Genomic DNA, 288,358 nt, shown 5'->3' with positions numbered 1-288,358 from the left:
TATTATTTTGTTCGTGATCATTTACATGATAAATATCATAAATGAAGTCCTTCGTGTGAAAATGGGGAATATGTGCAACTGTCAAAAACTAATAAAACAGTGATAATGCTTCCATTTACAAATTTCCATCACGTTGGTCACGAAAGACTGTGTTTATTGTCAAACGTTATCATATATTACATTTTTACAACTTCGCTATAAAGCTGTAAAAGACTGTTTCGTTATAAAAGAACAAAAGCAAATGCAACTACAGTTTAGTAATAAAAACGCACGAAATTCTGCTGTTATTAGTTTCTCTCATTTTAATGTGAGCGAATTTTATGAAATCTAAGGTAAAAACGTAGAGTTCCTTTAATTTATGCATTTCATCGTATCCAACGGAACTGGTCTGGTACTGTGATAATTATTTTCTCCTATGAATCAATGATTACGTTTCGTAATCAAATAACGTTTCCAATATAATGAGTTTCACGATTCTGAACATAATAAGCACCGCTGAAAATGTAATTGGACTTCCAGACCACGAAGACAGCATTAAACAAACGTTTTATAAACCCATAAGTGAATCTACTACTGTAATATAAGTTAATATAAGTTTTAATTAATTAATCGACCTAAGTATGTAAATACAAATCAACACAAGGAATCAAAACGAATCCTTCAAGTCCTTCAAGTGGAAAATCTAACGATTACTCCGCACGTAAATGCAAAAAATCAGCGCCACTCTTCAGTCTGCCATATTCCAAAAAATTGTTAACAATTACCGAAATTGATCGCGTTGTTCAGCGAACGGTTCAATTTTACCCGCGAAATTGTGATTCGATGATCTACGAAATTGAACCCTCGCGATCAATGGTCTCAACGGCCCATCTAAGTACTCGCTTAATTCCGCATTTAACCCTTCTCCGGCTCCTCCTCGACCCGCGAACGTATCAGTATTTCATTTCACTTCCCATCGACCCGGTTACCGCCGCTTTTCGGTAGTTGCTCCCGAGTTCGGCGTCGCGAGGACCGAGTTTCCGCGGGTGCACGCTATGAGGCGAATCGCGAGCTCGGAATAAGGAAGATTACAAGTCGCATCGGCGCCCGGCTACCATCTGGCCTCAGTTTCTCCGGGCGTATTACTTTCTGTTTTCTTGAAAACGCCGCCGCGTCGTCGGATGCGCGCGGTACGCGATACGACAGCCGCACGCGCGGCCCGCACTCTGTAACCGGCAAGATTTTCATGAATATTCTTTAGGTTACATTAGTCCGCTTTATAAATATTTATTAAGCCGACGGATTTTACTATCTCCGACAAATTAAGCTTTCCAGCTGCCTTAACCCTTTCCGGTTTCGCGTAGCCGGGGCGGTGCCCGCTGGAAAGATGCAATTGGAATAGTAATTTCATACCGCGATCTGCATCGCGCCGGTATCTCGACTCGACTCTCGGGGTATTTAATATTCTGCACAATGAATTTATATTTTCTATTACGGCCTTGGGTGGACTGTGACGCGGACATAGCTACGGTCTGATCTAGAGCCCTCTCCTCCGAGGGAACAGTCTTTTACGTTTAACCAACATCGGAATGTAAGACTCGCAATGATTACTTTCTCTTTTGTGGTGTTAGGGAAATAATAGGTACCATTTTTTGTCGTCTATAAGTGGTCTGAGATGAGGAATAAGTTAGAAACGGTCCTTCTAGTGATGAATATTGATAAACGATTGAGAGTTTCGATATTTTGTGAAAGAAGAATCGTTGAGAGTATTGACACATTGAAGTGATTGACGCCTTTGCCGATATTACCTTAGATCTGGTGATCGATAAATTGAAACGGAACAAGCGGACTGTATTCGACAATTAGGCAAATTCAGCTCCAGTTTTGTAAGATAAGTTTCGAAGTCGATTAGGGTAATTGTGAACTACACAAGTAATCCATAATTAACATTAGAATTGTTAAATTGCTTAACGTTTATTGGCAACGTGTTATTTAATTTGCCCTGACGTTCATTTCTGTTACAATGGAAAATGTCTCTTATATTTTAAAACTGTCCTCAGCCAAGGCGCATCCACCCTGTTGAATGCCGTTCAGAGTCTGGAGCCTAATAAATAAATACCAAAGTAATTATTATTTCATTGGTTGATAGTTGTGGGTTAAAATCTACTGCGAAGAATGTACTCTATCTCTCAGAAATATTCGACTCCTAAGAATATTCGCAATTTATCAAGAAAAAAAATAAACACACAATCCAAAAGTGTACATTGCAATTTTTATGTTATAGTTTTATTTACAACAGAGAACATAATTCATTTTTTGAAACTGAGCTCAGCCAAAGCGTGGTTGTGGTATTAAATCTGCCTCTCTACGGTCTCGAGTCTAATAAATAAATAATACTAAAATAATTATTATTTCGTCAGTGGTCATTGATAGTTGTGGATTAAAATCTACTGCGAAGATTGTACTCGATCTCTCGGAAATGTTCGACTCATAACAATATTCGCAATTTATCAAGAGAGGAAATAAACATACAATGTAAAAGTATACATTGCATTTTTTATGTTACAGTTTCATTTACAATAGGAAACATAATTAATTTTCTGAGACTGTGCTCAACCATAACGTGTTTGTGGTATAAAATGTGCCTTCCTACGGACTCCAGACTAATAAATAAATAATACTAAAATAATTACTATTCATTAGAGGTAGTCGATAATTATGGATTAAAATCTACTGTCAAAACATACTCTACCGCTTAGAAGTATATAGTCTCAATAATATTCGCAATGTACAAAAAAAACAGAGTCGAAATACAATGCAGAAATATGTATTCCATTTTTCACAATATTAATTTTTATTTATAGGAGAAAACATTCTATTTTCTGTCGCTGTGATCAGCCTAAACGAGGTATATATCTTCTCTCGTGATCTGGAATCTATAAACGTATGGATAGCAAAATGATTATCAGATATTTCTAAACGATAGCATATATAGTGTACAGTTTTCAGACGGAGAAATATTGTCAAATGGATTAGTTACCGCTTCGGAAGGCGCGACATAGAAAGCAGACATGAAAAGCACTGAAAGTGCTAGAACAGCGAGCTTCATTTTCTGAAACATGATTTTCTTCCTGCGGAATTCTCTACTTCGTTGATGTGTATACACGTTTTCGAGTCTTATATATGCGACAGCAACGCGGACACTTAAACATTCAAATGCATTCTTCGTGACTGAGTTTCCAAGCTAAAACATAATAAAATTCGCTTAAGATAATGGTCTGATTCTGTTCAAGTTTCTGTCTTTTGTTTAAACCACTGAATCCTAAATTGGATTAATATCAATCTGTACATTGGTTTAATTTGAATATTGCAATTTAATATGTTAGGTTTGTTTCTAAAATCCTAAAATGTTGTGAATTACAAAGGATGTTCCTTCGGCACATTTCAAGCAGATTAGTTTTAGAATGTTAGTTCTAAAATTAGTTTTCGGTTTGTTTTCTCGTCACATTTTCTCATGAAGTTTGTCTGAAAATATCCAATTTATCCATGCAAAGCGTTGTAATTTATGTCACTGGACGTAGATCACGTATTTCTGCAACATACAGGTTCCTGTCGAAACGGTTAGAAAAGAGTGACAACAATAATGTATTTCATGTAAATTCACGATGTCACGAATTTCAATGATAAAACATCATAAACTTTCACTGGTAATCTTTATTGCCCACGATGGATTTCTGCTGACAGAGCCTCCCGTCAGTGGCAGAGATAAAATCATGGCCGTAACAATAGCAAACTGCCTCAATCGTGAAGTATTGCTTATTACTTTTGTATTTCGATGTGGCGGAATGTACAAAGACGATCAATGGAAGATGCAAAAGGATTATAATATACATATGTAGCTTATGGTCGCGATGTTAATATGATATGAAATGAAAATGGTAACAATAAAAATAGTAAATCGGTACATTGATACTAAATTGATAACATAATCATGAAAATTTAATCTTAATGGCAAAAGTTAGGCAATAATATACAAAAATATTCATTGTCATTAACAGATCTACAATATCTCAGTCACGAAAAATAAGTTGCAATGATAAGTTAGTGTTTAACTTGGATATATAAAAAGCCAACATGACCGTTGCCCTCAACAAATTTAAAAAGTGTAAGTACAATAACATGTACACGACAATGAAAGTCGCTCTGTTCGTTTTGTCCATGACGTTCCTGTCATCGTTCTTTATTGCGGCGGCTGAAGCGGCTAAAAATGTAATTCATAACATTTTTGTGATAAAAAATACACCACGTGCATTTATATAGAATTTCTGGCAATCTTGTCCAATCCCTTCTGCGTTTTGCAGAAGGAGATAATGACAAAAAGGATAATTTGTTCTTATGATAGAATTTAATTCATGAATCAATTTTAATCATTGAAAGTACGGTAATCATGTATAAATTAATTGTTTTCTAGGATACTGGTAATGAGCAAATAGGATTTGTGGGAACAAAAGGTTGATGATGGTACCATGGTGACACATAACGTTACTTATCACGGTGATTCTTAATAATAATCACTATTTAATCATACGGAAGCTGAAATACATATAACGCATACAGCATATAAATCGTACTGTGTTATTATTTCTGTTGTAGTAAATAAAGTAACAATGTTATTTTCAAATGAATTTTAGCACCAAATAGCTATAATAGAAATTGATAATTTTGCAATATCTTAGTCACGATCAATTTATCTTCAAAGTCACACTCGTCGCGTAAAATATATTTTTTGGGCATTAAAAAATACAGATTTGAATGTACTATAAACTAGATTAGAAGGAATATATAAAAATCGATAGTACAAGCATTTTCTCAAGCATTTGTGAATATTGAACAATAACTAGAACCTCAGGAGAAGAAACACGTTGAAAGGAATCCGTTCCCCTCTCTTGTTCATTTCCTTTGTTTTAATATCGTAATTTTTTCTAACGGCAGATGCAGTAATCCACAGTTAAATATTATAGTAGCTAAAGAATATTACTATATTAAAACGTGTATTCTCTTTCAGCTCATATGTGACAGTAATGATCCAAGGGGATTTGTGTGATAAAGTCAAATTTAATTGATTAACATTATAGTACATGCTGTATATTAACAATACTTTTATACGTGATCCCATTTTTTTTTTCAGCTGCTATGCACAAACTCTGGAATTTGTTCGTGATGACTTCAGCTGATGAAAAGCATATAGGGTTACTATCTACACTGTATGTAATTACGATTTCATATGAAAATAACTGATCTAAGAGAATGTAAAATCGAAATATAAAAATCATCGACAGCGGCTAAAATCATTTTCTTAACATTTTTAAACAATTTCTCCCTCCTTCTTTGAAGACAACCAGAATGTAAATGAAGTCGCGTTAGATATCCATATGAAGCGTATTAAATTATGATCAATAAAACTTAAAAATAGGGTAAATTATAAACGTTTACAAACAGGTGCATATTCGCGATACGAAGGCATCAATCAAAATTTTTATTCGCCGCGAGAAAAAAAGTAGATCGCTTCGTATTATTTAACATTTTATACATTGACGCGCACACGATTCGGACAAATAAATTTCTAAATTTTACTATTCATTAGGGGTAGTCGATAATTGTGGACTAATATCTATAGTCAAAATATACTCTACCGCTTAGAGATATATAGTCCCAATAATATTTGGAATGTACAGAAAATCAGAGTCGAAACAGAATGCGGAAATATGTATTCCATTTTTTACAATATTAATTTTTATTTATAGCTGAAAACATTCCATTTTCTGTCGCTGTGATCAGCCTATTCGGGGTATCAACCTTGTCGTCGAAGGTCGTGGAATCTATAAACATATCGATAGCAAAATGATTATCATATATTTCTAAACGATAGCATATATAGTGTACAGTTTTCAGGAGGAGAAATATTATCAAATCAATTAGTTACCGCTTCGGAAGGCGCGATATAGAAAGCTGACACGAGAAGCACGGAAAGTGCTAGAATAGCGAGCTTCATTTTCTGAAACATGATTTTCTTCCTGCAGAATTCTCTACTTCGTTGATGTATATACACATTTTCGAGTCTTATATATGCGGCAGCAACGCGGACACTTAAACATTCAAATGCATTCTTCGTGACTGAGTTTCCAAGCTGAAACATAATAAAATTCGCTTAAGATAATGGGAGTAATAAATTCTTAATCAGAGAAATATGTAATACACTGTATGGGCTCGTCTAATTCTGTTCAAGTTTCTATCTTTTGTTTAAACCATTGAATCCTAAGTTGGATTAATATCAATCTGTACATTGGTTTAATTTGAATATTGCAATTTAATATGCTAGGTTTGTTTGTAAAATCCTGAAATGTTGTGAATTATAAAGGATATTCCTTCGGAACATTTCAAGCGGATTAGTTTTAAAGTTAGTTTTTAGTTTGTTTTCTCGTCACATTTTCTCATGAAGTTTGAAAAAAAAGTAGGTCGTTTCGTAATATTTAACATTTCATAAATTGACGCGCACGCGATTCGGACGAATAAATTTCTAGATTTTCTTTTTTACACGCGCCGCGAAATATGTCGTTCGGGCCAATTGCGCGTGCATCGTTGAATGATAAAAAACTTCGATAAATAATATCGCCCCGTAAAAAGTCTAACGCGGCGAATTTTGATTTTCAGATGGGAAACAAAACCCGAAGCTGATGCTGTGGAAATCGTATTCAATAAATTTATTTCGGCACTCCATTCTGATTTTGTTCGTCATCTGCGTGTAAATAAATTGCATACTACTCATTCAGTACTTTTAGTTTAATAATACGAAACGTATAAAACTTGAAAGACTCCATTCTCGCGGTTCATCGCGTATAATATTCAAAGCGGCGGGGGACACCGCCCGTGCTGTTATAATAAACTCATGCTCCGAATTCGATTTATGGAATTAATGAAGCAAACACACAAAGTACGTTTTATTAGATCGTCGCATAATTTCCGTTCGCCATTTCGTTCGGATAAACAACCATTCACTTGTTTCGTGTATGACTACAAATACGGTATACCGATAAACATTCTCAACAATTTGAAAAATTCAAGCAAAAATTGCTAATTAAACGACCCTGGCTGCGAATGGATTGAGCGTCCTTCATATACTTAATAAAGCACCACGCGTTGTAGCCGCGCAATAAAAATATCGTAATATTCCTCGACTCCGAACCAACAGATTCCATGGACAACATGGTTTTTTAATCGCAATACATTTGTGATTGAAACGTATTTTGACGATTACGAAAACCTTTGGCCTCAAATGGCAAATAGTACATAATATAACATTAAAAAAAATATATATATATAAATAGAAAACATGTAATGATATTGCCTTTAGCGCAAACTCGATGTGAGTAGCAACGGGCGGTCCGACTATGAGCACTCTCGTGGCATTTACAGCATTTATCGGTTTATTTTGTACACAACGTGAATACGTATATATGGATCTAGGATCTAATACGCTCAGTAAATATGTACAAACCAATACGCAATACTGTTTGGTAAATATACCGATTTCACTTTGATTAACGGACTATCATGATCATTCGAATTTTACGAAACGATTAAATACGAGTTTCAAGACACGAAACCAACTGATTAATGAATAATTGACATATGAATTAGAACAAAAAATTTGTTCCAGTTATTACAAGAAAGTTTCAAGAAGTATGTTCTATAATAACCTCTAATAAATGCGATTGATAATGTTAAAATTAATCATCCTAAAGATTTCGTTGTCAGAAACGTATTCGTCTTAAATGTGAAAGTTGAATTTCTTATTCGAGTAAATCGTTGTTGTTCGATATAGGTGGTCTGCGACCGGAATCGAACGGGTGACACGGGCAACGGGACTTTCGCGTGAAAAAGCGAGATCGAAGTTTCGCCTTTAAAACCAATTAAGCTAATACAAAGTTTAAAGCTATGCGCTGGAAGATCGAAGTCGGCGCGATGGTTTGAGGCAGCTCGTGAGGATAAAGGGGTGCAGGGGCTCGATGTTGCAGGGACAACTTCATAGAAGCGCGAGCTGCATAATCGAGTGAAATAACAGGCGCCGGAGCAAATTAACAAGTTTTTATGCGTTTACTTTCCCCGTTATCCGGTCGTTGCCGTTCGACAACGTTAAGCGGCGGGAACTTAATCGTGGCACATTGTACTAATCCGACGATGCCGGCTTGCAACACCCAACACTGATCACGCGACTGTCTATAACGACTCAAAATGGATACTCTTTAACCATTCTCTTCTCGCCACGACGTGACGGAGAATAATGAACTCGATTAAAAATTAATTGCTTCAGCGGTGTACAATTGAAGACGCCTCCAATTATTTTCATAACCTTTCGAGCGTTGTAATGGTATAATTATCGTGTTCGCGGGGATACTTTCTTTTTTTTTAATAAAATTTAAGTGCTGCGGGGTTTGAGACAGGCGTATCAGTGCTCCTCTAAATTGTTATAAATCTTCGTTATAAACTTTTAGTTGACTTCAGCTCGCTAATGAAGGGCCATTATCCAGTGGATTCACCCGGTGAAATTAAATTTTCATAATTAAAGGTACATTAACGGCGGAAAAACGTATAAAAGTCGGACCTGAAAAATCCAGCTCCGGGTAAACAAATAAAATAATTAAAATGAAAGAGAGAGAAGAGTGGAGTGAGGAGGAATAAAAAGTTGATGGTACCGTCGCTCGCACTTTCGCAGGCTGTACCGATGAGATAGACGAGGATAACGCTCGGAAAATATTTCATATAATCTCTTAATAAGTCAGATAAGCTTCCGAACTTCCGCTGAAACCCGAAGAATTTCCTCATTTATTTCAAACTATGATAATGCAGATTGAATTATAAATATTGTCACGGATAACACGGAATGAAACTTTATATAATTTAACACTAAACGTGCCGCGACCGGTCAAAGGAGCTATTTCAAAACATGATCTACAGTTCTGTGTTTTCTTTCGTTCATTTAACTTTATATTAATTCCCATATTATAGGATTAACTAATTTTTCAATTTTCGTCTTTTCCTTTGTTGCTGTTTCCACTAAGATAAATTGACTCTCTAACTTGTACACTTTTATTTTCTAAGCAATTAGGTGACTGGTTGTGGTATAAATTGGTACATACAAATTATAGGTTCGCTTAGTGTTAACTGTCAACTTGAAACAAATTCGTGTTTATTCACAATAAGGATTCGTGACTTAGATCTCACCGATCTCTCGCAACAAGTCGGTCGGAAATGGTAACTCGATCAGCAAACTGTTTATCGTCGCGACGATCTTTTGGCATGTACAGGAGAAATTTTCATTCATTGTTAATGACGTGGATCTACCTATTCCGCCGTTACGACGTTCATTAATATTCCGGGTAGACAAGTCGAAGATTATGTCTACGTGCCGATCAGGCTTCGTAGACGGTTCCATTTATCCCTCCATCCGAGAGTCAGGTATCGATCGTTAATTTCATTAATGGGCACGTAATGCGAAACGGAAATACAATAATACAAAACGTAACGTCGTTAAATATTCTGCAATGGTATTAGCCCGGGCATTCAATGAATTTCCTACAGATATTTACTTACGCGCCGCTATTGAAATCCGTTTGCTCTTTCTCGGTTTGGTGGAGATATTTCGTTGCCAAAACTGAACGCGAAATGTGTTGTTCGATGAATAATTTATACTTTTCAAAGCTGATGTAAACGCCGCCGGGACATTTCAGTAATGAGAGCTTAAATTAAACCGCGTAAGTTACAAATGATTACGTTCGACCGACGGTTACATATTATTTCCGAAATATTTGGGAAGTATTCTGGGAAGACGTTCAAATCGAGACCTTAATAGCGTAATGTAATCATATTCCGAGCGAACCTTTCAGTCACTTTGCACGCCTCGCGAAAATTGGAGGCGAGATCGATTTTTCGAGAGGTTCACAGCATCGAAAATGAAATTATTCCGTTAGAGAGTAAAAAGATTGCTCCTTCAAAACCAACTTCCTTCCTTCACGGCAGCTTAATAATCGTGCCAAATTTAATATCGCGTTCCCTACTCTCCGTCTGATAAAGATCAAAAGCATGACAAGTTCCAGGCGGCTCGGGATTTTCATTACACTAAAGCGGTGCTCTTTGTTATTAACACATTATCGCTCGAGCACTTGCCCGAGAGAGAGAAAGAGAGACAGAGAGAGAGAGAGAGAGAGAGAGGGAGAGGGAGAGAGAGAGAGAGAGGATTATCTTGATAATGCGTTTGCTCTATGGCTCCCACCTGAGTAACATAACACGTTCTACGCCGAACTTGAACATTCTCGCGCGGTTCCGCCGTCGTTAATTATTACCGAGCAATAATATTCCCCCTGAATCGTATATTTCTTGGCCAAGGAAGTTTCGATGAAAATGAGATGCGCTTCGCTCGATCGTAAACGCGGATCCTGTGTATCAGCGTTACCTAGGACTGAAATTCAGGCGATTCCTTCATACGTTCCTCGCTAAAATTTCTAAAATTTTATTGTGCACACATATGATATTGTTTTATCTTGAAACATCTGTGCCGGGCGTCTTTTTCGTTGGATACTTTTTTCCGAGAGGCAATAAAGATTTCTTTGGTTTCTCGAGTGGTACAGAAAAGGATTGAAGATTCCCATGGGCATTGACGTGTAGTGTGCGACCCTTTTCTACTGCGAGATTGTAGTAAGATGGCCGCCGGCCCGGTGGCAGCTCATTTTTGTCTTGCCGAGGGTCCTGCGAAATCGTAAACGGGGGGGAATAAATAAGATAGGATAAAACTGTGCTTGGAACAGTAGACAACATAAACTATTATTCTTTCCTTCGACTATTCCTTTTATTCGAAATATTTCAAGACTATCAAAATACCTTATACGTAATCCTACCTCAAATTAAAAATAAAAGTTCAAGTTACATCCACAACGTGCGGTTGTAACACTTACAAACGAGACGTTAACGAATAAATAAGTCCAAAATGACTTTTTCTTATAACAATATCTATTCATTCAGAAATAAAGAAATACATTTTCCCTTGATAAAGTTGTCCACTCCTTAAAAGCGACGTAGCCAGTTCACTCGTAGATTTTTATCTTAGGTGACCGACCCTGAACGAACTCCCGCGAACAAAAGGACGTTCGCGAGAGCGGTAAGATTCGTTCACCTGAGTATCAATTACCAAAGGGACACTGGCTGGTGCCGGCGTACCAGGGGGCAGGTGGAATTGGCGGCGGGCCTTGGCAAGGGACGCGACCAAATCTAATTTATACAAGGCTGTGTTGGACCCGTCGGAGGCTCTCTCAATCTTTGGGCACGGTTTGCTGGATTACAAATCGTTTCGGTCGGCGACGCAGACAGCCGGTGGCCCCCGTCAGACACGGGCAGCGTAAAGGTTTACGCTTGGCCCAGAAACGCAGCAAGCAGCCGGAAGGAAGACGGCCGGTGAGTAGCAAAATGGCGTCAGATGGATGCGCCCATTAATTAGCCCGAGTACCTTAGAGTTCCTCCTCGCAGCTCTATCATTCATTCGAGTCACTCTTGTTTCCTGCGACTTATCTTTCCTCCGGGCGTCAAATCGTGTCTCGTTTCAGCTGAATTTATACCGGCGCGTCGGAGGAAGAAGCTGTAAAACACCGCCACGTCCCGGGGAAATGGGAACACGGACGTACAGTTTGTCACGGCCTGGGGTATCATTGCGCCGTGAGATTTCGAGTGTCGTTATCATTATCATTAATAGACGTCGCTACGGAGACGGCTAATCGTCGTTTCATTGGTCACGGGGAAACATTGAGGGTGTTTGGACCGCACGCCGAAAGAAATATGAAATCGCAACGATTCGTGGGATCGTGAAATCTTGAATTTTATCGTTAATTACCGGGAGTCTAACGAACCATGGATTGTAATCCGCGATTACACGTTTCCGGTAGTATCCGACAAATAGGATGATTTCAACGGCAAGTCTGAAGTGGACGATTCAATGTCCCGTGAAAGCTAGGCGCGCACACGGTTGACTGAAAGTAACGCGTCATCGAGCAAATGGGAGATTCTTGCAGACGTTCATGTTTACACGAGGACATTTGTATAATGTTACGAACGCCCGCGTCTAGAATGCTCCAGCTTCTTTGTCCCCCGTAGAATATTCCATTGAACGGCTCGTGCGCATCAGGATACCCGAGGTTTCTGGCTGTTTCCATTGCGTGTCAATTCCGTCTGCCAATCTCGGCCACGATTCATACATAATGAATATTAAATCCCACCGAGTCAGTTCATTTTTATTTTGCCTGGAACGGCCTGTGAATGTTTCATTAACGGCGTCTATCGTGTCTAGAAAATGACACGAGTCAGAATATTCGAGGGACCTAGAGAAATGGAAGAGACGCGTGCTACAGGACAGTGCCATTTCACTCGGATCAATATTTGATCTTAATAGTGATGCAGTCGTGGCTGGATTCGTTTTATTATTGATTCGGGACGGCAGAGAATTGGGAGACACAAGACTAATCGGTTTCGATCCCAGAGTATAATTTGGGACGGAAACGATTAAATTGAATAAGTATCTTAATCAATTTGAAGCACATCTGAATGATGTGTAGGTATAATCCATAATGTGGAGTGTAGGTCAATCCACATTTATACGCACACCAATATTAAGGGAGTGGTCCCTTTCCGAGCAAAATAGTTTGAATTAGGGCAACTGAGGATCAAGTGCTTGAAATTGAATCAATCCAGTACCGAAAAAATCGAATTGGATTAACATAGAACCAAGAAAAACTAATGAAGCTTAATTAGAATTCAGAGATTGAAGCGTTTCAACTTTAGGAATTCGAGTTAAGAGATTTACAGATCTAGATAGACCTTGAATTTTAGGGACATCCGAAATTAGAGATCTAATCTATCTATGTAACAACTCTGCCTTATCTAATTAACTTAAATACAGAAACATGTAGCACAGATCAACTTTTAACATTACTTTATTTGAGAACGTTCGCGAGAAACATCACTCCATCTTGTCGACTTGTCATTTCATGTAGATTCACCTATTTTTTAGATTCTAGCATCATTTCAAAGACAACGGGGCCCTTTCTCCTTTCCGTCGCAGATATTTAATAGTGTATAATAATAATACAGTTATGGCGTGACAACAAAATGTTTCTTAGAATAAACAGCAGGTCATATCGCAAGGGACGCGTGTGCATCTGTGTCTTTGATCACTAGCGGATCGCTTTGTAACCCCCGGAGCCATACGAAATTGCTCGCAGGTTTAATGAGATTATTTTATAATAAATTTCCATAACACTCGCTCGCAACGGCCCGTTAGCCACATGTTAGACGGCATTATTACGTAAAGCTTCGGGCAGTTTCGTAACTACCCTATGTTTATTTAATAAGCCATTGTGTCTCTCGTTAAGAATCAAATATCGTTACCCTTTGTATCAAAGGGCATTAATGCGATGACTCCGCGCGGACGTATCTTCTTGTCGAACTTTTGCATAACCGACTTCCCGGCGAGTTCATCGAGTAAATTGGAAAATTTAATGAGACCGAACCCGCGCGGTCCCCCTAATAAGCCCCGCGAACGGTCCCAACGTTCGCCCCGTCTACGACTGTCTCTTTGAAATTAATTGTACGTAATTTGATCCCTTACGTTACCCAAGCGCCGGATCCGTCTAAATTCGCCGTGAAATCTAATTACCCGCGGCACGTCAATACCGACCGACTACGTTCGCTGTACGATTTTCGGCGTCCCGGCGCAGGACACACGGGTCGGAGCCCAGGCAGAGACACAATTGGCAATGATAAACGGCACGCGGCGAGAGTCACGAACCGACCAGCCGAACGATAATTCTCGGTCGTCAGCGTATCGGTAATTAAAAGCAAATCACGCCGCGCAGGATCGACCATTTACGTAGAATGAATATTTCATTCCGTTCCTAATTCCGATTTCGAAGCGGGTTTTGTTCGCGGGGGCATTTTAAGCCGGCAAGCGGAGCCGAGCCGGGCCGAGCCGAGCCACACTGCCGCGAAATGTCCGCCACGCGAGTGTTTAATTACTACTCCCGGCTCGTGACGATGAAATTTAATACCGCTGAACGTTTCCGTGCACGTAACGCCTTTCTCTGTGTACGCCCACCGGCGCCTCTCTTTTTTTTTTTCATGCCCGGTCACCTATCGAATTATATTTTTATTCTTCCCGGCTCACTGTGTCGTGACGCGTCACGTTCGATAATCTCTTGTCCACGTGTGCGTGGTAGAATCCCGATAATTGCATGAAAACGAAGCGGAATGCGCGCGATCATTGAAGTCCACGTTGCTCCATGAAAATGAGAATTTATAGTGAAATTTCATAGTTACGTACGATAGTTACGATGTCTTTCTCTGTACACCGTATGACGGATGAACACCTGTTCTTCAACACGTTCGTTGAATTACAACAAAGTAGGTCCGCTAATAATCGAGATCGGAATTATGGAAGATTTTGCTGTATGGGAATCGTTCTTCGTCGGATTATCCCCGGTGAGCTATTAATTCGTACCCGATTCACTTTGATCTATTACGGAGCACCATTACAGAAGCATCTGCGCGTGCTGGACCCGGCCACGATCGACCGGCAACCCACGCCGAAGATATCGGAATTCCTGTGGTCGGTCGCTCCGATAAAATTAATACCGCCATCAAACGTAACGTAATTAAAATGTAAATTCAAGCGTGAATCATGATCCCACCGGCCCAGGATCGGATCCTCTCGAGCGTCGTTCGACCCGGTCAGGTTATTGTTACGCGTTAACCGTCGCCGGACGTCGTATTTGAATTGGATCGCGGCGGCGATACCCCGTTCACCATCGGAAAAGTATCGTGAAGGGGTTGGAAAGTTTAACGAGTCGTGAATTAATGGACGTATCAAAGTTACGACTACTCGAGGCCAGCCTCGTCTCGGACGCTGGAAGCAAAGGGTACTATCGGCCGATCCCGGAGCCGGATCTTTCGTTTTGCCAGATCGCTGACCCCGACAATCGAACCGTCCGTGCCTTTGTCAAATTTCTCTTTCCGTAGGTTGCCTGTTGGGGGAACGGCCGCCGTTTATAGCCGCCGGATAATCGTAAGTTTGTATTACGTGAAACCGTGCGTTGTTGGAAACACACCAACGCGATTTCTGGAATGTTCGGCACTCGCGTTCCCTGCTTGTCGAGGGAACGGTGGAGTCCGTGCGCGTGGACCCCGGTTCTGTAACGGAATACAATTGCGATTTGGGACGAACGGAGAGCTGTGTGCGCGATTGCAAAAGTTGAAAGATACAGTTACTGTAATGGACGACGCGTTTATTTGTATCCGTAAGAATATAGGTTTGTTGTTATTAAGCAAGACAATTATTTGCATAAATGACAAGTACAATATATTTATGTACAATTGATTGCTCTTTTTTTTTATTCTTCTGTTAGAGAATGCACGTGCTTAAAGTGAATTACGCCCGATGAATTACTAAAGAGAAGAATATTTTAATAATATGGGATTTGCTACTATAATGAAAGCAGAAGTAACCACGTCACGATTCCACGTCTCCATGAGTTGTTTGCATTTGAAACGAACGATCCGGTAACAATTCGCATTGTCGTACATGTCGCAGCATATGGCGGTCGGTGAACACGCGCATCATATCGTCATTTTGGTTTCACGTTATTTTAATTTTGCCCCGTTCACCAGCCACTCTATTTATTTCGGCCCGGATAAAAATGCAGCGCGCGATGGTCTGCGTGATTTAATGTTCTATTTCGCACGGAATTTACAAAGGGAAACAGCATTACCGTTCATTTCGCGATGCGTCGTCGTTGCAGTTGCTTTATTTCGTCAGCACGCGGATGAATTTAAATCTGCTGATTTTATTCCATAAAACCTGTTTATGTGCATTAAACATCACCTATACCACGGCGAATCCTGATTCATTCATCTATCAAAACGTTTATTATTTCATGAATTAGCATATTGTTCCGCACCAATACATTTTTTCCATGCTATCGCATTCGATTAGCATGTCCTACCAAGTTTTACATAGTCTGTATTACATAAATTTCACCTATCAAACTCGATATCGAAGTTGTCGGGAACTAATTAATACTTTACCAACCAATTTAATACATTGACCTAATTAAACAGTAATACCGTATTATACACGAAATCGTGTGGAATTATTAATAATGTATTTCCATCTACGTTAATTACTATAATTATTATAACCGAACAATAAATCGCGAATAAAAAGTTTCAGATACTTACATATTACAGTTCATGTGTATCGGTAATCTCGTTGAACTGAACTGGTTTCTTTGAGCCCGGGAGGTCCGCGTACTTGACAAGTGAGTGACGGTCGGTCCATTTTATCGCGAATCATCACCCACCGACCTTTTCCTCGGACCTTCGCGTGCAACGATAATTAAAGGGGCCGTCGGACGCGGAATCCTGAAATCGTGAGCGGCCACGTGGCCGCCGGAAATACATGCTTAACAGGCGTGTATAATGGATGCGCCGCGGCAGTCGAGTGATTCTCGCGTTTCGGAGATTGATTGCTTTGAAAAGAGTCGTTAATAATTATTCTTTCCGCCGCAATTAGCGCGCAGTTTCGATACAGTGATACGCGAATCTTGTTTATTGCTCTTTACCGCCGATGCTAGTTATAAATCTACCGTACACTGGATGCACGTAACATGAAACATCTTGTATATAACTTATGGCTATGTATCCAATAAAATGCTAGACAAATATTTTATGAACTAAATTGATTTTCCTTTATACATTTCGATCAATTTTTCCCTGAAATTATTATAGAGTTATACACGACTGATTATGTATTAAAGAATGCATTTATAAAGGAGTTTCTGCACGAACTATTTTCCCTGGTTTTCACGCTGGGTCTATTATTTAAATTGAACCACGATATTATAAGTTAATCGATCTGGATGGATATTTCAGTGAAATAAGGAATGGTAGCATTTCAGTAATAACATTAACGGAGTATATTCCCTTATTCTCTTGAATATTTCATACTTTCCATTAGAATAAATTATAAACGTGACACGAAAGTACGTACATTCCGCGAACCTTTTACGAAGAATGTTCCTCGTTGATCCGAATTTATCCCTTCATCCGTCTTCGTTTCGCTAGGCACCATCGTGCAGCGTTTCCAGCTTTCTGAGCTTGATCCGTTTCCAAACAGAATCGCTGATGGTTGACGAACCGAGGAGTTATGAGCAGCCCGACAATGAAGTAATTATAGTTAAGCGGCTATCCGCATTGTTAAGTATCAGGAAACACTCTGAATGACTCTGTTGTTGCAACGAGATAATGCCTGGTCCACATGCAGGGTAACTGGCAACTTTGCTCATTGTTCGTGTCATCGATCGGTCTCGTATTGGTCGTTTAACGAATACATATGTATTCAGGCTACCGGTGTTTCCATTACAGCCTGCGATGGGGATTATCGTGGCTTCAATGAATCCTACCCGTTACACACGAGTTAGCGCAAGCTTTAGCAGAACCGAATTTCCGCTAAACGGTGTTTGTGGATTACTTTTTCCTCGTGGATAACTGTTTACCGATTCGGGCAGCCGTGACAACGCGATCGGTGACGTCTTTTAAACCATCCCCATTGTACGTTGTCAAATTAACGCCAGACAAGTGTTTTTAATAATTTCTACTTCTCAGAATTGTGTTTAAACCTGACTGACACAATTAATGCTAATCCTTACTTCAGTAGCTTCACGTCTGGAAATCTAATAGCTCCTATAATTACGGTTTCTTTATTTATAACGACGCGAATTAATATCAAACTACCGAACAACGTAATTACCGTTAGTTCCACTATTATTTTCACAATAATTACGAATTATTATCATTTTCTTATCCTTTCCGAATATAGGACACTTCCATGATTACTTCCGTATTCACCTAATTGCCTATTCGGATGCTCGAGCGTATTCATTCCACGGAAACTCGAAAAGCATTTTATTAAGGGGTAGCTGAATTGCTCGAGGCCGTAGCCGGGTTTATTAATTAACAGGAACGACAATACCGATACAAGGTAGGTACCGTGTTCCCTAATTCTGACGATGGTTGACGCACAGCGTACCATGCGAACTGTGTTACAATACTAGGCAACGACTTGCGCAAACACTTAGGGTGATCCCGGGGTGTACGTTTGTTTAGTTACATTCCCGTGCACATTGCCGGGCGAGAGAATAGTTGCTTATGCCCGCATGTACCCTGCCTGAAAATACACATGCTCGATTATACCGAGCGTTAAACGTGACAAGGTACGGGCGCGCAGTAATTGCGTCACGCTATTACATTTAATTAAAAGTTCGCCCCGGTAATGCTCCGAAGAAATCCGATTGTTCGAAGCTTGCTTAATATAACGAGGAAACGGGAGGCGAAGTTGCGCCCGTGTTGCGCGGCAAGTTACAATTAAGCTCGCGTAAGCGTCCCGCAACAAGGGAATCGTGTCGAATGGAAAAATCGTTCCAAGGAATCGTTCCCCCCTTTTCACGGCAAAGGCCGGCTTAATATCGACTCCGTTGCCGCGTAATTTTCCGCTACAGTTCCGTACTTACTTGTCAATCGCGTATTGCAAACTGTGTTCAATAATTAATAATACATATCTGAAAATTATTATGATAATGCAACTGCAATCGATTGGACTTGATTCAGAGAGGGAAACAATTCATTTGCAATTACCAGAGAGAGCTTGTGAAGGTAATATATTTCAGTTATTTCAGGAAATTCATTAATAAACAATATTTCATACTGTCCGTGTTTTAGTGATGAACGTAATTTTCATTAATTCAATCTAACTTGAAGTCAACTCAAACCTGATATATATTATTACTTAACGAATCGATGAAATTAATTAGACAGAAATCATGATATGTTACAGAAGCAATTATAATAGTAAATTTGGTCCCATTTGGCATGAAACAATCTATAATTTAACGTGACTTGTAACTCATTGTCCTTCAATTATGCAAGCGACCGTATAAAACTTACGTGCGCTCTAAATACGATCCGCCATTGCCAACCGCCAGCCGCCATTTTGCCGGAACGACAGATGGAAGCGTTTCGTCAAATAGTACTTACGCAAATCTTACTGTGGAGCCTTTTAATATCCCTGGTTGCTATCAGTCAGATGTCTTTACAGACAGCGGGATTTAATCCTTAAGATAACCGTGGCCCGTGAATTTTAATTAGACTCTGAAAACAAATGTCCCAGGGAACGAGCCTTGTAGCACATCCGCGTCATCGTTTTACATTTCGATGTCGCAGACGTTCTTAATCCCTGAGACCGATGTTGTGGCAGGTTGAAGGATTTGCGCATTCGCGACCGACATCCCGGCCGGCTCAGCTATTGCTGATTCGACGACAGATAAGTACCGCCGATGGATTCGGATAATCCATTTCAGCTAAGAAATACCTAAGAGAAAAATTGCTTTTTAATTGTCAGAAGAATCAGAACATCGACCTTTATAACCCTGATTTTATGAGTGCTAATGGTTCTCCGAGTACAGCAGCAGTCGTTTAATTGACGCATGCTCGGATCGACGTCACGACTGTTGAGATAGGTTTGCTGAATAAAATGGAGGAAGGAGTTCGACAAGCTTCAAGAATCTGTGACAATAACTCTTCGTTAATTAAATAGGGAAAAACGTCTAACAAAAGAGCTCTTATGATGAGAACTTACATCCAGTATAGAGGATACCATACAGAAAATCTGTACAACTATTAATTTTTGCTTCGAAGGCTATTGAAGATCACGTTTTAGTAAATGAATATATACTGACTCATAAAAATGGCAATGTGTTTCAAATCTTGAAAATAGTAATAAAATTGTGAAAAGAGATAGTGATTCGCGAATTGCAAAGCGGATATACGTTTTATAATATGCAGAGAAATTAGAAGTGAAATTAGAGTTGAGTGGATTTTAAAGGTCTTTACATTTCCCGAGGAACGCGGCACTGAGTGACGTCTTTGACCGTTCCGTGTTTTTTAATTACCGTGATAACCATTGAAAAGTAACAAAATCTCATTTTTTCCGCGGCGCGCTCCCTTCGGGCGTTTAATAAAGAACGCAAGCGTTTGTTCACTTTGTGTGATGCTGTAATTCAATCTTAATAACTGCAACGTCCCAGTAACTCTTTCCACTTTTCTGATAAATGTGTTATACATTTAGGAATATAGGATGGTAATATTATTATGTGCTTCCACAAGTGACGTGGCGCTTTGTTGGCAAATAATTGCGATTACAGTAATCGAATTCGAGTGTCGCAACAAGTCGGGGCACATTTTCGGTCTATATGATTAATTCAGCATATTTATAAATTGAGTGGTGAGTGGCTGCAAATAAATTAAATTCTGTTGATAATTTTCCACGCAACAGAATCAACTATTTACTCGTATAAGATGGTTTATTACGACATATTTGTCAGATATAGAGATCGTAAATAAATAATAAGCTCATCGAGCTTCACTGAACTCTGTTCGACATTTCTACAAAACTTTGTGTTACAGATTCAGGAAAAAGAAATATTTATCACTTACGAATGCATCTGCTGTCAAAAACAATCCTGACCTAATGACGAGGGAAAACATGCGAAAATAATTTAGTCCGTTTTGTACGTATTATTTATTTAATTCATTCTACAAGTGCCTTGGACGGACAGAACAGAACTATTGTTATAGCAGGGTCTTAAAATATTTAACTACATACGTAAATAAAAAGAAACTTACGTTTACTGTATTTATTGTAAAGAAAATCACGGAAGAAATAATCTTAACAATTATGAATAATAGGGCGATACGATTTGTATGCTTCATCTATTATATTTCATGTCTCGTAAGGTTACATATTATTCTTATTATGATAAATACAATCTGCAAGCCTTTCTTGATACCAACTCCAACATTTTGGTTTTACGAAGTGGACCCTGGTAATTAATTAAACAAGAAATAATTACTTTATCTTTAGTGGTTATTAATAATTATTTGATGAAATATTATGTAATGACATTTTCGAATTATAGTCGTAGGAATTAATGATTATAATCACCTTTCGGAAGTATTGACTTACATTATCCGTTCTGAGGCCGTGGGGGTCTATTTGGAGGTACCCAAATTATGTACTACAAAGAAAATATGCGTAATGAACTTCTCAGTGTAAAAACTAATATCAAATGCGTTTCTTACCGCTTCAGATGATGCAATAAAGAATGTTGTGAGGTAAATCATGGACAGTAAGAGAAAAGTCGCTTTCATTGTCTCTTGCATACTGCTATGTTTAGGTTTTTTGAAACTATTAACACCCACGAACATTTTCACCATTTATATACTCAATTTAGTCACAAACATTTTATCGTTAAGTCGGGTTTTTCGTGACAATGTTATTAATTTAGTATTATCGTCAGAATTTACTCCTTTTTATGGAATATTTTACAAAATTTATGAAAAGAAGTAAGATATGCAATACTTTACCACTATAATTTGCAACTGTTACAACCGTACTTTTATCTCTGCTATAGACGGAAAGTTTCATGAGTAGAAAACCTGATATTGTGGAAAATAAAGCTTATCATAGGATGCTTCTAACTTTTTATTACTGTAATCTATGACAACGGCATTTTGTATGATGTAAAAATCCTGTTCTAAGATACCTGATAGTGATATCAATTAAAACACTTTATTTAAAGAAACTTTCTTTCTACTTTCAAAAAAAAATTCATGAAAATAGAATTTGTCCAGTTTATTGATTCTCTAATTGCGTTTTTATCACTTCTGTTATTTTTAATAGGTACACTTCAATACATATGATTTTAACAACTAAGTCACGAAGTATAAATTTAAATGTTTCACTGTCCGCGCTGCTGCTTTATATATGAAGCAATATCACATAGATTCATATTAACGAAGTTCAGAATTCCGCAAGAAGTAAATCATGTTTCGCAGAATGAAGTTCGCTGTCCTCGTTCTTTCTATACTTTTTATATCAACTTTATGCCTCACACGCTCTGAAGCAGTAAGCAATTCAGTTGATCCTATTTCTCTGTTTAAAATATTTTCTTTATTAACATTAACGTTTTAAACTATTTTATCACTTGTTCGATTAACTTTTCTTAGCTATAATTAGCCTATATCTTTTCAAAAATTTCTGAATTATAGAATATACTTCTCGCAACTGTTGCGTTATTGAAAACGTAGTCTATAATCATTTCGTTTTTAATTGATCGTTAGAAAGCTGATTTTGGAAAGGGGAAAGATGTTGACTTCACACCTCGTATGGGCTGATTGTATTGTATATCTTTCATCGTATTTAAAATTGGCGTCACAAGAAATAATATTGAATGTATATAAAAAAACGTGTTTCCATGTTATGTTAAACGATTGATCAGTAATTACAGTGAAGAAATTAGAATACCTTCTAAATCGTTTATGTGATTTTCTGTGCACACACTGTACGGTACTCGCTGTGATTACGAAATATGACATTTTCATAAGAGAAGAATACGAATATAATATTTTTTAAAAAAGAATTGCTGTAGATGTTAAGACTTACTGAACAGATCCGTAGAAATACTCTTCAAGTTTCGTTGGAGCGTTTGAAAAACCATTTTATACATTTACCTTTGTTCTCATCACACAGTGCCTTTACGATTGAGCGAGCAGATTAATGTGACGAAAGCGGTTCATTGACAAAACGTAAGCCTTTAATTTGTCGCTACTTGAAAATACTTTTAACCAACACGTCCCCAACTTTTAAAATCAGTACTACAGCTAATTTTTATCAAAGCTTTTTGTAAAAGACCCTTTCCTTTTCCACCGTAAGCCGAGTATGAAAACACGTTTTCCACTTTTGGGGAAAGATGAAAATTACAGGGTATCAAATCTGGCGAATACGCTTTTACCATAAACGTAAAACGCATTTTTATTCCCGGCGCAAAATGAAAGAAAAAGTTAAGCTTGTAAACACTTTGATAAAAGAAAACCTCCAAAGCTACTTTGAAGAATGCAAAGCTCGTATGTATGTACATCGCTACGTGCAGGTTGGATTGAGTAATATTTTAAAAAAGTGTACAAACATTTAATTATTTAATCTTTCTTATGCTAACCATCTAATCGTGGATAAATTATCCGTTTGGCAAACGAACCTTTGTGGTCGAAGCTTTCTACTCTATTTCACTTGAAGAGATCTTAGAAAAACCGAATTTCACATTCTGTAAAATTTCTTCAAACTACCAAGAAAGGTCATTAACATACGTAATTCGGCTTAGTTTGTACGTTAATCCAGGATATGGTACATTTAATAGTCCTATAAATTTCTTGCCAATTTAATTGGCATCATACGATCAACGAGCAAATGAAATGCTAATGCGTTAGTTTTAACATTTTTTTAAAAATTCTCTTTTCCTTCGCACAATGTTTATTTACTTTAATTCCATATATGTTTCTACATATGTAAGTATCAATTAAGTATTTTAACGTCTATTATAAAAACACTCGTATAACGGTTGTCTCAGGCGGAACTCAGTCCTTTCACATTACTCAAATAGCTAAAACAGGAGGCACGAGATATTTCGCTTATCTGCATACACTCCTCACCATAAAAAATGAAAGAACGTTCAGAATGTTATTCTACATTCTTTCATTTACTCGTATTCTCAGAAGTACTGTTCCTCCGGCAGTTCTGCATTCTACGGGACACCCAGTATATCATAAATTAGTAAATACCTATGTCATTTAATTCTCCCGAGTTAAAGATAGTATCGCCGATCGAATGGTACACCTGTTTAAGCGTTAATAGAAGATTGCGGTTTATGATTAACAAAGGGGATGGGAGATAGCTGTCGGTGGCGTTTTCTAATTAAGGTTCCCGGCGAATCACGTGGAAAGAGCCGAGCGAATGGTTTGCGCATTTGAATCGCCGGACGAAGCGAACGCCGGGGAAGTTCATGATGATGAAGGCCGCGGTTAAAGAAATGAAAACTCATCGGGTAAAGACGTGCCGCGTGAAGATCGAAAAAGGATGAGTCACCACGGTGCCGAAGCTAAGACACGAGCGAGGCACCGAGTAGGGAAGGTCGCGGTACCGCTGATGCCGCTGACCTTTTTCCCTACCCTTAACGTTACCCGACCCAAGGAATCGCCTATTCCTTGCTCTTCCGCGTTGCACGGACACCGTGTCTTCTTATAAAATATCCACGACGACAGCTGCATACCTACGCGATAGATCGCATAACGTAAAAGCTGGCCACGACAGCTTATTGAGCTTGTCGACGACAACATTACGTTGTCGTTGCGGTCATCCCATCGGTACCTTTTGTTTCACCAATTTCTAGAACAACCGTCAGTACAAACACGGGTTATCGGTTGAATACAGATTGTATGTGGATTTCACGTGATGTTATTTCATGCTTTGAACTCTTATTGAAATACTTATTCTCTGGATGAATATGATGATCAAGGCACGATTGATTTTTTATTATTTCAAGTTACTATAGAGTAGAGACAAGTTACTGTAGGTTAACGATTTGCTTACTTTTTAATATCAAAGGAATAGGGGAGACGTGTGCGTAGTATTTATTGTAGAGACTTCCGAGGAACCTGATCTTCAATGAGATGTTCGGCAAAGAAATAATGAAAAACCTGCTAAAACGCACGGAACTGGAGTCAACGTTTCACAAGAGTCTCAGTTTCCAACTAGAACAAGCACATTCTATCGCTACAAAGTTTCATGATCCATTAAATCTCAAATAATCAGGTAACAGTAACACCTTTGGGAAAACAGCGTTGAAATCCTCATTCGTTACTTTGTATTTGGTCCGAATTTCTCGCGATTTTCAAACAACACTTTAATTGCATATTATTTTATACATCGTATTTACTATGCTTGCTCAACAGGTATTCTACCATGGTATAAAGTAAGTGAACGACTGTAAGTAAATAGAGTTTCTGGTTAACAGAGAATTTAAATGGCTTTAGTTAAGGCGAAAGTTCCAATAATCAATCGAATCAGAATAGTCTACACTTTCTACATTTATTAATGGCAAATAATTACAATGATCTCTCCATTACATCACTTTCCAATGAAAATTATTCAATCGTTAGAAATTTTCGTGTCTACTTGCTCTCGTTACACAGAGTAATTAAGTACAATCATAATTAAACGAATAACTCTCCCAACGGAGACTTGTACAATTTCCAAAGAAATATTTCACGATCATGTCTGATACATGAAAGGTTGTCTGTCATACGACGAAACGACATGGGAACTTTTTTGTTTTAACGCGATGGCAAAACGTACCTTGGGGAAGCGAGCGTCGCTCGTAAATCGATACGACAAGAAAAATAAGGAGCTCAGACAAAAGAAAACTCGCATAAACTCGCAAACCTTCGTATTGTCTTCGTCGTGTCGCCATTCACCGGGCGTTCGTAATATATTCATCACGGTGTGTATAGTACCGCGCGTATGATCGCGTGCGACCATCGTTTAACGAGGTTTATAATTTACAAAGAAACTTTTGTCTCGCTCAGAACGATACTCCTGGAACGATACCACCGCCACCGAAATGCAAGTCGCTGCGCGTAACGAGCAACTTCATACTTACAAAATTTCATACATTTTCTTTGCTCTTTTTTCTTTGTAACTGGTTTCGTCGTTACTAATGATGCGAGTGTTTACGCCAACGAAAAGGGAAAGAAAGGAAGATAATGAGACAAACGAAAAAAGACAGAAAAGGAGATGAAAACTTATCTGGCGCGGCAGAAAGCACATGAGAGGTTTTCCAGGGACGGCGGTTGTTACTTATTCTCATAATATGCAGTTACCGCGGCGCGCTTCTAAAGCCGAGTGAAACTTTGATGCCATTCTCCTCGAAAGAAGTTGCGTACATTTTCCCGCACAAATTTCTCGACATTCGCGCGCCTCCGGGGAACGAGCTGGGAACGTCGAGTACGTTTCTGAACGTGGAAATAAAATTTTATACAATTATGTAATAACGCGCGAACAGGCTTCGCCGAAGTCACGATTCATTCGAAGCCTCCACCTGACACTTTGCGTCGGATAGTCATTGGTATTTATAATGCAATAAATCGTACGTTGGTCTATGACTCTCATCTGTTTTCCAACGCACTCAATTAGAAGATATATGTGTGCAGTTAAAAAGTCATTATTTTGTTAGACGAGGTACACGCTTCATTGCATACGGGAAACGAGTTATATTCTCTCGAGTCCGGGACGCAAAGTGCGCACCGATATTGTTACACGTTATAATTGTTACGTTCTCGCGTAGTTGTGGTCAAAGCGAGAGTTAATGTTATTATGAAACACAATTACATTATGAATTATTGTATAATTATTGTAATGTGCGAGTCCTATGGCAAATTATTAATTGCGGGTGGTCGATTGTTGACTCCCGACCGAGCGGTTGTAAATACGGAAATTGAATTATCAAGTGCCTACTGTAAAAGCAGAACAAATGTCACGTCCATTGCAATTTGTACACGCTGGCCGCGCACTGCAATCTACGAATTTTCGCTCGGTACGCAGTTCGATAAAAAACGAGTGACATTTTTTTTCAACTGGATCTAAAAATTAGATCGAAGGATGGTCTCGTCGCAGTACATTCAAATGACTTTTATTTTCACCGCGTTTCTGACCACAGAATCACGAAAAACACTAATAGAAAACGTAAATAGAATCTCAAGGAACAACTTTTAATTCACTAAAAGCATTCACAAACGAAATTCAGTTTTATCTACCGCCAGTTCCTTGAAACTTCCCAGCAAAAATGTGTATTTGCATGAATTTCTGCATTCCACTTATCATATAATAATAGCAAACGCGCACACGAACTTTGACTTGCATTACAGCTGAAAAGTATAATGCGTACGCATAGTGAGATGCAAATTAGTCCGTCTAAAAGTATACGACTACGTACGAGCTTATAAACCACAGTCCCTTGATGACGTTTCTCTGGCCTCGACCGTGAACGATGGAATATTGGAACAATGGATGTTGTAAGATCGCTGAAAAGGTTACGCCGAGGAGTCCAGAGAAGGTTAAGCATCCGAGAAGAAATTCTGCTAAAAACGATATAAAGACGATAACATTTCCGCGCGGCACAGCTGGGACGCCCGACGAAATGTCAGTGCGCTCGTTTCTTCGCGGATAAAACGGGGTTGGCCGGGCGTTCTCCCAGTGGACATCATTCCCGTCGCAGCGATGTCGTAAGATCAAGCGTTCGGACAACGGCGACGTCTGAAAACAACATTCAATCCGAGCGATTACATCCAAGTCCGACGTCTCGAAGGCGTCTTAACCGTCTTGTAGATATAGACCGAACGGGGGTCCTCGGCGTGCTTGGGTTCCATTTGGTAGGCAAATGCACGGAAACTCTGCCGTCAAATATTGAGACACGTACAAGCTCACGGTACCTGCGTGCACGGACCGGTGAACGGTACACGTGAAATCCGGCCTTTCTAGCTATTTATGTAAACGACAGTTCCCGGGAGAGTGTAGAAGGTGCGCGGCGTTTGCTTATATTTCCGGCATTTTGTGAACATTACGGTGGCATTCAGGTGACGTATTCGCGGCTCTTCCTCCATCGCTATATCTTCTTTTCTTGTGCGCCAGCCCGAGCACCGTCTGCGAGGCTTCACGCTCGTGGCGTCTTGCTTTATTTTCCCTTTTCGAGCGCTCTTCCTGTTCAGACTCCTACCCCGCTCAGAAACCCCGCCGCCCCTACCCCATGCATCCTTGTTTCTTTCACAGAACCTTCCTGCGGGATACCCTGCGTTCTGGAGCGCAGCCCGCCATCGCAATAACTCACCGTTCCCCGTTTTCTGGCCAAGTAATTCCTGCGAAGATTGTCGCGTCTGTTAACTATTATCGTCCTCGCCGCACCTCGCGCTGAATTTCCATTGTTCTTCCGGAACGTTCATATTGTCGCGAAGAATTCTGGCTAAATGAGCTCGGAAGAAATTACTGTCTAACGATAGCCATGATTGATTAACGCTCAGGAAAATCTGGTCCGTAAAAGATTGTGGTTGTAATGACTGTAGATGTAGAAGGTATCTGAGATACCGGCGGCAAAATTGCCACGCCGATCCTAGTATCTGACTGCTTTTGGTATCCGACATCTTAACTGTATAGCTCGGACTAACTTAAAACCTACTAACTTCTTGAAGACTTATTCTGGTGTCTGGTTAGAGGTTTTGTGCGAATGGGTTGTTTATAAGATCCCCTGAGTGCTAGGTTGATAGAATCAACATTTATATTGAATTTCAGTTCTTCTACTTTTCGCGCTTGAATTGAATATCTGAAAAACCTGGCGAGAAGCTTATTTTCTTTTTGATCATTGTAGTATCATTCGTAGTTACATGGTGCAAGAGATTCTAAAGTATAGTATAAAGCTGTACCGTTCACGAGTCCCCTTTGTGTAAGACGTTCTCACATAATGCCGTGTCTATGGAAGAGTACCGGAAGGGGTAACGTAGGCAGAGTGGTGAAACAAATGGGGCAGGGTGGGGAAAGTTCCTTAAGCTCTGAGCTTACGTGGGACAAAACGGGCGCGGAGGATATATCGAATTTGTACCAAGAAAGTGCTGTATTACCGCGCACCGTATTGTCGGCGATATTAATTGCCGGCGTTAACAGATGAAAAGATACAGAATTCACGGTGAATTTCGTCAGTGAGCGGAATTAATATTGAATCAATGGGTCCGCGCGGTCATTACGCGAAACATTTTATTCATACGTGGCCCCCGTTGGCGAGCAAATGTATTCAACCAGTCATTTGAAAGCACATCCGGACATCGATTAAAAAATAAGGGGCTTGAAACTTCTTGGTAGCTGAGCAAATGGATTTCCCTGACTCGTATAAGTGATTTAAAAAGCGGACATCTGCGAGTGGGGGAGGAAAAGTGGGAATGCACGAAAAACTTGACTGAGAACAATTTGAATAATTTAAAATCGTAGGAGGATTGAAGTGTGCCATCCAAATGGGCTTGCCTCTGTCGCGTCTTCCCGGGGGACGTGTGTCATCGATCGATCCCTACGTCACGCGTTCATAAAGCGTCGCATTAATAAATACGCCCTAAGTTCCATATCCTCCGGGATAAAACCTGTATCCACTGGTAACACGCGTTAATACCGACGTAATAATCCGTAATTATTTGAATAATGCGATTAAAACGCGTCGTTACTCTCGCGTGAATAAATAACGGCGTCCTGAAATTCAACTCGTTTCGATCTCATTGAAATTACAAGGCAAATTCATTACACAGAAATTATTAAACGTGATGTAATTAACCGCAAACGCTAGATTTTTCCATATTCATCGAACTCCGGTTCGCAGTCGAAATATTTCATTATGAAAATTGTTGGAGGCTAGTACCAGTTTCACAGGTTTCTTAAATATTCCAAAACTACTGAAAATATTTTTTACAGCCATTGTGATGCTTAAGCGGATTCATTTATAGTTCACTATTAAATACGCATAGAACTCTCCGCTGCTTATTTCTTTTTATACCAGTACATCACTGAACAACAATCCTCGTCGAACTCGCGAAACACGCGTTCAATGAACCCAACAAAAAAGGGTACGAAACAAAATATACTTCTGAAATAATGGGTCCCCGATGGCGTCCGCGCGGGCATCAGTTTAAATTACACGCAGGCGAGTCGACGTTCGTGACAACTGGTTCGCCCGGTCGCGGAACGCAAAAACGTTGTTTCGCCCCCGCAAGAATGACCAATCAATTCCGCGACGTAGCACCAGCCGCCGAACGCATCGATGACAACCGTCATTCGCAATGCCGCCGATTCAATCTTACCAAGAACAATGGTTAATTTCGACGTATTAATTCGACGTTGATACCGTAACGCTCACTGCTTGGTTTAGAGAGCGGGTAAAGACCGTAGGGGTCGTTTGTGGATGCGGTCCAAGTGACAACGGGACGCGCGTTAACAAGAAAGGGACGATGTCCGCGATAAACAGAGAAAGTGAGCTTAAAGGGTTGGGGTGATGTGGGGATGGACGGGAGGAGGATAGTCGTGCAAATGCATGTATATTGCTTCATGAATGCGCGCGTGATGAGCTTGTAGTTAGTCGTCGTAGTGTCATTATTAGCGTAGACAGGCTTATACGTCGGCTGGGCAGAATCCGTGGTGACAAATGGGCTCCTGGCAGACGAAACAGGTCCGAAAGCAATTTGCACCCCGCGCCCACGGCGAATTTCCGCGCTCGTCGCACCGAAAAATGTTACACACGACCTTCCGCTCTCGTCACTTGGATCGTCATCGTTTATTAATGGGCCCGGCGCGACGTAGGAACCCGACCGCGTAGATGTCTCGTCTAATTCATCGGTGTAATTGTATCCGGGTGCGCGTCACTTGGTTCAACGGGGACTGGTCGGGTAATAAGTGCAGCAATTGAGGAGTCGCGCGTTTATTGGACTGCGAGAGCTCTATTATTAATAGCGAGGCGAAACTGTTTGGATAATGGAATATTTATCTTCCAAGTGGAGTTCATTCCACGCTGGTGGTTAAACGAATCTAGTAACACCGGCGATAGTGATGAAATTGTTTAAAAGATTATCTTCTTCGATGTAGATAGTATTTTGTATATTACGCATGCCTTGAAAACTGATAACCGCGTATTGAATTAAAAAATTAGCGACTGGAACGATCCTGTTCCAACGCCGAATCAGGAACAGACAGCTGAAATTCTCTTAAAAGCGTAAGAGAGCTAGATGAGCGGAAGAAATACGAACGGCTGGATATTCTTAGTACGCAACAAGTTTGAACAAGAGCCAATCGACTATTGATAACAGCTTCGGGTAATTCGCGTTCTATAGACGCGGCCAGGGAATGGTAATGTCGTACGATGAATGATATTAATCCGGCTAAAAGGTTGAAATTATGATTGGACTATTCGTTGAATGATGACTCGATAGAAAAGTTGGAGGAAGTTCGGAGTTAAAGGCGACCGTTGTTACGAAGGTCATTGTCTTCGACTGGACGGAGGGGCGCGACGGGGGTGGCGGGTTAGAAAGGAAAGTTTTCTTGGCCGGGAAATATTACATTTTATCACATCGTGGTACGATCATTGCTGGACAATACATGGAAAGAGCTTTATTCTCGATCCCCTTTCAATCTCCTGATGGGACAATTTCCTTCGAAACGGCGAATGATCAACCCAATATCTATTTCTATACCTTCCTCCGAGACCGAACTTGTTCCCTCTTTTTCTACCCGCGACCTATTTCTATTAGCCATTTATGGCCGACGAGTTACTTTATGTAGCTCCATTGATCCTGCCGACCATTCGATTCTCCCGTATCAGGCGACAGACGAGACTCGCCGTTCGACCGTCGGTTATCTTCGCGGCCCCGCGTTAGGGCCACACCGACCGACGCATCGGACGTAACCGAATCTAATCCACGAAAAGGAGAAATCAGTTTCGCCGGCTGTCTGGTGCGTGGAGGACATCCAGCTCGAAATTGTTTTCGAATCTGCGGCAAACTCGATTTCTCAGGATTTCTCCGCGATCCCGTGAAATTGATTTCGTTGCGAGACGAGAGGAACACGGGAATTCGATATGAATTCGAACGGTTATATTCCGCAACTCTCTCGCCAGCAATGCTCTCGAGTTCGATCTTGCTGAAAACGTAATGCTGCGGCAATGAATGTCATTTCGAATTTTCTATTTCGTTCCGGTACACTGTTTTCATCGCGTCTTAACATCTTTATTGCCGTGGCAGCTGTCGATGGACAACTGTATCGTCTAATAGGCGGCGATCTGGGAAACGCTATCGAATGAAGATTCTAATAATATCTATCACTATCAATCTGTAATCATCCTAAAGTATATATCACTATGAATCTACAATCATTCTATACTATCTGTCATTATGAATCTATAATTATTCTTAAATTTTTCCAACTTACTTGCTGAGATACAATAGATATTGACATTGCAAGACTTATCAAAGAATTGTTGGTCATTAATTGTTATAGAATATGGAAACATTCCTACGAATTTCGTAGATCGTTTACATTATCACATTGATTTGGGCTTTCATACGAATGACATCTTGTTTGAAATGGGTTCGGTATTATCTGGAATCCGACGGATAAATAGTCATGGCCCAATGGGGCACTAAATTCTCCACCAGTTCGCATGTCCGTGGAATCAGAGATTAGGTGTACGATAATCTTCGACGCGCAAGATATCGTGTGGCTGTACACGCGAATTTGATTCAGCAGTCACGAGCTGACAACGATATTATTCCGTAGCAATTTGCAGTGACGACGACGACGACGACGACGACGACGACGGCGTCGGTGACGACCTACACGCATTATGATGCTCTATACGATGTCGCCGGCACGGCCATCTTCGCAAAGTAACGCTCGGCATGCTCGTTATTTTTACACTGGAATTCGCAGGAGCCCTTGTATTCACGACAAAGCTGCGTACGACGTGGGAAACGAGCCGAAGATAATTCGCCCTGTGTTTGCCTGCGTACCGGTTGAAGGAGCAGCCCGCGTTTACGTCCTACACCAATGCTCCTGAGGATTGTTGTTTAACAGAACTCGCGCGGGGACCTCAACCCTTGATCCGAAACTTGTGGCCACCATTGATATTTTCGGTTTCTGAAAAAGATTCTTTTGGTAAATGCATAGTTTGATTTTATTATGTTGCAGCGTGTTCCTTGAAATTACGAAATTATATTTCAAGTGACTGTAACCCTGTATATTTCCTGGTTGAGACTCGTCGAGTACGTAATACCCTAAATACAATTCTTCTTTATAATTTTTGTTTTTCCGTTATTAGTACAATAAATTTGGATGGAAGCTTTAATTGTGTGGCTGGGGTTTCTTTTAAATATTAATTGGAATGATAGAAAATTTATGATGATATTACATACATCAGTTGCAAACAATTTTAGAGTTAATAGACTAATGTCTTCTAACGAAGATGTAAATTGGAGTTGTATGTATATAAAGTAAAGGTACAAATTGGATTAGTTTAAATCCAGAACATCGAAGTTTACATGTTGTCAAACAACGTGAATCGAAGCAATCAAGAATTGAGAAACTATTAATGAGTAACATCCCGGTTTGGGAAACTCGAATTTAATCCGTGGCAGAAACCTTGAATTGAATCAATTCTCAACCAAATATGCACTTCTATTCTGATATTCGAGATCCGTATTGATTCAATTTAATTTTGTGGTCTTAGAAAATGACTCGATGTTAAGTGATTAAATCGGATACTGGCAGTATACTGTTTAATGATTCTTCAATCGGCTGTAGCTAAACGGCCATTAACAAGGCGCACACTCAATGGATATTGAAAATTTCATCGAAGCTTAACAACGCGCTACTGTGCAATGGCGACAACAATTACAGCGCGTTACTGTGTTGGACCTGAATTATAAAGAAGGTGGAGATGACAATGGTCGGTTACTTGTTTGGATTAAACTAATTAAATATCCAGGTTATCTGACTAATTGGTGCACAGTTAAGAGACTAACGCAATTACGACAAAATGATTGTATTTATTCGGGTAATTACTGAACTCGAGAGCTGGGGAAAAAGAATTATACGAGGCTTCGTACAGGGTGTGCTAATTGCACAATTTTAACTCATTAGATCCCATAACTAGAAGAGGAAATTAAATGAACAGTGTGGCTCGGTTTTAGTAAGTAACTTAACAGGATTAATACGTTGATATACAGAGATATGTGTATTTTTCTATTATCCCAAAGCCGTCAATGATTACACTTATACTATGAAATAAATAAACAAGCTTCTATTTAGTTATTTCAGATAAGGGTAATCGAAATTCAAACTAAAATAAATAAACGCATTTGTTTATTCAGTTTCAATCTTTGTACTGTCCATTCACTTATCTAGAGATTGGAGAAGTTCCATTTAATGAATTGAAACTGTAATGAAGTTTTGTCACTCGTGAAATATCCAACTTTAGTGTTTCGACAGAGAATTCCTTTCAATTTGCAAGTTGAATGTGTAAAATAAGTACACCCGCCTGTTTCCTGTTTGAAACCACTTACTCGCGCAAACAAGATGGCCGCCGCTTCATCGGATGAGCGTTCAGTGTTATCGAAAACAAATTTATTTCAACGGTGGCTGATTACTGACCTCTACCCGCTGGATTTTTGCGTTAAAGCGTATCGACGGTTTTCCCAGGTTTCTTTTTTCTGCCCCCCTTGTTATAGTAAACCGCGTTTCGCTGTGCAAATGTAGCGTGCGCCTTATACGGTACATGATAAATGGACGCGGTTAGTCAAATCAAACGGTAGTATTCAGCTGTTGCACGTGCATGGTACGCACTGCAAACAGTGATTTATAATATTTAATGAAACGAGATGATCGTGTGCGGATCTGTTTGCGCAACGTACTGCGTTAAAATTCGTCGGTTCTAGATGAAAAATTGATAATTCATCCGACGCCGAGTCGGTTACGTAATAAGAAAACGGCAGCGAGAAGATTTCGCTTCACTGAAGACTGATCGGTGTATATTCCGAAGGAAGTTAAGCCCCAGAAATTTGCAATCGCAGAAAATCAAACTTCTAATACGTCTTAAAAAGAAACATCCAAAAGGAAATAGTAATTTGATTCCACCTTTACCAAACTCAAACGATTCCTGGATCTGGAATCGATAAGATTGGCAAAAATTGAATGCAAGATTGAAGAAATAAAATCTTCGAAGAGGCAGTTATTAGCTCATGGACGTAATCTCCACCGGCAGCATAAAATTCAATCCTCAAACGCTCCGTGACTACAATTTCCTCGCACAACGATCATAACTCTTGGCACAGTGGCAATCACATTAATTCTGTGCATGCTTCAGCGACCCTTTGACCGGCAGCAATCAAATCCAATAACGATTAACGCACAGAGAGTAGCGCGAAACAGTCGCGAATAGAACGGAACGGTTCCGATGAAAGGAAATAACTTTCATGACAGAGTTTAAGGGTTCCGCTTCGAAGTTCCGAAACGAGCGACGTCGGTTTTCCGGTCAGAGTTTACTCGGTCAGCCGGCGTCCCCGCTTTCGGCATCATTTTTAATTCAGGTTACCGCGTTCAAGTCGCGAACGAATGTACCGAGGAACCTGTCCGTGCTTCCGTGTGTCAACCCCATTAACGACGCTACGATGCAGGCGCAAAAGCCGGGGAATATTTTTAATTGGACCGCAAACTTTGCCCGCGCCGGACGCTTGTTGCCAGTTTTACGCGGTCGTGGCGGCGCACGGGAAAACCGCTGGCCAGGAAGATGACGTCAGCCGTGTCTACGCCGTCGTCGATGCCAACGTCCGTCAACCTTTTACCTTTGCTCGTCCAGCCAGAGACGAAAACAAAAGGAGCAAAGGACTAGGGGGGAACGATCAGCTTGGAATCTTGTCAAGAGCTACCGTCAGTGAACATAGAACGCGCGCGAGACGCGGACTCGCGTGACAAGGTACGAACGCGCGGGAAACTGAACCTCGGAAGAATGAGGGATCGGCGTTCGACGTTCGGACGTGCTCGTGAATTTTACAGCGCAGCCCTGTAACCGTGATGAAACGTGAAACGAAGCGACGCCCCATCGATCGCGACTGCTTCGGACTCGGGGGAACTTTCGAATCGACCGACTCGAAGATTTTCCAGCTTCCGATATAGGAATTTGAAGCTCGAAATCTGCACTGTAACATGCAAGTCCTGCGGATCAAAGGGATTCACGGGGATCCGTTTGAAATAGCATCTGCGTGTCATAAATTACCGAGGTCAAAATCTGTAATTGTCAGTAGTCCATACGCACTGATGAACTTGCGATGAATTTATTTATTTACAATAGTGGAACAACGGAGTTTTCAATTTTGTTTGAAGGTATGCGTTACATTTATTGACGGTTGGTTGAATAATTGTATATCCCTTCATTGCGGAAACTTTTTCGCTCGCTGGTTTTCCAATATACGAGAAAATCGGTACGATCTCCATGCTATCGCTCTTATAAAAATTGTGAATACGGAACTTGAGAATGTAAGCGCAGCGATTGCTAACTTGAAACTTGAATATCACTTCAGAGAGGGTGCTCCAGGTTTTTAAGGGTTTCCAGAATAAGTGTCTGCGTGATATCTCGGGGCAAGGTACGGAGAATGGTTGTTCAGCGCGTGATTCATGCTTGAAAGGCTAGGGTGACGCAGGATTCACGGAGAAAGTTTTATGGAATGTTTGCCTGAAGAGAGAATACAGGATATTTCGTAAAATGTGGATATAACTTGGCGAGAACATTTGCCAGTGTGGAGGTAATTTAAAAAGTTCATATAAACAGTTGTTCCATCTACTCTCATCTTTGAGCTATTACCTTCTTTGCATGTATTTACATTATACGGCTCGAAGGAAATGGAATAAATATTTAAACGAGTCCCTCTCTTATTTCTGTGCATTGAATTTAGTCATACAATTATATTTACGTATCACGAAACATTTTAGTTCGAGCATACGATATATCAAATTTAATCGAGCTGTACATCCACTAATATCGTAACTTTCAAACTGTAAAACGCAATAAAATGAATAATTTTACAGAAATTTAAGAAAACCTTTACAACACCTTCACAACAATAACGCTCGGAAGTAACATATTGAATTTGTATTTGCTAAAAAATACACAGTATAAACGCGCACACAACCGTAGCGTTATCGCGAGAGTTCATTCACGGAATCGGAATAATTACAGTGGACCCATTCACGTACCGCCGACTCCGTCTCCCACGACCAATAGAATACAGGCTTCCGTGTTCCTTGCAACAAACGTCGTCAACCTTTCAGAACCTCCGGTCGCGGAACATTCAATACTTGAAACGCTTTATAATACGAGACCACCGAAACATTAAGTATTCATGCAAAATCGCGAAAGAAGTGGTTCACCGCGACACACTGGCTTCTGCAAAGTCTGCGAGTCGCAGAATTAAATCGTTCGTCGCGGACGCCGAGGAAAGAAAATATTTTTCGTCTGCGTGCGTGCGTGCAGTTTCCTTCCGACAGGCTTTCGCGGTCGGCTTTAAATGCACGCGGTCGCCTCGAGAAATCTACGCGGCCCGACACGTAGGGAACGCAAATTAAATTAAGACGTACGATTAAGAGGTGAAAAAAGTTCCTTGCCCCAATGGCGGACGGCGGTCGTAAATTTCCCGCGTATTGCAACGGTACGGTGGATCGCGTCGCGAAATTATGCGACCTCCACGGACGGCTCGCTTCTAAAAAGGCGAGACAAAAATCAGCCGGCCGCGTTGAAGCTTGCACGCTACGCGTTTAAGCTAAACACGTACCTGCGCTAGGAGGACGTCCCTTTGAGAGGATCCTCGTCCCTGGCTGATATTAAAATAAACCCCGTGACGCGTCGCGGCCCGTTGTCGTTGACGCGACAAGCTGGGTCTGCGCTCGATGACGGCGCACGGTTTCTGACCTACGCAAAACTAAGGACGGGTATTTAACTCGATTGCCTTCGCGCTGAATGTTGCAATTAGACGCGCGTTGCAACGACCGTCGCGGCAATCCGTGGGCGTTTGTGTTCTCGTCGTGGATGATCGCGCAGCAACGTAATAAATGTTACGAGCCGGGACCATGAGATCGCGTCAGTATATAGGATATACAAGGTGTTCACAAGGAGTTGCAACTATTTTAACGGATGGCTTTTTGTTGGACGACGTTAGAAGAAAGTGAAGATTGATGTAATTGCGGTTTGGACTTTGTTTCCGTGTTACTGAAGTCTCTTTGAACTCCGGTATTGGTTGATAGTTGAACCTTTATAGAGAAAAAAACGCAAAAGGGTTATATACTTGAAGTTGGCAAATAGAAATTAATAAATATACACGTACTTTCATCTTTGACAAGTTAAGAGCGAAGGAGAAATTGCAACTTCGTCGCTTTCGGTGTTCGTGATATTTTTCCTTGTACAATCAACCCTTAAAACAGACGTACTACGCGACGTCGGACACCCAGTATTACTCGCGTTGGACCGTCCGCGACCACGTTCCTTTGTTCTGACGCTTGGCTGAGGTTTCACGCAGCAATTGAATAAATATTCATTTGCGTAATTAGTATATACACTCACGGCACGTTATACAGCGAGCCAGCGACGTGCCTTTCGCTCCTACGTCGCGGCAAACATTCAATTTTATTCTAATTGCAACGTGTTTTACCGGTTCGCGTCGTATTTAATTATAGTGGCACAATCAGATCGTGCGTCAGTGCAGCATTAGAATTTCTATATAAGGATAAGGATCTATAATTCATGAATAGGATCAGTTTAGATTACGAAGATGTAATTGTAAGTTATTTATATTCTTCTTAATTTCTGGAATTAGCATGGAATTGCTGCCCGTATAATGGATACGCCCCACAAGAGTCACCGCTGTGAATAATTTTCCAAAAACGAATTTCTGTTTCGCAAGAATTAGGTTGTTGAACGGTTGCCGGCGAAATACGCCGATCGATGCATCCGAGTGTACAGATCGGCGAACGTGGCGTCGAAAATCATTTCGTATAATTAACTTAAAACGTGCCACTCTATTTTTTGCTTCGATGATTCACATTTGCTGTTCACATTGCGCACTTTCGAAATTACAATTAACCCTTGAAAAACAGACTCGTCGCAATTACGTTCGGATTGATCAGATTAAAATCTCGCGCGGAAGAATTTCAAAATTGATTTTAGGATCCATTTACTTTTACTTGTAAAAGTCCTAATCATTATAGATTTGTTGAAACATTTAACTTGTGGGTCAATAGTGTCCACCAACAGCTAGAAACTGGTGCAACGTTGGAACAAAGCCCCGAAATTTTCAAGCTTCTCCTGTATCTTCTAAAAAGACGTCGCAACGAGACAATAAATATTTCCAGCTATTGGCTTGGCCAAACGGTCCAGCCGTTTCTCTTGTGGTGTTTGTATTACAATGCTCGAACAAATATCTAAAGTAACTACTCTTGAATAATGGTAAAATCCTGTGAAATAAAGTGAGCAACGCGTAGTCCAATAAACCTCCATGTAATGATGAGAACTTTTCCATTAGACTCCCTTAAATAACTAGAATTTCTGACCAATCAATTAAAACCACCGAAATTATTATACACTTATCCTCTACTCGCATTAACCGACAGTGACGCGCACGGACAAATATACATAAATATCGATTTCATACTCATTCGCACTTAAGCCGCTACAGCCAGACAAGCCGAAAATGAAATTGGCCCGAGGTACATAGCCAGCAACTCGCCTTGACGCAAACTGATGATGCCGGTATTACATGATCCGGGCGGCCTGGGCCGAATATCGGAATTTGTGGCATCTAATACTCCGTTACATGTGCGCCCTTTGAATGATTCCGGGTATACGGTGGCCGAGCTAAGATTGATCGTCTTGTGTATCGGTTTCCGTGCTGTGTAAACGATACCGTTGTAACCGATAATATATCTCGCGGCGTATCGGCTCAAAGGGTGTCGCCGCGTTAATTAATCTGTTCTGGTTTCGCGACTCGCCAGCGAGATACGTTCGAAATTTTCGTATCGCGCCGAACCGATCCATTACATTAGCGGGTCGCGGACGTAAAAGGGTCACCGGTCACGAGCCTCGAGTCGAGCCGCTACCCGCGCATCCGGGAAAAAACATCGATAAAACGAACATGGCGGAAATCACGAGTCCGACAAGCGAACAGCAGTCGTCGACCTACAAACCGAACAAAAACCGAAAAACAAAAAATATGAACAATGATACTTTCAGCTGCGTCCACCTGCGCACCATCGTCGCGGAGTCATGGTCCCGCGGAAACATGGATAGACAGGCCATTTGCCGAAATTGGCACGGTCGAATTTAAACCGCAGCGACGGGCGTCCTCTATGCGCGGCCGCGCCGCAAAACCCGGAATAAAGCAGGTTTTATTTCGATTATTGACCCGGCCCGAAAATCCTCGTTCCGAGGGCCGACGCACGGCCAGCTCGACGAACCGATCGGGTAATCTCGTCGCGCGTTACGCCGCGCGACCTCATAAATCATGGAACGGGATACGTTTGCTTTCCGCAAGAAAGCCGGCTCCCAGAGAGAAGACAGAGAGAAATACGGGCAAGGCTGACGGAAAGAGACGCGCGGGGCGAAAGAAGGATGTTCCGACAGGGAAGAATTTCATAACCTCTTAATTGCACATACCACGATAGCGCCACTCATTTACATTTATATATCGCATTCCAATAACTCGACGCTCCGCATAGTTCAGCTATATTTTTCTGTCCGCGTATACGACAGAGAATTTTCACGGTCCTGTGAGCTGGTGTTTTTTCTTGTTCAAGTGAAATATTGTTACATTCTTTCGTGTTTCATATGTTTGTTTGATTTTTGTGTACGATTCGGTGCAATATTTTCGAACGAGATATAAGAATGTATCGCGGCGAATAGTTTCGACGTTGTTTGGACATGAAGCTACTTCAATTAGTTGGGTAATTAGATGGTGTACTTGTTAATCGTTGCGCAAGATATAAATAATTTCCTTGGTATTAAAGATTCTTTTTGCTGTGACGAAGTAAAATTTTCGTGCTTTTTCGCTTTTTCTTACGGTATAACATCTCGGAAATAGAATCTTAAAGGAATTCCAATGAATTCGATAAACCGGCAAAGGTACAGGCTTTTAAGCAGAACGGCGCGCAGGTATAAATCGAAGCGCTCGACAGTCAAAGAAGAGGGATCAATTATTCGACTGTTTTTAAATCACTTACCGAGTTCGCTGCAAACGAAGGAAAAGAAAAATCCGTTGGAGAAGCAAGATCAAAGACGAATAACGGACGCCGTTAACGAGGTTTCTTGCGCACACCTTTTTCGAACGCTCATTTCCAAGATATTTCTAAATTACTCGCAACTGATTCCTCGTTACCTGAAGTTGAACTCCAGGGACACCAGAAATTTTAATGCTACCTTCCGATTATTAACTAATTACAATTTAAAATCATCCACTGAAAGCATCATATCCAGCTCACCGCGAAACCGCACGGTGCTTAAACTCGGTATTTAAAAAGTTTCAGATACTTTCTAACAATATGGTCCTACGGGGAATCCGATAAAAGGGAATCCCATTTTCGTGGATACTGCGAAAAGCACAGTTTGCAAATTTTCAGAATCCGCGAGCAAGTGAAAACACAGTTCTATCAGCGATCATTAGGAGACATTCACGAAAGGACGTGAATTGATCGCGTGAAGATGAATAACGCGATGGGGCAACAATGTGGCCGCAAATCTCCGGGCTCCAATTCCTCGACATTCATCAGCGGATCAGTAGCCCGTAACGAGGAAGGAGATCGGCCAATAATGGCTCATAAAACGGTCGTCAAGCCGGTGTGCGTGTTCGAAAGCGCGCGGGTAAGAATGTGGCTGTGGCTGCAGCCGCCGAGCGCGGAGGCGGAGGAGGGAGGCGCCGAGAAAAACGGCTTTCATTAAGAACGTAGCAACGAGTGGTAATGAGAAAAACGGGTTCCACGTGAAATAGCGGCCAAGAGGAAGCCGGTTTTTGCGCGGCGGAATGCGACCATCGAGGAAACAGAGCTTTTCTCCCTCGGTATCCGAGCCGATTGGTTCTCCCATTGCACGCGCTGCGAACATACATAGAAACCGTGTCCTCGCGAGGGACTGTTCCCTGGAATATGCTGGACCTGGCGCAGGGCTTGAAATTTTCGCTCCGGTCAGTTTTTCCAGTCCCGCCGCTGCTGTTTTGACTTATTCATTTCGCGTAAAGTGGACTAGCATGCTATAACGAGAGGAAAAATTGATGGCAGTCGTTGCGTAATTACGTAAGATGCGCCGGGAGATATAAATTGAAAAGCTGGGTTACGGGACTCCTGTGGAATTCGAATGACCCGTTGCGCACGTTCACACACACGCGCGAGAAAGCGATATCCCTGGGCAAAAATGATCTCCGAGTAGCGCATTGTTGCGCCCCGGGGCGGGCGAGGAATAAATCTGCGCGATGGCCGACGGAACGGACTGAAAAGGTAATGCGTGGTGGACAGGACAGACAATCCTGAAACGTTTTATCGGATAATAAATAACTTAGGGTGTTGGAATGGTAATTGGGTTTTGCATTTGGCGTTGAACGGTTCTATTTTGAACGGCATCGGAGTTGTGATGGGTCACATTGGAGCCAGCGACTCGGGTTTCGCTGGCAGTGTTTCGCCGGATGGGGGATTCATTGAAATTTGACTTGACCTACATCGGTTTTAATTGATGAAAACACGAATTGACGATAACTCTCTGCAGCTTCGTTTTTTCCATCGAAATGTTAGGTCATCGTTGTCCTAAATGATTTTTCAGTGGACTAGTGGACTAGTTATATTATTTCGGAATTTAGAAAGTTAGTAGCAGAAGGATAGTTAGATTTTTCACTTATTCTGAATCGCATTGTTTATATATATAGAGATTTCATAAAAATTACAAGGTCTAAAGATTTGTGCGGCGTTATTCGAACAACTCGCAGACGAAGTTCTTAAGTGCTTGCATCTAGAAGAATATTCCATTACTTCGCAAAATATTTCAAAGAAATATCAGTCCCTCATAATTTCCGGATATAAATTTCTCGTGGAAGTGCTGTGTACACGGCCCGCTTTAAACGGAATGCTCGCCGACGTAAAATGGTAACCTAAATTCGATCGTTTCCACGGGTTTCCGTGACGCCGGATGCGGAGGGCCGTATCGCGAGCAGTCCTTTAAACTCGGTTAACTATTAACAGGTTGTTAGCCGGCCATTAAAGCGCAAACAAACTGAAAGTACAACAAGAACCGTAGCTGTGGAACACCTGCGAGCACGGGCTCGGGCGCGATGGTAATGTAACTGTTCCGGAAAAACCGTTTCCCCGAACGGTCTTATTATTCCGGAAAATTGGCGCCCTCGACGTGGCGAGTTGCGCCGCCGTTAATCCGGCCCGGTGTGAAAACGACGTCGTTTCTCATCCGGTCGTGATGCGCGCGGCCTTTCGCCCCGGCCAGCCTCGTTCCCAACGATCCACCAATCAGGGGAATATTCCGACGTCGATGCGGTGTGTACATCATCTTATAACTTTGCGCCTTGAAATTTACTCGCGGCCGCGCCGGCTGTGCGCACGTTCCCTCGTGGACCTTGTCTTGTTACATCGAGCCGCATACACGGTGTTCGCCTATGCGAGCTGCTGAAAACCAGGAAGTATCAGACTTACCTTCTTATAATAATATAATTTAATGTTCCATGCGGTTGACTACTTCTTAAGAAAGTTAGAAATGTATTCGCTAATCAGTTTTCGGAAGCGTTTCAGCTTTTCATCCCGATCATTTCAAATACCGCTTTGAATAGTAATAAAACGAAAATCAAAAACGAATAATTACGCTTTCAGTTTCGTTTCCAAGTTACAAATAACTCAAATTTCTCAATAGCCTTATTATTGAACTTTAATCATCAGTGGTTTAAAAACAAAATCGAAACTGCGATTTCGTTTTTCCTGACTTTCGTATTACTTCCGTTTGTATAATCGTATCCTTAACCGTTCGAACGTCAAACGACGCGATCGTTTCTCCGTTACCCTGCCGAAAAGTGTCAGTCTATTGGTTTGCAGAACCGGACGAAGCTTATTTATTTCTTCTCCTCCTAATTATACATTTCCATTTTAAAATAGAAGTGTCATTCAGTTTCTGAATTGGAACGAAAGAAGCGCGATCGCGTCGCTTGGCATTTCTCGACCGGGTTATTAGAAAAACCGGTGAGACTCAAACGATTAACCATTTACGATTGGCACATTTTTCTGGTGACAGTACCAACTAGTCGAAGAATATTTTTGAATATTCTCTATAGGTGACTTATAATAAAGATATGGACATTAAAAATTTGTTGAAGTTAATGTATTCTGTAGAATATACATTCTGTAAAAAATAACAAATACAACACCTCTCGATCGTAAAATAATTCTGTACTCAGAATAAAAGATCATGCCGCCATATTAGCGACACCGATTTCGAAAACAAATGATTATTGTCGCCGCTGTAGCAGCATCAATCGCAAAGGGTAAAGTATCCATCACGCATAATCGAACACCCTGTACACCGTGGGTACGCTTTAATACCTTCAGGATCGAGACCGCGCCGCATATTTGTGTTTCCACGCATACACGACCGCGAGTTTCGTTACGTTCTAGGTTGAATGCAGCGGCGCGCGCACACGCTCCATCTAACTCGAAGCGTTACGACGCGCGTTCCTATCGCAATCTGTAGCGCCTCGTAAAATTAACGACTGCTGTTTCGCGGCCGATTTAAGAAGCGAGCGCACGATTTTTAAGGCCACGTGCTATACTACCCGCCCTTCCACGCATCTGTTTCACGTCCGGATTTTATTTCCCATCGAGTATGCATGCGAATGCCATGGGGGAATGTTGTCGCGGATTGCGGGGAGTACTGGTCCGCCATGTGGACATCTTGTGCGTATCTGCGCTGTCAATCATTTGCACTACCTGCACCGTGTTTGAGCGTGGTAAACACGATGAGCATATAGATCCTGCGAGAAATATGATGTTTGTGGATTTTTTTTTGTTTAGAATATATACACTGACAGCCGGCGATAGTGTTTGATATTGGATACATTTCGAGAACAGAACGTAAAAGCTTTTTTTTTATTGTATATCCTAAAATCGATACATAGTATGGAACTTTTCGTTGACAATTCACTTTTTAGAACTTTGCATCGTGTTCATTGTGTGAACTAAAATGTATCTTCGTTATCTTTAATATTCGTTATACCGTCACTGTGTTTGGTGTATCTCAGTTTCACGATTCCATTTGAAAATTAAATGTCCGATGTTCTGACACTCGGAACAGTGTTACCGCAAAATGATCCGGTTTGAAGAAGTTTCGCGTCAATAGGTGATTGTTAATCCTTTCTCCTTGTAATCGAACCGACCAACTTTCAGTGTCCACTTTTGGGGAAAAGGCATATCCGGCTGGCAGTGAGATCGTCGGTTCGAATCCGAGGCCACTTCTGTCCAATAAACCGCGTCTTAGATAAAACTTATATCATGTTCCGCGCGATTGACTTTATCCGCGAATGAAGAGCACGAAGCGGAGACGATCGTTGACCCGATGACCCGCAAGGGAACCGCGTATGCCCACCCGATTATATCGATTCGACCCGTATTCGCGATACTCTCTACCAATCGCAGTTTTAGCGATTTTAAACAACGGGGCCATGAGACAAACCAATTGACACAGTTCGAAGGTCTGTAACCGTTCCGCTTCCGAGTATGTTCAATTAAGATGAAGATACAAATGTATTGATGCTGTACGATCAACAGAGAAAACTCGACTCAAGAGATCGAAATTCATCAATCGGAAACTGGCATCGAAGAAAACCACGTTAAAATGGAATCAGATTCTCATTCGCACGAGAATATTTTGTTAATTGAAAACTTGAAGTTCTAGGAAAGGCACATAGGAAACATTCCGTTCGGACAGCCACGCGACTAATGAATGAATTAATTCATCTGTCTCGCGTCAAATATTGCGCTTCAGTCGTTAACATTTTTCCTAGTGTGGAATCCATGTATCAGGAAATATTCCATTTAATAAAACGAAAATTGAAAATATTCTACTTCCACATTTTTCTCGCGACGAGTGATACACTCGAACGGTATAAATACGATTTAAATATGAGTGAATTTTTCGGCCGCTGGATGCGACGGTCGCGATTCACCTCGACAAAGGGGGATTCGAATGTGTCTCGTTGTCGATTAAAATCAACAAGACGGGTCCGTCCGGTCAATCGTCGAAACGTGCCGCTGACAAGAGAAAAAGTCCCCGATCGGTCCCGGACAGTAACTGCATACATTGCTTCTGATTAATAACGTCAGCACGAATAGGAGAATACGCGTATCGATTCTGCGCGGTGCGACCGGTTCGCGGTGGAATTATATAACGCAATTGTTCAGCCTGAGATTCAGACGCCGTCCATAAATTCAACTTCGAAACTATCGGTTCGAGTGGCCGCAGAATTGATTAGTCGCGCGACTAGCACGACCGAAGCCGTGACCTTAATAGTAATTTCTGTACCGCAGACTTGCATTGCCTTTATACTCCTCTCGTTCCTCTTCTCTCCTCAAACCGCCACCTACTCGCCTCACGCTCCTCCTTTCGTCGTGCTCCGTGCTTGCAAGCTCGACTGCGCTGCTGCGACCGGAAACGAGATTGAACCCCTGAGAAAAGGTCGAGCCACTCGCCCGAGAGCTCTCGGCTCGTAATAAACCATCGATATATTCGTTTGTGCCGTGTACACATTTGAAAATTGCGGCCCCCGCGAGACACGCCGATCACAACATGTTATTAAACAATTCGCGGGTAAACGATATTATTGGAGAAAGGTGGCCAGCTACGGTTTAATTGCCGCCGCGAATATTCGGTGGATCGAACGGTGACGATAAAATTAAATAATTTTACCAATCGGACGGGAATAATTCGACTGAACGGGCGAAAAAGTAGACGAGATTCATCGATAATTCGGCGATCGCTATAATAATAGGATACAATTCCGTGTTCCTTCGTGGAACAGATGTTTCTTATTCAGTTCTCATTTTATTGTTTAACGATAGTGGGTTAATCCTGAACAATGTTTTGACATATCTCCTATAGAATGTAACAGACATATTAAGCAGTTAACTCTCCAAATAAAAATTATCGTAGGAATGGTACGTAATTAATCACCCATTGAGAATTACTTCAATCAACTCCGTTCAATTCGAGTTATTAATCGAAGTACGAGCGGACGTCACTTTTGAAGAAAGGAAACATGCTCGCGTCGATTCGCATCAAAAGACGGTAACTCTTTGACCCATCTACCTCAGTGTTCGTCACGAGTCGGTGAATGGCGACGCATCGGCGCCGGCGATGTCGCGACTGTCAACACTGACCCGTTTAAATATGACTGGAATTTCTTTCGTAGCGTGTTTCTAAGGTACCGCGGACCTTTCCGCGCGGCGCGGACTCGTGCCAAGCAATTCCGCTAGATAGGCATCTCGGGTATCGCGCGTTTTGTTCCCAGTAATATCCCCCAGAGTATATCTACCATCCTGAGTGATTCCGTGCTGAGAGAAATCAGCCCGATTGGTAGGAGAGGCGCTCGGTATTAAGCGAGTGTCGCTTGTTTACTTTCGTACTGCGTCCCTATTTATCCGCGGCTGAGGAACTATCGGGGGAGAATGTCACGCGGAAGGTGTTCAACATAAATTTACCTTACAAACTCGGCAAATAGAGGCAACGTGCACGCGTCGCCCGACCTTCATGTAGAATTCATGCACGCCCTCGGTTAAGACAACGGCACACCGAAGAAAGTATCCGTCCCCGAAACAATCGCAGGCACGTGACGTGTCAGATAAATCGAAAAATATACGGCTGTTCCAAGAGAAATGAACAATTTCAATATTCCACGAAGGAAAAATTCATGCTACACCGAGAGAAAACTGTACTCTTAAGGTTCGTTAGCTATAATGTAGACGAATTCATTTATTTCGAAAGCAATTATCTATATCTTCCGAAACGATAGATCCATCCTCGTACTACCCTCTCGTTTTCTTTACACCGAATTTCCCATATTATTTACCAATCGTCGTATCGCGCAGCAATATTGTTCCGATGTATACGGCTGAATTGACGATATCGACGTAAAGTGAACGAAGAACCGTTCAGAATTCAAAACCGACCCTGCCTTCTCGACCAAAAAGTGGCGGCGCGGCGGGTCCGGTGCAGAAGCCGGGGCCGCCCCTAGCCGAAAGAAAAAAAGAACGGTGCAACGTACGCAAATTCGTTTTCCACCGACAAAGCGAGCTCCGGCTCGCCTACAATGACGTTTTTCTTTCGCGAAGCCCTCCTCAAAGCGCGTTCCCCGTTAGATCCCTCCCCGGTACGTGCCAATATTCTCTCGCCGGCACGGAATACCAAGGGAAGTATCAATATTTTTCGCGTATTGATAACCGCCTTGTACGACCATCCCGCTATAAAGTGTATCGAGGGTTGCCCGCACTGGGAAAAGCGTTGCGTGGTCTACGTGGAAAGTGTCTAGCAGCCCCGCGCGTTGGATTCTTTACGGATGCATTTTATATGCGGAGCGTCGCGTTTACTCGCGGCTGGGATCGGACCGAAACCAGGTAGCGGGATGCTGGAAATTTTACTGCCGGTTTATTGCGGCCAACTTGTTTAGAAACTCGCCGCGCCGCGAGAAATATTTAACTCCCGCCCGACCACTGAACATCCACCGAAGAAACGCCTCGACGCTCGCCGCCGACACGTGCCGGCCATCAATTATAAATTTCTCAAACACACGCGAACACGCCGCGCCGCGGGTTGCTACACCCCGCGGATAGAAGAGATTCCACAGATTGCACGGTAGTGATTAAAAAATTAGTCTCGTTTGTACTTGCCGTCCGCGCGATTGCGCTCGATTAGTGATTCGCCGAGTTAACGGAAATCTCTCGTATCTGGTACGTTTTAATGTTCTTTTTACTTATTACGGAAATTGAATAATCCGCTTCATGAACGTCTGCATGTTTATTGATGCGAGTTTAAAACAGGTTAAAGCGTTCGCATCGATGTTTCTGGATTATTCTGTTTGACCCTGTCACGGTATTGGATTATAATGCACAGGCGTATTACCGATTGGATTTAAATATTAATCAGACGATACAATATAACGGTTGTCATACAAGTTCCATGTCTCTAAGATTGGTCGCGTGTTGTAGCAAATTGGCTGATGTCTTTTATGTACGAACGGAAAGAATTTATGTAGATTCTAGGTATATATCCGAACTATTTCCATCGATTATTCAAATTTCATAAACAGACACCACGAAGAATAATCATATTCACTTCTGTGTGGAAAGATATAGCCTGAAAATCTTAAATACTAAATCATCGTCTAAGTCTATATACGTGCGCTTTATTCTCAACAGATCATTAGCATCTCACGAAATCTTTCTCTTGTACGACTGTTCCCTATCGCAACACGGAACCAAAATATTCCTTCGCTTTATCGTAGAAGTTTCATTAGAATCCCAGGACACCGAACTATGGAGAGTGCAGGGCGAGTCGGCAGAGAGGGAGACGGAATAATAAGAAGGGGGATGCTGATGTTATTGCTGCTTTATTGCAGGCAGCTTGTTTAAAAACTTGGAACGCAACACGAGAATCGTCTGCAGAGAATAATAGAAAAGTTACGCGGCTGAGGATGACGGTGGCGCATGCCGTGGGGGTGGATGGCGACCGTAGTTGCCCGGGCGCACCTGGTCACGGTGCGTCGAGGGGAAGATTTATTTGTGGATCTTAATTCAATGTGAAAATTTTACAAAGATACCGGTATTGTTCGAGAAAATGCCAGGTCTCAGCTTTATGGCCGGTTGTAAACCAGAAGACGGCCTAATTAGAAAGCTAGCTGTATTTCGACAACCAACCGCAAGAAGCATTTCGTTACGTACTTCCTCTTACGCGCCGTTAAGGGAGTTGCACGGGTAGATTGCGCGGAAACACGTACCCGGATACATCGTCTCTTCGTTAACTCTATCAGTTCCGCGTTGTCGCATCTCATCGTTTTAAACTAACATGTTTAACATGTAAAGTGGACGAGTAAATATTTGACTTGTCAGTTTTCACGCACTGCAAAGGTTTACATTGTCCGAATGTACGACCGACGTGAAGTGTTAATTGGAATTTCATTATGAGCGAAGAAACGATTACATTTTGAACGAATTAACAGCGATAGTGAGGCGATATTAAGTTTATGAACGAAAGGATGCGCAACGATCGGAAACTTTATTCACCTCATACATTTTCGCATTGACATATTTGACAATAATTCCACGGTAGATTCAACAATCGATCGTCCCTGGACCTCCGCGTAGGACTAAAGCATGAATATTGCGTGACTCAATAATTTGCAAGCAAGGCAATCTGAATGTCCCAATTCCCCGCGCATGATTACCCTAACTTGGCGCGTAGGTTTACAAAGTTATCTAGTTTCGTAGGTTACATACTTATCAAAGTTACACGAATAAATACGATTAAAATAATATCGTATCCGGCAATTTAATACCAAATAGTAAGTTGTCAAAGAGAAATTTGTGAACTGTAAATGTAGAGATAAAAATGTTCTCAACAGGTGCGTTATAGCAGGTGGATTGTGTGTCTTGAATCCCTGGCTCCAAAATTACAGAAACTAAGTAGATTACATCAGTTTGTAGTTAAGCAATTAAATGTTTGGATTTAGAAGCGCTGTAACTTCAATCTTCATTTCCCATATTAGTCTAATCGAGTTTATACTTTTGTGTATCATCACATTTCTGTATTATCATTTTATTGTTTCGTCGAATTAACTCTGATTGAATTATTGCATCTAAACCAGTTATACTTTCAGGTTATACTCATAATTTGTGTCTGTTCAGTTTTATCCCAGTTCCTTTTATACACCGACAATCTCGACCTCGTCAAGCAATTTCCCAGCACGGATCTTTTTCTCATTAAACTACAATTTCAATGTTTTATTAAGCGAAACGGTGCCCTATCTCATTTTTCATTTGTGCGCATTCATTCGAATTACCATAGAAATGACGTTAAATCAACATAGGCCTGTCGTGTTAACCGTGCTTGGTATCTTGATGGAAATGCTGCTACTATATTGAGGTAATCGTGCGGAGGAAATTGGGACACTCTGGTTGAACTGCTCGTGAATGATCGAGTTCCATACTAGACACATTAGATCCGATCTGTTGCTCGATACTGGTCAAAAGTGATACGTTATAACCGCACGCGTAATTTTGTATCCCGTTACGTGCGCTTTTCGGTGATGCATCTAAATCGTATCACGGCTAAAATTTCACGGTGCGCGTAATTTAATTGTGTTTACGATTTAATCATTAAAATCTCGTAATTTGAGGCCGCTGCTAGCGTTCCGCCACGCCGGCAACAATTGTAACTTGTTGTAACGGTCGGGATGAATATTCCGTGGCATTTAAATGCCCATTTCGAATGAAGTTGACGATCCCGTTAATAAAAAGTTGCCACGGAAGTCGCATTAGTTTGAAGCATTAATTCGGGAGGTCGTATGCATGGAAATGTTATTTAACCCCAGCCTCGCTTGTTGCGCGGCTACATTTTAAAAGGGTTTTCAATGAAATAAAATAATTACCCGCCGATACCCCGCGAAAGGAGGAGTTTACGGCGCATAAAATTGAATTTATTTTCCTGTTCGCCAGCTCCAGTCGGTTGGCGCGTTAATCTATGTGATACATAAATTATAAAATACATTACAAAGATAAACCCTGTCCCCAACCCCCGCCCCCGCCACACTGCACCGCCGTACCGGCTGTATTCATACGGAAGCATGCACAGCCGCGAAATATGGCACGAATCGATCGGCAAAGAAAGCTTGAAACGTAAACCCTCAATGTAACTATATACCGCATACTTGATTCGCGACATATGAACTCCGACCGTATCAATTTCCAGCTTTTACTCTTTCCTATACATTTATGCATAAGTATTTTACATAACGTTGTACCGAAGCAATACGTCAAACAGTTTACCGTGCTCCAACAGTCAAATGCATCGAAGAACTGTTCGAGTTTATCGGTATTCAATGCAAAAGAAATCTCGAAAGAGAAAACGCAAGGTTCCAGCGATCTACAATAAAAGGAAAGTGACAATTTTATTCTTAATGACGTGTCCTCTAAAATATTTGAGACACAAGATCGAGATTCTTTAATTTCGTCCGATAATTTATGCTTGTTCTAGCTTATTCAAACGTAGCCTCTCTTATTCTGTATAATGAACCCGCCAGAGTTCATTATTTTCTTAATATTCATTTAATTTTACTTCTTCGCCGGTTTTAAACACGTATAAACGTACGTTTTACCGAGAAAACTTCAATGCCTCTTCTTACCTGTGTATCATTGTGCGCGATCGAGAAGTTTGCCAGGGGCGGCAGTATATTAAAACAAGAAACCCTTCAGGGGGTGTGTTTCAGTTTCCAGCGTTGCGCGTATTGTAAAGTATTGCGGTGAATAAAAACCACTTACTACCTGCGGCGCCGGTGGAACAGTCGTCTCGGAGACAGTGTTCCCGCTCGGTCGTTACTTCCGCCTAGGTTGTCCCGATAGTTGGGAAATGGTAAATAAATTTTCGGAAACGCAGGCAAAGCGAGCACGCGTAACGCCGGTCGACGAACAGAGATCTATTAATGTTCTTTAGTCTTGCGTCATATCCTCGAGCTCAAGTCGGATTTATGCCGTCGCTTTAACACGTTCGAATAGTTTAACGGTGCAGCGACGAGCCCTGGAAGGTGTGTCGCGGAACATTGGAACACGTTCGTCGGAAATATAGCGTGTAGAATTTTATTGGGCCCATATATTTACAGGTGTCTAGCGGCAGTCTGAATACACACAAAATTACCTTCGCGTGTGCACATCGCCAGCGGCGAAAAATATTCGGTGAAATAAACCAAGCTTCTGCCATAATACTCATTTAGTTATCGAACATGAAAGGTATTTTCATTAATGGAAAAGATAAATACATTGATAACGGCTGTCGTTCGAAAATGAAACTCAATGTAAAAAGAATGTATTTACTATATTACGAATTACCAGACGTGGAACGTTGAACAGAGATTCGAGGAAGGCACTCTTTAGTTTAATTATGGTATTGAAAATTTTTCGATACTTTATCATGGTATTTTACGAGTATTCATAACTTTATAAATGCAACCTACATTATTTCATATTTCAGAGGGAAATAGGAGCGTTCATTCTTTCGAGAACCCCTTATTTTATGATCCGCCTAGTGGTCGAGCTTGCAAGGATTACTCTGTTATTAATGATATTGGAGCAGGGGAAGAGGATTCTATATTTTGATATTCTTATTTATTAAATTCATATTATGAAGCAGGGTGTTAATACGTGTTTTAAATATCGCCGAGTATATTATCATGCATCTTTAACATAGATTCAATACGATTTTCCGGTCTCTAATACAAGGGTAAATAATTCTATCATCAATCGCGTTCGCGATCCAACACATCCAACGAATGAGCTTAAGAGGGAATTGCGTCAATCTTCGACACTTGAACCGATTAATATTGTACTATATCCGTGGGCACTTAATTAGTATGATTAAACGCGCTTCGCGAACGACGTCCCACGTCTCCATCGACGAAACTTCGTTGCCGTTCGACTTTACTGTACCGGCGGACGGCACAATTACGATACGAACGGTTATCCCGAAGTTGATACTTCGTTTTACGGTTTAAAAAGCCGATTGGAAGTTAATTAAAGAGTTATCGCTGTCGGGACGGCGGCCACAGTTTAAATTGCCCCTGCTGACCGCGAACGGCGAAATTACTTTTCCGAAGTTTCAATACACGTTAGAATACCGCGTAACGGAATTACCGGTGTGCCGGTTAAGCGGTGTCTGCCGGGTTCAATACGCCGCAACGATAACCGGAAAATCGTCGGGTCGCGTGAATCTGACGCGAACGGAAGAGAAACTTTCCCCGGTTCGGGACGGAAGAAGGTGCGACAGGTCGCATCTACGTCATCCATCACGAGGATTCTCACTTGCCGCTATACCTTTCTCGCTGCATTTTATTTTTACTTTTCATTCTTTACGGAGCTCGAAGTTGGATCCTGGTTGGCTATCGAGTTCAGCATGACGTCAACCAAAAATAACAGCGCCTTTATTGCGCACGTTGAGTCTATTAACAACGTACAAACTATGAAGAATATAAAAGAAAGCATATATAGATGTGAATAATACATGAATTCAGGTAAATTAAAAATTAAGGACAGATACTAAAGAGGCCTCTAAAACATGAAATTACTAGAATACTGAAGTTAACTAGAAAGAAGAGGCTAATTGTGTACAACTTAAAATCTTCGTTTCCACTTATGATATTATAATCCAGTCTAAGAGCTTGTCACGTGAGCATTTAAGATTAATCAAATAATTACGACTACTGTATCATGCGCCGTATCACCGACGTTTTTTACAGGAGGCTCACGTGCGATCCACGAAAAGTGCATTGACCAAACGAGCACGGGCGGAAGGGCATCGCGTACATACCCTCCCGTTCGTATCGATTCCGTGCGAAGCACCGATAAGAGCTGTCAGCCGAACAGCACTTTATAACGAGAGAATGAGGCGGAAAGGGGAACGGAGGCAAAGTAGAATGAGCGGGCCGCGCGGGGGTGTCCCCTGAAAATTGTCCCCACGTTCCCGCGTCTTATCGCGGACGGCCGCAAATGGGAGGGAAAAAAATGGCTGCGCGACCGCCGAAATGTCGTCCCCGGTTGCCGACCGATCGACGCGAACAGCGGAAACGCGGGTTCGTTACAAACCTGGCAGGATGATTCATTTCTATCGCGCGTGGGGGGAAAGGTAAATGGCCCAAACTCGATCAGGCCTGAATGTTAAAGATTACGACGGATCATTAAGCTTTCGCTCGATTGAACGCATCGAGTGTTCAAAACTGTTCGCTACAAATTTCGCACACGTGTAACCATTGTAAACGACGATAGGCTTGCATTAACAGGGAATTTATAGTACGGTGATCGATTTTAAAGATGCTATTTTTCTTTGTCCTCGACAAACACGCCTTTCCCGTGTAACCACAATTTCTCTCATAGGGAAATTCATAGTAGATAATTTTAGCGTCAACATTTTCATTTGATATCTTTTATGCGATATTCATCCGGACTGTGTTACTTTCAATAATTCATCGAGAAAGACAGGTTTCTATAAAAGCGTCATATCAATCGGGCCATCTCCCGCCCTTCCCGTATCTAACGCTTCAATTATTCTTCAATATTAATCAATTCCACTGAGGGCGTTCCCGGCGCGGTCACGCGACCCGCCGCAAAAGCGCGTTGCGTCAAATTTATAAACACTTTGCGATAACAGGCAGAAAATCTACGTACACGGGCAACGTCCAGGTACAACGTGCACCGGGAACCCGACGGCGCAACGAAATTCGTTTGAGCTATATGTATACCGGAACGCGTAAAGCGAACAAACGGGCGCGACGAAAATAAAGAGGGGGGGAACAAAAATGATGAAAACCGAAATCGATTAAACCGGTAGTGGGGGGATTAAATGAAACTATGGACCGAGTAGACTCGATCGTGAGAGAATGCAAATGCTCATCGAGGGCGATCTCAAAAACTTTCATCAAGGATAAAACGGGGGTTCGTAGCGCGGGCTTTCCGCGCGCGGTAGCCGGGAATTATTTGCGGCTTCCCGCAGGGGAGATTAAAAAACTGATCCGCCGACGAGTAAATCCAGCGCGACTAATTTGAGCCGAGGATACGGCGGTGTTCGCCAGTTCCCGAGGGGCTTAAGACTTTCCGTTGTCCCTTGGTCACCGGGCTCGGTCCAGCCATCCGTTAGCCCTCGGACCTCGGCGCTCGCCGTTTCCGCTTCATCCTTATTTATGGCGGCTTTCTTCGCCTTCATCCTTCACTCGTCGGCAATCTGTCAAAGTTTGTGCAAGTTCGTTCAACATCGTAAATTAATTGTTGCCCTCAATTAACCCTTCGACCCTCACCGCCGGAATTAGAGGACCCCGGTGCGCGGATGAGGTGCGCCCTCTCGTTTTCTCTCTCCCCCTCTCTCTCTCTATCTGTCTCTAGTCCGAGAGGCCCCAGCCCCGTCGACTCTGCTTCATGAGCAAACACCATAATTATTTAAGGCGCTGTGCCTCCCGAAGTTCGTCCTCCTTTCCCGTTTATGAAATGCATACAGTCCGCGGCGTGTATTGTTCCGTTAATCGGCCCGTCGAAGTTTGCCCAAGTGTTTCCCCGGCAAATTGTCAACGTTTGCCGTCCCGTTATTGGTTAACGAGATTAATTCGCGCCACTGGACGGTTTTAATTATCACCGCGCTCTCTCGCGGACGAGCGTAGCTTCTGTTCGAGGCTGGCCTAGAAGATTAACCCTTTCAGGTGTCTGTCGGCTATATCTCCATCTAATTGGGTTACGGGTCTGTCGAGCGTGATTCAGTGTTACGCGTCCCGAAAGGAAAGTATTCCGATTCGTGTACAGGAACCGGCCTGAAAATTTAATGCCCGACCAGGCGCGAGCTGGGGCCATGTTCTCGCATCGATCAACGCTTCTGCACGAGATCAGATTCAATTGTCGGGGGGATCCCGGCGCGCACCGATTTAATCGTGTTTCTCTGTCGTGACAGCCGGTAATGGCGTTTACCGAACACTCGGCCCGGTCCCGTGATTATCAGCGCGTTCGAGATGTAATGAAGACCTTATAATAATGCACGGGGCTAAAGGGGCTCGTTACAGTGCTCCGACCTTTATGAAAACAGTGCTGGTCCGTGAAAGACGCGGGGCTCGAGAGACATTCCGCGAGGGTGAAGATTCAGCGAAGGGTTGTTTCGTGCGGGGTTGCTCAGCTTGGGGAAAGTTGAGACTCATTGTACAGCAGTTCTTGTGCTGGAATCGGATAATCGTCGGGGGTGTCTGTATTATGAACTTGATACTTACATTCCAGAGTTTCAACTTTTCAAGAGGAACGATACACTTGAAACGATAGAAATCGATTTGAAATGGACTCTTCTACATCGATTTATGACTTGAAAATAAACATTGATGTTCAAGATTTCACGTATTCAAGCCTGAAAGACGATTCTTCGATTCTTCTGTATTCTCTTATTGACCCGACAGCGAAACAAAATAAAATTCCGACATTCCATAGAATAGTTAATACAATCTCGACGCAGTCCGTATATCAAACTCAAACGTCAAACATTAAACGCTGAGCAACTTCACGAAATTAATAGATTCCAGACACCGGAGACTAATGACCCACCGAAATGTCCTCGCAGATAGCAAGTGCGATCCGGTTGCACGCGGAAGAGTCTCCGTAATTAATTGCAATCAATATACTCTAATCTTCGGCTGCCAGGAACACGGGCAACCGGCCCGCGTATCCCGTCGAGCATTTATCATGTTAAAACGGGCCACTTCTGTTACGAAGTTCGGAACGGTTATTACTATACACAGTCGGCCACGCGTCCGAACCACCGAAATGCCGGTATCCTTGCATAGAGGGGCGATAAAACGGTGGTTATCAGACCTACGAGGAAACGTGGCAGAGGATAGAGGGAAAAGGGATGGCAGAGAGAACGAGAGGGCAAATGGAAAGTGTGGAGCTGGTCGAAGAAGTGAGCGAGCTTCGTCTGCTGCCTCAGAACTAAGCAAGTCACGCACGCACAATCTCCATACATCACCGTCGGAGCGTGTAAACTTTTCAACTGCCTCGCATATCCTGGCCTCTGCCGACTACTAGCTACCCCCCGGGCGGAGACTTTCTCCACGTCGATTTTCCTTCCTTCTACTTGTCGTTCCACATACACACCAGCCCCCGCGCACGCTTCCATCCTCCATCCACCCTTGAACCGTCCCACCTTATCGTCCAGCCCACTGGCGCGGGGCCACAAATTATTGAAGCCCAATTGAAGCGGGGAAAGACTTCGACCAGCTAAACACATCCACGTCCTCGATTCTTTCTGTTGGGCCACCGTTTTATATCCTCCGCCGTACGACGTGTACTTCTGTCCTTCGCCGTGCTTGTGTTTCGTATAGGTCCCTCTCCTTTGCTCCGTCTCCTTTTGCTCAATGCTCTTTACCTTTCGTTCCCGCTACCCCGTTCATCGCTAACCTTTCCGGGTTTCAGGATTGTTCCAAATCCCGCGGAAAAGGATAGTAGATGTAGGAGGCGGAAGAAGGAAACGGCGAGGAGCTTAGCGATAGTCCGAAGCTTGGCGACCTCGTCGCCATTGCCATCGACGACCTTTTCGTATCCGGCAATTATTTGAAATTTCCGTTCAATATCTTACTCAGCGGAAACGTGGGAGTATCGGGACGATGCTTTATTCGACTACGATTAGCTCTGTGCCGCGTCTATGTCGCAGACAGATGGAGATATTCCGGTGAATTATGAGTATTGTGTGCATTGAGAATCACTTTCGTCGATTGGATCAATCGGATCAGCTGCTATTAACTTTCTCCACTTTTTCTTCGTATTTTCTCCTTTCTGTAGACAATTCTTCTGTAACTACTACGATGGAAGTTCACGTCGATTAAGTCAACGCGGTATCGTTAACATTTCGCGCGAACGAGACGTTTAAATATGCATTGATTACCTATAACTGGACCCGCGTAGCCGGCAGAGACACGATATTAATGTCGATGCCGGGCGGTACCGGTTGTAATGCGGAATTTATAGCGCGGAAATGAACGACGCAAAAAATCGTAAATGCTGCTGGCAAGATCTTTAATCATAGTCTTGTTCGGGCGTGTCAACCGCAGCGATCTGCGCGCTCCGGTTGCATTAAGGGTACGGCGGAAGGTATACTGGCAACCGGAAATTGTTGTTACAATCACCTTTCATTGGAAGTGACTATTATGGAGGGTGGACTGTTCCGAATGGTCAGGTTATTGTTATTTATTAAGAGACTGCGGTGCTTTCTGTCGTTGCATTGAAATACGAGGAAACGCGTGTATCGATAAAAATCAATAGGCATTTTTATTTGACTTTTGATGCAAGAAAGTTTTCTTCGAATCTGATTTTTCTAGAATCATGAAACTAACTGACGGAACAGCTAACTAGAAGTTCATTATCACGATAAATATGATTTCTAAGAGAAAAAAACATCTATTTCCCTCGTCTAGCTACATAAAAATTTCAGAAGTATCCGCTATAATCGCATAAGAGTCCCGAAAGTCCGCTGATCGTGGTATCCAACCACCGGAAACAACTTATTCGAGGCCATCTCTTTTTCACTCGCGCCGCGCGTACGATCGCACAGATCTAAATAACGAATGCAATAGGTCCTCGCAATACGGAATCTGTTCCGAGCGGTCTTAATTTTACAGCCGGGATCCACTTTCCGGCGGCGCAACACACCCCGGCTCCCGAGGGCAAACAGTCGCTAAAGCGAAAAGAGACGGCAATAATCGTTGGTAGGTTAATAGTGGCTTTAACCGCTCCTGACAAATTGTACGACACGTATATATATATACGGGGAGGGTTAACGAATGACCGGATCAGCGAACGTTTATCGTGTCCACGGTACGGAATCGTACAGACGGGGTCGTTTCCAACTCCATGAACCTTCCAGCTGCCGGAAGCTTAAGAGCTGCCTAGTCCGAGAAACCGCATCGCTGGCCCTGGAGATCCTCAACCCTTGTTGTTATACGTATAGTATATACATGAACACACACACACACACAAATATATGTGTGTACACACTAATACTGTGCACGGATTATGCTGAAATGTGTGAACCAACACCTTGACTGGCGTAGAGCTACTTTAACCCTTTCGTCCGCAGGGAAGCGATCCAACGTGCGCGCACCGTATCCACGGCGAACCGCGGATCTTCTTTGGCGAAACTAACCCCTTCCCGATTCGCGTATCCCCGCAGTACCTCATTTCCTCTTGTTAGCTACGTCGCTTAAGCTTAGTTTCCGCCGGAAAGTGTTATCGATCTACACGGCAGTCGGCCTTCCAACTGGCCGGACCGACCACCCTCGACTACCCTCCTACGCTGACGGTTACGTGTATCCATTGTGAGCGCGGACCGCGTATGCTTCTGGTAATAAGTACGGATGATCGTTTCAAACCGTCCCCGGTTGTTCGCAGATTTGAATCCGCGGACGGATAAAAAGTGGTCGGTATACGCCGCGCTGCCGGTCGGACCCACTGCTCGTTTCAATCTACAGGGTGAGGCAGAAATGTCGACCGCCTGAGATATTTTCATAATCTTCTGGAATGCGATCGATGTTTAGAAAAATTATATAGTATCAAAGAGACTGTAATTTTTGGAAATTTCGAGATTACTTTTGTCATTGATAATTTCACAATGTAATTTTTCATGTCTGGCGGAATAGTAAAGTAGTATATTTTTGGTATAGTGTTTTTTTAATTTTTTATTTAGTATCGAACCGTCTTGTATCGCAGGTTATTAAAATTGTTTAAATATTTACTGTCCTTTTTGGTACAACAAATTGAAGTATGTCATTTTGAAAAGTAAAGAGGATCTTGAAACTTTCCCAAAAACTGTCTACTGTAAAACTATTGTTATTAGAATATCGTACGGTGTCACGGAACTTCGGTAAATAAAGATTTTTCATATCTCCGGAAATGATGATTTCCCGAACGGTTGAAGTTATTGCCCACCCTGTATAGTTGCCTCCGGTGAATTGCGGGACTTGCGGTGTTCCGTGCCTTTTGTGTGACCCCTTCCTTGTTTCCGCGACGTTATGCCCTCGAAATTACCATGCGCCGCTTGTACCTAACGAAACTGCAGATTTTTTCATAGAAACGATTGCTGACGTTTAATGCAGCGCGACGAAGGGGTTCCTGATGAAATGTGCGTCGTATTTTACCTGCCGTTCGAAATCAACGCTTTCGCTGGTCCGCTGTGTCGTTGACCGAAACCTGAACGATTTTTCGCATTTATATTGGAAGTGCACGAGAGAACAAGACTCACAAAATAATTTAAATTGTGTATCCCGGGGCGGAAAACGGGAATTTCATTATACCTTAGCGCACGTTCGCCGGTTTCCAAAAGCAAATGAAGTCAAAATATTAGGACAAGTTCGACAAAGAGCGCTTGGGAACCAGTGTTTAGAGTGTTTCGTTACCGGTCAGGTATCTGGCGCTAGTAAAAGTCTCGCCATTATACTGTGAGCACAAAAGGGTGAGTATCCTTTAATTAGTTCCGAACAATTTCGTTGGAAGCTTCGGTACTTTCAATTCAATTAGCATCTCTCTATGAACTAGAAACTGCTGCAACAGGATCTTTGAATTATTTCATAATTTTCAAGCACCGTTTCGCGCAACATTGCAGCGAAAAGACATTTAAACTATTCAAATGATTGTTCTTCGTGGATTTACAGAGAGATTTAATAACTATAGCTTTGCAGTTTGCTACTCTTCTATCATACTTCATTTCTTGTAATAAAAACGATATAGTAAGTACTATTTGTTACACGAATAAATTCTTGTAACGCCTAACACTGGAAAATATAAAAGGTAGGACAGCGGACAATATAATATTAAAAGAAAACGAGTAGAAAGTAAAGTGGAAGTAAAGACTAGAATTACTTCTTTACAATAATTCTTTACAACTTGAAAGACGATTTTCTTTACGCTCACAATGGCACAGATGACTGGTAATACCATTTTAATAGTTTTTGATTTTGTGAGTACAGTGATCTTGGACACCGGTGTGAATATGCGACAATACCGCAAAAAGTCGGGTCTACTTCCAAGGGCTCTTCTTTCATAAATCGGAGTATAATTTATAAATGAAGTTACGCCACATACTTCTTTGGTGCAATGCAGTGAAACATTTAACAACTTACACCCGTGATTCTCAACTTGTTGAGATGTAATGGTCCGACAATGAAAGTGGAATACAAGGTGAAGAATTTTTTGGACCATCCGCGCGATAGTCGTGCAAGTGGAGGTCGCGCGACCCTCCCCCGTAATAAAGGGTGTATGATTTCAAAAGATGGAACAAAAATAAATGGAGATATGGGACGGTCCTTCATAAAAGGGGTCGCGTGGAAAGCTGTTGTAAGGTGATACTGGCCGGTTGAACCCTCCGACGCTCGATCCCCGTTGAAGTCTTCTCTTTTCTCTCCTTCCCTCTCTTTCTTTCTCTCCTCCTACCTTTACCCCTGCGATATACCCGCAAAGAGGATCGGATTTGTTATGACATGAAACTATTCGAAACTCGATCTTAAAGGGAAGGGTTTAATATTTTGACAAGGGTCTTCCGTCCCGGGGGTACGTGTCATTGCACATATTTCCGGTACAAATCGTTTTAGACGATCGTGCCTCGTATAACCGATCGTGACGCTTCTCGGTTTCGGGTGGAATCTTATAGAAACACACCTGCCTTGGACGCTGTCCTCCTTCCTTCGGGATAAACGGTTCACGTGTTTCTCACGTATTGTCCGCACTGGGGGTGTGAGTGCCATAGAAGTTGATCTCTTATTTTATAATCCTGAAACTGTGTATTTTATACCTTCCTAACAAATTTATTATTTCACAACATTTTCTGCGTTCGAGGAATTAGAGATGCTTTACGAACGTGAAAAGCGAACAAGCAAAATCTAATTAATTGTATGTGCTATAAAGTGCCAGGTATATCATTCAATATAAAAGCTTGATATGACTAAATTAATTTGATTTCAATTTGTTAATACACTAAACTGACGTTTCTTATTATTCGATCAACCAATACTGTTCGAAATAAAACCAGTCCTTCCAACTAACTTCTCTTTGTTCACTGAAAACATTGGTAACGATAACTAACTTTTACTCTTTTTAAGTCGTCAATTAGGATGATAAATATACTGTCACGCCATTAAATTCCTTAAATATTTCGCTTGCTGGTGTTCCTCGTTAAAAGATTTCTAAAAATATTCATCCGTTCGAAAGCGAGGTTATAAAGCAAATGGATACGTATTTTTTCGAAAATAATCCTTGGGCCAGACTCGTTTATCAGTTTACTACGGTGGAGAATGGACGCCGAAATGCTGTTCTTTTTTCACCGCGTGTCACATACTGGCCACGAAAATACGAAAGTAACGGGAGAAGCGGCGGCCAGATAATAAGGGATTTTACGCAAGTAGGCGGCGCACGATGTCTGTCGAGTACTTCAACCATTGCTCCGCGAACAATGAGGATTACACGTGCAGTGGACATTCTCGGCGATTGTCCATCGCGCACTCCATCTCCAGTCAATCTTAACAAACCCACGATAACTGACAGTCATTTAATTAGCTTACCCCGCGGAAATATAATGCCGACCGTACCCGTGTTTTCCTAGAAAAAGAGGGAAAGAATAGGAAAAAAAAGTCAATAGTCGGCTTGGTAAAGGGAAACGCGAGCGTCAAAAGTCGGTGCATAAAATTTCATGCCGTAATTTTATTCGCGGTGTATATTCCGCCAGTAACATTTATTATACCGAAAATGTTTTCTTCTTATTCGGTGGCCGGGAAGCTCCTGCGGGAACTCGAGGAGAATATAATTTCAACTAATTCCATTTCTACGTACGAAATTTTTAATTTGTATCATTATCGCGGTACTTACGCGTCGACTCGGGGAGATGTCTGGCCGTTTCCGCTTTCAACCGGAAAAGATTTTAAATAACGAATGAAATTCGTTATTTAATTCTAATGAGACGCAGCGTGCGGCGCATTGTAAGGGGATATTTAAACGATTGCCTGCTAGCTTCTCTTTCTCGCTGATGTTCGTATTATGTAACCGGCTCGTAACCGAACACTATTACGCCCGAAAAGGGACCGGTAAAATGGCGGCCGTCGCACACTCGCCCCGCAAGACTTCCGGTCAATACGCGCTGCCCGCCATCTTGGCTCCGGCGTGAAGCACGAGTCCGCAGGCTTATTGAAAATTCAACGCGTCCCCGGAAGTTAACGGTTGAAACCGACCAATTTAAATTTCAGTGTAGTTAAATAGGCGCGCGCGCAGTCGACAGTCCCTCGGGAAGCCATCTGGCTTTGATATTTCGAGGTGTTGATTACGTCTTGAGATGGATGACATGCCAGGAGTTCCATGAGTGCCTGACGTACCGTGTCAAAGGCTCCGACGTCGCAGGACTTCCGCCGTTGGGGACGAGTTATTATAATTAGATGTCGAATCAATTTATCCTCGAATTTATCGCGCCCGACACACCTTCCCAGGGTCGAGTGCCAATGAACTTGTACCCGGAGCCGAACCCGGGGATTCAGCGAACGGCGACCTTCGGGGGAACAGGATGAACCGAGTAATACCGATATTAAACTGGATTGGAGTCCGACGTTGTAATTTAATCTCGCTAACGCCTCTTGCAATGTTATTAGTGATATCAGTGCTTAAATTAATGGGGTTTATATTAAACGATTAACTAGCTGTTCACATTAGAGTCACAAATCTAAAAGTTACTATATTTAACCACTCCCGATGTAATTTTTCAAGAGTTGCGTGGAATTTAAATTAATACAAGAGAAACCTCTGAATAATTTCGAATCTGACATTTCATGTTACCCGATAATGGACCTGATTAATTTATATTTTCTGTAAACGAACAGCACAATTTCATTTTACGAGATTAATCAGCAGTCGGATAATTAAGTGAAAAAAGGTTCAAGAAATAAACCGTTCGACGGTAAACGTTTGATCGTCGAGAACCGTGCTCGAATATTCTGTAATATTCCGGCAGGAGCGTCGAAGTTTCACGAACGCGGGCGCCCGAAATGCCGGAAGCCCCGATGTCGTTCTGGAATTGAATGGAACTGCGTGTTATAGCAACCAGGCAATTAACCGTTGCATTCGACTAGTGTGTCCTTGCGCGGACCGAGAGAAAACAAGGTTGGTCCTCCTGCGGATGCTCGTAGATTCGCAGCAGCTCATCCGGACCACACTGTTGTCTACCCGCTACTAGAGTTCGGTTGGCCGGATAGGGCACTCTAATTCGTTGCAATCAGGGGAACCTTCGTTGGTGTTTGCCCACCTTGTTGCGCCTCTATTAGTTCCGCGTCAGAAAGCATGCTCACGTGATTTGTATCCCCAATGCGAGCCGCCTCGTCTGGACCAGACGCGTGCGTAAGTTCCGCATTCAAAGAAGCACCCATACTCCGCTTCCCAACGTGCTTCTAATTCAGAGTAAATATACACTTCAACGAAGTACGTACTCCCGATTGACGACAAATCTACGAGTAAGTTCGCAAGCGAAAAAAACTGCATCGAATTTGGACAGGGCAGCGTTCCGCAGTTCACGTTTTGACTGTTCGACACATTTGCAGTTTTTAATGACTTCATTGGAAAAGAATATACTTTTGTCATTAATTATCGTTGCTATTAATGCGACATGAAATTGTAATTGAAATAAATTGGTTTGTGTAATCGGAAATATTTTGAGTATTGAGTTTCTCGTAAAATCATGACTTTACTTCATGAATTTTTTTCGATGGTGAAGAGTGAAGAGTTGGAAAGTAGTTACTGCTAATTTTATTCTAGAAAATCGATACGGTTTTTTCATTTGTTTTTTAAAGAGAATCGCACAGAATTTATATAAATGTTGAAATGCAAGTTTTCAGCAAGAATATTGAATATAGTCTTGTGGGAATGGTAGACGAACATCGAATCTTTAATAGTAAATGGTGTACCGAATGTGTACTGATGCTACTGAGAAGCGACGGTCGGTTATTGCTCTCAATTAACCGCACTGTACAGTGACACACATTAATAATACATCGTTCGATACTCTTCGCAATGCTATACCAATTCTATGCGGGACGTGAAATCAAAAATTCACGGGAGAATTAGGTTTCCCCCGATTCCCGTAAAATTCAATTGAACGCGACGAAAAGAACAATTTAAAATTAATCGAGTATTAATGACCCTTTCGCTGAAAACAGAAACGTGTCGAGGCTTTAATTGCATTTCGAATCACCTCGCATCTACTTTCATTGACATATATTTTTTAATTGACTCGGAAAAACGTAATTACGCCGGAGAATTGACGGAAGGTGAAGCCGACAGGCTCTTACATAATGCATTTTTAATCTTGCCACTTTTATAGCAGCGTGTCATTGTACCCGCGAGATCAATAACTTACCGATACCCGAGTTCGCAGACTAGCGAACACTCTAGGTACATTCTGATGTTTAACCCTTGCAGACGCGATCGTTAAATTGCGACGACACTTTTCAACCTTTCGTTGCGAACAATAGGAATACGAACGGAACAAATAACAGTCGAACTTGAGACGACAGTATCTCACAAATAAAGATATATAACTTACACTGATTTAATTTACAATAACAGGTTGCGTTCACGCTCGGCTCGCAGATAAAACAAGAATCGACGTGTGATAGTTAAAGCCGAGCCGGCGAACGGAACAGTTCCGAAGACTTCGCTAACAAGCTTTGGTCGGTCGCCCTTTTGCTTGTTTGTCGACGCTTAATGAGTCTTATTACTTCGGATACTTGATAGCGGCTGGGCTGATATCGTCGGAAATCGAATCGCGCCTCTTACGCCGAAAGATCGCGCCGAATAAAACGATCGGAAGAACTTTGGTCGTTACGCAAGCTCGATGAACAAAAGGGGGAACTGCTCACGGAATTGCTCAGTCTAAGCATAGACGAGCTCCGTTCGAAAGTGCAATTGCGCTTGTCAGAACTTATCGAGTGCCTGATCTCGTAACTCATCCCACACCCTTTCTCTCCCTTACGCTCTACTCTTCGTCTCCCCACTCGGTCTCGATTCGCCAAGTTGCTCCTCTCTATTTCTCACTCGTTCCAGTTCTCACTTTCTCTCTCTCTCTCCCTCTCTCTCTCTCTCTCTCTCTCTCTCTCTCTCTCTTTCTTTCTCTCTCTCTTTCTCTATCCTTCTCTGTCTCTTTTTCTCCGTCTGTTCTCGCTGCGCCAACCTTCTTTAAAAGTTGATCTAAAACATCCATTAACGATACCCCGACGGAGCCCCTCCTCCGGCAAAGTTCAGGAATGGCAATTTGTAGCGGTTCAATTAAAAGAGTGAAAAACCAGCGATGGCTTTAGTGAATTCGAAAGTCGCATTTAGTTTCATTCTAGTGCTGCCGGGTTAATACTTCTTGAGTGGCCGTTAGAGTTTATAGTTTCCGATGTACGACAGGAGTTTCACGTTTAATCGATGCTCTAGATTCAAGGAAAATGAATATATTTTGTTAAATGAGTTGGAAGTTAATACAATAGGACTTGGAACGAACGCGAGCTGCATGTTAATTTTATTGAACGACGACGTATAGATTGGTACGCCAAAAATAACGATTGGGAACTTCGTGAATTGCAGTGGGCTTGATTATTTTAATTTGCGCGTTGGTAGTATGGGCGGCTGTTTAAAATTCGATTGAATAAAGCTTTTAATGGAATTCTGAGGAATTGTCGTTTTATGTAGAAATTGCTAGACAGCTCAACGCTTTTGGCTCTTTCCAGAATTGAATTCAGGAATTGTTGTAAATATATGTGAAGTATGGTGGAATTACTTTGCTACGTACCAATATATCGGACCATATTCTCGAAAATCAATAGCCACATGACATTTCCGGTTCTCGTACGATTGATTTCACATTGCAAAACGGAGCAATATGGTTATAAGACTATTTTATAAGTGAATTCGTATCCCGATGCTTTTCGAAAACGAAATTCTGAATTTAAGAAACGACCGGCCAACTGGATGGGAGCTAAGTTACTGCCAGACGGTCCACATCATCTATTGATATATACGCGACCCTCCGTGCATTTTAGTGAAAGAATATCCTGTCTCATTGAGTAATGTTATCAAACTGAAACTTTTATCGCTGATGAAAGTTTCCTCGCGGCGCGACCCTGCCTGGTCAGAATTTAAAATATACTTTCGCGCGAAAAAATTCCCGGGAACTTGTTATTTTTTCAAGATTAATTTTCACGTATTCGCAAAGCACTAATTAGTAGTAACGAAAAACAAAATTATCGCTCATAAATATTTCATTTGCCACCTTTTTCCGGAGCAATCTCTTAAAATTAACCAAACATATTTTTCGTTCGTATTTCTCCCAACTTTGAGGACTGTTTCCACTCTTTCACTATTGAAACGATGCTAAAAAAATATAGGTACCAAATATTTTCGTGAAAATTACTTTTCATCGAAATTCCACCGAGATCGTCGAATGTTACTATTAGGATTGCACACTTGAACGTAATATTACATATTACAAACGACAAAGTCATAGATAGGGGCACATGATTGCTCGAAACCGTGTAGCCTGCCGTTTGAGAGCGCGGTGGTCTCCTTTGTGAGAATGCGTAAGGACGTACGGAAGGACCTGAGGCCTTACTATAGCGCCCGCGCCGGCACGTACCTAGCCCGGCTCGCTAATTAAAGTTTCATTCTTTTGATCCTAAAAGCGCGACCTGACAAATAGAAGAAACGGTCGATTTTCTGGAAGAACGCTCCGGTGCGCAATTTTCCGTGATAGTTCACTTCGCCTTTACTCGAGTCCTTTCTCCTTTCCCTTTGCCGTCGTGACGTCACCATCGGCCACCTTCCAAGAAAAGAGAGGCAAGGAGAGAGAGAAAGAGAGTGATCGCGAGATTGAGAAGCGGGGGGAGAGGGGGAGAGAGAAAAAGAAGGGGTCTATCCCGTCTAAAGGCAAGCTGAGTGTGACGTCAAGTACGCTCAGCTGTGCGCCATGACGCTCGATGACTGGCTAATGCAATTTTATTAGTTTCCGCGACGTCGCCGGACCGCTTCATGAAGGCCGCGCGGGCATTAAAAGCGAATTATGCAGCGGGATGAAATACACGAGTTCCTGGCGATAAATAATTTACAACTTTCACGCGCGAATAACAATATTCCGTCCAGCAAAGTTACGGCAACGTCGGGTCCCTTGGGTTATCTGTTATGTAAGCACAGCAAAATATTTCACATTGCTGGAATATTTATTCAAAAGTATCGGTTATCGAAAGAAATATTGATTGCAAAGTACTATACGCGTTCTTAAACTATGTATCTACGCGTTTCTCCTGTTGTACGAGTCTTTGGTAAGATTATCGTGAATTTTGATGTTACCGGAGTTAATACGTATCACTAGATAGTATCTATACTGGATAACAGAGAACGAGATTGCAATTACCATCGCAAAACCTATAAAGTTCCGCCCTCAATCTAGCGAGCCTTGTCACCGCGAAAAATCAATTTTTCCCGATTTGTAATATCAACCCGGGGCACTGTTTAATCCGGGGGCGCACCGTAGCACAAACAACAATTTATTGTACCATTCACGTCTACTGCTGGACATAGAATCAACATTTATTCAGGCGTATACGCTGGGAGTGTTGGCTCGGCCTGTATACAATTTGATTCATTTACATACGACTGCACAACGCGAGCCGAATTGCGCATTGAATACCATTCGCCTTATATTCCGTATCCATCTTCGTTATCCATCGTCCCGCAGATTCTTTCCGGCCATTGTCAGAGCGACGAGTGTACCGTGCAAACCGACCCCTTCCTCCCCGTTGACATAAGGACGGCTCGCATTTATATGAACCGACCGAATACTGATTCTATTTTTGTATGGACAGACATTATGGTAGGTCAAGACAAGTTGCGCGGATAGGAGATTCCTTCTATTGTGCCGGGGGCGGCGTGGCTAGCGGGAGGCGGGCTAGATGGGGCGGCGCGGGGCAAAGGGGTCGCGAGGCAGAACTCCAATATTCGGAATTTATAACCCCTCGTAACTCAGTCGGTTTCTGCACCTAATACCGGCCGACCTCTAGCGAGCAACCTGCATCCCGTGCATCCGGCTGCAGGACGACCGAAATCATCTTATCGCTATACTTTGGGATCATTATGCGTTCTCATATCCACGGAGGGAAATTGAAGTTCAAACGGGGGAGAGTATGCACGCAGCGAAACCTGTGAGAGTTGTTGCTCGACTTCCTCGACGAGTAGTGAAATACGCGGCGTTTTCGGCTCGAGTGATAGCGAGGCGCAGACTTGGCAGCAGGACGGATGCACACTTTTCGGGGCTAACCAGTTAGGGCGGCCGATAACGCGTGATTTATCCCCGCCCCGGATATGTGAAAATATAGTAGCTGATGCGACTCCGTTCGACGTTTAGGCTGAGTTAATACGGAAGATTCGGGGATTCCGAGTCGATCCGATGATGCTTAATGATTTATTTGCTGGGTGGGGTTCTTAACTTCGGATATTCGCGATGCAGTTTTGTGTCACTTTGTTTTTATAGCGAATCGTGTGTACGTGAAATATGTAATGTGTCTTCTTAGTTTTATATTTGTATTTTGTCGTTGGTTAATGTTTAAAATTATATGCCACTGTTCTAGGTAACCAGTACTAGATAGAATTTCATTGACCATCGCCAAATACCGTGAATGTTACTCGGGGGATTGCTTCGGTAATTAAGCATATTTTATGAATAGTTATGGGTAATTACTGGGGAAATTGATAATGTGTTCGTTCGATTTAGATTAAAATTAGAATGGATATTATAAAAGGAATGACAGTTATAGTAGACATAAGATAAAATAGAAAATTGTCGTTGCCGGAAGAATTAAAAGAAGTGAAATTACTCGAATTTTATAGTTTGATGGCCGTATTTCGAACTTGTTTATCTTAACGAGAATTCAACTATTACGTATAATTACCTGCAAATTTGACGTATTCGCGAAAACGTACAACAAGCCCCATTTACATTGGTAATTCTACATAAATATCGGTAATTTTGCACAATTTCCGACTAATCGCGTTACAGCGCTCCAAACGTAGCACATATACTTTATTTAAAAGATAAGATTCTAAACACGTCACTCCATAAATACAACATTCGACGTCAAGCTTGTTGCACTCTTCCCGCGAACTCCAAGAGAATGTTCATCTTCCACCGACACTTTTTCAACGCGGAAGTGATCCTCGCCAACGTGTCAGCCGCATTTTGAAATACACCGATAAAACCCCATTTCCAAAGGACGATAAAAATCTGGGGAAAAGGACCGCGCAACGGCAGCCAATAAGAACGACCATGAACAAAAAAGCTCGAACACGAGTTGCGTGCACGCGGCGGATACCTAGGTGCACGCAGAAAAATGGCAAATCCGAAAAGCTATCAGCGTTCAGCCAGTCCGGTATCCGAAACAAATAAATTCCCCCGATATCGCGGCGGTACGCGGGACGATCCGTTACGGTGTCTATCCCGTAGGTACGGAACGGGGGCGGCGGTAAAAGGTAGCAGAAGACTCGGGGCCAGGAGATTACGCGTTGCCCGAAGATAAAGCCCGCCCGTATTGATTTCGCATTCGCGCGTAAGTGCGTCCCCGGGCAGCCTGCTAAGGTATTATACACCAATAAATTCGTGGGACCGCATATCTCAGGGCAATCGTACTACATAGTCGGGAGGCGTTTCTACGAGAAAAATATAACCTCCAAAGGAGATTCCCCGGGGCTCTATACATCCACGTTTTTCTACGCTTCCGTCTCGGAGGCCCGCGCGGAGCATTGCTTCGAGCACTTTCTTTTCTCCGGTAGCCACCTTCCCTCTCCCTTCGCTGTCCCCCATGGTTCCTATGAGTCTCTCTCCCTTTCTCGCCTCGTTCTACCCCGTTCCTTTTCGCGTTTTAATGGGCAGTCGTAAAGTACAGGAAAATTAAAAATTCATACCGGCGAAAATTTAAGAGTCCCCGTGTACGTACAAATGACTGCATTTACCTTGGTTGAGCTCCGTCTCGCATGTATTTGCACGCCCTCTTGGCTGCCTTGTCGCTCGAAGCTTCTCTTTCGCACGTCTCTGCCTTTCCAGCTCTCCGTAGCTCTTTCTCGTAATTTCTTTCTCTCTCCCTCTCCTCCTTTCTCTTTCGTTTCTCTCTTTTTTTTCGTTTCCCTCCCTTTTTTCACGGTGCTTGTAGCACCGCCGCGAAGGAGCGGAAACACGGTACCGGAAGCCTTGGCCGCTGGCTGCCGCGAGAAGAAATACGCGCAAGGTCCCGACGTTTCCGGGGAAATCCTTTCCGCGTCCCGTTTCGCGACCCACTTTCACGCTTTTCAGTTTGGCCGCGACTTTCTTGAACCACGCCACTCCACGGTGCCGCGCTTCCGAGTCTTTTCCGGGACCTTAGCTACCTTGGAATGCCTTTGAGACGTTTACGAGCAGCCGTTCCTTTGAATCGATAATAATCCGATGCTCGACTTTGGAAATTTCGCGGGGACGTGTATTGAACCGCCTTCGCCGCGTTGAACAGACGATTTTGATTTTCCCTTCTGATTCGGTATCGTACTACAGTTGTTATTCTGTTGTCCCCAATTTCCCGTTCAGTCGCCGATAGGTTAAAACAGTCGTACAACATTGTCATCAATGAATTATTAGCTTCAAGTCATTTGTACTTTGCGTTATTGTACCATTAGCTGCGAAAATGGAACGTGCATGCTGACAATAAAAAAATATTCTCTTTATTCATTTATATACTTTTAAAGAATCGCAATTTATTCGATAAATAAATCATTTCAAAAATTGCAATATTCTTTCAGGTTGCATTTATATAGGAACTGTGAATTCTGCAGAACTGAACGCGTACCGAATGCCAAGTGTTCATAGGCACTTAGCCTCCCTTGTTTTAAGGGTTTGAAGTTTACATCGGTGATTCGTTATCATTACCGGTGGGTGATTAAGGGAGATTAAAGTAACCGCAGCTCGCCTCGCAACGGTTAGCCCTCCGGCTTTCCGGGTGGACGGCCAGGAAATCCGGGATTCGGGCATCGCGGGCGATACACTAACAATAATATTCCTTGCGCAGTTATGCAGATACCCTTACCACGGGTTTGACATATCTTGGCTGCCGCTCGCCCTGGCTGCTAGTATTGTTGCCACTTAACAGTTATCCTGGGACACGGGATGTCAAGGGATTATCCTTCGTTTTCTGCCGTGTCGGATGGGGTCGATTGGAATAGCCGGGACATTCGGACATGAGATTATATAGATTTGTCTTCAAGAGTGAAATACGTGCGCGATATGAGTAGAAATACCCGCGAGCGGCGAACTGTAATCGGCAGCACCTAATGAATATAAACGCATATGAAATGATATATCTTCATTTATACTTAGAAAACCATGCACATCAATTTCGAGGAGTTCTATCAAAAATATTAAGTTAAAGAATATCAAACTTTCCTGGTCGATTCAGAAAGAAAAAGGAATCTAGGGCTGTATGAAATTTGCTGTAACATTGTGCTTTAAAAATTTCATGTTCCATCTGAATCCTGAAAACATCAATTCAAATGTCTGAAACGTCCTGGAACTCCTGGATAAATGGAGTAAGCAGGATACGCCTAAGCTTCTCGACAGTGTTTCTCGTGATTCCGAGTGCAATTCGAGATAGTCTAAACCGTGTCCCCTGAATCTGATGTTTTTAGCGGAGGATAAAAACTTGATCCCAAGGATAGCGGAATGATTCGGGACAGGTCCCATGTCTCGGATAGTTCTCGGCCGGCAAACCGCTATCCCAGGTGATTCGAAGGTGTTTATAGGATCCCAGGATTCCCGGTGACGTCATTCCACGACCCTCTCCACGTGTCCCTGGAGTATGCTACGAATTTCAGATTACCAATAGTGATACCCTGGAACCTGATTCGAGTACTTATGAACCAGGAGCCCATACACTTCCTTGGGAGTCCAGATTCGCTTATCAGATATTTATAACTCCAGTTCTGATTCCGGTATCTAACACGTGGGTTTATCTTACCCTAGGACCTCAAAGGTTTGCTTATTTGACAATTTCGATTCTTTACAACGAACCACTTCCGATATTATCTTTTAATTTCATATTATTATTATTAGATTTCAGTAGATCAAAAGAACCAATGAAAAATGGAACAATCTAAAAGATCTTATGGCATATGAACGTTTTTTTCTGATTTCTTCTATTGGATTCACTACTGAATTTGATAATATAATTCTATTTTTACTGTCAGCAGTAATTCAGGATTATTTAATTATTATTACTGATATTTGAAAATTATGTAACGAAATTATATATATATATATCTTTCAGCAAAGAAATTCCCTCTCTGACATTACATGCAAAGATATACATGATCGACAGCAGTCGACCCTACGGGTTTCTTCTATTTTTCAACAGCCAGCGCACCATTATTATTATCATGCCTGCACTTGTAGCCTCGTAATGCAATCAGAATATTGGGGCTTGTGGAGGAGTCCGCTTTTAGACCAGTTTTAATTGGCTGCTACGAAGTACGAGATCGTATTCAAGTTTAAATTACGGAGGGGCTAAAATCTGCGCACAGAACGACGTGTAATATTTTCAGACTGCAAAACACGTTGGAAAGTAGACCGTGTTGTTTTGATTGCCGATGACTAACATTACCTCGCTTGTTTCGCGCGTTAACTATGTGTCAGGCCAGTGATAAACCACGAACACCTTTATATCGTTCAATTTTTTTTCTTAATTGACAGTTTATTCCAAAATCGAATTTTTAGCAACAGCGATACAGTGCTGTTTAGTTTCAACAAACTTTTCTCTCAGCGGAGAAATAATGAAACTATACGGATATCGAAATGAAATGTTACGAAATAGATTCTTATTCGTATTTAATTAGATATTATTAAGAACTACCAAGCACTTAAACTTAAATTTCTTTATAAAGCATATATAATTTTATTAAGTTATTAATTAATTATATAAACATATAATTCTCTATCACTAAATCAGCTTCTTTAACGATTTCTCAGAGAAGCATTTGTACCTTTCCAGTAATTATGACAGAAGAAATCAAGAATGGATCATTCTGAGCCATCTGGTAATTTTACTGTTAAATAACTAGGAATCGGTTTACATTTATTGAGAGAGGTCGTCCTCTTTTTCCCTATTTCATCATTGTCTTTGGTTACACCTCTGTCAGAAGCGTGTGCAGCTACCTACCAGAAATACGCAACACGTCAAAGTTTCGAGCATGTCTGCGGGACATTCTTAACTTAGCGTGTACATCAAGGAAACGGGGAAAACTTCTATATCTGAGCTATGACGTATATACCTGTCTCCACCGCTGGGAAAAGCGAACGGTATCTTCGTTTAAAAGAAGCCACGTTTATTTTCAGAAGAATGGGTGACGTGCTTATTTAAGGAGAACTTTAAATTAGAGAGCCATGTAGAGAGGAAACCATCTCTGTGGCTGGTTTTGAAATGATTAACGGAACGCTTTTACAGTTGACAGCGGTGTGGATTAACATCACTCGAACGAGACTCTCGAAGTAACAGTGTAATTGTAATTAGTTAAAAATACGATCGTTCGAATCGCTTTCCGTGTTTATTCACTATTCAAACTGTACCTGGTCCCTGGCTATTAATGTTTGTCTTGAACTTCAATATCAGATATTTTTACCAGCAATTTAATTCATAAAGAACGTTAAATACAGACTGCAGCTACTGATTGAATAATTTAATGAATTCGATTAGCGACGGATACTCTCTACACGTTTCGCATCAATCAATTTTGTCTATCTTGTCCAATCAACAGCAATAATATAATCAATTAATTATACATACATTCATCTAAATCTAATGACAGTAATTACATATAAAAGAGTAGACACTTTATTATAAAACTCATGTAAACAGATTCTAATTAATGCATACTACACATCATTAAACAATTATTTCGAACTGAACATTCGTGGAACTAAGATTATTTCATTTTATTCTACACTGTTTTTCTTACAGTTAGAAAATGCATTTAAACGTGTTCCGATGCAAAAATACGGGACTGTTTAGGTAACACTGTACAGGATCCGAGGCAAATCGTACACCGATCACGTGGATGGTATTCGAAGGATTTCCTTAGGGGATAGAAATTAAATCATACGTGTTTGAGTAACGAAAGGGTGGAGTTTAGACAGCGAGCATTCCTTGTGGACAGATCGTAGCCATCGATAAGGGTGGTTTCTATTTTTCCGTGAGAAAGGAAGCTCACGGTTTCTGACGGTAATCCGAATCCGGGCAAAAGGCCACGCTTCAACGGTTCCCCACGTGAACGATTCGTCGTGACAGCTGAAACGGTTCCCTCCAGGAACGTCGAACCCTGTGGGACATCTATAGCCATTGAAGCGTCCCACAATGGAGAAAGTTGGTTTTCGAAGGGAACGTTCTGCATGTGGAATTATTTCAATTATATCAAAACACGGAAACAGGACTTCCTCTCGTGTTCCTTTCATTAATTTGTCACTTCTGTTATACATTACGAAATAATCAACGCGATAAGTAACGATCCTAATTTCTTCTTGCCGATTCAAGTTTGTGTTGCTCCATATTGCAGTAATTTTCATGTGTCTGTTACTAAATTAATGAATGCACTACTGGAAAGTATAATATATGTCATACTTTTGTCTCTATTCAACTGATCTATAAAGAATGAAAGTTAACTGATTATTATCCCTCAGTTCAATTTCTAAAACTTTCTACATTGCTCGAACGTGAATTCAACATGACGCAAAAGGACATCATTAGCAACGAGAGCGTTAAATTAATTAAACATTTCAGCCGGAAGATTACGAGAGTGTAATCCCGAAGTTACCGATTTCATAATAGAGAGACACAGTTTCCGGTTACAGAAAGAGCACTAACGCTGATGAATTCCGTTTCGATGGCCGGTCCGAACGGGTACGTCGCCGACTTACGAATTTTAAATAACTTCCATGAACTATTCAAACTTCCGTGGAAGGGGGCCCATTTAATTTTACGCGTTATCCCGGGAACTAATTACTACGGCGGAACGGACGTGCTCAAAAAACCGAAGGGAAGAAAAGCCGGATGACGAAAGTCGACAGAAGTTTCAATTGCGTTTTACTGTTCTCGCCGGCGGGGGCTAAGGGGCCGCTATCCGTGTCCCCGCGGGAAAGTTATTCCGCGTTGCAGCTAATTACAGCCGATTCCTGAAAGGCACGCATAATGAAAACTGAGATTGGTATCGCAAGTGACACTGCAATATCGACTCGCATCGTCGCTGTTTTCGATTATCCGGCTCGGCGAACGATATAAGATTCCGCATCGCCGTAATGCCGGCGCGGAGGCCGCGTCGTTTATTAAAACCAACGCACCTGCTCCGATGAGTTTTATAGATTGGAGAATTACAAATCATTTTCAACTTTGCATTTTAATCACGGCCGGGAGAGTGCTCCGGCGGCGTATCCGGCCCGAGGAAATTACCATAAATGGTACCTTAAAGCCGCGTTTCGACGTGGAGTGATGTAACCTCGCTTTACATCGCGACGCACTCGTCCTCGACTCAATTTGAATGCAACCCGCGCGCCGCCACGTTACGTCCCACGGACGGGTAACACGGTCCGCGGCGAGCCGGCTCGATTAAATATGAAATTACGGAAATAAAAGGAGAAGGGCAGGAAAAAAAAGCGCGACGCGCGGCGCTGCCGTGAAAGGAGACGGTCGGCTGACCCGTCACTGTTTCGGTTGGCGATGACGACCGCGATAATGAAGATTGGACACAGTCTCGTCATCATAAAGCCATTTAATGTGTCGGCGGATGAAAGCGACGCCCGTTAAAATGCTCTTCTTTGTATTCATGGCGCGAACAAGCTTTAATACGTCCTTCACACTGTTTGGCGATCTCCATTTAAACGATCTGTATTTAAACGTTCTTGTCGCACGGCTCCGTTGTTGCGCTCGCGTTCCATTGGGCCGGCTCCCTACTTCTTCCCCCCCGCCCCTCCCTGCGCCGACGTTTTTCGCTTATCCTCTTTGATAACTGCCAGTTGTGTACGTTAACGTTCTATGAAACAAACTCTTCCAGCTTGCTTCGACTGCGTATCTTAATTACGCATTCAGGACCAACATCGTTCGCTGTAATTATAAACTTCGACATGAAAGTAACTCAGTGAACAGGCGTTCCTTTACCTCTCCGACTGCCGTTGCCCGCGTAATCGAGAATCGAATCGAACAAAGTGCTTGATTACTTCGCCACGCACTCCCTCTTCCCCCGTGGAATACATTTCCAGCACGGGATCGCAGAAAAATCGGGCGAAACTGGTTTTTCCCGAATGTGGAGCGAAAGAGAGTGGGATCAAATAATTAAACAGTCTTGATTGCGACGTTAGCGGGTTTGTTACAATAATCTAGCCGATCGTTGCGAGTTAATGAAACTGTTGCGACGTTTGAAGTGGAATAGAGAGCAAACAATATTTTCATTCGAATTCTTTCGTAGTCCGACATAATACTTGGCAATAACGATTTGATCGTTGATATTAGATACATCTGGAAACGCGACGTAACGGGAGCTTTATAATTTCGTAACGTAATCTTTGTTTCAATTTCAGTTCGCCAAACATTTAAACCGACGATCGGAAAGGAGAAGAGTTTCCCTCGTTTCCCGATATTAATTTCTGAATGAAATTCAGTGTTAAAACCCGTCGGTGTTGTAACAGCTCTACGTCTTCAGTTTTCTCGGTTTAATTAACCGCTCACGCAGCGGGGTCCGCCGGTCACTTGGCACGGGAACGTGAATTTAAGCCGTTTGACGACAGTGCCACGTGAATTTATCGCTTGATTTGAAATGCACCCGCCGCGCAATGTCCATTCATATCTCATCCGCGGTAACAGTGAATATTGCCCCGGTAGAAGGTTCTGGCGGCGTTGGTTAGGGTCGAATGAATTCCTGACGTTCGCCTGCTTGCCGAGGGGTTGAATTTGTTCGGCGTAGGCCCGTCCGTTTCCATCGTGCGCCTGGACGCATATGGAAATGGTCACTTTGGCCGGGCTAGGTGTATTTACACGTTTCAAGGGATTCGCTGTGCATGCTCAATCTTCGGCCATTCCGTTCGCCGTCTCTCTATCATACGGTCCACAGAAATGGTCCGTTGATTAGTCATGAATGGATCTTGCCTGCGAAAGACTTCCCCGTGTTTCAATTGACTTCGATGCTCGAAGAAACTGTTTAGTAGCTGAATATATGCGATACTTCCTCGACTATAACTTTTCTTTTACAATAATTATTGAATCAATATTCATTCGGTTTTTCGAAGGATTTTTCTCATTTATCGGTTATGAGAGAGTCGCAGGATTGCGTGGACCATCTTTTTAATTTAATACTTAGTTAAGAATCATTTCTGATAAGGCAAATGTTGAATAAATATAATGTCCTAATTTGATAGCGTTTCGATCGCGAACAATATTAAATTTCTTAACAAATCTGTTTATTATTACAGTTACGTTAATGAAATTCCTTCCTGGTGCTCATTGCGCACTGTCAGCTTCGACGTAGCCTTCTTCAGTTTTTCGACCGAATCTAATCATGTTAATCCTTTTGCATTATTTCACTTGGAATCTCTCTCCCGCGTGGAATCCAATCCCGAGTGTTGTTTACGTAATGATTATTTCAGTTGGAGGGTTGGGCTTACTAGAGTCCGGCGCAGAACTTCGTTACATTGAATTAGACAGAAATGTTCAGATTCGCGATTAGTGCAGATGGCAGTGGTAACTGTACAACGAAACTTTCGGAACTCGGAATCTCTGTTCCCCAGTGTTATTCGAAATTCTAGACAGATCCCAGCCACGATGGGAGCAGTTTCCATTCCAGCTGGCTTAGAATAAATTAAGATTTTTCGATGGTCCGTTACGGAACGTCACAAAGTTCCGCGATGAATCGTACGCTTCGGTGGAAACTGTCGAAAGACTTCTGACAATGATTTGTGATCGAGGATGGATTCGTGTGTACGCGTAACTGACTAAATAATTAATGGACTGTGTACTTTGATTCATTGTTCGTTATAACATCTCAATCTCCGAAGATTTTTGTTTACACCAACGGTTATTAATAAATTTATAATATTGCACGTGAATGTTAACGAGGAATTTTAATCTTTCCAAGAAACGGATAAAATACGCACTTTCTTTCTTTTCATATGATACACTTAATAACGCATACGCTGCGCTGACATTAGCATTCACTGATTATTCAATCGTTCGTAGCAAAATAGAATTTATTCAACATGGATATTCAGTACAAATTCCTCATATTACAAATAACTGTAAATTTCCGTTTCCATTAATTACATTCGGCAACAATTGGCATAATAAAAAAATCAATGCACTCATCAACAATATTCATTAACAAAGAAACCGTTGCAACAATGAAACTCACGGAAACACCGAATTTATCGATAAACATTTTCGGTTTGTAGGGTCCATGGGCCCGGGAACGGTAAATGACTGTGCGACACGGTTTTCTATGCGACAGAATTATAAGGTAAATGTTTCCCCTGTTCTCAACAATACGCAACAGTATGAAATTTATTCCATGGAAAAATTCTGTAATATATGCACATTTCAAAAGTTACTTTATATTTTCATTTTTATTAGTTGTTTCATGTAAAAATTTGCATGAGAAAATAACCGGGAGAGGATGTACCAGTATCCACTATAAAAATGTTACTATAACTATTGAACAGTCACAAATAATAGCTTTATCGATAAATGTAGCTTTCGACTCTCTGAATATATCCGTCAGTACCTTTGCGCAGTTTTAGAGAAGCTTGTTTTGACTATTGACTACTTCTTATGAGATTCGGTCATTATTGGTCAAGGGTTAGTAAGTGGAAAAGAGTCATGCATCTACTTCTTTCTTTCCATTTCCAGAAGATAAACAATTCTACCTTAATAGAATAATAATTGTAAAACCACAATTATTATAATATGAGATTTAGAAACACAATATGATACGTATTGTCTATAATAGATTTATGTTGAAATAATAATGAAAAGGTTTAGACATAGTTCCAACAAGTGTCCTGATACTTACGGACAATAATATAAGTATAGTGGAAATAGAAGTGAATGGAGCACTGAGCCCGAATACAGAATGCTCATAATAAAAGCCAGGGCAAACTTTATTAAAACGGGATTACGACGCGAACGAAACAATGGGCTGTGTGAATGGTAGCCAGCCAAATGAATATTTTTTCCCATAAGCACAGGCTATTAATCGTTCTCGAAACGATTATTTGTATCCCGCCGAATCGAGATGAAAGTCGAAGTTCGAATAGCGACGGAACTTTTGTGAAAATTGAGAAAAGCTTTTAACGCAAATACGCAGGAAATGAGAAGGAACGTTTCAAAGGGGAGGCTTTCAGACGCTTACTTAGAATGATAAGTTAAAAACTGAGCTACTGTTCGGACGGAGTTGAATAGAAATCCCGGATTGAATCGGACTCGTGCAAGTAATTAACGTCTGCTGCCGACTTTATATCCGATCTATTGTCCGCGGTCACTCTCATAGAAAAATTGTTCATGATATCGATACGAATCAAATCAATCGCGATCAGCGATAGACATAATGAAAGAGAATACCTTCAATTCGAAACTGATTTCGCGTTTCGTCTTTCGTATTGTATCAATCTGCCTAATCACTCGTAATAAGGATTTTAAACAAAACTTGATAAATTGGAATATTATTCTATTCAAATGAATTAAGATCAAATAACACATAAATATTATAATATAATAAGAAACTGCAAGAAAAGTTTCCAAAGTCATTAAATCATATCAAAACAAAACGAATAGCATTTTAACGAGATCGGTGAAAGATTGATCCACTTTATCGGGTGATAACGAAGTCAACCTATAACATTAATAAAGTTCGCAACCCGGCAAGCGCACGCGGCATTATCTCCGTCCAGTCACGAGCGAGGCTAATCAGCGACGCATCGGCAATTTCGTCGAACGATCATCGAGACCGATCGATCCCGGCGGTTCCGTTGATTAGCCGCGATCTAAACACGCCGCCGCGAGATCGGAAGTTGCCGTTCCGGCGTCTTCAGCCCCTGTAACGCCCGGCAATCGTAGATCCTTAATTGGATCGGAGTTTACACCAGAGAAATGCGTTATTATCGTCACCGGTAGCTGGAAACGTCGGCGTATGCCGCGGCTGTTATCTGGATACAAGCAACAAGCCACACGTTTGAGCCCCCGAGTAATCACACTAACATGAGATGCGGAGTCCGCCCGCTAACTAAACTCTAAAGTCTGCCGCAAGTTGGCCCGATGTGGTGTCAGCCTCGGCACAGAAGGAATTTCCCCGCGTAAGTACGTACCCGAGGTGCCCCCGGTGTACCTGTCAATTGTGAGTGTGTAGGTCGGTCGAAATACCTTTGGATCCCGGGAGGTTAACCGCGACGCTAAGATAGCATTCAGCGCAAACTCAGGAGCTCTTATTTTAATTACCCCGTCCTTCTGTGTTAGACCGGGGCCACGTCACCGAGGAAAACAGGGAGAAACGGGGAGAGACGGAGAATGAGTGAATGAGCGAGTGAGCGAGTGACAGGGAGAGAAAAGCAGGGAGAGAGAGGGAGAGGCAAGAGCCACGTAATATGTTTCCTTCTCAGATTAATGCAGTTACCCGCCTCCGTTCGCGTCGCGACACCGTTTTCCTTGTTACAGGGAATCAAAGTTGCCACCGTGGAGACAATTCTTGTTATCAAGATTCCACGGGGAGGACGTGATTCTTATGCGGATTCAAGCACGTTTGTCCCAAACCGCGTTCTCGGCATCACGTAAACAGCCACCCGGTATAGCGTATACGTTTCGAAAGCGGTTCCGTTTCTTGCGATTCTCTGGCGTTCACTGCGACGCTTCGAATACTTCGGCTGTCCACCATTTTCGTGGTAAATTTCATTTTGGTATTCGTCTCGTAATGAAACGGAAAGATTATGCACGTCGTGGTATGCGTCGCGATAAACTGCGAGATTTTATTGCTACCCCTGTTCTTATCGGTGCGATGTGAACCCCGCGTTACTGAAAATGTATGCGCATGCAGATATTATATTTTGGTAGCAGATTTATAAGTGTCGACTGTATTCTTTATTGCACTGTTTTCGAAAAAACAGTTAAAACCTTGGGACGTTTGAAATTGGAGGATGGAGGTTTATTTTTTCATTTGGAAAAGACTTCGCGTTTAGAATTTTTCGGTATGCATAGCATACAGACATCGGGTATGTGTTTCTAATTATGGACTTTATACTATTACTGCAGATGTTTAAATGTTTATAACGTTTATAAATGTTTAAGACTTTCTATTTTGAATGAAAGCACAAATGAATAATTTTTGTGTAAAATAAAAGATTGTAAACGCTCGGAAGATTCATTACTTATTCGTTAACACTGAATACAGTTTTATTTGGGCAAAATTTTATTCGTTACCACCATTCTATGTTTGCTATAAAATAAGAATTTTCTCTGCACCACGGGAAATATAATGAAATGACCTGCAATACTCCAGAACCCGGATCCAAAATTCTACACGTAATAAAAGTTTCATGTCATCCAGCCTCGACGTTGGTACACGGCAATTCGCAGGTTGCGAAGTTCTTGGCCCAAATTCGCTGGCTGAACTAGGCCAGAAAATTTAAAGATTCCTATTCAACGGAGAACCAAGGAGAAGCGAATTGCCGTATGCCCACCTGCTTACGTGGCACGTAGCCCGCGCGCCATTGACCCCAAGATGACGAGCCTTCGGATATCATCCTTGCGTCCTGTGATCTGAAAGTAATGGAGGAAGGATCGGGAGCTGAGTATCGTTTCAACGACGAAAATGAGATGATAAGCCATATAAAACACTGAAAAGTAGTAACACGGTTAGCAAGTAGTCAATCGAAGGAAAAGATTCGTCATTTGATCTTACAGTGAATACATACATGATTCTTGACTTGCAAATTGAAATGAATTCGAACATAATTTCTATTAAACAGAGATACCTTAGTAGAAAAAATCAAAGAAACATACGTCATCGTTTAAAAGTCAGGTTGCTTTTATACAAAGTACAGCGTTTCTACAAATTCCACGAAGAAATGAAGTCTTTGGCCGACGTCGGTGCAAAAAGTGTCTGCCGGATATGTTGCTATAAACGTATAAAACGGTTACCAGCATATACCACGTCCTGACGGTGTCAATTTCGCTCCACGACCGTCACCAGAGGCCATCCATTAAGTTCGGTCACGGGAACTTTGTCTAAGATTAATTTATCGGATAACAGGCTGAACTAAGGAATCCCTGGTTACCAATGAATCGATAATCACCGGGAGATTTATGGACACCGTCTTTCTATCCTCCTGTGACCCCTCCGCCACCACGCCCCGCTTTTATGCATACATTTCCATTAACGCGTTTAATGACTTGACCAGCGTTAATGTCCTCTCTCGCGTCTATTACGCGGCCGAGACAATGAATACGGAACAAGACGTGACGAGGAGCGGGAAGGAACCTAGCTTGACGACGGAAACCATTTCACAAAGGGAACAATAATTGCGGTCAAGCTTTTTCTAGCGATCGACTTCGCGGGAATTACGTTACGTGTTATTTTCCAAGGTGTGAACGTGAATGATTGAATTAGTGATCGTATCCTCGTTAACGATCAATTGTCCATTTCATTTTATTGAACGTGCCAGATGAAGCAATATTCAACGAAACCACCTTTGTGGCTGGTGTAATTGTAAAGTAAACGATCTCGAATGGTTCATCTCTACTTGTCCGACGGTTTTAGAGTTAACGTAAAAGCGGACAGTTTGTAATGAAGCATAGAATCAATTCCTCGTCTTTAATGCCGTAGGTGATATTATCGTGCGATAATGGGGTTATAAGATGGCCGGTGTAAAGCCCTAACAGGCTATTAAAAGAGTCATAGGACCGTATTCTACACTATAATTTCCCCGTGAACACGTATACCGCTCTTGTTTTCCGACTTAATTAGAGAACCATTGAATTCAAGTAACAAGACATTTATTTAGTACTCAAAATTCATATAATATATCTTATCAAAAATATTCGTCCCTTCTTTACCTTTCGTACGAGAAAAGTTCTTCGGCAGAAAAAGGACGTATTTTTAGAAGCAATCCAATTATTTCAAAACCAATCTATTGTTACACTCTCTTATTATACAGACGTCAACGTCATCGATTTTCAGTCGATCGCGCCCTCGCACGTCGAATAATCGTGTCCGTTACAATTAACGCACCTTTTCTCCGTCTGTCGATCCAATTAGAATGGGGATCGTTATAAAACCTCATCTGCGCGAGGAGACGCGCGAGGACGCGGCTAAATGACTGCAATAATTCTAGGCGAACGTGTCCGTACAATATTCGTGGCGAATATACGACGTGACGCGAGGCTGGTTCATCGTTTATGCATTCCGCAGCGACGCGTAAATTTTTCTGTCTCGCGGGGCGAGGACCGCCCCGCTTTTTTTCGGCGCCGCGCGTCGCCGTTAAAAGCTGCTCAATATTTGACGCCGGCAAAAATGACTTAGCTACGCGTTTGCCCATCTTCCCTCGCGGCAAACGTTCGAGGTATCGCCGGGGGAGCTAGAGTCGCGCGCCGCCGGGGAGCCGAAAAAGAGTTTGCATACAGGATTAATTGTTTTCCGCCTCGTCCCGCCGCCTATGATTTATCCCGTAAATTCATCGGCGAGGCGCGCCGGAACGCGCATGAACGAGAAACTGACCGAGTACATAGTACCGGCGCGTAGCCCTGTAATTACACCTCTCAGAACGTTCTTTCTCATCGTCTATTCCTCCATTCCACCGTTCGATGTTCGGCTCTATCCGAAAGCTAACGCTGCGTGTCGACATGAGGATTTCATCGTCGCGAACCGATCCACGTACGATGTTTCGGTGATCGGTTCATTTTAGAGTAAAATTGGGTAAGATTTCGGTAAGTCGATTGAAATGTTAGAGATGTTTCAGCGAAATAACGTTTCAAACTGGAAATAAAATTTGAAGAAATGATAATTTTGATTTCGCTTGATCCTCAAAAAGGTTTCCTTCGTCGGACTTCTTCGGTTACACGCGTTAGTTTTAAATAAACAATTCCAAAATCTCATTTCCATCTTCTGAGCTCTAAAACTCAAGATCCTCCATCGAAGATAGAGATCAAACATTTTCGAGGGATAGTGTAAGCTACCGTTGAGAGTCACGGGTCCGTGTATATCGGCGAGTTCTATTCTCGAGGGTGAAACTTTAGAGGGGACACGTGACATAACGCTAACTGAGATCAACTGTCAAGTGGACGGGGAAACAAGAGCCAGCCTCGAGGGTCACTTGTCAAGTGGACATGCAGCATAAGCCGCCCCGGACAACACTCGTTCCCTCACTCCTGGCAGATCGACATGACTGCCGTTGGATCTTCTCTGCAATTCGTTCAGGATGTTCGACTCGGTGAATCTCGAGGAAATGAACGGAGCAAAGGAGGCCCGAAAAGGGAAATTTCGATGCCGGAATTCGGTTACCTTTGCCGCCGGATGATCCGGATTGTACGAAACGGATCCTCGTTTCCCTGCAGATCGTCGGCGTTGGTTTTATTGCGTTACTGCGCACGAAATGATCGATTCCATTGATTGCTGCAACTTGCTTTTTTCGGAACTACTGCGAGCCAAATGGCTGTATATTGATTCCGAACGGTGTACGTGTATCGTGATTATTGAGTACAGCAGAGTGAATTTGCATGGAAAAGTTGAAAATGTAGATTCAAATCTTTTCATACAAGACTTTAATTTTAAGATAATAAATTCTGAAAGTTTATACATCAAGGTACTGTATAGTATCGTACGAGAAGTAGGGAATGTGAGTCATGGACAGACACGTCAGAAGATTTTTACTCATAGCGAACGTGCATAGACATAAACCGAAACGAAAAAAAGAATAAAGGAGAAGCTTGATAAATCTCCTACATATTGATTCAGGATTATCGTACAAGATCGTCTACACAATATCAAGTAAAATATTTTATTCACTGAATTATTAAACCTCTGTGTATTGATTACTTCTGCAAATCCGCGCATTGTTTCATGACAAAACGAAATATTCCATATCCGCAATCTTGGTATCCGTAAAATCGGTGTTTCAAACGGGACGGGATTGGGCAACACGTGAACGCGCAGGAAAACGTGTCGCAATTTACACGTAGTTTGTCATTAATTGTGTACACAGGGACAAAGTAGTGGAAATTACGTTCCGATTGGCTGGGATGAAAAGACCGCTGCTGGTATCGCGCGGCGGTACAGTATACACAATAGACAGGGCAATATCTTTGTTGGGCCGTTCTGATTGGACTGTTAGAGTCTCTGCTTATGTTAGTTATGCCGGCGCATTCAACCAGCAGCCAGAACTGCTTTGTTGGCACTGGCATATCAGGTTGTAACGAGCGTCTGTATTGACGTTCTATTCTCCCGCTCTCTCTGACCGTGAATCTCCTGTTTTCAACAACTACTATTACCATGTACCTTTGTGCCCGCGGACCTAGGCTTTATACATCGGGAAAGTTTTCCTGATTCCTGGCGCAAGTTTATGGATAACAGAGTTAACTCCAACATCGCGTCCGGGTTTGGACACGTGAAGCTCAGAAATGTTACCTCCTGGAAACTCGCGAATTTAAGCCTCATTTAGCGGAATCTCGAACACCAGCTTCATTCTGGGCAACTGTATAACGGTAGTTATACGAACTAACTAATAAGTCCTACTTTTCGCGTCCATTTTAATTACGACGGGATTACAACGTGTCGCTGATCAACGTTTCGAAAATATTAAAGAAATGGGAATGATAACGTATTTATCTTCTCCTTTTACCATTACTATCTTTCAATTGCGTCAAATATCATTCGTTAAAAAAAAAGCGGAGAATTATAAATGTCGAGAAAGAAGTGAAATACGGAAATTTCTATTCACAGCGGAAATGGACAGCCGACAATTGTTCCGTTATGGAAGCTCGCGCAGTCCCCTATTCAAAGTAATAAAAATAAACACCTTATAAAAGTTTTTACGCTCGCATATTTTGCACGGTTTAATACTCGAACGCACGAAAAATGAAAACTAAGAAATAACAATAAAAAAATTCATAACCCAACTGAAGTCGGCCAGTAATATTTCTATAATGTTCCGAAATATTCAGCTATCCATGGAGCCAGAATAAATATTTTAACGAAGATCAACCGTATCTTATAATTAATATTCTATTGTAGGACGTTATTCGCTCGAGATCAAAATTGACCAAGAACGTGTATCACGTGAAATCCTTCCAAGTTCAACAATGGTCCGAAGAGGTCTAATGGTCCGTGAGCGATCCATGCGGAACCACGCGTGCTACGTCAGACATCCTGGACAAGGAGTGGCCAAAAATCGCGTGCATGCCGATCGGTTCGACGATTCCGGGATTCCAGACCGTGGGTCCCATCCTCTAGGAATCCGACGAACCGGACCGGTAGCTGCGATACGTCGTCGGTTGCAGTCGAAGGAAGGGCCGAGGCATTATCATGCGACTCTGCGTCTTGGTAGCGGCGACCCGCCGTGCAGGCGCATCCATCTTGCCAGGTCCTCGGCAGCCGACACGGAATCAGTTTTATTGTATCTCTGTACTTGCTCACTCGCGTCGCGTATGGATGCAAATTTGCTTCATTAGGGTATCGAGAATACGACGTGGACCGAATACGCGGGTCCGCGCGGAGATACCCGCGGTACCCGACATCGGATATGGCGAAACGCACCAATTAAGTTGAAGGCTATCGCGTGCCCCAAACGTAAAAGGAGAGCATTCCGGGATACGCTTCTGCCTCCACTCGACTGATCCATATTATTCGTTTCGTCCCCCTTTCTTCGCGGAAAGGTCCCCGCCGTTTTGGAATCGTCGTGCACCTGGCTTAGAACCGGATACATCGTACGCGATTGGGATTTATTTCAATTGTTCCGAATAAATATTTAAGGTATTCGCGACTGATGAGAATATTGCACTCGCAGCCAATGCTTTTCGCATTTTAGATTGTGAAGACGGGAAACGATCATTCTATGTGTCGCTGTCGAGGATATAGAGTACCGATGAAACAACATTTTTTAGCTTCTGTATGTTTCTGCTTTTCCATCTTCGGGAGATTGAATTTGAATATTCATCGGGCGAGCATCTAATTGAATATATTTTCAGTAATGTTCGTGTATTATTAGGTAACGATTCTACCGGCATTCATTAAGCCAGTGTAATTTATCCTACAATGAGTACAATTATAATTTAATTACGTTATCCCGTGAATATTATGTCATAATTAAATGCAAGAGTCCGTGGGTATATAATTAGGAAGCCTGCAACTCAATCAAAGACGAACAAAAAAGAGCATGGCCAGCGCACTCCTCGTTCCCGTATAAAACGTTAACGACAACCGTGTGTCGAAACAACTCTGTAAACCGTTCTTCTCATTATGATTTCCGACGGTTCTAATTGCACGTCATCTGCATCGATTCGATTTGCGTTACGGACCGACATTACTTTGAAACGGATTAAACAAGCGTGTCATTCGCGTATGTAAATACGTATCATGCACCGGTTTCCTTCCAACGCGAATATAATATCATTCGAACATTGCGTCCTTGCCGCTCCGGTTTCTATCGGAGCCAGTAATTAAAATCCTTTATCATCGCGTCGAGTGCGTTCCGTTATCAGAAGAATTTTAATCGTTTCAGATGAAATCCTGAAAGAAATGCATGATCCTCAGAATAGAGCAACGTTGATGATGTGTGCGTCGCATATAATACAAACAAATATACAAACAATTCACTGTCTAAAATGATTAATTCCACAAAATAAGGAACAGAAAAATTTTATACGACTACATACGCTATTATAATGTTTCAACCTTTTGCCGATTGAATAATAATATTTTATTCTAATAATATAAGGAACTAATTAACCGTTCTAGTGCTACAATCTGGGAACTTTTAAATGGTGGAGTTAGTTAAGTTGACCTATGAACGACTCGTATATACTCCGAAATATGATGCGAGTCATTACTCCAGAGCACATACGAGGTGGCTCCATGCTCAAAGGGTGGAGAGTAAACGTGTTAAGAGGTATGTGCGCACATAATGGGCCCTGCTAATGAAGATGAACACCATCGCGTGCTCGGAACGCGAAAGAAGTGCCTTGGACAGATTTCCGCCTCGTTTCTGTTCCTCGTCTTCGATTTATATTTACGTATTCGGCTCACGTATGCCCCGCGCGGAACGAAAGATCGGAACCGGCGCGGTTTTACGAGATCCTCCACTATCGCACGGCCTCTTTCTTCATCGGTAACGGTGGAACCCTGTAATTCCTGCACGCCGGAAAACGCGCCGCCCCCGATTAATTTCCGAGGGTTTCTTCCACGAGACATTCCACGCCGGGAAAGGAAAACTGATTCGCGTTATCGGCTGTTTGCTTTACGGATACGCAGGTGTTTCCATGGAAATCGCTTTCCACCGGATTTCCCCGGAACGTAGCATGGTGGCGGCGGCAGCTCGCGTGCGCTGCATAGTGAAACATTAAACGCGAATCGATTTGGACGCGTCTTAGGCCTGTGAATAAATAAATGCCGATTCTTTCGTAGAATGTAATCGGTTTCTAAATTGAAGTGTAATCGGTTTCTAAATCGAATGATTTTCTGATAGGCCGGAGAAGTTTTTGATAGGACAATTGGATGAGATAATCTGTTGAACCGTTGTTTAGTTTGTTTTTGTGGGGACATTCGATAGTGTAATCATTGGAAATGTTACACTATAGAGAAGATAACAGATATTGAATATTTACTAATGCTTATTGTTTGGGTCTATGGATACTGGATATATGTTACATTTTATTGTTTCTGGGTACATAGGTACGTTATATATAGATAACTGAAATTGGATAGTTAAATGGAGAGGGTAAACGAGAATTTGCGTGTACATATGTTTACATCAATCAAAGTGAACACAAATTGCTAATTAATATTTATGAAATGTCATTTGATACGCCCTGGAAGTGTAATGTTATTTGAGACAATGGTTCGTGTGATTTCAGTATTTTGTAACGTGAAATTTGCCTATTAATGTCAGCTTGATACAGTAATGTTATTATCTCACTTAATAAATAGTGGAATAAACATAACTGACAATAGCGATTTAATTAAAAATCATACGAAGCATTAAAATAGTAATCGGATGGTAGATGACACGAAGGAAATGAGATAATCTTTTAATAACAGGGAACACCGTAAAGTTCAGAGGATAATAATTTTATTCACACTCGGCATTTAAAGGTGAAGATAAAACATACCATAAGGCATGTAACATTTCATTAAGAAGTGTGCAATTTCGGGAAATGATTGATACTTCATGAGAGGTAATGTATGCGTCACGCAGTGCGTGCCTGCCAGCCATTTCATTATCCACAAACGTTCCTTCAAATTGGGGATTGCTTTTTGTTAAGGAAACTGAAACAAATATGTACACAGGCTGATGCTTCTGTAAACTGTTCAGCAAGTAATGTTAATCTCTTCCCCGAAGTAGTTAAGATCGACGACGTAACTTGACTTTAAGTACTCGTTAGCCGAGCGAGGTATAGACCAATGTGCATAATGAATACGCCGTCGTAACTGAGTTTCCGAGATTTGTTATTTTCCTGTTTGTACAAATTACTCGTTAAGTGATAAGGAAATCCACGTTCACTTAACAATTACCTCCTGTAATAAGAATTCGACCGCAACCTCATTACACACGACCACGGTAATATAATTTTATTGCAACTCGTACGAGCAGACGAATAACATTGGGGAATAATATTTAATAAGATAGTAAAAGATATTGGAAACTATTCCAAATGTGCTGACATAACGTCGAATGGCATAATATATTGGCAAAGAATGATCAAAAATTAATGGTCATCGAAACCATCGCGCAAAACGACACTGAACTAATGTTTTTTTATTCTTCAGACTTCAGATATGTTTTTTGTATGATCATTCTTATCATAGACAGGATTTTATATCGCCGCGTATAAAATGAGAGTTTGTTAGGAAACGGTATCTAACGCTGGCGATATTTAAAGAGTGCAGGAATAGTCTGCCAAGAAACTTAGGTATACGAGCAGCATTAACTTCGTTCAAGTGTAACAGGAGCACTATACCATGTCGAACTGGAGCAACTGGCGCACGTACACCTTGCCAAACCTGTACACACAATCTGGATAATCGTACATAATTTAACGCCCGAGGAACACAGCCATCGTGAGGCTTATATTCAATTTTTGATGAACAATCCGACAGCCTGTACAAGGCATGGACTGTTGCATGTGCAATCGTATCATTAATCTACGGACGGATTCGTTTCGCTGAAACAATAAAATATAAACGAAGAAAGCCTCGTACTCGGCTGAAGTTAACTGATCGATCTACATGCGAGCCGCGTTTCCATTGAATACGAATTTTTACGCTATACTAAAAAAAGGGAAAATTATACTTAATTATTCTCTCTATACTACTTCATCGAAACCAAATAAAAAATTTTAATCGGATACACAGAATGCTTCATAACACGTGATTGGAACTTCCCGGAAAATTCCGTCCACAAAAATATAAAATATTCTAATTATTAATCGCAACGACGAAAGTTTCCAGGGTATCAGACTACCATGGTCCAAACTATGCAACAACGGTACTAACCAGAACCAAGCCATGTAACACTGATAATCCATACAGAATTCTCTCGAGGGCCAGAAACCAGCAACCTTCGTCCACATATTTTCCATACGTTGAACAGTTGCGAAACCATAAATGACGTTAGGCGTCAGAACGATTAAGTTTCAGCAAGACGAAAATACCGATTCCGACCGAGTTAGCCAGCATTACCATAGTTAAGGTCAGAGTACTCCCGGGAGCGACCTTAACCGTAGCAGCGTCCGCGGTACCATTACGAATTCAAGAAACTCCGATATTAGAGTTCGGAACGCATACAAATTCCATTAGCCACAATACAGCGGCGCGGAGTGGGAGGCTGTTGGGGCCGTAGAGGAATGTGTCCTTATATCAATAGAACTCGTGACTGGTACTCACTTTGCTGGTCGACGGATGGAAGAGGTCCTGGGTATGTGGTCTGGCTCGGGGTTCCGTGAGATTTGGAAGTCACTGGGTTGGACGGCCGGACCGACGTAAATCTGCAAGTAAATACAAATAAGCTGATTGCCCTCCGAGTCCTTCGACCATCCCTCACCAGTAATTAAACAGGGCAATCTGCACTTCCTATCCGGGGGACGTCGCATGAACGGCGAGAACGAGCCTAGATCCCTAGAACGGACCGACCTGGTCGGAGGTGCCTATAGCCTCCGTGAGAGAACCGTCTGTGTGCGCTAAGATTATATTTGGCTTGGTCCATGCAAATTCATGAGTCCCTGACATTCGGCTAGTTCGGGGCTAGATAGACACGAAGCTATTGTAGCTAACTACTTCAATGGCATCCGGCCTTGTCACGCGAATTATCGAGCCAACCGAAACAAACCCGCGACTTTCGACTGAGCCCGTCTCGACTTCGCGATCCTTTAATTAATTATCTGTTAATCGGGTGTACGCGGATGTTCATTCGCGCGAGAGTGTGTAGAACCCTTGGCGTCTTGAATCATATTTGTGTAAACAGAAGCCGGTTAAATGAATATTAATGTAGGGACTGCCAGTTAATCTGGTATTCCCATGAAACGGTAATTACTCGTAACATGAATATAATGTGGCGTATAACGGGCTACCGGAAGAAACGTGTGTTTGTAGGATAATACGGGCAGTGATTTGTTTAATAATGTTGATGTCTTGATGTTGTGCCCTATGACTGACGCTTTTGAATTAATTTCGGGAATAATCTTGTTCGGTACTGTTGTAACACGGAGGATTACCGGAAGCATCGAAATGCATCTCAAATGTTCTGTTTTATGATTACTTGACTGAAAAGAGTATTTGCGGGTATCTCTGAATTTTTTTTGGAAATTTTGAAAAGCTTTCATTGTTTCGTAGAGTTAAGACAAAGAATCGAGCGGTGGAACAAAATTCTGATAATTAGCAGCGCGGCAGAATATTCGCCATTTCGCTCGCAGCAATCCGCAAGGTTGGGGTTAATGGAGTTCAGCGGTGGGGAAGGGTAGCTATATTAATTCTTCACCAACTTATCTCATCGCGGAAAGTTCGGTTTATCTTGCAGTAACCTGCGGAAAGTAAACGCCCAGACGAGGCAGATCTCGGAGATATCCGTGATATGGAGACATTCTGTCGTATTTTACGCTTATCCTAATCCACCTTTAAAACATGGGTCGAAACTTTCGAACAAAGACGATCTGAATGCGTAGCATGTAAAGATGCAACGGTATTTGGTGAACGAGACAGTTAATTTAAATTATTTAATTCAATAGAAAATATATGCAGTCCTTTTACTTTATAAAGAAACTTCGTTTCACTGTTGAATCGTTGATAGAATCTTCCAGAGAAACCACTTAGCGTTTAAGTCATGATCAAACAAGAACACCAACAGATATCATAAATACTTAAACCTTCCTATTTCATTTCTCTCGAGATTAGGTCAAACTTGAAAGATTACAACTCCAATGATTAATTCACCTAAAGTTAGACATTCGATGTTGGAATCTTCTAGAAGGAAAGAGTTGTTCAATAATATGTAAATCCAGTACTGATAGAATGTCATTGGAAACAAATTTTATTAGATTCGAGCAAATTGAAACTGACAGCGCATGGGTATTTTTAGTCCGCTTGCGATGATCCATCAGGTAGGAGTAGGAGAGGGACAATTATTTTTTTAGTTGAATGGTAATACGACGCCTGCTGGCTCGTATTAAATTCTTCGGCCGAGATATCAGGGTGTCGCTCAGAATGTTAAAAAGAGTATTCTCGCTTAACCAAGATAGCGAAGTGATAGCATCAATCTGCTATATGCACAAGTCCACCGGAGCCATATCGCAGAGGACCACATTTGGAACGCAGCCACTGAAGAATACACGCGTGCTTTTAATTCGAGTGTTCCGCTCTTCGTCCGGTGGCTTTTAACTACTAAATTGTTAGTCAAATTTTTAATGATGAATCGTCGAATATAATAGCTCGCGAGTCGCGGAGTTCGAAAGAGCCCTTCTGCATTTAACAGCGCGTTCGGTATACAGGTCAAAAGGTCGAACGTACGACAAACTGTAATTTTACGTTGTCCAACAGGAACGAGCGGCGCCATTTCACAGATTTACCGGCCGCGGAACGCGTGTGATCGTTCAGCGTTCATTATTTAGGACTCAATTTTAACTCCGTCATTATTTTTGCGCGAGCCAGATCTCGTGGTCGAGTGGACCGCAAGCATGCCGGAGCATTAAGCTTAACGAAAAATTAATTGCGGGATACGTGTCTTCTTTGCCGTTTGCGAAAATTCTATTTGTCGGTGAATCGAAGTATACTCTCGTCGTGATTTTAATTCTGATAAATGACACCCCGGAAGTGTCACGATCTGCTAAGTTTCAAAACCCACGAAAAAGTCAATGATGTCTCAAAAATAATTTGTCGCTCGAATATCTTATCAACGATGAATTATTTAAATTATTCTCATTTTATTATTCACTACCTTTCAAAGAAAATTGACTAAATCTACAGACCAACGTCGGAGCAAGGTAACAAAAACCAAATCACAAAGTCCTAAAGCTGATAGCTCATACCATTCATCTTTTAAACATCTTCTCCAGCCATCCTTATTCAAGCTACCAAATTCGACGTCTCCATCCCGTTGACCCCGAAGAAAAAGAGACGCTTAGAATGACAATTGTTATTTAGCTGGGGAGATGAATGTCCTCCAATCTCATTACCACTGTCCACCGATAAGCGATCGTCGTCGGAATTCGAGAAACTCCCATCCAGATGATGAGAGGGGGTCGGGACGCGCGGCTTTGCAACAGTAGCGACAAAGAGAACGGGCGAAGGGCGTGCACGGCTTAACATTCCGGCGACGTATTCCAAAGATAGCGTTACACCGTCATTAAACAGCACCGAATATTTGCATTATAATGGGATACCGTGGCTGTGATTCATTGAGTTCGTCTCGTTCGTTATTAATGGTCCTCGGGTGCGCGGCTATCACCGCGCTGGCTGCATTGTGTGTCACTCCGTGCCGGTTCCTACTTGGTACACGCTTCCCTCCGCATTAACATAAGCACCGTATCTCGCAGGGTGTCAGTCGGAGCCGCGAGACACCGGGACCACTGCCGTCCGTCGACCTCTCCCGCCTCTTCTCTCTCGAAGACCAACCGAACGCACGGATCCTAGCTACCTGTACGCTCTAATGATGACGTCGCTCTGGCCCGATGCATTCTAAATGCCGACACGCCTCTAAATTAGTGTCTTCGCCTGCGCGGCCCAAGGGGTGCGTCAACTTCCGTGACGCGCAAAAAGGGCCGCTGCAAGACCCGCTCGATTCAACGCTAACTATAAGGTATCGGCGGGGATGTTCGAGCCGCGTTGCCTCGACGTCTTCGCGGGACCCGCGTCACCGAGATCGGAGAGGAAAGGCGACGCGGAATGGGGGAAAAATGTAACAATGTAATTCGCTGCCGGCTACGAGAGGAACCGTCGGATGACACTTGACGTATTTAAGGATTGAAGGATTCTTGGAGGATTTGGCGAAGAAGAGAATTGAAGATTAGTAGGATTTATTCGGTTCTTTGATTTCTTTGGCTGCTAATGGAGAATAAGGGATTCGAAGGAGGTGAAATGGGAATGTTAAGAGGAAGTTAGTGTTTAATATTATATTTATCGATGATATGTTTTAAAATCACTTGTAGTGGCAGTATGTATATATCGAAATACAATAGTGTGAATTTTCTATGTTTATTGTAAAACATATAAGATGCTTTTGACAACGATTCCGAATTTTCTTTGAATACGAAGAGACCTGTAATCAGTTTGTTATTTGTTCGTAGAAATCCACGTCTTAACGAGAATTATTATTGCCACAAGTTTTTCGTGTTGGTGGTATAGAAGTGCAGCTGTTTCCTCAGAAATTATATAGTAACTAATTTTCTTTGCGGTTCGCGTGACATCGGCAATTTCTTGACTCCTCGTTATTTACGAAAAAAGATGACGTGCTCAGCGAAAAGTGTTGAAGTGATTTCAACGGTTGCGGTTCGATACTTTATTATACTGTGGTTCGAACAGATGGCGCAACCGAATCTTCGAAGAATCGAGATATTATTATCCCTAAAGTTATATTTTATTTTTTGCCGCATTAGCATTAAATCATATTCCGCGTATACTGTTTCCTTTCTATATTTATGATTCCAAAATATTTCATGGCTGCGATCCACAGATCGAGTACAACATTTATGCTGCGCAAAAGCATAAATAAATTCTGCGTTGTGCGATCGAGTGTATGCTCTTCTTGACTTTATTTAGTGAACACGGCCCTGCTGTACGTGACACGACCAGATAAGTCGTTAGTATCCGATCTATCGACAAGTTTTCCGCTATGCCGGGAAAATGCATTATTCGAACAGTGGTCGGGCCTGTGCCAGACACGTAACGTCAATGAAGTATTTAGAACTACGTACATATTCAAATCCTGTGTACCGGTGTCGATCAGGAAACGTCGCTTACCCGACCATGTTCAGTTCCTCTTCTCAATCCTTCGGTGAAACATCGACACCGCTTGAAACTGATAGTCATTCAAAAATAATGAACGATCAATTGATTTTATTCAGATCGCCGCCAGGTAATGTTAAATCAGTAAATAAACACAATGTTTATACACCAATCGTTAAATCCGTGACATTTTTACGCGAATCGCCAAAACAATAAGCACTTCATCTTGAAATCGTTGCATTTCAATAATCTGAAATTTAAATTCCGCGCAAATGAAACTGACAGGCAAATCAATTGCAAAAATGATGTACAGTGACAAAATAAACCCGACGTTAATTCAGATTGGTTCTTTTCAAGGATCTCTTCGCATTAAAATATTACCGATTAGTAAAATCATCCTCTCAATTCTTCCCTTCGAATCCGTATAATCACAGGGAAAAGAAAGATATTTTTTCTTTCAAAAACTCTATAAATGTTGCAATCTGCTCGAGGATCCTCAGCCCGGTTATCAATTGCAGACTGGAAAGCGGTTCGAATAAACGTGATGCAATCGCTCGATTCAACGGGACGCGTTGGGAAAGGGTTAACCGAGGCAGTTGCCATCAGAATGGAGGCATTCAATGGATATTTACGGGGCACCGTAAAAACGCCGATGGGAGGGGTCTCGAGTGTCTATGCGAGGATATATCTAAATACCCGTTTAAATTGCGGCGTGTTTCCGCACTGAACACGAATGAATGCAAGAAGATGAATGCGGTCCGTGGAGGACACGGGGAAGAAAAATAAGTAAAAGTGTCCGAGCGTGTCTCGGGGAATAGCGAAAGAAACGTTTCTTTCGGCGTGCATCCGCCGCGCCGCGCTCAGTTGCCATTCGAAGTTGCCGCGGCGCGGTCTCCCTTCTGTCCGCCTTTGTATCCAACTTGCGTGAAGACGTAAATAAAACTGCACACGCAATTTATTCGGCGAACCCAAGGCTCCTATACCTTTCTCCCTCTGTTCCCGTCGGCCGTACCATCCGTTCCTTCCCTTTCTACCGATGCACCCCGTGAGAATATATATCTGTTGGCTGCTTTCCTCCGGAAACACGTGCGGTTTTCTTTCTGCCCGACGCCCTTTACACGGCTGTGAATGCGAATCTCGCGGCGAGTTGACGTTCTTTTGTTAGTTCGATATGGAATTTCAGTTTGTCGAGTGTGCTCGCCGAGTATTGAAACGCTATCCGGCCGCCGCCGCCGTCGTCGTCGCCGGTTTTCTTTCCCCTCGGAAATAGTAAGACAGTTTGCAGCGCACTCTCCATTGTACTTGTAAATTGTGTCGTCCCGTGTTCCTCGTATCTTCCCTTCCCATTCACCCTCTCTTTTCGTCCTCCGCGAAAGTATCGATGTTACGTTCAAATGAAACCGGAGATATGCTCGCACGGATAAACGCGGGGGTGAGGTGCTTTACGACGATTCTGTAAATTTTGAAATACGTTGGAAGTATCGCCACGATGCACGGAAAGAGGCCAATGAAACGCGCCCGTATTAATTTGTTGCAATTAACTGCATGTAATTATTTTCCGATCGTACCGGAATTATCTAGATGTAGCTGATTCGAATAAATTCGGTATTCATCGTTTATATTAGCGTCCAGCGTGCGCGTTGCTAAATTTAATCAAGACTGAAATAATCGTTTATTGTTATAAATGTTATAAATGTTAAATGAGAAATATGTGATTACTGTACGCTCGCAACGGAAAATGATTTGATTCGATCATTATTGTTCCGTTATAAATAGCCAATTAAATAACAGACAAATTCTCGATCTCGTTAGGATTTGAAATAAAAACTTTAATCGTAATGATAAATTCGCATAAAATACTTCATCGGAAAGGCCGAGCGTAAATCCTATAATTAATACCCGCGCTTCGAATAATATTTTATACCAGCCGCCATAATGAAATCCATGCCTACTAGCGTTACAATTGTAGCCAAACTGATTAATCGCAAAAATGTCACGGCTTCAAAGACCGAGCCTCCGTAAACTATACTCGTGGAGCCGACTCTTTGTACGGTCCTCATTAGTAACCACATTTCCAGGTGCTTTGAGTCGTAACTCTGATAACGAAACTCGTTCCGCATTCCGTCCCTCCCGGCCGCATAATTTTCATGATCCGAGGATGGATATTACATTACCGGGTGTCCGGCCTGCTGGCCCGAAAAGCGTCTGCGCGTCCCCGGTTCTTTCCTCGATCCAGCGAGCCAAGAGGAAGATAATCCCGTGACCGCGGTTGTAAAAGGATTTTCGCCGGCCGCGCCGCCCAGAAATGCTTCCAAGCAAATAGTTCAAGGGAGTTGGAGGCGAAGGGTACAAGTTTCCCGCAAGAAACTTCGCAATCACGGCGAGAGGAACGGACGCGTGATGCACGCGTGACTTCTTGTTCGCTCCGCTGCAAGGCGCGAGTCCATTTTCCCTCCTGTTAGCGAGTGCGCGCGGAAAGGGGACTTGTTTCGCGACGGTCCTTTTGTAACCCGGCGGTGGACGGTGCCTTTCAAGGTTTGAGTAGTTTTCGGGCCACTCCGTGGAAAGAATCGTCGCGGAAGTTCGCTTTGACCGGTTAAAGGTATAATTTTCGGATACTTCCGAAGTTCTTTCAGTCCCGAGCACTTATCAACGCGAGCCAATTCCGCGACGGGCGAGCAACTTCGTCGACCGATGGAGAGTTTATTGGTGAAAGCGTTTCCACGGGGTTTCTTAGAAGAGCCCACGATAAAAGCGTGCCGGCGCACCGTCCGAGAATATTAAATCCATGCAAAAATCCGCGCGTCCCTGATACACAACCGAACTATTCATTCAATATTCCAGAATCCCTCTGTTACAAGTGGGTCAGCTATTTCGTCCGCTCCTCGCCCCTTCGAACCCGCCTATTATTAATGTCGAACGAAAGTTAGCATCTGAAATTACGCCGTTCCACGGCTCCGGTGAAAGTAAGCTCCGGAAAACTTCTTCCGGAGCCATCTACTTTCGAAACAAATTTTAATAATGATTCTGCATTAACGTCATAATACCTGCGACCGCTTCGGTACTGGGAAAACAGTTCTGCCGGAAGTCGGTTTTTAAATTCCCGGAGGTCTACGGTCCCGATAGAAATTTTAAATGCTGTTGCAGTATGGTAACGAGACTGGTATCAAAAGGAATTTCAATTCCTTCTTAACAAAAGAAAACCCAATTCCTCGACTGCATCTCGTGCGATTACATCTACATCGACTCAATGAAATCTACAAAAAATACATCGACATTCAAACCGTCGAATACCCACATCGAAATTCCGCAGTTAAAGAGCGAAATTTCTTCTTCGGAAAGTAATCTCCGCTGAAAGTTGATTCTCCGGCCAGAAGCTGACAGAGATACTTAACGACGTTGATGAATTTCTCCGAGGCAGGATTGAATCTTACAGGGCACTTATCTCGTCATTAGCGTTGGTCTGGTCCCCCGGACGTCTCGCGTGTATCCGTCTTTCGCAAGGGTATTCGATTGAAATTCGACGGCGACCGTGTAACGTCATTAGCGTGGCCGTTTAAACTGGCGCGGAGGATAATACGCTGCCGATAATCAGCTCGCGAAATCCGTCGAACGGGACGTCAAGAGTTCCGTGGTTTTCTGGATGCTTGCCGCGCGCGCGCGGGGAATTTGCATTATTATCGTGACACGTACGCGCGGGACGGGGCGGGAGAGTCTTGAGAACGGGCGCAGCCGGCGACGCGTAATCGCCGCTTGGCAGGTGCGCGACGGGCGTTGTTTCGAGGACAGGACACACCGCGGGACCTCCATTAGATGGGGAACCGATCGTGCCAATAAAAACTGGCATCAAGACTCTACGCCCGCCTCCGGCGACGTTTCGGTGCTCGAGACGGGTCGCGTTCGCATTATCATTCCACCGATTCGACGAATAGGAAATCGATTAAGGGTAATAACACGGTTCATCCTGATGACGCGGCGGTTGTCCCGTTCAATGTTTCCATAATTACGGTGACGCCATGGCCGAGGCCACGATCGGGTGCTGATGCAGCAAGAAACTTCCGCGGCCGCGCCGCGAAACTTTCGCGCGATAACTGACCGACGTGCTCGAAAACGCGGGCTCCCGTTTTTTTTTCTCTTTCCTTGGTCAGCTCGGCGGTTAGTTAGCGGCACAGACAGCTCGGCGAACTATCTTCGTGCCGGACGATGTACTCGTTTCGACCAACCGGTAGTTTTATTATAACTGAGACGCGGGACAAGCTCCCTGCTCGAGGGTGATGTTTTTTTTTTTTCAGAAAATGGAGCGCAGTGTTTTGTTTCAGATTCGATTATTTCAAAGTTGCTGTTCTGACTTTGACGTGTTCCAATTCTCCGGCTTATCGAGAAAGTCAATTTTGTGTTATTTTATTTGTAAAAGCACGTTGGATTTCGTTGAATTATAGTTAATGCAGGAAATGTGATTTACGCGTTTGAGTATTTTTGGTGTGCATAAAACTTATCCGTGGAGTGAATCATATAATACGCGTTTCATATTTCAGTCTGTCACGGAAATCAATTGGCACGTCCTATACTTCCGATTTTACAACTCATTTATTTACTTCGAAATTAAACTATTCTGGGCGTTATTCATTAAGAATATCGCGGATGAACATTTCAGGAATGGTAAATGTAAGAGAATATGAATAATAAGAACTTCAAACATTAAATTATTCAATCAACAGAAGTTCATACCAAGTGCACGTTATTCTTGATTCCCGACCCATTTCTCTCCGGAAAGTCATCTTCAATCTTCCAGCGTCGCGTCTCCCGAGACACCAACTCTTTTACCATAGATATAACCTTCCAACTTTAGAATACCTCTTGGTATCATCTATCGCGCGCCGTGTCTTTTCTATATATTCGGTTTTCCTGCTAATCAAACGGAGATTCAAAAGGGTTGCTTTCCCCGCGATGATAATCACTTTCCCTCCCTCGTTGTGGCGGTTCTCATTTGCCATTTCCGAGATCACGCAACGCCCCGTGCAACGTGTGTATACTTTTCTTTCCGTCTCGCCGCCTCCCCCTCCCCCGAAACCGCCGCTCACCCTTTTCTCTGTACTGAACCAGCCGGTAATTCAAACGAATGAAAAGTTTTCAAGCGTTGCGTCCGGCATCTCCTCCTTGTGTTAACGCGGGGCTACATCTTTCAATAATGGCGATGCGTTGGCGATTCCACTCTGCTGGATGAAAAAAACAGCGCAGACGGCGTATCGTCCGCAACTTTTTATCCTCCCCCGTTTTCCCGACCCGGCAACGGCGCGGGTTCATTTCCGCATCAGCGGAGCCACCGTGCCGATGTTTCAATGCTAATGCTTCTTCCCAAAAGGCTGGCGCTCGCTCCGCGTTTGCCCGCTCGCCCCCGCTCTTATCTCAATGGAAGCCCCCGGCGATTATTACCTTTGCAAATTTAAACATCTCATTACACTCGGCCCGACGCCGGGACGGAAGAATTTCCGATCGGGACATTCATAAAAATTCCTGTGATTCTTTAATGGGTCGTAACTACCAGGCAGAAAAGCGTATAATTCCAGGCGCCGCGCCGTTTTAATCACAGATGCGAGGCTAGGTGCTTCAACCTCTGTCTCGCTTTCTGTTCTACGTACCCATTCTTGCTGCCTTCCTTCGCTGCGGAGCAAGATCAGCCGGCCTCTACACTATTTAATTTCGTCGATGTTTGAATATAAAATAGCCCGTTAGTACAGATTGCGTATACTCGAGTGCCACGGAGGAAAACTCTGTTTGATCATTTTCGTCGAATATGAAATTATGTTTTGTCGAGGAATTTCTGTTTCCATTTGAAACGACGTAGTACTTGGAGTAATTGCTGGGTCATTCGACGAAAAATGCTTGGGAACAGAAGAGGTAGTTAAGAATTGTCTCTTTAAAATAGTTGAATATAAAAATGTAGAAGAATAGTGATTCTCAGGAAGATGGAAGTCACTTGAATTATACAGGTATAAATAAATTGCGAGTTAGAACATTCTTCTGCTCAATTCGTAAAAGCTACGTTCTTCCCACGGTCCCAGACCAAAGAAGTTCCATTCGACTACCGATCAAATCCCCCCACGATCACCGTTAATTGAATTTATACAGGCTCTGCGCGATTCAGCCGGCATCGAGCAGACGAGCAAGCGTCACGGGGCAAATCGATTTTTAATGGGCGACGTTACAACAGGAGCCTCCGGGGCGACAATTATTATCCATGAGAATTGGACGATACTGAACATGCCGCCGGTGCGGCAGACAGGCGAAGAGACGAGGTCTGGTATTGTCACAGTTGCATTCATTGCGGGGAAGTTGGTCGCTCCGCTGATACATAATAGTTGAACCATTGTGTCATTTGATTGCATAATTCCAGTTAGACGTCGGCCGACCTGTGTAACGGGCACAGGCAGTCGTGTATACTTCGCTGCCATCAATTCGACATCAATTCATTACGAGTAGATGCTGGCAGGATGGCGCGCGATGTTCCTGATTTTGATCGATACTCCTGTAACTTTCAACGCCCCGCGTTCCTCGCACGAACGGATAACGCCGATCCACCGTTTCGCGCAACGTTTCATCGTCAACGAAAATATTCAGCGAGTTAAAACCGGATATCGGGCCCGCGTAATCGCACCATTCCGCGAAAACGTTTCTCGAAATAATTTCGGCCGGTTATTCGAAAAATTCTTTCCGCCGGTCCGATCGAAGGGATCGGTTGCCCGTTTAATTCCCCGACAGCCGCCAATTCTTGTGTAAACGATTCCCGGCGGAATAATTAAAATCGCTGAAATTCAAATAATCATTTTTTAATAAAGCCCGGCGAAATTTTTCCGGCGGGATCGCAGCTGCGGCATGAATTTCGATGGGCGGTTTATTTCCGCGGGAGAGAAAAACTATGTCCGACTTGGCGAAACCCAGCGGCCGAGCAAGTGAAACCGTTTTATCTTTCCCGTTGCAACGTTACCATCTTCTCCCCCGTGTATTTTCGCATTAAAATGCAGATCGGCGGACAGGCGGGCGGGCGTGCGCTGCGCTGGCTCGCTAGTGTTCCCTTCGCGCGGCGCGGCCACATTTTTCCGTTCGAAATTTCCTCGAAAATGGTTTGGTAATTCGAGGGAGCACCAAAGTACGCGCACTTCCAAATTTTCCCATTACAATGCAGATCAATCGGGTACCGGCTACCGGGCACCTCTCTGGTCATCTCTGCAAAACCGATTTTTACAGGACCACCGGAATTTCAATGCGAGCCCACACCACCGTTTCCTGCGCCCGACCGCCCGGTAATTTTCTTCGATTTATCACGAGAAAAATCGTCGCCATTGGTACAAACAGTCGGTCAATCTAGCGGACCATACAGGTCCCTGTAACGAGAAAATCGTGTTCCTTTGTAACCGTATAATTCTGCCTGGGAATTGGCGGAAAACCCGTTATTCGTTGGCTTCCAAACGAAAAAGTATAAATTCGTTTTTTCTACGCCGCGCGTAGTACTCTCGTCGTCTCCATAGTTTAGAGATTTATTCGAATTTATTAAATTTATGCATAGATGGAGAATGAAAATATCGAATTAGAGGCTAACTTTTTTCCTGGAATATTATGAAAAGTTATAAATCTGAATTAATTTAATTTATTGCCAGTCATCGCAGGATGTTTGGTTGAATTGCGATTATCAGGTAGCATTTGAAAGACGGAATCAAAGGATGATTTATTCCGTTAACAGGAATGTTTGTTGAGATAAAAATATCGCGCGATTTAATTTGCGTCCGATAACTGTTTTTATTTCGATATGGTATGCACCTTGAGGTCTGCTATAAATGCATAAAATCTGCAGTCTAATTATAAGTCTAAAGTTATACGAGACTCATTAGTTGGAAGTCGAGTAACTCTTCTCATAACGAATTGAGGTATAAGCAGCAGCCATCTTAAATATTAATGCCGGTGGAAGCGAACGAGTCGCCGTACATCTGAATAGCTCAATACATCGCTGCAATTAAGATTCAAATTCCCATTAAAGATTTTATTAAGTAGCTCGACAGTGGATACTTTTTAAATGATATTTTGTAGCCCATTAAACTTGTTAGATTTTATGCACCTTTGCTAACGAGATGCAAATAGTTTCATGAAATTGCTGCGCAAACTTGAACTGCTCAGAACAAATTATTCGAAATCTAAATTCTAAAAATATCCGGCGATTCTAATTTAATTTTGTTACCGATTATGAAACAATTAACGTTTCAGCTTAAATGTCGCGGCTCAGAACGCAACGTATATCTATTACCAGTTTCAATTTACGCTTGAACAACCTTCAATCAATTTTATATTCAACTCAATTAAGTCACCGTAAACGATATGCAAATTACATGCACTCATAGTATACGCGCTCCGCGAAATAAAATGAAACGAAAATCTTAATAGAAATTTAACACAATTTTTTACTCGTTTATTAAGTTCCTAATACCTTTCGAAAAACATCAAACTAATATCTGTTCATATTCCGTGTTTATAAAGTCATTTACCAGTATCTTTATTTGCTCATCCGAAGTCCAACCGTATCTAAATATCACTTCGAAAACGTCAATTCTACTATTCAAAAGATTGCATCTACTTTTAATATTCACAGGCCCATGAAAACAAAGATTTCGAAATATATTCCGAAAGAACGTTTTCTTTTCGATCTTTTCAAATTCAAATTTAACATTTCCTCTCAAGTGCTTTCCTCTTCGCTGAGCAATCACTGGTATAAACATAGAAATAATCATTTCACGTTCAATGATATTTCAACGGACAAATCGTTCTACCTCGCAAGAATCGTTGAAATTTACAGTATCGGCGTGCGTCTGCAATTAATCGGGACAGAGACGCATCGTCGGGTTCCCTTAATCGAACCGCCATTCGAATCTCGGCTCACGGAGTTCCGCGAGCAAGAAACATGGCGCCCCGTTCGATTATTCCGATCCCGTGATAAGATTCTTAGGTGTAACAGAGGATTTCGGTGTGCCAAAGATGCATTGTCAGTGGGCGCAATATGAGGACAAGAAGCGAAAGCTGCAAGCACGGCGACGTATTAGAGATGCAGTGGATGTCTCTCGTTTGCGCTGGTGCACACGTACAAACGCACACACGCAGACGCCTCGCGTTTGGTTGCTCTCATTTCCATAACGGGATAGGTACATATTACCTTACGTACCTTCATTTCCGTGCGCTCTCTTCTGCGACCGTCCTCTCTTGGTCTCCGTTTTCCACCTCTCATCTTCGTCCCTCTTTTTCGCGTCTTCATTCACTGGGAAGTTTTGCGTCTCTTCTCCTTTATTCTTCTCGCCCCCCCTCCCCCCTTCCGCCCCTGGCGTTCGCTGTTTCCTGCCAGCCACCCAACCCGTTATCATTACTCTTTGCCATCCTGGAATATCTTATTTCTGCTTCTTCAGCTGCCTCGTTCCTTTCTTGTTTCTTTAACCGGTCGGAAAGCTTGAAGTTAAGAGCTCTAGTTGCTCGGAGTGGACGAACTTCGGCTCCGTTTCAGATTCAACTCAGACATTTTTGAATCGAACGGATTTACTGACAGGAATCGCGCACCTGACCCGTTTGTTCGCGAGTTCCTCGCGAATTAGTATTGGTGTTACGTCGAGCGACGAGCAAAACTGAAGCGTCCGCTAACAACCAGCCATGAAAGTTCCTCGGGATATTCTTGGCTTCTTAATGGAGCAATATTCGTTTTTATCGAAATAATCGATTTGTACTGTTTTACCGTAGCTTACTGCCTACTAATAGTCATTGTTCTTTTAACAAAAGAGAATTGTGGAAATGTCCCGTGAACTGTAAGAAATAATAGATTACGCGAAACCAACGAATCTGATGCAACTCAATGAACAACAATTCAGCATTTATTCCAATTGGTACACGAGATTGTAATTTTAAATAAAAATTACAATAGCTACCGCAGTAGCAGCTAATAGCAGCCACTTTTTATTTCTTATTAAAGCTTAGGCTTTTCCCTTTTCAGTAGTACCAGACAGAACACTGAAGTATACTAAATTTGTTTTTGAAACCGAAGGTGGATATCAAAAATGTTAAACACTGTATAATTAAGTAAATGTTTATGATATCGACACGAAGTTTAATAATATTCAAGTACATACATCAGTACACTCAATCCTACTTGGAATTATTTAAATTGTAAAAGCAGTGAAGTTGCAATCGATCATTTCAGTTTCTAATCTTTTCGAGATTGTCTTTTTTAAAGCTATGTGATTTTGTGAATAATTAACAAATATGAAAAAAAGTACCACATTATTGCCCATATATTTATCATAAATATATACTAACCATGTATATACTGTTTTCGGTTTTCGGGATATTTATGGAAAGGGATTTTTTACCGCATTTGTGATGCAAATAGCTCATAGTGCGACGCGCGGGAAGAGCTAAAAAAAATATTGAACAGAGGAGTCGAAGCTCGAATGGGACGGTGTCCAATCGGCGAAAGGGCGCGTCATGCACGGGGCAAACTGTCGAATTGTCATTTTGCCAAACGGATAAATTGCGAGCCGGATATCTCATCGAATGGACAAATTGCTGAATATGTTGCGTCGGCAATAAGCGACGGACGCATACGGTCCCTCCTATTAAACGCGTTGAATGGATTTATTAAACTTTTGTGTCCTTTCGCAGGGTCGGCGTCAGCGCGTCGCCCGAAATTTGCGACGTGCTCAAAGCGACCCGGGTTGATCACGAGTTCCGCTGGAGCAAAAGAAAAATTCGACATGTGCTCGGAACACGTTCACTAGCGCTCGCACCATAGACATTTGGAAAAACTGCAGAGCCACGATTCATTTCATCAATTTTTTGCCATATGTATATATTGTCACGGTGATATTAAATACGATTATTTGTCTATCGACACAACATTGGCTGGGGATAACAAACGCTGCTAGCTTAGAAACTGTGTTCAACATAACAAAATAATATTATGTTGCCTTTAAAGGAAACATTGTATCGTTCTTGCGTTAAGAAGAATTTTACACGACCGTTCAATATGACTTACCTGTTGCAGGATGTTACAACAATAAAAAGGGAAGTGGTTAATACGAACAAAATTCAAATAATTAAGAGGAATAATATGTTCTCCACATGCGAAACGTTCGATATTCATACTTGCGAGTATTTTCCTTCAAGTAACGTGAATCGTAGGACGTTCATTCATATTCATTAAATTCAATTTAAAATCTTCATCCCGTATGACTCGATGTCATAAAGCAAGTGGTCGAACGCTCAGTCGAATGAGATACAAGCGATTCTTGCGATGAACGAACAGGCCAGATAATTGCCCGGAGGCGGTTTTAATTGACAAACAGATCAGAGCTAACGAGTGGCGGAAACCGTGGCGCGACAGCATTTCAGAATCCGCGTATCATTGAAATTTCATCCAGACTGACTCAAAGGTATCAATGTTTGCCAGCTGAGTCTCGGCGCGGCGCACGCGAATACACGCGCGTAATCCGACAGGAGGAAGCCCCGTAATCTCATATTTATCCATGGAGTGTGCGGAATGCCGGCGGCGGGCGCGAGAACAGGGGAAAGGGAGCGCGAGCAGGTGTTTAACCCTGGACACCTCTTGATTGGCAAACATGCATATTTTAACCAGCCTCGCAATCGGATAACGTGTTGTTCGTATCAATTATTCTCCAAAACTCAGCGGCTCCGCCTAATGGGAACAGAGTTTTAATTGAAACGTAATCCCAATTAAAGTGAGCTCGCGATATTCGCCGCCCTCGGACACTCGCAATCGCGTTAACGAAATGAAATGTCCACTCGGGCACGAGATATCGGCCGCGATCGGGAAAATGGTGGAAGCACGCGTCGCGATACGAGCTCGTAACTCATAAACGCTGATATTTCATTGGTCCAGAGATTCTTCGGGACTCTCTGTGATTTAAAGTTTCAACGTATAAAGAATTAGAAGAAAAGAAATGAAAAGGGAATTAATTCATTCGTTTTTTTATTCATGTAGAGATATGTTTAATTTAAGTTCGATCTCGTAAAGGCTCGAATATCGGATAGAAAATTGCAATTTTAAACTTGAATGGGTCTCAAGGAACTTTTTAAACCGTTGAATCATAGATTGGATTTGAAACGTGTTGAATCCGACAAAAACACTTCGTTTTTGATAAAAGCGAAATTCATTGTTCGATTCGGATACTGTAACGGATTTAATTGGGTCATGAGACGAATAATTCAAAACGAGCCGTCCTTTCTCTCTCAATATATTTATTCAGTTTATTTATTCATAACGACTTATAGCTCTATATTCTTCAAATATACAGTCTTATATCTGGCATGACTCGTACCGACAGGTATTTACAACAACTCTCGCAGAACGCCACGTAACAACTTCATCCACACCCTTTTGTAAATATAACGCTTCTTTATAAACGACTTTTCTTATAGGATTCGCGTGACCACGCAGTTGGCAACGCGAGTTGCCCCTCGCGACCGGCGCACGCTCAACACCCTCGTTTCCCCAGAATTATTCTAACTCTCCTCCCGATTATCTCCGTAGAAAAAGAACGTCGTCCACACGCGTGATTTCTCGATGAACGTGTACAAACAATCGATAACGGAACTAACTACAGAGGAAACGAACGGGGAACAGAAGCGAGCCGAATTTACGGACGTGTAGTTTGAACCTGGGCTCGGAAACGATAATGTCGGTTTCGGTTCTTGAAACGGTTATGAGAATTGAAATGAAGTTTCAGCTGTTACGGATGAAAAATGCTCTGGCTTGTGTCGATTTCAGATACGACTCTACGGAACTGTTATTGCGTCGAATTTACACCGATTATGTATCGCTTGAGCGCTGCTTCTAAAAGTTTATTAAGTTCTCATTTTCTGAATCAGAACTACTGACTCGATAACGCCGGCAGTTGTTCGTAGCAGCTTTCAATTCCGAGATAGAATGTTCGCGCGAAACGTACGAAGTAGTACTTGTAAGAAATAAAAACAGTTGGTCATGAACAGACGTACCAGGATTCACAAAGAATTCGGAACACGTAGTTTTAAAGAAGGAAATCTTATTCTTTCCTGTTTGCTTCTTTGTTTTCTTTAAGTAGAATACTCTTCTATTCGGTTGTGTCGTTTGTATTGAAATATCTTTTATAAAATCGCAACAGATATAAATCAGGATTTCTTTCACCCATTAATGCTGCGTGTTTTTGGTTGCAATTGTTTCAGTCAGAACTTCGAAATAACAGCTATTCACTAAATATTACGCTCAAAACCGCTTAAGCCCCAGGTTTGAACCGAAAGCGGAGAATTTGCCCGGTGGGAAAAGGAAAATGGAATTTCGTTCACAAGATACAACAAAGAACGCTATTATCGATCTCTTATCAGCTACCTACATCTAGATAATTTCACTTTTGCTTAGTTTAACGCACCAATGCCTCGTTAAAGCACCTTTACGAATACTTTCTATTCCTCACAGGCTTCCGAACCTACGATTCGGTTCACTGAATTTGGCCGCACGTCAACGAACGAACGTGACGGTGTTTCTACTCTTGTCCTTCCGTCCAGTTTGCCAGGAAAATATAGTTATTTCTTGTTTGTTTCGCTCGGATAACGCACGATAAGAGGGATGTTCGGACAGCAGCGCGAATAGATTCATCGTTTGATGAAGCAAATTGATTCTAGCCATTTACACTGGGTCGCTGAACATATACACTGTGCTCTATTTACTGTCTTGCTAACTTTAGATCGAACACATAACGAAACATGTAGCATAGAAACAAACTTAGAAATCAAATAAAACACAGATCAATGAATCTTGCACAGGATTGTAATGCAACAAATCAAATTCTAAAAGCTTACTTCTCCAATTATTAAAGAATTGAAATGCTCTTTCGTTCAATGCCTTTTAACTATTTACCGCTTAATACAGAAATATCAACCCACTGCAAGGAACTAGAACGAAGTTGTTTCACCTGTAAACGTTTATAAAAGTGTAACGACGAATACGAACGTGTATTCTTACAACCCTGTTCGAATACGTTCACCCTTAACCACGATTTCTCGCGTGACAGGGAAGATACATCGTTCAGACGAATGCGGAGTTACTGCGAAAGCTTCGTGTGCTGGGATCTACGTGTCTAGCGCGTCCGCGGGAACTGTTCTCTTCATTGTCTCTTTACGGTGAGTATGCGAGTCGGATAGAAGTTGGTGCAGATTACGTAGAAGATTTCTGCCAGAAGCGCAATTCTGAATGTGCTCCCAGGAATAGTGACAAGTCAGCGACAATTACACCAGGAATCGATGTGCAGGTCGTCCCTCTGATATCTCAGAAGTCGAAGAAAATTAATTGGCTGCTCAACTATCGGAAGTGTTTTCATTTCCTCGTTCCATTACCTCCGGCATTGCTCAACTTCTTGTATAAATACGTAAGGACATTCGTTTCGTGATCGACGAATTGAAATATTAATTGGTTCATTAAGTTCTCTAAGTTGTTCTCAGGGGACTCCGAGCAGATAATTAATTTCATCCGATGAACGGAGACTATCTGGTTCGAAATTCGCGATCGTTGTCGTTTTGTTTAGTTAAGGAATCTAGAGGCACATGTACGCAGCTGCTTCTATAATTTTGTCGTCTTGTTTGATCCGCTTTGCGAAACGAATGGACTGCCCCGGGTCTGAACGGTTCGTATAAAAATCTTCACGCGACGAATTTTGAATTGACGAATCTACCTGCCATCGATGGATAAATTGGACGTAATGGTTCATCTACTCGCTATGTAAGCCAATCGAAATAAACCGCTGAATTAAGTATTCTAGAAGAAACATGTGAGAAGATTTAGGTAAAATCAATGTGTTACGCCATCGAACCTCGTTCGACAAAGTTATCTGGATCACAACTCCTGTTTCCGTGTGACGTTCGAGAATTTAAATGTTACAACGACTTGACATAAAAATCGACGAAGCATGCAATTTCCTTTAGCCGTGTACGCACTTGGAATTGTAGAATGCCAAGAAAGATCAGCTACTCCAAACACGGTGTTAAGAAATTTAATAAAATTGAATGTATTTTATAGTAATGATTAATTGACTGCAGATTTCGTGCATTTCTATCGTATATGATTGTTCAGAACTCAGTCTTGTTAGACAATTGAAGAAAGTATACGAAGATCTTGATTTCATTTTAAATCAGACCATTGATCAAGGATTGAAATTCAGTTGAACTTTCAATTCAGCGTAACACTTCCATAAATTCCGAACATTTCCAAGTGCGTACCAGGCTTTAGCTCCTCCGGTACACCGTGCGACACGGCCGACGTAAAGCGGCGTCCGCAATAACAAAATCACGGGCGACAAATAGAATCGAATAGAATCAGCGGAGGCGTCACGTTTAAGCATAGCTCGGCCAAGCTCACACCACGCGCAACGACGGCGACGAATACCGAGGATAATCATCTTATTAGAAACATCTAAAAATACTACGTCTTTTTTTTTGTTTTCATTCAATATAAAAAGATCTCGATCGACTCTTCGAGTTTCTTTTCCCCCTTATCTCTCCTCGGCACGCTTTTTAATATACAACCGACGTCCCCTTATATAGTTATGTACAATTTGTTTGTTTGTCACTCCCCTTTCGTGTCCGGCATCCCGTAATGGTACATCATTCCGCCGCGGAAACGATACGCACACACGCTTACGCACCCTCAAATACACGCACAGACACACAGACACACGCTGGGCCGTGTTGTGCACCAGCCGAGTTCTGCGCAAACGTACCGATGAAATTAAACGCTATCGCGGCGCCCGTCGAATATATAACAACTTCTATAATTTTATACAATCTCTCGCGGCGTAATAATATTGTATCTTTTAGGAGGAAATTTCATGTTACCGCAGTCCCGTGATCGGTGATTTACGATCGCATGCGAGATCACTGTAGCAAAAGCGAACCCGGTTTGGGCGCGGTGAGGGATTCGGGGAGTGGAATGGAAGGCATTTTGTAACGTTCTCTTTCTTTCTCTTTCTCTCCCTCTCTCTCATACGCACATTCTCTCGTTCTCTTCCTTTCTCCATCCATATCTCTCGATCGGAGTCTCTCGTGTGCACTTCGAGGCTACTTATCGCAATAATCGAGATGTGATAACAAGGTTTCTTTGCGAGATTGGAGGGAGATCGAAGGCATCGCATTAGAAATTGCAAGTGTGTTCCGCGTGGATCTTTAGTGCTATTCAGCAAGCATTTGTTTTTCTTTCTCTCTCGATCTCTCTCTTCTTCCTCAAGAGAGAATTGTCAACCATTCCCCCTCTCTTCATTAAGGAAAAGAATAAAAGAGAGACGCCGAGATTTCCGTGAAGCCGTTCAAAGCAGAGCTCGTAAAAAATGTTCGTTAATTAGTCAACGTTCATAGACTATAAACATTCGGAGAAAACGTAGTTAATGATTATCGCTAAAGAGGAGGGGAAGTCATGCGACAGTATACGCGAAAATTCTGTTCAGCGTTCGATCCCTTTTAACATTTCATCTCTTTCGTAACGTTCTGAAGTCGTGCCGCCGACTGAAACAACGAAACGATAGCAACCAGACCAGAGTCCTCCGTATCTTCATCAGACATCAATCTAATAAGGCGGACCTGGACTTCAAAACAATTACGCATTATATCGACGAATGATACATCGACATCAAACACTGTACGGAGCCGCAAAGTTCGCCGTGAGATCGAGCTTCACGATAATCGGGAACGATAACTTAGGCCCACCATCTGACGTAAGTCACCGATGCAAATCTCCAAACAGCTGTCGCACGGAGGAGCTTGTTTAAACACTGATCCACCACAACCATACGTTTACCCCTTCCGCACAGATCAACGAATCGAACCTGAAGTGACACGTCCCAACAGTCTCGCACTATGACCTCTTCAACTGTCCCGCGTCAGGGTTCTTCTGCGAGTAGAGACCCAGCTTCAGCGTTAATTCCTTCGGCTTCCTGGGTGCGTTCCTCACAGGAAACGGGCTGAACTGTGTCTTCGGGCTGGTCACGGTACTAAAATTGTTTTCCACCCCTTTGCTCGAGTGACCGATGTTACCGAGACTCAAAGAAGACTTCTGATAGCTGCTGGCGGCTCCTCTGTCAGGCAGCTCGGTGTACTTCCCTATAGTTATCTTCCCAGGGAATTCGGGATGCGAAACGGGCCGCTTGCTCTCGTCGGCCAGGCCTGGAGACAGCTTCGACGCGTAGTGGTTCGTTGCTGTCGGGAAACATTGATTGCTGTATTGCCGATTAGGCGACAGAGGATGGTAGTCCAGGTTCTTGGTAGGCAGATACGAGCCTAGCTCTGAGGGTGCCTCTATGGAGGGCAGCGTGCTCAAGTGTCTTTCGTAGTCCGTGTTCTTGCCGTGAGCGTACTCTTTAGGGGACAATGGATCGTATTTGCGACGCAGATCAGAGGACTCACCGCTAAACTCCATGAAAGGGGATACACTGGAGTCTAAACACCTGTCCTCCTTGGCCAAGTATTTCGTAGGAGTCAGTGGCTCGGTATTCCCGTTGCTGTAATAAGGGGACTTACTAGAGGTCAACGATCTGTCCGGTTGCAGAGACATGTAATCGCTGCTGATGTCCCTAGAAGGCTCTTCGTCGTACCTTACTCGGAACTCTAACGATTCCTTCGTCAGCAGTGGACTCTTCAAATGCGTTTCGAAGGTGTTCACGGATAATTCGGGCTTGTTATTGATATACTCGAAAGCGGTATCGATGACAGGCTTGTCGTAAGACGCAGCAACGAAAGGATTAGTAGACGCATGCTTTGGAGACAGCTTAGGCTTGAAGTCGAAGCTTTTGTAAGGATCGTAAAGGGTTTTCAGAGGCGACGTGTCGTATTGAACGGGCTTGGTCGTGTATCTGATCGGCGGAACGTCTTTGAACGGCGAAGTATTTGAGACGTACGGAATGGAGGAAAGGTCTTCGGAAGGAAGCTCTAAACTCCTTGGTTCCGGCAGCACCTGGGCTGAAGAGATCTTATCAAGTTTCTCTAGCTCCCTGTAGATGTCTATGTCGCTTTTTGGCGACGAATCATCATCTCTGTACTTCGACACGCTGTAGGGTAACACTTTCTCCGTATACTGAGAGAATTTTTCGACCTGTATCGATGGTTCCTGAGCAGATCCCAACTCGCTTTTAGCGTCAATAGAGTCGTTCGATGATTTGTAAGAGAAAACATTAGTAGAGATGCTGGACAAGTCCAAACCGTCGATTTCACTGACGTTCTGACTCGACGAGCCCTTCTCCAGATTCAAACTCGCTGGAGAACGATCTTCGTAGTTCAACAACAGCTTTGATAATTCTTCATTTATCTTCCGATCTATTAAAGCCTCCCTAGTGTCCGAGTACTGATGAGCGATCACCTCGTCTACATCAAAGTGATCTACCTGCTCGTTGTCGTCAATTAGAGATAACCTGGAAAGTTCTTCGTTTATCTTCGCATCGAACTCGGACACGCTGGTAGCTGTCATGTTGTCGAAGTCTTTGAAATTGATTCGCGCCAGTTCCTCGTTGATCTCGTGCTCGTTCAGGCCCATCTTCTCGAGAATTGGACTGAAGATCTTTGAAATCTCCTCATTTATCGGACTTATGCTGATCTCCTTAGAAATCTCCTCGAGATCCGGCAACCGTTTTTTTGCCTGGCAGGCGAGGATCTTCTGCAGAATCACAGAATTCTCTTGGATGATCTTCAGCGCCCTGTCGCTGTTTCTTCTTCCATTGTCATTCTTCTTTCGAGGCTTCACCTTCGTCCAAACGCCTAATTTCGACTCCCTGCCATCATCCGCGTCGCCATTGTTCTGGCTACGAGCCACAGTGTTCAAGATACTGTCGGTATTCTCATTAATATTAATTCTAGGATGAACGATGTAAGATTTCCTGCCTTCTCCCGTCACGCTTATATCAGGTATCTCCAAGCGACGTTTAGAAAATGAACTCGCCGAATCGCTGAAAGTGTCCTGCCGCCTAGCCTCCAGACTCTTCAAGTCCTCCCAGATATAACTACTTTTCTTGGTCATTATCCCAGGGTCCGAGGTCCCATCATTCGCCTTCGCCTCCAAGTGCTTGATGTCTTCTAAAATGTCACTGGACCTCTTCTTCACCATCGACGTGCTGAACTCGTCCGAGGAGACCGAGGACTTCATGTCGACGAATCGTCTGCTGTCCAGACTACTAGAACTTCTCTCTAACAGCTTCGACCTGTCCCTGTATCGATAATTCAGATAATGTTTATCTAGTTTCTCCCGTGGCAAAGATGGAACCACATCTTTCTCCGATAGAGGATCATCACTTCCATCGTCCAAATCTTTATCTTTCCTGTAGTAGTCGGTGCTACTCGACTGATAGAAGTGAGCATCAGTACCTCCGTTCCTCCTATCGCTTAAACTTGTACTCAATTCATCTTTCTTCGAGCTATAATCTTTTCTTAGAAAGTCTTCGCTTCTGGTAGCTCCAGTGTCCGTATCTTTGACATCGGATTTTAAGGTGGAATCAAACTTCGACTGATAGCCCAAGTACTTATTCGATTCCTTCGAGCTACTAGATTTCTGTTCAGGCGACGTTTCCGTGCTATCCAAGCTAGACCGACGTCTAGACGCGCTGTAAGGCGAGGGAGGAGTCTTTTGATTCGGATTCGAGATCGGATAGAACGGCGACGTGGCCGCACTCAGGTCCATTGGCGAGCTGGACACGTCGTCCTGGCCCCGTCTATTGTAATTCGAGGTATACTTGATCGAGTTGGCACTGATTGGCGATTGGAGGTCTGAACTGAACGACCTCTCGGAAGACTTCAATTTTCCGGGGCTGCACGAGTCACTGGAGCTGCTGATGACTAGCTTCGGGCTGGTGTCCGACTTGATCCTCAGCGAGTCCGTGCTGATAGGCGTCAATGAGTTGGATTTATCATAGTCAGTTCTTGACTTTTTTGTATCAGTTTTGTCACTGTCCCTGGTCACGTCAGAATCTACTGATCGGAACACTAAGGTCTTCGAATCCGAGCTAATCGAAGATGACACCGACTTGTCCATCAGGTAGTCACGCGAGTCAGACCTGACTGGAGTCCTCGGACTGATCGTCATGCTGGAAGGTTTCGAGTCCGGCCCCATCGTCTCTCCAGAACTGAAGGACTTGTTGCTCTCCGGTGTCTGAGGACTCTTCTTCATGTCCGAATACGTTTTTGTCTGAGTAGTTGAGATTCTATCGATGAAGTACGCCTTTCCAGTGACTTGGGAATTAGTGGATTCTGTGGTCAGAATGGGGATGTTGTTCGTGCTGTGTACAGACGTTATTTGATTTAATTTCTGATCGACTGTTACTGGTGAGATCGGAAGATGACCGACATACGTTTTACAGTAAAGGTTTCTGTCTATGCTGATCGTACTTGGTGGCTCGGCTACTGAAGGACTTATTTTTGGTGGGTCATAGGGTTTAGAATCTAGGGATAGTCTGCTAGAAAAGTCGAAAGACAATCTGTACCTGTCGCCGTTTTCCGTTCCCAGGTCGAGGACAGGCTTGCCTGGAATCTTGTCGAACTTCATGTTCAAGGATGACGTCTTCTCTACAATCTGATCATACTTTGAATCTAATGAAGAGACTTTCTCGTACCTCGTGTCGAAGGAAGTTATTCTATCAGAGACTCCATCATATTTTGAATCTAGCGAGCTGGATTTCGCTGTTTTAGTGTATGTTACGTCCGATGGAGTAACTCTGTCTACAATTTCATCGTATTTCGCGTCTAACGACGTAGATTTCCCTGATATTTTGTCGTATTTCGTGTCCGATGTCACGTTTCTGCCTACGATCTCGTCGTTCTTTATACTTAACGACACAGATGACCCTACTATTTTGTCGAATTTCATTTCTAACGGCGAAATCGCGTCTAGTTTTGCGTTTAACGAAATAGGAATCTCGTATTTCGAGTCTAACGAAGTTGCTCGGTTTAAATCGTCGACCCTTGTATCTAACGGCATACTCGTATCTCCAATGTTATCGAACTTTCTTTCTAACGGGGAAATCCTGCCTGCGGTAACATCCACTTTTGCATCTAACGAGGAAGATATCCCTGCCATTTTCTCGTATGTTATATCTAAAGTAGCGGCCCTGTCCGCGAACTGATCGTGCATCGTTTGCAACGAAGTAGTTCCTGCCCTTCTGTTGTACTTTGTGTCTAACGAAGTAGCCTTCTCCGCGATATCATCGTACTTTCTATCTAACAAAATAGATTTCTCTGTCATTTCATCGCATTTTCTGTCTACTAGGGTGGTTTTATCTATGATTTTATCATACCTTGTATCTAACGACGTAGCCGTCTCCGTCAGGGTATCGCATTTTTCGTCCAAGGAAACCGTTCTATCGGAGGCGTCATTGTACACTTTATCTAACGACTCAGTTTTCTCTGCGATTTTACCGTAGCCCGTGTCTGCCGGCGTAGGTTCGTCGGAGACATGATCGTACTTCGTGGCCAACGACATCGAGAATTCCGAAAATGTGTTCGGATCTTGACGTTGAGCGACCGTAGACGTTATGTCCTGCACCGGGTCGTTCAGACTGTCCGCGAAATCGTCGATGTCTCTAGCAGGACCTTTCGGCCTGTGTCTCTCGTGCACCAACACTTCCTCCTCTTTCACACTCACCGTGTTCACGCCGAAACTTAAGTATTCGTATTCGTCCAAAGCCAACGACTTCTCCACGCCGGTATCCAACGAGAACTCCGTCTTAAGATCGGCCGGCGAAAGATCCTTCTCCAGTGACGGTTCTATCGTCGAGTCACCAGGCAAATGTTTGTTTAGTACGCTGAACGATTGAGGAACCATTGAATTATTGTCATCTTCCGCGGACAATCGTCGTATCTGATCTGTTATCTTCGCGATCGACATGTCGCCCAAATTTTCCTCGACTAATCCAGAGTCCTGTTTCACGTCTTCGGAGGCTGGCTCGTTCTTCTCGTCAAGAGCCTTGTCTGGCATCGGCGAGTCTCCGCCACGAAACGTTCTCTCTTCGTCCGTAGCCATGACGTAGGATTCAGACGCTGACGTCAAATCCTCGCTGTCGACGTCGCTGAGACGATCCGGTTCATCGCACAGTTCGGTCGACGTGCTGTCGCTGTCGCTGTCGCCATTGCCGCGCTTTGGAGATGCTAGCTCAGCATCCTGTGGTTGCAACGATGCAGTTTCTGCTACACCTGGGACAAAAAAAAGATGAAGCGATAAATATGATGTTTGAATGATGAATGTGCAACCAGAGCATTATCTTTGCTGCGACATTTTGAAACATTTGTACTTGCTTTCTTTCTTTCATTCATAGACATATCATTTTTGTAAAAAAGGTTAGAGAAGCGATATTTATTATCTTCTTGTGACGGCACAGGGGCAACAAGGTTGGTAGCACCGCCTGTCCCCACTCCTAATCTTAACATCTAATCAACTATAAATTGATTTTAGCAAACTAATGATAATATCTTCTAAGTTTGAATTTAAAAAAATGTAAAGAAAAGAAAAAATAAATAGTGAAATTTTTATTTCGTTGGTAGTCAATGGTGAGAAGAGGAAAGGAGAAAGGAACAGACGAAAGCAGAATAGGACAGAAGAAAAGAGGATAAAGGATATGAGAAGTGTTTGAACGCGGCTCGCGTCAATGCTTGGAAGTCATCACCTCGCTTCATTTTGTTTCACTTGTTCTTACTGCGTTCGTTTGTATCCTTCGCGCGATTAAATATGTAAATGTAACCGTTTCGACCAATAAGTTTGCTTAGTCAACAAATTGTGGACGATCGGTAGATATTCTAAGTTTGTACCTCATCGATCAATAAGATGGTTAAGCTAACTTCTTTATCGATAGACAATAAGACTACCATCGGAACATAAAGCTTACCAATAGTAGTTAAGCTCAGACACAAGATTTCTATGTTACCGGCTTCTGGTAAAATTTCATTGTTTTAAGTTGATAAACAATTTTCTATTGCAATACTCTTAAAAAATAAATAGTTCAAATCTGAATCTACTATTTATGAAATGTGATTGACTCAAGTATAACATTGTCAAACATAAAGAAAAATGATTTCTTCGTAAATAAGTTAATTAACGAAAATGTAATCTCTTTCTTAATTATCTATTGTTCAATTATTCAAATTGCATACAATAAGAGTTGATAAACCGTAGAATAATGATTTTTGACAGTACGAGTGTTATTGATTTGTGACAAATCACGCGGATAAAGTCACGAACCTGATGCGCTCGCAGCTTTCTGCTTCGCTTTCTTCGTGTCCTTCCAATGCAGCGTAACTCCTTGCTGCCTGTCCCTTCGGTTATGACTTAGAGGTGTAGGTCGTGTCTTCGCCTGTGCAGTAGAAGGTAGACTCAGGGGTCGATTCTTCGCGCTCACAAGCGCATTTTTGCCCACTAAAAGATGATTCATGGCCTGAGAAGTAGGAGGTGGTACCATGGTCTGCCTTGCACATGCAGCTGCGTCAAGAAAGAATTTATGCATTTTTGCTCTGATTCTATTTTAAGCGAACATACATTCATAGCACTTGTACAGACATTTCGAATCCACGAAACGAAAATTCAAAGTTCACGCTCACATTATGCTGGCTGTAGCTTAGCTAGCCGAATGTACGCTGCATTCGCTTCTTTTCAAACGCTATTTTGAAGCCACTTCGACATTAACGAAGTAAACAGCAAGTTTTAAGCGACTCCTTGCACATTTAAAAAGCAGCGAAGGTCGAAACGTATGGTTGAAATGAACAATTACCGGATAGAATTATGTGCGCCTGACGTTGACGTTCCCGTAACTTAGCGTACTGCTGCTTCAATGTACTAATGTCCAAAGCGAGGCGTTCTCGATCGCTGCTGGGCGCCATTGCCTGCAGCGCGCCGATTGTTTGAGGTATACGATCTACAAGCATGTCTTCCGTGACACGGGCACAGACACAAATGACACCGTAAGAATACTATTGTTACAACGACAATGTATTTTCAGCTTTTTCTTTCCTCTCACCTTTCTTCAAGCGTTGCGCCATGCTAAACATCGCAGCAGCCACGGCCAATCTTTCATCTTCTTCCGTATCGCTGTCGTCGTCGTCGCTCAGCTTCCTTGCCCACGGTGTGATATTGTATCTGTGCTTCTCCCTCAAACCCGTTACACCTTGTAAAGGTCCCATACTGACAATGTTCTATGCAGAAATAATACAATTCAATGTGCAGCCAACAAAAATTGCATTTAACTCAAATGATGTTCCAAAATGATACTTTTACTGCACATTTTGTAGAAACAACAGCGTGAATTTTTGGAACAGATGATATTTCAAATGATAAATTTTGTCAGTTCGTTCCATACAGTATGCTGCTGAAGTTTAAACTATTCGTTTAAAGGTACAAGTGAACTAACCTTAATAAGACTATTCGTATCTGTGAATTCCAGCATCTCCCTAGTCAGGACGCCCATTATACTGTAAAATTCGTCGGCTGATGTGACGGTCATGATACGACTGGAAGGAAACTTCGAGTTATTATAATATCAACATTACCGAAGACAATACGTGTCTCCTTAATGATAGTCATTGTTGTTCTCCGCCAACTTAAACCGTTTTTATTAACTAAGAAATTATACAATTACTTATCGACGTATTCAATAAAAATCTCAAAGTTAGCACCTACTCTGATAATCCCTCCCAGATGGTCAAAGCAGTTCTAAGTAAAATCTCGTCTCCTTCAAGAAATATCAGATCCCAGACTCGAAGTACCGCTTCTTGAGGTAAACAGTGGCAAAAGAGGGTAAGGAACCATTGCATCGTGAACACATTCGTCAAAGGTGGCTCGTAGCTGCTGCCTGGAAAGGGAACTGCATCAGTAACCCGAATATTTTCGCCGGAAACAAGGGAATGTTTAAGCCGAGAAATAAATACATTCAGATTTTCTTGACGGCACGCCCACTTATATTATGTATTACGTAATAAAACATACTATAAGCTGCATCTACACATTTCTGGCGAGCATGTTTCAGACGTGTCGGAAACGTCAGTCACGCTGCCAGAAATCCCCAAGAAAATCAGCCCGATTCCTCGGCCAAACACGAAACAAACACTGTAGGGACTTGCTCGAAAAGGAATAACCTGTCGCCTTGTCCTTCGCGTCGTTCTGTAATGCCTCGAGGTGTTTCGAAAGCTTGGGCAGCCTGGTCCGCAGGAGATCGCGGAACACCGCCATGTCGACGGAGAGGCCGCGCAGATTGTCCCCGAAATAACCCTCCGGCAGGACACCTTCTATCAAGTAGATCATCACCTTCACCGCGGCGGACTCGGCCCGATCCATAACTTGCAGAACGAGGGCGGCGAGCACGTTCAGGCCTTGGCAATAGCCGACGGACTTGTTCCATCGGGCGAAGCCGAGCAGAACACGACGGAGCACCGCTTGATTGTCTCTGCCAGCTGCCCCGCAAAACAGACTGCAGCCTGTCCTGTGTAAATCCTGCGAAGGACCAACCAATTTTATTATACTGCTTCGGGAAATTTTCTTCGTGACCCTCGCGATAAATGGTTCGCCGTAAACGAGCGTCGATCGTCTATTCTACGTCAAGTTCGTCATAGGTCGTTCCTTCATCGTGCGACCGAGCTAATTGGAAGGCTCATCGGCGACGTTTAATTGCCCGGCGTCGAAGTGATTAATGATCGAAATTTAATTGCGTGTAATTATATACACGGGACGGGGACCGTTCCAGCCGCGTTACAGCCGAGGGCCATCACTCGCGATTGCGTCACGCGGACAATTTTTATCTCTTTTTCTGGACGTGTTATGCAAGAGGAGATATTCGGTTCGGTGGACTTCTCGGCTCGGACGAACATGTTCAGAAATCCCTCTCTAATTAGACATTTTTCGCCGATGGAGGGTAATCGTGATCGGGGAGAGAAAGATTAAACGTTCGCGATCTGTGTTTAATTGGCGAGCCAGACGGGGTTTATCTTTATGATTTTATGAGAAATTAAGGTGGATTTGTCTTTTCTGTGTACAGATCGAACTAATAAAACGACTGTCATTGATTTACGTTTCAGGGATTATATCTTGTAAAGATTTAATACACTCAGATCTTGTTTTATCCGTGTCGATCCGAGAGTTTTTGTTGTTTAAAATATCTGAATTATCTTACACCGTTGAAAAGAAGTTTGCATTTAGATTCGCAATATATGGTTTTCAATCGACCTTGTTCGGATACTCCCGAGAGAAATAAAATTCTATTTTTCTGGCCCAATTAAGATTTGATCGAGGCAATTGACACAGCGATCCGATATACTTCAATTTCTCGTTGCGCCAAGTATTCATCAAGGGACCCTTGAAATGTCGTTAAGAACGGTGCAGGATGAAATGGGGATCGCTAGATGGAAGGAGGAAGTGTTGTAAAAAGGATATACGTTTCCCAGTCTTACTTTAACGATCTGTATACCGAGCTCTTCATCGTCAGGATTGCTCCACTCGTTGAAGCAGACCTTTTCAGCCTGCTTCCAATCTACACCGCGCTGCTCTAGATGACGTTCCGCCAGCGTCAGCCATAACTGCGACAAATATTTTTCAGATGAGGATACGCGTCACTGCTTCAGGAACGAACGAGATCGTTCGACGGTCGGGCGAACTGTTCTCGCCGGTATCTTACCTTCTTCCGAAACTCCGGTGGTATACCTCCTTGCAGTCTGGCGACCATTTTCATCGCGTCCAGCCATTGTATGAAACCACTTTCTCCCGGCTGTGGAGTCAGGCTGAATCTCATCTTCGTGTCCTCGACTGTAAATTGAAGAAATTTGATGGGTCAACGCGACAAGCAGCTTCATTCGAGACTTTAATCAAAGCAGTGGCACACTTGAAGCACTCGAGTGTACTTAGATAAACATTTACCTTCAATTAGTCGATTATTCTAGTAGGAACTGTAAAAATCATTCTTAATCATCAAATTCTAAGTAAGCTTCAAGTATTAAATGAATATTTGACATTTGAAGAAAATAGTTGATGGCAATTGATTAAGTTTACTTCCTCTTGAGAGACAATACCTTCTTCATGGGTATCTATCATAGAATTCAATCAATCGGGATTATTGTAAAAGAGAATTATTACGGGAATTCGATTTTAATCGAAGCACCGGATACGATCGTCAAAAAATTTATTCGAACGATCGTAAGTAAGACCGTGAATAACAGAATCGATCATAAACGACCAGCAGTCGTTCCGCTGGACAAACATAAACGTCAGTTGTGTCTAATCCAATCGAAAGGACGAAGTTATATTGTCAAACCTCCTACACACCGAAACGTCAAGCAAACATGCGAATATACGCGCACTTCTGCCGTATCAAACGACCCGATGTTTACGAAACGTGGAGCTAATTAATGTGTATACGGGAAATAGTTTTATCGTTTTAAACGCGGAAACTTGATTACCCGGCTGGAATTCTGCAAAGCTGGTAACAGATGTTTAACTATTTCTATATTCACATTTCAAGCGTTAAACGCAGTTCCATTTTGAACGACATAGTTCGAACGATAGCCGCGTCCCAATGTAAACGAAGAATTTCCGCATTTCTGTTGAGCGTTATCTTTCGTTTCCGCGGGATGTATTTGTGTATTAACTGCATCACGTTAATTAGTGCGCTAATTAGCTCAACATGCGACAACAGGTGTTAAAGGGAACGAGTTTAGTCGTTTGAAAAATTGTAATGTTAATGATGTTTGAAGTTCTTGGAATACGTATAGAATCCTTAGCATGATCCCCCAACAAATTGTTGAACACGCTGGTTACCATTTTCACGCGGAGACGATTAATGCTAGCTCGTTAAAATGATAATGCTGGTCCGGTGGAAAAACGGATAGTTATATCTGCGCCCGGCGCAATTATCATACAATATCTTTAGAAGCAGTATTCAACAGCAATTTGGCCGTATACTATGAGTTCATTACCCACGTACTATTCCGCATCAGCGGGCTGAAGTGCACACTCGTCCCGCCATAAATTTTACAACTACGCCAGAATAACGTAAACTCGTGACCGGTCTATCCGAGCGCATTTGAAATACAACATTATCCTTTTGTCGTGCGAGTCTTCTCTTTTTCCAGGCGTCCGATTTCATTCCAACCGGGATCGTTTAACGCTTTATGTCCTGAATTATTATACCTACTTCGAGCTACTGTACGAGATATCTTAAATAAACATGATTTTCAATTATTAGGGTACAACGATTGCTGATTTACAACAGCGATTTATGACAGTGCGACGTTATAAAGCAGCTTCGAGGCATGTAAGGTTAATCGTGTGCAGCCGCGCGTGCTGGAAAAACTGTTGAATGTTTATTTAGGTAGAATGTTTATCTGAGAATATTTATTTCTGACATTTGCAGCATCGATTAATTTGTTTTATGTCGTTCGATAATGTCACTGAACAAGGTGCACAGGATCCCGTACATAAAATCGTGATAGATTTTGATCATTTTTCTGCTGGAGGTAGCCAAGTTTCAAAGAAGGCTCGCTGCCAACGCTATCGCAGTTCTTACTCGTTCTAGATTCATGCATATGGATGAGGTCATAGAATATAAACATTTTAGTAATACATTTACTTACAATACTTTACATTAACATGCATTAATTCAAGAACATGCAAAGTTCGGCAAAGTTGATTGGAGATGTTCAAACAGATCTTAATTTATTCCGATTCTTCAGTTGGCCCACGACTTTCGCGAGTTTCTTTTTTTATAACCGTAGGAGACATTCTATTTTCGTTTAAGGATAATGATCTCAAGAGAAGAAAGGAGGAAAAGAAGATTACCTAACAATTTACTTTGTATAATGAACCGGACACTTTAATAAAGCCTCAAGAGACTTTTTATATCGCTGTTAGCGTAATATATTCCTTGCGGAAGAAGCTAAATGTGTGCATAATCTCTCGTCTTATAAAAACCTCCAAGAAATTGATATTACAAATATTTATCATTTCCTGAAATACATTATCATAATTATTAACTTTTAATCTCTAAAAGCCGTCCAATGCTGTTTGAATTAATCAACACAGTTGTATTCAGAACAATTAAAATACACATAGAGTAGTTCTACCAAGCGAACTTGGGGCCTCCAATGCACAGGTGCGAACATAAAATATACACATAACCCCCACCACCGTGAAAGTATTGTACCACGGGTCTCAGACCAAATATCTTTCCAACATCGAGACAAAACATTCGATACAAAATATCGTAAATAACCATCGAACGTAAGATAAATTGTTTTAAACTAACAAAAGGATATTAAGTTTCTGGTAAATTCTCCTAGCATCGGTTTCGGAGCCCAAGTTCTCACGGTAAACCAACACCAACTGAAATTCTACCGAAAACGAATTAAAAGATCGCATCTCGCGACCCATTCTTCACATAAACCGCGAAAGCTTTTTATCGCTGGTACGTGTACAGAGCAAATTGCATCGTGCAGGTGGGCGAAAGAAAATTCAACTGAACCGCGACGGTTTCAAATTGGGAAACGGAGCATGTTTCACGTGCAGCCGACGGCGGTATCTGAGAATAATGTTTTCACCTTCCAGTTCTTCGTACTTCGTGGCAGAGCTGGCAGCGTACGCGGCTCCTGACGCGAAGTTTTTGAGGGAGTTGAAAAATCCGCTCATTCTCCAATTAGGAACGCCACTCTTTCTTCTTCATCGTCACTTTCACCTCTCCCGCCTCTTGTTGCACTGCGTACAGCCGCCTTTCAACCGTTTTCGTGATTCATCATCCGTCGCCGTTGCGCTCAGTTTCTCGAAATCGTGTTCGATCGTGCCGCGGCGTTCCGATGCTTCTTTTGCGCGAAACGCATTTTTATCGCGTGTCTGAAATTTCGATCGTCGTGTTCAGCTTTTCCTTTCCTTTTGTTATTGGACACCGTGCGCTTATCCGGATGAAAGGGGACACCTCGATCGAGAATCTACGACGAGTTTCGTTTTTGGGAATGCACTCGTGATCGATGCGGATGCGTCGATTGTATTCGTAGACTGCGGATTTTATGCGTTTATTGCAGTATAGCGTGCAATTGGAGTAATGAAAGATTCATGTTCGTGGAAATTTTTAAGTTATTTTTAATTCGTTATTGTTTCTGTTGAGTAATCTATAAAAATGTAAACTTGCTTAAGAATCTGCAGTCTAATGATGTGGAATATATAAAAATATTAACGAAACTGTAATAAAAATTTAGTAAATATATACATATTAATGAAATTTAGAACATCTATGTCCCTGCAGAATTTCTAATTTTGCTTCGATTTCAGGATAATAGATAAGAAGAATAAAAACTATAAGGAAATTCGCTTTCTTTTTACACGACAAAGGTCAACACTATCGAACAAGTTTCTGTGAAAATGGATACACTCTCGTTGTTGACAACAAATATCTCCCACCCCTTCACTTTTTCTTAACAGTATCTGTTCCGACGTACCACCTGTTACGAGGCAATGTAATACGGTGCTGGTGTAACGTACGCGATCGATTTTATAAAGAAATCCACGCTGCCGAGAACGTTACAAGTTGATCGCTGTTCGATCGTAACCGTGTGACGTATGAAGTGTTACGTTCGACTTTCGACGCGTAACGAAAGTCTGATACAAACGTCTTTTAAATACAAACAAAGAAATTCGAGAGAAGAACACACAAATATGGACAACACGACGAATTTTCAAACTTTCCAACGAAACTCAGATAATTATTTCTAAATAGTCTAAACATTCTCTCAGCCGCCGTGCATCTTCTCATTAAAAAACGAATGAAACTAAAGGAAGATAACAACAAATGATCGCAGAATTCATGAAACAAATCATATCCACTAGACTCCCAGAAAAAAAGAAGACTGAAAGAGACGGTTGCATATGGTTGCCAGCCGTCCACAGCGTCACGAGTGCACAACACTTCCCCACACACGCACCCGTGTAGATACACACATGCACACACGTATCCACCACAAATCGCGACGTTAACTCGAAAGTAGGGATTAACGCCGACCGACCGCGTTTCGAGCGTTTCGATTTATCTAATCCTATTCAGGCAAGGCATTGATTTCTCAAGTCTTCGGCAAGCATGCCTGCCAGGTCGGAAATGCTACAGAATAGAACGACCCGTGCAGAAAGTGTACTGGCATCCGGATCACCCCTCCCAGAGAATCACCCGACCCCCGTCGAAACATTCCAGCCCTCTCCGCTGTCATCCCCAAATCCAAAAGCAATAGGACTGCGAAACCCAAACCGCAGAATAGAGAAATCAACGTTCGCTCGATCGGTAAGCGAGCTGTCAACGTTATCAATCCACGAGCGTTCCAATGGATCCACCGAAAGCGAAAGAATAAAATCACAACCCCCACGAGCAAACCCACCGCCGGAGGTCTTACCATTTTCGGTGCGTGGCTCGCGACGTCGCGGTTTCGCGTTCGACGCCGTGATCACCGACGAACAAGAACCCGCGGGGCCTCCTTCACCACACGTCCGTCGTCATCTCACCGAGCTAGTACTACGGCGAAGCCTCGTCCGAGCCGCACATCCCCCGTGTGCACCCTCGTTGCGACAGGCGTACTACCTTCGTTTGTTCCCGCACGCTTCCTCCGCATGCAGGGTCGACCGTGTTTCACGGGGAACGAGAGCCGATCGAACGACGGGCACTGGCACAGCAGAGTCACGGAGACAGACACGCGTGGGCGAGATGAAACACCAAGGGAAGCGGGATCGACCGAGACCGCTACCCCCCTGTGATCAACGGTTAGGTCGCCTCGATAGAGTTCGAAGGGAAGCAGGACGGACCTAGGGTTACCGTCACGACGAGGAGCGGATACCGTCGAATCAGCTGAACGCGAACTTCTACGCCGACAGCGACCTAACACGGGGGCGGAAGAGAGAGAGAGAGAGAAAGAGAGAGAGTGAGAGAGTGAGAGAGTGAAAGAGTGAGAGAGGGAAGGTGGAAGGGAGGGAGAGAGATAGAGCGATAGAGGAGACAGACGAAAGAGAGGGAGCGAGTGAAGCCGAGTGCGCGCGTGCGTCTACCGTGACAATAATGGAGGGCAGGTTACACGCGGGAGGGGTGGCTGCCCTGTAGAACCCTGCAATAGGCACTGAAGCCGTTCTCCGCGAACGATACGCTCTTCTCTCTCGGCGGCCTTTAGCGATCAGCCACTCCCGTCAGGCCGCATGCGCCGACACCCACACCGCTCGTCCACCCCACTGCGAGCAAATTTGTATCAGTGGGGTGGACGACGGCGGGGAAAAGGGGGAGGGTGGCTCGACGCGTTCCCGTCGAACACTGTCGACGGGAAACACCGTGGCTGCTAGCTCTAGGGGTGGCTCGGTTCCCTAGGACCTCTTTCTTTTTTTCTTCGTTTCTTCTTCCGACGAGCGTCCACGGTTCTCTCGTCGCTTCCCGGTGTAATTTGTATTGTGGCGGGGACCGTCGGTGTTCTCTCCCGCTTTTCCTCGGTTTTATTTTTCGCCTTCTTTTTGGTCGATGGACGGCCGGAGGGTGAAATTGCGGCTTCCCCTTTCAACGTGCGCGCACCCCTCGGCTTCTTTCGGAGCCACGAATGCTCCGCGCGATTGTTTTCGCCTTTTGTCTTTCGTTTCGGGGATGTTTGAAGGATTTTCGTTCGAGATGGTGGATTTTTTCGGTTCTCCTTTTCGGTTTACTCGTCTATTTGGCGGAAAAGGGGTGTTGCGAGGCAGAGGGAGGCAAATGGAGAGAGGTCGCATCGGATGCGCGGGCGATATAAAAGATTTTATCGCGGCGTCATCGCGGTGCCGGCGTCGATTTTAATCCGCGTGCACAACAAAGCCGCGCACTATGGATCGATGAACTTATCGACTCGGTCCCTTTATGGGTCAGTCGGAAATGTCGTCAGAATCAGCAACAACGGCTGAGACTAAGGCCATCAGATACATTCGCGGATATAACGCGCATCCGCGCGCCCTTCGCGACCGAACGCGGAATGAAATTTCTGAGATGAATGTGAATGCACACCCGTAACAGATGACACGAATACTTCAAATCATGGATAAACGATTTATCGAAAGAAGTGTTATTTGAATTTATTCGATACGAGCAGTTGAATTTATACAATATATTTCAGTCATCGTAACAACCCATATTTTTAATGAATTTCAAATTGAAATTAAACGTTGGATCAAATGTTCAATGATACGTTGTACATTTTCGAAATGTGAAAACGGCAATTGCTTGGGAATCAAATAAGTAGATCACTCGTTGCAAAACATCCTGTAAACAATTGATTATGCAGTATGAACTATACCTGTGAACAAAAATTCATACGCATTTCGTAAATGCTTTCTAACTATCCAATTCTATTTCGAAACACTATACATACTCGGTAGTGCAGCGATCAAGTCCGAAGAGCCTATAATGAAAAATTCGGTATGGTTCAGAATTGATCCGATATTGGGTTAACTGCTTTGTTACTGGATGATTAACCTTTCGAGAGTCAATTCGGTGAAATCGATACCCCTCACAAAACATTCCGCTTTCTGCGATCAAAATTCGCCGACCTTTAATCACTATCAACCCCCTTTTATGTTCAACATTATCATTACGTTTATGATAAAATACATTTCAAAATCTAATCTATTCTATTATAAAATTATCACTGCTGATAGTCTCAATAAATACCTACAAAATTATCATTGCCTGTTTTTAATAACAATTCCAACGAACAATTCCAAAATAATATTAAAAAAATTGCAATAAATTTTCTTTTCGTTTCAATATCAATATAATTTCAACGCAAACTATTCTTTCTGCGAGTATTCTAGTCGCTGAGATAGTCCCAGAAATAATCTTCAAGAATCAAAGAGCTCATTAAGCCCAAGGGACTCAAGGGAAAGTCGATTTACAAGCGCGTAAACGTTCTCATGGAATAAATACATATCCGAAAACACGTCACGGCACCGTCTCATTTTCTACTGATTAGTGTCGGCGATAAGCGTCCCGCTATCGTTCGTCGCAGCGGCGGTTAGGTGCCGGAAATAATTAGGAACACCGCCAGGCAGATCCTGCGATACGTTTCGGCGGTTACGCCGCTACCGTATTCGAGGAACGACGGGAATAAAAATCGTGAATTATCGACATTTTGCATCTCGAATCTGGTTCAATCCACGGGAATGGCGAAGTCGAGTAGCTGAATATTGATTAAAGCCGAGGAAAGGATACCGGTTTCCTAGATAGAATTACCGTTTTCGGTGTCAACGACGCCGGGTCGCGTACACGCGTCCGTCTCTGAGTCGCGCGACCCTTTTCCCTACCCTCCTGCGAATCCGATGCAATTCGAATTAATTTGATCCAGGAGAAACTCCGCACGATCGGTTATTTTCAGATTCCGCGCGCAGCTGGCGATCGCCGCGTTTGAATTTCAATTGTCAGCAATCAGGACGTTCGAGCGATCTTCTCAAATTCTGGACCACAGTTTCACATAATTCGAATTTTTCCGGCGCGAATACTTTAGGTTCATACTTGAAATTGAAGGTAGTATTTTAGCACTAGATTCATGGACAATCCTCGTACAGTTTATTCTAATGTTTCTGGAGAAATTAATGTTCGTTTATTTAAATCTAGGAAATTAGAGGTTCAAAAATCAACGTATCAGATACATATTCGTATAATTGCATCAAAATCAACATTTACCAAATATTATTTATAAAATTCAATATTTGTCAATTCGACCCGCTCTGTGAAGCGAGTGTTATAGATTCAATGGTTAACATAAAAAATCAAATGTTATATTCCGAAGCGTGGAAAACGACGCGAGCAGAATCGTAACTTTTTATTGACCAATGAAAGATAAGAGATAAATAGCTCCCTCCTCCTATTCAACGATAAATAACAAATGGACGGATAAAGTAGGTGAGAGGACAACTTGCATGTTAAACATTTGTATTCATGCGAAACGCCGGAGTGTAAGTTCTGGTATTATGTAAACGGTCGCGTTTCGTGATAAACGATGTAATCATCAACGCATAATCTGGACAGATATTATTCAGTAGATACGCTCATTCCGTGGGATCGTGTTTTTGTCGACGCGGCGTCCGCGTCGGGGGTAATGGCTCAGAAACAGTTACTTAATATTTTGTACGCTTCGCTGAGCTATTGAAGCACCGCGGTCGGAGATGCTGAGTTTAGAGGCGCGTTTGAAAAATTGCGCAGGGTCAATAAGTTTCTGGAGCTAAGGATGAAAAATTGCTCTCCGAGTATCCGAGTCGATTTAAACGGGGCGAACGTTTTCGAAAAGACTGTCTCGGGGACAAATAAAACAGAGAGGAGGTCACGGATAAAGTGGCGAGAGATGCTTCGAAAATTTCTTCACTCGTCTGATTCCGGAATTTATTATTTCTATCTTTGTCGCAATCGAAAATACGACCAGCTTGTAACAAATGAATTTTAATAATGAAATTGATCATTTTTAAAATACAATTTTGTTTTACTCTTATAAAATTTAATTTTTAGTAACAATTCAATTTCTGGGATTTAAGAAATTAATGTAAGAACTCGAGGTTTTCAGAAAGATTCAGTTCTAAACATACGTTGATAGATATAGCAGTTATTTTTAGGTTTCTAACCTAAGTTCCGCAAGATTTGTGTAAATAGTTAGAGAACAAGCCAGACGACCGTTTTTGCATAATAATTTTCTTCGATCTCTAAGGACTTCCTACAGCTCCCGAAGCTTCCGAAGTACTAAACACTTTATTGAGCGATAAAATCGTTTAAGTGAATGACCCCTAATTACACAAGCTAGTAAACCCTCTTTATAGCTCGGCGTACACCAATGGCCGATTATCAACAAAGATAAGGACAATCCCTCCCACCGCCGAATGTCATGGAAACTTTATCGATTCGGTAAATCGTTCATCAAGAGTGACTGAAACTGGAAATAAAGAAAGTAAAAAGGTTCTTGCGTAGGTCTGTGAGTAAACTTTTGACATTAACCGTGTATTCTACGTTACGAACCTCCGTGAAGCAAATCCTTCTTTACAAACATTCTCCATAAAAATGGAAATAGCGAGTGATATCAACTTTCGCGCAGATGCATGTGTTAACATTTAAAGAACAACGTGACATTTTATACAGTGAATTTTATTGACTCCTCGTCGCAAGACGTGATAACGAATTATGAAAATAAATGTATACGTCGATAGATGGTCAAACTTTATGATGTTCATTCAACGTAAAACGTTAGCAGACTCAAAAGAAAAGGAAATTCGATTTCTTGGAGCCCGAAGAGTGGAATATCCTCTGCAAAATCGCGAGAAATTTCTTTTTCCAGCGTAACCCTTTCATTAAACGGTTGAATATCTTCGGGGTCGGAATGCGCGGCGTTCGCGTCACGCGATGTCTCACGATGCGTCGAGTTCATCGCGCTAAATACGAGCCCACACGTCAAGTGAAGGGAAGACCGAGGAAAGTTCCGCATTTCCGTTTCGCAGGCGCAACATCATTAAAACTTTATCAATGACGGGGATACGTCGTCGGTGGTTCGGCCGCGCGTACCGCACGCCGGGCATGCGTGGTCCGGCCGGTACCTCCGCGCGGCAAAGTCTAATTATTGATCAACGCGCGCCGCTGGCACGTGAAAGAGGCCTTTTTGTTTTCCGGAAGTGTCGGTGACGACACACGTTGTGTGTGTATTTGCGATATCGCGGTGAAAGTATAACCGATAACGGGATTCCTGAAGTGTTCGCATACTTTTTTTCGAGTGGTTTCACCGGCGGGGTTGAAAAGTGTTCGCCGATCCTGGCTGGAAATTTTTGCATCGCACGGCGATCGAGATTGTCGATCTAAAACCTAGATTCTAGCTGTACGAGAATCGTTTCGTATAAAAACGAATCATTGTATTTGTCTTTGTGCATCTTAAAAAATTTGTTTATGCAACTGTACATTGGCAATTGTGAATTTAGATTGTTACCTATTCGGTTACAGAGAAATGAAACGTGATTAGTGGTTAAATGTAATTACTATTCGTTCTGTAATAGTGAGCATATTTGTTCATGTTTTGGTATTCTTCGATTGTCAGTTTATTTGAAAAATTCATTTTTCTTTTGTGCATTTATACTTGGTTAAATTGTTCACTTTCTCTCGGATCGGACCAAGCATTTCGATCACTGCACGTCGTCATGTAGGCAAGCAAAAATTTTCGAGTACACCGCTCACGATCCTGCTCGTGAAACTCGGGCAATTGCATACGAGTTACGTAAGAATATTTTGAAGAAACTGGACGGAATATACTCGGCCGGCGACTTTGAACTTCCCGACGCGCGTGGTTTGATGGCAGACGACGTGGTTGTGCTTTGCCCGTGTTTACTTGTAATTCTATTCGTACTGCCGCAAAATTGAGCAAGTAGACCGAATATATTCCACCATATTTCGACTCTTTTAGAGATATGAAATCTTAGAAACTTTATTTCGTAACAACCTTTTTACCAGTTTCTTTTTTTTTTTAATAGAACGATTACACTTTATTGTCCAAGCTTTCATGCAAATTCGCGGAGGTATAATAAACGGAATGCATTAAAAGAAGTTCGCATAAGACTTCCATGCTACCAATTAAGAATGATATCGTCTGTTTATATTCAGGCACTGTGGAGAAATTTACTTCTGAATGGTGACTATAAGATTACATTCGTGTTCACTACATCATGCATACGTGTATCACGACGATTCTCAACGAAGCACGCGGAAATATTCAGAGGAAGCAGCTTTTTTCAAAGTTTCTGAGGAATTACGAAAGTTCTCACGAGTTCTTGCTGAGGTATCCGTAGAAATGGGGTTCTTCTCCGAGAAGATGTTGAAGGATCACTGTGCCCCGCGTGTGGTCCTTTCGAAATGTCCCTAGAGGACAAACGAGATATTCCTAGTCGAGATCCTTTCGAATTTTCCCGAAGAAAATCGATCTCTTCGTCAAGTCTTTCCCAAGGGACTTCGGATATCGTCCGTGATCCCCCCATTGGTTCTCAGAAATATTAAAAGTGTAATTGCCTACGTATAGAAGATACATCTCCCGTCGATATCGTTTTAACGATTTCAGAAAAATTCGTTGAAAAATCGTGATGTTTTCTATAATAATTCTAATTTTCTATAATAGTTATAGTAATTATAACGTTTAACATGCCCACTGTGCATGATACGCTACGTATCGTTTTATGACTCATTCACGTTTCGGCGCTCATGGTTGAATGTCTGTTCCAGTTGTTCCATATTTATAAATGCAAAGCAGAGATAAGATAAATAATAAGGAACCAGCGGCGGCGGAACTGTAAATCGCGTCGCGATTCTTCACGTGAAACAGCAAAAAGATCGTTTCTCGCAGACCGAGGTTTTTATTCTTGTAAATGAAACACAGGATTCCAGCGAAGAAAACAACGCGACGTTTGCGTTCCCGTGTTATAAGAGAGCCTATTGTCTATTCAGAAGTAGCTGGTTATAGTGGAAACGTTGCTGTTTCTTGTACGTTACTTCCTACTCTTCTAATCGCCGCGGTTTGCATAAATGTAACGTGCAAATTGTCAGTGACACTGTGTGGCTTAAAACTAGAAAGAGAATGTTACAATAACGCTTTGAGGGTACGCTAATAATATAAATTCCTCCAACAAACAATATGAAAACATTCTCAAATCTTTTTTCAATGGATGACCACCATGTTGAAATTTATATTGAAATTTAAATTTTGATATAATTTTTGGCGCAATTATGCCCGGTGATGAGCTTCTTCGGTGGATCTAGTGTCATTTTGATAAATTATTAACTTTTCATATCCCTGATAAAGAAGATGAGGCGACTATATTAAAAGTATGTCGAAAACTCACATTTTCCGTTGTTAGCCCGAAGGTATGCTGTAATAATGTCGAATTGTTTTTCTTGTTTGATGGTGAGATAATCCTTCCGGCGCAGCTGACGGATCAGTATGCCGCCGGTATGATTGATATGGTCGCGTAAATTCAATATTAAAATCTGAAGTTCACTTTTACCTGTGAAACAAAAAATACATTGCTGGTTAATAAATCGTGCCTTGGAATATTAATAGTATTCGATTGATCGGATAAGAAAAATACTTATTAATCATTTTATGACTAACGGGGATAACGTTGTAACGCAATTTAGCTTTAAATCGTTCTATCATAATTGTCTGAACAGTGAATAAATTGTGTGTTTATAATACTTTAACTTCAATTCAAAGCCCGCCTTGATTTTACGCTGATAATGACGAGCCATTGTTTCATCGCGCGGCATCGAGATCGTGAAAATAAAGAAATTCTGGGGAACAAAAAGTCAGTCTCAATCTCATTCGAGACTGAGATTTAAAGAGGATGATCGTCAAGTTAATCTCCCGTTGATTTTATATTTGAAACTATATTATATGAGGAGTTTAGTTCTGCAATTGAATTAATTAATTTTTTTTTTATGAGCTTTCCTACTCCAACACATATTTCCTACGTTTCAAACATTATCAATACTATCATATTAAGACACATATTCCTCAATTCCAATTCTTACAAATAAATCCACAGAAACATATACATATACTACAAAGAAATTGCTACAAATTTCTTTTAATTCTCCACAATTGAACTTTTACCCCTGACGATTTATGTGCAAGATATCCTAAAAATTTAATAATATTTTCATCCGCAACAGGGTAGCAATCTTCCCGAGGGCCAGAGGATTTCGAACGCGTCGCGTCGTAAAATAAAGAATATTTTCAGCTGCACTCGGGGTGATTCGAAATCTGACGAGTTCGCAAGGGTGCGCGATATTGTGGGGGATACTTCGAAATTGACGGGGGCGCGTTTACCCGGGGTCAGGTTAGGCGAGACAAGGCGGGACACTGCGCGCAGCTCGTGAATTGAAGCCGCAATCTTGATAACGGCCCGAAAGGGCTCTCCCTGTGTACACACTCGCCGAAGATTGCAGTTTTCCAACTCTTCCCGGTGTTACTTATGCTCCCTAGGTTCCCCGATCCCGCTGGAAGAAATCAGCGCCACGCCGGCACCAGCCCTTTGATCATTCTGAACACGGCGGCCCAGATGTTCTCAATCGAGCGGCCCGCCGGGATCGCCTAAGCACGCCTTAACTAAGTTGAATAACTTCCGCGTTAAAATTTAAATTGGCTAACTCAGCGAAATGGTACATCGCGTCGAATATAAAACGCCGTGAAAGAAATCTTCGACGGGGCTAGGGTTTCTATCGCTCGCGTATCAACTCCACGCACGTTCGACCTCCATTGCGTATTCATATCGGCGCGGATCCGTCAGGGATTAGCGAAACGTTCCATGAGTCTGTCCGTTCAGGTAACGAGGACAGCGTGTGTTTTATTTTAAGATTATTATTATTCTAACGTGACTCTTTATGTAAAACGTATGATTTTTCTATTTTCATAGATGGAAATGAGAATGAGATCGATCGTTGTTTCTTCTGTGGAAAGTATGATTCGACTGATGAGTTTAATTATTTTGTATTTGGTATTTTGTACGAAGGGAGTTGAGGCTGCGAGAATTTTGAAGAATACTATGTCTTGATGCGCTTCAATTCCGCGTCCACTCAATCTAACCCCTGTTTCCACCATGCACGTTCAACGAAGTAGCATCGTCTATAGAAATAAAAGGAGTGGTTCTCCCGTGGAAAAAAGGAGGAAAAAGTAGCACTCCAAGTCAAAGAACCTTCTTCCCTTCAAGTCAACGAGGTCGCTTGTCTGTCTCGGCACTGCGACCTCTTGTCTCGTCAGCTTCTGCCGAAGTGTCTTCGCCTAATTCGAGTAAAATTTCGAATTTCTCGCGCCACGTTGGATCGATGTCTCCAGCGAAATTACGCTACTCGTAGAAACTCGCTTAATTATTGATCCCCGGGAAAGGTAAAGGCGTTTTAAATCATACGAAATTAAAATTTGAGGATTATCTTCCTCTCCATTGACAAAATAATTAAAACAATGGCGACCACTGACGTACTTCTACCTCATTCTACGTTTTATATTTAAATTAATCTACCCACGAGGTATATTCCATCGGACGTCTCTTACCAACCTTGCTCATTACTTCTTAATTTATTAATAAACCACATTTTCCGATAGAATATTAAATATTACGTGAAATTATCATTTCATGCAATTATCTTACCATACTTTCAAAAATGCGTGAATTTCAAACGGTTCTTCAATTTTAATGTTTTCTCGCGATGACGAGCATATAAAGCAAACTTTTCCATTTTCCCTTCCATATTAATTCCTGCGACATGTAGCTACAAATCTTTTTCCCCTGTGACCGCAAGGAAATTAATGTACCGTTCTACAGCGACGTCGAGTTACAATTTTAAACTTTAATTATCAATATTCCCCTCTGCGAACGGGACACCGAAGAAACCGCGATACGTTTCTGTTTCATCGATGCCGGTTACACAATCAACGTATTCAGGTCTACGGCATTATGAAATTCTACGCGCTGTATAATCGGATCCCGTGTCTTCAACAAAGAGATGCGTCCACAATAAATGTCCCCGATGTAAACCCATTTATCAAACGCCTACGTGTCCCTCTCTTTTTCCCCCGCTGTTACGGACGTTTGTGTCTCTTATTGAATTACTCTTACTTTTCCATAGCAGACGCGCCTTTTGCAGATGCTGATGCCGGGGACGCGCCTTCAGGGACGAGGCTGTCGAGTCGCTTTCCGATCGTCCCCTGTCACCGTCTGGCAACCCGTAGATATCCAGCAACAGCTGATCCACCAGCAACGAGACGCTGCGCTGCTTTCTCGATAATACATGAGGCAACGGCGTCGGATACGTCTGTGACACGCAATAATATTCACCCATTATCGGTTGAAACTCTAATGAAATTCGACTGACATCTAATTATGAAAACTCCATTCGATTCAGATCGCGGAACTCTAATTTAATTTCATATTGCACTCGAAAAGCCTTATATTCTCCGAAGACGTATTTACTTAGCCTTCGCCTAATTCTCTTACTACAGTCAATTTTCTCTAATACCCGGCAATCTCCCATCGTCTCGATCGAACTTCCATTTTCTCCAGGTGAACGAGCAAAAATTGTTTATGGAGTTTCATTGAACTGTCAGTTTTCCCATATATAGATGTTTATATGAGTTAACGTACAAATGTGGAAGAAATTGGTAATTAAGAAGAACGACGAGAATGAATAAATAAAGAACATTTAAAAATGTAGTAAAAGTATCTTTTTCATTATAGTTTATATGTTTCCGAATACTATAAATGCATCAATTTATAGTTTATATATTACTTCCAAAATACAATTCTTTACTCTCGAGGAAAGCAGTCTAATAATCGAAAAAGTATAACGTTAAAATTCAATAAGAAAAGAGACGAAAGAGGATTACCTTCAGATTCCTGACTTCAATTTCTTCCTGCCCGTCGCCATTGTTCTTGCAATCGTATTGAACCATGGATCTCGTGTCGCCGGTCGATCTGGACCTCTTCAGGCAATTCTTCGTCGCTTTGACCGGCATCACGCTGGCCCTTCTAATCGGTTTCTTCTTATTCAGCTCCATGAAATCCGGCCCCTCCCACCTCTTCTGTATCAGATTGCATTTTCTCCCGGCGTACAACGAGGGAAACTGATACCCGTCAGCACAATACAGAAGATTCCTAGTCTGCTGAGTGACGTATACGTCACCAAACACCCGCTCGTTCTCCACGGACACGCATTTCACGCGGTAACTAATTTCCGCGTACTTCTTCAGGGGCGTCACGTTGCAGCTCATCTTCCGTCAGCTGTTTCAATGCTCCATTAACGAAATAACCCGCGACTTCCTTAAATCACTTATACACGATCGTCGAACATGGATTCAGTAAAAATTATGTTTGTCGTTCGAAAGTTTCCCGATTGTTTCATCGAAGGCGCCTGTTCGAATGATTTCACTGAGAATTACACGTCCGCGCCTGTTACTCGTACCATTATTTTCGTCTGGATCGCGAAATTGCTCGTCATCGGACAACTTCAACGCGGAAACTCGTTAGGAGGTTACAATGCGGACTCGAAAACGGCGATACACGGAAAATTGCGTTTCTCGCGAGGCCTCGTGTTTCCGTGGAACTGAGAAGTTCGCGGGGTTGGACGGATACAAAGCGGCCGATGAAAATTAACATAATTAAGCGATCCATTCCACCCTCCCCTCCTCTCTTCGCAGCGGGGCTTGTCGTTACGCGAGAACAGATAAATTGCCGGACAATAACTCCCCGACATTTATACGCGGGACAAGAGATAAAGAGCGACCTTCTTCGCCGGTTGCAATTATCTAACATTTATCATTTTTGATACGCGCCGCGCCGTAATTGTTCCTAACGCCGGCGCGGGGAATCAAGGTTCAGGAAGTGTTAACGAAACCATATGTCGCGGGCACTGTTGCGAACCGAAGCGGTCGTTGCGACGAATACGCTCGTAAATTACAGGGAAATGTTTACGAACGATTGGCTTCGGTGCAATTGTCACGGTCGGAAACCGATTAACGTACTGTTCCATCGCGTCCCATAGGAAAAAGGTCTTTGTGCTTTTCGAATAACTGGTGTATTTGAAGTATCGATGAATATTTAATCCTGTTCGTATTTGTTAAATGTCACGCGTCTAGTGTGTAATGTTTGTTTAGGATTTCCGTACAGCTATTTGTTTACCTGACAGAATAACAAATGTTTCCACTGGCGTTTCACTGGTTTAAAAATACACGCACGAGCACTGTTGGTTGTTCGGTGTTGCTTTTTCTAGAATCTACGACCTGTGAGGTTTCCTTATTTTAAATATTTTTTTTATCCTACCCCTGGACGTGTTTTATGTCACTGTTTAAGTGCGACTGAATAGTTTTTTATTGCGCTACACCGGCGTCGCATGCGTTATCAGAAGACCGGCAACACACTTCTGGTGGGCAGACCGCAACTGGAAGTGTCGGCGATGATAATCGTTTCATTAAGTCCGTACCTACGTCCCTGTTGTCGTCGAGCAAGACTGTAGAGGTGGTGCACGACTAATGGAACAGTTGTTAGATATTATAATTACCACGAGTCCGGCAACGGCGCGGCGTGACCTGTTCGATCTGGAAGAATATTAGTAACTACCCTATAAATCTTACACATTCACTTAGATCCACTAGGTTAAAAACTGCAATACAGCAAAATGAAAATACTCGAAAAATCCGTAAGGAAAGAAATAAATATTCCTGCTTAAACTTCTATTCGCCCATTCTCAGAAATAAATTCCTACAATTTTCTTTGAACAGGCTTCCGAGTGACGTTTAATAACGTTTCTTCGTAAAGAAAATTAAACAGCCAAGAAAAGGAAATTCGAAAAGTCAAGCTTGGGAAGTACAGGATCTCAAAGAAAGTTTGAAATTTAACGGAAGAATGTTAATTGTTTTTTGCCTCGGGCATTTGGAGAGGAAACATTCGGCGAGAACCTGAATTCGGTTTTTCTCTAAGTTTAATTTTCTTGGCTCGCAATTCGCGAGTAATTGCCAGCGAAAAATGTGTCTTACCGGTCACGTCGCATTCCCGCACCGTCCCCACGGTCTTCTAGTAGGAAGTTCGTGGGGGAGCGCGATTTTAAGCCGGTCAACGAAACCACTACTGTTATCGACGCCGCTGATAGCGCGACCGATGTAATGTAGTGCACACTCAGCTAGAATTTTAAATGCTCGTCGGGTGTGCTGTAGTCGTTCACCTGGCTGGTTCAATAACCCTCTTCCTGACAAAAAAAGTGCTCCGGAGGGACGGAGCCCCTATCTTCCTGGTGACAAGTGCATACGGAGCACTATTTCAAGCGTCGACCGTCTGTAAATAAATTTCATACGACAGAAGAATGCATGATAAAGCCGCAGATGAAACTTCCATACTCTCACATTTCGGTTTTCATATTTTCCGCAATCACCGTTCATCAATTGAGTTACAATAATGTTTAACAAATGTTTTAATTAATGTTCAATTCATTCAAATGCGTATCTCTTTGCAACGGTATATCTCGTATGAATTTTAACAGAAATGAATGGGACATTCTCTCCGAAGCGCATTATTCATTTACTGCTTCGACCATTTAGTTTTATTTTATTTCCCATCGGCGTGGACCTCTGCTAAAAATAATGAAGAAATAATGAGAATTTCTGCACCATTTCGGAAATGGTCGTTTTATACTTTATCAAGGAAGAAATCATGTTTAAAAGAGTGAAAAAGTTTTATAATAAATTCGATAAGTAATGTAATACAATTTTACTGGTGAAACTCTGTTTTAATGTTTTATTATAAAAAATAGGATTCGAGTGCGCTATGAATTTATCTAAAAGCCTTACCGCATAGTAAGGCTGTATTGTTTGATCGATTCGCGTCACGCTTTCGAGATACTGTCGCTATAGGAACGAAACATTAGCGACTGGTGTCAGGATAAAAATTACGGCGTGATTCCATGGTGGCCGGCGGAGATTATGCTTTGGGAAAGTGGCTTCGCGATACGTTCGTATCTCGATTGATCCGCCGGCGTTCCGAATATGATAGAACCGCGTTGTGTGTGCGCAGAAAAGAAGGCGGAGGAGGAGGACGAAGGGAGAAAGGACGCGTTAGGTCCTCGCACCGATGACATTTACGGAACCTGCAATCTTCCGGCTCGTTTCATGTACCCACGTGAGTCTAAATAATTTATCACTAGCTACGTTTCGTAGCGAACACCGCCGCCCAACAGTTCATGTTGGGGCACCATTCGATCTGCATATAAATGGAGTTTGTCTCTATAGACATATTTTACCTAACCTCGTTAATTCTTTATGACTTTATTTCATAATTCGTCCTGTGAAAGCTATAACATCTTTCTCCTATGTTTATGATGATTTTAAACGTATAAAACACGATCAAATTAATAATTTCATAGGTATTTAAAATATTTGTATTCTATAATATTCGTAATTAATTTTTGTATGAATATTGTGACCATTAATACTTTGATAAACGGATCAGATTTTCATTCGAACTTTAATAATTGAATATTTGTCTGTTTTGAATGCGCAAACTTTTGAGTAAGAATGTACAGCGTATTATATTGCCAATAGCCGGTTATAACGTAACGACTATTTTGTTCGTTACGTGTAACGTGCGTTGTTTCTGGTAGCAACTTAATTAATGAAAATTGGTGTAATGTCGGCATGCAAATGTAAATACGTATGCGATTCGCTTAATTCGTTTCGTTCTTGATTCTGTGTATCGTGGAAGTAACACACTTCGCGGAAGACACCGCTATAAGAAGCTTCTTCGTGCTAAAACGATAACGTCCCGCTATTAATAAGTCAGTGCTCGCGATCGGTACGCCCGGCGAAGCTTATCGGTGTTGCAGACATTTTTGCATATGTCACAGGAACCCTTCACAAGATAGTCATTGTTGGGAGTGTGCACAATTCCCCTCTTTCAACGCATCTTTCGTCAGAAACCATTTTGTCCCATAATAATGAGAAAATAATTTACTCGGTAAACTGTCTGGGTACAACTTATTATGCTCCATAGTATAATTATCTTTCCATACTTACAAAGTATATTCGATGTCTTTCCAGACGGAAAAGAATATAATTATTCTGTATGTACGCATGTGCCCGAGAAGAGAAAGTTGTTCAATAGCCATTGTTCCATGTGTAACAAATATTTCTATATTTCTTCACATTTACGAAAGTAACAAGAAACGTGCGTAATCTCGATTCCCCAGAAAACGTCATGTTCCTTGACTATTGTGCGTCGCACACATAAAAAACAAACATTTTCATCATAAGCAAAGTTTGCATCGCAATCACAATACAATTGGATTACACCCGCCGTTAACAGAGATCGACTGTCATTCGCGAAAAAAAGATCACACAGAACCTCAAATTACAATTGCAAACGACGGTATCTCAAAGCCTCTTTGAACTTCAACAGGCGCGAAGCTTCAAAAGAATAACAAAGACCCCGGTCTCCCTGAAAAATCAAAAGCTGTATGAAAATTCAGAAAAGTAAAGCCCGTGCTTTGTCTCGAGCCCGTTAAATCACGAATATTAATTTCTCTAGAAAGAAGCCAGTCCTCGAAAACGGCATCTCAATGAAATTGAATTCCGAGGATGAAACGCAGCGGTATCCGGGTAATCAGCGAGCCAGATACCGAAGTTTTAATAAAGCCGTCCGGGGATGAATAAAACATCGAATTTCCGCGAAACCGGACTTCATCGTCGCGGATTACAGCGCGGACGGTACAGCCGTGCGTCCAATGGTATCACTTGAAGAGTAACCACCGGTTTATACGGTCCGGCTGCGCTTCGATACGCGGCAATCGCAATCAACCGCGTTCAGTGGTCGTCCAGCATCTGAGCACACCATGCGCTTCCTCTTGCTCGTTTATCTCCTGTTATCGGTCACCGGTCAAGACGTTAGCGCCGAGGAAGCGGACTGCCAAGTTTACAACCATCTCTACGTCTGCCTGGCGAACGGGGTGCTGATTAACGTCGCCTTCGAGGATGTGAACGCGGTGCAGACGATCGAGGACATCGAGCTGCACCTGGAAGCATTGGGGATCGTGGACATAACGAAGGACGCTTTCGTCGAAGTCGCCAATTCCTCGGCGCTCTACATACGCGACAATGACCTGACGGTCATCTCTAAACACTATTTCACCGGCTTGGACCAATTGACATACCTGGACCTAAAAAACAACACTATCGTCGAGATAGAGGACGGCGCCTTCGCCAAACTCCACAACCTGGAAACCTTATTGCTGGACTATAATAATATTTCTACTCTCAAGCCCGGCGCTTGGAAAGGCCTCAACGATCTTCACGAGCTGTATGCCACGAACAATAATATCGTTTTGAGAAGAAACATGTTCAAGGGACTCAGGCACTTGGAGACCCTCGCGCTGGACAATAATGAGATCACTGAAGTGCCGATTGGAACTTTTAATGGTCTGCCGCACATCGATTTGCTTTATTTGTCCAGGAATAATATTTCGTCGCTTCAGCCGGAGGTCTTTAGAGGACTGGCAGAGTTGAACGAGCTCGATTTGGGGAGGAATAGGTTGAAGAATCTTCCTGGTGGCGTATTCCGGCATTTGAAGAACTTGAATTCGTTATGGCTGAATGGGAATTATATAGTTACGCTAAAGGCGGACGCCTTCGAAGGATTGGATAATTTGTTGCTTCTGTTTTTGAGCGGGAAGGAACTCCGATTAATGGACATGTCTATCTTCAGTCGGATGAAGAACGTGACGGTCGAGCCTGGGTTCAAGATACGCGGGTCCTTGGTGCATCGTGTTTCGAACATGCAGGGACGGTTTCGGTGCAGCAGTGTCTCGGAACAGTTGCCTTACGAGTGCATTGAAATTGAACATTAGATTCTGTGGTGCTGTGAATTGATGTCTATAATTCGCTGTTATCATGCCGACGATAGAGAATTTTAAAGCTGTTTCTATCGAAATTTGAAAGTAATTATAGTTTTCGTAATAGTCTATAGACCCAGCTGTTTTCTAATAAAATGTAACTACACGAAGATTGTAATATGTAACAATATCATTTCATTGTAGTTTCACTGGAATCAATAGTGGACAAATAAAACTTTACTCATTTCTTGATTCTTTGAAATCTTTAAAATCTTCTATGTTAGTTCGCAAAAAGTTCCGTGGTTCACTGATTATTATATTTAATTGATAGTTTTCTGTACTGCCATAGAGAATAATTATGTACAATATTCATAGTCGCTAAGCTTTTTGTATGTTAATAAAATGTCGAAAATTTATATGAAATCCGAATGTTCTATAAAATATACTATTCGTAAAAAGTAAACGGAGTTGGATGAGCAAAGAACAGTTTATCCGATGGAAGTTGTTTTTGCAGGAATCTTTAGGGGATACCGGCAGGAAGACAGTCCTCTCCCGCATCCTTGTTACAGGAGCACGTCGATGGATTATGGCTGGTACTCGCCGACGATCCACACGGTGCCAACGAGATATTATCCGCGAAACACTTCTTTCAGCGAGCACCAATCACGCGGAGGAATGTACCGAAACTCCTCCTTGAACACGGAATTGGACAAAAGCATCGTTTAAGTATTTTATCAGCAGTCCCCGAAAATCCATCGCAATTCAGCTAACTTCCAAACTAATACGAAATTCAGACAATACTTTTCAGATTTTGAGAGAAACAAAAATACATTATAAAACTACTGTACGCGGTGTATTGCATATTTTCAATAAATCTGTTGATTACGAGGTCGAGCATGATACGATCTTAATTCTAATTGGCAGGGCAACGAAATTGACAAAACGAGTCGAGTCATAATGATTCATGTTTATATATATATTCTTTATTATTACAGTTTAGCTTACGTATCGCAGTAATCGTATTTTTTCAACAGACCCTACACGGACGACCCAGCGCGACGCGCCGCGTCGCCGACTCTATCGCTGACTAAAATGGTGTCGTTACGATTTCGTCACGATTACTGGGATTATTGTTTTCTTTTACGTTCACTAAGTTTCCATCTTCGTTACAGCGTTCTCGCTAGGGTCTGAAACAGTGGTTTACGCAATGTCCTCGGACTTGAGAGACACCTCTATAACATTTGATAATTCGAGTGCATGCCGTTTTGCTTCGGTTACGCTTGCGTTTAATGTAAATGTCCATCATAATGGTAATGGTAACTTCAACATAGATTTTTCGCATGTGTGTGTGTATATATATAATATATTTTTCATATATTTATATATATATATTTATAAATGTGTATACATAACACAATATGAGACTGTTCAATTCGTCGAAGAGTTCTTAACATTTTCAAAGTTACAACAGTCATAACGACCCGCAGAACGTTCAGCAACGTTTTTCGTTAAGTCCTGTAATATTTACTGGTATGCAAGTGTCTATGTTCGCTTCTACGGCGAGACGCGCCGCCGCGTTCGGTCCAGGGTATCCAATTAACCGGGCCGCGTCGACGATTTCACGGAGAAGCGCTGTCGAAGATCGCCGGCGCTACGGCCAATCGAAATCTAGCGTCCAGAGGCCGTGGGTGTTGCTGGTCTCGGATATCGGAACGAGTTTGCCCAGCGATTTTCCACATCATGTCACGTATCAAAATCTTCTTAATGGCGTCATGTGAAAAACTGAGCGAACCCGCGGTGGATCGCGTCGATCGAGCAGGAAACCGTCCCGGGAGTCGTCGGCGCAACAAACTTATTAAACCGCTCCAGCAACCAGAAGTCGTCCTGCTCGACGCTGCACGCATTCCTCGTCGCTTATCCGCGCGAATCCCATTCTCCGCGTTCGCGTCTCGCGCGAAACACGGAAACACCGAGCTCGAAATTCAATTTTATCTGTTACCGTCTTCACATTCCGTTTGTAGTCTCGCTTCGAGCCTATAAAATCGCTTCGGGGAATGAACGATCGAAGGACGACCGTGAAACATTCTTGGTTCCCATGGAAGATACAGATGAAACGATTAAAAGGCTAGCCGGAGGTGTCGTTGACTCCGTCGCGACGAGGAACACTCGAACGACGCTCCGTGAAACGGTCGTGCTCGCCGATCGTCTCCCAGCGTTTATCTCGCGCTCCCTGGAAACGGACTGCGACTCGATCGCGCGCGCATCAACGACGTCGCGGGAAAAGTTATCCATGATCGAAACGTTTCCGCGATATCTCGGGAGAATTTCCGCTGGGACGCGCGTTATTATCTGGTTTTTCTCGCGACGAAGATCGACGAGGAGCACACGACGCGGCAGCCACATCGGTATCCCTGAACACTGCGCAGCGCTCTCGCACCATTCCTTCGAATCCTTAATGATAGTCCATACCTTTAATATAAATAATTATTACATTATATTCAATAATTCAATGATGATCCTTAACGGCTAAACGATGACAGATAGAACTCGCATTTTACGCAATTACTTTAACATCCCATCCGATTGCTCTTCGTTTTACGTGGCGGTTAGATAAACATGGTTAATGGTCGCACGATCCGGGGAAAAGTTAATAATTAAACCACGGAGATTACGCGGTTCACGAAGCTTGGAATCGAATAGAAACCTTCATTCGGTGTTTCGACTAGTTCCAAGCTCGGTGTTTCATTTTTCCGCGAAACTTTCCGCTACACTAACTCTCGAACAATCAAGCAAGCGTCGGAAGCGCGTAAGATCCACAGTTTAATTACTAACCGGTCGAAACCGAGCGTAGACGCTGGATCGCGATCGCGTCGCGTCGATCTTATTCGTTGTTCGTTTGTGACATAATTGAGGCGCTCGCGGTTACATCTTCGCTTCGAACAACCCCGGCTATCAGCAAGAGGAAGGTATGTATGTAGTTACCACGCGCGATCGTCGAGGCGGCGTCCATTTGCGAGCGACGGAACAATCGGAGTCGATCGTCGTCCGATTCAGTTGATCTTCCTCGATTCGATCGACTCACGATCGTTCGGTCGCTCGGCTCAGTTTCGCTGGAACGTTCCAAGCGGTGTCGCGACGCGTCTGGGATGGTCCGCGCCGCGAGAAGAACATCGATTTAAAGCTAACGCTACTCTCTCACACTTGTCTCGTTTCGAGAGGCGCGATCGCTCTCACGCGACGCTCCGCTCTGTAATACCTTATATTGTCGTACAATTGATATCGAATATCGTTTCGTAACGGAAATTCGTCGCGCGCCGCCACGGCGTCTGCGGCGGAAGCGATTTATCGATGTAAATCACCGATTTATCGACGATCGACCGTGCTCGAAGGGTGAAACATGGCGGCACGCGAGATCCCCCTTCGCTTTCTTCCTCCCTCGCCCCTCCGCGTTACATACATTCTCTAACCAATTTACAATTAATTAGACCTGAAACTTCCCGTTTCCCATTTCACGGATTACCGTTACATCCCTGGAACAATAGGCTACGCGTTCTCCGTTTCACGTTCGTCTCGGTTTTCGGCGACGCGATCTATACGCTCGCCGCGTACAAACCGATATACACCGCTATTTATCGTTACAGTTTACATGTATTCATTAATCCTGTAGAATAATCGTGTTTTTCGTGTGAAGGTGGATACCTGTGAGGGTGTATGTAACTCTGTGTGTATGTGTGTGTGGGTGTGTGTGTGTGTTGTTCTGTGTCGATTATAATACATGTGGGCTAGCACTCGTTTGAAATCAAGGAGGTAACATACGGTTACATAGAGCCTAAACTTACTAGCCTATCGTCGGTAATATCCCTCCTCTTCACCGGTTCTCGTTAAGTATTCTTGTTTTTTTTTCTCTTATTATCCTTAAATCCATTACACAGAGACACCGAATGTAATTCGTATTATATTCAATGATTCAAAGGTGCGAGCGCGCGACGCGATCGGCGCCCGGATCGATTCGAGGATCGGAATCGGCGTGATCTTAGCACTGTATTGGTTGCTTCATATACATTATTACGACCCTTCCGCATTCGTTGTAAATAGATCGTAGTTTGGTGTTATGTATCACAACCGAAGCGTTGCGCGTCCTGCTGATTCGGAACGATTGGTGTTCAGAGATTGTTAGAGACTATAGTTCCTTCAACGAGACGAATCGGTTTGAGTAAACGAGACATTAGCATGCTACGTGTACTAACACTATCCGAAGAACTTGAACTCGACTATGTCCCATCTAGACGATGGTCACGTGTCCTTGCTCATAACTGCCGACTCGACTCGTTGAATGAATTATACGGGTCTAGCTTTGCGCGGACATGACCGCACATTTGTTTTCGCATAGAATATGAAAAGAAAACTTGAGAGATCGTCGGAAGGGAAAGCAACGAGGCACTAAATTTGCGGCGCTAAAGCCGTGAACTAAAATCGCCGGATCGCGACCGTTCGCGTGATCGCGCGGACACCGATTTTTCGGGTCGAACGCTCGCTTTGCTCGGCGAGAATGATTAAAATCCCTCTCTAACGTACCCCAGGTTATGCTCGATTTTAGATGCGTCTCGCAGCTTGTCAAATCGCGCTTCGAGTTGACCGAATGAAGCAACATTCGAGAAGCTGAGGGACAATCGATTTGGTTACACGCGATCGTTTCCCTATCGTGAGCAACGGCGACGCGTCTGAGCCTGGTTCCTTTCCGTTTCTTCCATCTAGAACTTACTTTATACGGTGTCCAAGGCATCTAATTAGTTCCACGGCCTTAATTGTAAACTATTTCACGGTGAAGTCTTAGCCAACAACGGTTGTTACACGACACAGGAGATTCTAGATAAGATTAGATTAGATCTTAGCGCTAATTCACAGTAAGGAGGAAAAAACGGGATGATGTGATTTACGTTCGAATGGATTGGGACTGTGCGGTATAATTTTTTTATTGTTTCTCTCTATTTTCGGTTCGTGGAGCGGGATACCTATCTGACTACTGGTATTGCTGGTACGTTGTTACGACGAAATCAAACGTTATTCGCATACGTAAATACGATTAAAAGGATATATTGAAGAGGTATTAACGGCTGCTCACTACATCACACGGGCACTAGAACAAATCGGTTAAGGTAAATCGTTTTCGCTAAGATTTGCTTTCATATTACTTTTTCTCGCCTTCGTCAAGCGGTCGAGTGCCTGACAGCGTTTTTGTTGCGTTCGATCGATCGTTTAGTTGTGATCGTCTGGGCGATCTCGAAAGCGTATCAACTACCATCAAATTCTATCAACTCTGAAACGTAATAACAAAATCTTTCTTTCCTACTTCAGCGTAGAAAGAAATTTTCTCATATTCTTATCGAAATGGATATTCATTTACGAAGTCGAGATATTGCTCGCAGAGGAAGCTTACAGGTTACACGGATCGTTTCAGATGTTAATATCAGACGATCACGCAGGTTGTCCCGGTCCGATTCCGAATTCGCCCCTAAGTGGATCATCCCTAAGATATCTCCGTGAGAAGCCTGCTAAACTCTAGTCGGTTACATGAATCGAAGTCGATGCCGTTTTATTCGTCTAGACTCCCAACGCTTTGAACCCAGCTGCCTTTTCTAGTTTTCTATCCTACCTAGTGCTTAAACTTGCACCCCTGAGATATTCGGTATCTTTAACCGCATCTACGTATCAGTGCAGATCGAACCCGTCCTAATCAGCGAGTCCGTTCAAGCGCGTTTACACTGTCCAGCTGTTTATCTCGATTTATCATCTCGCAAAAACCATCCACTTCGAATCAACGATTCTCCCGAATTATTCAAACAGTCACCATTGATGTCCCTTACAAGTTCAGTTTTCAACCTTCCCATTCAAAATTCCAGCAATTTCTCGAATCGTTCATACGTCGCCGCAGTGTACACGCGCCCTTAAGCCTTCGTTTCGTTCTGCGTCGTGGCGTCAACTCCGAAAGCGTGTGCACAATTTTCGTTCCCGAGGACTTTGCACTTCGCCAGGCGACTGCAACCCCTTCAAGGGTTGCGGAGATTGTTATTCAAAAGTACAGTCTCAACAGTCGCCGGTTTTTCCTTCGATTTTTGATATTTCGTTCGGTTTCCGCTTTGAGTTTCGGATGACAGCGGGTGTTCGAAAAATTAGGTACCGTTCGAACTAGCACTGGAGACCTCCTATTCTCGTCGCTCTAAAACGCCTACGGCCTATCTCCTGTCTACGTTTCCTTGGAAATGAACAGTCCTTACGAAAGTCCACAGAATCTAAACCTACGAAAAACATTAACGCGAAACGAATCCGTAAATCGAGGTACCGTAATTTCAATCGTTCCCCTCGCCGAGCGGGGAAAAACCCTCTCGAGAAATTGACGTGTTAAATGAACCTAACGCCTTCGTTCGCCAGCTGATGTTTGATGCTTGGACGGTGTACCAGCACTTATCCACGATTTACGCGGTGCACGGGCGCGAAGCGGCCGGCGACCATGCGGATGCAACGGGTGCACGTGTTCTCATATAAAAAGTATAAACAATAGATCTCATGGTTAAGTGCGCAGTAAGTGTGTTACAAAAGAGACGGTCGCGTGCACGCCGTCTCGGAATGAGTGAAATCGGTGACAAGAAGGGCACTTAAGTTGTCAAGGCACATCAATAACCAAACCAGTCGGACGTCTATTACTTCGAAATGAAACTCGTGCGACTCGATTAATTAGCAACGAACCATTCGTAGACGAGATCTGTGCGCGGCGTAACAGTCGAATCAAAAATTGTGCTGTAGAGGATGGATCGATATTTACTTTTGTATCTGCGTGGCGCTTCGTCTATGCCGTTCGCGGAGCAATTCAAACTGGTTACGCGTCACGAAAAACGCCAAAATGGCGGTGTAAAGAGGCGACGCTTGCTGTTTACTGTCCTACTCGTGCTCTATCGCATCTTTGCCTAACCAACGAAACTTCCGATATTAATTGTTCCAAGTAACTCGTAACGGAACAAAGTCCAACATTTAATTGAGAATTGATGAGGGAATAAAACATTAGAAGGAATTCATATTTTGACTTTCGAAGCTGACACCACGAGGTCTGTCTTCGTCATAATACATTGATCAGCCCTTACGCTAATGTAAATTGAGATCATTTGGACAAAGTGAATTTCATTTTTTCTTATTATCTCTCTCTTTCTTTCTCTCTCTCTCTCTCTCTCTCATTTTCTTTATCTTTCTTGTTCTCTATCTCTTTTTGTTTTCTCTCTTATTCGCCGATCGATTTTATCATCGGCCGTATGATTCTGTAACGAGTACTGTTCCAAAGAAGTAAACCGCAACGCATATCATTCCCGCGAAACGGACGCTGTACGTATATATTTGCAGATCATCAAACGTTCTCGGCTTGCATCGAAATTCGCGTGCGTGCGCAAACAGTTCAGAATGCCCATGCTTCATTTTTCTTTCACCTTCGCCGTTCCCGCGACACCTTTAAGTCACCCACTATTCGCGTTTCGTCCTCCCGTGCCTTAGTTCACGAACCCGTTTATTACATTTTGATTTATTTACTTTTTTTTTCTTATTTCACGGTGATCGGTCTTAACACTACGGATGAACGAACGTCTCTCGTCCCCCGTAAATTTTCCGCCGAAGGAGAATCCGGAGAAAGTCCCGAGGAGAGAAACGATTCGTTTCATTTTTTTACGTTTTCTTTACCTTTATTTGTGAATCCGGGACAGTTTTCAACATCGAGATGCTCGCGCTATTCGAAGACAAATTGAATTTTGAGCACGTCCAAATCGAACGGTCGCCGGCCGAAGGAAAATTTTTTTGTCCGCCGAAAAACAGTATTATCGTGAGTCGAACCGGCGATCCACGGAAGAATTTTTTTCTCACGTCTCACGACGTTCAGTTCCGTTTCGTTCCAACCATTTTGCGTAAAATGCTCGCATGCACGATATCAAAGTACTGTCCCGCCGTCGAAAAGCTTAATGTCTATTTGTGCGCTTGGGGCACGGACACGCGGATCGCGGGTTCTTCCGGCCGACGTCGTTATCGTTCGTCTGTCGTCGTCTTCGTCGTCGGCGATCGATCCGTTGTCACGTCTCCAGCTCGAAATGTTTCTGTATAATGCCCGAATCTCCTCTTTTTTTTTGTTTTCCTCAATCATATTGAATGATGTCGGTTTACAAATACTCTTTTTTTTCTTTTTAACAATTTTACAAATATTTTCACCAGCGAGACCTTTTCTTCACCCCACCCCCTGTTCCCTCAGCGATCTTCGTCACATTGATTTCTACCCTCGTGTTTCGCTATTTTTCACCATTACCCTCGTGTCCCACGCCTACACTTGCCCCTTCTTCTTGCGTTTCCTTTTAGACAATGCTCTATAATCGAAAGTTAAGCCTAAAAATGGTGGATTGCCGGAAGTAAAGTCGGATGAGGAGATGACAGGGGCCTATGGTTATTGTTTCTCGTATTCTGTATCGTTTTGCTTCCTATTCTGAATCGAAAACCAAGTGGCGGCGTTCCCGTAACCGAGACGAGAGTGTGTGTGTGCAGAACGGATTACGTCGATGGTAACGAAACATAACCGGACGCTCGGAAAAAGTATATTATTTATCGTTTTTAACCTGAGAATTCTTCTTAGCCACTATTTAAATGCTGAATACATCGAATACATAGAACCTACATAGTACCTTTCTTCATTCTTCATTAATATACATAAACGACCACGACTTTATCTTTCATCCCCGTAAATTTTTCTTCAACCCCCCCGTTACCGAAACACGTAGTTAATTTTGATCCCAAAGAAACACAGCAAATACTCAAGAGAAATCGATAAAAACGAATGAAAAATCGTCGAACGAACAAATAGTGGAAATGATGTAGAAACAAACGATCGATCTACTTGAACGTTCATTTAAAGAGAATATAGTGGTATTAGGTAAAAGACGAATTCGTTAATCGAAAACGAAACGGTTAATGTGTTATGTTTATGTTTATACACATCGCCGTGGACCGTTAGCAAAATTTACATCGTTACATCGCGTCCCGTGCGAGACGCTAGCGTCGTTTAATTCGCGCTCGGTGATCTGCAAATATATAAGAGGGTCCCGTTCACGTTCGAACAAACCTTTTCAACATTTCTTGGAATAAGAATCGGTGTACAAGCTAATCTAAATCAGGCCAGCCCAATATTGTAAATAGAATCTTACAACCAGCAACAGATCATTGTAGAAGATATGTAAAGTAATGATACGTTATTATAGATTTTAACTGAGTTGCACCTTGCGTGACTTGCTCTTAGCTTTAACATAAACAAGCTTGAGGAGAATCTCCTTTGCACCAGTACTTTCGTTCGATGAATTTACATGTCGCCGAAGATACCGGCGAACGTCTTCCGAAGGTTCTTCATGGTGTCTTCGGAGTCTTCGTTTTGCGACTGGCTGCCTTGCCGGTGGAAAGGTACTTTAGATGTTGGCGGCGGATCTTCTGGACGTCGTCCGACGGAGGGAGCGCTGCTCACTGTACTCGATTGCGATGCTACATACAAAAAGATAAAATTGCTTTTCACTTATAATTCTACTTATTTCTATGCATCGTATATAAGATAGAATTCAATTGGTCTGGAGCAGGTTATAGTATCGATTAATAAAAATTACATACATATTAGCGTTACAAACATTATTATAATTTATAATTATTGACAATAGTATTCGAATTACAATAATTTTTATTCATGCTTCAAATGGCTCCACTCTATCGTTGACGGTCTAATAATTGGATAATACTGCATTTATATAATGCTTCCGATTTAAGCGTTAATTGTCGTAGTTTGTTGTTATCAGAGATTCACGAACCTTGAGAATCACGGCGTTGCAGTTGATGGCTGTCGGTGCTAGTGTCAGCCGGCATTGCAGTTGTAGACCCGACGGACCCTAGGCTTCCTATGCTTCCCATGGATCCCATGCTTCCGTGCGATCCCAACGGTGCAGTTGGTGGTGCTGTGCGATCTTCAACGGGACTTGTTGCCTGACTGGAGCCAGACATTGACCCTCTAGACGCCGTTTTCGTTAACACGCTTGGAGGTCGGCAGCATGCCTAAAATATTATTTCAATTCAATCATATTTCAACAATACCTATATCTTCACAGGAATATTGATTCGCACACAGTATGGATTTAGATAAATGTAGATAATTCTTTGATTTATCAATATTTTACTAAGAATAATAATAGGATATTTCCAATTGTATCGCCATTATTTTCTGTCTGATCGATTGGCATTTAACATTTTTATTTTTCGTCTGTTCACTCGCAATAAACTCGAAATTTTATTAACCCAAATTAATTAGGAATAACAATTTCGGTGTTTTCATTGCCTTTATTTGTTCCGTATTATAGACCATTAGACCTTTCACGTGAATATATTTTTTGTAATCTTTTAATAAATTTTGGAAATAGTTTCACGAGGCACGCGATGAAACTTTCCCGAAATTCCCTTTCTCACCTGCATCTTTGCAGTAACAAGATCAGCGATCTGACGACGATCTTCCTCCTGCGAGTCGCCCATTAACGACAGAGCGCTGTCGTTCACCTCAATTATATATTCCCGACCGTCCCTCCCGACCAGCAGCTCGATTGCGCAGATATCCAATCCGCCGAACAATTGGGCCACGTGATCGATCCAGGCGCGATGTCTCTCGCTCACCGCTAATTGCTCCAACATCGCCGAACCGGTGTTCGACTTCCAGTTTCCGCTTATGCTCTTCCGCCTGCGAGAAACATCGACAAACACCGTTTTACCGCGGCGCCGGTTTCCTGGTGTGAATGATTTACACATTCATCGCCGTTGCTCTGTCAATTAAACCCCCGGCTGGCGAGGTCGAGGTGAGACATCAATCCCTCTGCGCGTCGCGTTTAATCATTTCTAATTGACAGGCTTGATTATCGGCAAACTTTTACGTTTATCGCACCGTCCCATCCGCAAATACATTGCCAATGTAAACTCTTTATAATACAGAATTTTTAACTATCCACGCTCGGAGGCTTCAATAAAGAACGAGACAGACTTCAAGAGCCATAACTTGAAGATCTAAGAACTATGCTTCCTTATTACTGTTTTATTGGGTATTTTAGTGATTCCCACTGCCAGGATGATATACAGGCAAGATTAACTAGGACAGTAGACCATTGCTAAGATTCAAAGGAAGTTATTCAATTGTTATTTTCAATAAGAGGCGTACGAGTTTATTGGAGAACATTCTCACCCACCAGTTTCCTAATATCTATTTCCTCCTAGCAGTTAATAGCCGAGCTATGTAGCGAGCCGTGATACTCGCGGCTACAAGCTGTCCACCGATACAGCGTCTTTTTCCTCGGCTCGTGTTTATTGGAAACTATTGACGTTCGCGTGTACGGAACGGTTGGGGACGTGGTGCGCGACACTCACATGAACGCCTTGTAGTTATTGCCTATTTTCTGCACGTGCACGTCGTACTTAGTGTCGACGTACGGCTCCGACGTGCAGTAGGTGTTCGCCAGAGCAGCCAACGAGGCGAGATCCAGAAACTCTTGATTCGTCTCGGCACGGGCTTTTCCCACTCCGCCGTGGGCGTGGCCAAGTTTCACCACGACTGGATAACGAGATGCGCTCACCTGCAAAAGAAGATAATCAAGGGAAATAATTAATGCGAAGGCACGATTACGTGACGAGCCCGGTCGAGTGGGTCAGTTTATCGGCAGCGCGACGCCGGTACCAGATTTTGAACGCGACGATCCGACTAGCGAATGCGAGGACGATCTTGATATTATCGTGCCTCTCATTCGATTATTTCATTCGTTAACACGTTGCGTGCTGGTTGATTCTTAGAAAACTGGTCGATTTCTCGATGAGATCAACTTATAAGTTCGTGATGTATCACTATATGAAAAATATTCAAATATCTTATTATTTCATAAGTATTAAACAAGTAATCAGTTCTAATAAAATTTAATATTTCTTTAAATGATGTGGTAGTCCGCAAAATTACAAAAATAGGTTTAAATGAAAACGAGATTTCTCGTTTCCGGTACGCAATGTGTTAACAGGTGTTACTACTCGTTTAATGAGTGTATTGATATATTTAATCTTCGGATAGCAGTGATAGGTATAGATGAAGCATCTAAAGATTAAAAATTTGTTCGAGAAGGAACTGAAAAATTGACTGAAACATGGAAACAACTCTACGAGAGTGTAGCTAATGAAGTAATAATTGCAACTGACTGTTAATGTTCATATTTTACACTGGAGTCGTTGCTTCAGAATGTTCTGATGCTATTATCGAGCACATTCTTACGTGTGATGGTAGAACATTGATTAACAATAACACCGGAAATTCTGCATTCCAGTGTAACATCGATGGAAACCAGTCCCGACGAGACGCCTACAGCGTTACCGAGCTCGTCTTCGGTAATCGACATACGTTAACCGACATCTGTGAATGAAGATCAAAGTCTGCCGATACGCAGGCGGTTGATTAAGCAGTCTACAATATTCGCGTAGGCTGGAAAAGATTATTACACGCCGATAGCACTGCCGCGAGTAGTTACGTCCGCTGAGATCTGTTCCAGCCGATTATCCATGAAACATTTCACTCGGCTCCAGTTTCCACGGTCGTGGAAAAGCAAACGCGTGCGTGTCATCCCATCGTACCGGTTTCTATCCCCGTGATCGATCATATACAGAGTTTTATGCGGATATTGCCTTTTTTCGAAACTTGCGTCTTCAGAAATCAAATCGTCATTTTAATGTTCCCGCTGATTGAACATAGATTTTCTAATTCAAGCTTGATTGAACACAGTATCAAATAATCTCAGAAATAAAGTTAAGAAATATATCAGTCGCTCAGAAGCCAATGTGGTTAAGTCGATTTTTTTATATTTTCTGATTTTTGTACGTTCTAATGGAACAGATAATGTTCTTTATAATTACTAAAGGATTTACTCGGCTGTTCGTTTCCTCGTTAGGTCAGAATATGTTGTATAATCATTTCAGAAATCAGGACATAAATTTTCTCAGTTTCTGTTCTTTAGACTTAACCGGATTGACTTCTGAGCGACTCACATATACGTCCTAATTTTGAATAAATTTTCTTCTACCCTCGATCTTGACAACGAGAATTATCTTTTTCCAGAGTCTAGAAAGGGACTTGAAACAAATCATCAATCACAATGTCTATGCACCCCTAAGTATCTAAACGATGATCCTAGAGTGCTCGTAACAGGGTAGACGATTACTGTATCCAACGCTATACATCAAGCTTCCTTCCCAAAAGCAATCAGCACAATTTCCACGAATCTCCTCTAATTCCACGAGTAATCGAGTTAAGAAAAAAGGGTTGAGGACAGCGTGAAACGTGAATGCTTTCCGGTATGTCCCGTTAGAATAGATAACCGTGGTATTCCCGTTGATAAAAAGAAGTCTACCGTCTGGCGCGCTTAAGTGGTCAATATCATTTGATATTGACTTTAATCCCCGCTTTTTCTCAAACGAGCTCCTATTTGCATTTTCCTGTCTAGCCTGAGAATGTGAAACGAAGTACGTAACGTCATGTTCATCGACCAACAGCTGAATTTTCGCGAAATCCGCTTTCACAGCGGGACGGAGACCTCATCGCCCGACTATGATAAACTACCGTACAACCCAGGGGATATGTTACAAGAAACCGCTCATCCAGCCACTGTCGTTGAATAAAAATATCTTTTTTTAATATTCTTAACCCTTTACTATTCGGAGTACACTTGGTTTTCCAAATCGAAACTTGGATGAATGTTAGAAAAATATAAAAATCATATACAATATGTTTACGATATTATAAACAATTATAGTAAAAATAGGCAGATCATCTAACAACTAGAATAACATTGATTACCAACTCTGCCCCAGCATGGAACCACGACAAATTAATGACGTACATATTTTTTGCACAGTCATAATTATAGCTTCCCTATGAATATACAAGCAACGGATAAACATACGCTCATCACAAATCAAAACAGAAAGTCGAATGTCAAAATGTTATGTTTATTTGACACATTACAGAGGACTGTGTATCGGGTCGTATGAATAGGTACTAGCTGCAATTTTTTCGTCGCGTTACACGGATCCGCGTTACAGGGGAGCGCGTTATGCGGGAGTCCACTGTATTTACAGGCTGACGTAGAAAAAGGAAGTGACTGTTTAATGGATTGCCCCACGGGTTCGTCTACCCGGGGAACGATAGATAGGGCAGGCCGATGTTTCGCTGGGAGCAGTGCTCAAACCGTACGGGGCACGCACGTGTTTATGTCGGCACGTGGGTGTCGCGAAACTGCCTCCCTGAGCACCGCTGGACGCGTGCCCCCCACCCCGAAACCTCGCGCGGACACCAATGACGGGGATCAGCGGCGAGGGACACGGAGATAAATCATTTATCGTGCTCAGGGGAACTTTCGAGGACTCCGAGGGCAGACAGGGAGGGCAGACACTAAAAATAATGCGCATTTCACGCGGACCGCACCGAAAGTTTATATCCACGTGACACGGCACTCGGTGGTAATGAATAAGTAACTCGAGGCTGCGCAGAACATTGGTCACTCGGGGCTGAACATTCGTTTCTGTTTTTTTACTGTTGATTTAACCGCCCAGTGATGGCACACTTTCTTAACACTCGATGCACGGATATTTATTTTACAATCGCGTTGTTCATTCGTGTAGATCTTGGAAATCAAAGCTTTCAACGTAGACGATCGGGATACTATTCGTACGATTGCACGGATCAAAATAGACATAAACTGTTACCAAATTGTGTTTATGAAAAGTAATGTCTGTTATACTGAGTAAATAACTGTTGAAGTTAATGTGAACTGCTTTTAGTTTTCGAATGATAAAGGTGTTTGTGAAGAGACATCTGTGTGTAATAAAGATTCATTTATGCGGACGATAATGGATGGCCGAAACATTTGAGAGACACTGTATATAAGGACTTTCTAACGACCCTCGATATTTGTTGTCTAAACGTGTTTCCTTAATCCGAGAATATTTATCTTTTCTGTAAGCCCTAGAATAGCCGCTAGAAAGTTTGGAACTGTTGTAGGAACTGTTGGAAACATGTGTATACTTGTTAAGTTAATTATTTTAAGTAACTATAAACTAATTTAATTGGTAAGGGTTAAGAAGTAACAGCTTCGTGTCAGAGGTAAATTTACTGCGCCATAAAGTCTTTCTGAAATCCAGTAACTAATTTTCCATCTTTGGTTAACGGTACAACTGCAAGCAATTGATCGTTTCCTAGACTACAGCCATTTGACGGAAACATTACAGTTTCGAAATCGTAGAGCATCGAAATTCCCGGGATTCTGTAAGTTCACGGATTCGTCCGTAATAAATTTAATTTTCTCGTATAAACTTATCTTCCAACAGCTGAACCGCCATCGGGATAACATCGTACGTTTGAAACTGTATACTTATCGAATATTTAGTTACTGGAATGCCCGAGGTTCTTCGAATGCTAAGATCCACGTACATATGCTAAATTTTATGTCTTCGTCGGCGTAACTTTACACAGATAGAGGTTCTCACTGGGTCAGCGATATTTGTATTTTGATACGTTTCGACTCTCGGATTCCTGAGATTCCACAAATTCGAATGCCCATTCACACGAAACTTTCTTCGGCGAAAGAGCAAGGTTACAGTGAACAGGATTCAATCGCAAATCGGCTATTTACCATCGAACTTCTTCCAAGTTCCTTTCTATTCCGTTAACCTAAATATCTTATAATAATCTAATAATGAAAATCAAAATGTTAACCTCATTCTTCATCAATGTTATATTTATAACTCGATGGGTTCGAATTTAATTGCTCGGCCGTATAAGCATAAAATTTAATCGCCATCGAGTTCAATGGTAATAATCATAAACAAATCTGTCAGGTAAAAAAAGTAATAATTATTATGATAGCATTGATTACTATTATTATCATTCTCATTATAAAAAGATAACAATAACCGTTATTATTCCTACGAGTAGATTATATAATCGAATGTACCCCGGTCACGAGACTCCCACCGAGACATGCAGGGAAACGCAAATTCGGTTGGCGAAAGACAAAATGCATTTCATTTGAGTCGGGTCTCGTGTTCCGTGCGGCGTCAAGAGGATTAAAAAGGCCGTAGCCACATTAAATGATAGTAATCGTGAATCAAACGGTGACGAGTGGAACCCCCGCAAGCACGTTTCGGCGTGTACCAGCGAAAAGGGGGAATATCCCGGAGCAAAGAGGAAAGCGATCACCGGTGATCAAAACGAGGAAGAAAAGAAAGGGGCAAGACAGAAAAAAACGAGGAAGTAGATCGACGTAGCTCGGAACAGGGGGGAAAGAGAGGAATACTCCATCGTGGACGAGGAGGAAACGCGCAGCAAGCGAGAAGAAGAGAGGAAACTGTGGGTGGCCAGCTGGGAGACGGAAAGTGAGCAAGGTATACCAAAGCGGTGGGAGATAGTGCGGATAGTAGGGGTAGGCCGGCGAGGTGGAGGGATAGCGGAGGATCAAACGGAGCGGGACAGAGCGAACGTAATGAAAACGCGGGAGAGAGACGGCCGATACCTGTGCCACGCGCGACAGAGCGAGATAGGTGGGAATGTGGAACGAGCGGCAGAAGCGGGGATGGAACGAGAGGATAAGATTGAAGGAATAGCGATAAAGACAAGGAATAGGTATGAAGAGAGATCGAACCCCGTGGAGCGGAAAGGGCAGCGAACGTCGGAACGAAGCGAGAAAGACAAAGAGGCTTATACGTATATATATAAAGAGAGAGAGAAAGGTAAAAGTCAGAAATGAGAAGCGAGAAGGAGAACACGGGATGATTGAACGGCCGCGAGTGGGAGCGAGAGAAAGACGGGGAGAGAGAAGAGCCGAGGGAGAAAGGTGGGACGAGAGCGAGACGGAATTAGCGGCGAGATCGACGACGTAAGGAACGTAGGAAGGAACGAGAGAGGCTCCCGGTGTGTGTCGGTTCGCGCTTGCATTGCTTTTCGAAGCTCGCGCGCGAAAGGTTCTTCGGCTGGCGAACGGTGCGTGAGTGCGTGTGTGCGCCTATCCGATAAACACACGTGAAAATCCAGTCGGTCCTCTTTCGCGGCCGGCGTCGTATCGGTCCCGAGACACCTCGCGGACCCGCTAACCGCGCGTGGAAAGCTCGAGCCACCGGTGATCCTCGCGGTTTGGTGCGCCGATCGATTCCGGATCCCACTGCTCGGGACCCGGGGAACCGGACGTATTCATCGTCGGTCCGTCGTCGACGGGCCGTCCGCGGCGTTCGCTGATGCCCGCGAGTCTTTGAGGTCAAGCGGAATAACGGAGAGAAAGGGCCAGTGCAAGTTGGAGACCGTCCGAGGAAAGCGGAAGAAGAAGGATCTCTGTTAGGGGTCACGGAGAAAGGTATACTCGCTAGCCGCGTGTGCGCGACTTTCCGCGTTTACGCCGCGTCGCCGGCCACGACGTTTCCGCGTTCGCCGAGAACCGCGGCGAGGTTTCTTGCTCTTTGAGTCTTCTTGTAGCACGCCGCTGCACGCGTTCCGCTGTTTGCCTGTTAACGCCTTCGCCGCTACTTGAATTTCGTTCTTCCCGTAGCGGTGTTGGCTTTCTTTTATCTCTGCGTTCGGGCATGCGAGCTCATTGTCGCTTGTTATTTGAGCACGCGGAATGCTGGGAATTTAGGAGCGACGATGTTAGAGGTATTACTGCGGCGGGACGTTCTCATGAAAGCGGAGTCGCGACAGCGAGGATTCGGCGAAGAGACGATGGTAATAGTTACGTCAGAGGCATTCGTCTCTGGATTTCTAGGTTTCTTGTTCGCCTCTCTGGGAATCTTCATTTGAATTCATAGAATCCGTAGATTAACATGAATTAAATGATGAGTATATATTTGCTGCGGGGTGACACGCTTTAGATTGTTATCGTTATCTTTTGTTTGTGCCTTTCTATATTAAACATTGTTTTGTTCGGAATAGATATCTATTTTCATTTTACATTACATCGTGCTAGACGGGAACTGTATTTATTTGTCTTTGAATATTTGAAATAGGGTTTCACCGAACATTGACGGTAACATTATCAGACGCGTTTCGATGCAACACTGCATTTATCGGACCGATCGGTTGGTATTTACCAACAATATCGTCGATCGAATCGAACGGGTTGTATCGTTCCGTATCCACGGCGTTCCCGCCAAGTTCACCGAAATGTTAACAGGTATACACAGGCGGAATGATAAATCGGCAAACGGTGTCGCGATCCCGCTCGAGCACAGAAGTCCGTAGAAGCACGATTACGCGAGTATTCGCTGCGCGTGTTCAGCAAAGTTTATTTTGGCCTGCAGCCGAGTCTGATGTCATCGTCTTGATTGCTAGTTCAATAAAGCGTCGAATCTAATCTCGCCCCGAACGGGGCGAATTAAAGCCTGACACATCCGCAGAAGTGCATTATCTTCTGCTCCAAATTCCCGAGCCGGATGACCCCGCGGCCGATGCGTTATTATAGCGTAGCGGCGTCCAACCATTCTTGGCACGAAAGAGTTTTCGGTTTGACAGTGATCGCTGGGGGTTACCGTGCGTCGGACGTGACTAATTTATAGACGTATTCTATGCCTACTTGAAAATTTACAGGTTAAACGACCTTATTTTAATAGACTCATAAAATGAAATAAAAAAAGTAGAACGTTCTTCTTCGCTCGAAAAAAACGAAGGAATGAACATTATATTCTCAATATTCAAAAAATGACGAACACAAATATTCTTAAGATAATTGCGTCGAAAATAATGTAAAAATTAAAATATTTCATGATACAAATATTAAGATATTTCATTTTATGGTTTGCATTATTAATCGGTATTTCATTTCTACTATAAAATATTATTCTCTGTATAGTAGTCAATATTACAGACGCTATTTAAAATAAACTTTCTCCGAAATTCCCGCAGCTCTGTTCGGCACAGAATCATTCACGTTCAACTGTGACACAGGGTCGGCTGGGAACACACGTTCGCCAGCATTTACGGCCGGCGGGTTTTGCTCGAAACGCGAAAACCGCGGGCGTAGGGCGCGGTTATCGTAAACAGAAAATATAACAAGAGATGAAGACATTTACGGTCGTTTCATTATGTTAATTCCACGCCTGGACACATATTATGTCCGCCACTCGTGTCGCATCAGGAAAAAAGGAGCAGCCTCCGATTTCTGTGACTCCGTGCGCGAATGAAACTCTCACCTCGTTGCGTTCTGTCATTAGCGAGCGACAGACCGCGTTATGAATAATTCATGCCGCTAATTAGTCGGTGGTCGGATCTATCGGCGTCCGGCACTTCCCGATCATCGTTTCCCTTTGCCGCGACTTCGCCGATCTCGATAAACGAATCATGTCTATGATAGCTGCAATGGAAGTAAATAATTGCCCGCCCCGCCGAGAATTAATTAGTTCGACGAATCGAGTTCGAGACGCAGCTGAAACGTTCGCGAATTGAGACGTGGGCTGGAAACGAGATCGGTTGTATCCGACATTGTGGCTTGTTTCTATGAAACCTGGAAACATATGCGTCAGATGGTACACGGAATAGGAAACGCAGCGGATCGAGATCGAAGAAGAAGTACCACCAAACATGCAAATGGTATGCTAATAATATTGGTGTTCCATTACCGATTGCTGTCAACAAGGTGACAGAATCGATTTGAAAAAAAGGAAGGGGACGGGGAGCGAGGGTTCCCCGTAGCATGCATAAATTTCAATCCATTACGTTTTATTATTCGAGACGTTGTGTATACACGACTCCCAACGAAATTCCATATTCATGGACAGGCCACCGGTACGCGTATCTCTCGCGAACGGATTTTCTCATACACGGACGCCGTGTTTCTTTCCATTTTTTTTTCTTCCCTCCCCCCTTTTTTTTTGTTTCCCCGGTCGTAACGGCGAAAGTCCACACATTCGCCGGATCACCTTAATTGCGGTTTCTAGCATGCGAAACACATCTCGTTAGCGACCCAGCGATTGCGCTATCTGGGCGTTTATCATGCCAAGTGATTGCTACCGTGGAAATTCGTGTTTTGATCGTTTCAAGGAGCTTCCGACTTGCTACTAAATTGCAGTTTCGCGGAGCCTTGTAACTACTTGATGATGTTTGGTTGGTATTCTGTATGATCTTTCATGTTTACTGTTTTTGTTTGCCGAGATAAAATTAATTGCTACAGATAGTTGGCGAATCTTATGTTATGAGAAGTAACGAGGAAATGAGGAGATAAGAAGAAGCTTTCAAAAATGTTTATTCCTTGTGTCTATGCTGATGATTTAAGAAATGAGTAGGGTTTCGTTCGGGTTTAATATGAAATTGCTAGATTTCTTTATTAAATGGTGCTTCTTTAAATAAATACTGGCAGATACTACTTAGCAACAATACCAATAACATTTCATTTAATGATACGATGAGATATAAACAAGCGTTACCGGCGAGACGAACCTCGTAAAATTCATCAGTACGAGCGTTTCGGTTCAAGCTTCAGTTAAACGCGAATCCGACGCCCGTGTAATCGAATTTGGTACGCTTCCGAGCAATCGATTTCGATAAGTACGAAGGAAAATATGTGCACGAGTACCTGCTCGCACGAGTCGACCGTATTGAAGAACAGAGTTGATTTAACAATCGTTTCCTTCGCATCAATCCATCCAACATTGATGCGGTTATTACTCAATATTAAACTGTCTTCACATCTAATCGGAAATCTCTTGCACAAGTTTTACTTTGCAACATTTTACAGCAAATTAGACTATACAACAGATTCATCGAATACACACTAAGCAACTAATATACATACAACATATACCAAAAAATGTAGCAGCAAAGTCACGAAATCCACGTAGGTATCAACAATCTTCGTCACGATCTCTCTTCGAATAAATCACGCGTAATGCTAGAAACATAATTCCTCTATTATTGGAAAGCTCCTTTATCCGAACATTTTAGTATTCCTATCAATTCCGACGCGAGAGGCTTCGTGTACAAGTGAATGCGACTTTTTATGAAAACGGCCCTGCGACTTGTACGAACCCCGCGTACCTGGCGCGCATAAGCGTCTAAGATTCTCGGAAGAACCCCCACAAATTCCCATTTGGCTCCCAAAGGTCCGGCGGGTATGATTCCTCGTAATGTCCACGTTCGGACGTGGACGGCGTTCATTAGAGGCAAGTGATTCCCCAAGTACAAACAGGAACGAATGGCCCCGCGCGCGTTATAAATCGTACGGCTGCCTCCCCACGTCGTAGGCTCGGATTGTGATACGCCGATTAACCGACCGAGGAAGATATAATCCCTCGCGTTCGACTCGTAACGGTGTGTAATGCATAGGCCCGTATCGGCTCTGTACGATATTACGTTTATTACGCGTTCCGCCGATACGCGGAGGACCGTGTGGCGCCAACCAGCCGGCCGGTCCGCGCACCTACGTTATGTACACTCACATAGGTAACCACCGCGTGTCCGGTAGGGATGGGATCAAGTTCAACACGCGCTCGCGAGTCCGAGTCAATTTTAATAGCCGACTTTCGCTCCGCGGTTTTCGAACACTAACGACAGGTATTCGATCAAACGGGGCGTGTGTCGTAATTAGGTTCCAGTTCCTTATGCAAATTCGAATTTTTGCGGATCGCACCGTGACAAGCGGAGCAAGGGAAGGAGTTTCTTTCGGAGGGAAGATTCCTTCAAGTCAAAGTAACGGAATCATTTACGTTTCAATCGTTTCATGATAGAAATTCGGTTGCATTTATTTGAGAAGCTCGCACAAGCGCATAGGGATTGTTAGAGTAAGCGTGATAATTGTTCGCCGATTGAACGCGAAGAACACTTTCGCTAATGACGAAGGCTAATATTGGACCGCCCCATAATTTCGCGAGGATGTCTGCCAAGTCGACATTTGATAGGTATTATTAGTGAAGATAGTCAGCTTTCGCAAGACATCTTTGTAACTGCGTTTGGAAGCTGACCTCGGAGAATGTTCCTTGGCGAAAGTGACGGTGAAGGAACGGATCGTCGATCATACTATAAGCAAAATGCATTTAACTTTTTCAAAAGTAGGTAGATGTCACGATCAGGTCGCGACGAAGGAACACAATGATTATGATCATTGTACTCTAACGTTCAATCCCTATTCCCTGAAACGGCTTCACTTCACACGACCAGGACTTTCCAATCGAACACCTTGTCTCAAGGAAGAACTCATCTCCCCCCAGCGAACAGATTGGACTCGCGAATCGGATTATTTATAACCGGCGGTTTTCGTGACCGCGCTCGCGACGCCATTGGTATCGTGGAACGATAGGGAACGGGTGTGGGACAGGACACGCGGCGTGTACGTTCCCGATAACGCCGCGGGAGTTCGCGATACATTCTTCTTTACCGCGAACGACACAGTAATCTGGGAATCTCGCCGATAAATCCTCAACTATTCCGGGATCAAACGCTGCCACGGACACCGGTCCGAGTTATTGGCAATTTTCTCGTTATTTATGCCCGGCGAGGTTTGCCCGATTACACCGTACAACGCCGCGGTTCTTTATCGCGCGTCATTACCGACCGTTCCACGATATTTATACCGGGGATCCGTATAAAGTGACGCACCGGTTCGTTATTTTCAGTTCGGTATTAACTGGCGACCCCATTCTAACCGGTGCCGCGCATTTTCGACAAGGTGAATGCACGTGCCGCGGGGCTAGTGATTAACGGCGCTCTTTGCATCGTTGGCCATTATCCAATGCGCGGCCGCTGGCGCCGCTCATAAATTGATACTTTCCGCGGAATCCACGAAACCGCCCTCTCAGGCAGCGCCGGATTAATTGGAGGAACGGAAATTATCATTCTGCCGGCGTCGTGGCGCGCGAGATCGTTGCCGCCGCTCGCCGGGCTCTAATGAGATATTCCTGACCGCAATGTTGGTCCTCGTTCACCTGGAAAGACCGCGCGGTGATACATTTCTCACGTGGTAATTACTCGCGGCTCGCGAACCTTCTCCCGAGGGAACTTGAGATTGGCGCCTAGTCGTTCTCGAAGGAATTTTGTAAATTGGAAGTGGTTGCTGAGCTGTCCGTTTAATATCTCAACGCTGGTTCTTTTGCGCTCGTTTTGGGAGATGTAATTAATCTTCCGTTGAAACGCGTTTGGCAAATTTCAGTTCGAAGTTAAATCTGATTCGCAATCTATTAACTCAACCTGCAAACTCACACGAGACAATTCGTCGGTGAAATTTAAAATTGAACATTTATAATATTAATCACTATAGATTCTGATGTTTATAATCCTATATTTCACTTGAAGCACCACAAGTATTCATTACAATCCGTAATTTCCTGAAAATAATAAAATCTCAGCATGAATCAAATCAAGCTGAAAGGACTGTATCACCAAATAAAGTACCATCAAGCCTAATCAAATTATAACCCTTCGCACTAGAGAAGTGAACCTTAGTCACCACTTGATTCGACATAATAAAATTATAAAATCTTACGTATAATATCAGTCTTTGCATGATGCATGAATATATTCAGTATTAAAATAAAATAGCTTTGTTTCTCAATTCATGTATGCTTTTGTTAATTAGTTTCAAAGAATGTCGTTCGTATCTCGCCACAAAGTCTCGACTGTTTCTAGTGAAAAACGTTCGAGTGCTAAGGGATAATACTTGGATCGCGATGTTCAACGGCGTGTTCGCGTCAAGCGTAATTCTTCAATGACAAGGGCACGGTGGCCGCTTTAAAGGACGCGGGAGATTAATGTCGGCGATACTGCCGAATCCGCTTTATGGGGAGCAATGATCATCCCACACCGGACGGCGGCCTTGCCTAAAACTCGGCGACTTACGAAACAGCACGTGGCCGCGGTGCCCGTCGGGGTGTGGTCTCTGCGGTTTCTCCCGTTACATCATCACGAATATATGGCCAGTCTAGTCATGCACTTTCTGGGTGGCTGGCATTCCTACTTCTCCTTTTTCTCCTTCTTAATCCTTCCAAGCACGCCGGGAGGATTCATCGCGCGCCGCAGGATTACGTGGCGCACATAATCGACCGCGGGACTTAATTAACGTTCACGATTATTCGTTGGCAGCCTGTTTGCCGACGAACCGACTGCATTACGCGCGCCGCATTAAATCGCTACAAACCGTACAGCCGCTGAAGCGCTCTTGTACACCGCGTTTCCATTTCGGTCCCCTAGCGCTGATTTATGATACCCACCAGAGATCAACAGTTTAAGATTGCCCGCTTGTAGAGAGGCGAACATAAATTTTTTTTATGATAAAAAAGAGCCGTTGGACGCTTCAGCTTCCATGCACTTCAAGCTGGGAGAGCCGCGCAGGAAGATAAATATTAATGTCGTCGATGAGAAATACTAAATTAGGTATACTCCCTCGACTCGTTTTCAATCAATTGGTTAATTTAATTTATGACCGTTGGAATGTTTCCATTTCTAGATCCATCTCGACTTCCTTTACTCTTCCTTTTGCGGAATATTCGCGTGGCGCGTGGGAGTTTCTATAAAATCGTATATGCCTCGAGAAACTTAGAACAATAAGAACGGAATGAAGAGGATAATATGAAAAACAGTTAATATTCAGTGCATCTTGGACAAACAGGAAATTGTAGGTCCTCAATATCCAACCGTAGTATTATTCTGTTTTCGTCACTGCACTGTTTTTTCCGACAAGAGCATTAATTCAGAATATCCCATTTCACACGGAGATCCACCATCATTCCCAAATGCTTGTATAATTCCACCGTTACGCATTTCACGCGATTCGCGTCCGCAAGTGCATGAAATCCTAAGTCCAGCCATGACGTCCGCCACTGAATCACTCGATGCAACGAGCACGCGTTTACAGAATTCTTGCTGCGCGCAGGTTTCGCGGAAAGCCGCAGGATTGACACGCGGGTGGAAATGAATTTTCAGCAGGACGTGTTGGTACGAAGCCGAATCGCCTGCCGTGAGTCAGCCTTGGCACCGATACCCGCGCGTCCATAAATTAGCATTCGGCAAACCTCGACGTGTACGCAGAAGGCCTTCGGCCTGGCGGCGGCCATAGCCGGGTACATTTAAAATTTCAGCCGCATACGACCGCGACACGCCGCCGGTTGGTCGGCTTTTGCCCGGGTGACGTCTGCCGCGTTCTTTCGCGGGCTAACTAACGCCGTAGACTTTACTACGGCCGTGACTCACCGGTCAGCAATCTCCATTCATCGGGGAACGAGGATCGCGATAAACCGTCGTATAAACGTTTTCGCAACGCCGCCGCGCCGGGGATTCGGGGAACGAAACATTTTCTAGGATGGGAAAGCGTTTTAGCGATTAGTGCCATCAGACGCGACGAAACTCTTTCATCTTCTACCCTTTCGACTTCTTCTCCGTCCCATTTCCTCGCGGCGCCGAGTGATTTACTGTCCGTATAATGCGAACCATATGAATTTCGGACCGCGAATTAGACTTTGCGAAGCTCTTACTGAATCGCATGAGGCTGAATGCAAGTAGTAATGCATTGAAAATTGTCGAGTATGGTAATTAATTCGGTGATGTACGATTTGTCTACCTTTAACGTTGGGTAAAATGGGTTTCTTCTGATGTTTTGTTTGTGTAGTAGGAACTGTACAGATTTTGGGATTTGAATGACATTAATATGATACCTAATACATTGAAAATTATTGTTAATTCATGTAGTGTTAATTTGTTAGCCTTTAACGCTGGATGAAATGAGTCGTCTGAGACTTTTTGTTTATGAATGATGCGGATGAAGTTTAGCGAAGTAGAATTTCTTAGGGTTTTATCGTGGATCTGTTTGATTCATTAGTTCGCAACAGATGTGATATCGTTCAGTTGATGCACTTAACCAGAAATGCATCTTGCAATTGCTTTTAGGAAACGAAGGTCAAGCCGCGGGGCTTCGGCGGACCTTCCATGTAATCACTTGCGCAAATAGTGGTCCAACGTCAACGGAAGTCGCGAGTTTTTCTTTCATCTTTCACCCACGCATCGATGGAACAGATACGTATTGCACATCTCGGCGATCCTGAATGATTTCATCTGTTATTTTCAATGCGCCGCCGTCGGTGGGTGGACAGTGTGAACATTTATAACACGGTATCGATAACACCGATACGAACGATACATTTATCTCCGGAGTGTCGGTGTGGTTTTGCTAGAACAGTTCTTCGCAGAACCGTATAATATTAGCAAGATCAACCACAATGGAATAATGATCATCTTCTTAGAACAGTAATATTATAACAATTCTATTGGTAAGAATGTATTTGAATTCTAAGTGTCAACGTGGTTTCACTATGACAGTTCGTGGAATCGAGTAACACAATCGAGAATAATAGCAGCGAACTGAAGTATCTCGCATAATAAAAAATAATATTTTACTATCAGCGAATTAAAATACACTAATTGATTAATACTAGTAGATTCAAATTACAAACTGAATACGATTAAATTCACGTTTGTAATATTGGTGAACTAGAACATAGATTCACTCGTATTATATTTTTTTATTTTTTTTTTTCATATATAAAATTCTGTTAATTATTCTCTTTGAACATCAAGGTTAATATTTTTAGAATCAGCGATCAAATAGAATAGTAAACAAACGGTCGACAAGAATGACAAAGAGAAATACAAAATTCAGCGCGTTAAAAATGGCTACAAAAGAAAATCGAACTCGTGATTTCGAGAATGAAAAAGGCACGTTCAACGTTTTGTTTCGTTACACGAAAGCACATCGTTGTAATTGCTCGCAGCATATTCGCACCAAAGATAGAGCTATTCGTCAGCGAGCGGTTTTATTTTTTCCTCTGTCTGGATATAAATAGATACAGACAATCCGTGTCAGCGGTTTGTGACCCACGGGCTGTTTTGAAACACTTTTATTTCTTGGACGCCGATGAAAATAGCCGGCCATTTATTCCTGAGCCGTTTAACTGCCCTATATTTTTGGCCCACTGTTTCACTAAATCTAAACATCCTGATAAATATATCGCGTGTCGTGCTACGTGTAATATTATCGATCGGTCAATTCCCCTTATCATTTACAGCCAACATTAATCTTTCTGCTGCATACTATTGCACAATTACACGGCTACAATTACTTCGCCACTCTTTTAAACTCAATAGCAAAACAATATTAAAGAATCTTAGATATTTATTCGTATAAATAATCATATAATGACAAGTTCATTACCCTGTATCAACCATTTGCAAACGAGGACTTTTTAAAGTGTTAAAAATCTTTTCCACGCGAAACTAGATTATGCGTTTAAAATACTCGAAAACCAGAAAATTATAGATTGACCCGTTGTTATTTAAATAATTATATTACTTGTTTGTAACTTCCCGGTTTATGTACCAAAGTTTGTTGTCGCTAAGATGACGGAATTCGTCGTCAAAGAGTTAGAAGGTAATCCAATATGCATTTTTTTTAATACCTTGCTTGCAATTTATTTCACCAGATTTTTAATTTCTTCTAACGCACGTGTGTTTGAAATTATACTGAAATTTCTACAAGATAGGAAACGTTCGAACACCGGAACTAATGGTTTGTTCGCAACGTAAAGTGTACGCGTGAATAATGTTACGGCAATCGAAATGTTTTGAAACCCCTCGGATTCCCCGACTTAGATTCCCATTTAGACGCGGTTAAACCGCAACATCGTTCTTCATTGTTCCCCGACCGTAATTTCCATACAAGGGGGAGTACAGTTATTGTTATTAATCTCCATGACGGACTTTACGGCTTTCCATCGCTTTGCGTTAGCCGGCCACGTCGGATTTCTCTTTGACGCCAATCAGTAATTTTCCTGGTGGAACGGGCCGCGATTTGGAAAAATGCTTTATCTCGGTGGCAGCATGTTTCGATAACCGATTCCTTGTAAATGATTATTATCGTAATTCCCAGTAACTCCCGGTAGTTCGACTTTATTGTGTAAATATGCACTTTGCGGTAGCTATAAACTCTGTTTGCACTGAATAAGGATGCGTCTGTGGTTACTTAGCAGTGTCTTGCTGGGGCCGGTCCGCACGTACTTGCTCCAATTCCGAGGGTCGGCACATATAAGGCAAAGAAAGCTTTATAACGCGCAGGTTATTATAGGCGCATGAAAATCAACACGAAACAATTACTTATTTCCATACGTTTCATTAAACCAATACCGATGTTTGCTAAAAGTTTATCGAGCACGCGCATTTCACGTTTACGAATTAATCGGTGCATGCTAATTTTTGTAATAATCATCGTTCCGTTTAATTTCCACGTTCGCTGGCCTTTCATCGGAAAAGACAAAAATATGCGTCGACGCGCACGCAAATAAAGGTAAGATAAAATGCTCCACAGCCATCGACGTATCGGAATCCGCTATTTCATTACAAGATCGAGAATAGCTTCGGCAAACTTCGCGAGCGTATTATCACTGCACTATAATTTGTAACATTGGTCCTTTTTCCGTACGCGAAAATTACGATGCTCTCGCTCGGAACGATAATTCGTCGGTGAACGTTGTTGTCTACCGTCCCTCCCATGGTTTCCCTCGTGAAACGATCCGAGCAATTGCACTCCGATGCGATCCATCTCAATCGACGGATGAATCACGCGTTATTACGGCGCACAGAACGGTCGCGCGAGCGCGGTTCGCATTGTTACGAACGCGCGCGCGAATCCTTCGAGTTAACGCGGGCCCGGGCTGCCACTTAATAAAACCGATTACGTTTTTATCCGTGCCGGTAAATGAAGACTGGCGGATCGTTATCGGGCCGACACGGGCCGCATTAACAAGTGATTTGATGAACGGCAAATTGTCGACCACCAGTATCGCACCGGCTCCTTCGTTATTTACTTGTGAGTCACACCGTAAATATAGATACGTATTCATGAGCCGTGCTCGCGTACGCTCTGAACATATCCCTTTTATCGGCGCTCGCTTTCCCCGTTGCGCGAACGATTACCTTAATTCCCCCGATTACCATAATGAACCCGCAGTCGCTTCGAATTTCGTTGTCGTCGGAAATCTCCGATTGTCCGCTCAACCGGCCATTACAACATGCCCCGGACGCGAGCGTCTGGAACGCTGACTCTTTTCAACCGACATCTTGAGACGTAAGGTCATGAACAACCTGTGATTATAGTTGAGATATTTATTGCGGCGCACTGAAGGGCGTAATATGCACGATTCTCGTAATCATACGATTCTTATCGAACTCGAGCTGTATATCCTAAAGTAATTGTTTGTTCACACGAATTTTATGCTCGCGCTGATTTAAACCGACTCGATAATTAAACCAGGTTTTCACGTTACGTCGACCGTTGCGAAATCTTGAAGGATCAAACGAAAACCTACTGCTTCGCGAAGTGAGCTCGCCATAGTTTGTATCTGTTGATAGGTGATACTCAAGCGACGCGTAAGAAAAATTGATAATGAAAGTTTAATTTAATTCCCCATTAGACGCCGCGTATTCAGATACAGCTCAATTTAGTATCGCTTTATTCGCCGTTTGGAAATAATGATTTTTATTGTCATGTGTCCGCGGACTTCGATCTATAAATATCAGAATTTGCATAAACGTCTACTATGTGGCAATGAATCAGTCCGCTCGAATTCGCGAGTGAACGAGAAGCGAAGGTTCTGAAAGTTAATTTCCTGTCAAGTAGTTTTATGCTACCGCGGGCAACGTAGACTTACAGCGTCCTGCCGCGACGTAGCCAATAGCGATTGACGCATTGATATCGTAAACCCACGATACGGCACGCACAGTCAACGGCCCCGACGGATACGCGCGCTCTCTAGTTCTCCCTCGATCTTTCCTCGTCGAGAAAGAAAAAAAAGAGGGAAATGAACGGAACGTTGTACGACAAAGTGGCCGAATGTCGCCGCAAGGCGTCAACCGGCCGACGATAGACGTTTCTGTTCTTGATTCGTCGATTTACGTAATTACTCGGGCTAGACACAACAGGACACGAGTCGCTATTAGTCACACTTCGTTTTCTTCGTGGCCGCGAGAGAGTTTCAAACCCGTCCTACAACTTAATCGCATCGCAGGATCGTAAAAACAGAACGACCGAAGATTTATACAACACGGTACATTATCAATTGTCCGGAGTGTTGCGTTCAACGGAATTTTTCGACTGGAAACCGATACTGATTTAGATACAACCTCTATTTCAAAATTGAAACGTTCGCATGTTTCTTGGGTGTAATAGGTGACTGTTCAGTAATGGCAACCGGATGGAAATTTAGATTTTCGATTAGTTTCAAATACAGCTGCGAAGGGGTTTGAACGTAAAATTGTTTGAATGTAAAGAGAGATTCGATCACGGTGTACATTAAAAATAATATTGAACTGGAGAAATGAAATGATTCGGTGCAACGTCCAAGAATGGGGTCACAACCCTGCACAAATCAATGTGATCTGCTTAATTACTTTCGGGTAGAATGATTCACTTTGGAAACAGTTGTTTACGTTTACTTATATAGTACATTAAATACACTTTTCTAATTCTCACCCGCTCGAACGTATTGGCTCACTAGAACTTCGAAACAGGTTTTCCTCCCGAATTAGCTAGGCTGCAGATAAAAGCTGTTGCACGTTTCCAGCCTTTAACCTAAGCTTAGGTAGCCCAAACTTTGTTAAAATAGCACGACAGTATAAACGTGCGTTGCCATTCATAGGTATTAACAGACAAATGACCGCACGTTATTTTCGATAGCTTTACTTTGAGTCTACTAATTTCCTCGTTGGAAAATGGAGAATAAGCGAAAGTAATACAAAATGTATACCTTCTTAAGTTTAGTAGAATTATTTAAGAAGAAATTTTAATAAATCTATTTGAATTACTCTAAATGACTATTAATTCTTAAAATTATTATTTAAATTTATCAGAACTGCTTAAGAAGAAGGTTGAACATTTCCATTTAAAGTACTCTAAATATTCATTAAATCTCACAATCTGGTAACGGTGTACAGAAGTAATACTCAGCGCATTTCCTTTGCGAGTGACCAACGAATATCGCGGTGCAGCGACATTCGCCGTAATTGCAACGTTGCGTATGCAATTAATAATAGCGGGATCGCCTAAAAGAGATTACGCGACCACGCAAATTACAAAAAATACGTTGGCAATCAGCTGGAGGCCGCGTTGGGTCTCCGTTGATTTCTTTTTCGTATGGATATCGAGGTCCCGCGAATTGAATCCCGGCGCCGTTCGCACCGTTTCAGAATTAAACACGCGACGAGATACGACCGGCGCGCGTTTTCGTGCATGGTAATGAGGGTACACGACGTCACGTCCGAATTCATGATTAATCGAGTAATCGTAGCGGACAGTTGCATGGATATCCGTCCGCGTAATTAAAGGACTTGTCGTTGCGTCTGTTCCTACTGTCAGAAATAAGCATGAGGGCCGAGATGCGGCCGATTGATACTGCAAACGGAATTCCTTTTTTCCTTGTACCGTTTGAGTGTAAATGCTACAGAGATGGCACGTTCGATACGGCCGTCGCGTGAATATTTTCATAATTTTCTGCTTTGCATAAGCCGACATACAATGTGTTCTCGAAATCCCGGTGTAAGAGGTAAAAAGCTGAATTTATACGGGAATACAGATAAAGAACGTGGAACAACACATTTTGGTATGATATTTCGCCTGTGAGATAATCGCGTTTGAATATGTATCGTGCTACTGAATAGGAATCGGCTAGCACGTCCGATCATGACTTACCATTTCTACTTCGTGTAATGGTTGGCTGTCTCGCAAACTTACGAAGTTGATTCTCTTGAAAACATAGTCTTGAGAATGTTTCTTGGTTATACCGTGATTTAAGAATATCTGTGTCAGTAGTGCCATGTGATCGTTCATCTGTTTACTGCCATACGTATATTACTTATTCAATGTTAATATATCCGAGTTATTTTTTTGAGAAATTCTCTCGACATCTTTGTCGATGGAATAGTAAAATTCATGTTCTGACAGATTTCTCACTTTCACCGTGAAAGCAAAAGCTAACTTTAACGTGTACAATTAAAACATGCTCGGCGCAACACGTTTCCACATAGTCATTGTGTTTATAAATGCGTTTCTCCGAGAGGTGCATACACTTTCATAGCAAACGTTCCGGAATTACAGAGAGAACGAAAATTCACACTTTAATTACTCCTTTCTACGGAAACGGACACATTCGTGTCTATATCCTTGGTACTTTCATCTGATAAAGTCCCTTCATTATCTTTGGCACTAATGAATCCACCAACCATAAAAAGTGTCCGTTCCGCAAACTTTTCTAAATAAAAATGTCTTTACTAAGAACTTTCTACAATTTTCACAGCAACAAATGCACAAATATATTCATTTAATAATTCCTACGGAAGTACCTTCATAATTTCACTGATTACTCGATATTAATCTACAGAAGTCCTCCGACTACGAAGACTATTCAATTAAAAGTTCATTAAAAATTCATTAAAAAAAGGAAACGGCGAGCTTAATTTCCCATGTAGCGTCACGAAGGAACCGACGAGAAACATCAAAGGGAGTGAAAATTGATGTATGAAAGCTAATATTGTCATAGACAACAAGAGACAAATTAATGGCAAACAAGATGGCGAAGGCATGCACCGATCCGTCGTCTTTACCGCAAAGAATCGACGTAATCATCCGGTCGTCGGCTACACTTCCGAGCCGGCGAACATGACGCAACGTCCAAATTTATGATTAATCGCGTCCGATACACTCCGCCGGCTCCCTGTTCCTTTTTCGGCGCACACGGCGCGCCGCGCCGCGTTATGGCGAACGAACGTTTCGCGCGTTGCGGCGTATGAGCTCAGAGCTCATGCGTACACGCACGTACGGATGCTGCCGCGCGGAATATAATAGCAGTAATACGATGGAACTGGGGCAGTCCTGCTTTGACGCGCGTCTTAGAAGCTTCCACCTGCTACGCTCTGCTAACCGGCGCGCGAATTTTTATTTTTGGAGCCGGCCGTGTACGATCTTCGAGGCTCGTTCCTCGTCACCGTTCAATCCTCGTCGCGAGTTCGACCCGAATGGCAGTGTTCTGACGTCCGCGGACCTGTCGCGCGCCAATTTTGACATTTGAGCCATTCTTTCGAATTTGTCCATTTAAACCGACAATTCGACAAAAGTTCCTTTCGTTCTGATAAACTCGATTATGTGATTAAAGTGAATACGTTCCAGTTTCTGTGGTACTGTTTTTTTTTTATTTTTGCCGGTCGCGTTCTCTCGTCGGTCGAGCGAGATATTCAGTAGAACCGTGGACAAACGTCTTGCAGCGAACGTTCCCTCCCGGGAAACTAGAGTAAGTTGATCCAGTTCAATTTAATTGATGCTAGCGAGTTGTCTCGCCAAAGGTTGCAATGCCGCAGGAATGCGGCAAGCATCTGCAACCGATGACCGTCAACTTATGCGCAGTCACGTCGAAAGTCACTTTCCTTGTTCGTAGACGTTCTGTTTATTTGTTTTGCGCCGCGTTTCCTTTTGCAATGCGGAACGTGTTCGCAGAATGTATCGCGCGTGACGCGTACGTTCCGAATTTTATATTAACTTCGAATAATCACTGTCTCGGACGAATGTTGCAAGTACTACTTCGTTCCGTTTAGTTCAAATAAATCATCTTCGTTTACTCCGATCATTGCAAACATACGTTAGATAAATAACTGTTTAAATACACAGCATAAAAGGTGACGTTTTAATGTTTACACTTGTCTCTCATCTGTTGGAATAAAATTTCTCCCGATGCAGGTTGATAACAAAGTTGTCTAACGAAATTTCGCGGAACCGTTTAGCTCGACATCAATGAGAGATAATAACGATAAATGAGCCAAGTGTAAACGTGTCTCACGGACTCGCTCAAGGGACGCGTTGTCTTCCGTGCACGTTTCATACGACACGTAGAAACGTGAGCGCGTCATTACGCTGGTCGCGATTATCAATTTGCAACACTCGCCGCGAGATCGCACACCGTCACAACAACGGGTCTTTCAGGCTCCCTAATCGGCGACGCTGCTTCTCGCAAATGACTCGGAAAATGGAAATTATTTGCGTTACGTTATCAGTTTATCGCCGCGCGGAACACGAACTTTAAACGTGCCATTCGAGTTCGCGCGATTTTTCATTAGCCTCTGATGGATCGATCGTATAATTAATACTTGTCCGGGCGACGCTCGTGTTCGCGATCTTCTACCCGCGATCGAAACGCATAATGATCTGACTGTTTCTGGTGGAAACTTTTCCGCTTCGTCTCCTCGTTTCCTGCTCCTCCGGCGTGCACGTGTTTAGCACACGATAGCCTAAATGTATCCAAGCTGTTACCCTCTAATGAGCAAGATCAATACCGATTTAGGAGGCCGATAAACCGCGTCGAATCTATCACCGCTAAATCTTGGAATAACGATATCGATTTATGTACTGGCAAAGGTAGTAACTGTCCGGCTGATAATTCTTCGATCAAGACCTTCTCCGGTTCCCTCTTCGTTACCGCAGCTCGAACCGAACGCGACGCTGTACTTACACGAAACTTTGGGCGAAGGGAGCCTCGAACGCTCGTACCCGCATAAATATTCGATTATTCGGATGATATTTCTTACTTTGGTCAGTCGAAATTCGGATTAAGAGACTCGAATTTTTCAAGGTAGGTTCTGTTGACGTCGTTAAACCGAATGAAGTTTGATATATACGCTTTTATCTGAAAAAGGGGGGGAATAAAATGTTTTAGTGCCGAGAAGTGTATGAAAAAGCGAAGAAAGCTGCAACGGGATCAATCGGAGAATTTATACGCGGAACCTTGAAGTTGATACCCGGCTGCACAGCTGTCAATATATAATATTTGATATGTACGCTTATTTCGTTTGCGTAACCGGTTCCAGGATTTGCGCATACATCTTATCGACTGATTTTACAGCCGGAATTTTTGAATAATCTTGTTTAATGTTTATACGTATATTCTACGACCGGAATCGTATCTTATAATGTGTAGATTAAATTTTTCGTAGCTTTGCACGGGACGCATTAACGAATATAAATGTGAAAATATTTTTAAATCGATCTTTCAAGGATTATGCATCCGCGAGGTCTTTTCTTTTTTTACTTTTCCCTCTTTCCTTTTTGTTTCCAATTAGAGCCCGTTGACTCGAAAGCGGTCGATTGGATAAAAAAAAACGGTTGCAGATGGGATTTGTTAATAGATTATATCATTAGCGCCATGTTTGGAAACCTGTGTACGGTGTTTAGCATGACTGATTATGAAAGGCGCTAATTGCCGGCCACGTAAACGCCGTGTCAGTCGCGACTCCCGTCGAGCTCGCATGAAAATTACATCGCTCCGATTCCTCGCCGCCTATTATACGCATGGCAATTTCACGCTCGACGAATTAGCATTCACGCAAGGATCTATGAATGCCAGTAAAAATGATGTTTTAAGTATATAGTTCTCCCGAGTTCGTTAGATCTGTACACTAATTGAATGTTTGCCGGGCAGTGTTGGAGGAATATGCAAATCAGGGAGGTTGGATTCAAAATTTCATACAATAACCTGACGTATAGTTACATGAAAAATGGAGGTTAAAGTGGTGTTTAAAACGTTAGTAACTTACGAAGGGGATTGTTCAGTTTACAGTAGAATTGCATCGTTCTCCTAATCATCTGCAGAAAATTGTTAAAGTGTAATACGATGTTTGTAAAAATGCGGATAAAAATGTAGTCGATATTCAATTTAGAAAAGTCAGTAGTTTCCATGTGGAAATTGTGACAACATCAGCTATTCGAATGTCAGTTGTTTGAAATATTACTCGTTTTATACTTGTTTCATCTCTCGATGTCAAACAAGTTATCACCGTCATTTTTACATCCCAGCGTAAAAATCACCGGACGGTTTCATCATCAATTGAATAATCTTATTGGTTAAAGATTTGTTCGCATACACTGGAGCTAGTGACAGTAGTATCGCGATTATTTGCACACAGTTTCATCGGACGTCACTTAAACCAATACTCCGTTATCTCAACCACACCATTTGTATACACTTCAGTGAATCGGATGGTAGAGAATATACTCGTCGGCGTTAACTATGCCGAAAATGGATGAATATTTCAGAAAAAGTGACACATGTCGACAATAACAACGACGTAAACAAATAGTGAGTCACTGTTACGAGCGAAACGATTCCTTGAATAACGTTCCGCGGCTTAAATCTGCATTACCGTGCACAAACACTTCATCATCGCTTAATGAGATCACAGTCTAAAAACGAAAACAAGATAAAAAGACATTTTGATACAATGTTTTACGACTGTTTGAGTTCCGTTTTCATTCAGAAATATTTGTCGTTTTCAAGCACCCATTGTAATCGTTCTCTTTACAAAAATCGAAGATAAAAATTATTAATATTAACAAATTGTCTTTTATAGTACAAAAAGACTGATATTCTCTCACATTTCTAACGTTAGAACTATTGACCACTTAAATAGGCTTAAAATATCTTCTTATAAGTTATAATGTCAAAGAACAACTTTGACCCATCTCTATTGTTAATCAACAAAATATGTTTCACGTGGTTCGATGTGTCCAGCGAATCGATGATAAAAATGACTCGTTGTATCACGTCAACGATGGTTAGGCGCAAATTCATTCGATAAATGCATCCGGGCCACGCATCTCGCCTCCGGTTTATAGAACAGGTAGCGCAGGATTAATGAATATGCAAACGAGCCCTGACGAAAACGGTACTCGAGTAAAATACTGCGTCGATGTTGCCGGCATCAACAATGGAGCGTCGTCGAAATATACGCGCCGCTTGCTCGATTCCCAATAAATTCTTCCCCGTGACTATCCGCTTCCTGCGGAAGCCTAATATTGCCCCGTGCTGTTAAAGGGTTGTTATTACCCTTAACGAGATACGGTTCGTTATGCATTCTAATAGATCCTGCGGTGCAATTTGCCGCCTCGAGTATCGTCACGATCAGAATTCACGTTTCAACAGGTTCCCTGTTTCGTCGGTGTTTGTCGGAGAGCCGCGCCGGCGCTCAAAGTCGCCACGGTTATTAACACGATAATAAAATCATCCGGCTACTCGACGTCGGTGGATCAAACGAATTCGATGAACACCGGGGAACAAAATCAAAAGAAGTTCACATGAAGATTCTAAGCAGAATTATTCCGCGAAGGAATTCCCTTTGCAAAATCGAACCAAGAGAAACAAATTCGAAGTTCGATTTTAAGCGAGACTATTTCGTGAGTCTCTTCGTTCAATCGATTCGCAGCGATGACCCTCGGCTTTTCTATTTATTGATGCTGTTCGGTGCGTGTAAAGTGCTCAAGGCTGGTGGAAGAAGCTGCTCAGTCCGCCGCGATATTTGTTTCATCGGCGAAATAAAACAAATCCCGGCGAAATCTGAGAATTCTAGGGGCAATTAGAATCCGGCGGTAACGAAATCCAGCTGCGTTAACAGGAACCTGAAATTGTTTTCGTTTCGACGTGTTTGTGTTCGTTGGGTTCAGCTTTGAAATAAATTCGCTAACATCGATACATCAGCTTTCATCCCCGAGGAATAATTCACTTGCGCGTTCTGTAATCAATTGATTCATTGCTGGCTATCTTTACATCGTTAGCCAATTGCCGCGTATTTATTTGAGAATGGTTAACCGCGCCTTTGAGCATTCGTTTCGTCACGGTTGGTTAAGTCGGTGATCGGTTAGCAATAAATAAAGTTATAGGAATTCGTCGATAGGCAGGTGGGTCTCGGAGGAACTCGGTTCCAATCATCCTCTCGCTAGACAATAAATAATATCCTCTTATACACCGGCGATGGCATGCGCGCTCTGCCGTTGCTAATTTTCTTTCTCTTTGCCACGGTGAGAAAATGTTAATTGAACAGGTTTTGTTCCACGCCCCCTCCACTCGCGAGATCGGCTCACGAAACCGGACGCCTGCTTCCGATAAAAATGTCAGCATTCGGACAGCTTGGAGAATTCATGCCCGACGAATTGCGTAGAGAGCTCTTCGGTTCCTGGGGATTCGGGTTGATTTCACGTCGGACGTTGCGCAGTGCGTCAATGTGCCTCGTTTCTCTCTGATAAAAACTCTGTAGCGGTGAACAGCGTTCGGGATAAAATATACGAACGACGAAGAAAATTTTAATTGAAATTTGTATTTGATGGTAATGAATATCTTATCGATCGAGGAATAATCACGAAGTGACTTTGAAAAGTTAATCTTTTTTTAAAATGCTTAAAAAATATATTCTTCGGATTTCATAGTCGTTAATGCTATCTCACAAAGACGCTATTTCGAAACTAAATATAAACGGAGAATTTATTCGCATCGTTGTTTGAATAATTTATATATAACGGAATGGAAAGAAATTGAATGGACGAATAGGTGGTATAATTCACTTTGAATAATGAGCAATTATATTCTGGATAAAACACTCGTTTAATATAAATCCATACGTTTATCTGTTTAAGATAAATATTTATTCGAAACAATTCCAGTAATGTTCAACTCTGGCATAGAATTGCTGACTCGAAGCTCCAGTCTCGCCGGGTATATGATATCACTGTGCTCTGATGCTAGTTGTGAAGTGATACAGGACCTCAAGAACCTACCGGGAACGCGTTCTAATGGACGCGTAAATCCGCCTACTGAAGATCGTAAACAATTAGAAGAATGTCTAGTGTAAGACGGTAGTTTATAGTGGTTTCAGTTGTCTCGGTTCTCGAGAAGTTTCCTAGAAACTCGCAAAGTTAGTATTTCTTTTCAATTATCCGATTTATCCGTGAGCCAGTTTCCTTTGGTAAATTGGCCCGATTAACTGAAGGATTATTCTATAATACTCAAATACCTCTGTACTTTCACGCAGGTTCCTTAATGTTTTATGTTTGTCTAACTGTTTATGATTGCTCTTAAAACGGTTACTGTTCTTTTGTAAGTTCGAGCATAAAACATGTTCCTAATTTATTCAACAGGCGCAATATACTATCTTCTTTCAAGAACAGCATAACGTCGTTCCACTAGATCCAAAATAGGTTAATTACACTTTCTCGCGGCACATTTTATTTCCAACTACGCGCGTCTCATTAACATTGGATTTTTAATAGCTATTGTGCGAAGAGTTAAACCAGAAATAATAGAAAAATATACAACAACACAGAGTCAGTATTTTACCAAACATATCTCCGATTCATATTGAACGCAAACCATTCCAGCAGTGCTTCCAACGATCTACTAAAGTTTCCATACACTGTGTCACCATCACGAATACTCAACTACAATACATTCGAACGCAAACGTAAAAAATGAAACGTTTGCAACTGGCCGAGAAAAATTCACGTTTCACGAGCGAAATAAGATTCGACGCTTGCGCATTTATCGCGCGGCCCGTTCATAAAATTTCCCTGTCTGAAATTTCAAACGGTCTGCGCCGGACGAGTCATCGAACGTGAAACCGTACTCTAAAACGCGCGATCCGGGAACGTCAATTCTAATTCTGAACGTCCATGCGTATACCTGCGCGCGAAATGACAACGGGCGGATAATTTATTCGATCGCGCGTAAATATAACGATGCAGTCGCAAATGCACCGCTTGTAATAGACCGGGCAGCTAGTTGTAATGGAACCAGCAAATGAAAGCGCGCTAGGCGGGAGAAAGTAGACACGTAGGTAGAAAAAGATCCCGGGTGGACGCATTAGCGCGCCGCAATCACGGATAGTGCACTTCGACGTCGCGCGTTATGATGCTCCTTTGACGAATCCGCGTGCCGTGAAGTGATACGCGACGTTACCCCGAATATTCGGCTTCCATTCGTCGCAGCTGAAAAGTCTCCGGCGTCCAAGCGAGCCGGAGAGAGACAGAAATCTCGGTCGAGACTTTTGATACACGCTGCGCGAAAGGTATCGTCGATATTATATACTATACTGGGTGACCCTTACAACGCGTCGCCTGCGAATAATTCGAAAACTATTCTGGAAAATGTTTTTAACGAAGGTTCCATCTCCAAGTGGAATGCAGCACTGTGAACAGTTTCTTTTTGTTCCTTCGCTTTTTATCGAGTTACGCAGATCAGATTCATATTTTTTAATAGAATTCGAATAGAGTATTTGTACGTAAGAAACTGTTAAAGTAACGTCTAAAAATGAATGCATGACTGTAACATGATTCACGATGGCAGTGTTTGTAAACATAGTCTTGGAAGATATTAATTATCAACTTGAGACTGTTTAGTGTCTGTAATATCTTTCGTAATAGTATCCCTAGTGCTAAGGTGTTCCGAAATTTTCGTTCGTAACATTTTTCTTACGACGAATGATTTCCGAGTTATTCGAGAACGTCAGGTCACAGGGCTCACCCTGTATATACAACAGCGGTAGCGTTTCGCCGTTTTATGGGCAGCGCGACGACGCTTTACATGCAATATCATTCCGATCCTCGGGCATTAATGAAGATATACAAAAGCGATAAACGTTACGACAGGGAGAACGTGAAATACTCCTTTCGCCAGTACGCCGCGATAAATTCGCGCGCGCATTTATGAAGTTACGTAAAGTCACGTGGCGACGGGTCCGGTGTGTGATTTTAATGCTCCCGATAAGGGAACAACACTGAATCGGCGCTGCTGCTGACTCTAATTGAATGATTATGCAAGGTACGCTCAACGTGTCCGTCTGTCGAACATCTTAGATGATGCTTTCTCGAAGGTGGATTCCTTGAAAGCTCTACGACGATATCTAGGGTGATATTGACATTCAATTAGGAATTGATTTTGGACGAACGCGAACGATAAGAAGGACCGTGGGATTTTCCTAATGTACATAATTCGAACGACTATAAACGAATGCTTCGTGTACTATCTTGATAGACCTTTTTAACAGCATTTGGATGTATCGCGTTTTTCAGAATTTACTTAACTCTACATTTTTGATAACCTTCTATCATGCAAGCGTATCAGCAATTAGAATACAATTGTTCTATAAGCATGGCTGTAAGAGTTTCAATTCTTCAAGGATGAATGTCGCTAAATAAACGTCGAGATTTCTCTTTTTGAAACGAAAGCTGCGATTAAAGACTTTCGTTATTCGAATAATATAAGGTCGGCGCATACGTAGTTTTCTTATTTTCCAGTATTAAAGAGGTCGATGTTCAATTTACCTTTTTATAAGGGATTTTTGTTTCTTTGTACCAGAGGATCGACCAAAAAGTTTCGCACCATTATCGTAAGGACTGACGATAAATCGTGATTCACGGGGAACGCCTAGCAGTGAGTTATCGTAAGCCTTGTAACTTCGGTTACGCTAGGTGCGAGAAAAGTGTGGGAGAGTTATAATATCGCACTTATACGCACGGCCGTGTTATATTACCATAAGTATGTGGTGGAACGCGGCATACATGGGCCGGCGCTCGTTCGCGTTTACCGGCTCCCCGTGTCTCGTGTACGATCTTATTCGGAGTTTAAGGTTAATTGGCGTAGCCTTGCACACTTATTTACATCCGCGCAATCACAAATCTCCGTTTCAGACAGGAATTATCGATCGTAAATTACTCTGTACATTGTACGCGGGGCTGGGCGTGCGCTCTCGCGGTTGCTCATTTTGCAAACACAGGACGATAATGGGGCCCTTATTCGACAGCAGTAAAACTCAGGACATTTTTACGTTCGTTCGGTTGCCAACGGAAAGAATGAAAAATTATGGACATTCGGAGAGCAAGAAGAAAGTACATGCTTAAAGGAACAGCTGCCGAATCTCTTAATTTTTTGCTGGCCGGAGATAAGATCGTTTTATGTAATCTATAGAGTTGCGGGACCGGTACGAAGTCGACAATTCATTTGATATTGACAGTGAAAAAAGATTCACTCGAAAAAGTCGCCCGGTTATCGATTGCCTTTGCGTTTTTCCGTTTCTGTATGTAAATATCAACGAGGAAGTGTCGTCTGTGATGAAGATTGACCTTACGTCGCGACCTTCGATCGATCTGTAAACAAACTATAAAAGAAGCAGAGAGGAATACTGAGATTCACTTTCTTTTTCTGAAATTAAGTTTGCCAAGGTCTGGATTATGGCTCGCCCATAATAACCACCGTAATTCATGCGGCTTTTTCTTTCACTTTTCATGTCGTTCAAAGGTCACGTCCTGCTGCACCTGACCCGCGGTATATCATCAGTGGCGAGCGAGTAAAGTGGACCACGTGGAAATCGAATCCGCTTTCCATGCTACCACGCAACATTCGCCTGGGACTAGGTCGAGACGCGCATTAAGTACGTCGACGCGATGTACGCATTTCGCGGAAGCCGATTAAACGGGCGATTACGGGTATACTGCGTCAGGTAAATCGCCGTCGACCGTATCTTGACTTTGCAGGGAAATAAATCCTGACGTTCGTAACGAATTGACATAGAACCGCGGATTTCAACGAAATCAGCATGAAATTAGTGAAATGGAAGAAAAGTTCACAGGATTAGTGGATGAAATTAAAGATGTTATTAAATGGTTGGAATAATTTAATATGAAATTATTATTAAATTGTAAATATAAATATGAAAATATAGTACGATGATTTTCGCGGTACAGAGTAAGTGATCTCAATACGATTGTTTAATACTTTCAGCTCCGTATCAGAGGTACGTGCGTGGAACGATCACTTTTATAAAAATAGATATAAAAATTTGATTCTACATCGATATATTGAACGAAGCAAATTGTCTATGATTTATAGGACACAATAAACCCGATACAGCAATCGCGTCGGTAAACTCAAACTTTCGAGTCCATCGTTCCAGTGAATAAATCGCCCGGACTTTACGGGATTTTTATGGGCTCCGGTTTGGCACTCATCGGCGTTAATGGAACGAAAAGAACCACCGAAATGTGAAACTCGCGGCGCCCCACTTATAGTTGAACATATTATTATCCGCTGCCAGAAATACAGAAAATCGATGGAGAACATTGGGAGATAGCAGCGTCGCGAGGCAAGTGTTAACCGGTCGATAAAACACGAAGAAAGATAATAAAATTTCTGAAACAAACAAGCCAAGGGAACAAGATATAAAATACCAGAGATGCAGCTAATAACCACGAGTAGTTGATGCGGTATAAAACTCGATACAAAAAAAAAGAAGTAGCGTGGAATCGTCCGAAAGGGGGGGAAAAAAGAGGAGATACTGATCGCAGGGATGCGTCACGAGGCGTGAACCGAGGTTCACGGGCCATCGGTGTGTTTATTGTCGGGAGCGGAAATAAAAGTAATGCGAGACGCGTAGCTGCCTATGACATCAGCCGGCCAATCAATCCGTTTTGCATGATGATGCATGAAGTGCATCGGACGAATGCCATGTGAGAATATCGCTGGTATCATCGTGGGTGCGGGCGCCGCGAATCTCCCGCATAATTGCACGGATGTTCCTTTTCCTTTTTTACATGAGTTGCACCGGTTGCGGACTGCCCCCCTCATCTGTGGAATCCTTTTCTACGGACATTATGAACGGTGATTTTAATCCAACAGCGTGAACGTGTTGGGACTTGCGGAAGAAACTTTAATCCTTCAACGCTTTGCCTACCGGATTATCTGTTAATAGTCTCCTTAATATCCGTGGTATATTGAAAAGGAGATTAATAAGTTTCTTTCCAATGATATTGCCAAGAGAAATTATATCGTCAAGTGATGTAAGCAGATTCTTTTGTTCGTAACAACAATCGTGGTTACGTTAACGATCCTTGAATTCCTTTGTCCTAATTTAATAGGCTCCGATTATCAATAATCGATTTCGAGTTACGATATTACCACAGAAAATCGGCGTCACGATACTGCATACGTTTCGAGTCTGACAAAATCATTCCGTGCGAAATTTATGTTTTGAATATTTACAAGTGTCATAAGATTCATGTTTTTATATTCCTCTTTCCTGCAGTATTTCATGCGAATACAGCAACACACGCAGCAGCCGGAGAAAATATATTCAGGATCTCCTTCTCAAGGTGCGAATGTTTGTAAACAAGAAACTAGAGTCCATTCGATTCCACGGTATCAAATAGATCAGGAAAAGATACGATCGTGCGTAGCCAAGGCTGAATCCGCCTCTTCGATTTCGTAAACACAGGACTCACATCCCAGCGTGTTTTTCCTTCGTTCCAAAACGCACGATACACGCTCGCGAATTTTTTCTACCGATCGAACTTTTCCAGGAACACTCTAATAATACCTTACAACGCGAAACCGATTACAAACTCCGCCGACTATAATTACACGCGCGTGTTACTGCATCATCTGAAATACCTTGTATCATGCAGTCGCTAGTTACTCCTACAAACTGTCGGGCGGTTTAATGAAACTATTCGTGAACGCGAATTGTAAAATACACAGGCTGTAGCCAGAAACGAGATTTCATCACCGTCGGTCTACGACCAGTTCAGTTTTACAGCCCGAAGAGCTCCAATACAGTTGAATCGCCTTTATTATTAACGCACGCTTTGCCCGAACGCGCTGCCGGCACCGGCCGAACGCCGCACCGTCGAAATAAATTTACCGAAACGGCCGCGAAACGAATGTTTATCGTCGCTTGTGAAAACAGAGTTCGACGGGGACGAATAAATTCGGAGTGAGGGCGAATTTCGCGCGATTATTACACGGAACCGGGGTGCGCACACGAACTCGTGAGCCCCCAGCGTGCGTGCTCGTGTTACATGCCGGTGACACCCGCGTTACGCTTCGCGGCCGAAGCTTTTCAAGCGTGATGCATTGTCACCGATACTCGCGACGCTGTCGTTGCCGCTCGGGCCGGCCGCTGACAAGCCGAGCTCGATCATTTAACACGCACAATGCATTCCGCGGCAGTTTCCAGCGATAAAGTGTTTACACGAGCACCTTTTCATGTAAATGCGATCGAGCCGCGTTCTCGAGCGATCCGCAAACCGAGAAACGCAACGTCGGAAGATTTGAATTACGATGCTCGAGGTTTCAAGATTAGAAAGGGATCGTTGTCCACGAGAGTTTTGAGCGTTTTGTATAATATTGGTTATTCTTTCCCAACAAAGGCAAATGGCGTTAGAAATAAGTATTAACGAGTTCTTTCATCGTAACCGATACATATAAGTATATACGTATATACTCGAGTAACTAAACATTACATTTTGACATTTTGTTTTCTAGTAATTTGGAAGTTTCGGTTATCGGTGACCACAGGGTCAACGTGTCGGCTGCTAATTTTAACTACTATCGCGAATTTGTATCTTTTCGTTTCGAATAGAACATGATTCCTTAGTTTCCTGATTAATGTAAATCATTGTGCGCAATTGTATCCCAGTTATACACTCGGATCTTCTAAGGATGTATACTATTTTCGAAGTTGGCATGCCAGTATTATTAACGAAATTTAGTTGTAACAACTGCTTCGAAGAAATGCCTTAAGGACAAACAGAATTGACAGAGATTCATGCACTATTCAAGAATTCGTGCGATCCCAGGTCCAGCTACCGGCACGAACTCTGCGACTGTCGAAGGTTCCGTTAGAATCGCCTAGATACTGCACGTCCGTGCCGGACTATTCTCGCAGTCGATGGAAACGCATCGTCAATACCGTATTTTAGGCGTCTCTGCCTCGTTTCTGGTCCGCGTTCGACTTTGGTTACCGTTTTATACCTATATTTAGATCCGGTCCAGCTTACGTTGATAAACTGGGTCGGATTAGAACACTTCCGCGGTTCTTGTTATTGGTGCGAACGGAAACATCTCAAATATCTTTTCACTCGGTAAACGGCATCGCCAGCATTGGATAACCCCAAAGCGTTCTTCGTTCCTTCCTTCCAAGACGCAACTAGCTAGAGTCTTTAAAGATATAAAGTGAAGATGTCTGCGAAGATTTCAAACTAAATTTCACGAATAGAAACGTTTCATTTGAAATCAAACTTAAGTGTTGTTTCTTCGCTAGCCGTGTTTACTTCTTAGAATAAGCTCACTATATGAATTACATTTATTTTTCATAGAGTAAATTGTTAGTAATAAACTAGCTCTTACGAGGGTAGTTTCGTACACGTGAACGAAGGGATTAATAATCGTGGCGACGATATCAACGTAGCCGGATCTTTCGTCCGCGCAATCTTCCGTTTATTCACGGCATCGTTAGCAGCTGTTTATCAATCCTTCTCCCAGAATTCGCACGTAAATTCGAATCTACTCTGCATCGGCGCGCGAAGGATCGAATAAATTTGCATTAACGAGCCCCGTAGGTGGGCAGCCAGAGATATACCAGATTTAGACGGGTCCAATGACAAATTGAAATTAGTTGTTTAGGGATTACGTGATTCATCGCGGCGCGTCCGGTAGTTTTTTTTTTCTGGTAGTAGGTGGTGGAGGAGGAGGTGGAGTAGGAGGGAGAAGGAAAGGAAAGGAAAAAAAAGGAGCGGAACACGCGTTCTCGGCTTAACGAGCTTGTTCCGCGTTCGTTAAATAGAGTTATACATTTCCTAGTATCCGACAGGTGACGGCCGCCTTGAATCATTCGGACACGCGTAATCGGATTTCGAAGATGAATGGACCCCCTGACCGGGCCTGGAATCATTTTGTTTAACGTCCCCGTTGTCTCGTCGTAATTCTCGCGTATCTCTGAGCTCCGCGACGATTCAATTATCTCGCATTGTGTACGCGAGCAGGGTTGTCACGTAACGGTAACAAATGCGCGCATCTTTGTGAAATTATTGTTATTAGACCGAGCGTTTCGTAGTGTACCGCATTGTGCCAAACGACGGTTGCGTAATGAACGCGCAACTTCAACAATGGCGACGCAATTTCTTCTTATTGTTTTATATCCAGCTGAAATGTTCAAATTCAAAATGTGAATTCGTATGAATTACTGTAGAACGTTTTGTTTATTTGACTCCCTACTGACGTTATTTTGTTTCTTTCTGTTGCAAGATGTGGCAGTTAACATTTTGGACGTACTTCCTGCTAGTCGCGTTATCGTTGGCTCCGGTGCAGAGGGTCGTCGGGTGCAGTTGCAAGTTAAACCACCCCCAGACTCAGTTCTGCTATTCAGATTATGGTAAGTACTTTGCGTAAGAATGTCGTTAGAGAAGCTACTCTCTCAGTCTTCAACAATCGATAGAGAATTTCAGACTCTAACAGTTAATTTATCGATGTACATTTTGTCTCTGCCAATCTGATGATAAAATCAACAACTGACGTGTCGTCTTGGACGTAGGACCCTTGGGTATCCCCTTACACAATATTTCACCCCCACATGGGACGCAGTGGGCGGTCGCAGCTGATTCGCAAAGCAATTGCTTACAATGGAAAACTTTGTTCGCAATTTGTCAGCCGAATCACCGCCTCCTTTCGCATATTTTCATATATTAACACATTATCAACCACTGACACAGTCCTGCGTCACTTTCAGATGTATAACTGCTTGTCACTGGTGTAGTCCTGTATTACTTTACATTTACAACGAATAATTTAAAGAAATTACATGTCTAATGCCATCTATTCAATTTTGATATGAATACGATGATATTCCCTCATTAAAAATTCTATGCAAACGTGATTAACCCACATACCCCAAAAATATCGAACAAAACGTCAGCTCCGATCTTGCTTTCCACGGATTAATCAGAATTTCCATTTCTTTAACACTACTTGTTCTTCCAGTTGCTGTGGTGAGAGTGCGAAGAGAGAAGCCCCCCGTGTACGGCTACCATACTGCCTACAACGTGAAAGTCAATAAAGTCTTCAAGGTTCGTATGTCTATGGAAATTCCGCAATATTTACGACCGGTGCCGTTTCATATGTTGTTTTATGACCGTGCTCGTATTCTAACGCCATCACACGTTTCATTAGGAATGGCGCAACGTGAATCCCGTCAATTTCTCGAGGCAGGAGATTTTATGGACCGCGTCCGACGACAGCCTGTGCGGCGTTCGCTTGAACGTCAGCGAAACCTACGTGATAGGCGGTACGATCAGGATGGGGCAGATACATTTGTCAATCTGTGGAATGGCAATACCGTGGTCACAAGTGCCGCCTAGACAACGGAGAGGATTCAGGGGACTCTACCACCGTGGCTGCGCCTGCGATGTAAGTTCGGAATTCTCGGATTACCTTATGTTCTCCAAATTATTATTCAGTTGCGCCGTAAGTTCTCCAGGAACTTCTAAGAATGTGGGAGAAACGAGAGTCTCTAACTATATTTCTGTTGACGATTGCCGATTTAGCTTTCCAAACTGGCGATCAATTCTTTGTTTCGAGTATAAACGGTCGTGGTATTTGTACTTCTTGCATGAATAGAATATGTTTATTTCATTTTCGAACTAATAACTTAATTTAAAAGTAATCCAAAGAGAAAAGATCGCGTATGAAAGCTGAATAGCTTCAACTATCATAGGGGTACGACATTTAATTATTTAATCTAAATAGATTTGGCATCCGTAAGAATGAATGCTTAACATCTAAAACTTACGAATACATTGTTAATTTTCGTTCAATCGTAAGTTCAAGTGGAATTTTATTTTTCGTACTGATTTCCGCTGTTCTTTGTGTACCAGGTGGCTTACACACCGTGGTGGCGGAAAGGCGAGGATCTGGAAAACGGCGGAAGGAAGCGATGTTTATGGGAGAGCGAGCCGGGACCGAAGAAATGCCAAGAAAAATACGGAATATGCCTTGCTAGACCAGGTGGATGCTCCTGGGTTCCGTCAGTGCCTTACAACGAGTGCATCAAGGAGCACCAGCGGAAACGGGAGCAACAAAACCACACTAAGCCCATTTCGCACAACGACAACGCGCTCGGTGATCAGTCGGAAAGAAGAGGGCTGCTGCAGATCGCGCACCCGGAAAGAATAAAACCAGACGTCCCCGAGTTCGATTAATAACCGTTCGGAAGAAAGAACTTGTTGCCAAGTGGATCGGGATGTATTTATTTATTCCAGAACCGTAGCGTTAGTTTTGTTGACTATTCGCGTTTTCATCCTCTGTATCGCGTCACGTACTATTTATTCTCGCGTTTTACCAAAAGTATTAATTGGAAGGTTGTGTCAGCGAGTACAAAAGCCGTTCGTCGATAAATACGGGGTGGCAACGTCGATTCAACGATCGACAACACTGCTGCGGGCAAGTCTGAAGCACGTTGTTCGAAAATTTTGAGCTTAATACTAGATTTTCTTTATTGTATCACTTTTTTCTTTTAGAAAATATACGCGTTATTATATCTTCTGATTGAATCGGTGACACCGGAACTGAAGTCGATGTTCTTTCTCTTTGAACACGTGGACAATTATTTTTTCTTATTGTTGACAAATTGAATGACAATGGCTTACAATAGTTTTTGATGTCGCCAATTTAATTAGTATTAAATGTCAAAACATTGATTTATTCGGGGAATGTTTTCATGTTTAAAAGAAGTGCGTAACCTCTGAGCAGCTGTGTATATATCGTAATTCTCTGAGAAAAGCTTGAGACTGTCTGCAGTCGCTCGACGAACCTCTGAATGTTCCAAGGCGCATCGCGTTGTCAAAGCACCGCGTTCAATTATATAATTTTAAATCGTTTATCCGTTCCATGCATTTTGTCCGGTTGAAACGCTTGAATTACCGGGAACGGGAGGAGAACCGGAGGAAGCGATATTCGATGCACCTGGCAAATCGAAAAGAATAATTCATGAGGGAGCCCCCGTCGGTAAATACCTTCGTTGAAGCTTTTAATTTTCTCATTGAAACCGACGCTGCCGGCCTCGTTACGTTTAATTAAACAATTCGGCCGGGACGGATCCGCAATTCAAATCGGCCATAACCCGCGCAAAAATGTTGAAAGAGTGAAGCTTGAGCATATTCGACATCGATTGGCTATATACCTTTAGTTGTACATATAGGCTGTTAATGTATATTATGCATTTTATAAATTATTCTTATCTTACGTACCCTGGTCGTGTGTGTATAAGAAATTGAGCTGAAAGGTATTCGATTCTTTATTAGAGTATCGCGCGGATCTCTGAATACGGAAACGACGAAATAATCGATTCATATGTCTTGAAAGTTCTCGATGGAATTGCGAATGAATTATGAAAATCACCGTTCCTTTTCGTTACGAAATCGCGTTTCTTTCGTTATGTTCTTAGTTTTTCCCTGATGTAGAAAGGATACGTTATCTGATTATTCAGAGAGTGTGCGAGGGACGCGTATTAGTAGGCGTGATCAGTTAAGTTCCCTATTTGTAAACTGGATCTAAGCGTGATCGTTCGTTTCTCGGCGAGAAACGGAACCCTGCAATCCGGGGTGTAGAAATTTAGTACAAAATGCTAAACGCGCGACACGAAGGGAGTCAGTTGGCATTTTCCTAGCACGTGAACGGTATGTACGTTAAGTCGAGACTATGTATTTTAGTTTAGTTTCTTCCATTTGATAACTTTTGTAAGTATTATGTATTACTTGAACGATGAGAAATAAAGGAGAAAACGCATCATCGTTCGTTCTGTCGGATAGAATGTAAGTTTCTTTTCACTCACCATTTCACGGTGGTTAGGGTAGTACGTCTGCTCGATCAGGGGGAAGTTTTCTTTTCCCAGTCGACGCTGGAGTCCCACGAGGTGCGCGAACACCCATGGTTTGTCCTACGAAGGGAAACAATATTAATATCAGTAGATATAATTGGCAACATTGATTCACGATACAGTTTAGCGAATTCCTTCGTTGTTTCTAACATATAATTTCATATTATTGTAATACGTTGTAAGTAAATAACTTTATTTGTGACAAACAAGCTTTGTAGTTTAGAGACAGAGATAATCAATGCTTGAACTACTGTTCACCTGGAAGTTGTAAATTGCAGTAAGATTGTTAATACTCGGGACACCGCCGTACATCAAACCGAGAAGGAGATTCTTGTAGTCTTCCCCTGCGTCCTTCAAGTTCTGTCGTATCAGGACAAAGTCAGGTTTGAAGGATCTAACAAAAGAAACATGTAATTTAATTACATGTTCATACCAAGCGAAACGAAAGATGGAAATATATGAAATGTGACCTTACCTGATGACTTTGGTCCCGTTACGATAAACTGCCATAGAGACCACAGTGCCAGCCTCGCTCGCTGTCAGCGACAATTCCCGAAACTCCGCTTGTTCCACGCGGATCTCATAATCGCCATGGAGTCTGCGGCCCCGGAAGTACTTGCTCCAGTCGGTGTTTTGATCGTCGATCACCAGGAGAATGAAACATCGATCTTTGTTGTAAGACGGGCCTCTCGTCGCGCCAGACACTGCCGCTCCCAGAATAGACGCACCCTAAACATTAATTCAGACAGAGGTTAATTAAGTCGCTAAATTACTCTTCACCTACCGGAGATCAAAGATTTCCTATACTAGAAGAATCAAATTGAAATTACCAAGCTACCTTCAACTCAATAATTCAATAGAAATTCAATTCTATAAACTGAACCGTACAAACCTATCCAAATATCAAGAGATTCCTATATAAATGAAGATTGCTTGAATCATTTCGTAACATTGCTTGTACCATCTAGAAGACTTCATTAATTGTCCTTATGAAATATAAAGCAACCAGTACTTTTTACTCGAAGCTACTTTAGCACGATTCACTAGTACTAAAATTAAAAGACCTATAAACCTTCCACGATAAACGTCGGCGCTGTTAACATAATTTTCAAGTACCTGGTCGCGAGCAGCCCCGGTCAAGCTTTGAACCCTCTGGAGCAAGCTTTCCCGGGTTTTCGCCGGCGACGACGGGGCGCTAGTAGTCTTCGAGCCGGGCCTCAGGTTGAGGCTTAGATCGCCGCCGACGGGTTGGGTTGGCCTGGTAGGCGGTGCGCCTGGCACCGGTGGCTGGCTGGCTGGCGGTACAGGGGTCGGCTGTGACTGCAACGGCCTTTCCGGCACTGCTTGATACGATTGGGACGAATCCCTGGCCATGGAGGCCAGCCCGGAGTCGGTGCTTGGTTCATCGTCGAGCTCCGAGCTCAAATCCCCTGACGAGAACCTGGAAGACAAACTATGGTGGTGGTCGTGATAGTGACAATCGGTCCGACACGTCCCGTTGTTTCACGATATCGTTTAGTATTTCTTTGGCTTTACGTGGACAGACGTTCAAAACTGCACATCGAACAGCCAGGTGCTTGGGGGATGAATGGCAATATGGATGGCATCTGAGATGATGGACGATTTACCGATTGCTTGCTGGCTTGCATGCGTGATGGGTGGCGACACACATTCTCGGTTCTGATGCGTGAACCTGTCGCAATCTTCTTTTTTTGGGGTTTTAGTGACGGACAGATCGCTTGCGATGCTACGCGCGAAATGAGGGTCGACAATCGCTCGTGCGTCGTTAAGCAGCAGACGATGCTTCACCTAGCGAGATTGTTGAGTGTATGCGTGGCGGCGTACGTTGCTGAATCGTAAATGCGGAATCGATTGCCGATTTCTGTTGAATGAATGCCTTGCAAAAGAATTTTCTCTCGAGTATTCGCAGTTGATTGAGATGTAGATTTGATTGGAAAGAGGGGACGGAAAATTGATTTCCATTTGAAAAGTATGTAATGGCAAGAAGATTGCCGTGAATCTTTCAATTGTTAAGTTGAAGTGAGATATTTCGAGTGATTGAGAATAAATTAACTTTGTTCCTTTAATAACGAAACGTGAAGCAGGATTCCAAGCTTTTCGTCAGCAATTTACGTTACATTATAACTTGTACAATAATTGAGAACGACGACATCGGAATGCATTTAGTAAGCTTCGCTATTACATCATAATTCAGACCGAATATTGAACTGAACGCTGTGCAACACTTGTCAGTAATGATATTATATTCGTGCTTCATCTGTAAATGACATGAATATTAAAAAATATCGAGCTTCAGGCGGAAATTGAATGATATCGAAAGCGAATTTTGAAACAGTCGCATGCATAATTACGTCGAGAAATAATTGCTCGAATATCTCATAGTTTTTTTCCTCTCCGTTTCGGGAACCGGTTAAAAGTTATCGTTTCAATAAAATGCAGCTATAAATTAAAGTCACTAGCCTGTCACTCGCCGCTCGCGAAACTCTGATAATGCTATTAATTATTGCTGAACGGAAGAATCAGATAACCGCCTCGATTAATTGAACGAGCAATTTATCGACCTGTATATTATATCGCGTCGCAGCTCACGATATACTCGTCTATTAAATTAACTTTGAATCAAGGTAGCCGTTTATCACTTTAAATCATTATTATCCTGCATTGCCTAGAGATTCGATGAAAAAGTATAATATATATATAAAGTATCAACGTATTTTCAATGGGACTTCATCAACAATATATGTAACCTAAATGATCTTCTAAAATGTAGTTCCATTACAAAGTACATAATACTTAACGAAAATAACTCGCTATTATCAGTGTGTCATGAAATAATTAACTTATACTATACACCTTCAGAATTCACCTAGGATAGACCCTATCCTTTATCGCCTAGCATTTCAAATATCCGAACAAAATATCAACAAGTGCCTTCATCCTCGCGTAGTTAATAGAATAGTAAATTCCTTATCACTACCTGATGTGTTCCGCGAGTTTTATCCCTCCATAAAATTTACACCCCGCGAACGGTGTATCGAGCTCGAATACCGCGAGTAATAAAACGATTTCCTAATGCGATGTGCGCGGAGCAATAACGGATACAAAATTCACCGGCAACCCGCGGATCGCAGGAATTCTCGAAATGCCCGACCGATACAGATCGCCCGGAGAAAAGCGTTCATATCGCGGTGAATCTCGAGCCGCCGCACGCTTCCGAGTTTCTCCGGTCTGCGGTGCGCCCGAGAGAGAAGACAGATAGCTGGGAACGTTCCGCGGATTCCATCGAGCGAGTGCGGGTTGCGCATGCAATGTCTAGCGGTCGCGATCCTTGCGAATGGCACTCACCTCCGTTTCAGGTAGTTAACATTTGAGGTGAAGGACTGCCGAAAGCTGGAGAATGAAATGTTGCCGGGTGATGGAGCTGTACCACAATATTTGGCGCAACCGCCGCGGCCGGTAATCTTGCTGGTTAACGCAGACTTCGTCTTCCAAACGCGGGCCCCCGGTTTTCTGGTCTCGGTTCCTCAACGTTCGCGGTCGCGAACTTCTCACCAGCCCCTTTTCGGCAGAGACGAATCGCTCGGCAAGGGTTGCCCGATGGCTCGCTCGGATTCGCTCTCGTTCGATGATCCGCCGGTTCGATGTTTGCGTTTCTCTTTGTCTTTCAGTTGCGGAAGAAACTTCAACGTAAGATAATCCGAAAGGAAAGGATGAAATAAGAGAGGTGAGGAAGGAGAAACTAAACAATCCAAGTTGAAATCTGAAAGGAGAAAGACCAGACTTCGTTAATTTCTTCGCTTCAGTTTTAATTTCCGTCTGGATAATACTGTTTGCTATTCGCAGTGAATTGATTTAGCAAATGTTTCTCAAACATTAACGATAGGTTTAGATTTATTATACACGTAGTTTTATTATTTAGAGAAATTGATGTTCCTTCATTTAATCTAGGAAATTAGAGGTTTAAAAGTAGACAATTGCATATTTTTGTATCAATCAACGTCAACGTAAACGTTTATCTAATGATGTTTATAAAATTCAATATGCGTTGAATTAACACTTTCCGTAAACCTAGCGTCAAGACTACTTCGAAACGACTACTCGCACACAACGCATACTATTCCCACTCTGCTCGTGTTTAGCTTAACCACACGAATCTCTGTAATAGAATCACAAGCCCATTATAAGATTAAATTTCCTTTACGCGGAAATCTTGCCCTTAATATTCCCCCGACGTGACAGGGTTGAAACACCCCCAGCAGCAAAACGTTACTCCAGAACCGTGTCTCCGAGGCACCCTATTCTCTTTCATAAGCCCCCACGGCCGGCATTCAAGCCGACGAAAGATAGCAGCAAACATCTCTCACAAGAGGCGCCCTCCAGTCCATGATAAAAATGTCCCCGGCGTATTCTTTATGCACGCGAAATGAAGACCTCTCGCAGAAATTTAGCACGGGCAAAAGTGGAGCTTGATATCCCCAAGCTGATCGATAGCGGCGCAGCATGCCGGTGCACGCTGGAGGATTTTCGCGCGACCCGGCGTGTTTTTTCCTCGCTCGAGCACCGATTTCGGTCCCGGCCCCGATTATCGAACCGCGATAAAGAAAAACGATAACGAGAGGTTACCGGAACAAGAGCTAATTGTTTCCGTGAAACGTTCGCGGCCCGGGGCAGCAATTTGCACGCCCGAGAGCATTTTTCTAGTCGCATGCGGTTCACAGCTTTGCAATTTTTCTCCATCGACGGCACACGCGATCGCTTCGTGACTACAGGATCGTTCTGAGCCGACTAATGCGGAAGAAGTTATGCACGAATGAACTTCACGGAAAGTTCGCCCGGTTCAGAAGTTAAAAGCGAGTTAACGATTCCTCGGGAACTTGGAATTTCTTTCGCAGTCTCGTTATTGAAGGCGTTTTCTGAAGAGAGGAGCGGCGAACTTTAAATTAACGCGGTTCCACGCGGCGTGTCGCTCCTCGGCGAGCTGTCTCTGTTCAATTAATTTCGAAACCTCGAACTCGATTGAATTTCAAATGAGTTCCCACGAATTTCAACTTCCGCTGGAAGTTACTCGCGATTCCTCCCGTCGGCCGGCTCTTACGTAATTCTTCGCGACGAGCTTTTCTCGGCTCGTGGAACGTTTATCATAAGACCCGGCGCACGTCCGCAACGGCGTAAGCGATACCCGCGAAACTCGATACTGATCGATTAACGAAGATCGATGGTTATTTCTAATTTTAATAAAGCTCCGGCACTACAAACTGACGACAGCGATACACGAACGTGACGGGTAGGGGGTATTTAAATCAACTGTGACACACCCCTTTTTTTGAAATATTAAATTATTCAAATTCGACGAGTACACCCCGAATTCGATTAACATTCTTTGAAATGTAGACTTTATTTTTTTATTGATTTTGTACAATTCTTTTTTTTCCAATTTTCACGAACGAAGTCGAAAATGAAAACGAGTGAATAGATGTTAGTCGTGTGATAAAGTTACTAGACAAGCAAATCACCCACGCGTTCTACAGGGCGTTCGGCTTAGACTTTAGTAATAATCGATGATGGAAGAGTTACTAGGTGTTAGGAAAGGACAGGCGCAATGACCGCCCCAATGCTGCGCACACAGAAAACACTAGCCGCGATTTGTCGAATGTACTATAATAACGGTGGAACGAAAAACGTTTGAAATTATTCTTGCTTTCGATTAATGTAACGTAGAATACCTGTCATTTTGAACTGCTCCTATATATCCCCTTTCACTCCGTTCAAGTTTATCATTTATTTTGCATTATTTTTGAAGCAATCTGCTAACAAAATATCTCGAAGATAGTCAACGATGTACTATCCCGACGGAATCCGAGAATAACCATATGCAATTAGCCAATCACCACTAATGAATTTGCAACGTCTAATACGAAGGTATGAGGAATCCGAGCGGCACGAGAATAAAAATCCCAAAGCCGTAACGGTCACGTGAAAACGACATGCGAACCCGCGTGAAGCAATCACTCATCGTCGGTCGGTGTGCCGCGCAGGCTAGAGCCTCGTCTCCATCGATCAACATAGTGCCACTAACTTTCCATACTCCCGCGTAAATTTAAACCGAAACCGAGACTACAAGCGTGCCAGCAAGGAGAGATCACAATTGACCGGCGTACGGTTTTCACTCAACCGAGAAGCCCTCTCACGCCGTAAATCGCGAACAAGAATCAAACTTCACAAGCTTCTTAAGTTTATTCAATTAAAACGCCGTGGCGCGTACGGTGGGGTCGGAAGTCAACCGAAACTTATCCGTAAAACGTCCCGAATAATCGAAAATCAATCCCGTTCACTATCCCAGCAACGAAAGACATCAGAAGTCGGAGCAATAAAAGACACCAAGAGGCAAAGGTCCTACCACCATGAATGAAAAAGACCACCAAAAGGCATCCGAACGAAAATTCCTCCACAACAATGTTAAAGTACCTTGACCGTGCCCCTCGCCGCCATCAGATCCACCCATAAATCAGTGCCTCGAATACACTCGGATCGCAAGATCATAGTTTAAAGCTGGTACTCACCTGTGTCGCGTGCGTGTACTACCCACTAGTTTGCCGGTGAAGCAGTGAGCCTCAGCCGAGAATCGCGAGGGTGTTACCCGGAGGGTTCGCGGGTCGATAGGTCCGCGCGTGCGTCATCCTTATCATCCCCCACACGGGCTCCCCGCCGGCTAGCTAACGACAACGGAGAAAGGGAACGAGAGGGCGGCAGGGGAAGCGAGGAAAAGGGACGAGCCCCAGTGTTTCCCCGATATGCCTGGTCTCGGCCCTGGTGTTTGTACAGGGTTGACGTCGCTCGATGCGCGTCAAACACGCTCCACCTGCTGGCCGACTGAAGATGAAACGTCAGGTTACAACGCTATTGCCTCCCTGCATCGAGCCGGCTCCTGCCTGCCACTTCGCCCGGCCGGGTGGCGCGGCTGACTCAAACTATCCGTAGTCGTTTCGATAGGGTCGCTCGTAATCGGTAATGGTCCCTAGGCAGACTATTTTTATAGCCGAAGCCAGCCGTAAAGCCGGTTTTTTTTATTTTTCGACGGTGTAATAATTTTAATGGTCGGTGTTGTTCTAGCCAGCCATCCCGAGCACGCGTGAAAGAATTAATGCGACGACCCAGATATTCGCAGCAGCCTCCTCTGACGCCGAGCTTTTGTGGCTATGGAAATCATACTTTGAAATCTTTCGGGAGATAGAGTTCCTCATTGTCCGGTGGCTGTGCCAGTCTCACGCGCGCGAGCCGCTCCGCGCAGTTGGGAACCGCGGAAAAGGACGCGAAACGCGGAACGCCGTGGAAATCAAATTTCTTTGTCTCCGGCAGTCGGCCTTACGGAATTAAACCTGGGACCGGCACAATGAGATTAATATATACCGCGATTAATCCCTTCCCTGCATTTCCACGGCGTTGCTTTTAAGCGTGATTTTATGCGTTCCTTGTTTTTCTTTCTAATTGTTTTCCCCCGTTTTTTCTTGTTGGAGAAACGTGGCTGGCGAGCGTTTTCTGTCTGCTGTGTTCTGTGGGAAACTGGGTCAGCAACGTTTTTCCGGGATAAGATCGTTCAAAGGATGCGCGAGCCGGTGGAGTTTCATTAAGATTACGTTCCCCGAGTCTCACGTCAGTCGTACTCGCTTCTCCGCTCGTTACGTAAGAGAGGGTATGAATCACGAGTGACTCTTTTTCAACGTGAGTTACTTTTATTTTCACCGGCGTGCCACCGTCTTCCCTCGAGGACCATTCAATGACCACTCGACACCGGGCGGCTGGGACTCGGTTACCGGGAAAAATTATTCCGGTTCCCGAGAAATTTATATTCATACACTTATTATTCAGCAGGTTCTCGTTGAATTAATAAACGCGCTGAACCGCGTCCTTACGCGATATTTAATTTAGCTTCTTCGGTTCTATCTCGATCGATTTTAAATTGCATATCGATCCCTTGGATTATGATATCGCGTTCAATGGAATTACTCATCGTTAATAACTCGACAAAAAGATGGAGGTTTATGTTCGTCGCGAGAGTATGTTTATTTTAACGGTCGAATATTAATGGCAGAAAATTAATGTGTTATTCAAACTTATGAACAAATTCGTAGTGATTAAAATCAAATATTGGATTATAACGACTCTTCAGTTTAACGATGCTTCGATGTTGTACACTATTGTTATCTATTTGTAAAACTCAAGGTGATCTCGATTTCGACATAAGAAAAAACTGCTTTAAAAATATTTTTTACTGATATTTATTGTACACTCCATGCCCTGCAACTCTTGTTCTAAACTATTTTTTTCAGATGGCTGCAAGGGGTAAAAATCGTGCGTCGCGTTAAAGGCAACACCCTGCATATGTATTTTCCTTATTGTATGTACTTTCTTTTTCACCATTCTTTTACATGATGTTGCCATTAGTCAAGTCTTCCGTGACATCAGTGTAAATACACTGCAGGAATGCCGACATCCGGCATTTAAGTCATTGCTGCGTAAAGATATCGGTGCATCATTGTCATGAATGGTTCGCACGTCATCCATGAATGATCTTATAAGCTTCCTATTGTCTCCGACGTCCGCCATTGTCTGCATTGTGACAACTTAAGAGATGCATCGACAATACCTCCGCAAAGCATCGCGACTATCGACAATCCAGTAACTCCGCAATCTCCATTCAATCAATATCCGTTCAATCGTTTGTCTCTCATAATTATAAGCCTTTACCAAAGTACGCCAACTCCCACAATATCTTAAGAGGATCTCATTTCCTAACTAACTCACGAGACAACCTATCAGATTAATTGGGAAGAAACCGTGCAATAAATAAGTATAAACCTATACACTTCTAAATATACATATTTCATTACAACTTCCTTAAACACTAAAATTGCTCAATAACAATTCGAATAAAAACAAACAAATCTGTGCTTGAATTCAATTTTCCGTCTCCCGTAATCTCCCCGAAGATCCAGCCGTTTAAACCTTAAAGCGGATGAGTCGTCTTACGAGTCGATATCCACCCCCAGCTTCTCGCAGCAGCCCTTCCTGACCTAGTCGACTCAAAATTCGAATGAACCACGTTCCCGTGAATTCTAGCCGAACGTTCAATAAATCCGCAGAGCGACGCTTCGAGAGCTTTTCTCAATCGAGAAAACCGTGAAGGTTCGCGAATTAGGGTCACCGTCCAGCGGAGCGCACCTCGGGAACCATTCCGACGAACGTTCCGGAAGGTTCAGGGATCCATGAGATCCGTCGATAAGGCAGGCAACGCGGGCGAAAGGAAGCAGCGTGCACAGTGCTGACCTCGAGCAGCGGCGGCGCATACCGTGCAGTCCGGTGCTCATCGCTCGGCTCTTGGGTAGAGAGACTTGAATGCGTGGATCGCATACACATCGGATGAAAAGGGAATGGCCGCCGCGCGGCCACGATCTATCCCCACCCAAAATGCTGAACACCTGAGCGTCCCTGGGGGCAGTACAGGAGGAACAGTCATTATTGCGCCAGTATAACATTCGCCTCCAGTTCTCCACGACGAACGATCGAGTTTCCGCGAGATCGTCACGAGATTCCGGCCGAGAACGAACGACCTTCGCCGCGGCGACCGCCTGGAAAGTAAACCGCGTGGCCGCCAACGAAACGAGGCGTGTGTCGATCCCGTGCCGACCCGTGTTTCCATCGACGTGTACGATGCGACTATTCTCGTTAAGTAACGAAAATGTGACGTGAGGACACCCGGCGCCGCATTAGATCCATCAGAACCGCGGTACAGGCAACCCCCGGCTCGGTCGTACGTTGGCACGCAACTCCGCCGCCGAAAATGTCAGCTGGGACGAGCAATATTCACGCGTTCGCCAGTGCGCTTGTGTCGGTACTGTGCCTGGCCCTGGTGGCGCTCCGTGTCGGCGAGGTAAGTCCGTCACTGTCCAGGAGATTCTGCGTCTCGAACACCGCTACATGAGGACACGCTTCGCGGCGATTTCACCCGTGGCACCGTCTCACGTTGCCTCGGATTTGAGCTTGCGTTTGATATTTATTCGCCACGCTTTCGATTATTCTCGATCCCTGTTTGATGTTTTTCGTATGATCGGTCACTTTGAAGTAGTCGAGTAGTGAGTTAGGTTTGGATGTTCGATGCGATTAGGGTGACTTTAATGCATGCAGTCGGTGAATTAAATTTTTTGAAGTGTTTCAGTGTATTTGATTTATAGCTTCTCTTTTTTCTTCTTGTACTTTGACAGAATTTTCATACCTCGAACCAGTTTTAGAGAAACTTTGCAAGGTTGATTTAGTTTAAACAGATATTTATTTATTCTATTAAGAATTTTGATATATTAAAATTAATGTAGAAGTTTTTTCATCAAGAAAACTTTCTTACACTGTTTCCACTATGTTTTATATAGTCGAATATTTTATAAATGCATATTACTTGTTTCTCCTATGTTTGAAAAATTCCAAACAAATTAGTTCCGTTTCGAATGTAGTTATAAATATTAATTTTCATAAATGGAAAGTGAAATCCGAAGAATGAACTCACTCGATACAAATACTCGCGAATTCATGAATGAAGAGTGCGATGGACTATACGCGAGGTATTTCTAGGTCGATCGGCTAGATAATACGGTTAAACCGAAATGATTTTTAATTAAGATAATAGCGCGAGTAGTTGAACCATGGAAGAAGATATTAATGCTCGATGACGTTGATCCACTGTTGTGAACTATTAATTAGACACCTGTGGAAATCGACGTGCTCGCATCTCGAAGTAGATCATAGATTGTACTCGCTGGTATGCAAGTCTGATCCAATCGTACAGTTACACTCAAGCCGCTGTATACCCGTCATCTTCTATCATCCGGAGTGTAAGATCTTGGTTCGTAAACACGTCGGCATCGGAAACGAAACAAATCCAAAAAAAAAATCAGATAAAACTGTGCACGATATTTTCATCCGGGTGGAATGAAGAAGACGCGTGGAAATGTACGTTTGCCAATAATAAATCGCCGCGATCGGACGGCGAGTCTCCAGCTGACTCATTCATTCAGCGTACAAATACATGCTGGTCAGTTCTAAAACGGTGTCTGTTGATTCCATTCGTGGGATGGATGACTGTGGATTCTGAACATTGCACAAATTAGACCCGCAAAACGCTGCGAAAGTCTATGTAGTTACAGTATGAGGAAACTTTCGATCTTATTGCAGAGTTGATTTAACAAGTAACGACTCGACACTAATTTACGCTTTAAACCGTAAAGTAAACTTACAGGAAAATTACGAAGGCGTTCCTAACCGCTCTTGTTCAAGTTTTGACCAAATTCTGTATCTACTCAGGGTAGAAAATAGAATTAAATTGAATTTCTCTTTCTTCAAACTTCTTTACAAGAGAAAGTGTATTCGAATAAACCTTCAATCTATTTATAATATTAAGAACTGTATTACTCCCAAGAAAACGCAACGAAATTCGAAATTTAATTTGAAAATCTTCACATTCCAAAATTCCGAAGCCCAAGTCATATAGACTAACTCCATCCAAAGAATTCGCGGTAACACGGGAACGGTATCAATAAAATCGTCGAAATGATTCACCGTGAAAACTTCGCTGACGTCGTTACGTAACTCACCGACCGAGGAACGAAGAGCCGCGTGGAAAACGGTACGCTCGGGGAATCGTGAAATTACGCGCGGAAAGAAAGAATCGGCGAGGAATTCGCCTGGACCGCGAACGTAATACGATATTATACAGTAATATCGGGAAGGAGTTACGGTAACGGCCATAAACTTGCCGTTCCACATTGTTCGAGATCCACTAAAAGTGTTGGCCGTCGTTGCCATAAAAATTCAGATAGACCGTGCTCGCTTGCGCTCGCGCGTTGACTATCGGGCCCGGTCAACCTTGCCATTCCCGCGGCGAAGTAGTACCGGGGAATGCGTGTGCAGCGGGTGGGCCGCGTCGACTGCCCGCCGCGGCCGTGCTGTCGTTTCGCCCCGAAATATATTGAGCGACGAAAAGCGGCGGGCCCCTTCGGCTCTGCCTATTACCTGCAGGAATGCAGAGGAGCACTACAAAGCCATGCAGCGTGCTGCTGCAAGATCACTTGATGGCTAGGCTGAGGAATGTGGATCCGATTGGTCAGTTTTTATGTCATTTCTCATGCCAATTCTCTATTCATCAATATGGTTATATGTAACCAGTTAAAGCTTTAAAGAAAATACGCAGCGAGGAAGCCCTGTTGAACCCTGCGGTGTCTCGATAGACATCAAATCATCTGGAAACAGTACTGTTGAAAGATCACTTGATGTCTAGTATGAGGAATGTGGGTGCGACTGGTTACTTTTCATCTGTTCCTATCTCATTTTCGATGATAACTTGGTACTCGTCAATGAAGTTAGGCGTAACTAATGAAAACTATAAACAAAGATCCTCCTTGCTCCCGTGCCGTTCCGCTAGTCATCAAATCCTCATCCAACGGTACGCGCCAAATGTGCGGCGAATGCGTGAATCGCCACGCGCACGCGATACGCGAATTTATTCGGCGCGCCGACCAATTGCAGGAATTAGTACAACGCCGCCGCCCGTTGATTTAGGTAAATGTAGGAAACGAGAATCCGTCCCACTGCGCCCGTTCGTGATCTACCGGTTAACCCGGCGAGCGTTCGACATGCTGATGAAAAGAAATTGAGGTCGATGTTTGTGTAAACTTTGCACATTCGAATTCTAGTTCTTGAGTTTACAGTTGGTTTTGTGGAGTAATTGGTATGGGTTTAAACGTTGTGGGTAGGGTTTGCGAAGCGTGGAGATTGCGAAAAATTGTTGATTAAGGGTATTTGATATTTTTGTAAATGATTATTGTGATCGTAAGTTTTGAAAATTATGAGTAGATGTAGTAGTCGAATGGTTTTGAAAACGTAGATCGTTATTAATAGAATACGGATTTTCATGCGGGTTCCCGTTTGCATAGGTCATTTAATAAAAAGCAGAACCAAGGAAAACATTGATTTTGTTCGGTAAAGTATTCGTTATAGTAAAAACGCAGTGAGGACGTCATTAGGCTCCGTTAATGTCCACGTTTTTAGCGATGGATCGCATTTTCTAAAGAAACGAGGTCGTTCAAGATTACACCATAAGGCCCCGAGCATATGATGCAAGAGATCTAGAATTTGGTTTCGATATACGGTTGCCGATATTCCATTTTAGCCGGACTAAAAGCAGAAGCAAAGATCTCCGAGTGCCTTTCACATTTAATAAACAAGGACGCAATGATTACAAATTAACTAGCGTTCTTAATTCAGGAGCTACATTCGAGTCGTGTATAATGAAATTTACATTTAGAATTTCAAGTTCTGAATAGTTTAATAGATGTCCTTTCCACCAGGACCAGTTTCAAAGAGGTATGCATACATTATGCATACAGGGTGTCCTTAAATCATGTTAAAAGTAAAAGTCTGTTCATATATAATTCCCTGAATATCTCATGTTTAAAATACATACATTAAAGAATCTTCAGATCGTTTCATTAATATTTATGGTTAACATCATAAGACATTCTGTTGTGGACGAGAATCGTCGAAGAGCGGCTGAATTTATTATCATTAAGTCCTGCGCGCGGACACTTCAACGCAGACACATCACACCTACAAAATATTCTAAATCAGAGAGAATTTATAACATACGTCAATGATAATTAATTCAACGACACACTTATTCTTTGTGTAGCGCCTAATGAAAGGGACACACGGTACATACTAGGAAATACACGCAGTTCAAGTCACCAACGATACAATGATACGTACACAGCTTTAGGGACGCGCGCGTACGTGAACGCTGCTCCCCGCGGTCCGAACTTTTGCTTAATTAAAAAATCCGTTTAACAGGAAGCTGGCCTTGCCACATATAGGGCTATCTACGGCGTAAATCGTAGATAGGATTCAACTATATAAGTAGGGGCCCGTGTCGTCCGCGGGCACGAATTTTTTTCCGCGCGCACAATTACGCGCGTCGGGATCGGGGAAAAAGCGTATTGCATGCGCGCCGCGCAGTTATCGAAACCGTCGATATGCTCTGGAAAGCTTCGGTTTACATTTGAAAGAGGCTTGCGCAAGCTCGCCGAGAATTTTAATGGCGTTCACCGGGTACCGAGGTGAGGCCTCCCGGGTGAATTAATTGCAAACGCTTGTACAGACTTGTCAAGAATTTTAATTGTCTTCTTTCGCCGATACCTGTAATTGGGGGCAATACGGGGATCCTCTAATAGTAGGTGGCCTTATTAAGTGCGCGGTCCCGCATACATCAATTTAATGTTTCTTTATTAATATTGATGAGACCCGATCGTGTCATCGCCTGGGAACCCGAGGTGACACGGGATAGCGATCAGTTGAACCGTTGTACAATTATTTTGTGCTTCGGTCTCGATATTTCGCAAGCGAAAGCGTCGCCATTTTCGATAATGTGTCGTAAACATTCGATCCTCGATTAAAAAACGAATGGTTGACTCGGTTAATGGATGTCGATTGAATTTTAATTATTTTTCGAATGTCCGAAACAAATATTTTTATATCACAGCCTTCTCTGTTATTGAATATTTGCACAATGTATTCCATTCGCACGATTTTTCAAATGACAACTTAAATGAAAAAATGAATGCGCATTGTATTTTTACAAACGGTTGGCATGCAGAGATCGGAATTTCATATGAAGCATATTTCGTTGGTCGTTTTTAAAACATATATCGTGTATGATACGAATTGCTGTTCAAAACTGAATCTTCTCGTAACCCGATGAAATGACCGCAGTAATCCTAAGATTAGCTCGTAATTAATACATTCGATTCTTCTTTTCAAACATTCCTCGATTGCTAGCAGTTATTTAGCGATTAACGCAATAATGCTCAGTGGAAGAGTAGCCGCGATCTACTTGTTTAATTATTCATCCGTAGCGTATTGACGCAATGGAAAGGAGGGGACGGAAGAAAAATCCGCTCCTTCATCCTTGCACGCATCTGTATGTGCGCGGAGCACATACCATTCGACGTCCTCGAGTGCCGGCAGTCTCGCTCAGAAAATCTCATGCGTCTCGTATATCTCATTTCTCAACTAAACGGGGGAATTTACATTTTCCGCGAGAATTCCATCGAGTACGTTCCGCAGGAAAGCGGGACCGCGTGCCCGGCGTTGCCAAAGAAATCGGCGGAATTTTAAACGTGTCGCGTACACCGTGCGCAGCGCATTCATTCCGCCTTTGTAATCCTCTTATATCGAATATTTTTCAAGGACGACGCACTGTGACCACGAACAGGTTATGAGTGCACCGGACAGTGATCGAACGTACACGCAAAAACCGCCGCTTCTGAGCCATTAATGGAACTGTTCCGAGCGCAATTAATATTTCGTATTCCCGGCGTTCGCGCGTTTGCACGCCCGAACACCATCGATTACGATTCCTGCGCGCCATCGCGGATCGGAGAATTTTATTTCTATGGTCTGCCGATTGCGCGATGCGACGCGCAATTAATTTCTGCTTAAATTGTCCGGTTGGTCGATCGTGAAGTATTCCGAGTAACTGCAGAACGCTTCCAGATATTTCAGTCCGACTCGATCCGCCGGTTGCGATCCTGAACTACAACTATAAATTTCCAAATTTCGAAGTGTTCTCACGTTCGTACGCTTCGTCCGATACGCTGCGAAGATAAGTCGGCAGAACGATTCGTAAAATGCACTGCGAACAGTTGTGAAATGAAACTCTTCGTATAACATCGACTTCGAATACGTTCGATGGAATATACATAATGGTGCAACAACCGCTAATCTGACGGTCCATTTTTCAAACATAAATCGAACGCGTTTCAAAAAACGATGCCTACCTAATTATGAATAATTGCAGGCTGTAAAAAGGAATGATATAACACGGGAATTACGGTATGGTTCGGAACGAGCCATTAGCCTTCCGATTTTACAATTACCGATACCATAAAGTAGCATTCGTTAAATCTCGACGAACCGACTTCTGACATTTTTACAAGAACATCAATGACAAGCCACTTTCACTCGATACATCCGGTGTCCAAGAAAAATATTCCCAGCGCGAACTATACGTAAGCGGACTCTAGAAACGAAACTCTCTTGCCGGTATCAAAGTACACCGTTCCGAGATGACTCTCTCCGTAAATAGAAAAATGGGGCCGGAGCGTTCGTGCGGGTCCCCGGGGGCAAGTACGTCGCCGTATAAAGGAGTCCCCGCAAAAATGGTCAGAACCGTTGCATACTTTTCCTCTCATCGGCCTGCCCATTTCGGGCGAACGACCACGGACCAGATCGTTCGGCCTACGCCGCGCGGCTACACAGCCTACGTTCGGCCGCCGTGATAATATGTCTTTTCTTCGAGATTGCGAAACAGTCGACGCCGAGAGAGGCTGCGAGCGCCGTGAATATCGGCGATCCACCCAACGCGGCCATAAGCGGTCCACATGGCCGGCGTGTCATACACTGTATCTACATTGCGAGAGAATCAACCGTGCGAGTGCGCAGCACTCCTCAGCCGCGAGAGGGCCGCGACACGGAAGCATAACGCACGGGTATTGTCCGATTTCAATCCCACGTTAGGCTGGAAATCGCGTTCCATCGCCGCGTATAAAATCCCTGGTTTATTGTGATAAGAACAGGATAGTCTCATGTCGGCTGTTTTGCAACGAGATTGCATATTTCCTGGTTTATGCCCATGCGACGCGCCCTATTGGACCCCGCTTTATGGAATTAGAAACGGTTGAAGGCGGGTCCGCGTCGTCGCTGAAGAATTGGCCGGGAAAGGAAACACGCTGACGTTCGTATGAGGTTCGATTGAGTGGATAAACTGTCTGGGCCGTGTGAATACGAATTCGCGTTTATAACGAAGGTGTGTAATGCAGTATTTAAATAAAAAGTCGATTACACGTAAATAAAGTCAAAATTAATGGTGCATGATAATTAAAGCTTGTATTTGTATTAAGCTAAGACCTCGAAATATGTTTTCAAAGAACAACAGATAGCTTTTGTAAATTTTCTATGTAAATGAAATAGAAGTTTCGACTCTGCGGGACCATTTCTTAGAAAGACTCTGATCTCGAATGTATTGGAAACACGAGTTCGAACTCGATGGAAATAGTCCCGGCGCGAGACGATTAAAAGTCCGATATATTGAATAGAGGAAATTCATCGCGCGCAGTTATCCAGCGCACCGAGGTTTTATATTAACAATTAAATCGAGCAACACGCGAGAGATCGCTTACGAAATACCTCGTCGGCTCGCTATTAAAACATTTGAAAATATTCTAATTCGATAAAGTTACGAACCTTTTTACCGCGCACAAGAAAATCATTAAAGACAAGCTAGCAGAAATAATGCGCGGCCGCTTGAGTGTTAAAACCGTTTTAAACTCGCGCAGACACGCGCGTCCGCGCCCGCGAATGCCAGCGTTGGAAGAGCGGAGAGAGAAAAAAAAGTCGAGTTAACGCGAGCTGTGTGTTTATGCATTTATTTTTCGGATCTGCATTGGTAAATCCTCGAACGATCTGACCGCTGGGAATCACGCATCGCTTCAGCGTTACGTGTTCGCGCCGTTGGTATCGGAGCGAACGGAAACGGCGCTAATGATGACGCGCTCCAACAGCCTGCATACTATGCGCGTCGCACGTACGTACAATACGCGATTTCACCGCTATTCCCGCTTTCATTATTTCCCGGCTATCAAGATGTTACTAAACGTCATTGAAAGTGAATATATTTAAACAATATAACCGCGGCCCCGCCGCGCCGCATACCCCGTGATGCGCGTAACGAAACGACCCTTTTCATGTATCATCATCGCGCGAAATTTCAGTCGCGGCAAACAACGCTTTCTAATTTGGAAGATTGACGTTTAGATGCATCGCGATAACGTAATACCACGTCTTTCTCGTTCTCGTAAAAGTTCTCAGCGCCGGCAGACGACGACGTTACCAGCGCACCACTCCGTCTTTCGCCGAGGCAACACTGGAGCTCCTTGACGCGACGCTACGACTTTTATTGCACGTCTCGGTCCGCGATGCACCGCACAAAGGAAACTGAATTTATGGCTTCGTATTTACGCCATTGATCTTCTTTGAATATTTATTTTGCGGGGTTTTTTCGGCGGCGGCTCGTTGAGCCCGATGACCATGAATCCGTGCTGTGGCATCTCTTTTTTCGTTACCGACCTTTCTGAATTCGAGAGGTCGATTTGTTATACGATTGAGACGTATCGATAAATAAATCGGCATTTCCGTTTGTATTATATTGCGGCCCTGTCAAGAAAGATTATTCGCTGGTGATAAATCTGTGCTGTTTTTTTTTGCGAAATTGAAGATCGTTTAAAAATAACCTAAAATCAAGTAAATGATAGTTTCTCATTGTTCAGATATCAGAAATTTTCTCTCTGATTTCCAAATATTTTTGTAGTTGTCAATTTAAGATCTACTAAACACGAAACTGAAGTGAACAAGTTCCTTTTCTGTTTAAGTTGATTTATATCATTCTGAACCTTCGACTGAATAGACAGTTTTCCTTTAATTACAGTCCGTGCAATAATCTATCAAATTAGGAGTAGAAGCTAATCCAAAATACAGAATCCAATTCAATAAAAAAGCATCAATAAACTTTTTAAACTAAACCAACATCCAACAAACTTCCTTTAATTTCCAACGCACCACGACACATCGTTTAACGATACTCGTCACGTATCGATTCTCTATCAACTGCGAATCTCCGAGAACCTCTCCGAACCGAATGCCGCAGGGGAGCCAACGAACAGTCCCGAATTCCGCGTGACAAGGAAAGGAAAACCGCACGTTTACTATTTGAACAGTCGTCGAACGATCGTGTCAGCGTCAATGAACGGTTCTTCTCGGTTCCCAGCCAGGCAACGTTCGAGCGTCGATCCTCTTGGTCCGCGGTTTTGCCAGTCGCGCTGGCTTTCAGATAGGATTCACGGACGTTTACATCTTTACGACAATGCCATTTCGTACGAATCGAAGTGCGTTGCCAGCGGACCTGACGGCGCACGTACGCTCCGCGCAGCGTACGCTACAAAGGGGAGAAACCGAGTACTGCACACGAAGCGTGAAGAACGTACCTCTTCGCCGATTTGGTCCCGACGTCGCCTTCGGGAGAACCGCGGATATAAATCACGATCTCCACTGACGCAGCTGATTTGCCGGCTGCCGTGGGCAAACCTATATGAGTTCTGCAGCCTCGTCGAGTGTTTAAAGTTCCCGCGAGGTTGCTGGCGTGCACAGACGGATGGAAAAAAAGAACGAAGACAGAGGAAGGATAACGTAGAACCGGGTAATAAAAACATCGAAATCGACCGGAGCCTCCTCCGGACTCCTTACTATTAACGAGACCGAAATTCTGTGGCAACGACTGCGAGATTTATCTTATTATGTATTGTTTAAGTGTCGTTACAGGTCCCAGGGCTGACGAAATACCGTTACGCAATAATATCAAGGATATCGGGGCTAGCGGTACATCGACTGATAACACGCGAGATTTAAAGCGATTGCATCGCGTATGTTACGGGTTAGAAGACAGCCGATAATGCGTGTATCAATATTGTAGGCATAAAGTAAATTTGCGGAGGAAATTAGCGAAGTACTGGATACTATGCTCCGACTGCAACTTAATGCTTAAGAATCGTTGTTAATGGAAGATTTACCAACGTTATCTCTGGATAAATAAAGAAGACAAGAAATTGAATAGATGCTAAACGAATATAAAGTTTACTCATCTGTTCCAGTTAACAGGTCCAGATTCCTGGATATTCGCAGAAGGTCACTTCCGAGCCTCCTTCTCGGTATATTCTCGGGTCGAAGCATTCCTCAATGATTCCGTTCTCTCGTTCACCTGGAAATCGATTTTATTCAACGATCGGTGTTTTACCGTTTTCCACGAAACGAGGCAGAACGGCACGGTGCATCTGCGTGGCATCACGCTCCTGTTTTAACGTGCCGTTTCACCACGCAAGTGTTTCGTTTTTGCCTGCGGTTTCATTTAATAAACATCCGTCAGTCGTATCGCGTAGCTTCGAAGAAAAACGTCGAACGACGCGGCGGAGGGAGACGCCTGCCGATCGAAACGGAACCGCGTTCCCATGGTGTTCGGAGTCCTCCATTGAGTTTCCTGTTTACCAGGATCCCGGTAATCGAATCGTTCAACCCGTGTATCGTAATATATATATATATATATTTTATAGTATATATATATATATACATACTGCGCATGCGTGTGTGTCTATGTACTGTGGCACAAGCAGCGCGCGGAATCGGTCGCGATGTCGGAACAATAAAGGGGCACCGTGTGTCGCCGCTAGGAACCGTAATGATGTCGTTTCGGCGGAGATAAACGGCACACTCGAGAAAACAGCATCGACGGGGATTTCGTTCGGTCGCCGTACGTACGTACTCATTATCCATCCGATGCGAACGTACGAACGGAATTATTGAAATGTTCCTTGGTGCTTCGTTCTGCCTCATGTGGCCGGCTGCCATTACCGCTGCGTCCGGATACTACGCATTAGGCTCGCGCGTGACACGGTGTTATTGTGAAGGCGTAAGTTCGCATGAATTAGAAACGCTACCGCCAGGCATCGGTAATAATGGTGCTACGAGGGGGCCAAGGAAACACAATCGAAATAAAATGTAACAGGGGGTAGCAGTTTACAATCGTATTTATTTACTTATCCGCGTTTTATGGTGTTAATATTCTTCTGTTTCGGCGTGGCCACTCTGAAATGGTCGGAGGTATCGCGATACTCGAATCGAATTTCGTTTTCGTTCGGTTAACGTTTCCTCTTTCGTCGAAGAAAAGTAATTGTTTCGTGGGAACGCAGCACCATTTTGCGCTGAAACGATCAAGTTCTTTTTATTAAAAATATGTAATATCACATTTATATTCAAAGAATAAAGTACCGTATTCAGGGGGGAAATAAATTCTGAAGAGAATATCTCTTCGTTCCTCGAAGACTAAAAGGGTTCAAACAAAAAGATAACTTGGCAACAATATCTCGCTAACAAAGAAAGAAGCAAAACTATCTAGCAATGAACCGCTTCTTCATTACACGTCGCGCCGGCCGTAATAAATTACACTTTCAATCACGTTTAACTCAACTTTTCGCCTGCGTGCGAGTGCCAAGTTAGCATTATCGTTATTGGCGAGCGTCGGAGTCTCGAATTCAGCGCGCGAGTCCAAGGCTCGCCGCCAAGACCGCAAGGGAAGAGGAGTTTCTCGGCGAGCCGGTAGGACCGCCGACCTCAGCCGGCAGTAAAACCGAATGCAATTTTGCCTTTTTACTTTTTAATTTCATACTTTCACTTTTCGCCATACTTTTCCGTCTGGCTGCGGCCAGTATACCATACGAGACGCACTCTCTGTCTCGTGCATGCGCGCCCGGTTCGAGCATTTTTCCCCCTCCCGTTTGGCTGGCCGCCCGCATACCCCTTTCGAGGCAAGGAACACTCGATCCCGTTTATTAATCGAACCGCGCCGAGGACGGTGCACGGAGAAACGCGGTGAATTGCACGCGATCTCATATTCAAATTCGACACCACGAACGGAACAGATTTATTAATCGCGTCGATGGTCCATGGTTGCAACGATTCAATCGTCTGCCGGCTAACGACTATAGAAAAGAAATTACGCTTTCTACTTTCCGACGCCGGCGAGAGTGCGTCTCCGAGGTAATTCAATTGCAACCATGTTACCGCGGTTTGCTGATTTCAATCTGGTGCACGGACAGTAATTGCACGGTATCAATTTAAAAAACCGTCGAGGCAAGGAGATCCGTATCTGTTCTGCGGATATTCTGGGGCTTTAATAATTAAGATGAACGGGTTCGGGATTAAATTAATGTTCATTAACCTCTGATCCTTGGAAGCCCGGAAAATAAAGGAACGTGCAGCTTTAGCGCAGGAATTGCCTTGCCAGTAAATTGAGTCTAAACTTGTACAGGCAAGACGGAATCTCTCAATGGACACTGGAGTCTTCTGAAGATTTAATTAAAATTACCGAGAGCTTGCGAACTTCATTAAACAGCCTCGGTGCGCCTTCGTCGTTTATCAAGCAAAGTGGAAAAGAAAATTGTTCACTTAAGCGGGACAACAGTTTTACTCTGCAAAGATTATCTTACCGTATTTTACCAGTTTGATTGAAACAAGAAAATAGGAGAACGCCAAATTGACCGTTCAAGTTAATTTCACGTTTGTTGACCGATAAGTTTTCACCCCTGCGTCAACCGATCATTGCCGGTTATAGGAGGCTGGTGTTTCAAGCGTATTCGAAAAATCACGATGGCTTCGCGCAGATAAGTAGTATCATAGAAGATCTCCCACGAGGGACCGTGTAATATCCATCTGTTAGAGCACTATGGGTATGATTGCAACTTATCGACTTATCTATTTCGACGCAGGTGGCGGAGGTAATGGGCATCGGTATTCCAGCGCCACGCGCGTTCCGTATAATCGTAATAATTTAACACAATTCACTTTCGCCATTCAATAACGCGCACGTAGGAACGCCGAACCGCCCAATGGCGTACGGGGAACGCACGCCCACGGTTATTAGGGGTAGGGTGCGCGATCGTACGCGCGAAACCAGCGTATGTTTCTATCGGTTCGTAATTTATGCGACTGGCGAGAGGCGAAACTCGTTATGAAAACCATCGTTCCCTCCGCTTTGTTTATTTAATACTCGTCCGGACAGTTCTCTCGGGGCGGGGCCGACATTGCGGCACAAAAACTGGCGCCGAGAGTGTAAAGGTTAAATAGATGCGACCGGGATCCGCGGAGGCGCGATCACGCGTGCTCACATTGCGTATAGTAATAGAAAATTGATAAAATATAAAAGCTTTTCGTCTAGGGCTTCTGATATCAAGCTTTATACTGGGACACGGGTTGTTTCCGCGGAACTACGACCTTTACGGGCGGTGGTAGTAACATAATAGATTCAGTAGTAGTGAAAATGTATATTTCGAATTGTGTATGTGTAGGAGGAACTGTGAGTGTTACTTGAACTTGAGATACAATAAAAACTGTCTTCTTATGTAAGATATGTAAATAATTTACTGAAAAAATGATTGATGAATTCCTTTTAATTTATTCACACCGCGAGTGTAATCTTCGTTGTATCTTTAAGAAAGAGAAATAAATTGATTCGTAAGTTAGGTGAAATGGAAAATGAGTCAAGATATTTCTTAATTAGAATAGTATTTGAAAAAAACCTACCCTTTTGTAACAGATTTTTTGTCATTAGTTTTACACAAAGAGCCGGTACTTGCTGCGTGGAACAAAAGTACATTGATTATGGTTTTCATCCTTTTCCCTCGCCGGGGGTCTTCGCCAGGAGAATTTATAGCGAAGGTCTGGAAAAATACTAAACGCGTGGAACAACACATGGTGCGGTCGGAGTAATTGAAAAATACGGGGAAGTCACGTTTCCGTAGAACAATGCTGCTGTGTCACACTGCGCGAACTGCAATATATGTGCTACAGGTATTTACATTACCATTGGCCTTTCCGGCCGAAGGCCTGTTTTACGAAACAGCTTGTAGTAATTGTTTACGTGCCTTGGGCCTTCTTTCTTGACCGTTGGCCAGCCCGTACTTTTACGAAGATTGAAGTTACTGGCACTTTAATGTTCTAGAGAAGGAAATTGGCCGAAGTCTCGTCTCGAAAAGCATGCACCTCCCTCTATCATGTTGAAAAGTGTAATCGTCCAATTTTCTAAATGCACTGAGATGTACTTGCCTTTCTTTCAAATTATGGGAATTTCTCATTCGGTGAAATTTAATAAAGCAGACAAATAAAGTACTAGAAAAGAAATTTACCTAAATGGTTTATAAAAAATAAACAATTGATTTCCTTGAATTCTATAGTTATTAAATTGTCAAGTACCTATGTTGTTCTGAGATTTCACGATAAGTTGAGATTTATCACAACCTTGTATATTTCTATTCAACTTCGTACAATGTTGACAAATTGGACACGTGAATTACGTCACGGATGACACAAGGTTTGTAGGAGTCGACACGTATGACTGAGTTCATGCAACAATATCGAGACAATACTCGACTCACGCAACGAATCGTAGACACATAGGATCCAAGACAGTTGACATTGGACACGACGTAAATAGCTGAGCGCTAGTCACACAAGGTTACGAAGTCGGGACTGATGATACAGACTATTTATTCTGTTTACACGAGTACAGCTTAATAGGATGTCTGAGAGGTCATTTAAAGCGCATAGGGAGTGACTTGAACCTCGGACACGATGTATAAGATCATGGTGCAGTGTAATCAAACGCAGACGCCATAAAATAAAACAAAAGTGAAGCCGGGCTCGATATAATCACGAACAAATTGCATACCTTCTTATGGTGTCAGTAGAATATTGAGCAGGGACATGCGTAAAAATAGATTAGATCTCGAAAACTATGAAGTGAATTATGTGACTATGAGTGAAAGAAGACGGATAATCTAATAAAGTTTAATCCGAGAGGATAGAATTGAAGCGTGCCGATCTAGGGACACTTCGACCACAATAAAATTCATCTTGCGTACGTAGAAGCGTGATACATAAACGTGAGGACTCGATAGTGAAATTTAACCTGGGGTGCAAGGGAACACGATACATTGACATAGAGTCTCGCTGGGCATAGTGAAGATAACCACAAACTTGTAAGGAGGAGATACTTTGATTCATAGATTCATTGAACCCGAGAAATCATTTCAATTAAATGGACATGCTACATGGACGTGGAAACATTTTGAGCTCCCTTAAAGTCTAGACGCGAGGAGATGAATCAGTTGGCACGTAAAAAAAGGATATAATCGGACCACCTTAAAAAGAAGACGACTGAACCCTACCAAACTAACAAGCTGAACTGGACACGCTGAGCACTGGACTGGACCAACCCAGTCATCCAGCAAATCCGGCAAATCTTAAACGAAGACAACCGAATTATACAAACGTGGACCACTGAAACTCAACTCAAGGGATTTTTAACTCACGGACTCGAAGCAACCTTTGAATCTCTGTTTTTTTTTTATGTATTTCGTGTATTTACGTTGACATTGCCAGAGATTCGCTGAATTAAACGAAACGCAAGTATGATTGTCTCATTTCATTAATGTTTCGTGACCCAGCATATCCGAGGTCCTTTTCACTGAGTGCTAAGAGTACGCGGAACGATATATTGTCCTACGCCGGTGATGTCAGCTGCACCGCTCCAGTCACGTCCATATCTCCATGAGTTGTGCTCCTACGTGTCCATTGTGAGTCGCCTGAGTATCAAACATTTATCTTACAAGTCCAACAGCCGGTAAACCGTATCATAAGCTGTATGAGCTGCTAGAAGAAAGATCATTGAGGGCATGTGGTTTATCCATCAAGTACAACGGACGGAAAAACTCAATTTCAACTCACAAAAAATCCTAATATCGAGGTTGCCTACTGTTTCATGCGGGAAGTAATCAGGATATCATACCGATTCCGTTTCAATACACATAATCGTCTCAATTCATCAGCGTTTCACGCGAGCCGAGCATCCGTAAGTGCCATTTCTTTTCGCGATCCTTATTTTTTCCCGTGTCGTGCCTCGTAAAGATGCTTCGTGCGTCAGGCTGTCATTGTAAAAGGTGTCGTTCGAGTACTAAACATACTAAACAGCCCCGGTACTTTAAGTCGTGACCAGCACCATCGTTACAAACGTGAAAGAAAACTTCTGTTTTATTGTCCACGTCGCTTTTCTGGCTCGAGGGATCCCTGCGCAGCAACGCCGGGGCTTACCGTCCCTGTCCGGCCCTGTTCGGGCGTTTGTCAATGCGAAGTCTTCGCACGGACACAATACATGCAACTGAAAGTGCATTCTTTGGCCAGAGGGCTCGAACCGGCTCTCGAATTATCTTGCACGGGGAAAGGAAGAAAGAGAAGCCAAAACCTATGTTATTGACCCTGCCTGCCTCCTCTTCTTTCGTCTAACTCCTCCCGTATTCGTTTTCTTCGGCCTCCTTCTTTCCCTCCGTCTTTCTCCCTTTTCTCTCTTTCTCTTCCTCCCTCCCTCTCTCTCTTTCTCTTTCTCTCTCTCTTCGCCTTTCTCTTTTCTCTTTTTGCAACAAACACCAAGCGGAATTTTCGTCGGAAGAGGGCCCGGGCACCGTTCCACGCCGGTTATGCCGATAATTTGCGATCGGTTCGTTTCGTTGATTTTACGCCTCGAAATTTAACGACAGGCACATCGCTAAAAAAAATGACTGTTTACACGGAAGCCGGGAGAAACGTTTTACGTTGAACGGGCCGTGCGAGCTAAATGTCCCGAACGGCTTCCAGGAAAGAAGGTCCTTGGAGAAATTTCCGTGGCGAACAATATGGTGGAGCCCGTCAATTTGTTCCTCACCGTCGAAGATGCGCTCACCGTGCATTTGTTGCACCGCGTCGAATGGATACTTTCGCTGCTTCCTGTCGCGGACTAATTTACTACTATGCGACTGTGAGCTTCGCGATGCTGCTAACGTAATTATCAACTGCCGTGTTCACAATTTGAAAGCGGGTTTATTATAATGCCACGTTCGAAGATCCGATGAACTCTCGAGAAAAAATTCGAACGGCCGCTACAATTTAACGCGCCTGCCGGATAATTTCAGTCGAAAGTTCTTCGATGGTATCTCGATGCAATTATTGTTAACATTCGGAAAGGAGACGGCACGTGGGAGGCGTAACGTGGAAAACTATGTAAAACGCGCTCGGTCCACCAGGCTGTTTAACGATTCTTCGGCGCATTATCAGATCTACTTGCGTCAGAAATAATTGTAAATTAGTTTTGCGGTATCTGATCGTATGGCTCATCATCTCCGCCCGCGTTTGTGGGAGCGAACCTCTCGAAACCCGAAAGCGTATAAGTGAAAGCTGAATGCACGGGCTCCGGTAACAGCTCTTAAATTTACGCACGGGGGAAACGGTCCGAAAGAACTGTCGGAACATGTGAAAGTGTACGATTTAAGAAGATCTACCGTGGAACGAACGACGTTCGCAGGAGGACCCTTGTATTCCGTTCCATTATACTCGGAGCAGCGCGGCTTAAAGGCGAACCGTTTCACCGGCGAATAGAATGTTCGCCTAAAATAGTTTTTTACATTGCTAATGAAGACACGTCTGCGTGTCAGACAGAAGAATCTTCTTCTATACTGTCTCTAACACTTACGCCTACGGATTATTTGCACCAACAAAGAATATCCAACAATACTAACTTGGGAAATTAAAAAATACTTCACACTTATCCTTCTATAGTTGTTCAGATTTATACTTAGAAAGTTCGTGTTACGAAGTTTCACAACTATTTGCTTTCCTAAGAATTTATGAACCGAAGATAATTCAAAAGAGCCATTAATGTATGATCTGTAAGTAACTCAAACAACTATCTCTAATAACGTAGACATTCAAAAATATCCTACAACTGCAAAAGATTACGAGTTCCAATCGAAAAATGAAGTTCAACCGGCCCGAAATTATTTTTCATATTGTACTCCGTAATTCCGCGATACCAAAAATCCATGAAACCGCCAATCAACCAATATGAATTCCCGAGGAAAAACGATTCTCAAGACAATGCCGCATTTACTCGGGACACCCTATATTTCTCGATAAAGCGGCTCCGTCGTGTTGGACGCACGGCTGTGTCCAATGTCTCGATACGTCCGGCGAATATATTTCATCCCGTTAGCCAAAAATGCGCGGCCGCTTCACAGTCGATACTATTCCGCCCTCGTTCCTGCGGTTCGCATACCCGTGCCCGATGGGTGTGTACTATCGGAATGTGTTGAAACATTGCGGCCACGAGGCGGTCGGATTAAATCTTGATACATTGCCGCTATCCACGCGTAAAATTCGCGCTCGCGCGCGCGCGACCGCTCGTAGCAGGCTGAGGGGAAGGATTGGGTGTACCTGGGAAGGGGGAAGGGGGGAATGGGAGGGAACGCGGCCGAAACACGTACTCACACACGCGCGAAGGAGAAACGTCTCTACAGTGTAACGGGCAGGAGAGTTTTCGTTGCCGTAAAAATCGATGATTTATCGGCGGGGCGACCGATTGCCGATAATGTACATTCTATCGTAGCGAATTACTAAGTGGCCACTTGTCCGCCACGGTCCCTCGTACATGAATTATTCTATTCCGTGACCGGGCGTGCGTCCGAGCCGGCTAATTGTTGCTTTCTCCGTCGACGGGTAAAGTCACTCGTTAGCGGGTTACATCGATACGGGATAGACGGGTGGTTCACGGTCGATGTGGCTAACTATAGTCTTCCGATGTCTCGAAATTTAACTTGGTGGCTATTTACCCTTTAGGCTCGAGGGTACTTTCAGTTGCCACTTGGACTAATACAGTAAAACGATATAGTTTGATATTTAATACTATATGTTACGTAATTCGTCAATATGTAGAATATTGAAATAAAATAGCTTTGTCCTTTCATTTATGTGACATTTCAAGTTAGTTTTAAAATGTAGTCTATGTCTCATAACTGTCAAATGTAAAAGGTTAACTTTCACAGAAGACGGTGTAGATTTGTCTCTGATTCTGTTCCCAGCGTCTGTATTCGTTTTATTAGGATTTGATGATCTTCTCGATGTCAGTAAAAACCGGAATGATTATACAATTCTGGTAACATCCGTGATGGGGAAGGAAGAATTTTGGAGAATTGGAAGAAGGATATTTGGGCAGCGTGCTTGAGTGATTTATATTTTGTTTGTTGTACGTATTTTCTTCGAATTTTGTTGCTTTCCCTTTTGTGAACTTAATCAGTTTGGCAAATGAACGGTTCATATCCTGCCGGAGCGCTGTGCGTCATCCAACAGTGCGGTCACGTGTGTACTCCGCGCGAATTTCGCTGGCGAATAACGGCCTCTACTCTGTTATTCAATCGTTGGTGGACCAACGACGGGACTTTCGTTTATATAAGCACAGGTTTTACGTGATGTCACCGCCGCCCGTCATATTTCCATTCCGTCGTCTATACCTCTGCATACCTGGAGACCAGAACGATGATTGCGTCACACCGTTAGCGTCGGACGTGTGTGCTACCAGACCTCTTTTTATAGTCAAGGAAAATTCGTGATATTTCTGTAAATAACTTCTTTCTCTCCAGTTCTTTTTAGGCGTTGTTGTTACTTCAGTTCCGACTTAATGAGGAAATGTGGGTGTTCTTCTTTGCATCTGAATTGTTTTTGGTTGGTCATTGTTATAGGATGTGGATCGTTGAATATTCAAAGAGAGCACTGGTTAAGGAATATGTAAATAGGAGGTACTACAGTTACGAAGTCTCAAAGGCGACATTGCTACAATTCGTAATTAGTTCAGCGTGTATCTAAGTACAGTTCCTATAGTTTGTTCGGTAATGATATTTTCCTTTGAGATGTGCACCTCTGATGAATAACATTTAGTTATATGATTTCCGGTTTCCGGTTTATGTAAAGCCATTTGGATTTTACACTCGGATGCTTCAACGGAACTAAGTTCTATGATTATACTAATTTTTACTAGCGAGTTGATCAGTTCAAAAGTTGTCGAACATGTTGCTACGCATTGATCTACAACACACGAAACAAAATGGCAAAAATAGGCTTTGAAACTGGTGGAAATTTTGTAGTTGGTACGGAAAGTTACGACATTAGCAGTAGCGATGTATTTACGTTGAAAACTCTAAAAACTACTATAAGGGAACATAAAAGTAATGGTTGTCCGCCTCTTTACATATTAAATGACTCTCTTATAATCTTATCAGTAATGGAGATGTATAAAAAAAAGTCCATCAACTAGATTGAGGATGATTATGCAAATTGATGTCTTTCTAGGCTCATTTACGAAAATTGGATGGAAAAGAAAAAGATAATGAATTATATTCATGTATGACATGCGTTTTCCGATATTTACCGCATGGAACCGTAATCTTTAATGAAGACATAACAAGGTACACTTTTATGTTTCTTTTAACCAATGTTCCTCCCTGATAGAGATTACGATCTTTTTTATTTTGAAAATAATATAGAAGAATCTAAATTTGCATAGGCGTCAATCGTTTAGTTACTAGTTACGACGCCGTGTATACTGTCACGTTATCGTGTTATCTTACGCCTCCAAGATTCCTTGTTTTCCGTGTAATCAGGTTTCCTGAATCACGAATTGCGATTTTCTTCTGGTTAACAAATGAATGAGCATTCCTGGATATAATCTGATTACTATTCTTTAATTACAGAGATCATAATTTAGAAATTGATAGGGAAATAGCATTTTTCTCCATCTCGTGTCACGTTATGTTGTTATCTTACGTCTCCAGGATTCCTTGTTTTTCGTAGAATCAGGTTTCCTGAATCACGAATTGCAATTTTCTTCTCGTTAACAAATTAATGAGCGCTCCTGGATATAATGTGATTACTATTCTTTAATTACAGAGAACATAATTTAGAAATTGATAGAGAAATAGCATTTTTCTTCATCTCGTGGGACTAATAAAAGATGTCTCATATGGAAACCGTTTTATATGAACCTCAATCATTCGCCTAGTTAAATATAAAACATAACGAATCACCGACTAATCCATAATAATACCTTTTAATAATAATTATTATTATTATATATATATATAAATATATCTCATTTATGAAATTGTTTACATCAAAATACTTACTATACGAATGCGTTACATAAAACAAAACGATTTCCCTTCACGTGATCGGTCAGTTGACGGTCGGTCGATGTACGTTGTCCAGTCGTCTTTTGTTCCAAGCTGCATTATCTCTCGATTACCTTCCTTCCGTTTTGAATGCCCCCGGTGCAGCTAAAGAATTATCCGCGCGGTTCTTCATAAATTCCGTCCAAACGCCGTACATTATCCGGCTGGAATTCCGCTCATCCGTGGGGTCGAGCACGCGAGTGGTCGCACGTCAATGGAGAGAAATAACAGATTTCGTGAGGTATCAAATGTTGCGTGCCGGCGCGCCGGTAGTGAATCATAGTAATTACAACCGCTCGCCGTGGCTCCGGTTCTAGTCGGAAATTAGAGAATGCCAGGAATTGATGCGACTGTTGCGTCTTCTTGCGATTCCACCGAATCCCGGCACGTTACGCGGACCGGATGTCTCCAACTTGCATCGCGGTTTCATTGAACTATCCGTTAATTGGAACCGACGGCGTATCGATTACGTAAAGCCTTCAGTCCTAAGTGTGCCTGTAACAAAGCTACAATTAACGAATTCCTTACGGAGTAGTCACGGATCGCAAAGAAATGGATTGGGGTTGCTTTACGACCATCAACGGAAAAGAGAACACGCGTTTCAATGGATCGTAAGGATTCGCGCTGCATAATGGCACGCTTCTGCGGTAGTATTTCTAGTGTCGATTAGTAGGGCCTTTCGCAAACCAGCGATCGAGTCTCCCAACAGAGATCCGACTTCGGTTTGCACCACCATCGAAAAATAGTAGCTAATTCGCTGTAGCTATCATCTTGATCGAAATTAGAATTTCAGTTCCTTTCTACAATATTAACGTTTCACAATTCAAAATACTAAATACCTCCTCGATAGAAGCATTAAAATACACCTTAAACACAGCTCTTTCAACGCTAAAAAATTCCTCTCCTACACAAAATACGGTTACACGCGACAAATCCATTAGCAGGTCCATGTCCGTCATGCTCAGCGACGCTGGACCCCACCGAAAATAAGGAACCATTATAAACGGCATTCATCGCCGTGGGTACAAAAGGAGTCAGTCCACGGTGTCCTACGGATAATAGGATAGATGGCCAAACGGGATAGGGATCGGCACGCAGCGGGAGGAGACTGGAAGCAAGGGAGCGGAAGAGGGAGAAAGACAGAAGAGCCGTTGTATGAAAAAAGGGTCAGCCGCCAAAACGCAAGGACACCGGTATAAGTTACCGCGTCGCGTTCTCATAATCGATTAGCCGTCCACGGTTGGAAGGAGAGAATCCTTTTCAGTAACCCAACGCGTCCTCCGATTCTTCTCTCCCAACTGCGAGCAGGAGGAAGAGGAGGAGGTGGAGGAGGAGGCCGTTGAAGCATTTAGGACTAGTGGCCTTGCGCACGCCTACGTCCAGACCTTTGTCTCGGCGCATGGTGAGCGCCCTATCCGCCGGTCGCGGCATCTCCACCTAGCCCGAGACCGATTTTATTGTTGGCGTATCCGTCCGCGGGCACCGCCGGACATTCCTCGTGTATACGCGCGCGTATACGTTATCCGTCGGCCGCGAAGTGGTCCGGCCGCATGAAATTGAAAGTTAGCGTGGGCCGATAGCTACCGCCCAGACCGGTCCCAAGTTTACTTGGGCATTAACTTACCGATCGGACCGGGAAAATATCGCCGGCTCGCGTTACGGGGGCCTGGCCGCGCGCTGAAACGCGGAATTCGCGCAGCCCGGTTCGAGAGCTGAAAATCATTCCTCCGGCCGACTCTTAACCCGTCCCTTGTAATTAATTGAATAATTTGTAAGCTGCCGGTGGTAGCGAAGGACGAACGTGCAGCGCGGAATGCGCGGCTTTTAAGGGTGCGCTCGCCGGTTCGCGGGGCGACGGATGGTGGACAGAGGCCGGGACGGTGGGAGCGGCAATTATCCGGGTACAATTAAAGCCGACGGACTAATTAGCCGGGGCACGTTAATATTAATTACCGAGTGATCTATTTTTCTTGTCTCGTTCCCATGGATCCGGACACGCCGATACGTCGTAAAACGCGCATTGTTTCGAACGGCGTGTCGAGGTGAAATCGCGCACTGTATACCGGATTTTCGTGTAAAGGATATATATATATATATGTATATCCGTCTGACACTGAAATCGAATATTAAACTCTCCGGATACACGTGATTGATCCCGTGCGCGCTGTTTTGGATAGGATTTCGCCGGTCGTGTTGGCACGGCTGTGACGCGCGGTCACGCGCACCGCCTATGAATCGGAATGTGGAGAGTGAGTCGCGCGACACCGGGCCACTTCGTTAACACGGCAAATATTGGTCTCAGTGGAAATTGCATTCGCCGAACAGTTCGGGCCATCTGGTTTTGACGGTCTAAATTGAAGGGAATTTTCGGGGGAGTGTTAACGCGATTTCGAACTTGCGGTTGAAATTTGTCTCGTTGCGTAATAAAATCGTCATCGGAGAGGTATGCAAAACTGAAGCGGAACTTTCGAAAGAGTAGTAGTTAAAACGTAGTCTTCGACGCTTGCTTACTTCTTGTTTGTAGTTTTAATAACCTTGCATAAATCTCTGGAATATTATTATTCTTAATTCCACCCATCGTGTACGCGAAGTATAATATTCATTGCGATAATTATAATTATAGATTTCCATCGAGCATTTATATTCCGTAGATGAATAATTATTTTTATGGTTGCGTAATAATCGTGTTTCCGGAGGGATTCAAAGGATTCAATCGTATTTTGATTCTGCCACAGGTCACCGGCCAATTATTGGACACCGAGTTCCAACCAACGGTCACGGCAACATGCAAGGCAGGCCACATGACGATACGAGTGAATCTGAATCAGAGTTTCGTCGGTGCTGTTCACGCGAGAGATTTTCGGACGCCGCAGTGTATGGCGCCCGGAAATGGTTCGAACCACGCGACCCTCGCTATTAATCTTCTAGCTCCCAAAGGATCCCCAGATTACTGCGGTGTCTTGGTAAATAATGTAAGTACACGATCTATACTGCTGATTAAAATGTATGCGCGATTCCAGTGAAACAGCAATTAAAATTTAATTTCAATCAAAAACTATGAAAATTTATTCTCCTGTTTTCAATCCAATTATAAAGTTTCTACAAAGCACCGATTCTCATTTCAAAATAATTGGCGATCACTGATAAAATTCTATACTGCGTAAACAAAGATTCTCTATTACTGGATAATATTCAAACAGTTACGTGCTATTTAAAATCAATTAATTTGAATACCTTGCGTGTATTTTCAATCTAATCCATAGAAATTCCATTTTAATTGAAATTTAATTCAAACTCAAGCGAGAAGCGATCGATCGGTGTTTCGCGTGGAAAACGCTAGAATCAGTTGTCAAGATATTAATGTCCTTTCGAATCTGCGGTGATGAAAGAATATAATTCAGTGGGTGATTTTAAGTGGACCGTAATCTCTCATATTTGTCCCAGATATCGTTTACTTATATCGGCATTAAAACGTCATAAAAGTTTATTCCCACCCGTGGCCGCGCGGGCTTCATTACAAACGCATCGGGTACAGATTCCCCTTAATCTCGGTGTAATTCTTGCAGGACAACGAGGAGCGTTCCATCCCCATCGCGGTGCGGATACATAAGACCCTGGAGCTGGCGGACGATAAATTTTATGTTATTACGTGCGGAAAGGCAGGATTCAAAAACGCGAAGTACGCATAACCTTTATTAATATTAGCTCGTATCTCTTAAAATCACGTCGCCGTGACTACCGGCCTCTACATAATTTTCGCACGGTACGATCGTTTTCACCGTTTGCAGGAACGAGACCTCGTTAGTATCGTTGCGCCTTTTGGACGCCGGTCACAAAGTGCAGGAGGCTATTTATGGTCACAACTATACTTTGCGTGCGGAGATCTCGCGGCCAGATGGTTCGTACAGCATCTCTCACTTCCATTTTCACCCTGTACATTTAATTGGAATTAACGAGCCCGTGCGATACGCGCTCGACGCTCGCGGCCGTGTTGGTACGCATGCCGGTGACGCATTTTCATCAACCCTTCTCTTTGCAGGAATGTACGGAATTAAGGTGAAATCGTGCTTTGCGTTCAATAAGCGAAACAACAGCGTGCAGCTGATCGACGACAAAGGGTAAGTTTCATTTTCGTTCCTCAGTTCCTTTATTTAAGCCTTAAAATATTTCCTTTCTAATACAACAACAGAATGTTACTATCGAATATACAGGGAGCTCCATGATATCGTGTTGCAATGCGTTTGGCAAATTTCTTGATACTAGTACCTACATACTAATGAAATATTTGAACGAATGAAGTAGAAACATTCGAATAACTTCCTGTGTTATTCTCGAAAGATCAATTTGATTTCTAGTCGTCAGAAATATGTGACGTTGGAAATGTTTGTCTGCCATTTCCACCGAGGACTAATTAAAGTACCGCTATTTGCGAATGCATCAAACCCACAGATCACATGAATTAAAAGAATCTGCGAATCTAAACGCAGTCGAACATCCAGAGACAGCGTCACATCTATTTCTGCGCGACGAGCGTCACCCTGCACGATTCTAACGACCCCGATCCAACGCAAATCGAGCCGCGAAGGATCGATCACAATCACGGCCCAGTTACGTAACGTTTCTGTTCCATCGGACAAAGGTGTCCCGTGAAGGCCCGCGTCATGACGAAATTCATATACGATCGGAACACCGGCCTGGCGGATGCGACATTGTTCTCGATGTTCCGGTTTCCTGACAGCCCGCAAGTGCATTTTCAATGCGACATCGCTGTGTGCAGAGGTAAACCGATCCGTTGACTGATTTCCCCCGATTACGGTCTGCGTGCCGAATCTGGGTTACAACGTGCCGTTCAACTCTAGACCCCGCGGGATTAACATATTCCCTCGGAAGTATCCTACGATATTAGATACGCGACCCAGGACAGTAAACGCGTCCCGCCATTACGCGAACCGCGGCTTTCTTTTCTCCCCTTATCTTGTTTTTCCTCTTTCTTTTGTCTTATCTGAGAAGCTTTCAACGTTTCCCGCGGCCGCCCCGTTTGGTCCTGTCCCGTTCCGTCTGTCCGGCGTCGAACGGTAAATTACCGCGTGCAGATAACAGGTGAAACGTAAAACGTTAATCTTCTTTCCTCCAGGAAGCTGCGGTATCCCTATTTGCGAAGGCGATAACGAGGAAGAAATAAAGGGAGCGTCTTTAATTAATGGGCAAAGCGTGAGCGGCGAGGAAGGAGTGCTTCTTGCCGGCACGAGCGTGTTCGTTCTTGACCCTGGTCAAACGCCATGTAAATATTCCAACGAGTACTTTTCATAGCGCACACTATCTCACGCACCCGTGCATACGTGCACGTGCGCGTGCATGTGTGTACACACGTAAGGCTAACTTAGTATATTCCGTTGATACCGTAACTAAAATTATCCTCGAACTTTTCCACCGTTCGATTAATTAATTAGCCCGCTCCCGATGAACCTTTGTCTCGAAATAAACCTCTTAATGGGCTTCAATGTCGATATATCTTGTTTAATAGCTGTACAAACTCTGTACGAGGACGGCAGCGTCCACCCATTATGGCTGCTATGGCTGGCCGTAGCTCTTGGCATTCTGTTCCTCATCATGCTCATTATCAACATATTCCTCTGCTCCGCGATGACCTGCAGTTGCACCAGGACCGACATCATCGAGAAAGAACCATCGATCATCGAAGATTACGATCCCTATCGTAGCTGGCACGGTTCCCAATATGGCTCGAGGTTTGATTCCACTTTTCGCATTTTTTTTCTTCCGCGGTTTCGAGATTTATCCATGCGGCTGCAACAGGTGACAGATCCGTTGTATCCTTTTTCACGAGTTGACAGTCGTCGGGGATATTTTGGAATTTTCAGAGGTTCCAATCAATTTTTCATTTCATATGAGTTATTCTCATACGGATATCTGTCTTTTTGGCGGTCTGTGACTGTGAATCTCAATAATCTTCTTTCGGAAGGAAATTAATATAGAATTTAGTATAAATGTTATTTATTGTAGTTATAGTTCGCTTCTATTTATTTGTAATTTATACGATTTAGCTGAGCAAGTAATTAACGGTACCGTGTACAATGAAAAATGGAATATTCGTGTAACTGACTGTGTACTTGCAGGTACTCCTTAAACGGGAAGCAAGGATACGCTTCCGGAGGATCGACGATGAATTCTACGAGGTCGATATCGACGAACAGCGATCATTACGCCATAGTTCACTCGCGACCAGGAAGCAGATACTCTGGACCCGGTCAGAAGCATCATCATCATCATAGAGGGCCGCCGTCGAACATCGGTTCCCATTATTCCGGCAAATAATATTCTAGTAGCTGCCTAACGAAAAACTTAGAGTGAACAATTATGGCGATTAAACGATCTAAAACATAGTAATTCTCCGTTTTAACAATGCGACCGCTTGTAGCGGGTGTACACAGACACGGCGGAATTGTTGCTCGTGATATTCAAACGCAAACTATCATTCAGTAACGAGCTACGGAAGGATATTGTTGATCCTCGTCTGAAGAAACACCGATGAACCGTTTCTCCGAGAGACGACGTCGTTTTGAACATTTGTTAATTAAAATCTTAAGGATTGATCCTCGTAACTTTCCGTGTCCTTAATAGTTACTAATAATATATTACGTACACAAAAGGGTTAAACAATTCCTGCCTTACAGAGTATTTTTGTACTAATGTTCAACTGTCATTATAGTTATCTCCGCCTTCTTCCGACGAGAGAAGACACGAGTGCTGCGAATTTTAAACGTGTCGAGAGCTAAATTCGAAAATGCTTTTCATTAGTTACGAATGTATTTTTTTTCTGTCGAGATATTATGATTCCTCTGTGATTGGTATTTTATGTTCGGGAGAAGGTTTTTCTGCTAGATCGTGTATGTATCATATGATAGTCATAAATATAGGTACTTAGCATTTACAATGTTGCGCAATATCGTACTTAATTCAGTGGAATTAGACGAACGCTTTTGTACATAAATTCATTGATCGGGATTCATCCTTTGTGACTATCGTCGCGTTTCTATCATCAAAATTAGTATAGTTGTCTACCGTCCAGTTAGATTGTATTGCTGTTACAATCGAAAATTGATGTTTTGTATAAAATCTGCGAAGCGTATTGACAGGAACAGGGAAGTAGATAATTGACTTCGTTCCGTTCTTGACACGATATTATATTTTCACTTTTCTAATAGCTCAATGAAACATTCCATGTTCAACGAGTCACTATTACATGCTACAAATACATTAAAAGTTTAAGGAAATTTTCGAAATTTTTTATTCTATTCCTCACCCAAATCATTTATCTTTTAATTCGTGTAACTTCCAATGATCCTTACACGTTTAGAATATTTTCCAAATATCTGATTTTTAGTACATTAATTTATAGAATCATAGAAATTAAACGTTCCTACATTTTTGACGTAAAATGTATCAAAATTTATCATCGGAGTAAATGATAATATTGATAGAGCTAATTCTTAATGAAAAACAAAATCTTGTTACCCATGTATGATATTTCGATTAGTATATTAAATATTTAACGTGATACGAAGAACGAAGAAAAAACGGTTTCGAAATAATTAGAAATATGATTACTGTGCAATTCAGTACCGACGCATTCATAGATTTAAATTACGAGTAAAGCGACGCAACACTGACCGTACGTAGTATTCATGAATATGTCTTGTCACGTAAGGAAACACGCATGTCATACTAAATGCCTTGCCAAGGACGAATTATAAAGCGAAATTTCAACCAAACAGTGCTGCTTGGCCGGTACTATTTACAGTTTACGAACATTATTTCACTTTCGTTTAATTTCAGATCAATTAATTTGAAATGAATAAAAAACTATCGAATTTTATATGAGTTGATTGTGCTTCCGAATTTATCATATTTCCATATTATTATACTATTATATTAGGTTTATATTTAAACAGAAGAATCTGCGTATCGTGTTTCTCATTAATAGTCGTCTTATATTCTCAGGGAAGCAGAGAATTGAGTTAAAATAACGTACATTTATAATTATTTTTACTAGACTGAACAGCATATTTCAAGCAAAAAATTTGGCGCATCCTTTCACTCTTACTATCGTTAATCACTGGGAACAAACTGCATCTCCGGTCTAACTGTATCGTATTCTTGTGGCTTAATTGAGTGAATCCGCGCACCGCTAGTTTTGCAACTTCATTTAACAGAGGATTCGTTAACATTAATGATGACAGCATTCTAGTTTCTCGCATGGCCGTTGTTCTCTGATTTGGGGAAAGTTGGTTCAATGAATCTTTACACCGTACAATGATGAAAACTAATTAGGATAAGTAATCCTGTAATTAATAGGTACACCTAATAATTAAATACTTTCTTCAATAATTAATGTACCAATTAAATTCTTCTTTTTTTAAATTAACATACAAGAATGATGGCCTGATTCGAATATTTTCAAGCAGAACCTTTTTCTTCTTACAGTTTCGTTTATGGTTCAGCGGTTGAATAAAGAGGTAGTCGGGTTTTTAAAAACAAGTTTATTATTTAATGTACATCTTTATCTGATAACGGAGTATACGCGAATTACTCGCTTAAATACTACCTGTACAAAAACACGAAAACTCATCTCTATGTGCACCATAACTGGCGAAACGCATTGGCGTCCCGTAGCATAAATTAAGAAGTATATAAAAAGTTCTCACGATTTAATTCCAGCAACGAACTTCTTCGATACACATGATAGTCCAGTGGTACAGGATTCAATAGTAAATTCGCGGTAATCTTCGATAAAAAGGATCTTCCCTACAATGAACCGTTTTACAATTACGCACAATAAAAAGTAACCTTTATACATCGTTATTAGAAAATGAGCAAATAAATTAATAGGGAAAAGAAAATTTACAATAATGTTATTCGCGACGAAGGCAATGTTAAACAATACAGTTAAAAATGCTGATAAATTCATATTAATATCTTTCTGCTGAATGAATTCTCAAGTAAATAGGAGACCGTCTCAATGAATGTCTGATCAATGACAGTCACGTTCCACTTCGATTCGATAACTGTTCGCGCTGAAGACACGCGTTGATCTTTCTGTACAAAAATTTTTATTTTACCAGCGAATAATAGACTTCGGATGTTATGAACTTACAGCTTGAAATCGATGAATAAGTAAAACGAACATTACGTTCATAATCTTGTTGAATATACCGATAATTATCACCATAAATATTTCCAGATAACAAGTTCACTAGTTTTTCTCCAATATTTTCAAACATTTGGTATCTACCCATTGCACAAGAACATAAATTTATGTTTTCAATTTTTACAGAATACCGAGCCAAACAAAATCCAGTAAAAATTAATAAGCATCTGTTTAACGTCTACTTCTACGAAAAAGAAAGAAACTTTACGTTAACGTTACATCTATCTAAACGATGAAACTCTTGTCAACAACAGAATAATAATTTCCTCCGGTCTCAAAGAAACCAAAAGTATTCTCATTAATCTCATCTCGTCGAGTCTGGCTCGACGCAACAGGATATTGGATCCGGCAGGATTAAATCGGTCCATGAAAATTCACACAAACATCCGCAGTCTATTTATCTAGCGAAAACCCGTCGGCCGCCCGTGAAATGAAAGATGGAGATGTCCGTCGCGAAAATATTCCGAAAGAGAATGTTCCCGGTCGCCAATGGGGGATCGCGAGGAATAAATTACGAGGCGGATCCGAGCAACTCCAGGAACACGCTCTTCCGCGAGACAAGAGACCGACACACGCCTTGGTTCGCGCGCGAAACGGCTGAACAATGACCACTGTTAATGTCAATGACTCGTTAGCCCGATCCCCAGTGTGACTGCGGTGTAACGTCGCGATTGAGTATTTCGTGTTTTAACGGTCCCGTGTCGTGTCCATTCAACAAAACGGGCTGGTGACGGAGGGTCTACGTGTATAGAGGGTGATCAGCAGAAAGTATTCATAGCTTCTAAGGTGAAGAGTACTCGTAAAATGTAAAAATATTCTAATAAACACGAGTCGAAAAAGGAATATTTCCAAAATTAAAAATAATTCTTTGTTTCGTTCGAAAAGATTTTCTCACTTGGGGGATATTATATTGTATAGAAAGAATGGAATACCGTACCATTTCTTCTATTCCTGGTTCTAATGACTTTGTAATTATGGTGATTTATATTACAAAATAAACAACGAATTGTTCGTGAGTTTAAAAATATTAATTCTCCAATCTATGTTTGTTAGAATATCTTTCCAGTGTTTTCATAGTAGCGTTCACCACGAGAATTATGAATACTTTCTTCTTGTCACCCCATACGTGGAAGAAGTTTATCTACAAAACACGGATCGTGACGAGGCGCACGTGCAAACGGTGCCACCGGTCGCACCTGCACAAAACCGCCACGACCGCCCCGCACGGACGACCACTGAAGCGTTAATCGTGAGTCGCGAGCAAACCGTACCGTGTTCTCTCCATTCGCGATAAAGAAAACGGAGGCACCATGGGTAAAAAAAAAATATGCGGAGCAACGGGTGCGCGACGATGCGACGCCCACGTCGCGCGCGATTGTCACGGGCAACCGCGTGACGCTCACCGATCGAAGATGAGAAAATGATAATTAATCCCGACGGTGTTAGTTTCATTTGTTTGCGGCGAGAAAAAAGAATTGGAAAGTCTGCGGAAGGAAAATAAATAATGAATGACAGATCGCGAACCGATTGAACGAAATTCGATCGATATGGTGTTCGAATGTTTCGCAAGAGATGATTGGCAAATTCTCTGTTTTCGTCTTAAGAAAGTTGCGCCGGGAAAATCTCTTTGACTCCCCTCCCCGACACCAAAGTCTACGGTATATATTTTTTGCATTATTCTCGTTTATTCTCCCTCCCTAGGTTCCACGTGTTAGGCAACCTGGCTAAGTTTACCCTTAATTGATCTACATTCGTAAGAAAAGAAGAAAAGAGAAGGAAAAAGAAGAAAAGAAATGGCCGACCACGAAGACAAGAACGGAAAGCCGCGTAAGTGCTCCAGTTTCGAGCACGAACTTCCTCCCTAACTAAAGCCACTTTAGGAACCTGGATGCGATCCGACCGAAGCGTTTCGAGCGGTCGCGGCGTGGCCTCCCGCGTTCGGGGAGCCAGCCCTGCGATCATCTGGATCGAACGGATCGGGTTTCCTTAAACAGCGTTTCCCTAATGATCCTCGATACGTGCGCCAGCTCTCGTTGCGGTGAAAGGTCTCCTTAACGGCGCGCTGTTGCATTGTGTCCCGCCGATCTCGCGGGTCACACTCTCTTTCTCTTCAACCCCCGAAACATCGTCTCTACCGGCATTACACAATCGATCAAATGTAACGATTATTTCTACATTATTTACAGAGTTACAAATGTTAGTGGCATACGCATGCTCTTGACACCTTCCTCTATTTCGATCGTTTCCACGCGTGTTGCTCCTTCGATCCGTCGCTTTCCCCGGTGTTTTACTTTTCGTTGGAATTTTGTTAAGACCGAAACCGTCGATTGATCGAGGTCAGCTGTTTCACGATCGAAGGGTGAGAAGTATTCGGAACATAATAAATATCGACTATTGCCAACGTGGAGTCATTACCGTCTCGAGAACGATCGCCATTGCGGCACCATAAGCGGTATCGGCTGTCTGATTGAACTCTTTTTACTCACTCGTTCTGTTCTATCCGTTTTCCGTACTCCTCGTTTTTGGGGACCATAATTCTATCTCTCTCTCTCTCTGTTTCTCTCGTTCTCTTTTTCTCTCTTTCTCTTTCGCTCTCTATTTTTTTCCTCTATCACTCCCTCTCTTGCACTCGCTCATGCTCACTTTCTCGCTCTCTATCTTTCGCGCGAAACACTCTAACGACGAACGCGAGCCGACGACGAGAGCGAGATGCTTCACGGAAATGATTCGCTACAGCATACTGACTAATTTACAGGAAATACGCTATGGATATCGTGTATGCTTTGGACCGCCTCAATTTCTGAGCTCCTTCCGGATCGATCAGTGAAACGAGTCTAACAGCGATGGCGGTGTGATCGGCGGTAAATGGTCGCCGCATCTCGGGAAGTTCGGCGGGATCGGCGGCAGGTCCGCCTGCGTGCCCACGTGCAGGATCAGGTTCATGCCGATGAGTATGTGGAACAGGAAGTGGCAATGGAACAGCCAGTAACCTGAAATTAGAGGAAGTTGTTTATCCTGCGCATTATGCGCGACGCGAGCATTAATGCGAAACTTTGATATTGTAACGGAGAACAAATTGGATGACGCTTTTTATCTTCCATTTCGTGGGGCATGTGTGGAGATGTTTGAAAGCTTATCGAAACATTTTTTTTAGTGACAGGACAGTTAAATAACATTAATATAGAATAAATTAATATTGAATTCAAAATGAAATAATAGAATTAATTTTAAGAAAGATAAAGAAGTGACAGAAAAGAAGGAATTGAATTTAAAAGAGGTGCAAGGATTTATGGATTTTTAAATTATAATCGCGAAGGTTATAATAAATGTATTTAAATGGTACCATGGATATCTGAGTGGCACTTTTTAGAGAGGATAATGAGAATGTCCGCGATACTTTTCTCCGCTTACCAGGATTATCTGCACGGAATCGGAAAATGACGTAGCCGTTGTTTGGTACGGCGATAGTGTCCTTGGCAGGTGGTAAATTGAACTGTCGATTGAGGAGACCCCTCTTGTCGAGATCCAACGCGTGCTTCAGATTAATCTTTTTCACGTTCTTGTCGGGCGAGCGGCCCATGCCGATCACGTTGAACGCGTATCCGTGCAAGTGGAAGGGATGCGACAGGTTCGGTTGTTGGACTGCAAGAAACGATTAATCGAGATCAAATACTTCAAGCATCGAGTTTCAACCTGTTTAAACGATCGTTTTTATCTCAGTTAACGATATTTCCTACTGCGTTTTATAATATCCTTTAAAAATATCTGTTCTTCGAATAAATTACTTTCTCGATAACCATTGAATTTTCATAAAACGTGGCAAGAACAAACGAATGCTTCGTATATAGTTAAAATCAATACACGTGACTCATTAGAAATGACATTAGGAAAACTATAAACTACCTTTACCACGACCTCTTTCATATTCTTATCTCACTAAAACATGAATCACGCGAGCAACGAGTAAATTATAGTAAATCAAATTTTACGAAAACATAAAGAGCCAGAAATTCATTGACGAAGCGTCGCTGATCGAGTCCATAGTTTCCCATACGCACCTTCATCGACGAGGACCACCTCGACGACCGCGTTGTGCGGGATATCAACCTGATGGGTGCACATACAGTTCGCTCCGCAGTCGGCCGGTCTGTTGTCCCCGTTACAGAACTGTTCGGGTGGGATGTCGTCGATCTGCGAAAGCGGAGGCGCCGGCGGAAACGTGAACGAGATTTCATCGACGAGAGAAATTACGTGATCTCCGGTCGGTGCGACTGTAATCACATACAGAAGCGAAATGACGCAGACTTTCATGGTGCCCCGCCGACTGGCGGAATCCGATTTAGTAGGTCCGATGATAATGAACAACCACGTTGCGCCAGCCGTCAAGAAAAAGAAGCTATGCCACGGCAAAGCGACGGCGACGGTTTTGCGCCTGCTAAGAACAGTCGGGGGGATTTTGAAATCACCAGTTCTTACCTAAGAATCGATTGTAAGTCTGCGGCTGGAAGACTTCTTCTGGCCTGTAGAAGAGGAAACGGAATGGCAAGAATATTTTCACATCTGGACGCTGCTGAAGAATTCCTTGGTCGACCTGGCGGGCATTCTTCAACTGGTTCACGCAGACCGCGTCCTCGCGGGGACGACCGCATATGGCATCCAGAGGGTTCAACACCTAATTAAAAATGTTTCTATTAATGATTGATGCATTCATCGAGGGATCGATACAGTAGAATCTTTATTCATTTCTGTGTCACCTGTGGCTGGTTTATGTGATTCATAGTCCTTTCTAAATTATTGATAGAGAATTATTATCTACGACACGATCAATTCCTTTTTAAAGCGTCATTAATACTTATTGTTCAGAAAAGAATAAACACATCCTCTTTATAATACAATATTATTACGTCGTCTTCGTCATTCAATAATTGAACGCAAATATTATACTAAAGCGACCACAAATTATCTCAGAACACGAGCTAACGTTTGTTCTCCAAACTGGATAATTTCGTGAGTAAACGGCAGGGTATAATGTGTATTTACATTTTAATAGTCACATTAAATAGAATTTACTTTTCATTGTATCAATACATCGAATTTTCACTTCTCCGAGATCTTTATAAGCCATCAGTGAACAAGAATTGAAAGAGAGAAACGGAAGAACTACAGTAATTTAGTACAATAATTTATAAGTGTATTAAACGCAAGGATATTTAATAAAGAATTACACTTACGACGCCCTGTGGTAGACCGAAGTCGTAAGTCGGCGCCGTGGTGGTTGGCTGATAAGGTCCACGAGCATAACGCAAGATGCCGAGCTGTTGGGCTCGTGGAATACCGCACTCACCAAGCGAGCGGACTTGGATCCAATACGCGCCGACAGGCTGATCGGCGTTTATAACGAAATCGTATCGTTCACCTGTAAATGACAGGAAACGTGGCGTTTTATTTTTACGCGAAACAATTCACACATTCGCGATCAATAATATAGTACGATGTCATTTGAAAATATTTTAGCTGAACACTACTAACGAAATTCTACGCTGGTAGCGTACATCCATTTTACTGTGCATTATTTTGGAAGAATGTTTGGTAAACTCTCTAATTTTTTTATAATAATATTGGCAATGTAGCCTTACGTAACTTTTAATTTTTTATAAACACCGGTAACGTAAGTAACGGTAACCGTAACGCATTCTTAGGTCCTTTCATGTTTTTTAGAAAAATGCCGGTCGTTTAATCCTACGTCATTCCAGAATCAGCAGCGAAAATTCCGAACGGCCAATGAAAATCGGGCAAACTTACCGGAGAACGAAATGATGGTATCCACGTTGACCGGTTGCACAGCCTCGCCGTCGGTCGCGATCAGGGTGAGCGGGTGACCTTCGAACGTAATCTGAGATGGACAGACCGATCCGTAGGAATTGATCAGTCGGAAACGATAACGGCGGCCGGGAGTTATGGTGAAGACCTCCAGGGGTGTGTTCGTCATGAAACCGGTGTTCGGATCCTATGGCATCGGAAATACGATCTTCAGCCCTTTTATTGTTTATTGCGGCGGATCGCCGGGATTCGTGGAAAAATCCAGCGAGGAAACTGAGACTCGGGGCATCGGTGGAAATTGAAATGCAGATTGCAATCGCGGGTATTACTTTTCAGTGAAATACTGACAACCCCCGTATAAAAGAAAATTCAAAACAGAACTACGCGAACGCGCGAATCCGTGTCAGAAAATGTATAAAGCAGCCCTAAGAAGAAATGAACGTGCAGATATGATAATTTTATCGAAGAAATCAGAGTAGGACAAACATTTTTAATGGAATCTAAATTAAATTGAATTTGGAATTATTAATATAATTTTGAAAAATATTTCCCTTAGAGTATGGTGATACCGTTTCTTATAAAGTTTGAAAACATTTATCTTGTCAGTAGTACCCGAAACTCTACCCTGTTTTCATGATTTTGTGATTCTTACATATGGTATAAAATTTATTCCAAAAGTGAAGAACGACGGCGTTGTAAAATGAAGACAGGTTACTGTTATTTTCTGAAATACATACCCTGAATTGTCCCTTTCCGTTGATGAGGACGCTTTCAGGAGCCTGTCCAGTGTTAACAGCCAGACGACCAGGGAAACGTTCCGCCGCAGTCTCGTGGAACCAATCGCTGATTAGCACAACGTGAGTTGTCAGGTCGTAGTCGTACAGGTGGCTGTTAGGGTCCTTGCTGGGCGGTTGTCGTACTACAATGCTTCCGTAAAGACCGTCTATCTTCTGCAAGCCTGTGTGAGCGTGCCAGAAATGTGTACCTTCGTTGCCAGCCATCCATTGATACCTGTGAACAAGCAATCCGGTAAATATTCACACTAAGAGTAATCTCAGAGACATCAATTAGGTATTTCTGATTCTCGAATGCTCCTTTTCCGAGCCAATTAATATTAACTCCACGTCTCACTATATCACGTCAAACCCCCGATGAAGAGTATAAATTGATTTTCAATTGAGATTAAAATTGAGATTAAGTTGAACTTTTCTAATTAAAATTCAATTCATGCGGGTGTTCCTATCTGTTTCCTTAAAATCGAATTTTTATATTTATCCCTATTATTTTCTTATTAGTATTATTTCTCTTGTATATATTGTGAAAAAATTACAACAAAAATGATTACCTAAACGTGCTGCCTTCTTGAATAGGACATTGAGTCACAAAAGGTACACCATCGTAATATTGAGATCCTCTCTGCCATACTCCGTGCCAGTGAATGGTTACATCCATCCCTTCGATATGATTTTCGACGTCGATTACCACTTTGTCACCTTGGCAAACTTGAATGCTTGGCCCAGGTACCATTCTGTTCGCAGTCAGAATGCCTCTTTCCACTCCGTCGGCCAATACGCACTGACAGTCGCTCCATACGACGTTGGTTGCGTTGGGAGTGCAAATTTGACATGCACTGTTGCGTGTCAAAGAAAAATCGAAAATAAAAATTTGGAAAATTCTAGTTACAATAGTAATTTCTTTGAACTATTCCTCTGTTACACTTTTCACTATCAATTAACATTATAATGTGCCGAAAATAATAAGATGGCAAAAATATCCACCAAAGATCGATTATAATCTTTCTGCTTTCGAAAAATCTATTTAAAAACTTGAAACGGAAAGAATGAAAGAGTATTCGTAGAGAAGATTGTAAATGCCAAGATGAAATTTTTCGCGACGATTATTACATAACGTTACACTGAACGTTATATCGAAATGATGTCATCTGTCAATATTATCAGAGTTACGAATGAATGCTATTAACGATCACTTGCAAAAGGCAAATTACACTGAAAGTGTATACCGCAGTGTAAGACTAGAAAAAGAAAATATTTCCGCTCTGGCACTTACAGTGTTTCCTACAAGAACTCTTCAATTTAGTTTCTCGAGCGACAGTGATATGTTACAAGAAACCGTTCCCGCCTGTCGCAGAAAAATTCTCCTCGCGGTTGAAGGGAAACCGAAATCGATAGAACCGGCGGGCGCAACACCAGCCACTATGTCAAGAGCGGATTAGAAAGGGGAGACACTTACGCTCCCAGCACGGTATAATATTCGAGGGTGAAGTGGTAGTAGCATATCCGAGGCGGTTCATTTTCGCGGCAAGCTCTCGCACATTCATCCGGCGAAGAAAGCGCCGGATTCCGGCGTAATTCAGCGGTGGCTCGTTCGCTGTAGTCGAGGGGTCTCGTTCTCGGTGGTCTGACTGTCACACCCCTGCTGCCGAGGTTGTCGATCCCACCGAAACCGCTTCGGAACACGTTGCCCGCCGGGTGTGTTTGCACGATCCCGTGGCTGGATGGGAAGAAGTTCGAAGTGTCGTCGGTGAATATGTTGCCCGTCTTTATGGTGGGAGTCCAGAAAGACGATGCCGAAGTTTGATCCGCCACATCTGTAACGAGAAAAATGATCCGTTGAATTGATTGCAGAGATCATTATCGTAAAGTTATCGTAAAGATTTAAAATTTAAAAGAAGTACAGTCGATAGGTGTCTTATATTTTAACAAGGATTTATAATTAGATTTATAAGTATCTTCCATTTGAGAGTTGAATGATCGTAAGGGTAGTTTCTGGGAAACTAGAGTTTCCAAGTCAAAGAGTTTGCGATAGTGTTAGTTCTTAACTACTTAGCTGTTTTTGACGAGTTTACTTGTCATGAAACGGCAAGGTTTTGTATGGCGAGGATACTCATCAAAAACAGCTACAACTTACTTGTTGCGGCACATTTCAGGTACACGATTCTGAAAGAGGTGGTAGCAGACAACTAGTAAAACGCTAATGATTGAAGTTTCTGAAACCACTTCATCTGCAATTTCAGAAGTTTCATTTTACAACCGTTGCGAAAGTTACTTTGAGTAAGTAAAGCATTAAGAAACCATGCACTGTCCCTCATCCAGGCAAGATTTTACAACAAATAACGGTCGAAATGAAAGTTGGGACTGTAATCGAGCAATTGCTGTCGAAAAACCGTCAACAGATCAACACGTTCCACGTGCAACACAAAACGAGCATGATGTAACAGAAAAATCGGACGACTAGTAAGAAAACTGTTTACATTTCTTATCGGCGTTACAGTGATCAGTATGCAAGAAGTGTTGCGTCGAAACAGGTAGAAAATATCGATGCGGTGGATTCAGATAATTAAATACAGACGGAAGACATAGCGCGCTATTTGTCCATTACACGCGCGAGCCAGCGTGGGGAGAACTGGGTCGAAAGAGTGCACGCACACAGGGACGCGGCGCAGGCTGCCGCAAGATTGATCGTCCCGACACCAGCGTTACGACGTGTTGAAGTGATTATTCGAAGAAAGTACCGACGGGCGGCAAGAAGTCTGAGAGGTTCGCCTCCATTTCTCATGCCGCGCGCAAAACTCGCGATCCCGTATTTACCTCTCGATTTATAAGGAAAAATAGCGGCCATTAAAACGCGGCGCGCCGTGCAGCGGCGCGCATTCATGGAACTAAAAACGCTCTCGCTGCTCCCGGACACGGGTTCTGCCGCGAAAGCACGCGGGGGAATGCGATTCACTGGCTCACGAGAAAATCGCAACCGTGACGAATCCTCGGATCAAGGTAGACGGTAATCCTGACGCGATCCTTTAGCGCCGTGATACAATCCCCGTTGCATAAACGATCGCAAATACTATCGGCACCGACCACGTAACAGAAAAGGGAAATACTGTCGTGCGCGGGAACTGTAATGCCGCGGCACTGTTATTACTTTATTAGATAATCATCGTGGCGGCGAGCGAACGATTAACGCGTTAACAATCGCGGTTAACTGCTGTAAACAGCCAAGATAATAGGATGAACGCGCGAACAAAGTAGTTTGATGGTCACACCGGCACCCGCGTATTTCCTCGTGCAACATTTTCCCCTTGATTACCGCGACGCTCGAGTGATTCGCGAGCTGTTTTCACTACGCGTCGATGCTCTGGATCGCGGCCGCCTGAAAAACCCAATTACGGAATCGCATTGCAACAGTGTTTTATTTCGTTTCTGTTTCTGGCCCTGCTCCGTACGTGGTCCGATCGCGTTCCGAATTTATCGTTGCTCGTCACGTCTTCGCGAAATACTTGTGTCGACAAGGATAATTTTCAATAAAACGCTCCGTTCCTTTAAGGTTTTTGCGAATAATTACCATTACACAAAGTTACAAACAAACTGTTGAGTCTTTCGAATAGCAGGTAATTAGCGCATACTACTAGTCTTTCTAATATTTAAGAGTTAGATACATAATTTAGCTTACTCCGTTGAAGGTTTTAAATACTTTAACAGATTCTCAACCGTCGTTCTCGGTGTCCTCGCGCGTGTCACGTGGGAATTTGAAAGGGAACGCGAGGAGGTATCGATTGATGCCTTCCACGAAACTAAAGGGACCCACCGTAAATCTCCATGTAAATAAATCGGCGCGTCGTTAGCCGATTGCTTTTCCGTCGCGCAAACTGCCCGCGATTCCGCGCCGCGAACCGGTTTTCGACGTGCGTGAAAAAAAACCGCGTCTTGGAGAAAAAAATCAACCGCACTGGAATTTCGGATTGCGCAGCGCTCTGAATCGGAAACGCGGCACGCGATCGCGGCGAACTCGGCTCGTTGATCTATACGGGCAGCGTTCACGTTCGATGAAAATCAGGAGGCTCGCGTGTCTGTCCCGCCATATTCGTCGGCTCGATGGTAACTCGGTGTAAAACGGCCGGTTTCATCAATTTTCGTGACGTAAGGAACAAATAAGATTCTTTATAGCCGATCGAGAGCAAATCGGTCGTATTTCCTTTGTTTAACGACTGGGGATTGTGCCATCGGCGGACCCCGAGTTTTATGCGCTCCTAACGTATGCAAGTGAGCATAACATAACGAAATATATGCCTTAATGAACATATAATTAGGTTAGGCAATTTATTTCTGACCGTTGAATGGCCCGAACGGAAGGAATAACGATTTGTTTGATTCACGTTTGCATTAATTATTAGAGAAATTCCGTTCGCGAATGATTCTAGTGTAGTTTCTACCGTTTTATTGTTTATGCAAAAACTGTTTTTTATTAGCTTAATGTGCCACGATTTCACGTAGCGAAGTATGCAAAATGAAAAGCATGTAATACCAAATTATTTAATTCAACTACGTTATTATTTTCGTTTTACCTGGCGAATGTTATCGCATTAGGTAACATTAATGATGACACAGAAATGTTTTCAAATAATTATCATTCAATTGAGAAAATTATGATAATTCAACGTGTTGATAGTACGAAAAGAATTTGAATAAATCATATGTTATAAAATATGTAATGAGTATTTCAAGTTCCTCCGTTATTTCAATTAGTGTGTAATATACGTGCTTCTTAATTTTCAATAGCATTCGTTCCTTCTTTGTGCAACGTCCACGTAGATACACAAAGTTACCAAAGCTTTTCAGTTCTTGTCATCGATGCTCCTTTCTAATGGATCACCCCATACGTACATGCCGCGTCAGCTTTATTGTGTTTCGAATTGTGCGGATTTTTCTGCTGAATCGAGATGCAGGAGTCGAAGGAGCGACGAAGGAGATACATCTCCTACATCAGGGCCGCTTTTCAATATTCAACTACCCTGTACAACTATAGAGGCTACACGTAAAGGGTTATAGTATTGTAATTTACCATTCTATCCGGTCGCGCGCCAGGCGGTCGGCCTCGTCTGCGACTGGCATAGGCGTGCATTATTTACGACCCTGCACCGAACGTACATCGCGGGGGAAAAATTCTTCTCCCGATGAATTATGCCGTTCGCTCGGTATGCGATTCTTTTTTCATGTACCGGCGCACTTACAAAGCTTTCGAAAGCCAAACACACGCTCCGGGAGCTTTTGCGCGTTCGAAACTTGCCAGAAGTTTCGTAAATAGATGCCTGCGCGTCATTCAATTAAAACGATATGAGCGCGCATTTATCCGTTCAAACTTTATGGGCGATAAAGGTTCGGCATTCATTAAGAATTATTTAGTTTTTCTTTATTGAGAATATCATTATTCTTTGGCACACTCGTGCACTCGTGTGCATATGCACGCTTCGCGCACGCGTGAGCGACGTCTAATAAAAATGGTACGATTGTTGTTAGTGGTTTTTTGATCGCACACATTCTTCGGGATGATTTTTATTTCTGCACCAAAGGTAATTGTTAATTACGGTCCCTGACAGCTCCGTCGATTTCTATTCCAAAAATGATTTAAGCATGGTTCCTTAATTAACTTCAGAAATTTGAACCGATAACCATAGATGGAATTAACGATTTTCATCGGCGAAACGATAAAATTGAAAATATAGTCGAAGGAAACATTATGGAGCTCGAAAATCGAAGTTTATATTAACACCTAAGAACGTACTAACTTTCCATTAACATTTTTGATCGACCTATTTCGTAAGTTTCCCGAAAGAACGTTAGTTTATCTACATTGAACCCGAAGATCTCGTAAACGCGATAAAAGTAATTCAATAAAAGAAATCACCTTACATTGACATTTGTAAAACCGTAATTTCGTAACTTATGTAAATATCAGGCTGGTTCGAGTCAACGCCTTTTGAAACGCTTCCGCGGAAAATTCAAGCGTATCGTTAAAGAAATTTCTCCCGAGAGCCACGAGTTCCTTGCAGTCCGAACGTTCGACTCTGATACGTTCCCTCTCGGTCTCGTCGATTTTGAAGCCGCGTAAGGAAGCAGAATGGTTCCGGTCGAGAGAAACGCAGTCCACGGTTAACTGGAAACGCAATATTCAATAATTAGCCTATTTCCTTAAAGTTCGCGCTCCAATCGCGGTCGGTCAGTTTGCTACAGGTTGGTACGCATCCAGTTGCGAGCGCAACAAAACGTGTAACGTTCGAAAAGAGAAGTTGTCGTGTCGTAACAATGAATCGATCTCTATACCAAAAGAAGAAATAACAGAAGAATCGAAAGAGAAGAAAGGAAAAGAAAGATACCCAGAGAGATGTAGCAAATTAAGATAAATGAGTGGCTTAGGATAATAGAGGTCTACTTACTATTTCATAATTCTCGAGGTAGACAAAGTTTTATGAAAAATTCTTGGAGTTATAATCATTACGTTACAATTAATATCTTATAATTAATATTGTTAGCAGTCTAATAGAAGTATTTTATTAAACCTTTCCTCCCGAAAACTGTAAAATAGTAGTTAGAACACTGCTATCCCGAGCCATTCAAATATGAGTTTTCGATCGCGCTGTTCGCTGCAATTTCGTAAAACAGTTCTGGTTACCTAACCAGCCGTCAAGAAAAGGGATGCAGATTATAATTTATTGCCTACGGAGATTCAGTAAATTCGCGTGAGTCAAACGCGGAAATTTTTATATCCGGCCAACGACGACGTCAACGTTGCGTCGTCGGTCGCGTGTACGCGGTAGCCGTGCACGCTGGTTCGCCGATTTACTTCCTTGATTTAGTGGGATTGCCGTCAGGTCGGCAGACCGAGCGATCATTTTCTATCGTAAATTTCAATCTTCGAAGACGAATGACTTCGGCTCGGACACGCCCGATACGCGGACGAAATCTGAAGCGAACGAAGTTATGGCGGATCCGGCCGGAGATAAATTTGTCTATTAAATCGAAAGGTCTGCCTCGCAGGCGCTCGGGACCGGAATATGTATCTGCAGCGAGAAACGCGCGTTCCATTATTGAATACGTTGAGCAGTGGCCATTTCCGTGGGCACGATTTCGTCTAAATACAGTTACGAACAGAAGGATCGGCGTAGATGGAAAAATGTACTACAGGAAACGAACAATCCCTTGTAAACCTACAAAACAACATCAATAAAATATATGAAATATGTCGATCGAGTCGAAAGTTCAACAACATCAAATTTTATTATGGTTAAGTAACGATACAATAACATCGGAAACAATTTTAAGTGTAGTTAGGTTTCACTAAACTCGTTCTTGCATCTCTCCCTTTTCACCTGGTATCATAGAACCACACGGCGCAGTAATCGTGATTCGTTTCAATCCGGAACTTCGGATTTATATATCACCGAAAAAATCAGTCGAAGAATGGCGTATCGGTCGTGTTTACACACGATTGTAAAAGAGAACCGGATCCCGTTCGATTCTTTCATTTACTGCCGTATATAAAGACATTTATGAAGAGTAAAAGTTAGAAAGCGTGAATAATTCATGCAGACAATGATCCATCGAACGAGATCGTGTCTACGGGCTATAGAAAATGGATCGAGAGAAGAACGGCTAGGAGGAAACACGTTCGCCCGATCGTAACTTCAGCTGCAGACTAGTGTTTAATGAAACGTATGAAGGTTGTTAATACGTCGGCTATCATAACCGATGAGCTATCAAATTGCTTAGAAACGGTTAAAATAAAGAGACTGATACCGAATGAAGATATTTACGCAAGCCGATAACCAGATAATAGTAGACCCTAACAACTGTAAGCCTAAATCATCAATAATCAATTCTAACATCGCTTATCTTCCCTGCGGAACAGTAAGTAATATTATATAAAACGACCAATGTCCTCCAGGCAGTCAACGCGCTGAAGACAATGAACTTGTCTTATGCCTGAACCCTAGACAATGTCCAACTAGCGAGCACTTACGCCGCAGACGTGAATAGATGCGATGCTCAAATTGACGAGAGACTAGCAATCTAGGGTTAACGACGACTTTCACCAGTTCACCGTAACCGATATACATTTAACGACAGATGTTACGGCCGGCCACGTCATCGTCCGGCGTCTCATCGTATCGTAGGCCAGACGTTATATAAATTTCATAGGTTTTACGTAACCGGGATCGCGCGGGAAAATGGAGGTTTACATAATCCGCGGCTCGAACGGGGTGGATGTGGTGTACGGAGCCTCGTCCACCCACAGGCCTGCGAATGGAAACCGTCAGTCGGATACTCCTTATGACGACAGCTCGCGGTGAAGCAATGTCGCGTCAAACCACTTGCGCGACGGTGTGCAAACAATGCGGGAGTCTGTGCAATAAGCCGGGCAATTTCTTCGTCCTAGACGAAGGAGGAACTTCATCCGCGCCGGTTGGCGCAAAGATGTCGTTGCGTAAGGGAAGAACGATCATCACGGGGAAAACAGAACCCCAGCGCTGTGTGCAGCAAGCTGGGAATCTCTGAATGGATTCTGCGCATCTTGCTGCGGCGAGTTTCGATGTACACGTTCGGCCGAGAGTTTGTCTCTTGAGGATTGTTCTCGTGAACGGGACGTCGCGATGCGTGTACACTGGAAAGTGACACGTCCATTACTAACAGTGGATGTTATTCAGTCGACGCTTGTCATGTGTTTCCTTTTCTTGCGCAAGACGGGCCATGAGAAAATGTTTGCGTACCTTTTCCAGACAGGTTGGAATCGATGTTACAACAGTGAAAATCGGAGTTTGCGGATCTACGTTGATTCCGTTGTGTGCTCGTTCTCTTGATAGAATAATGGAATAGGGAGTATGTAAAGTTTCGACGATACGCATTCATAACAAAGTTAATTTTCAGAGTATAATTCAAAGCGAAGTTTGGCCCGACAGCGAAGTCCAAGTTAGTAGACGAGTAAAGTTTCTGGAGTTTACTTGCTCCCGCCTGGGCACAGATGTGGAGCCTACTTCCGAGAATTACTCTCGCGTGGTGATATAGCATAATCGTGCGGGATTAGTTTTATGCGGAGACTCGGCGTTAAACATAAGAGATCTTAGGGATGTTTCAGCCGAGACCGATTTCTAACGGCAATAGACACTATTGATATTAATTCTGTATTTCGTATGTTCGAACTTTCGTGGAAAATTCTATTTAGGTTTAGAATATTATTATTAAATCACGCAATTATATGAAACTTCGAATTATTATAAAATTCTGCACAAACGACGCTATTTTATTCACGCGCGGATTAATAGAGACACTGTACATATCAAAATATACTTCGCGAAGTCCGCAGTCGGCTACTGTGCAAGAAAGAAATATCTTCGTACACAACGAGCCCACGTGACGCGCGCAAAAACCAAAGCTCTCACGCAATTAGGAAAGTACATGATCAACGATATTGTACGATGATGTAAACGCGTTCTTTAAGGTTTCAACGAGCCGATTTTTTTTTTTCAACAAACTTTCTATGCCGCTCGTTGACGAGATACAATTTTCTGCGGCTTACGCAAGAACTAGTTAGCGGATCGTTAAAACTGTGTCCTTTCGAGCGGGAGAGGAAAAAGAAAGATTCGACGCTCGTGGTAGGCAGCTACATCAAAGAAGAAAGTGTATAATTGCATCCTGATTTCGTGCGTTTATCGGTGCAAGACTCCGACGGCGGGTGGAACAAGCGCGTTCCGGGGAATTAATCGAAACGTCGGACTCACGAACTTTCTTTAACCTCTCACTTTTCATCCCGGCGTAGCTTCGCGCGTGTCAGGCGGCGCGCAATAACGCGCGACCTCCGAAATCTGGCGTGTAATTAACTTCCTGTCAGGGGATAACCGATTTAGTCTTTGTCGTCGCATTAACGTTTCATTCACGCGTCGTTTTTGTCCGCGCTCGAGACACGTCGAGCGATGACCGTGTTTATCCTGCGTCCTGACGAGATATTTTTCTTGCTCGGTTCGACGCGACATACGAGTTTTTTTTCATCTCCTCTTTTCGACGATGGACGTCCACGTTGATTTCTCTGCCGCCAATTATCCCCTTTGAAAATTATGGCAACACGCAACCCGTTCTTTGTTCACGTTGGAAATGGCAGCCCGGTGCCTTTGGATCGATCCACTTCAACCGGTGAAAAGGATTCTTCGAAGGAATGGACAACGAACAGCCGAACTGGGTCGAAGGAAACGGAACCACTAAATGTCAGGGATTCGACGTCCGTCCCTGTCACGAGTCAAAGTTTGTCCTTTCATCGGAATGCAATTGAACTTTCTGCAAGACTCGAATGTCAAGCGCAGTAACAATGATCGGAGAAAGTAGTTTCCTCAGTATTTCGGCGTTGATGATTTTTTATTATGTCTTTACTAAAGTTTTATTTGTTGAAGAGGTTGCTATTAAATTATGTGAAACTATAATTAAAGTATGAGAAAATTGTGCAGTAAATATGGGAACTTATTTATGTCTCTATTACCGAGTCGATAACTACAACCGTCAACTTGTAATATAATAAATAATGTATAATTATTTCTCCCGTCGAACGTATAGTAATTATATTGCATGAAATAGATTAAGTTGAAATGAACAAGTCAAGAGAAAACAGGATAAAACGGTGTATATTAAATCGTTCGGCTTAATATCCGCATATTCCGACACGATTTATCCGTATTAATTGCACCGTGTTCTCAAGATTTAGTAACAATAAACACATCAAACTAACGCGCAACAGACGTCTGGCAACATTGTTTACGCACAGGATGCGCGTGTATGCAAGGAAGTGAGAGCGTGATCTGAGCTGTTGCGTGATAATTTACTGTTTCGTTCTATAATGCGCTGATAGCGATCATGAAAATTGTTTCCCGCACAATTAGACGGTTAAATAATTTACCACGATTGTGCAAGAATCTTGATTATTTCCTTTTTATGCCGTAAACGAACGCCAACGACAACAACGGAACTGTTTAACACTAGAATCACCGTGCTAACGAACCGACTGATTTCATTATCATAATTTGCAACTAAAGATATCAGAAAATCGTTAAATACCAAAAATTCGTTAAATCATCAATAGCAACGTTTGTTTAATATTAAGGAGTATCAGAAGAATTTTAAAAAACGTAAAAGAATACTAGAAAACGTATCTATCAGCAAAATACTCGGTAGTTTTAGCGTTAATAAGCTTGTAATTTCAATGGTGTAGATAACGAGCGATGAACTTAAACGATAATTGACACAAGCGAGCTAACGAAGCGCGTCACGATCCGTTTACGCGGACAAACGTCGTTGAACGTGTTCTCACCGTGAGACTCGTTCGTTTACCATCGAGATTCATCTATCTAAAGTTCAAACAACAGGTAAAGTTCAAACAAAAGTGAAGTCGCGGCTGGATTCTATCGAATCGAATCGCGATTCGTGTTGCGCCTTGATCGTGGCTTCGCGGCCACGTTCGTCTTGTCGGCGACCAAGGAATCGAAATGCCACAGTGATTAAGAGCGGCAGGCAACAGTTCCAATAAGCCATAAATTACGGAAATTGGAAACTCACGTACTGCAAACAAATGATAGAAAATGATTCTTCTTTGTTTTCTAGTAACCGATGATGAATGTAACGTCCGATGTTTATTGTTTAACAGCCAGCCACTCAAACCTCGGAAAGTAAAAGTAGACTTTTGCGAAAGTTCTACTGACACACCCTTATAATAATAAACGAATCGCAATCGAAACATACCGTCGCTGACATTAGCAAAGATAAAACGACCTTCGGTACCGCAGACCGAGAAATCGTCGAGTATATAAATACAGCGGCGTACGTGAAAATTGCAGCAACGAGGGAATATGATTGTAATGCGCCATAAATGACTTTTCACCGTGCGCAGAGTAAATAAATATTATAAGTCACTACCAAAGAATCCGATAATTGCTTGATTGCCACAATATCTCGCGTATTCAAGGTATTGCAATCTCCACGGTTAACGAACGACGAAACGAAATTATTTACTTACTATTTTCCAAACCACCACCAATTTCATATTTTCGTTGTCCCCGTTTCCGAAATTCTCTAAAATTCCCCCCAAAATTACCATGCACTTGTTACAACACCCTTTGTAACATCGAACAGTGTTTACACAATCTTTTTTATTCGATTATGAAAGTGACCGGTGTTGCGTATCAGTTTTTGCATAACGCAGGGAACAATGCGTTAACGTCGCGAGACAGAGGCGATGATGCTGTGTGTTACTGAGCCGCGCGGCGGAGATAGAAAGTGCGATGATCCGCGAATGAACTTGGCCTTGTCCTTGTCCCCGTCTCATCTTACGGAACGCTTAAGTGTTTCTCGCTTGTGCAAAACCGTGAGTATTGTGCAAACACTGGGCGAGAGCGTCGCCGGCAGAAGGTGAAGGGAAGGTGCAACGAGTGTTGCATCGCGGCTCGGCCGGTAACGATGCCACATAAACACCGCATCGATTGCGCTAATGAATGTAATAACGGTCCACTCGAACGGGAGCTTTCTAGTAACCGGATTATGTTCCGATTACCACGTGAATCCTTTGTATTTTTCCCTCCCGCGCCGATCCCAGCACAACAACGCTTCCAGCGTCGGGCCACGGGCCGCCATCTTTCTCGTCAGAATGTCAGAAACTCATCGTTTAATTGATTAATGAACCGGTCTCATTTTTCCAAGTTAATGAGTTGGTTTATTAAACGGCATCATTTATAACATCCGTTTAAACCAATTCATTCTTATTGCGGTTAAAGTAGACTGATGGCTGGCCATTTGTCATTTACCTTCCCACTTTTGTTTCTCCGTAACGATCGCCCCCGCTGCGTTTAATTGAATACACCTGTCGGCCGTAAAGGTCACTTTTCATTGCTGCCTTTTTATACGAATTTTCAAATCATTCCTAGTTCGTTGCTTCAAACGCGTCCGCAAACTTTGAGAGGCAACCGTCGGGTCTGTTTGCAATGCAATTTCTCGTGAGGCGTATCAACCCTTTGCACTCGGGAGGTGAGTCTTCATGTAGCGGAATTGTAGAGTCTCATGTATAATATTAGGTTTTGTATAACGCATCAACATGTGAAATATTGAAGCAGAATACCTTTGTTCTCATTAGTTTCAAAGAATGTCGCTTAATATCTTATTGGAAAATATTTAACATCTCTAGTGAAACACTTTCGAGTGCAAAGATTTCAGCTTCAACGAAAATATTTTAATTGAAAGGCGATAGTTTTCCGCAAAAGGAACATTGCTGTACTAAATCCTCCGACTACTTTCTTCGCTCTGTCTCGCGCTGGAGCACAGAAAGCCCACAATCACGTCGTTTCACCTAAACATTCCTGATCTCCATTTTTCCGGCGTGATTCCCTCCTTAAGAGGAACATTCTTCCGCGTAAACGATGGATGCTCTAGCGATAAATCGAGCAACGAACCAGGGAATCTCGAGCGAGTTGAGATAAAGCGAACAGACGCCCGCTCCAGCGGGCAGAAGCGAGTGAAAGGTGCGTCCTGGATGGGACGCGACGCCGGAAACACGCGCGCGCGTGCTGCACCGCGGATTTCACGGCCGATTCCGTCATTAAGATCGTCCCACTAACGTCCGGGGCAGCGGGCTTCCTTCGATTCTCTCCGGCGTTTTATGCCTCAACGAGCAATCAACATTGGGCTCGACCGTGGAACACTTTCGTTGGCAATCCTTCCGTGAAATTGCAGCTCCACCTACATATCCGCGGTGTTATTGCTTCTTTTCAGTTTCTGCCGCGGAACCGTCAACGTCGCGCGCCTTCCACGCTCCAAAATGGCTAAAACGACTCACCCTCGTCGACTTTCCCTTGGAACGGAAAACCTATTCCGCTCGCACGCGCGCTTTTTGCCCGTTCGAACAGTTTAAAGATTGATTCGTAATCACCGGGTTCTCGGACTTCCCGCGACACGTGAACTGGTTCCCTTCGAGAGCTGTCTGTTTCACGTATACTCGTAAAAATAGTTGTAAAACTACGCCGCGACCCACTACCGCTCAATTGTAATATGGCCGTCGCAGTTTTATTGCCGCCTTCCGGGTTCCCGTTTTGAATTTCTTTGGGCGGAATGGATACTAAACTCAGCCAGCTTCGAGGAAAGTGATTAATCTAGAATCCCATCGGAGAATTTACGTAACTGGATAATATTCGTTGTATCGTTTAGAGATTTAAGTAAATAATTCTCGGGCTTCGTCCGGCGTTATCATTAAGACGCGTTACGTCCGTATTAATTAACAGGTTCTCGATCTTTACACGAAGTGAAAGAGTGGAGATAGGAATGAGGATGTTGTTCAAACTAATTAACTGCAGGAAGAAAGCTGTAAGTAATTAGTCGCAATAAAAATATGAAGCTTTACGCCGAAGACAAGAGTGATCGGCGGCTGGGTGCCGATCAAACGGTTAAAGGAAATTGTAAATGGTAACAGTAAAAGACTTGCGGGACGTAATAATTATTTCCATTAGCGTAGCATGTTATCAACTATCCGACTGTCAGATTACAAATTGAAAGATCTCCATTTATCTGACATTCAATATCTTAGAGATAGCGTCCAATAATTTATGTGTCTTGTGTCGCACGTCTAGCCTCTTTGAATAACTGTCACCGGCTCGTTCCCGCTCTATCGTGTGTATTTATGGAAATCAGTTTCGTGACTGATGCTCGGACAGGTTGCTCAGACGTTTTGCTAATTGTGGAAATAAAAGAAAGTGGAATGTCCTTTCGGTGCATTTCACCGAGACGAATCGATCTTCGAGGAAAACGTACGCGTAATGAATTACAAACGATAATCAGGTTTCTAATTACGGTTATCGGGAGATGGATTGATGCAAAGTGTGTTAACAGATCTGTGCACGCGGAAGGGTCATTGCTTCTCGACGAGAGAGCTGACCCCTTTCCCTCATCGATACTTATATTCGGAGCCATTCGTCTCCTAGTGAAATGGACGATGACTTGCGGTTTGCCGAGCGTCGATCGTGAAACGTTTGAATCATGATTGCGAGCTGCGAAATTCGTGTGCACGGTCTATCGAAATTCTGTTTGCCGGCGCCGATTGATTCGCGGCATCAGTCGGCGTTGTTGCGCAAACAAGGAACGCGGTTCGTGAGGCTCTTAATATTCTCTGGCAAAGGTTACTTTGTTCTGGCGGATAATTTAAAGGGAACCGTGAGGCAACGATAGGGGAATACTTTTGGTAACTATGTTTTGCTAAGATAGAACTGCTTCACCGTTTCTTGCGGCGTGTCTTTATCGGAGACTATTAATAACTATGAAAATTGTTCAGCGATTAGTTTTCATTATATAAAGATACTCGATCGCGAATAGCTCAAGTGTCGGCGATTGCAGTAATATATAGTTCTTGCTCAGATTTTTAGATTAGGTGATTCAATGTTCGCTGATTAAGAGAAGAGAAGCTGATTAATCGCTACTCTAAGAAATACTCGTATGAATTTGATAGCTTGTTCAAGTATTTCTTCACAAACACTATTCCAAAACGATTTCTAAGAAACTGGGTGCATTTATCCATGAACACGTATGGTCGCACGAATGTTCTGTTTTGGACTATGATATTATCCACTTGTAATTACAATTTGTCCAACCTATAAATGCTTCGCAATCGTTCTTTTACCATGTAATTAAGTGTAAGCAGGTTCGCTCTCGATGGATAAGTGCGCTATCACCGATTAAAACGAGTACTTCTAACTCTCATCATAATCGACATAGCAGTTCCAAGCGATGCAATTATTGGATTAAGCGTAATAATAATCTATATTGCTGATTTCACCTGTTTATTAATACACGTTGCATAATAAAGCCGTTACTGATATGATTATTAAGAGAAATATGACTTACTCCGTTCGTCCGTTATTAAGTATCTCTAAAAATGAAACCGATCAACATTATGAAGATCGAGAGCCACCCGATAGATGAGAGTTTCACCGATTTTAATGCGTCTAAACGGTACACATACTATCGAAAGCGATTTAAACGGGCCTATTTATCGCTGTAACAACTCTGTAATTTGTATTTCAACTGTCCGAGGTAGCGTTTTCATAACCCCATTTATCCTTTTCGCATAGAAAGTTAGCAATCCAACGGGAACACCGTTGCGGAGACATGTAGTTTCGCCGAGATAAGAGAGGAATCTCGGAAATCTAATCACCTGGTATCCGCAATGGCAGCGTACGATGAAAAGAAAACAGTAAATACACGTCGCGCGGAACTGCAGAAATGAAAAACGCGGCAGCCAAGTGGACAAAGCTTTCTCGACAATTAGAAGCGTGGATCCGGTTTCCGTTCGGTCGCGATTTCTCACACCGCGGACATTGATAGTCCGTGGAAAAACGGCGGACGTCGTTCGCGACCGTTTGCCGAAGTGAAAACCGCGCGACGGAAGAAAGAAAGACGCCGTTACATCACCACTGCTGTTCCTTTTTATTGACTTTCAATTTACTACTGCCGATCGATCGACGCTTGCGAAAATCATTGAAAAAATCTTGTTGCATCGGCTAAAGAGTTCGTCGTTTTTGTGAATACTTTCTTGCGACAACGCAAACGTGCACATATTAAAATCAGCTAACACGGTTGCATCGAGCGAATTAATATTTTCGAGTTATGCACTATCGAAGAAAGTGAACCGACATTGGCCCCTATAACTCTCGATGCAAGCGTGTTAGATTTTTATTCCACAATTTTATGACATCTTTTACACTTCATCATCCGAATCAACAGCGTTTAATATTCGATAAAGAGAAATACGGGATTCATTCGAAATTATTCGAACACCGTTTGGCAATGTGCAATGGTGAAACCCGGTACGAGCACGAGGTGTATGCTTTCAATTATTCAACTAATTATAGTTAATTACCAACGCTCCGCGTGTGGTATTGCTTTCAGTTTGCTAATGAATAACATTTATTCATTCGCTGTGTTTGCAAATACTTCCATCGCGAATTGCAACGTACGTTTACGACTCGCTTTCTTCGCCAATGAAATTATCTCGCGAAAATACTGCACTCGAAGAGGTGGCGAAGGAAAGTATCGCTATTTTAAAGAAGGAACAAAACAATTGAATCTTTTAACTAATAGTTGACTATATCTTCGATACAGTGAAACTCTATGTACTTGATATCCAATATTAAATTGTATAAAATACAATTATACACTAACACCCGAAATACTGAAATCAATTAGCTCCGTTATTTAATTTATGTGAACTCTTTCCGCGTTGCGTACACAAAAATATCAATATTCTGTCAGGAAACGATGAATATTTATAACGAAGAAATTTTCCAGCTTACGGAGTTAATTTCACTCGCAATTAGTTCAATGCGAATCAAGCATCACGGGTCCATCGTTCACGAGTAAGGGTACGACTAAACATAATTGCGAATGTCCGAAGTACCTTTCTCGACAAAGTCCGGTCCATTCTCTTAAGTGGATATCACTTTGCATTAGAGTCACTTAGCCGGAAAGAAAATCCAATTATGCTTTCATAACGAGCATGTAATCTTTTCGCCGTTCGATTTACGAGATAACAAAGTTACGGTGCTCGATTAGAAAGAGTCGCGCATATTCGATCGATATTGTCTCCTTTCTTTGTTCTCCGAACTTCGTAATCGCGTTTCGTTGAACGATCATCGGCTCGTTCATCGATCCGCCAAATCGCTTGGATGGGATCGATCGATCAACGGTCGGTCGGTCAACGCCCTCCGTCGAATCGAGCGCACTCTTGGCGACAAAAGCGGAAGACCGGTACCGTTGTCTCGATCTAGCCGCATCGCTAACAAATCAGGCCGGGATCGGTTTCGTTTTCGCATTTGATTGCCTGCGTACTGGACAAGTAGTGATGCAGAAAGCGTGACACAGTTTTAGACGACTGATCGTGGGACAACCGCTTCGCCTAGGAGAAATAGAGAGTGATCCAGTGTCGCCGATGATCGTGATAGATGCGATCTTTGCTCGTAGGTACACGCATGTCGACTGTTTTCACCGTTACACTGACCTCCCACGTTCACTGGACACAGTGAGCTACTGATCCGGACGGTGTCGTTTTACTTCCTGATCCTTTCGAAGAATCGTTGTCTCTGTTTTAAACTCGACTCCCGGTGTCCGGTAATATGATCACTTGTTACTTATTGTCGAAGCAATTTAAAAATATCTTTTTCTTCTTGGGTTCATGTTTGTTTCTTATTGGCTTTGCTTTTGATTTAAATCGAATTTCAGGTTTGGCTTTGAGTTCAGATTAAATTACAGGACCAGTTTGAAGTCTGAGCGAGTCGATTTGAATATTCTAACGGATTTACTTCGAATCATACCCATCGTGTTCCAAGAATCTAAATATAAACTGGAAATACATAATCTTACCTACGTCCGCGAGACGAATGACTGGAAAGTTGTTCGCGCGATGATGGAAACGTGTTTAATGCAAACAAATCGAAAACACTTCTAGGTGTCTAAGTGGAATACCCGCAGGTATCATTTTATGTGCGCCATAATACGTTACCACACTCGTCTGACGGAAAAATCGCACGGTATTCGCATATTTACTGCGTACCCGCCGAGAAATCGGAAACAACTGCGTGTTACATAATTAATCGGAACAATAAAGTTTGTTCCCGGCGCGGCTCGAACTTGGACAAACGAGAAATCGCGATACCGTCGGGGATGCTTGAAATTTTTGTTTCCGCCGTGTCGTGGGAACTGGTCACAGTTGAGCCAGAACCACTGGAATTGAAAGTATCGTTAAACCCCGTATTTATTACCGCAGGCTTCAAATAGTTATACCGGACGCTTCGGTATCCCGTCGGGTTCGCAATATTTTACGCGGCCTGGCACGTAACCTAATTCGTCGCACAACGACACACTTCGACCGTTTTAAGTTAATTGTAAATTTCATTGAATTTCACGCTTTCCAATCGTTCGCGGGGATCCGAATCTCTACGATGAATCGCGAGATTCCTTAAGGACTCGGCGTCAGGTCCGGCATCTCTTAATGATTCCTAATGCTACCGGAGTTTCCTGTGCAGTAACTTCTAGGTATTAATTTATTTACTGGACAACCTCCATAATATACACAGAGTGATCCAGAAGAAACAGTTCACCTAAATATTCATATTAGGATTCAGAATAAAAGAAAATATCCAAGAACAATAATTGCATTATTTTGTCCTAGACATTATCTATTCTCCTGAAGATCTACGTCCAAGTAGAATAATTTATATAACAGAAACTATGAAAGACATCTTAATACAATATCGCATCAAGATAGATTGTATCGCATTCGACGCGACTCAAGCCTAGAAAACGCTCTCCTCGTTCATACCTTACATAACAATCCCGAACTGGTCGGTCAACGGACGAAATCAGTCTTCGTCGAAGCTCTGGTTTTCGGCAGTGACCTTGGAGATCGACGTTGCTCGATAAAAGATGGTATTCGACAGTCAACGACCGGCCGCAAAGCGGTCGGACTAGTTTCGTGCATGCACGTACCCATGGCTTACTCGTTCCAGTCAATGTCAAGTGCACGGTAACTTCGGTCAAAGACTGGTTTCTTGCTTGATACCGGCTTAATGGGCCTTCCTGTCGTCATTCGGCTTCGAATTTCCATCAACAAGCGGGAACCTCCGCGCCGAACAGCGGAGCTGGGCGTGGGCGTTGGGAAATAATCGAACCCGGGGGTCTGGGACCTTTTTACGGAGTTACCAGCCGAATACGGCGGATCTTTCAGCCGGGGCAATTAACTTAATTAAGCGGGCCGTTTTGTACGGTTAATGAAGCACCGTCGGGAATTAATTAAACTACGGTCGAGGTCCTGATCGGGCGCTGAATATTTTGCTCGGGAAACCAGCCCGGAATTCATCGATTTCGTACGGGGACGGTCTCGGTATTAATTAAAGAAGAGGTTATCGGGCGATCGACGGTCAACCCGCGTAATTAATGCAAGATTTCGGAAATTCTCGAGAGATCGTAGATTCTCATCCTGCCGATAGACGGTCAGAATTTGACACTTCTGGATATCGGCTGGGACAGATGGTTAGTTAATTAATTCTTCAACGAAACGAACGAAAACAACGGAAGAGTCTTGGCTCATTGCCCGTCTTTCATCGTCGTCCTTCGTACTTCGTTGTTCAACCAGACAGTTGATTAATTTCGGATGCGTCTCGTTGGAGCAATGTAATTGGAGACGACGAAAATTGAAGGTGTTGTTAATGACTAGAGGATTTTACCATACAAATTGAAGTTTTTAATGATGCGATGATTTAATTTTGTTCCACATTGTTCAGTAATGTTTGCTGTAAATTTATGGTAATCCGTCGATGATTCGTTATAGTCGTACAAGTCAAGGTAATTGGAAGACACCCAATTTGTCGATAATGGAAAAGAACTGCAGGCAATTCTTTTCGGTGTATACATCGACGAATAAGGAAGGCGCGCGGGTTCTTTGATCTCCGACACGGACGCCTTCTTACTCGAGACTCTCCTTCTGAGTGGTGATTGAGGCCACGCGAAAAGTCTCCGCTTTGTCTTCCAAAAGACGTTCAGCAAAACGACGGGCACCACTTTCTGTTTGTACGCGTCTTAACCTTTATGGTCCAATTACAGTCCCGGTCCCTTTCGTTCCGCGTTGCTTGACCTTTAACGGGACCCTCGGCGCTAATAAATGCAGAAAATCTGCGGAACGATTTCAGGCTTATTAGCATAAAAGAATAAAACAGGATAGGCCGTTTGGTGAAACTTAATTTACCCTGGTTGCAAATTTCCATCGATTCCACACGATGCGTTGGCCTCTTCGCCATTACGTGACGCCGTTTCTAGGTCACTCGGGTGCAACTTGAAATGCAATGTTGATCGTAGGTCATATCACAGTTTACTAGTGATTTTGAATTTGTGAAACATTATACTATCACTATAAATTGTTCTGTCGGAAGAAAGAATGAATTGGACCTTTTATGGTATCTTTGACAAAATTGTAGTCGCTTAAGGAGATTTTATTTGAAATATTTGTAATCGTTATATCGATAAGACGCGTCGGAAATATTCATGTTCAAATGTATGTTAATGGATATAAATTGAAGCAATGTATTTAATAAATTAGGAACTGAAATATTCAAGTTCCAAGATTAAATTAAGAATAAACGAAAGTTAAGATGTAGAGTGAAACGTTATTGTAAAACGTCCTCGAATTTGTATATTCTCCATACAATCTCAACGCAATTTTATTAGCTCGTCTTAACATCCTTCCGTTCAGATATCTCCAACGGTTCGGTACAAGACACGGTACCGGTCACGCAAGTACACGTGAATCTTTACGTCCGCCAGGGGCGCGTGACTGAAAACAAAACGAGAGCTCAGCGCGCTTTCTTCAACCAGAGATGAGCACGCGTCCCGAGTTTTCGCACGCCGGCCACGTATCGTCATTGACCAAAATTTTCATGCTGGGCAATCGTCAACGAAGTGTGCGGCTTGTCAGGCAAACCATGGAAAGCATACTAATTCTCTATCAAACAATTGGTGCTGCTTTGATTCGTCACAAGTCGGAATACAAAGTGATTCGTGTCTACATTGTGTTTCAAACTTAACATTCGCACTGTGATCGGTAGATTGATCGTTTAATCAAGTGTTACCTTCGCGTAATGGATCCAGGAAGCATAAATATAGAGAAATGAAACTATCAGAGCCAATAACGTCAATACCGTGTCTGCCATAAATATTCTAAACCTTCGTATAGACTTTCCAATAAATATTTAGTTAAATAAATTTTGCAAGTACCTTATTATTTTGTTCATTGTGACGGTACCATTCTATCGATTACTTTACATTTCCTCGCACCTCAAATTCAAAACTTCTTTCGCAATGTAGCTTACATGCGATCAGTCCAACAGAACGTTTACCATTGCCTAATTGATAAAACAAACGGAACTAATTAACGAACCAGTAGCGGTACACCGGCAGAACGTCTGAACAACGATTAACTCGTTACACGCGTATATCTGCGTCGGAGATCATCTTTGAAACCTAGAATTATCATCCACTGTTACATGCGCTCAGTACCATTGCATCGGCGAACCGTTTCCTTCAAAGTCTCGCCTTCGCTTGTGAACGGAGCGTGGAACGTTCCCGTTTATTTATGCGCAAGAGAAGAAAGCTGGCGTATATAGCATCGATAAAAAAAATGCACGAACAAGATACGTCAAAGTACTAGACGCGTAGTTCCGTGCGATAAAAGAAGTTTCACTCGTTGTCCTTCCTACCATCGTATCTTCCGCGCAGCGGAATTCATTGCCGGTTAACCGTGATCGTTTGTCGATCTCGAGTGAATGAGAACGATGAGCTATCTTTCTGGTCTTGTGTTTCAGCTCATACATATTATCGATTCATTTCTGCACGATAGCTGGCAACGCTGCCAAGGCCACGGAGTGTTGCGCGTTAAATCATCGCCGTCGTTCTCTGACCCAAGCCAGTATTCAGGTTAAGTTCCTTATAAAAGAGAACATCTCGAAATCAATTCTACTCTAGTTTTCTGATTCATTCTCCTTCGATTATGATTTCACGTTTCTTTGTTTATTTTCATGAAAGGAAAAATGTGTAATCCGCCGATGATATTCTTCACAGTTTTCAAATATTGTTCGCCATTTTTACGGTGAGCAGCATAGATGTTTGTACAGTAAGAGTTTAGACGCAACAGTAAATATATATCGTGGTTTGTTTAATTATATTTCTACATGTGTGATTTCATAATATAATTTTTAAACTGTTGATCATATACGTTTGATGTGAATTTCATTTGTGGAACAGCAGTCTTATTAAGGTCGTCCAGCATCGAAATATAATGGATCATTGAAATATATAACGAGACAGCTACAATCATCGCTGGAACAGCATTCCAACAGACCTCTAGAATCCCATAAATATGGAGAACACATAGCTACTGGCTTACACAATCTATGTAATACCATCGAATCATTACTATCCCGTTTTCTTCTTACGGAGGATATTGCCAATAGTCTGTATAGTTTAATGGACAGTAAAATTCTCCGGTCTAACGCCGACCGAACTGCCAGCGTAATCTGATAGTTTTTCAAGTATTCAGTATCTCTCGAAATGATTCGAGCAAATTAAAGAAATTCGATTGTTCTTATGGAAATAATATCATAAAATGTTTATTCATGGCAAACCATTGGTTCGATGAATGTTTCGATAAATATGTAACATTTCTCGAACTAATTGCAATAATTCTAAATTATTAATTATTTTGGTAATATGCTATGTAATTTATAACATCAAAGTTTATGAAAATTAAAATTCCATAAATAAGAGTTTGAATTATAACTGAATATTTATAACTGTACTACGATGAGAAGAGTATTAATTATTGCAATAAAGTGTTATTTACGGTGGTAGTAAGACGGAAAGTTTAAAATCTTATCATAAAATCTTTGTTGTCGGAATAATTAGAAGCGGCGGAACATATGGATAGTTTAAGCAGTGGGTGGTAAGGAAAAGCAAGTTTTACGATAATTTAATTGTAAATACGACACGGCTCGCTGCCAGTTTGAACGATAGTGGAAATTTGTGTGGCCATTGCGCGTGGACTTTCGCCAGTTTGCTTTTCCCTTTCAGCCTATCGTGTAACCCGCGAAACGTCGAAACGGAAAGAAATGTGCGGATAAACCGACATCGAATCCACGATTAAGGATTACCGGGTATATCGCGTTCGCGGCGGGAATCTCGTTTCAGTATCAATTAATAGTAAACTATACTCCAGTGTGGTTTCGTATTTTCACCGAAATCAAAGTTCAATTCGACGAAATAACGAGAATTAAGTTACATTGAAGTCAAATTTCAAATTATAAGAAATATTCAACATAAGAATTCAATTTACCAACGTAATGGGAATTTGAAATTGCATTTGGATTTGTACAAATAAGAAAATTCTTCAAAATGTTAGGAGGACAATATTTCAGTTCAAAATGTTAAAGGAGGAATTCGAAATGAAGATTCGATTAAATCCGATAGAAGGAATTGTAAGGTTCGATAAGTAGTTCTGGCACGTGTCAGGTATCATATTTCATGGTACACGCGAAGGTGGTTTCATTACACTTTACAATAACTGGTTTAATTTCATTCAGATTCATAGAAATGATAGAAAATAGTCACACTTGGATTCATTTTTTAATTCTTCCGTATGTCGATATAATGCAATGATAACGTGTGTTTTGGTCTATCTGTTTTTTTTTTCATTCATGATACAGTTGTACGAAGCTTACAAATTTTCTATTCCGATGCGTCCGTCACTTGCAAGACTGTTGCTTCCAAGCACTTACAGCGCGATGAAAATTAATTGACCGTTCAGGGTTAATTTTAATATGAATTGTGTTGGATAACTGTTCATATACATACGCGTTATTTCCTAGTTTTCCACTTTTGAAAACTGTTACATAGTACAATCGGGGGCACCTTTTAATGTCATATTGATTAGAATCGAAATATAAATAACTTTTGTTCCCTTAATAAAATATCAATATAGATACAATTGAATTTACAAAATATTAATATCATAATAATATTGTACAATGCACGCATGTTCAATTAGCACCACGAATAATACTGAAACTGCAAATGATTCCCAACGATAATTAAGTTGTCCGCAACAAACGTTAAATTATATACTAGGCAGATAGTTAATTTCTCCAATTAAAACATGTCGCCTCATAACTAAGATACTGCTACGAACATTAGGCACTAGAAACTATTCGTTATAGTATGTTCCCAGCAAAATACTTCAAATATTTACAATCACCTTTATGAAGCACCGCGAATGGTATTAATATTGACCGAGTTATCTAGAATGTTGGCGAACGAAAGCCTTCACCTAAGAGCCTCAATTACTCTCGCAATTACGGTCTATTACTTCCCAGTGATCCAGTATTTTGCCCGTTATATGTCAATCCCTTCCACTACTATCCTGTCGTTTGTGACTCGTTGCTTGACATGGCGGAGACATTGAAACCGTGGACGGATCTAAGGAACAGGGCACCGAGAGGAATGAAAATATAAACCTGTTGCTTGATTTTCATGCAAATTGCTGGTGGGAATTACAGTTCCGCTGAAAATTCCGCTTCGAGAAAGCCTTTCAATTTGCTTCCGATTCCCGGACCTTTCGAATTATATAGAGTTATCCTGGGCACGGTACGTCACGTTTCACTATTGCACGTTGTGTCAGGGATGTAGACACGGTAATCAGCGTCATCGAGTAACCAGGCGCGAACACAAGAACCGCGACGTATGTAATACCAGTCCCTGGAAAGCTGAACGTGTTTCGCGTGTTGCCGTCTCTCCGATGATACAACGTTCGCCAGTCACTATCGATCCAGGACGTAATTTAGGATGGCCTTGATCGGATTGTTACTGCACTTTTGCTAATCGTGCATTCAAACCTGTATTTTCGATGAAGTTTTCCATTTCGATTAAAGGAAATTACATTATTTTTACGTGCGTTTAAAAGTCGATGAGACTTTTTTTCTTGACTTTCGTTTGCATTTTGTGAAGACGATTTACTGCATTCAATAAAATATCGCGAACGTGTTAAGTTACCCTTTCTCATAATGTCTAATTGATTGGCTTAATATGAATTTTCTGTGAAGAATTGTCGTTCACGAAATTCATCAAATTCTGTTCAAGTGAATCGTTCCGAGTATGTTATAAAGGACACAGGAAACAAATGAAATACGATAGAGAGTTGTGGCACAAAACGACTGATATATAATTTAACGAAGTGAAGTGAGTTTCGAATGTTCTTAGCAATGAATTGTTTTACATGTGAATTTCTCAGAATAGTACGCACAGCGTGGCATTGAAATGTTTTATTAAATATTCAAACGGTATCAGTATGAAATACGCTCACCGTTAATTGCAATTATTCAAATAACTTGAATACTATTTCCTGAGAATAGTAAGATGTTCATCGCCGTAGTTACGGTAGATACCATCGGAATAATTACGGAAAATTATTTGAATACCGCGATACTTATTACCGACGATGATTGTGTTAAGAACAGTAAAACCATGCGAGAAAATCATGCTGATGGAAGCGTGTTTAATGAAGGAACCGCCTTCTTGAGAATTCTCCGTTGCCAGAAGTTAGTCGGTTCTATTCCGAGTAGATGAGAACAACAACGACAGATTGGAGAACAAGGAATCACGAGATAACGACACGTGTTCGTATTTGTCGAAGCGCGATGGAACAAGGGGTCCGCGAGCTTCTGTGTCACGTGTTACAGATCTATTTTCACTTCTAATAAAATAGTTCTCGAGTAACAATTTTCCTTACAGTTACTGCCGAAAAACCAAATTATGAACGAAGCATTCATGAAACCGAGATTAAAATATATATATGAAACAACTAGTAAAATTCTTTTCAGTATAAGTGGTATGAATAAAAATTCATTTCTCTGGAGTGTTCATGTTACGAAATTCAATTATTGAACAGATCCTCGATCACGTTCCGTAGGTATAAAATTGGATACAACAAGGATAAGACGTACTACCGTGAATTCTAAGAATTGCACCTTGAAGCAGGCTATGTACGATAGTTCCCAGTACAACAATTGATTTTCTTTAGTCATTAAATTAATCGAGATAAACGAAAATAGAATCGCGTTTCAACAGGAAGGCGAGTAAACATTGTACGCGCGATCTGAACATGTACGGTTCTTTCGAAGGTAAAAAAAGACATAAACGATGAATCCTTGACGTATTGATCTGTTCAAGAAAACAAATGATTTTATTTCGATTAGAGAAAAAGGAACAAATAATGGAGAAGAAAGTAATTTATCTTAATAATTATTCCGTTCAGCGGTGGAAAGAACATCGTATTAATTTCGAGTAAGAAGTGATTTGCTCGCAACTTTGTTACATTTTATGCTACACCGAACCTAAAACATGCTACTCATAAATACTACAAACGTGCGAAATCTGCATTCTCATTATTATGCAACTATGTTATATCATTTTATCCACTTCCCCATTCAATACGCCTAGTCAATTAAAACCTACCACTTTTCCGCCAATTCACGTTAAAGTGAGATTATTAAACGTTCCGATACGTTTTTACTTTACCTAATAGCAAAACGAACATGCAACTTTTTTGTTACATAGTAGCAACGGAAATAGAACAGCTCATTACACGTGTCTGTCATTAACGCTCTATTTAATAACGCCGTTATGAAAGTGGTAGCGTTCTTAACACATATCACACCCGTTGTACAAAAACGGGCTAGTACTTTGTAAGAAAAATGTGTGTTATAGATCCAATAAGAAACAAAAACGAGACAGAACATTGCGACCGGGCTGCAACTACGCCGTAGTCGATCCTTTTAAATTATACTCGTCAAAGTAAACCTAACGTCAATCAGAACATGGTAGCCGTTGAAAGACGCAATCCGTGTCCACCGGTCAATTACGCTCTGAGCTTAATACATCACAGAACATCTGATCGGAGTGATTGATTGCTGTAGTCGCATTACGTCTTAAACTGGATTCTCACTACCCATTAATGCAATTGATTGTACGCTACCATTGAAATGATCCGTGCCTCTAGTTTTTCCTCTGAAGTCCGTTTCATTCACTTAGAATTCACGTAATTCGTAATAGGGTAACTTGTTTAAATTATACTAGAAGTCCAGGTCAGGTTTACAGTGCGAACGTGACTTCTTTGCCATTTCTGGTATCAAGATCCTTCTGCGTACGTATTATATGTCTAGTGTACTACTTTCGTTTATCGCGTAGAGAGCTTTCAACTATGCGTCGACAAATTTATATAAGGAGATGAAAGTTTCTTTGTTTAAATCATGGAGACCTGTTATCAAAATTAGATGAGTATCCCAAATCTTGATCGATAGCCTGTCCTCCTTCGCAACACTTCATAAATGTACGATTTCAACATCTAATCCTTTCGATTCAACATTTCATCCTTCGACGAGAAAACGTAAAATACAAAGGATATAATTCCCAAGACAAAGTATAAGTATCCCTCGAACAGTAAAACGAATTCTTTGCCATAATCAAACGACCGCGGAGCATTATGGAAATTCGCGTTTTTATAGGTGAATCTCAAAGAAACCGAAATCAGATAAAATTCCACTTCCCTCTCGAGCAATTTCAGCGAATTGCCGGATGTTAGTGCGCGTATGGATTTTTATGGGGCAACTTATTAAAATATTCTTACTCTAACAGGACTACAATCGCATTCCTGAAAAGATAAAAATCTCCTTCAACTTCAATAAACATTTGACTACATTGACTTTTAGAAGATCGTGAATGATACAAATCAATGGTTCTCAATCTATAGCACTTAGATATGAAGACAATAACTTCTATTCGGAATAAATAAAAATTTATTAATTCTGGATCCTTTTTATCCGTATTTGCGGAACATTTTCCAGTTAATAATATAGAAAGTGGTACATAACTTGATCACATAGGCATTGATTGGATGATAAGCAGATGAAAATGTTGAGAACCGCTATTATAAATGCATATACATGCGCAGCCCGGTAATCACCTGCGCTATCGTAACATATAGTATGAAAAATAAAATGAGTTAAATGGCCACGGTGGTTGTTGAATAATTCAATCCCGGTATCAGGAGCAAACGAAACGATTGCACTTTGACATATCGACGCGGGAACGTTTACGGGGAGCGAAGGGGTGTGGTGGCGGGCCGGATAAACCGCAGCAAGGATCGAGGACGGCGGGTCGCCACTTTCCCGACCTCGTCACGCCGTCCCCGCGCTTTACTCGCTCTCGTATGCCGCTGATCATACCCATAAACGCGGCTTCCCACTCCTTTTAGCTTCGTGGGTGCTGCCGACTCTTTGACAATAGGCTCACCTGGCAAACTTGATTTCGTACTTTTCTCCGTCCGCTCCCTACGAGTCCCAGAAATGGGACAGGATGTGACGAAAGTCTCTTAGGACAGACGGATTTGTCGCAATTCGTCAAATACGAGTGTTTTTCATCGCTAGCCATTGATGACGGCAATTAAACGATTAACCCTTTGTCCTGTAATATCGTGTCAGACACCTCATGATAACTTTGAAATCGACAAATGTGTGATTACATCGTTCTAATTTAAATTTCAGTGAATGTAGATACAGGAGAAACACGAAGTTGACACGTTCGCTACCAGTGTTTATTTCGGCGAGGAGCTCCTCAATTATATTTTCTTCAATCCAATAAATCTAAACAAAATGTCAAAAAAATTAAACTGGAACAAGTTGTTGAGTTCCTAAATATAATGCTGTAGCTTATAATTTTAAATAACAGTGTCTATAAGATTAATTTCATTAAATATGTAACGCTGGTTGCAAACGTGTTGAACTCTCTCCAACTGGACTCTATCAATTCTTAAGTTCTAACACTATATAGAAAAATCTATATTCTGTCATTTTTATTAACGTTCAGGGAGTTCTACGTTATCGTGGAATATATTAGAAAAATTCTCGATTGTAAATCCACTTCGATCGTATGTTTGATTTTTTCTCCGGCGAGTGTGAAGATTCCGTTTACCTACGTATAACGCTGAAACGTGCTGGTGTGAAGTAGGCTTCGACCGCAAATTTCTATCTGCGGTAATCGTATCAGTGTCGCGTGTGCCGTGGTAAAATCAACCGACAAAGGTAGCCCGGCGGCCGATCCTTTTTCGAATACCGATACGACCTGGCTTCGCGTCGCGGTTCCTGCGGTGTCTAGCGTGCTTCACATTCGGATTCGGATATTAAAATATCATCGAAGCATATCGAACGAGCTGGAGCGAACCAGCGAACGGCTCCCGATTCCGAAACGCGTTTATGTAAGAGTAAAATGACCGCGGATACGCCGGTGAAGCCGCGAAACGTGAAATTACCGGTCTCGCGCTACCCTAGCGCTGCTGGTTGTCTTTAAGCCAGACCAGTAATTAGTCCGGACACCGGCCTTTTTGTCAACAAAAGCGTTATCTAATATTGTCGCGCAAAACGGCCGCGAAATGGCGTAATATTTCACTGTGACGTGAAACAACCGAACGAACAAAGGGAACGCTTTTTGCTTCGGGGTTTTAATTCTCCATTGGCCGTGTTTCCACTCTCCCTCCTCTCCACTTACTTTTTCTCTCTTCCGGGAGTCGGTCGAACCATATTGTCGGGCTACCGCGTCTCGCGTTCCCATGCGGCAATCGATGCTTTTTCTAACATTATTCCTCCGATTTTCATCGAATTCTTCAAGCTCTTAGCGATACACGTATTTCATTTCTTAATAGAAAACGAGAAAATTACCGAAGGTCAGATTACTTGCAATGGTGGGATTTTGATAATAATTATGCATATAAAATGAAACAGTACTGGATTCTATTCTACAACATTCTATTATATATTCTATTATATTCTATTCAATATATTCTATTATACAATAAAAAATATATATACACCAAACAATAAAAATATTTCGAACAACGAGTAAATCCAAATTCCATTATGTATTCTATGTATTCTAATTCGGATAATTCGACTCGTTCGGATGAGTGTTTGTATAGCAGAGAAAAGTAATAGGAAACCGAAGGTGGTTTTAGAAACGGACACAATTTCCTCTGTAGATCGAATGAATTTTTACCCGAGAGAGTCGTGGTCGCGTGGAGCGTAATAAAATGGCGTAACGCGGCGGTGCTAGGATGTTGGACTCGTTCGTTCGTAAGTAAAATAAAGGCATGTCTCGGCGTATAAACCGACGAAACGCAACTGCCTATATAAACACGAACGAACTGCACGGTTATTTTATATTGTTGCTCAGTGGGGCAACTGACAACTGGTATCCCATTAAGTGCAGGAAGTGAGGCAAGTACCGAGACTTAGGGCAACGGATCATAGTATTCCCAGAGTTTTGCCGCAGTCTGGCTGACTGCTAATTAACAGCCGGACGGAATACCAACGAATCCGTGCGTTTCAGCCAGCCCCCCAGGCTACCCAGGTGACGCTGATGAAGCAGGTACCGCTGATCAATGAAAACCCTCGTCTACGCTGCGCGAATCGATCGTCTGCATATCGTGGATACATTTCGATTCGACGATTCATCTATTTGTTAATCCTCTACGATCGGGAGGATACCGTAATTCGACAGTTGATTTCATATAGAGTAACTATAAAGTTTTATATTCAATGTTAAGCTGTGTACAATGCATCGATATGTGAGGCATTGAAATAAATTTGTTTTGCTTAATATATGTATGTTTCACAAAATATCGTCTGTATGTAATCAGAAAATGTTGGATATTTCTAATGAAAAACTTTCGAATGCAATGGATTAAGCAAGAATATTTGATTAAAGTTTTTGAATCTTGATATATCGCTTTTAATGTTGATTTCTATTAGAGAATATAACGATTACTGTATTCTAGGGAAAAGGATTTCGATAATTTAATGATTCGTTATGAGAACATGTTAATAATATCACAAATGTGCATGAAGATATTCTTGAAAATTCATGATAAAACTGTATGACCTCTTTTATTCTTTCGTTGTTTCAAACATTAACATCGTCGCCTGCATGTTATTCAACGGCCTGCATTTATTTATGATAATGATGAAGCAGAAAGCTGAAGTGGAGCTTGCGACGCTGCTCGAAACGCGGTCACGAGTCTTGAATTGAATTGTCTGAATATGACGGACATCGAAATTCACGGTAAAGTTTATATCATTTTCTCCTTGTCAACGCGTCCCTCGCGCGCGAGATAATTGTACCTGACAGAGATTGTCAACGAAGGAATTGACATTTAGCGCCATTAACTCGCTCTATAAAAGCAATTCTTTCATCAACAATTATTGTCGAGTAACGCCAAATACGACGCTCTCTCGAGAGAAAAAAAGAGAAACAATGAGATCAATCGATCGGAAAGGAAAAGAAGAACTTGAAGCCTCGAGTTCCTTATACGTCAAAGTCAACGCCGCTTTAGTCACCCAAGTCGTTCTGGTTTAATCAAAGGCTACAACTCATTCTCACGATCGCATTAATGGGAACTTCGTCAGGTTACACGGTAGAAGTGTCGACGTTTGTTCCACGATGAATCTTTTGCTTCTAATGAGAGCTCGGCTTCGAACGAAACAAAGTGATCCTTTTTTGTCTATTGTGTCTATTAGTTAGTCCATTTTCGTCAACCTGTCATACATTAGCCATATTTGATTTTATACATAATTCATTAAGAAACACTCCTGCGAATTTTATTAAGTTACAGTATATAAGCTACGAAGACATGGGAAAATCACGGTTCACGTTGCGATTTTTCCGAATTTTGCTTCTACTTCTCATGAAATCTTGGATTCTTTATCAGTTTTAGGAACCTTCTATTCTGCTGGTTTAGAACATCCTGCATATTCCTCAATTCTATCGTCTATATTAAACAACTCATAATACATTTCATGCAACAGAACGAACCTTGCCTTCAACTAAAACTCCACCGCGGTGCAGCAATATTTCGTATGCAAATCGTATCGACATTCCAGCTCCAGTTCCACATCGTTAATAATGTCTCTTAGCTACCTGCAATGCATGCCAACCGTAACAATGGCGGTAGTCAAAGTTTCTCACGGAATTGTCGCACCTGCGTGGAAAGGGGCAGATATCCTTCGAATAGAGAGAAACAGAAAACGAGCGGGAGCGAGACGGAAACAAGGTCGATGGAAAGTGGCGAATCTTTCTGGATTTCGTGGTGCCGCGGCGTGACAGGAAACGTTGCTTTAATCTGCACCAAATGAGCGTATCCGTTCTGTTAGGTGGACGACCGAAGTCACGTCTTCTCGTCCTGTGCTCCACTTTCCGACCCACGACTGGAACATTTCTAGTGGTACCCTTTAGTTACGCTTCTTTGATAATCGATAGCTTTACGCCGCTCTCATAAAGCCGGATGCATTAATGCAACGGGATCCGTCCATTATCGGGCAACAACAGCCTCCTCTGACTTTCTTTTCGTAAGAGAGAAATCGTCGATTTCTTTTTGGTTATCTCTTTCACCGAATGTCCTTATCTTACTCCTTTCCTTCTTCATAAGGAAAACCTGTTGCAACATTTGAACCTTTAACTTTCTTATTCCTTTTTTCTACAAATTCGATGATTACGTTTGTTAATATCTGCTGAGGTCGCAGCAGAGAACGCAATTTACTGCGACACGTCAAGATAATCTGCCTTTCCAAGAATCGTGAAATAAAAAACTCGGGACGAATCAATCCGGTTTTTTTAATGATCCCAGCGTTAATAGACGGAACGCATTTCAGTGAACGGTTCGAAGCGCAAATTGAGACGTTTCCGTAAAAAATGATACAACAGATGCGTGTCGAAACGTCGCGAGGTAATCATTTTGAAAGAAAGTCAGACGGCGGGACTGTCATGGATAAGAATGATTGATGACCGGCAGATTCTCCAATCCAAATGTATGACGCTCTAGTTGAAACGTCGCCGACAGCCGCGCGACAAAACACTTGTTAGACCGGATGTGTGGACGCAACACACAACCGTGCCTCTTTTACCGGCGTTCCGTCGAATTCAACTCAGGAAGTTGCTTTTTCCAGCGCCTTTTGATTGGTGCGTACAACTCACGGCAATGGAATCCGATACCGGTTCTCGCATCGAATCCGAAGAATTCGACCGGCAGAGACGCGTAACAAGTGAACAATTACCGCAGCTGTTTCTCGTGTTTTATTGCTTCCATCGCGTTAATGAAATCAACAATCGAGACCGATTATTCCCGCGAGGACTGTTCGCACTCGAATCTGTGGAATTGGACGGCTGGCTGAGAACTGGACAATGTATAATGGAAATCAAGGTGAACTCACGTTCGACGCTGAGTAAAATCCGACTTTTCATATCGAAATTGCATGACGGTTAAATAAAAAGTATTATGAAGTTCTTTATATTTTCGAGAAAATTCTATTCAGCCTGCGCAAGGACGATTTCTCTTTAAACGAATGAAGATAATTTCAAATTTAGTTAATTACATTTTATACTGAAAATATGTCCTTTTAGAAATAACCAGTCAAAAGATGCTAGAAGGTATCCTGGGAATAATTCAATATTTATATCAAACAAATAAAAAAAGAAAGAAGAAAATAGTTCGAGAATATGAACAAACGTAAAAGAAGAGTTTAGTTAATCTTCCTCGGTTAACAGTATAAAACAGACCTCCATTTTTTCCACAAAATAATGATGTTCTGTTTCACAATTCACGAAGAATGTTCCACGCTACAAAACGATCATAACGCGCAACACGAAGTTTACCGCGCAAAATTTACCCACGTTCAAGGAAGTCGAAGCGAAGGCAAACTCCGCTGGGAAATTCTCATTTCTCGCGTATTTGTGTTCGCACCTGGTTTTAATAGACCCACGGGGTTCGGCGAAATCGTCGGCACGCGAAGACGCAATCGCAGATCTCGGAAATGGAAAGTACCAAGACGGAACGATTGCGAATCGATCGCCGAGCGGAGAAGGATACTCGAAAGATGGCAACGGGCGAACGGAAAACCCGGTCGACGTGCTCGGCGCTCGTCGTGATCGAAGATTTCTCCGTTTTCTAGCCGCAGGAAAGTGCGTGGTGGTAAGTTTTACGCGCTGCTAATCGCCAGACGTTTGTCAATTGTTTCCGGTTATGACAAAACACGCGTTGCGGTGGAAAGCCCACGTACAAATGCACGCGGCGCGCTCGAACTTCGAGAATCGATAGCGATGACGAGCAAGCCACTCGAATTTCCCATGAACCGATTGTCCCGCGAACCCCACGTGACTTGCGTCACCTTTATTAACGAGTCACGCTATCGTACGACTCGCAATTAAGCCGGTAGCGTGGCGAGAAAAAGGTGGAATTACTGGTAAAAGTAGCAATTAACGGTGATCGGTGAGTCCTCGATCTGCGGAAACGATCGACGCCTGTCCCTCTTGTCCAATTAATGCGGTCTAATTAAACCGCCTACGAGGAATTGAGACCTTGGTTTAGTTCTTCTAAGATATCTGATTTTTGGGAAACGCTCGGTGAAGAGATTCAGTGATTTTTGACAGGTAAAGGGAGAAATCTTTGTGATTCTCCTAAAAGATCTGTAATTTGAAATTACATACTTTTTCATTGAAATTGAAATGGAAAATAATTCTTAATCTGTTTAGTACGAACAGTATGGAATGAGTTGATGAGAAATGTGTATGTATTGTAAAGATAACGGTGACATGTTCGAAGATGTATCTTATACACAGATAGGATCATCTTGCACAAATAGGGTGAAAACAGGCAATCGCGCGGAACCTTCGTCCACGGTGACCAGACACCCGAAGATATTTAAGATCGACGTGAAAGACAACTTTCTCCCAAAAACCGTTACCTTATTCTTCGTCATCTGCGCCGAGCAAAAAGCGGTTTCCTTCCTTTTTTCTGGCTGGCAAATTCCTAACGGCTTAATTGTTCTTCGTCTTACTTTCGTGACCACGAAACCGAAAACAGGGCCACGGGCGTCGATGATTGCCCGTTTAGAAAGTAAATGACATCGATATTTTGTTATCGGCAAATAACTTGTTATCGACAAGCGAACAGCTGCCTGTTACGCGAAGATTCAGTGTGAATGTTTCTCGTAGAGGCTGTGGACCATTAAGCATGTCGCTTTCAAATGTCAATCTTATTTTTATAGAAATATGTTTCTATAGAAAAAGTGTGTGATACTAAAAGTCACGCTTTCCCAAATTAAGCAAAACCGTTACATTAACATGTACAATTTACTACTACTAAATCTTTATAAAAGTTAATTCAGAATATATATAGAATTTTTAACAAAATAATAATTCTTAGTGTCATCTTAAGGAAGCATCATATTAATAGCCATAGTTTTATCATACAAAGGAAAAACGTCGTCACACTTTCTCTACTTTCCCTGCTGATCTAACCCCTTGACGCGCAAGTTTTCTTATGCAAAGTGTCGCAGGTTGTCAATCTCGGTTTTACGATGCCGTCAAATTTAATGGGACTCTGGACCTGTTTGGCCTGCAATTATACTGTAATAAATTCAAAGGATTCTAGTCCACACGCTAACACGAATATATTTTTTCATTAAGAACGACCGATCGTCGGAGGGATCTCATTCCTGCGCTGATTAACTGAAAAAATATTATCACGATCTTCTTGAGAATGAAAACCATTCGAAATTAAGAAACGATTCATTAGCGAGAACAGTTTGTTTCACTGAAGAAACAAGTTATCACACTCTGCTTTGCGTTTCTTTGCGGGACGAGCAGCGGACCTTCAGTCTACACCGATCTTTTTACGATTTCGTGAACAGTTAACGAGTGGTCGGGCCCAGCAGGCCTGTCTGGCCTCCGGTTACTTTGCGGTAAATTCGAGAAACCGTAGAGTACGCGGCAACAAGAAGTTCCTGCACGGTAGAGCAGAAATTTGTTGTCGGGGGCCTACCCCGCGGGTTAATCAATTTACTGTTATTGCGCCAAATAAGCGGCGGTCACGAGGGAATGCGGTTTTCGTGCTGAGTAATAGGCGAACAACCCAGACAAGGTCGTTGGTCAAAAGCTAAACGAAGGTTTAACGAGCCGCGCTCGGAATAATGGACCAAGATGGCGGGATAAAATGTTCCTTATCCCGATCAACTAAAATTCCTGCCTGACGAAACTATGGGCTGAACAGAATGGTAGAACAATATCTGGTTGTAAGTGACAGTGAACCCAGGTCGTGGAATGAATGGATTCCCCAAGGGAATCGTTAAAACAAAACTATGGCAATTGCGAACGAATTGCCCGTCGATAAACGATCCATTGTTCGCTCGTGTTCGAATAGATCGTTCCTCAATTGTGACGCGGCACAAGAATATTTCGAACACATCTCGGATGTATCCAGTTAAAGTGAGTCATCTCTTATACAACAAACGTCCCCAAGTATAGTACGTATTTCACGCGTTCGTTGCAATTAACAATATAAATATTTCCCCACACAAATGAATATTTTCAAATTTTGAACAGCCGTTATTAAAGCGTAAGTCGTTTTTAGTCTATCAAAGGTACAATAAAAGCTTCATCGGCATCGGAAGAGTGCATCGATTCAAATCCATTACTTCCCAATCCGGTTAGAGCTGTGTAAACAATCGAAGCTCGAATGTTTACTGGAAATTACCTTGTCCGTCAGGCGGAGCAGACCCAAGATACCGCGAGCTAGCCATAAAATCAATCGGCCGGCCTGCACAGGCTAGGGGTCCGGCCAGGGCAGAGATAGATGTAATTTCGAATCCATTAGAATCAATTTTCTTAGCGGTGCACCGCTATCGCACGGAACACACGCGTGACGTACCCGCGGCGACACGCTGTCGGTGGTTTCTCTGTGATTGCGATTCCAGATGGACGCGTCACGAAGATCAGGCCTGAACGGTCCGGTATCGCAGGAACGCGCGGTTTAACCTAGATAAGGAGGAAGAAGCTGATCGATGCCACGACAAAAGTTGCTCGTTCGACTAGCCGCGATTTCTATATCTTTTTTCCGCCCCCTATACGTGTTCGAGCTCTTCAGCGTGATACAAAGTTGAGCAAAATAGAATCTGATTGGAATTTTAATCCTAGACCAGGAAACTATATTCAACGGCAACTATCGTCGAACTATCGACGAAATACTTTAACCTCTGGCACTACCATCTAGCTGGGAAAAATCCGGGCCATAATTGTTGATGGCCGATATTTCACTCGTGATATTTCTGTTCGGCTTGAAATGGTGCTCTCGGATCCCACTCGTGATATTTAGGGACTGAAGGTAGTGCCAGGGATCCCCAGGGTTAATAGAATCCTTGTTTTCAGTAGCATTTTTAATTATTGTATAAGAATCATGAAAGAAATATAAAGTTTGTCACTTGAGTAACGATAGCAGCAGTGATTTGGGGTTAGGACTTAATGAATTGAAATGTCAGTTTGATTCATGTGGAAGTCACTATTTGTAATTGTTAATTAAAGCTGATTGTAATCTCTCCGATTTCAAGTGTAAATGATTAATAACCGCAACAACTCTTTCACTGGATCACTGTTACCAATATGTAGTCGAATGATATTTTATCCAAATGTGCCATGTCGGAAGCGACGAGAGACAAACAGAACGCCAAGTTCATTGGTTTCGATTCGGCACAGCGGCACCAGCGGCGAGTTTAGCAACGCCCGAGGAAAAACGTTTTGTACGACTTCTTTTTCTCTCTTGTCCGTGCACAATGTCATGTCACGGTTCGTTTCCGGTTTTTGTCTGGCGCGTTAGGAATGTAACTGATTGGTACGCGGCTCCTTCGTCGCAAAGATAACGCTGTGCCACGAGGACGACGGAATGCTTGGTAATTGATTCGATGAAAGGTGGAGTTCGGCCATTTTTAAGAATTTAAAAAGTATACTTTCTATGCATTGAAAGGTAATCTATATCATCATACTATTCTTTCCGTTTCAACATTTATTTTTCAATAGATTCCTCTAAAACATGATACAATATTAACGAACCGAATTTTGTTTCGAATTTCACGAATCTTAATTACAGAAATATTAATGTTGAATTTTAAATATCTTCGATCGAAGTGGCTCGTAGTAGAAGAACCAAGAAATACAATTTTCTTTATCTCTCGGCCAAACCTATGTACCCTCAGTCTCGTTCTCCAAGCTCCCTAACTAGTTTTCTAAGCCTCTTCCCTCGTTAACGATACTCATTCATTAAGGAAGCTCACAATGAACCGGTGCCCGTACTCTCGCGGTGTTCCGTCTTTTTTTACGTAAACGAACACAACAAGACCAGCGCGGCTTGTTTCATTCACGGGCAGTCCCGGTTAAACCGTTAAGGACGCGAGACTTCAAGGAGACAGAGACAAAGAGGCAACCGTCGGGACAAAGACAGGATGAAAATGGTTCGCCTATGGTGGCTCCGAACCAGTCACGTTAATGAGATTAATCAGTGGGAACCAATTTACCATGAAGTACTTTTATTTGAAACGTTATGATTATATACAATAATGCAACTTTGTTGGTCGGTGTTAGATCTGTGTAACTATTATTGAGCTATTTCTACTAAATCTCTACAAATCAAACAAGAAATCGACCCCAAACAAGATCAAACTTGCATTAAAACTAAACACAGTCGACAGTAAACATTTCTCAAACTAGTTTATGTTATAATATATAATATCTCTCACGCAATAATCTCATACATAAAATTAGTCTTAATGCAAACACACCAACCTGAACATTCCTAGACCACCTGAAAACCTCCAAGCATAGTTAATTCATCGCGCCGGAAGCGTCCCAAGAAAAAAAAACTGGTCTCGTATCCGTCGGAGGGGTGAAGCAGGCAACGAATCGCGCGGAAGGAACAGTGAACGCTGTTTATAAGTAGGTGAGCAACTCGCCGGACCAGTCCGCGATAAACTGTTATATGCACTGGCATCGTGCCATCCGCTCGGAAACCCATTTCTAGTGGAGAGGCTGAAAGGCGCGTTGCTCGTGTTCCTCGCCGCAAAAGAAAAGGAAACGGACGACAGGCGGGGAAAAAAGAAAGGAAGGAAAGGAAAGGGAAAAAGAACCGGTAGAGCTTTCCGCAATCGCGACACAGAACCAGACTGTCGTTCGAGGAAACACGACCGCAGTAATTTGCTGGCTGGCGTTCCGGTGACTTGTCCGGGCTCGATGCCTTTTGCATTTATTACGTCGAGTCGCCGCGCTAACGGCCATTTAGCGATAATTAGTCAATGATCGGCCCCCGTTTTGGGCAGAGCGGTTCTCGCGCGGCGTCAATCGCTTCCTCGACGCGCTGACGAGCGGCGCGATTTCACGTCCGAGCTTGCGATCTAGTAACGAGCCACGCGACCGTGCTCCCGTCGCTCGCGCGGTTATTATTTCTGGATTCGGTAACTCCGTTATCTCTCGGGCAAACCGCGGCGCATACTTCGGGAGAAAATCGGTGATCCGTTTAATGCATTCACCCGGAGAGCTTATCCCGGAACAATTGCTTCTTGTATGCAAATGTCGCGCGAGGTAACGAGGCCAGTTAAGGCTCGGAAAAAAAACGTGTTTCCTAGTGTTACGCGAGCGATATTCAAATTTCGACGCTGAACAATCGGGCGCGATTTATTTGCGGTTTCCTCGGCGATTCGTGGAAATCGGGCTTGAAGAACCTCAGCTGCGGTTTCCTGTTGAGTGTAAAGTATTTTATTGTTGAATTATGCTCTCGATTTTAGGTGAAATTTATTTCCCCTCTGTACAGTCGGCGGGAAAAAAGATCGATCGATTTGAGCGCTGGGTGTTACCGAGGTTCTCTGTTTTGGGTGTTCGATTGAATTGAAAGTTGATCGAATTTGTGGTTTGGTAGATCGTATCGTTCCAATTTATATTCTGATATGGTTTTTGTAACTATTATTGTCAGTTGAAAGTTGTGGTTTAGTTAAATTTCTCTTTCATGCGTGAGAGACCGCGTTGGTGTTACGTGGAAAGAGAAATAACAATTATTTACCGATTTTTTCCAGAATTCTTTATCTTTTTTTTTTTGTTGCTTCGAGAGACTGTATAAAGTAATACGAGGAAACAGAGAAATAGGGAGCATTCCAGTTCGCCAATAACCCGCAGGAATGTTTCCTTAGTAATCGCTAACGCATAAAATCTAGAATTACCTTAATACAGCGTTACCACCTACTAAAGCTGTATAATCCTAACAACTTTTTCTCCCCACTTCTTAATTTAACGGCTCGGAATCAGATAATGTCGAAACAAGGCAGGTTTCGCAGTACATAATGTTCCGTATTTGCATGAGTACCGTACCGTAATGATTTCTTCTGAAAGGAAATTAAACAACCACGAAAAAGGCAAAAGGAGTTTAACGACTTAGAACCAAAGCAACGAATAATAATATTTTATCGCGGGCGAGCAAATAACCGTACGCGTTGAACACTTTCATCACCTGTCTGCTGGCGGTCGTGCGTAAGTCACCGATGAATTTTTACTAATTACGCGTTGCGTGATCCTAACAGCTAACTAGCCGGACGATTATGCAACGTCGTCGTTACGCTTTTCCTATCGTTGCCAGGACACCGGCACGCATTTCGGTAAGCGACACTGGCGGAGATCGGTCCTGAGCGCCCGCACACGAAGAAATCAGAGAAATAATCGCCACGTGTACGCCGATTAGTCGCGCTTGCTGTAATTACTGCAATTGCCTCCGCGCCGATCGTCTAGTATTCATGGTATTTTGCGACCACGCTTTTTTGCCTATGAACGCAACAGGAGGAACTTTATTAAAGGGAAACCACTTCTGCGGTTAATTCGAAAAGATTTTGCGCCGATTACGCTCGTCCCATGAAACGATAAAAAAAATAGCTGCACGCGTTATATTTAAGCGAGCTACTTTTTGTGCAATAAAAACATAAACTTTTGTTGGACAAGGTAAAAAATACACAGCTAATTAGCTTATATGTTCGAGCGCTGGAATGCGGTAATTCATGGAAAAAGCAGTTTTGGGGAAGTTGAAAGAAACGAGAGTAAAATAAAATTTAACTCGCCGTGTTAGTGGTTCGAATTTGTTACGGTTAAAGCGGAGCTAGTCTGAATTTGTTGTAGTTTGCCTTTCATTAATTTGTGAAAAGTCAACGAAATTATGTAAGTAAATAGGGAAAGTGAGCGTTTTTCCGAAATCGTTCGTACATTTGCGAATTCAACGGCGTGAAGGCGCGAGTCAAGAAAGAAATCCTGCGCGGGAGTACGAAACGCACGGGAAAAGGACGTTCATCGTCGGATCGATGAGATCTACGTAAAACCGTAATGATTTAATTCCTGGCACGACCCAGATATCGGACACGAGTCATCCTGCGCGACTGTATTGGTCATAACGGTGCAATCTCACACAGTACGCACACTATTTCTCCACCTTCCTGTCAGATGATCATTCGTATAGACCAATAAACGTTTTCAGTCTCTTCTGATCGTGTTCCCCGAGCCGATCAGAATATTTTACGAGACAGTCGGTCACAGTGAACATCCTCCTCAAGAATTTTCGATTCTATCGGACTGTCAATCGTGCAAACTGATTAGAAAAAAAAGTCAACGAAATCGTTATGCGTGAACCATGCATACGTAACGATTGAAAAGTAACTTTTCACACGACCAAAGGAAACGTCGCCTCGAAAGAAAGAGGGGAAAAAATTTGAACAGCCGCGGTCAGCTCGTGCGAAACGGGACACTAGTTACGTGACACACTAACGATAAGTAGCAAGTGAAACCAATTCCGCGTGAGTTACGACAGCCCCGCTTTGACATTTACTTTGACATTTATCAGAGTAGCCTCGTCCTCCGGAGAATCAAAGGAAAAAAAAAAAGTTGCAGGATAATCGTGGGAACAGCACGATCGTCTCGACGTACTCGCAACTCGGTCACAGTCCGTCCGTGATCTAGCCGGTCGAAGAAAACAACAGTTGCGTCGTCAACGCACAACACCGTGGGTGTTTCACTGATCCGTGACAGAAACAGTTTCGCGAGGCACAAAACGCGGGGCACACTTCACTCACCACGATCACGCGGTCTCGTTCGAATTTCTCTGCGCGCAGCAAGCGTGGATGTTACACGACCGAAAGAAACCGAACATGTGAGGGAAAAAGAGTCCCGGTGCGAGTAGCGGGAGCGACACGAACAACCAGGAAGAACAAGAAGAAGCAGTAGAAGCAGAAGAAAAAGAAGAAGACGCGGCCGAGAATCAGGAAGAAGAAGAAGAAGAAGAAGAAGGAGAAAAAGAAGAAGAAGAAGAAGAGAAGATGAGGAAGTGGAAGAAGAAGACGGGAGAAGAGGTCGAAGATCGTTGAGATGAGAAGGATAACCGTACCGGTAGTACGGAGAAGGAAAGGGAAACGATGCGGAATGACGGTCGAAGCGGTTAAAGGCGGATAGCCAGAGAAAGCCGGACGGATGTTGTCGAGCGAGAAGAGGACAGTAGAAGAGAGCAAGAAGATGACTCACCGTTCTTTCTGCCGGCGGTTTGCGTGACGCGTATGCCGCTCGCAATCCTCGTGGAAATCGTCACCAGGACGATCAGTATCGTCGCGCATCCATAGAGTCTCATGACTCCGGCGTAAGTGTAAGAGTAATATCAGCTACCTCCGTTGGGACTAGATCACCCGACTTGTCGGCCGAGACTTGCTGAGGCAATGGCTCAGCGTCGACTGAGACGTTCTTTGTGCTCGCCGCTCTATCTGAACTGTCACTTCTCCTGTTGGTCCGGGTTTTCACACCGTCGCCGATATCCCCAGGGAAGCGGAAACTACTGGCATCACCGGACGGTGGAACGATGGACGAGAAACGACGACGACGACGACGACGACGACGACGGTAACGACGACGATAACGACGGTACACCCGGCCGGACAATAATGTTTTCACTGAGTATTCAATCGGTCCCGAAAAATATAACCGGCGATTCGTTGGGCCCCTCGCACCGTATCGGTCTTATCCGACTAGCCGTAATCCACCGTGCGCTCTTGTACACCTATTTAAAACCTATCGCTCCACCTCGCGCTTCTCACTATTGGCTCCTGCCCCAATTCCTTGTCCAATGATACACTCTCGCGCGCGTTCACCTCCTTTTCAGATCGGAGACGTACGTCGTACGGGCTACGGGAGTGGTGGCAGAAAGTGTCGGGTAGTAGGTGGGTAGGTGGTAGCGACAACGGGTAGGTGGTAATGTTCGCCGGATGTTTGGAAGGCGCCGCGCTAATAATCCGGCCAGCTCTACCGCGGGGCTTGGAAAAAGTGACGTTCGACGTTGTTTCCCCTCTCGAGTAGCCGGCTGAGTTTCGTTTCGTTTCGTTTCGTTCCGTTTCGTTCCGTTTCGTTTCGTTTAGTTACGTTTCCATTCGTTCCTTCTCCACGCCGAGCCGATTCCGCTCGATGAAGGTGAAGGGGGTTTCGAGCAGCGCGCGGCTCGCAACCACAGCCAAGATCGCTACCATGCCTTTCCTGTGCCCGTCTACGTGCTCGTTTTACTGTCTATCGGTTCGTATGATAGTCTGATACCGCGAGCACGTGGTGGGGCCGGATACCTTGCCTCTACGCCGCGGCTGCCTTCCAACGATCGGTCAGAAGCTTCATCCTCGCGGACACATGCTGTACGGTCTACGGCGCTTTGATAACGACCGAGTACACCTTGGCATTGGTATGCTGCCGGGTAGTCGATGGGGTTTTATTGGCGTTGTTTTATTGACCGTGATTCGCCGGAATTGAACTTCGCCGATATTCGGAGGAATCGATGGGAACAACCGACTTTAGAAGACTGTGCATGGGAAAAGTATTTCTACGATTGGTTTACTCGTGAACGTTTGTTGAAAAGGGATAGTTTATTCATACAATTTGGATATTTTTGTAATATGTTGTACTATTCTGTGTGTTGGTTCAGATACGTCGATTATTTGACATTGGAAGATGCAATGGGAATCTTGTGGTCGAAGATGCGTTTGTAGACTGCTGATCGGTGTGATAATTGGCTAATATATTTTGCGATATAATTATCATTTTTCGCATACTGTTCATAAGATTTCATACTACGTAGACAGCCACATCGATCAGAAACCCAAACGAACTCGACGTAAACTTAAAATGACGTAAAACCACGTCACGGTCTGTTGTTTGTATATTAGAAAATATCGTAGAGTCACGTCGACGTCTACGAATGTATCGAAAATTATGACGTTGATCGATACTGTCGCTGATCATGGGTTCCGTTCAGATATAGCGATAAATATTGTTGGACACGTATCGTTTAACGACTTTAAACGAAAAATCCGTCGTGTTCCGTACCTTGGCGTTTCGAAAGCGGTCGAATAACGCGACAACAGGCGAGATTTATTCAAGTGGTACGCATATTTACCAGGGCTCTCGAATCGGATAAAAATTCTCGTTCAGGTCCGCTCTTGGATTTCTACTTTCTACTTTTTTCCACCTAGGAACTACGGTTCGATTCGTTTTAATATTTAAGAACGTAGCGCCTGGCAGCGGGTACTGAAACGTTTGTCAGTAAAACACCGATCGGTATGTACTTAACGACGTGAAATCTTCCTATCGCATCATCTAATCTCAGATACGAGAAATGCGGGGCCCGTTACGATATTAATCCCTCTTTCGTCGGTTAACGGTGATTTACGGTCAATTATGGCTGTCAGTTGCCGATGATCTGTGAAATCGTAACGACTTCAAACTCTTTTCGAGAATTAATCATTATTGGCGGTTAGCTGTATCCAACGGGTGTAAATCATCTAATTAATATCGTATTAGAAAAACTATCTTTCTACTGAAATTTATTTCAATAGAATCCTGTTAGTGTTTGAATTACATGTATGCCAGGAGTTTCATTATGTTCATTAATCAGCAATTCTCGATGCTGATTCTAATC

The 288,358-nt window shown here is 42.7% G+C and overlaps 6 protein-coding genes and 2 long non-coding RNA genes across 22 annotated transcripts; 3 read left to right on the top strand and 5 right to left on the bottom strand.

The window, feature by feature from the left end:
* Nucleotides 1-20,704: 20,704 nt before the first annotated feature.
* Nucleotides 20,705-21,572, bottom strand: LOC116430851 (uncharacterized). 2 transcript variants are annotated; one of them, XR_012998603.1, is made up of 3 exons: nucleotides 21,268-21,572; nucleotides 21,131-21,203; nucleotides 20,705-21,008 (listed from the first exon to the last, which is right to left on the bottom strand). It is a non-coding gene; the product is annotated as an uncharacterized LOC116430851 (long non-coding RNA). The 2 variants fall into 2 exon arrangements; XR_004235807.2 differs by having other exon boundaries at nucleotides 20,733-21,008; nucleotides 21,152-21,203; nucleotides 21,268-21,529.
* Nucleotides 21,573-31,764: 10,192 nt separating this feature from the next.
* Nucleotides 31,765-37,608, bottom strand: LOC143174523 (uncharacterized). Its single transcript, XR_012998612.1, has 2 exons — nucleotides 37,417-37,608; nucleotides 31,765-32,731 (listed from the first exon to the last, which is right to left on the bottom strand). It is a non-coding gene; the product is annotated as an uncharacterized LOC143174523 (long non-coding RNA).
* A 71,819-nt stretch (nucleotides 37,609-109,427) lies between these two features.
* Nucleotides 109,428-141,776, bottom strand: LOC116430825 (uncharacterized). 12 transcript variants are annotated; one of them, XM_076367585.1, is made up of 14 exons: nucleotides 141,746-141,776; nucleotides 139,601-141,307; nucleotides 138,834-139,029; nucleotides 136,062-136,223; nucleotides 123,856-123,983; nucleotides 123,632-123,757; nucleotides 122,305-122,678; nucleotides 121,869-122,036; nucleotides 121,600-121,699; nucleotides 121,210-121,384; nucleotides 120,964-121,119; nucleotides 120,438-120,674; nucleotides 117,691-119,395; nucleotides 109,428-117,486 (listed from the first exon to the last, which is right to left on the bottom strand). In XM_076367585.1, exons 2-14 carry the CDS (start codon nucleotides 139,982-139,984, stop codon nucleotides 114,084-114,086), a joined length of 7,314 nt encoding a protein of 2,437 aa, XP_076223700.1. In that variant the 5' UTR covers nucleotides 139,985-141,307; nucleotides 141,746-141,776; the 3' UTR covers nucleotides 109,428-114,083. The 12 variants fall into 12 exon arrangements, with proteins under 12 accessions (XP_076223700.1, XP_076223699.1, XP_076223705.1 ...); XM_076367584.1 differs by having other exon boundaries at nucleotides 109,428-118,419; nucleotides 118,501-119,395; XM_076367590.1 differs by having other exon boundaries at nucleotides 118,501-119,395.
* Nucleotides 141,777-142,862: 1,086 nt separating this feature from the next.
* Nucleotides 142,863-145,790, top strand: LOC116430839 (uncharacterized). Its single transcript, XM_031985461.2, has 2 exons — nucleotides 142,863-142,880; nucleotides 144,285-145,790. The coding sequence occupies exon 2, from the start codon at nucleotides 144,589-144,591 to the stop codon at nucleotides 145,597-145,599; it is 1,011 nt and encodes a 336-aa protein (XP_031841321.2). The 5' UTR covers nucleotides 142,863-142,880; nucleotides 144,285-144,588; the 3' UTR covers nucleotides 145,600-145,790.
* A 741-nt stretch (nucleotides 145,791-146,531) lies between these two features.
* Syn (synapsin) lies at nucleotides 146,532-202,930 on the bottom strand. 2 transcript variants are annotated; one of them, XM_031985531.2, is made up of 10 exons: nucleotides 202,801-202,930; nucleotides 199,586-200,000; nucleotides 197,336-197,672; nucleotides 196,695-196,948; nucleotides 196,478-196,613; nucleotides 196,175-196,279; nucleotides 157,042-157,247; nucleotides 156,100-156,364; nucleotides 155,451-155,691; nucleotides 146,532-155,133 (listed from the first exon to the last, which is right to left on the bottom strand). In XM_031985531.2, exons 3-10 carry the CDS (start codon nucleotides 197,591-197,593, stop codon nucleotides 154,958-154,960), a joined length of 1,641 nt encoding a protein of 546 aa, XP_031841391.1. In that variant the 5' UTR covers nucleotides 197,594-197,672; nucleotides 199,586-200,000; nucleotides 202,801-202,930; the 3' UTR covers nucleotides 146,532-154,957. The 2 variants fall into 2 exon arrangements, with proteins under 2 accessions (XP_031841391.1, XP_031841390.1); XM_031985530.2 differs by having other exon boundaries at nucleotides 197,336-197,660.
* Nucleotides 162,255-196,128, top strand: Timp (Tissue inhibitor of metalloproteases). 2 transcript variants are annotated; one of them, XM_031985534.2, is made up of 5 exons: nucleotides 162,255-163,049; nucleotides 192,595-192,721; nucleotides 193,327-193,412; nucleotides 193,516-193,752; nucleotides 194,220-196,128. In XM_031985534.2, the coding sequence occupies exons 2-5, from the start codon at nucleotides 192,595-192,597 to the stop codon at nucleotides 194,541-194,543; spliced, it is 774 nt and encodes a 257-aa protein (XP_031841394.1). In that variant the 5' UTR covers nucleotides 162,255-163,049; the 3' UTR covers nucleotides 194,544-196,128. The 2 variants fall into 2 exon arrangements, with proteins under 2 accessions (XP_031841394.1, XP_076224156.1); XM_076368041.1 differs by lacking the exon at nucleotides 162,255-163,049 and adding an exon at nucleotides 178,559-178,995.
* A 2,816-nt stretch (nucleotides 202,931-205,746) lies between the features above and the next one.
* On the top strand, nucleotides 205,747-234,314 carry LOC116430816 (cuticlin-6). Its single transcript, XM_031985419.2, has 9 exons — nucleotides 205,747-206,168; nucleotides 229,758-229,994; nucleotides 230,589-230,701; nucleotides 230,811-230,920; nucleotides 231,062-231,140; nucleotides 231,662-231,801; nucleotides 232,157-232,303; nucleotides 232,547-232,769; nucleotides 233,157-234,314. Exons 1-9 carry the CDS (start codon nucleotides 206,079-206,081, stop codon nucleotides 233,353-233,355), a joined length of 1,338 nt encoding a protein of 445 aa, XP_031841279.1. The 5' UTR covers nucleotides 205,747-206,078; the 3' UTR covers nucleotides 233,356-234,314.
* A 1,304-nt stretch (nucleotides 234,315-235,618) lies between these two features.
* On the bottom strand, nucleotides 235,619-286,630 carry LOC116430813 (uncharacterized). Its single transcript, XM_031985414.2, has 10 exons — nucleotides 285,934-286,630; nucleotides 244,319-244,676; nucleotides 243,414-243,698; nucleotides 242,806-243,079; nucleotides 242,051-242,255; nucleotides 241,480-241,664; nucleotides 240,725-240,920; nucleotides 240,307-240,519; nucleotides 239,660-239,890; nucleotides 235,619-239,238 (listed from the first exon to the last, which is right to left on the bottom strand). Exons 1-10 carry the CDS (start codon nucleotides 286,034-286,036, stop codon nucleotides 239,069-239,071), a joined length of 2,220 nt encoding a protein of 739 aa, XP_031841274.1. The 5' UTR covers nucleotides 286,037-286,630; the 3' UTR covers nucleotides 235,619-239,068.
* Nucleotides 286,631-288,358: the final 1,728 nt, after the last annotated feature.

This window comes from Nomia melanderi, chromosome 5 (genome assembly GCF_051020985.1).
Source record: "Nomia melanderi isolate GNS246 chromosome 5, iyNomMela1, whole genome shotgun sequence".
Lineage (NCBI taxonomy): Eukaryota > Metazoa > Arthropoda > Insecta > Hymenoptera > Halictidae > Nomia > Nomia melanderi.
The sequence above is the reverse complement of the archived record's forward strand: the minus strand, read 5'-3'. Positions and strand labels throughout refer to the sequence as shown.

Bases quoted from the DNA above. Each gene is read 5' to 3' on its own strand.
- LOC116430825 (XM_076367581.1), bottom strand. From the start codon at position 139,984: ATGAGCTGCAACGTGACGCCCCTGAAGAAGTACGCGGAAATTAGTTAC. The intron at 121,120-121,209 runs GTGAGAGGAAAG...GTGTCACGGAAG, and splicing joins GGCGCAACGCTTGAAGAAAG to ACATGCTTGTAGATCGTATA. The intron at 119,396-120,437 runs GTTCGTGACTTT...TTTTTGTCCCAG, and splicing joins GAAAGCTGCGAGCGCATCAG to GTGTAGCAGAAACTGCATCG.
- LOC116430839 (XM_031985461.2), top strand. From the start codon at position 144,589: ATGCGCTTCCTCTTGCTCGTTTATCTCCTGTTATCGGTCACCGGTCAA.
- Timp (XM_031985534.2), top strand. From the start codon at position 192,595: ATGTGGCAGTTAACATTTTGGACGTACTTCCTGCTAGTCGCGTTATCG. The intron at 192,722-193,326 runs GTAAGTACTTTG...TTGTTCTTCCAG, and splicing joins GTTCTGCTATTCAGATTATG to TTGCTGTGGTGAGAGTGCGA. The intron at 193,413-193,515 runs GTTCGTATGTCT...ACGTTTCATTAG, and splicing joins AAGTCAATAAAGTCTTCAAG to GAATGGCGCAACGTGAATCC.
- Syn (XM_031985531.2), bottom strand. From the start codon at position 197,593: ATGGCCAGGGATTCGTCCCAATCGTATCAAGCAGTGCCGGAAAGGCCG. The intron at 196,614-196,694 runs GTAAGGTCACAT...TTCTTTTGTTAG, and splicing joins AACGGGACCAAAGTCATCAG to ATCCTTCAAACCTGACTTTG. The intron at 155,692-156,099 runs GTGAGAAAGGGA...ATAATATTTTAG, and splicing joins TTGTTACTGCAAAGATGCAG to GCATGCTGCCGACCTCCAAG.
- LOC116430816 (XM_031985419.2), top strand. From the start codon at position 206,079: ATGTCAGCTGGGACGAGCAATATTCACGCGTTCGCCAGTGCGCTTGTG. The intron at 229,995-230,588 runs GTAAGTACACGA...TAATTCTTGCAG, and splicing joins GCGGTGTCTTGGTAAATAAT to GACAACGAGGAGCGTTCCAT. The intron at 230,921-231,061 runs GTTCGTACAGCA...TTCTCTTTGCAG, and splicing joins GGAGATCTCGCGGCCAGATG to GAATGTACGGAATTAAGGTG.
- LOC116430813 (XM_031985414.2), bottom strand. From the start codon at position 286,036: ATGAGACTCTATGGATGCGCGACGATACTGATCGTCCTGGTGACGATT. The intron at 240,520-240,724 runs GTAAGAACTGGT...ATGTGATTACAG, and splicing joins GACTTACAATCGATTCTTAG to TCGCACCGACCGGAGATCAC. The intron at 239,891-240,306 runs GTGCGTATGGGA...CGTTTCTTGCAG, and splicing joins GGTGGTCCTCGTCGATGAAG to TCCAACAACCGAACCTGTCG.